This window comes from Lonchura striata, chromosome 2 (assembly GCF_046129695.1).
Source record: "Lonchura striata isolate bLonStr1 chromosome 2, bLonStr1.mat, whole genome shotgun sequence".
Lineage (NCBI taxonomy): Eukaryota > Metazoa > Chordata > Aves > Passeriformes > Estrildidae > Lonchura > Lonchura striata.
In genome coordinates this window covers 84,656,305-84,899,682 of record NC_134604.1, presented here as the reverse complement: position 1 = coordinate 84,899,682, position 243,378 = coordinate 84,656,305, and the positions used below count along the sequence as shown (strand labels likewise).

The 243,378-nt window shown below is 37.4% G+C and overlaps 1 protein-coding gene across 1 annotated transcript; it reads right to left on the bottom strand.

Moving 5' to 3' along the window:
• Positions 1 to 52,947: 52,947 nt before the first annotated feature.
• OCA2 (OCA2 melanosomal transmembrane protein) lies at positions 52,948 to 214,747 on the bottom strand. The gene is made up of 24 exons (XM_077790875.1): positions 214,739 to 214,747; positions 210,161 to 210,447; positions 192,795 to 192,893; positions 191,994 to 192,182; positions 188,544 to 188,601; positions 187,600 to 187,672; positions 179,179 to 179,336; positions 178,612 to 178,694; positions 178,125 to 178,278; positions 163,132 to 163,203; positions 162,236 to 162,301; positions 161,074 to 161,130; positions 159,669 to 159,793; positions 156,012 to 156,150; positions 146,958 to 147,090; positions 135,848 to 135,995; positions 134,509 to 134,566; positions 132,695 to 132,803; positions 120,673 to 120,800; positions 115,292 to 115,351; positions 114,631 to 114,735; positions 104,467 to 104,560; positions 90,918 to 91,011; positions 52,948 to 53,157 (listed from the first exon to the last, which is right to left on the bottom strand). Exons 1-24 carry the CDS (start codon positions 214,745 to 214,747, stop codon positions 53,070 to 53,072), a joined length of 2,586 nt encoding a protein of 861 aa, XP_077647001.1. The 3' UTR covers positions 52,948 to 53,069.
• Positions 214,748 to 243,378: the final 28,631 nt, after the last annotated feature.

The following is a 243,378-nucleotide window of genomic DNA, read 5'->3' as shown; positions in this document are numbered from 1 at the left end:
ATCTGAACTCCAGGAAACAAAAACATTAAAGTAACACAAGCTTTCAACCTACCAGACAGATATGTTTATGTACAAAGAGGCAGCACAAGTTCTACATATGAATTTTATTTCACCAAAGCTCTATTTTTAAGAGCTGAGGGACTTCATAAGTGTCGAGTCCTTGGCTGAGTTAGGGTGATTTTATCTGAGAAAAAGAGTATACTGGCAAAAGGAGATTATTCAAGAGTTTTGTATATCTTCAAGGATTTAGCCCCATGTCTACTTCCAGAATCAGATGCGTTGATTATATTTATTTTGATTTTTCTCCAAATAATTGCATCAACCCAAACATATTAGAATCTAGATAAGAGTTGTTCACATAGACCCAAATAGAAAAGACAAAGTTATTGGATGAAGAAGAGAATAAGATATTCATTAGAGAATCATACATATCTTCAGTTAACTTATTTTTGTGAAAAAGAGAATATGAACTTCAGGCTAAAAATGAATGAAATCTTGAAGTTCACTGAGTTTGTCTGTCCAAAGAAAGTCAAAAGATTCATTATCTATAGCAGAGGAAAAAGTAGAAAAGGTAGATATATAAGTAATGTTGAGTATGTTAAAGGCTTTCATCTGGTTGTTTATTTCTTCAATTACTTTGAGCAATAACTGACACATCAAATTTTAAAAATATAATTAAATTAGAACCATCCATTATTTCATCATTTTTCTAAATTAAATAAATTATTAAATGTTCATTGCCCATTTCATATTACCTTACACAGTCCTAGCATGTACTTATATTTCTCTCAGATCATAACATACTGACATACTAAATACAACTAGTTTCTCTGTCCACTTTCTAGTTTAATCTCATTTGTTTAAAAAAACCTGTTGAGGTTTCATTTTTATATCATGTCCTTGAAAAGGTGAGTCCTTGTAGCCTGGAGAAATATTGGTCCAATTCTACCACATGCTGTCATTTCATTGTAATAAAATCCTTAAACATATGTATACCCTTAATGTGATTCAGTCTGTGTCAAGGCTAAGCTCTTTCAAGATTTTTCTTCATTTTGGTTTTAGCTGTATGGCCAATTTAAAAACCAAAATAAATACTGTTTTCTACTCAAGAATGGGTAATTGCAAAAGTTTTATATTTTCCATGTATTTCCATTTTATCTCTAGCAAATACCCCACAAGTCTTAAAACACTGGCAGCATTTAAATTCAGGTGTCTCATTTCAAGGTTCCATGTAAAGTTGCAGTAACAACCTGCCCACTGCCAGGTATTTACTGATCTGAGCATAAGCAACAGTATAAAAGGCAGACAGAATCAGAGTCAGCCATAACAATGTGTCTTGAAAAATCTCTAGGCTGTCCAAGTCTTGTACTACTGGCCTGTTCAGGCAAATTTAATTGTCCAAGCCAATTTATGCATATCAATGCAGCCATGGCATCAAGAAGACACACATACGCAGTGTAAACCTGGCTGATCCCATGGCTGAAATCACTTTTCTTGCACTAACATAGCTCTGGGGCAAAGCCATTGCCAATATGTATTTCATGTCACTCAGGAGCACAAAGAAGGGGCAAATAGTCCCCTTCATTTGGTATCCTTTTACACCTACCTAATTCAAGATACCCTGTGTGGGAGACCTGTTGAACTGTGTGACCAAAGGACAGGCTCATTGATGAAGACACTGAATCATCAGGAGCAGTTGTCCACTCCCTCCAGGGCAGAGGGGCCCTGCAGAGAGACTCAACAAATTAGAGAGATGGACAATCACCAACCATATGAAGTTCCACAAGGAACAATGCAGGATTCTGCACCTGAAGTGGAGAGCAGGTGAAAAGGGACCTGGGGGTCCTGGCTGATGGCAGGTTGAATATCAGTCAGCAGTGCCCTGACAGCCAGGGAGGCCACCCTGATGTTCCCAGGGCCATCAGGAACAGCATCACCAGCTGGGTGAGGAAGGGGATTGTCCCACTGTGCTCTGCACTAGGGCAGCCCCACCTGGAATATTGTGTGCAGTTTTGGGTGCTGCAATTTTAAAAAGACATTAAGCTATTAGAGAGGTTTCAAAGGAGGGACATTATGGTGGTGAAGAGGCTTGAGGGGAAGCCGTGTGAGGAGTATCTGACGTCACTTGCTCTGTTCAGCCTGGAGGAGACTCAGGGGAGACCTCATTGTGGTCTTCAACACCCTCCTGAGGGGAAGGGGAGGGGCAGGGACCAATCTCTTCACCCTCGTGACCAGTGACAGGGCCTGAGGAAACAACACAAAACTGAGCCAGGAGAAGTTTAGGTTAAAGAATATTAGGTAAAATTTTTCACCCAGAGGGTGGTTGGCCACTGGAACAAGCTCCCCCAGGAGGTGGTCAGGGCACCAAGCCTGACATAATTCAACAAGTATTTGGACAATACTCTCAGGCACATGGTGTGACTTTTGAAGTGTCCTGTGCAGGCCCAGGAGTTGAATTTGATGATCCTGATGGGTCCCTTCACCTTATTTTATGGTTCTATGACTCAATGATATTTATGTGTACCCTCCAAAGACTGAAAGGCATAAAATAAACAAGTCCTGGAAAAACCACCCAAATAAAACACTGAACAAATTATATAGCGTAGAATATATTGATTCTATCATAAGAAAATAACCAGTTAACATTGATGTGCTTCTGACAACAAAGCAATACAGGCACTGCTATCAAATTTTCCTCATGAAACCCTGAAAACGTTTCTGAGATGTGTATGAAAGGGTTAAAGGCAAAACTCTATACTCAGACTGGTTTTCTTTCTATTCTCCTATTTGTCCATAAAGATAGCTTTAATTAGTACTTGCCTGGAAACAATTTTGGTATGTATTAAGTGTAATCAGTATGAAGAAAAGCTGATGAATAGTTACAAAAATAGCATCCAAACATCAAAGATGCTTTTATAAGAAAAAATATTATTATATGAGCTGTACAGAAGTGTTGCCATGTCACAATGAAGTGCTCTATCTGCATGTCACATTAACATAGCATTAGGAACAGTGGTTAAATCATATTCACAGAATCACAGAACCTCAAAATTGTTAGGGTTGGAAGGGACTTCTGAAGAGTCCAGCCCCTTTGCCAAGGCAGGGTTACCTAAATCAGGTTACACAGTAACATTTATTCAAGACACTTTTTCAAGATTCACACAGGGAAATCAGAGCTAAACGTTATGTCTCAGATTAAATTTCTCTTTATTAAAAATTTATATTTCAATTATATTCATCCCACTTTCACAAGAAAATAATAAAAAAAATAACAAATAGCTACATTAGCTCAAAGCTTTAACTACATTGCTAGACTTCCAAATATTATAATTTTTGTAATATAGGCATTGTCTTAATGTCCTGCTTCTATCATTAAGTGATCAAATGAGAATCTATTGTTTTTTTTATTTTGCATGTTTCTTGCCTTTGTTTAGGAATATATTTGAATATATGAAGCTGCATTCCAAAAAGAAAAAGGGTGAAAAATATGTGTATATACATATGTGTATACACATATGTCTTTATGTGTATACATAAAGAAAATCTTTAATATAAATGGGAATTTAGGGGGTGTGGAGTGGGGCAGTTTGTGGGACTTGGAAAACTGCTAATGTTGACAAACAGTAGGCTCACAGTATCAAGGCATCACTTAATGAGATATCTAAGTCCACAGCCTATTTCAACTTCACCACAAAATCCCCTTTTTAGTAAGTGGGAAATTACAGCAGACAAGGAACGACAGGAGACAGGGAAGTGAGCTAAGATGACCATGGAAAGTGAGCAGAGGAGTTGAGTAGAAGGGAAATGCAAAGACATGACAGCACAGAAAGGGAGAGGAATGTGGTGGGCTGGCAGAAGACAGAAAACTGTAAAAGGAAGGAGAAAGGCAAAGTGGGAGCAAAAGACTGGGTATTGTGCATTACACTACTTTCTGACAAGAGCAGTGCATGAAACGGTCCATGACAAAATGTGTGGACTACTAATCTGAGAGTTGATGCCAATAATCCTAAAAAGCTGACAAGTGCCAGAGTGCCAAAGCAAGTCCCCTGATCCTCTCCACAAGACAGAAAAAATTAAAGAGCTAATACCTTTTATCTGGGCTCATAACATATTAAATATAAATAGTTCCAAAAACAATATTTGAATTATTAGTTCTATCTTTGGGAGACATGAAGAGGAAGTTGCAGGAAAATGAAATAGGATGTAGAAGATCAAGATATCTGAATTGTAGCCTTTCTTCTGCACGATGGGAATTCAATACAAACTTAGGTGGCTGTGAAGATGAAATTAATAAAGGCACTTATAAAGAACTATAAAAAATTATTTTAGGTTTCTTCTTAGAATCCTGGCACTGATGATGGGAAGAGGAATACATAAGCCCTGTTGGGTAGAGACATTTGCTTATTTCTGCAAAAGACCTGTGTTCACTAATGGCTCAGACTGTGCCTTCAAAAGATGTGAGGGCACCAAAATGAACTACCTCTACCTAACTACTGCTTTTCACAAAGAAAGGACTTTCAGGGATATGGAGTGAGGACTGGAACTGGTTCTAGTCTGACAGCTGTACCTCTGTGTTAGTGCAGATTTGTGTTTGAGCTAGCAGCCCACATAAGGGGCATATCACTGATTCTTTCAGGTCCAAAGTTAAATAGTACATTTATAGCCACAAGATGCTAAAACCAAGTGGGGAGGTAAGATCTGATTCTGTGCACATCCAGCTTGGGCTGTTGTACACCCTATTCCCCAGTGCCTACAGGAGTGCCTGTGTTATCCAACAATTGCAAACTCTAAAGCTTCATGGTTTTTAAACCTCAGTTACTCTTATAAGCCATGATTATGCTTTTTCTTGTCACTCTGGGGAGTTTTTTGGACACAAAAGGTAGTGTTCTTGGGAGGGCACCAGGGACACACCAGGTTTTATTCCCTCTTTGAATTCCAGGGGGATGTCGTCTGCAGAATTTTTCCTCTTTTTAAGTTAAAAAGCATTTGAAACTCCTTTGCAGACAGATTCTTCAATTCCAAATCTGTAAGATGCAGCTCTTCATACCAAAAAAACCCAACCCAACAAAAAACCAACATTCACATTGGATGCATTTTAATTACCCAATCTTTTCAACTCTTGAGCAGAATCATTACATTCATTCCAGAGGCAAAATAAAGCTGTTTGCTTTTCTAAAGAGAAATGAGGCACAATTCTACAAAACATACATGTGAATTAGTCTGCTTACACTTTATCTATTCCAGACATTTCTGATCTCCATGAACTGAAGGATATTTCTAATGTGGAAAACTTACAGATCTCTATATTCCTGCTTTATCTTTTCATCAATGAATATTGCGAGATGCCCAAAGTTTAGAACATGATGGAAACAGGACACCTCACATAACAGACAGAATGGAAAGTAACTGTGTAGTCAAATAAAAAAAATGTTAAAAAAACAAAAAACAAACAAACAACAACAAACACCCCCCCCATCCAACCAAACAAAACCAACCTGCATAATCCAACTTGGATGATAAATAAAATGCAAAAGAGCTTTTAGGGAGGCAGTTTGTAGATCAGAGTCAGGAGTCTAAAATACGGATTTTACATTCTCTCTCTGAGTTTAGTATTTGGATTCAGTTTACTCACAGCAGGCTCCTGTAAAAGATTGTTATTTCCTAAAATTTGGTTTGCACCACTGGAGTGCCAGACCTTTTCAAAGACAGAATGTTTGACATAATTAACCTGATATAACAATTGCTTTTATTTTTTAACAGGTGTAATTTGTGATTTACCCACAGCCATTTTACTAAAATTTATCCTGATTCCTATCAACACACTTTCTCTGAAAAAAAAAAAAAAATCTAGACATGGGGAATACCAGAACAGTTTTTTTTTTTTTGGTCTGTGAAGCCATTGACATCAATAGCATTGAACTTGATTGTTCCAAAATCCAGTCTCACCTGGGAAGTTGAATAGTATGATGAAGTTTTGTAAAGTTAACAGACTATGATTAGCAAAAGAGCAAAAGCAAGGTCTATGTCTTCCTCTTGCTTCTTTGTTCTTCATTATGTAACTGATATATTCTCAAAAAGAGTGTCAGGTTGAACAGAAACACAGCTGTCAGCAGGAAACTATGCAAAAAGAACATGAGTAGGCCTTCTAAAAGAGGCCCTTGGTTGTTAGGAAATACCTATGACTATATCCAGCCCTCTTTTAAAATCTCCCTGTTTTGTTTTTTCAACATAAGAGGGTTGGGAACCCAAGTATTAAAAGTTATAGTCCCATCCCCCCAGCCAATGTCCTCTGCTGCTGTCCTGGGTCACATAACCTCTTTGCTTCATTTCTCTCTCAGTGAATTATAATAATGATGGCTAATTTTTGTGCTTTTAAAGGATGACAGAGACTTCAATAGAATAATTTTTCTGCAGCAGCATGAAGGGGAGCAGTATCTGAGATAATCCTTTCTTTTATTGGACTCTTTTTTTAAGCATCATCTACCTAAATTTGCTTTCTTTTCAGTGTTAGTTCTTACGATTTCTGTTGCTCCCTTGTGCCAGGTGTCAGGTTCCTTCATGTGATTTCACATTTCCATTCTGTGTTTCATTCATGCTTATTTCTCTACCAACTGGCAGACATTCCTGAATGTTAAACTGCAAAAGTTTAACTAAGTTACCTCTCACATTCCTGTTCCAGCATAGCCAGAAACACTGTAGTATTTCCATCAGAAGGAAGCCCTGGAATTTGTTTTTCCCTCAGCATTTCAACACTTCCTCTTTCCTCTCTAGGCATTCAGAGGCAACTATCCTGTAAAAGGTCTTTGATTTGTAATATTGTCTAATAAAAATATTATGACATGGTGTTTATTCTGATGAGCAGCTTTGATTTTTCAGTCTGTCCTGTTTTACTATGGGAAGATAGAAGCACCTTTGCAGCCCAAGGAAATAATGGAATCAATGTAAACAGAGGGACTAAATCTTGTTCTTAGAGCCTGAGTAGCCCTGGGTGGAGAAGTCAAATCTTGCTCTGGTGCATCAGGGAGATATGAGAAAAAATAAGGAAAAATAGGTTTAGGAGGAAAAAAAATCTTGCTGCCTTATTTTTTTATGAAAATAAACAAACAAACGAAAAAAAATTAACCACCAAAAAGATTCCAGTATTGAAAATTAAGATTTACAAAAGCCAAGGGAAGCACCTACAATACTTGGAAGAAGTAGTTGGAGGAAAAAGGTGACCTCTTTAAGATTTACCTACAGTAATTTTGGTGGAAAAGGAAACTGTCTAGCTAGATAAGCTGTATTACCTGACAGGAGAATTGTATATCTGCTGCCCATCAGTTTATATCTGTTTATAGGCTGTAATTGGTAAAGAGCAGCTGCTTTTCATTTTTCTCATGTTAAGGCAAGCCAATGATAATACCCAGGATCTCTAGGGATGTTTATTAAACTGGCCTTTGCAAATGTCATACGATTTATTATCTCTACTGGGCACACAAGTGTTTCCTAAAGTCATGAAGACAAGGTAGGACAATGAGCAAAAGGAGGATTATTTAAATGATACCTAACGGAGCTTTCTGGCCCTAGGATGTTTCTAAACAAATGGTACTGGCATTAATTAAGGCTCAGGGTTCCAGCCCAACTCAAAGAATGTGGTGCATTTTATAAATCAGACTGAGAACATATTTCAAATAAATTGTAAGAGAGTCAATCCCATTAATTTGTCTTCTTTTCAGAGTACAAAAAACAATGTCAAGAGATTTTTCTATTGCTTAATGGATGGAGGTTTTCTTAGAAATGCTAATTTTACTGTGTAATGTATTAGCTGCATTTTAGTGGTGTTTCTCAGCTTCTATTACACTAACACTCCTTTGCAACTGTTACTCCCTTTTAGGATCTTATTCCCTGCTGGGTTGTATCTGTAATTTTCCTCTCAGTCAGCTGGATGGGAAACAAAATGCAAAGGGTCTCCAGCTTGTAATCAGAGAAGGTCATGGAAGTCCCCTCTATATCTAACAGTTTCTGACAGGGTAGAAATGTTCTGCTTAGATTCACAAATGAAAAGGAGTTAACCTCAGATTACTTTCTATATGGCTCTGCAGAAAACAGACAGAACTGAAAAATCATTGAGGAAAACGATCTCAGATATGGCTGTGTTGTTTGTAAGAAAATTTTTGTGTGGTCTGTCATGGGAACAGGATCCACAGGGAAGTAGGTTATCCTCCAGTGATGTGCCAGAGGTCAAAGAGTGTTTGGATGATTCTTTTACTAGTATGGTCTACTTTTAGGCAGGCCAGCAAGGAGCAGGGAATTGTATTTAAAGATTCTTTTGTGTCCTTTCCATCTTGAGAGCTTCTGTGATTATATAACACATAGGCAATACAATCCCTTCACACCCAGAAATCCTGCCATCTACTGTGTAAAAATACACTTCACACCTATTCTCACCTCATGCCTCACTAATAATGCTTGCTTAAACATCACCACAGAAACAAAATTTAAAGGAATGAGATCAGGAGTAATTTTCACCTTTACCAACAGTGCAGGCAACATGGTGGCATGATGTCAGTATAAGAAATGTCACTCTATCTTAGACTATTAAGCTTTATTAGCTCACTGTTTTAGAGGTTATTAACATCTCCAGTGCATAATTGGCTCAACAGTAGCATATGTATAGTCATGGAAACCATAGGTGAGTCTTACGTTATCATCTCTTCAGACATCTTTATTCCTCTTTATCAAAATAAATAGGTCTAGAGCTTAATTTCAAAACATCCTGTGCAAGCACTTAGTCTATGTTTTGTGTTTTAAAAAACCTTCACATGAAGGTATACCCAGGTTTGAACAACCTGTAGGTATTGGTATTATAAATATACACTTTGTATGTCTTTTTTTTAAGCAGTGCTTCCTCAGAAAACAGAATGCAGATGTAATTACTTTCTAGCACTATCCTTGCTTTACAGTTAAGGTGAACCTGAGTGGGAAAATGCAGCTACCTTAATTTTGCCTTGTTTTAGACAATTACAATGCATGTCAACATTTGAGCTTTTCAGAGCAGATATTTTTATGTGGATTTTATATTTGTATCATGTTTCTAGGGGCCTGTTTCCCTCTATAGAGTATAAAAGAAGTATGAGATGGACAGTCTAGATATAAACATCTAGGATGAAATTCAGTTACCTAAAAAGAGGCGCCTATTATAATTTCAAAGCTACCAATTCAAGATCTATCCTTCTGTAGGTCCTGCATTATACCTAGCTGAAGAAATTATCCGAAATTTCAGATAATACTGGATGTCTGAAATGGTCCTAGAAAGCTCTGTCTGGAAACTGAAATCTACTTCTACACTTGAAGCCTCTGGACATGATGCAATTAATCCAACAATTTGCTTCACCATTGCACTGGTTGGATCCTTAGGGAATGGGTACCAGGGTATATGTGGAGCAAAGCACTGGGTGCCATGGAGACCTCTGTCTAAACAGAGACATCCAGCATCACTTCAGATATCATGCAGAGTCCAAAATGTGCAGGTGAGCTTTGTGGAAATGGCAGAGCTGTGGGAGTAGGGATGTATGTTGGTATGTAGCAGCCAGATGGATATCTCCAAAGAGCTGAAACAGGAGCAGGTGCCAATATTTAGACAAGTAACTTATCACATGGGGGGAGCATTAAGCCAAAGTTCCAGACAGAATCAGGTATCCTGACACAAATATCAACCCGCATGTTGTACATCTAAGTTGTCATTATCATCAGTGGTGAATTGTACCTTCATGTAGTTGTCTATAACAAGGCCACAGTAAAGACAGAGGTGCCTAAAGATGTCTGTTCAGGTGATAAAACATGATCATCTGCACCATCCTTTAAGAATGAGGTGGATATGTCACTGGACTAGATCCATTCTATAGTCTCCATTCTAGGGGCTTGGGCATCTGTGTCATGTACAGACAGCTACAGTTCCTGAAACTCAGTGTCTCAGTCCACAACTGAACTTGACCCCTGCATTTGGGGGATTTTGGGGGTCTCTTTATAGTTTTTGCCTCTAGAAATGCATAAGAGATCAACTTGCTACATCTAAATATTAATGCCAGTTCTCCCAAACTCCCATGGAAACCTGTAATCCTGTCAACCCAAGAAAATGTTTCTCTTCAAGTTCTAGTGGAGTAAGCGTGTCATCCCTCATCCAGGGACTTCATTAGTTGATTTTTTCCTGTAGCTGTGGAGGAACCAATCCTCTGCACTGCAGCTGGTGTCTTATGATGATGAGGAGTGATCAGCTGTTCTTGTCTTTGCTTTGTTAGTCACTTGTTATCAGCACTGTAAATCCCTTTCCAGCATGAGATATATGATAGATAACTTCTAGCACAGAACAGTTTGATGATTACAAAAAATAACCCCAGTAGCAATCCTCAAAAACTCCCAAAAACATATTTTGTAATTTGAAACACTGGTGTGCTCCATCTGACATACACAGCTGCTCACACATTACAGCCCTAGCCACTGGAAATGAATCTTTGTGCTGAAGAACAGGAATGCTCATGTGTTGCTCAATTACCCAGAGAATAAGTAACTGTACAAAGTTCCAGCTCCTTTTTTTCACTTGAAGGCCTTATATACACCCTCCCTTTCAACCTTCTTGCTCTGCAAAATGAAAGGGAAATCATTTTAATTTTAAGAATGCAAGAAAGTGTTGCTTGGCAACGCTATGGATAAAAGATGGTCTGTGTCTGGCCTATAGCATGCCTCTTCAGAAACACTTCATATAGAGAAAGCCCTTTATTAACAAGGATGGTTATTGAGATTTTTTTTTCCCCCAGGCCATTTTAACATGTAATTCTTTTTTCAAAAGAACATAATTAGAATCTTTTGGCTTTATTTTAGGAAGAAAAGTGTTCATATTTCATAGAACTGATAAGGGGGAAAATTTGGTAGGAACTTACCAATGCAGTTATTAGCACAACTATCACAGCAATTATCACATTCCTCAATTAGGAACATTTGCAGCATTATGTGCTTTTGACTTCTAAAATCAGCATGTATTTTTTCATACATTACTATTAATTACTAATTCTGTAGTTTCTGTACAAAGTAGGGGACCCATCATGATTTTTGTCTCTACTGATAACAGGACCATTCTATTCTTCTTCCATTCTTTGACCACTTGTTAAAAAAGGTGGTGATTTATGCAAAAAAAAAAAAAAAAGAAAAAAAAGAATATTTATTTCAGTTGTTATTGAAAGTCCAGTTGTTATAGAAGTGTGTGTGTGAATTCCAGAAAATAATTTTGTGGGATCATTTTTTAAATTAAACTTGCAGAAATGCTCAAGCTGAAAAAGATCATAGAGTCTAGAGCTCGAGAGGAAAACTTTCAAGAAAAGTGACAAAACATAAAGGCATCAATACTAAAGACATTTTAGGCTTAAACTCAGGAAAGCTTTTTTAGAGTGCAAATATTCACTCTTTCTAATGTGGCATGTGCACACATGCCAAGCTAATCTGGAAATTTGAGCCTCCTATATGAACATAGAAGTAGGTTAAACTAAGCAAGCAGGTCAGCGGCACTACAGGAAATACCTTGAGATGGAGAGATTGGTATGTCTGAAAACTAAATCATTACTCACAAAAAGCATTTGTCTAAACCACTGAATTAAAGAAATTGTTACTTTGCAGGCCCAGTCCTTAACTCATGAACTATTTTCTCAGTGTTAGCCATATAACAGCTTTTCCTTACTGAATCTCTCCTCAGACCACTGAGAAGCCCTCAGCAAGTCGTGTCTGAGGAAGTTACCAGAGCAGAGTGCTTGGCCAGAGGTTGCAGATATATGACCATAGGGTTTACATTTTGAAACATCTTTCTGCTTTGTTAGTATAATCTTGGTTATTCTATATTTATAATTTCCACTATAGACTCAAGGCTAAGTTTCCATTGTTTTTGAAGAAGACAAATTTGTCCTAGAAAAACTTTATGGTGTACACATTATTATCTTTAAAGTTTCTCAATTCACAGACACAAGAAGAAAAAGATACACTCCTAGTGAAAAGTTCTGTCTGTATATTGATTCACCATTCACAAGGAGTTATTGTTACTGGATTACAGCATTTTTCAAAAGTCCATTATTAAATATCTTTTGCTGAATAGATTTACACTATGAGTTCTCCAGTTTAAAAACTGCACACAGCCGGAAACTGTGGACTTTGAATAAATTAGATTATTCTAAAGTCAAGGGTAGATTTAAATATCAGATTTGCACCAGTGTATACTGAAACATCCTTAATGAGTCTCCAGGGCACAATAAACTGCAGTTATTCTGCACAATTTTGAATGAAAAGCCCCAACTATCAAAGCAAAATAATCTTATTGAAACACTGATATACTTTTTTCACTGTCCATCAATTTCACTCAGAACCTCAGATAATCTCCACATGGAAGATAATATTACTTGTAAGTGTAAGTCATAATACAACTAGCTAAAATGGCATTATTTTCCTTGGGCTATACACAATTGACCATGCAAGAAAAAAATACATGTAAAACTCCTCTGACAGAAAGATTTTTCTGGTTTTCAAAGAATTCAGACATTACCCAGTAAAGCCTACTAAAACAGCAGCACAAGAAAATTCTAATCTTTTTAGCTGTCATGACATACAATGCATGGTGATTAACACAGAGGAATATGCAAGAGGTCAATGAGCCAATGGGATAAGTAACCAAAATTAGCAAGTGATCATTATACCATTTTTACTGCATCCTCTTTTCCCCATTTTCTTTCAAGCATCTGTGAGATTTTCAGAAGATATTAAGATGCATTTTTCTCAGCAGATTTTTTTTATTACTTTTATCACCACAACTTCATGTTTTTCAAGAGAACTATATGCTGTAGTTCTCCTTAATCTTTCATTCTTTACTAATTTGTGGACAACAAGCTGTCCATGAGCCAGCAGTGAGTCCCTGGGGCCAAGAAGGCCAGTGGTGTCTTGGGCACCACCAGGAAGAGCATTGGCAGCAAATAGAGGGAGGTGATTCTAACAATGACAACAGACAGAAGGAAAAAGCAGAGTTCATGCAAGTTGAGAAAGGATTAGAAACACAAGCAGTGAGTACTGGCAACAGTTATCTGAGTTTTTTTGTCCTAAGTTCAACATTTTAATGAAGAAAATAAAGTAAATCTTAGCTATTAAAAAATTATGGAAATAGCTGAAGCAAGCATAATGGATACAAAGACATGTCTGACAATCTGTGGACAGCCTTGCACAATACCTCAGAAACAATTTAATGCCCCTTTTCTGTGAGATGTCAAATCTGCTGTCCTTATGTGAATAATACTCTGTCAGTCTTGTAAAAAGCTAAATTAGTCTTACAAGATGGAAGGGGACATAAAAATCTGTCTTGTATATTGTGATTTGTATCTCATCTTAATGTCAGAACTTCAGTATTTGAAGAAAAAAAAGTAGGCACTTTTCTCTGCAGGGAAGATGACAAACTTAAGAACTCTTACATGGTCCCTGAGCATCTCAAAGCCACCACAAACAGATCCACTAGGAAGGAAGTAATCAGCTCTACAGTGTCATATTTTTTTATTAGCTCTGCAGTACTCAGAAGGGTAGTATTTGATTCTGGGAAATTTCTCACAGCTTATTTTGTCCACTTAAAAGTTGTAGAATAACTACAGCCCTCTTTCAGGTTTGCAATTTACAGATCTTCGGACCAAACAGGAAAAGCATTGGGTTTAGTCCTGTAACTTCCTTATAGATTTGAAGTTTTGTTTTTAATTTAATTCATACAAAACTTGTGTGAACAAACCTATTCAAAGAAAAACCTTTGTAAGGAACATGGAGAACATAGGGGACAAAGGACATTATTGCATACATGAGATCTCACAGTCTGGCTGAAACTCTTAGGTTTCCTTGTTGATACTTAGACCTAGCTGAGGTTCATCAACATAACTTACCTTCAAGCTCAGTTCCATTCACATGAACACCACAGCAGGCACCTGAACACAGACACAGAGCTACAGTTACCCACGGGTTAAAACATTGCTTGCAATAGATTGACAAATGTGATTCATTGGAGTGCGATGAGTATGTCCCAAAGGAATGCAGTCTGAATGAAAAATGAGAAGAGCATAAAGTTCAGTCAGTTGGACCCTGGTTTTGCATATAATTAAAAGAAGCTTCAAGCATTCCCTGAGGATACATCTCTGTGTCCATCAGCAAGATATGGCTGTCATAAATATGTTCCCCTTAGTGTTTTTCTAAAAACTTCATATCCAATCCTTTTAAAAATGGACAGAAAAAGAAACCTAAACAATTTTGGTCTGAAGTGCTGGAAAGCAATGATAAATGAACAATATAACTGCAGAATTACTGGTGCCTTTAAATAGCCAGCAGGGACATACTCAATGAATCTCAGAAATGTGATTCTTGGTGCACAGCAGAACTTGTGAAAAAGGGAAAGGTCTGTGTCGTGTGGTTTGGGGATTTTTTTTAGGGGATTATACTTCAGTCTTTCCCGCCATCCAATGAATTTGGCTCCAAGATCACTAAAATAATTATGGCAGTCAATAAAGCATATATGGTAATTGCTACCACCTGCTTTAGCTTTTGAATTGGGGCTAAACATTGCCTGTATGTGATCTCCCCTCTTCAAAGTGCAGGTCTTTATCTGGAATGGAGAAAGGTTAGAGTCTTCAGTTGATCTTCAAGTAAAGACTTATGGAGATGATTTTCATGCAAAAATATAACAAAACTTCCTATTGTTAAATAATTTTTGTCCATTTAAAAATGTATGCTTGCTGTAGAATAGGCTACATCAGTCTTTATTAAAATGTAGAACTGCCAACAGCCAGGATAATTACATTTAGTATTAAAGTGAAGATGAATTTTACTCAGCAGACAGAACTCTCCCTTCTGATTCAAACTTTAGTATTTTTTATAGTGCAGTGTTTTAGTGTGGGGTGTTTTCTCATGAAGAACCACAATCCTGAGCAATAGCCACTTAGAGATTCCTGGTAGTGTTCATAAGCCAGTGGTGCGTGAGCCACGTTTTCACAATGCCTGTGAAGTTTTTCTGAATGTACTACTCTTCATCTACTGTCCTGAGCAGCAAATGAAGAAATACAGGCTACAGCTGACATTGACACCATGTCTGAGCCACCTGAGACTTTCCATGGGCACTGAAAGGGGGAAACTGTACTTCGTAGGAGGACTGGTCCAGGAAAGGACAAGCCTTTTCTCTGACCTACGGATACAAACCAATATATTAGAGGAGCAATGAACTGTATTTCTGTAAGTATCCAAAAGTGCACAAACAGCAGTTTGCAGGCCTGTTTGCTCTCTTGATGTGTGGCTCTGCTGAGAACTATGCTGTGTCTGTGGAGTAATGTGAGCAGATCCCAATTACCCTTAAATAAGCTAGCCTAATCAAAGACACTGAGATTAACACTGGCTGCAAAGTTCACCTAAGAAGCTCTTTATAGCCCTGAACATCCTATGTGAGTGGCAGGTAGGCTGAAGCTGCTCCAAGTAGGACTAGGTATGATTTAAACCAAAGTGAGCCAAGGGCAGGTTGAAAAAAGGCATGTGAGCTCCTAACTCATATACAGAGATCTGCCTATTGCACCATGGAATCTTGTGGCTGCCCTGGGTGTCAACACAAGAAGAGTCTGCCCTGAAGCAGCATGGTCCAGGCAGAGTCCTCCAGGGCCAGCTGCAAAATGCAGCATTGGTCCCCTGGCTGACACCCTGTGACAGGCACTGAGCAGCATTTGAACAATTTTGCCAAGTGTGTTGTGACCTTAACTCTGCTGACTTCCAGGAAGTTTAAGGCAGCTAAATACCCAAATGATTTTTAAAATGGAAATTAAATTCTAAGGAACATATGGCCTGTCCACACCACAAAACAAATGTGGCAGATTTAATCTAAATAGCAGGGGCAGTAACAGAAGGGGATAGTTTCAATGTCAGCATGTGCTAGAAGGCCACATACAGAATCAGCTCCTGGAGTCAAGAATTTGCACCTTAGCACCTACCTGAGATAAAGACGGAGTTGATGCATCTCTACTACTTTTTTTAAGCCAGTTATTTAAACTAGTAAACATAAATGTGCAAACAGTATGAATGCATTTATACTGGTGGATTAAGCAGCATTTAATGGTTAAATTAAGCACCTTTTTATGGTTTAGTAGGTGAACTCTGGGTTTGTTCTGGTTCAAACGAGTCAGTGTAATACAAATAATTCCCAGGCATAATTCAGGAGTCAGCAGGTGTGAGGGACAATTCTCCACACTCATGCAGTTTGCAGGCAGGAAAATCTGCTCTGGGAGATGTCATGGTTTAGCCCCAGCTAGCACTATTATTATTATTATTATTATTATTATTATTATTATGTTGTTGTTGTTGTTGTTGTTGTTGTTGTTGTTGTTGTTGTTGTTGTTGTTGTTATGTTGTTGTTGTTGTTGTTGTTAAATTGAAAAGGAGAGAAAGAGAGGAATAAAGTCCAAGAGAGGCAGGTGATGCACAGTACAGTTGCTCAACACCTGCTGACACATGCCCAGAAGCAATAGGCCCCTTCCATGAGTTCCTATACTGAGCATGATGTTCTACAATATGGAAGAGCCCCTTGGGCAATTCAGGTCAGCTGTCCTGGTCATGACTTCCCTCCAGCTTCTTGTGCACCTCTTTGCCTGCAGAGGGTGGGAAACTGGCAAGTCCTTGAGTTAGAGGAAGCATTACCCTGAAACACTTAAAACATCAATGTGTTATCAATGTTTTTCTCATACTAAATCCAAAACACAACATGACACAAGAAGAAAATTAACTATCCTAACTGAAACCAGGACAGGAGAGTAATGCAGTTTCTTTGCAGAGATGGACCTTGGTACCAATCAATGCCCATGATTGCTCCTAGGCACATTTTGTTTACTGCTCTAAAAGTAGTCTTTGACTACAGCATTTTCACTTTGCTCTCTGGTTATGCTCAATATTTCAGGGATATTTTAAAGCATTTACTCCATAATGTTTTCGCAGCTTTCCCACTTCAACACTTCTGCAACTCTGTTCCACTGTGAAGAGACAGCTGTGACCAGCTTTGTCCAAATAACTCTGTTTACTATTACAAACCTACAGCTGCAAAGGCAATTCAGTAACTCACCTTATATATACACACAGTGCTTTCAAAGAAAGACTACTTATATACTATGAAATTTGTGAATGCTTTCCAGGGGTTAAAATTCCTCAACATCCTCACAGCACATTAAAGCAAGGTCTATGCACATGACCCACACAAGAATGACAGGATACTCTTGCAGAGTGCCAGTTCAGACCAGCTGCAAATTGTGATTTCAGGTCTTGAAGCAACTTGCAATAAAACTAAAGAGATCAACAATGATGTATCTTCTTCTTTTTTTGTTGTTATTTGGGGGCCAGAAGGACTGTTTCTTGGTGTGTCCACCCATAGAAGAAAATTAGGACTGCAATCTATTAATCATCTTAAAGCTCCTACAGACTCATGAAAAGCAAATTACACTGCCTGAAAATGTAAAAATCGTCTGCTTCTATTTTATGAGAGAGCATGGGCATAAAAATGGAAATAATCCCTTCAGGACACAATCCAGGGAGAAAAAAAAAACCACATAACCCTGAGTTATAAACAGGAAGAGATTTTTAGTGTACTGCAGAGGATTTAGTGAAGGGATCCCCATTAATGTTAATAGGAGGCAGAGGGATGAATCTCTCACACTGAAGTAGAAATTCAGCTTTTCACATCAAATGTTCTGACAGCCAACAGCTTGCCACTGCCTGTGCACCCAGCCAGAAGCAGGGATGAAAACAGTTAATTGCTTTCTGATGTTGGAGTTGAATCGAGGATACAATATAAGGATAAGGCATCTGGAAATAATGCTCCTTTTAAGAAATCTGAGAGGTAAGTGCCTGCTTTGCTGCACAGGCATGGGATCCCTCACTCTGCAGCTCTCTGGCAAAGTCTAAAGTGAATGTCATATAGATTAGATGAGATTAACCTCAAACTTCATTGCCCATGCAAACAAGGCAATCTAAGTGAATTGACACATTTGCTAACTATTTTTATGAAAACATAAATGATTCTCCCTGCAAAGCTTTTAAGCAAATTACAAACCAACATTAACATAAAGGCAAAATGAACTATTCTGCTGTAAGGATCTTGTGTTTTTTATATAATAAGTGAACTTTTTTATGTTTTGTAATGTTTAACAATGTAAACTATGAAACGTGCTGATGTAGTCTTCATTCACTGCATTTTCTTAGCCAAAACTTATCTTTTTTATAATAGAAGACATATTGACAGTAATCTACTGGACTCAATTACAGATTTTCCTCAGTTTTGAAAGAACTTCAGATTTCATTTGTAGCCTTCTTGTGCATCCAAAAGTGAGGGGAGAAAAGCAATGGAAAATAAGAATTAAATTCAGTGAAGGAAATAATGGAAGTGCATAACAACTGGAGATTTATGACTAGTTGTCTATCTACGTTGTGTGGAGCCAGGAAGAATGGGAGGTGTCTTTCCCCTGAAGAGGAGGGAAGACACAAAGTGCAATGAACTGATCACAGCTATCATTCCTCATCCCCCATGCCACCATGAGAGCAGGAGGTAGAGAAATTGTGAGTAAAATTGAGCCAGAGAAGAAAGAAAGGTGGGAGAAAGGTATTTTAAAATCTGGATTTTTTTCTCATCATCCTACTCTGACTTGATTAGTAGTACATTGAATCATTTTCCTCAAGTCTGTGTTGCCCATGGTTTTAGTCTGCACTTGCAGATTTTCATAACTGGGTCAGAGCAATTTGATCTATCTTTGAAGCCAGCATTCTTTTGAGCAGGGTGTGAACTAGAGACCTCCACAGTTCTCTTCTAACCTAAATTAATCTCTGATCTTATGTGAGGTTGAAAATAATGCTCAATTCCAGAAACAATTCTGCAGAAGAAGAGACATTATTATAATCTTTGTGGAAAGATGGCTGGAGGCAAAATTAGAGAAAACTGAGAAGTTCTATTCACATCCTAACAGAAGTTCAGGAATTAAAGGGTGAAATGCAACTGCTATTCCCTGAATGGAATGTGGTTGACATGCTGGAAACATGTTCCACAATGATTCCCCACACCTACAATCTGCAATGTAAGCACCTGCTAAGGGATCTGGAATGGAGAGCGTGCAGCAGTGTGGAGGAACCACAGCCAAGCTCTGTTGAAACCCTTGCAGGGAGGGGAACTTGATGGTCAACTTGTGGTACTTTGCAGTTGAAAAATCACAAAGCACCAAGAGAAATAGAAGATGTCCTGCTGCTGAGCCCTCCTCAGATGAACTTGATTCATTATAATCTCATAGTAATATTAACTCACAACTTCATCCCGTAGTTTCCTGCCTCCAAGGTACACCCACCCCTCACTCTGCATATTTTTTTATTTCTGTATCTTTCAGAGTGAAGCAAGAGAATTTTACACCAATCAGTAACAAAGGTTTGACTTAACAAAGGTATGTTTCTTTGGAGTCACTCAAGCTTGAAACATAAAGAACTAGTATAAAATTAAGTAGGGAATGGGAAGAAGCCAGGGAAAACTCCATGATAAATTCTGGGACCAGCTGGTGGACTGAACCTGTCTTCCACTCCAAAGGCATGTTTTGTGGGTAAGAACTATACACTATCCACACCAAATTCGGGATTAGAGCTTATCTGTGTATTGCTTTAAATACATGTTTGGAGTCAGATACTATCACTGACAATCCTTGAAACTTAACCTGTCACAATTTTCTATTCAACTTAAATTTAAAATGTTTAAAATTAAAGAGAGTTATTCCGTAAACTGCTAGTGTGGATCCTTCACAGGCACTGACCATCACCAGTAGCAGGCAACATACTCACATAATGTAGGAGACCTGCTGAGGGCTGTCCCTTAAGCTGTTGATGTGTGTTCCTCAGTGAACAAGTCAGCTCTGACCCAGCAAGACTGCTCAGTGAAGGGTGCTCCTAATGGGACACTGGCAGACTGGTTGAGCTCAAGGGTCTCAGCTTCCTTGGGGCACTGACAGAGAAATCAAACACTAAGGGTCAAATATATCTCCCCTTTCATATATTTCACCTTTCTAAAGATCTAGTCTGAGACAGGAGGGAACCAAGAGGCCCATGAGGTTCAAATTCACATGTGGAGATCATTCCTTATCCTTTTAATCACTCTGCACCTGCACCTGTACATTTCTATATACATAGCACCATTCTATGTTGAAAGTGGTCAGGATTTACCTCAGAAGCTCTTTCAAATATCATTAGAAGCTGTATTAAAGTGAAATTTTTGCATATAGGAAAGTTTTTGCTGTAGTTTCTGTTCTTTGCTTCACTGTCCTTTTCTGGAGGAGAATATGAAAGGCAAGGTGCTGTAGTTTTCTCTCTCTTCACTTGTCCCAGGCTTGCCGGGAAGATGAAGCCTCATAATGATGTGGCTGAATTGCACAACTTTGGCTCAGACTTCTAATTACTTGGATTGAGAAATGAGCTGTGAAAAAGTGTGTAGAGAAAAGATAAGAAAGATAAAGTTGCAGACAGGTAAGAGTGCTGAGACAGGATCTTTAGTAGCTCTAGCATTCAAGAAGGAAAGCTTTCTCATGGAAGGTTATAAAAGAAACAAAACGGAAAGAAAAAAAAAATCATAAAAACCCACAAACAAAAAACCCCAAATGCAATGCCAAAAGGTAGCAGCTCAGGAGCAGAATCTATGCTATGCAGCAAAGCAGTTCAGCCCTCTTCCTGACTAATGCTTACCTGGCCTGTAAACACTCCTTCAGTGTCTTGTTTGGGTGGAAAGTATAATAAATAATAATAAATAATAATAAATGTGGCTTCATAAACACAGCTAACTTTTGTGTACGTTGGCTTAGACATAATTGTTTTATCCCTTAAAAGTGTGTATACCTTGATTGCAGGGTCTCATTAAAGGGCTAAACATGCATGAGGAACAAGTGTCCCAAAGAGACAACATCACAAAAGTGCAATTCTGAGCTGTGCAGCAATATTTGTGTTGCATTTTGGGGCAGAAGAAAGAACTTGTGAATCTGTCATTTTATTAATCAACTTGATTAGATGTAAAAACATGTAGGTTGTGTGACAAACCCCTTAGGAGCATTAATGCCATTGTCAGGGACATCTTTCTATGTGGTTTCTCTGCCTGGCTATTTTGTAATTAATGTCATTCCCAAACACGCAATTCAAGACCAGCATTTCTCAAGGGTTTTCAATGCAGTGTCACTTCTTTTCACAAACTTTCAGCACTGAGCCATGAAACCAAGAGTATCAGCATGAGTTTAAGCAATTTATGTGTAGCTGATTGCAGTTTGAAAATTATTATTCTTAAGTAAAACTGTCTGCCTTCAGTTCATAGTAGGGGAACTCCTAGAATTTGAAAGAAAAAAGAAGTAGCAGCAATGTAGTTTCAACTACCAGATACTGACAAACCCACCAGTATCTACTGCACACTTCCAAGGACCACCACAGTCTGTGCCAAGGGCATCACACCATCCTCCAGAGAAAGCACTCTCTCTATTTTCTACCAAATTCCTCAGGTTAGAAATTGCTTTGCCAGGTGCTTCTTCTTTGTGAGGAAACATTACAAACAGAGCCCTAGCTGTTACCTCTTTTACTCAATCTTATTTAACTTTCCTGATTTTTGGCTTCTATACCCATTAGAGCTGTTGATGTTAAGCAAATAGATATGGATTTCTCTTCAGAGATACTTTTCACAAAACTTGAACAGGATAAGCGAGGATGCTCTGACTTATGAAATACTCCAATAGTCCCCTGCTTTGGTGTGTCCTCAGAGGTTGGAGGCTTTGCAAGAGCTGGCCTGAGGTTATTTACAGCTAAAGCTTTGGCTGACCAAACAGCTGGGACCATCAGTAAAGAAGACACTTCTGCATGTCAGCAGATGATAGTCATGATAGCATCATCAGGTCAGCAAGCCCTAAGAAGCATAGAAAATATTCTATGCTATTCTATATTCTAGTTCCAAATCTCCTTAGAGGCTCCACTTCCACGTCCATCAACCATAGCTGTTGGCATATTTGCCATACACCGAACAATTCCCTCCTTTTCTGCAGTAGTATCTTGTCCAAGGAGGGGCTCTAAGCTGAAATCTAAATTCCTCAGTTGAATCTGTCAGGCTGCCTTCTTAGCAGTGACTTACAGAGCCAGGTGCCATTATTTTTCTGAAAGACACAAAGGGAGGAAATCAAGCAATTAGAAGATCTTGTAAAATCCTGTCAAGCTGCAGAGTGGTCTATTTATTTTCCTATTGATCTTGCCTTTCTTTCTTTGAGGAATAATGACTGTCTCATCAAATGCCTCAAGTTCCCCAATGTCACACTGTGCCTTAACCTTTGTAATGCTAAAGATCTCAGATTTGCAATTCTGTAACCTTTCTCTCTGCAATCGTTCACCTGAACTGCTGTGGTGATATTTTTTCTGCCTTGTCCTCCTGCTGTTATTCTCAAGTCTTTTCTCCTCTAGACTCAGATATCAGATTTGTCACAGGAGATAACTGCTGTGGCATGACAATTCCTCTTTTTTCCTGTTTTCCCCTGTATCGTGTTGTTTGAATTTTAGTTTAGCTATTTTTCAGATATGTATTATTCATTATTATACATGGACAGTTCTCAGCCAGTGACTTTCCCTTCTCTGAAGATGTCCCAGAAACGAGTCTGAAGCCAATGTTCACTTTGCAGGCTACTGCATAAAAGCCTGCTTTAAATTTATTTGGCAGTTTTAATTTTCAAGGAAGCAACAGGATATTGTAAAGCACTTGAGAAAGGAACGGTGTTTTCTCATGAGCTAGTTGAACACTAAATGTTATGGACACCGAATGTTAGCATAATTTTCTAACTGCCACCACTCTATTTGTCTATTCATCTACAGTTAAAGGTATTATTTTACTTTTATGTGCTTGGCTTTACAAAAGCTGAAAAAAAAATTGGAACATTTTAAATCTGAAAATGTTTCTTGTAGGTATCATTTTCAGCATAAATGCCACCTTACACTTGGCTATGAGCACGCAGGTAGCTGAGTTATTGCAGCTGTCTGTGCTGTGAGAAAACATTGTGCAGGCAAACCTCAGCCCTCCCGGGCCAGCCATGCTCAGTCAGCCACATGGGGTGCTTACTCCTGCTATAAACTTTGTGAATCCTGCTGAGCACATTCTGTGACAGACAATAAATCCCAGACAGGTTGAATGAGACACTCAACCTGGTTACTTACAGTCCTTAAAAATGGTCCAGGCCAGGTGTGGACATGAACAATGTCAGTGACCAGCACAGCCCCACAGCACACAACACCCTGCCCCCGGATCCCGGGGCTGGAGCCAAAGGCATTTTCAGGGAGGCTGAGTCCTGCAGAACATAGAGGTACAGAGGGCAGCATGGCACAAACAGAAATTAGCCTCACCGGGGGTCAGAGAGCCACAGAAGGGAGATCAGGAAGCCTGTCTAAGCCTTTCTATAGGTCAGATCAGCTGGGATAATGTCATTATTGACAAATATGTGTCTAACATCATGCATCAAGCTTTGATTTTTTTTTTTCATCACTCATGAAGGAATTGCTTAATTCAACCTCAGCAGATCCAACAGAAGAATATAAAAACGAAAATCTGAGTATCTGTAGATTATTTCAGTTTGCATTTGAAAAATGAGATCTTGTTGAATATGCTTAGCTGGCAGCATTTTAGGTGATGTCAAGCCCTGGCCTGATGCCAGACAGGAGGAGGTATTAAAAAAATTAAATTTAAATCTAAATATAAGGGCAATAAATAATTTCCTCATGCAATTACAATAAGTAATAAAAAATACCAAAGCCACTACTTTGATTTACAATGAAGTAAATTATTCTGATTGGCTTGCAATAATTTGCATAACTTGAGGGGCGGGGGACACATGTCTAAGCATAATTTAAAACACTAAATTAAAAAAGAAAAAAATAAGGAAATATATCTCTATCTTTTTTGAGTCTTGGACATCTCTTAAATTGTTTCTCAGTCACCAGAATGAAATGTCTATAATTTTTCCATTCAAATTTCTGAATAAAATATTTCTATTCTAGGAAAATAAATCTAGCATAGAGTGGTCAAATCTTTCTCTAAAATTATATCTATGATGAACAGAGTCTTTATCTGGAAACTAGTTTGCTTACCCGCATTTTTTTCATGAATTGAAGCCTTATTTTTCTTACTGCCATCTGTGGATCAAGAGAGCTACTGTACCACAGCCAAGCTTTCTTGTAATTCTACACAATGAGCAAGAATAAAATCAAATAAAACCTTCTCTTTGTATGTATACATATATTAAATGACAGATGCCCCATGGCAACATGCAGAATTGTTATTCATCACACAAAATGGGCCAGATTCTCTGATCTGGCATCATCGCTTCACATTGCATTGCATTGCAAACATAATCCAGACCTAAAGCCTTGTTCAAGCTGACATGGTGAGGATTATCCCATTGCTCAGATAATCCATTTGGACAGGCAAAGTCTGTTCTCCTGGGACTTCTTCCTTTGCCATTAAGTACAGCAAGGCATGGGGTTCTTGCTTAAGGACAAGAAAAAATTAATTAGCCTCTTACCACCTCACACTGAGTAAAACCTTATTACGACTTTTAGCCTCTCTATGATAGGATTGACAGAAGAACTTCCCCCAGATGCAGCCACATGTGTGCAAGGAGGTGGAGAGCATTGAGCTAGGTAGTAATTAGCTGCCTAATTAGTTTCATTGTCTGGGGCTTTCGCGTTCAACCGATTCTTCATCTTGCCTGAGTACTCAGTGCCAATCTGCAAAGTAACAGCATGGCAAAGTTTACGCTATGCAGAAAGGAATTTAGATTCCAGATGCCATGAACATTTTTCAATATTTGTAAGCAGTATGTGTCATGGGATGCTCAGAGATCAAATAAGTAGAGATCTATGTGTACTGAACAGACTCCAAAAGATTTTGACAGCACAAGTTCAGGATATCGTAAAAGAGATCAAAAATGTCAGCCAAAAATTATTAGGTACAATATATTGAATTAAGGAAGAGAAGAAAGGATAATAAGATAATATTCAAAACCCAAGGTAATGTCCTCATACTCAGGCAGGAGACAGCCAAGCTGGGAAAAAAGGGAGAATCCAGGCTGGTTTGGCACTGCCTCAGCCCCTGCTCCTTGTCAGCAGGGCTGGGCCACAGCAGCCCCTAGAAAACAGCCGCCTCTCTTCTTGAAAGGCAGGAGAAGTGCTTCCCCTGAGCTGCTAGAGGACTTTAGTAGCAGGAGGACTAGAAGTCACTCCTATCTTTGTCTCTTTTACTATGCAAGTTGATGCCAGGCACTTGGGGAGTAGATCATCATTAGCAGAGAAATGAGTGAATCAGAGTTGAAAATTGGATTCCCGGGTTGCAAGTTCATCTGAATTTTCTCTTTGGAAAGGGATGAACTTGTGGGTGGGTGGGTGATGAGAATATTGTTGGAAGAGTTCAGCTCTCCCTGCTGATCCTGTGTGAGATCCAGCAAGTCACTTAGTCTCTCAGTTTGCCAGTTCTTTTATCTGTCACACAGAATGAGTAGTGCTTTGTTTCCCACATCCTGAGATCATATGTTCTTCCTTTTTCTAAAACAAAGAGCATCCCAGCTGTGAGCTGCTCTGAACACAGGGACATTTTGTTTTCATTTACTGACATTCAAGTAACAGTGTTAACGACTGACCAGACACCCCCAGATGAGTTTAAAGAAGAGCCTTCAAAAAACCAAAACAAAACAAAATTAAAAACAACAAATGACCGAAACAAAATAAACGCCAAACCTGTAAACAACCTGTCTATTGTATGGAAATCAGAATGCTCCCTTATCGTAAGTGTAATTTTGTTCATTAACTGAATTTTTAAAACTTTGATTAGTCCCCCATTTTCTCATGTAACTACAGTTCAAAGCACTTGAACTACAAAGTAGTTTTACTTACAGCTAAGAGTATCTTAACCAATATTTTCAGGGGGGCTGCGGCAATATGTTTGAGCTGCTGTATGCATGACAGCAAAAGAGAGGGGAAATTTTTTATGCAGTATGGTTGAACAAAAAAAAAGGGTGAGGAATTGTTATATGAAACCCATATACTACATGACCTGTGCTGACAGGCAAAATCCAGCAACCCCCCAGATGTGGTTTTGCACTAATATTAAGTGCCTGTTCAGGAAAGCCCATTGCAGCACACACTGAAAGACCTTTGCTGCTGCTGAATCACTCTGTTTGTCACAGACATGTTTTTTTTCCAATTATATGAGGAATTAATTGCTCTGTGCTACCACCTCATTTTCTTTAGACACAGAGCTTCATAAGGTCAGCATGCCTGTGACATTTGAGACTTACTGCACATCGCTTATTTCCTAGAGAGTTGTGAGTAAAATAGTGGATGGAAATACATCTTTTGCTCTTTGCAGCAGTGCCATAGGATCAGTCTTGGGTATTTGTTTTGCATTTTCACGTGAGTAATTACCACATGAAACCTGGAGATTAGTGGGGAATGTGTTTTGTTTGATACATATTTGGCTTTGGCTAAATAATAATAAATATCTGCATCCCATTCTTGCTGTTTTACTTTTTTAAGCTAGGACTGTGATGCCATCCACAAAAATCAGGCAAATGAGTTGTCGTCTATTTCCCTTCCCAAACAGACCCCAAAGCCAGTTCCCTGAGTCAAGGCACTGGTCAGACATGTGAGACATCCAGATTCAAACACTAATTCTGCCTGAATCAGAGTAGTGATTCAGAACAACCCTCCCCAAAGACACCTAATCTATCAGGTAAGTACAGAGTATATCTTGTTATACTTTATGTAAAATTAATATTCATACAAGCAGAGATTCAAACTGACATTTTGCAGCAAGCACCTTTATTAAACCTCAGAGATTTTCTTTCTCTTCTGAGACTAAAGAATGTCTAACAAAGTGAACTGTAATAAGCTGTAAGTGAAGAGCCTTATTCTGAAAGAGTTTTTAAATGTTTATAAATGTTTCATTTTAGTGGCCAAATCAGAAATTTAAACACTAGTGCAGCTCAGATGTTAATGTTCTCTCAGCTTCGTTGTGGTCTAATAAGGAAATGGCAGTAGCAATCCCTGATTCTGGAAAAGTTTGGCATGTTTTATATGCAAAACATTTAGTGTGAAACTCTTTTGTATGAAAGTGCACTAGTCCTTCATAAAATTATGAGGTGTGCATTAGGAAAGAAAATCATTTTCTGTACCTAAATATTTATTTAGTTTTTAGTATTCTATTGTAAAAAAGAATTCAACAAAGCCTTCTGTTCTTTTTTCTGTCCTTTTATGAATTATCTCAATTCTTTTGGTACAGTTGGTCTTACTACCCACTGCCAAGGGAAGATAATATCACCCTGAGGAAATATTTTACTGTATTCAATAGGTTTATTATAGTCTGAATTCATCTTTCAAAAAACCAAAGAGAGGCCCTGGGGTAGCTAGAGAAAGGATGTTTAAGGGCCTGTGGAACACATCACAAGTATTAACTTTCCAGTCTAAGGTCTTCCAGGTTTCTCTGAATGACTCTATCTTGGTGTTTCACCAGAAGTATTTTGAAGCTGATTTCCTTGTTGTGCTTTGGTTCACATTGATGAAGGGCACCAAAGGGCATGAACTACATTACCCATGGATTGAACTAGAAGAGTGTCAGGATCACTCATAAAGCACTCCAAACCCTAAAGAACATGCAGTCCACCAAAAAAGCAAGAACTAGTCCAAAATAAACTCCCCTGAAAGACATCTGTCAGGTCTTCACAAACATCTGCTTTGATTGAAGGCATACTGTGCTACTGAATTTTTTGTACAGAGCAAATGTAGCCTTTGCATCCTACCTGCGAAACAGGTAAATACTCTGTGAAATACTCTTACTTTGGAGGGAGCAGACAGTATTAAGGACAGGGAAGGTGTGTGCTTGGGTAAAAACTCTTGGTGTCATAGTGTGGGAAGAGGTGACAACTCCTTAATGCCCCTATGAGCAAGGGTGGAACCAATTGCACTCGGGATGTGTTCTTCCTTACCTGCCAAAACTACTGCACATTCAAAAGGCAAACACAGATAGGTCAGGAGTTGGTTGCGCCTTACAGACCTAAAGGAAATCCAAGAGAGCAAAAAGGTACTGCCTTCCTCACTGGGAGGGACACAGACAGTTTTGAGAGCAGTAGGAAGTGCTGCTAGACATCAGGTCTGGAACAGGGTGCAGCTCCCTGTGACAGCTCTGCAAGGTAGTTGTACACCAGACACGTCCTGAGAGGTTGCATGGGTTGAGGGTGAGTGGTGTGAATGGTCGTACTGTTCAGTCAAAGGCTCTGCAAAGGTCTCTCAGAGCAGTGACATCCCTGAGGCTTCTGGAAAACACAGCTGGATGGTGTGCATGTGTGCAGCTACTGCTCTGTGCCTTGACAGTGTGTGTCTCCTCAGCTTTAAAACTGGCCTCCAGCTTACCCAGCCAAGCAGCTCAGTGGCAGCCCTGTGCCTGTCAGTAAGTGCTGCTTTTCTGAGCCCTTGTCCACCATGCCAAACACAGCACAACTCATAAAGTCTGCAGCCCAGGACCAAGGCCTACAAACAGTATGAGACGTGCAGTTACCCTATTTTGGGGCAAGTTTCAAACACTTTTCTCTTTCAAACCATATTTCTGCTTTGCAGAATATAATTTTCTCTCTTGGGCTTTCACCTTAGCCATCATCAATGGCAAACCAAACACCTTCCTACTCTTACAAACCCAGTCTATAATCTCCTGTGCTTCTACTTTCTAAATAACTACAAATCTTTAATTTGGACCTAGATTGAAAGATTTGGCTTGCTTCCTTTGTTGTACAAAAAACATATGGCACGGTGTTGACTGAATGGCAACAACACCATCCAATAAGAGCCCACTCCATCCCTTCTGCTCCATCCCTTCTATCACCACTGCCCATCACGGTGCTGGGATCTCTTCAGGGTGCAGCTCAGAGTGTACCCAGGTACAGGCACATCCAGCTGACGCTGAATTCAGTTCTACCTTTCACATGACAGTAAAAGTAAAACTAGTTTTATAAAAGCAATCTGTTCTACGTACCGTCTCTTACATGGGTTTCATATGGAGACAAACTCCATTTGAAACACTTCCCCTATTTTATTTTAAGGGCAAAGGAATGAAGCAGGAGAGCGCTAACATGTGGCAGTATGGAATTACTTTCCTGGTTTTCTTCTTTGTTCATCCATGACAGGGAATGATGCCTGCAGCTTCTCAGATAAGGAAAATCATATATTAAATTTATTGTATAGTACATATTTACTTTGAACAAGCACCCTCATTATTAGTGATAATGGAGAAAGTCAGATATCTTTATTGCATCTATTTATAAATGTACTGAGATATACTCAGTTGTTTGTTTTTTTTTATATATCAGCATCATATTTTTTATACCCATCTACTATGAGATTTTTTTCTGCTGAATTTAGTTGTCTGCCAAATAGCAACTAATCATTGATGGGCAGATTTTGCTGTAGGATAAATAATTGTTTAGATATAGAGAAACCTGAATGTAGGACAGTATATAACTTCCAAATGCTTTAGCTAAATAGAAGACTTCTGAAATAGCAAGCATCCAATATTTTTAACTGTCAAGGGGAATTCAGTAGGTTGAAAAATATGTCCAGTAAAAAATTTCACCCATAAACTAAAGAAGAGTTTTGCAGGGAGCTATTGCAGAATTGAAAAAAGTTATGTCTAAACATATTTACTTATTCTCCTGCAAAATTACAGCAGACACCTACACAAAATCCTGCAAAAAAAAAACCTATATATCCTAATTAAAGGTTATTTCAATGCAAATCAGGAATTTTTTTAAAAATTTAATGTATACATTAATTAATTCACAAACAAAAGGAAATAACTAAGCAGCAAAATCACTTGGCTCTTTGTAATCAGTCTCTGGCTGCATGGTGCCAATTGCATGGTGTTAGCTGCAATCTGCCACTGACAGATGTACTCAGGTTTGGATTCTGTTACTTAATCTAAAGGCTGTGACAGTGTTTGGATAATTCTGATGTTATCCTGAGAGGATTAGGATTCTAGATAAATTTAAACTCTCTTCTCCAATGCATATTTGAAGATGATGCACATTTGCAGGAGACCGGCTGTCACAAACCTAACTTGGCCTATGTTTTTATTTGAACATATGTGGTTTCTCAAAGGAAGTGAACTGTAGTCAGAGATGAAAGCCATTCAGTGCCTCTGATCTCTGTTATATCACTTCCAAATGAGATCACCTTCACTGCACATTTTCTTTTCCTGGCAACAATCTGGGGGAATTTACAGAATTACAAACAGTCTTTTATTTTCAGAGTATTGAGAAATTAGACTAGATCCTGATTCATTGCTTTTTCTTCAACATATAATGAATATTATAGAAAAAATATTAGGGCTTTGTTATTTTTAAGGTAATATAATTTTCTAAGAACTGAAGGAATATAGAGACAATACCACCAAAAACCTTGTTTTTTCCTCAGATCCACAACACCAAAAAATGCATCTACAAGCTGTTTGAACTGCTCTTATTGTGCCTAAAGAAAAATGGCAATGCAAGAAAACCATACTTTAAGTAGCAAGAGCATCACCACTTCTCAGAGGTGAAATGTAGAAGCTAGACTTGTAATTTTATGAACAGTTCATTAAAAAATCCTTAGACACTGGAAAGAGTGAATCTGGTATCAAGTTTTACCACATCAGAAAAGTCAAAAGAAATATTGCTGCTCTTGATAGAGATACGACAAAATTGTCAGATTTTATTTCAACTTCTTTTTGTTGGTACATTTTAATCAGAAACATCACAGTAAGAGTCACCTTTCAAATGACAAATTGAGATAGAAAATATCACCTCTGTTTCTATAGTGGCATTTCAGTAGATATCCTAATTGTTAAATCCCTGATTTCGTGCATCTAGTAAATGTATTGTGACAACTTCATGCATCTAATCCTCCTAGATCATTGAGGAAAGAGAAAAAATATACATGAAGAAAGAAGAAAATATAAAAAAGGTATGACATTTCTTACCCCTTAGAGGTTTGGCTTGTAAAAATTGCTATCTATATCTGTTTCTATCTATATATCTACATTATAAAATTGCTATCTATACATTTATTATTTATAGCACATTTGAAGTGTAAAACACCAACAAGAACTTCCACATTTTCAGGTTGTGGTCAAAAGTTTTAGGACACAGGGAGCTTACTGGATTGATATATTTCCCTGGTGTGTGTCTTTTACAGACCCATGTGGTTATAACCTTTATTTTTAGTGTGTTATTCCTTTTCCAAATAAAACAAAGAGACAGAATTTGTCACAAGCATATCCTATGAAACACAGGTTGGCTGAAAAGAAAGATATTAGCAAAGAGCATTCTGTGCCTTCAAGTCATCACCATTAAGCACCACTTGCCAATAGAAAAAAATAAAAGCATTCTTAACTTTTTGTAGACACCAATAGCTTGAGTGAAAAGAGTTGTTTAGCATTTACTGAGCTTTGAAAATTCTCTAAAATTCTTTTAAGTCTCTGTGTTCTGCCTTGAAATGTTATTTCTGTATGTAAAGCATAAATACCAATCAGAGAGTTCCACTGAGGACCATAATTACAAAATACCAAAGTGGAAGGGTGAGAGAATTTGGATTTAGGATTAGGTGTTTTATAATTTATGAAAACAGCTACATTATTTGTACCTCAGCACTCTTTATCCAGCTAAAATAAACTGTTATTTTTTTAGATCCCATTGTAAGAATGCTGTCATAGTTTTTGAATTGCTTGTCCTTGGAGTCTGTTGTAATTTCTGAATAATAATTTACATTCAAAATTTGTTATATTATCTCTCTACAACACTCTTGCTGCTATACCAAGGAAAAACTGTTTGTTCTCATGTGAGTGTTCTATACGCCTGTCTGTGATTTTTATGGCAAACATTTATATAATGTATATCATAATGCATATACGTGCTCTGTGTAACTGCTAATTGGGAATGCATCTTCAGTTTTACTGCTGGTTGGACATGGGGCATGGAGCTGCTGTAGCCTCACCCTCTCAGACCATTTTTGGATGCAATTCCAGTGCATGGTTTTTCTCCTAGCATTTAGGTACCGCCTCAAACAGGCACAAAAGTTGTGCTTATTCTCCCTTTATTATTAAACAGACAAAAAATAGACAAATTCTAGAATAGGCACTACAGCTGTAGCTAGCCAAGGAACCTGTTGTATTACTAGGTCCAGACAAAATGTTCAAGGATCTTATGTGAAAATAAGATATGATACCATTAAAAGGAAATTAATTGCAGAAGGAAAATTAGTCTTTACATAAAACGTACACAGAACCTTAGGCGCACTTGCCAGGGCTGTCTGCAGACTTGGTGTCATTCTTACTGCTCTACTATTTACACCTTGAATCCCATGTCCAGTTCTGGGTCTCTCACTCCAGGAAGGACATTGAGGTACTGGATCAAGTCCAGAGAAGAATGACAGAGTTTGTGAAGGGGCTGGAGCACACGGCCAGTGAGAAATGGTTGACGGAGCTGGGGTTGTTCAGTCTGGAGAAAAGGAGGCTCACTTATCACTCTCTACAACCACCTGAAAGATGGTTGTAGTGAGAGTGGGAAGGAGGGGTCAAAAGTATCAGGCTTTTCTCCCAAGTGACAGGACAGGCCTCAGATTGTTCCAGGGGAGGTTTAGATTGGATATTTGGAAAAATTTCTTCATTGAAAGGGTGTTCAGGCATTGGAACAAGCTCCGCAGGGGAATGCTTGAGTCACTATTCTTGAAGATATTTAAAAGACACATAACTGTGGCACCTGGGGAGATGCTTCAGTAGTGGCCTGGGTAGTGCTGGGTTTATGATTGGACTCAATGATCTTAGGTGTCTTTTCCAACCCAAATGATTCTATGAGTCCCTCCTCATGTCTGTTGGCTTCTGGATGACCAGATGGCATCATAAGTATTCCCTGCTCAGCAGCTGGAGCTCAGGAATGCAAGATTCCCCATGTAACCAGCAAAATTTATCTTCTTCAGGTCAAGCATTGCATGTTGGCTCTGCCTTTTTCTTTTCTCAGATCTCTGCAGCAATGAAACATACAGAACCTTCCTCTACCACTCATACAGTATCTGCCAAGAAGAAGCCAAAAGAAACATTTTCCCAGCTTTGCCCCAGCAGCATCTTCTGGTTGTGTTCTAGGTGCCCAGCAAGCCTATATTTGACAAAAAGGAAATAGAAGAAAGGGAAAGACAGCAACTTGTTCCACCAGTGCTTAGGTGAGGGTGGTCTGTGTTACACCAGAAGTTTCTCCCAGCAGTAAATTTCCTCTTGAAAATCTCAGAAATAAACCTATATTTTCTAGTCAAGAGCCAGAAAAAGAAAATTTCCACAGGACTCATCATTCATCTGTATGAAAAAGGATTAAGTATGGTAATATAACCCCTATTTTACTGAAGCAGGTGGTGATTGAGGCAGTGATTAGGCAGCTCCCCTAAAACTGCAAACTTTGCTGTGAGGCAGAGAAAACAAAGAGGAATAAAACCTATGCATAGTATTAATCAAAGGTATTTGCCCAAAGGCCTAGAACTGATTATGATGTAAAATATTTCTTTATTATTATTTTGATTCAGGCAAAATGCAGACCTTACATAATTACATTTATTACTTCTTTGTTTCATATTCTTAATCACATAGGTTTTTTTTGTTGTTTTTGAATAGAAATGAAGGCAATTCTTTAAACTGACTTTAAAATATTTTCCTAACATGGAATAATTTTGTTATGAAATACCACACTGTATGATGTCATACAGTAGGTAACAGGCCAAGGAATGGAAAAGACTAGTAAAAGAAAGAATCCCAATATGTAACTTTATATATCTTCTTAATAAAGGCAAGGAAATTACATTTCTTGCAGCCAAGAAAGACTACAAATGTCTGTGTGCAACTTTAAGAAGTTTGAATCAGAAAAGCGTGAAAAATGTAAGCTCAGGTAAGCTCATAATGTATTTCTTTGTGTTGCAAGCATTCAGTCCATTTTCAGCATGAGTTTGTCCCTTTTTTTCAGCAACTCTGAAATTTCAGGATCATAATCTGCTCAGAAATAAAAGCAACTGTATAAATTTGCAACTAATATTTTGAATAATTTTGGGTTTAGTTCTCCTAATTTTGAGTTGAAATCCTGTTCAGCAAAATATTATGTTACTTAGCATTTGCATCAGAATTAGACTTCTTTCTTCAGGAGGTTATTGGAAATTTAAGATGCTGTTTGTATTCTTTGGATAAGGATCACCCTCTTCAGACAGAGTTTTAGTTCCTGTCTCAAGCATTTTTTAGGGAAACCTAAAAAAGTTTCATATATGAAAACTTTCACATATCCCCAGTCAGATGCAATTTGTGCCTAAATGCTCTCCAACACTGAAACTGCTGGTATCAGCTGATGATACCAGAATGATGGAGACACTGAAATTCCTAACCTGTATGAGCATATCCACCTTCCAAAGTGATTTACACAGAAAGATATGACGTGCTTGAGGAAACAAAAAAGTTAGCTTACTTGACGAAAAGCAAGGGGTTTTTTTTTTCTTTTAATCATTTTTGTCTTAAGATTTAAACTATTTTGCTTTAACATCTTGAAATTCTTCATCTTCTTTGCAATCCACTAAATCACTACTCTGTCAGCAGAACTTGTGCAGGCTTGAAGGATAGAAACACAACCAACACTCTGAAAAGTGGAAATTTTTACATATCCTCTGGGTTTTGCAGCATTCTTTATTTTCTTTTATTTGAAGAACATAAAATTAAGGAATAGTCTAGATGCATTACTGGGAGGAGATGGAGCAGCATAAATGCAATGCAGTGATAACTTGGATAACTGTTTCTGCTAAGCTAAATCCTCTGTCACAAGATGCTCTAACAAAGAAATAATTGAAGTTTGACTAACAAGCATGACAGTCAAGTCAGAGACGTCCCAAGCTTTGGGTCTCACACAGTATCTGGCCTTCTTTTCTAAGTGAAAGAACAGCCTGGAGTCAGAGAGAGATGGAAGGAAGAAAGAGGAGATAAAAGTCAGTGAGGAGACGTGCCAAGTCTCAAAGAAATGGCAAGGCAGTGTAAGACGTTCTCTGATATGAAAACACTGCCACACAGAGTGATGAAAACATATAGCAAAATTTACAGATGAAGGAAAGAAAGTTTTCTGTGCTTCAGAAAGCTGGGGGACAGGGACAGAGCAGGCAGAAGTAGACAAAGAAAATCCAAAATAACAACAAATGGGCCTCCTGGGGAGTGATTTTGCAGCCAGGGAGGGAAGAAAACAGGTTCCCCAGCAGACTGATCTTCAGCCCTGTCAGCAGCAAATGGATGGACGTCTGTTCCTACAGAAGTCCCACAGGACATAATTTACTCTGCCAGAGTCAGGAAGTTCAAAAGGTTTTTCCCTTGTCAAATCTGTTCTCCTAAACAGTAAAAAAGGTAGGAAGGCTATGTTTTTTTTGCTACAGAGAGACCTTCCCTTACACCTGTTTCTCCTTTGTAACAGAGATGTGGACTTTATTACACAGAAAACACTGCTCATCCATGTTAAAGGTAACTGCTCACATTCATCTCGTTTTAGCTGCCTCTTGTTTCTTGCTTTACTAAATTGTCTCAGTTTCCTCTAAGTTTGTTTATATGGCCTCTGAAAGGCCCCACACAAATAAGAGGTTTTGTCAGTAAATGTGGTAAGTGGAGTAAGGGAACCATGTCTTTGGATAGCTTCATTATTTCAGGTGCCTGATCCAAAGTGTCAAATGTGAGAAAGAAAAGAAGAGAGGGAAAAAAGGAAGAAGTCTTTGGAAGATCTTATCCATCATGGAAAGGAAAATGTAAAAAAAGCTATTTTTCTGCTTTCCAGACCACCTTTCAAGTATTTCAGCTACAGATTGTGCTTGATCTCCAGCTGACACATCATGGAATAGTTATTTCTAAATCAGCTATCCTTAGAGGCACTGACAATTTTTTCCTGAAAATTGCAGGTCTCCCTTCTTCACTGAATTTCTCTGCAGCATTCCCAACTGCGTGACAGGTGTGCAATTATCATTATTGAAAACTATTATTTAAAGAGGTCCAGCTTGCTTCTGAAGCTGTTAAAGGGTCTGAATTATAGGACCTGCAGTAAGAGAGCACCAGAGAACATTTCTGCCAGTGTGCAGCCAATCGTGAATTGTGTTTCAGTTTGATGGAAATGCTCATTCATTGCACTGCATTCAATGTGCTGGTGCCTTAATTTAAAATTTACTATTTAAGATTTTTTTAGTTACCCAATCATTTCTTTCTTTTAGAATTCTGACTTAGCAGTACAAGAGTTCAGGGTGACAGAATAGGAGGAAATGTAAGGAACAGACTTACTTTTTCACTTTTAAGGGGTGCGGGAAAACTCATGAAAGCTTGGTTCAAAGAAAATGTTTCCAAAGAAGAAGAGATTGTTCTTTGAGATGAAAAAAATGATAGGCAATTTCAGATATGAAATAAATCTATAATATCCACTCTAGGACATAGCTTTGCTGCTAACATAAAGAATTCTCTCAGAATAACTCATGTTCTACAGAAAAGATAAGCAAAGGAGACAAAACTACAAAAGCAATTACTCAGCATGAGAAAATATAGAAAACAATGTTGAAGAATGGTAATGTCTACAGTGGCTTGGCTCAATAAACAGTGAGAGTAAAGTCTTGTAGATTTGAAGACAGATAGGAGTCACCAGAAAGTAAAGTTAGCAGCACTTGAAGATATACAGATTCAAAAGTCTTGGTTTCTCATCACCTCTGTTCCTTTCTTTCTGCTCTATTAATCTTATGAACTGCATTTTTTACTCTAAAGGCTGAAGAAACTCCCGTTAGGAAATACACACCTTTCCTGTTGCCAGCAAGTAGCTGCACTCATAAGAAACTCAAGGACTTAGATGCTCACAACCCTTGCCTGATCCTTTGGGACACATCTAGGATCACTGCAGAAATGCAGTGGAAATATTTACTAGCAGGTTTTCTGACGACTCTACAAACTTTCCTGCTCTTATCCCTAAAGAGTTCTCTAAAACTTAACTGAAGATAAGGTTGGAACAGTGTATGACTAAAACATGCAGAAGGAAAATGACTTTTCCTCTTGCAATGCCCAGTTACCCAAAGCATATAAATAACTAAAGAGCACTCAGGCAGATACATGGCTGTAAAGTAGGAGCTGAAAAGATCTATTGACCCCATCTGACATGCTCTGCAAAGCACAGCTACAGCTGAGCCAGTGCTGCCATTCTGAGGTGGCTGATAAGAGGTAGCACAGCAGTCCTGAGGGGACCACACTTCGTGAACACAGACAGTGATTATGCTGAAATAATTAACGCCTCTAATCAAGCAGAGGATGCAAGGTCCAAAACACTGATTTTGTTCATTTTATTGAAGAGAAAGGACCTGTTCTTTTATCCTAAACACTGTATTAGACCTTTGTTCACACTGCTACAAGTAACAAAGCTCTTATTTCACAACCCACTCTGAACACAGCAAACTGCGCACAGTATGAGCTGATAAAGCTTGACTTGAACATTTTTTTCTGAATGTAAATTGCTGTAGGCTTTAAAGGACTCCAGATCTCCCCGGGGTAGGTACAAACTATTTTTAAAATGATTTTGGTAACACATCTGTTTTAAAAGTCAATTTGAAATAGAGTATGTCTGTGCTAATAGGAGTAAATAGGATTGTGAAACACATGCTTCTGGCCTTTAAAAAAAAACAATGCAAGAACAGACACAAATAATAACATCATAGCAATACTAATTCACCCCATCTTCAAGTCATTTTCCATACACATCCAAGTGTATGGATATCACAAGAGAGACATACTCAGCAGTTGTTTGTAAGTCAGCTGTTTGATGCAAACTGCAAATTAATTCCATACTAACAGCAGCCAGGGCATAACTTGGGGCCAGGGAGGGCTTCCATACTAAAAAGGTTCTTAAAGCAATTTCATATGTGGGTATACACAAAAATATGTATCTATCTGTACATACTACTTACATGTATCTGTACATATATGTACTCACACACAATTTTTGGACAAGATGTCTGCAGAAGATGTTTACTTACCAGCAGAGTGTAATAGTACCAGTCCAGTCACTTGTATATTCCCACTTTGAAATGTCTCTTCCCTCCTCTGAGCTCTCAGGGGGCACAAAGCATCCCCTGGGGCACACAGATACTCTAAGATCAAGGTAAGGCAGGATATTAGGGAACTTTCCCATCTCCAAGGGATACAGCAACTGTGTGAGGGAACCCACTACACACAGAGAGCAGCAGTGTGAGCCCCCCAGACTGACAGTCCTGTGACATTCTAGAACTATCTTAATAAAAGAGACATCTTGGTGACGGGGGAGAGACAGGACAGTACCACCGCAGAAATGAAGAATAAACAGAGCTGTGCACTTTAAAATATGGTGGGGAAACTTCCATTATTTTTAATAGAGTGAATGATTTACCACCTTTATAAAACCACCATGTCTAAAGTATTTTTCCACTGGCTGTCTCAGCACAGTGGTGGCTGAAAGAGCAAGCAGCAGCCTCCCACATTTATGACTTCTCTGCCCGTGAACAGCAACTAGGACAAGAGGAAATTGCAATTTTTGTTGGTGATTGATTCTGGCTCCAGAACCATCCAGACTCCTTTCTCTGCCAGCATCTGCAATCACAGTTTGCCAAGATCAAGCCTCACTCAAAAAAAAAAAAGTTACCTTTTCTCAAATTAAAAAAAAATATAAAGAAAAAGAAGGGGAAAAAAAAAGACACTTTGGAGTTTCTTAGAGAATAAATTGTCACATTTACTGCGAATCTCATAGAAAATATCTACCTGCACTCATCACTTTGTTTGTTTATGCCATTTCTACAAAACTATGCTACAAATCATTGGGCTTAAAATAACTGTTTCAGTCAATGTTATGTGGAACTGTATGAAGAAGTAATGAAAAAAAGACACTATATTATTTTGCCATTTTCTTGGAAGAGAAAGCAAAGCTATGTGGGGGTGGGGTTTGGGGATTTTTTTGTTTGTTTGTTTTTTTTTAACTTAAATGCTTCAAATGTTTGAGGTAGGGCTAGAATTAACTTGTTGAAAATGTTATCTGTCCTCATATGCTAGATTCTTGCTAGGTCTGTAGGTCTGGAAACTCCTTAGGCACTTTCCAACTTAGCTAGAAAATTCCCAGAGAAATTATTTTGACTTGTTTAGAATTCCTTAGAACTGCCCATTGTGCAGACAATAGATGGACATCTATTTTGTAGTCTAAATGCTCCTCACAGTGTAGACTGAGAATTACAAGGATCTGAGTGCTGTGTTTGTCACTAAGGCATTAGAAGCGATCAGAGCTATAGCTCTTGCAGTAGCAATGGCAGCATTTAAGTGGTAATAGGAACAAGTCAGTGAAGAACCAAATTCTTTCTTTCCTGACACAGAATTGAAATAAAAAATGTGGTGCTAAAACTTCAGTTTCACAGTACAGAAAAAGAGTTTGTGCTTCACCACGGGGGCAGGAGAGTAAAAATAAAGTGTAAGGGGCTCAAGACTGGCAGCACTCCAAAGTGTGGCCTGTAGAGGTGTTGTACCACAAGTTAGCTCTATTGTCAAAACAGGAGAATTAGTACAGAATCTGATCTCAACAGAACACACAGGTGGTTATGAAACCGTATGGTAAACCAGGAAAATATCCCTCTAGGCAAAGCTGTCAAGTCTACAAAACTCTCAAAGTAAAATTGGTATAAATAATTATCTGGAACCAATGAGGCAAGAAAGACAAATACTGCCAAGAGAGAATAAGATACAAATTTAAATCCCAGGTTGCAGGGAGACACATGAAAGCCAACCACTGCTATAAAGTACAAGATTAAAGTAACAATGCTTTATTGATTCTTTTCAGTTGAAAAACAGTAGTCTTAAAAACAGTTAATCCAGCCCAGAGTATTCATATATTGCTAGTTAATCTAACTTTGCTTCTCAAGTGTTCTTGCTTTCCATTTTGAACACAACTGAAGAAGATGAATATGTAGATTAATCTCATCCTGGAATTAATTTCCATCATAGCTGCTGAATATTTGTACACAAATACCATATTGCTACAACACATCCTACACTATTAATTTAATTCTGTGAATCCAGGAATGCCTCTTTGGAATGAATTAGAGAAGACTTTAAAAAGTTTGGTACTCTGATGTCAAACACTGCACACAAATGTTTCCAAAGGGATGCAAGAACCACCAAAGTGGAATTATCTGTGCTTCTCTTTCTAACTTTTCCTGGCTTATAAAACACTTGCTACTGCACAAGCATTGTAGATCTTAATGTATTGGTATCAATACACCGTATTCATAAAAGAAATGGAAAATTTGCAGAGTGGGAACACAACTAATAGCCACAAAATCAAAACAACACTAGGGCTGGAAAAGAAAGAAATAAGGAATTGCAGCAGTAGCCACAGAGAAGATTTTTAATGGAGCCTCAAGTTGTATTGCAGGCAGGTTTCACTTATTACAGTCAAACAATAAATTCAGCTTTCAAACAAAAGTTTCCAGTCCCTGCACAGATCCTCTCATGCCAAGACACCTCAGATACAGACTTTGACTGAATGCTTTCTGATGAAAGGATACTTTTTCCTTTGCAGAGAATGCTACTGTCAGTTTAGGCAATATCAATTCGTCCTCACACACACAGTTACAGTTTTGAGGGAAGATTTCAAGTTTTGGGCTTTTAACTTCAGTCTTCACTGCACATAAGCTCAGGGCCAAAGCAGATGGCAGAAATACCCAACCACACATATTGTACAGGGATCCACCACAGTCAGTGCTGGACTCTGGGGAGGTAACCTGCTAGTTGCATATTTTGAACTTCTCTCAAGTGCAGTTATGAATCACATCAAAGAGAAGAAAACTTCTGCACAAACTAATCCTCCTTTCTCTTGAGTTTCATGGCAATTACACTGCATTTGAAACACAATGGATATCAGCTGACTGAACCAGTACTTGCATGCCAAGGGCATCTTGGTAGATCAGATAAGCCAGATAATTAATGCACAGATGGACAGCAGCAACTGTTATGCTCATCCCTTCCTGCTACTAATATTTTTGCAGCTGGATTGCTTTCTTAGATAGAGGATAATTAAGATTCACAAGATAGAGACCAGAGTCTCTATTATTAGTATGCAAAAGCAAACTTCATTAATGCTTACTGACAGCATGACTGCTTAAGTGATTCAGTCTGGTGTCCTTTAGTCACAGACTCTTGAGGACTGAGGTTTTCTATATAGCAGCAGGGACCACTTCCACAATAAACACTTATGCTCAGTTAATCCAAGTTCTAATTAATTGATTTTCTTCTACTGTGTATTCACATCTAAAAGGGATTTTTATATCAATTTATCACATTTAACAAACCAGCACAAAGCAGAGTTAGAGCTGTTGTAGTTATTGTATCCTTTTTCATACTAAGTGGATAGAGAGCATCAGTTTTATTTCTAGTGTGAGCAGGTGCAATGTCACAGAAACCAGTCTTGAGCCAGGAACCTGAAGCAAGATCCTCATCCTCAGCAGTCAGCCTTAAAGGTGACAGGGGTACACTTCCCTGTATTATGTATAAATGAGCCCAGTCCAGCAGAGCCAGAGAGGTCTCTATATTACAGAAATTTGCACGACAAAGCATAATCAGTAGAGATAAGCTCATTAACAACAGCCAAGTGTATGCCAATGCAAGGAGACTTAATTATTAGAGAAAAGATACTGATGGAAAGACAGATTTTTTTTGTCTCCATCAGCTTGCTAACCAGCTGTTTTCTCAGACATGGATAGAAGGAGAGCTAAATCTCATTTACTTTTTTTCAAAAACATGTGCATTATAACACAGGAACAATAGATTTGCTAGCCAGGATTCCTCTGGGCAGAAAATACAGGATGATCCTTCTGCATTTTGGGTCACAGAAGTGTCACCATAAAGGGTGACAAAGATAACCTCTAAGTAGATGTATATTCCATCAGTCCCTTTGTGTTACTATATTGGCTTGCATATTCTATCAAAAAAGGTTCTTGGTTTCTAGAAAAGGAACTAAATTTCAATTTCTGTTCATGTTTTACGTTTCCAAGTGTAGTTTCATTTAACTTCTGAAGCTACTAGCTTACAGAACATTTCTTTAGGAGACATTAAAGAGTATGTATTCTGTACCTGTGAGAAAACTGCTGGAAGACTTGGAAGGGTTTCTCCTCCTCAGAAAAAGACAAAAGGAACCAAAAAAGTCTTGCTACATGGGGAGAAAAAAAGCAGCTAGCAATAAATTTCAACAGTACCACTTCATGTTTTCATCTAAAAACCTTGAACAACAAAACATTCTAGTTTGATCAGAAGAGCTAGAGTTAAAATTAAAAGGAACCATAATACCTCTTCAATGGAGAATGACAATGAGGTAGGGATTGCACTAAATTCTGTGCAAGGAAAGTACTACCTCAAAACTTTTACCCAGCTCATATTCATTTACACATATTACACTTGCTAGACTTATTTCTTGACTTGACATAGGCCACGGACCTTCCTTACACAACAGGGTTCTCTTTCTCCCTCACACTCTCTTCATTTTACCTACTATTTACATTGACCCATTCCTAAATGCATGCACAGAAACAGATAATTATGCACAAGATTTAATGGGTGAGATTTAATGCAAAGAGAATTCTTTGCACAACGACCTATGCTTTAACAAAATCAGTATTAAACCTCATGTGAAAGTGCTTGCAATGACATAAACAACTGTAAGGCACCCTGCAGGCTTTTTGGTTGTGGTTCAGTTACCCTTTCTTTTCCATACCAATTGCAGCAGGAGAGAAATTACCTTAGAAGAAACTATTGCAGACAGCTGCTTACAGTCATGAAGCCTCATCCCATTCCCACTGGCCTCTATGACTACACCAACAACAAAGAACAGGTCCTGCCAGCAGCCAAAATGATGCAAATAATTTCCTTCCAGGAAGCAGAGATAGTAGTGCAGCCAGGCATTTATTGGTCGTTCCTTTGTATCTGTCTTCTCCAGGAAGCCTTTTTTGTGTTCCTTGTTTTTTGCTTTTGGTCCTGCAATGGCCTTCTTGGCTGCCCCAAGCAGATGTTTCCCGTTGTCATTGAAGGCAATGACTAACCATATAATTCCAGCAAAACAGAGCAACTGGCTGTGAAATGAAGCTAAGAAACCACTGGGTTCTGTGACCCTCAGGAGGCAGGAGGTGTTATTTTCATGCTACCAGTCAGAATTGGTTCTTAAACAGCCCACCAATGACAAAGTCCTGCTTCTTGCTCCATTTCACCCCAGGAGAATTCATTGTGCAGTCCTAAAGCAGGTCTTATTTGAGGAGGAGCCATCAAAATACAGGTGCAGATATGTCTCAGTCAGAATCAATGGCTCCATCCTCAACTTTCCCTCATGAGCAAGGCTGAAGAAATCCCCTCTTCTTTCATTTCCTTCCCTGAGATTTGTCGTTCTTCAGTTACAAAAGTAAATATCACTGCTGTGCTCTTTGAAGCAGCTCTGATTAATTCACCTCCCCAAGACATAATAATGATAACAGCAAAAGTGAAGAGCTCATACCCAGCTGCCAGGCACCAAATAACCAGAAATAGAGAAAAGAGAGAAGGTCTGACTCTAACTGCCCTGTTTAATGACATGGAGATTGAAAACTCTCATTTCTCATCTGCTGCATTAAATCTCTTGCCATGCCTTTCCTCTATCATCCCCTGAATTGTAATACAAAACGCAGCATCTTCAGGGCTGCTTACATCCTGACACTTAGAAACTTCTATTTTTAAGCATATTGAAGAGATAGATGTGTATTTATGGTACACAAAATGCTTTGCATAGCCTTATAGAGGAGAAAACTGTAGGAATCCCTTTATGTTCTATCACCGAGATCTGTTTAGCACTCCACAATCAAACACAATGGCATTAGTTTTACTAAGAATAATAAGCCAAAACCATAATGCAAATGCATAAAAAGTGTTGTTGACAGCCTGTTTAGAAAATCAAAGACTTTAATGCAGGTTTTGTTTTAGTACAAAACCCGTTAACGCAAGAATACTGTCTTGATGATACAACCTGTTATCCTCAGCTCCACTTTTTTTGAGAATTCTAACTTTCTCAGACACTCTTAAAATTGGCTCTCTCAATGTCCTCACTGCCACCAAACCCATGTATTTCTGATAATTATATGAAGGCTTTTCTATAAACAAGTATGGATGGTCTTCCCACTTCTCAGTACTGATAGGTTTACATTATTAAACACTTGCCCTTTGGGGACACATCATTTTGTAAACCTCCAAGTTCAGATTTGCCTGTTCAAACAGGGCAATTAGACAAACATTTCAGTAGTTCAGCACTTTTTCAGGCACAAATCCATTCCTTTTCTCCAAATTATGATGTTCAGAATAATAGAACCAAGACAAATAATCTTAAATATTCAATCTAAGCCCCAATTCAGGAAATCAGTTAAGCAAGTGTTTCACCATTCAAGAACATGTCTTGGAAACAAAACATAATTTAAACACTTCTATATAAAAATGTTTTCCCAAATTAAGAACATTCTCTGAAGAGCATATGCTTAATACACCTGGTTGGGAGATGTTTCACATGAGCCTGCCTGAGCTTTGTATGAGGTAGAGTTTCCTGTGATATCTTTACTAATCATTAAAACAGAAAAAGAACCATAGATATTTGAAATCCAAGGAGAACTTCTGCAGCAACAGTGCACAAAAAGAATAAATATAGCCATTTATCACAAAGGTGGTGTACAGGGCTCTGTTTTATCTATAAAATGCAAAGAGACAAACCTAAGCTTGGCTGTGTAACTTTTATTTTGTTGTTCTTCTCCTGAGTGCTTGCCTTGAAAACTCTTTCAGTGTTTGTGTATGAAGCAAGTATAGACATTGTCTACACATATCTATCTCATCAATAGAAAAATTTGTTGATGGGTTAATTCTTAATTTTTTTCCTGTGCAGAGATTCCAAGTTTGATGGATATTTTACATGGCAACAAAAGAGAAAAATTATTTCTCATTTGGACCACAGAAAATTCATGCAAAATTTAATTATATCAGGGAAAATTTACTGTAAATGTTTCAAAAACCCTTACAACAAATGCTAAATCTAAAATTTAAATATTTAAAAATCTCCAGTCTGTTTATATATAGTATATATAGTAGATGAATTTTGTTGCTATCTAAAGGTGTTGATAGCAATTAAAATGAAAAAAAAATCAATTCTCTGTAAATACAGAATATTTTCATTAAATTGGAGTACTTGTCTAGAAACAAATTTCCAACTATAACTTGCTTTGGAGAAAATCTAACCACCTACTTATTTTTCCCATATGACAATGGAAACAAGAATACAGAAAGTATTTTATTGCAAGAGAAAGGATTGCAGGATTATGTGTTTAATATTCATCTTCCATTAATCTTGTTCTTGACAAATATCTTGAATTATCAAGTGGCCTTATTTACTGGCAGCACTGAAAACTGTGCCTATAATGACAATATTTATTATCTAGAATGTATCCTGAGAAGATTTTGCTTTGTCACATCCATGTTGTGCATACGCATACCTTACATTATATGTAGTAGTTAACTGAGGTCTTTGAGCTCAAGCAAATTACACTTGGACTCTTCACTGACTTCAGTTGGTATGGTATAAAAACCCAGCATACATTATTCATATCCTTCTTCAGCCTGATATTAATATTTCTTCTCATTTTCACAAAGTCAAGACAGGAAAATTTCCTCACATAAATTATTCCCAGTCAAGTCACACTGCTTGGGACCAGACCTGGTGGATCTACAAACAAACATTTTTCACAGAGTTCAGAATATTTGCCCACATTAATCCCATAAGTTGTTTTTCCAACCAGATCTTAAAAATAAACCACCATGTGTTTCCTGAGATCGTGGTCTGATCTTTGTCTATGGCAATGCACATACCTTCAAGGCAGAGAATGTATGGATTAGATTTCATTGCTCACAGCATTAACCACCACAGAAAATCTAGCTCAAAATTAAATAATTTATGTGCTATAACCAAACTAGCAGCACTAACTTTGATCTATTTCTATCTAGCTGGTAAGTTGCTCCTTATTTATAAAACCTAAAAATATACATGTACTTCACAGGTTTCCTTTTCTTAGGTGCTCTGGGAGTTTAATAAACGAATTCACTGGCTATAACCTGTAGCCATCTGAATTCAAAAGTGCATTCAGGAAAGATAAAGAGAAACAAGACATCCTGAACAATTAACACTTCTGAGTCAAGTAGAAGAAATACTTTAAGTTTTCAATTTATGTTCATGAGCCCCGGCGCTGTCAGACTTGCTGTGATTTTTGACTTCAATTCAGTGTGTGTAAAGTCTTCATGACCAATGCTTGAAACACACACAAGTGGTTATAGGTTGGAAAGTACAGTAGATGTATATATTAAATAGGAGACTATGACATTAGAAAATAACCCTTTTTCTTATTTTTCTTTAAATTGTTTGTAAGTAAGAGGGGATTTCTATCCTTCATAATGTTATTAAGTAGACAGACACTATCCAGAGAAATGTGGGGCGGGAAAAACAAATAAGTTAAGGTTTTATTTGACAAACAGAATGTGAATGAACAAGGAATAAGATTTAAAATAGCAGATAAGTAAAAAATCTGGTAGACAATAAATGCAAGAGGAAAGAAGGAGGCATGAAAGGAAATGGGAAAAAAAGAAAAATCTGCAGCTCCCTGATGGATTATGTCTCTTGTTGTACCACACTACAGTAACCTTACTCCTATTATCTTGTACAGCTAGGCAGCTCATACACCACGGACAAACCAGCATGTGTTGATTTTCTTAAAAATAACAGCAAGTCTTTTACTCCAGCCAGGATAATAGTAATGATGGCCAAGACCTCATCCTGAGAGGGCTCTTTTCCCATTACTGATTCATTAGGCAAAGCACTAACTGAAACTACTGCTAATGAATCACTGCTGCCTATCAAAGTTGCAACAGCAACCTGAAAAGAGAAAATAACAGTATGTGGTCAACTTTAAACATAGTGCAGAAGTCCTTTTGCTTTTTATTATTTTGAGTAGTTCCAGGATGTTGCTAATCCAATAACATTACCCCTAATAAGAAATGTATGAGGAAAGGTTTCTCTCTCATCCTCTCCCTTTAGAGCATCTATGGAGAAAGATTTTAACCCTCCTCTCAATAAATCACTAACACTTGTTGGTTTTCAGTTGTCCTTAATAAATTGCTCAGATCTTAACATGCTGGCTTCTTCTGAACTGGTTAGCACTTATTCTGAATTGCTAGGATTTCCTGTCATAAATACTTCAGAAATAATAATGATTCAGCAATTTCATTATTTTATTTGGTTCCAAATCATTTTCCTAGCATCCCATTGGGACAAACACAGAGGCTTATGCTTACTATATTTATTTTCTATTTCAGGTGCGACTGATTTTCTACTGTTTGAAACCTATGAATTCTCTAATTTGGGTGAATGTAGGGAATGACCATCTGATAGCTATTGCAATGATGTTTCCACATTTTTATTAGTATCTAAAACAACTGATTGTGTTTGCATATAACTGCATATTTTGCTATGTGTTCAATAATATTTATTTCTTTTGCAAAATCCAAGGCACCCATGTAGAAAAAATATATTTAGTAAGTCCTTCAGAAATCTGGATACTTTCAGGAGACAAACATGTGGACAAATCTATTGACTATGGAAAGTGACACAGAAAGCCAGCAACACAGCAGGAAAGAGAAGCCCTTTATTCCTGGATCTACTCCCATATAGTAGATCTAAAATCATGCTGAATCACTGGCAGAAGTCTGAAGAAAATTTTTGCAAACAATTTGTAAATAATATTTGACTTTTTAGATGAGACCTTTCTTTTCCTTGATGGTCAAGCAAATTTAATTTCTTACTATACTTTCAAAATTTGGTGTCTTACAAATAACACACTTTATTTCAACTTTTATTAAGAAAATCAGAATTGCTTTCTAGGACTAGACTTAGTGCTAACAAAGACATGGTACCAGAAGCTTTAGCATGTTCTGAAATAAGTTTTTATGAGTAGCTATGAAACAATCCCTGCAATTGGGCAAGATTCCTTTTATAACTGTGATCTACATTTGGCATATTCCGCAAAGAATAAATCATAATGTATTTCTCAAGACAGCTGGCTGTTTCTAAATTCTACAGTGCAGTTCTATTATTCTAATAGAATTGAGAAACGTTTTGTGAATCATACCTCAGTAGCATCCTGCTAGCAAGGTGTTCATAAACTCAGTGTGCCATAGAAGAAAACATTTCCAGTTTTTAAATTCATTTTGATTTGACCTGTAGTTACTATAGAGATTAAATATATCCAGGCCAGCAGCTCTTAAAAATATTGAACTACCACAGTATAAGGGATATGACCCTTCCATAAAGCTCTAAAGGGAATCAGGTTGGTTCTGCAATGGTCAACATTGGTTTAGACTATTTTTAAATAGACTAGTGTTTTAAATAAAAGGTTAAATGTGGAAGTCTAAGGGTTAGTCAGAAGAACACAATTAATAGTAAAGAAATTAAAAAATCCCTAGCAAGAGCAAACAACTGGGAAAAGTTGTTCTATGTTATTTGCTGTGTGTTGGTATTGGTGCTTGGCACCAATCAACAGTGGATGAGAACTGACTGTCACCATCAGTTTATTATCTTACTGTAAAACTTTCATACCTTCTCTCTGTGAGTTCTCACGGGCAGCTTCTCACAGCACTGACTCCTTCCCATCCCCAGCACAACCATCCGACCATCTCTTCTCACATCAGCACAGCCTACTAACTCCAACTCTCCCTTCAACCAGCTAATCCACTTTTTTATAGCACCCATCCTTATTGGACACAGCTGTGGCCTATTAAAGGCAAGGTTGCTCCTACTCTTTGGTAATTAGCACAGCTGCAATTCCTCAGGGGCAAAATTGTCTTCACACTATCTCTATTCTCTCACTATCCATCCTCCCACAACTGTGGACACTTGTAAAGTAAAAAAGAGGAAAAAAACTGACTTTAGCCAACATGCTCAATAACTATGTGACTTAATAATTATGACTCAGGGGATGCTGCTTGTTAGATGTTCTATAAAAAAATTTTCCTCAATTGTCAATACAGTCTTGTCAATACAGTCCAAGAAGTGATCCTAACAATTATTAGGAATAAAATGGAAAATGAGAAGAAATAAGAAGGCAGCTGTGTAAATACATGGTGTCTTGGCTAGCATTGATACTTCTCACCTTTTCAATTCAAAAAGGCCATAGTGAAACTTCAGAAGGTGGAAAAGGGGATGAGCAAACACATCAGACCATTTCCTTATAGCAACTGAACAAATATACTATGATGTCCAGACTGAAAATAGATCTTTAAAATCATGATTCAGAGAAAAGATGGCTATGCATCACCCCTTCTCAACCAAAATACTTGGGAAAGGAATTGTGAGATAAAAATAAATTAGCAAAGGAGAGGTACAAAGCCAACATCTGGAATAATGTCCTACATTGTATAGTTTATCTGTGAATCTCCTTGAGATAGTTGAATTCACACAGGTTCAGCAAGGAACTGGGTAAGTTTTTGGAAGGATGATCCACCCGATGAAATGTATTTAAGGTGCTGTATCTCATTCAAGAAACTTTGGGTCACAGAAAACACAGTCTTATGTTTGCTCTACTCTTTGAAAGAGGTGGCTTCTAAGCCCAATTGCCAGGAAAGATGCTGGGCTGAGCAGCCCCTTGGCCACTCTCAGTGTTATTCTTGCTACATAGCTCACTATTTGGTGAAGCTCTAGTATTTCCCTGATTCTTTCCTCGCTTTCAGTGATTGCCTTACTTATCTACTGGAGATGGTTTCTTTTACTCAGCATGGGTTACATTGCCTGGTGGTGCTGTAATTCATATCTTACTGTCTCACTGCATTTTACACAGCTCAGAAAGGGCAAATAGACCTCAGAGAATCATATATTTATATTTACTATATGTCTTAAAACAAACATCACCAAATAGCCTAATGGGCTGCCAATGAAAATGAGGAATCCATCCTCTGAGATCAGCCACAAGCATACTAAAGATAATACACTTCTACATTTATTACTTAACTAATATTTCATTTAGTTATTTAGAGAGAATTTCACTGGAAAAATAATCTCTACCCACTCTTCAGATCCAATCAATTTTTATGGAATCTTGTGCACTAGTTTTGTCCAGGATGTAGCCACTGTAATTGTGCCCTTTTGATGTGTAGATTATACTGACAATATAATGTAAGGCAATGAAAAGTGTACTTCATTACCTTTAAATTATCTGAAACCCTTGGGTAGTTTTCATTACACTCACATAAAGCTCTTTGTAAGCAAACAATTTTATTTTATTTTTACAAGCTGCTTTTTCAAGGTCTTACTGAGCTCTTGACTGTGCAAAAGAAGATAAAAGATTGTTGAAGGAAGGAAAGTCAGTTTATATTAAGAAAATCCTCAGCAAAACAATATGTAATTCAAAAAAATTCCTTGAAGCAGAATAAACTCAAGTTCAGTTGCCTAGAAGTGTTGTTATCAACATGATTTTGTACTCCCTGTGCATTACCTGTCTTCTCTTCACATGACAAGTTACATAGCAGAAAGAAAATCTCATCTGAGTCATGTTGATGTAGCACTTCTGAAGCCAGTGAGATCTCTCTTGCACCAAAGTGTTCAGAAGTATTTGCTGACTAGTAAGTGAATAAGTGAATAATACTTTCTGCATTTCTGTTTCCCTCCTTCCAGCAAACTGTAAATGTAAACATGCATTTTTTTACTAGCTAGTGTGGTTGCATTATTAGCACAGTTTGGTCAGAATTTGCAGGAAAGTTTCAAGGGTTCAGAAATTTTCAAGGGTTTTAGTTAATTTTTTTTTATTATTATTCCTAAAAAAGCACAATTAAAAATAATTAGTGCACTGTTTTGTGTGACCGTGGTCTCATTTTTTATATTCATACTTGCAAACAGGGTTTTATGTAACAGAAAAGAAAAAGAAATAACTTAAAATGTCGTGTTTTAGCAGAAGCTGATTTTGCATTTTCTAGGTCTTAATACAAAAGTTCTTGTGCAATCAATGACTGCACCAATATTGCTCCATTGTAAGAAATATTGAGGGTTATAAAATACCCTGTGACTATTTTTTACTAGATCAGTGTTAAACTGATTAAAATAAATGTTTAATTGAAACAGAATTCCAGTTAGTACACAGTAAACTGCTCTTCACATTGGGAGTAAGCCAGGTCACAATCAATTGCAGAAAAACTGCATGAAGGAGTGTCTTTCAGGGTCATAGTTTATTCTTTGTTCTGTTTTATTTTGTTTTGATCCAGACTTACGACAGAAGTTTGGTGGGGTTTTTTTTTGTTGTTGTTTTTTTTTTGATTGGTTTTGTGGAATTTTTAAGTTTTGTTTTGTTTTATATCTATAGAAGGACACAGAAGTTATGCTGGTTCTGGGAGAAGATCTATTCTACAGATGGTCACTGTTAGCACAACCTCCAGGGTTCTCAACAGTGTTGCAAAATTCAGCCCATCACAGGAGACTGCACTGATCTGCGGGGCTGAGCATGGGTGGGGATGGATATTTTGGTGAGAGGTCTGGAATCAGTAGAGACAGCTCTTTTCCTCTGGTTCCACATTCTTTCTCTGCTATCACTGAACCTAGTAGGAGAGGGGGCAGCCCTCATTTCCATTGGCCTCTTAACATTTTCCATTTAAAATAAATCTTGGTGAGGGATTCAACCTATATAAGTAAAACAGGATGTATGATTAATCTCACATCTCCTCACTTTGCTGGGGGAGATACTGCTTCTTTCTCACTTACCTGATTATCTCAAGGACTAAGCAGAAGGAAAAGCCACATTTGGTCATCTCTACTGGCTTCCTGTAATTCAGCCTTGTCCACTTGGGTTGCATTAAGCAGGTTACAAATTTTTCTGACTCAAGATAAAAGACACCCACCATTAATTCAGGCCAAATTCACCAAGGTTCTGCAAGATTTGGAATTGAGCTCTTGAGTACCTAACAGGACTTAATACTCATAATGACAATTTTGACCTGTTGTAGTAGCCAATTATATAAAAAAATATATGTGGTTTAAAACATTATCACCAGAGATATGGAAATCAAAACCACAGTATGAGCTTATTCTTCCATATAGTGTATTAACCTATTAAAATATTCAGAGTACTCCTTCACAAAAGTGAATATATGATTAAATGGAAGATGTCTGATGCTTTATCACTACTTATGTTTGTCCTTTTTTAAGAAGAGTGGCATTAGTTTATTTTAAGAAATAAAAAATAGAGGTAGCCTAACACTATTTAGGAGCCTTAAAATGAAAAACAAAGCATCTGGGCAATACAATCCTGTTTCCAAAATAATAATTCCTTCCACAGCACATTTTCAGGACATGTGTTTATTTTTAATGTAGATAATGATACATCCTTCAAAGTGTACAGATATTCTGCTTAACTTTCAATTATTACAACTTGAATATTAATTACTTTCATACAAATAGCTAAATATATTGACAAAGAAAAATGAAGCCCTAAAAAGAAATTACTGAACATCTGCTATTGTGAATGAGTTCTTCATCTGTGACTATACTCAGATTGTGTCAATACAAACTTTCAGGCACAGCATATTCCCTTGAGATGGCTCCTTTTTATCTGCATACTAATAGCATCCATAATGAAATATATGGATTCTTTTAATTTTGATTGTCTAATTCTCCATATTGTTCATAAAACAAAAGGTTAAGAATGACCATATCTGATGTTTATGCCAACAATCATTTTGATTTATACCATATGTTGGGATTTTACACATCATTTTCCTTTCATATGTGTTCTTAGCATTCTGATATAAACTAAACAAAAGGGAAAGCTTATGTGAGTCTTGAAAGTATAAATTACTATGAGTTCCAACCTACTACAACGTGAGCAACGAGAAGATAGCACATCCCAATGGTACAGGACACGATCATCATAGGGAAACCTAACCTGGAACAACAATAAAATAAAGCAAAGATTAATAAGGATACTATAATTTGTTCTCCAATTAATTTACAACAAGGATATTTGGAATTATCCTACACATTCCAAGTGAAAAATATGTTTATAGCAATACCAAAATCAGAGATTTCTGAGCATATAACTGTATCATAATCAAGCTCACCTTTCTACTCCAACCTTAGAGACACGAGGTCAAAATTCCCATAGTTTCATTAGTTTCAGAACATCTTTTCTAATTTACATTGTCTCAGAATCTTGCATGCTTTGTTGTTTTGGCATTTTTAAGGTTTTTTTCTTGTGCACACAACATGCAATTATACAGGTAGAATAACAATTGCTACTAATTATTCAACATTAGAAATTACTTTCAAGCATGCATCCTTTCAGATTAGGTGTGTGATCCTGGTATGGCACTTTGTAACACAATATATGGATCAAACCCATTAAATTGCTTCCCTGTTGATGTGAATCACATACAGCTAGCACTCCTCTTTCATACCTCTCACCATGTCTAACAGACTTGAGTATTAACAGACTGTTGGAAATAAACCCCAGGCAGTTGTAAAATTGCTAAAACTTTACTGTTCTACCCAAAAACCTATTTATTTTTCACCACAGGAGAAGATTTTCAGACAACACCCAGGTTTATTACCTCTCTTTAGACTGACAAACACAGAGAAAGAAACAGACAAGTGAAAAGGATGTTGTGGAGTTGGCCCAGTCCTGATGGCTAAATCTGTAAGTTTTTCAGATATGTGAAAAAGAAATAAGTTTTCTGAAACTCAAAAGCATTATTGTATGATAGCAAGATTTTGTGAAAAAACAGTGCTGTGATCACACTCATTTGTTTTATGTTACTAAAATCACAAGGAGAGCTAAGATGAGAAACGATCATGCCACAAATGAACACCTTTAAACACTTTCTTTTGCCAGATTCAGACAAGAATTTTTGTAAAATTCAGCAACGTTGTCTAAAGTTCAGCATTTTATTAATTCTTTTTCCTGAAATAAGACATACTTACACGTATGGGTATATTAATTCTGCCTTTTTGCCTTACTTTGCCCTTAGGAAGTTACTCGAGCCTTTTCCCCTCTGCCATTACCAACCAAGTACCAAGAGATGACCATTTTGTATGGAACAGGAGGACATTATTCTCTGAGCTTGGTTGAATGAACAAGTCCTTTCTTTAGCAAACTACAGCTAGAAGAGATGTCTTGAGGCATTAAATGTGGCCCCCACTTCCTCAGGCTATGAAGCCCTTGCATAAAATGAAAACAAAACTTCTCAATTGCTCATTGCCATCTGGTTTCTACCTGCAGCTGCAACATTACCCTAAACTCATGAGATCCTCATGAGATGTTTCTTCCATTGCTGTTTCTCTGGAAAGCTGACTGACAGAGGCATAGATGTGATCAGCAGAAGTGCCTTTAAGAGTAATTGGTTTGAGTTTCTGAGAAAGGAATTTTACCAGCTGTGAAGGTCACTGCAAACACAAAAATAATCAGCCCTAGCCTATAAAGTTTGTAGAATAACTGGGAAATTAATGAACACAATAACTCTAAAAAATATGTTGGAATTATTTAGGAAAGAGCAAGTTTGTCCATAATGCCAGCTTCATGGTCACTCAACCCAGTATGGAAATGTGCTCATCTCACACACCTACAGAAATAGATGCAGTCGAAGAGATAAAAAGGAAACCCCGGCAAGACAGAAAATGTGCAAAAAGACTGTCAGACTGACAGATTATTTCATTTCTGTGTCCTTGACACCCCTCTGAAGAAGTTGGCCTGGCTCCTTGTGTACAAGAAATGTCCTTGTGTCCATCACCCTGCAGGATCTGCCTCAGAAGGACAGTTCCCACCATGCCTGGCTCCAGCGGCTGTTTTCTTCATCCCTCTAGGGTTTTTGGCCCTGGTGAGCTGGTCTCTTCTGCCATTTTGGCATCAGGCATCATTATTGCTCTTCTGGCTCTGAAAGCATTGATATTAGGCTGCCATTTGGCTTGGGGAAAAAATTATATTAGAGAGATCTCTGTATCCAAGAAGTGAATGGAGAAAGGTAAAAAAATTGCTAGAAAGGATTAGAGAATTATTGTCACAGCTTTCAAATATTTCCTGAAAAGTCTGAAATGCATTTGGAGGATTTTTTGGGAGGTGGAAGGGAATTTTTTCCCTATGAAAATGAATAAATATACTGCAGAGAAGTGTTATTTGTTTTCCAGTCCAACTGGTCAGATCCTTGCTTTTGAATTACTTGTTTCTTGAAAAAGCTGAATCACTCTTCAATCACTAAATTATGATCAAGCTGATTATATTGTAAAACAGACTAGCTAATGCTTCTCCTGGAGTTATTTTAGGGAAAAGACTCCAAAAAATAAATAAAATAATTTTCTGGCTAAACAGCTCTTCTGCAGACCCCTCCCATTCTTCTGTCAGCCAAACTGATGAGTGTCATTGCCTACAAAAAAAAAAAAAAAGAAAAAAAAAAAAAAAAAAGAAAACCCAGCAATGGCTATAGGAATAAAATAGGTTAGCTAAAAGCCCCTACTACATCCTTTAGTATATTTAATGAATGCCCCCTGTGGCTCTATAAGAGCACTGATAAGAGCAGCGGCTGCTGTTTGACAGAAAACATAGATCTCTTGACCTCATACTTGGTAAACAATGAGCTGGCACTGGGAGGATTGGCAACAGAGCAGATCTTAGTCTGTATTAATGCTACCTAACAAACCTCCCTGGAGAATGCATAGTTGCTCAGCAATGAATGGTAATATGATACCAGTGAAGACTGGCAAGGGGAAGAAAGGATTCAAAAAGATTCAAGGGCTACTTAACCACTGAAAAGAGAACAAAAATGTTTGTTCAAACTTGGAGGAGGTACATGCAAGAAAATGGATTAATTATACAGGGCCACATGCAGAAATTGGCATCATACCATCGTCACAGTGTCAGTCAAATGTGTAGCTGGAGGCAGAAGCAGCCAGCCTGGGGAGGGACTCATTGCACCTCATAGTGTGGATGCTTGCATAGGGCAATTGCAAAGCTGTTATTCTCATTGCATGGGCAATTACCCCACAACTTGAGGTCTGATTTTCAGGCTCGCTGTCCTGAGCACTAATGTAATTGGATCAAATTCAATGTGGAATTTGTGTATCAGAGCAAGAAGAGATAAATGCAGTAAGTATTAGTTACTGCAGAATTAATAGATTCCTTGAGTATCATGGGATTGTGCTATTTACACTATACATTGCTCCTCCCCAAGGAAAAAAAGTTCCTGTCCCAGGCCACATATGACACAATCTATGGCTACAAATGTTTTCTTTAGTTATATTAAGTCCAAGAATGCATATTAAACAATGTAAAAATTACTTCCAGTCACTCTTATTTCCAGCATACCCCTTGAAATCAAAAAGGACCATGTCATTCTTTTGTTCCTCTCCAGGGAGAAGGATCAGCGGAGTTTATCAAAACCTTTTGTGTTCTAAAACTTCAGATTCATAAAAAACACTAATGATCATATTTGCATAAAAGTACATTTTTACATCCTGCACTGCACTTTCCTTGCCTCTTCCTCTCTGCAGACAGAGGATGTATAGAGAGCCTGCATGTTTCAAAAGATTCATCTTGGTTCTCTGCAGCCAGCTGAGGAAGAGTTTACCAGTGCAGAGAGGAAGCATGGTCAGATATAAAAAAGGGAAGTATAACAGGATTTAGCAGTCACCCCCTTTTTCCCCTCCTCCTCTTCATATTAGAAGCTTACATGGAAAGCTCCTATCTAAATGAAATCGCCCAGCCTAAATATACACAAAAAGCAGATGCTAGCTCAGTGTGAGATAGTGAGAATGTTTCAAGTGAGAGCCCCAGGGACCTGTCTTGGACAAAGTTTTACTTATTAATAACTTTGGCGATCCAGTAACAAAAAGCTTGCAAATTGTCCCAGTGTGGGAGAGATGTCAGACTGTGAGAATAGAATTCAGCATGTTCTTTCTTAGCAAATCAAAATGAGAATTTGAAATGAACAAAATGAATCTCTGTGAAGGTAAGTGTGAAATATATATTAGAAGTCAACTGTGGGCATAAAACTAGCAAGAGAAGTGAACCTTTTTGCTGGAAATGACCTAGATGTTTCTAATCTGATTCATTGCAAGATTTCTGGACCTTGTATTTACTTGGAGAAAAGAAAAACATATGATTATTCTGGGAATAAATTCCATTTTTAATAAGTTTCTATGGAAGTGAATATTAGACTTTTCTTAGGTTATAAGTTTATCCAGTATTATTTGCTAAGTAATAACAGTGAAGCCTTTGGGGTCAGATTGAGTTTTCTTGAAGAAACTGGTTTCCTACATTACCTTGCAGCTCTATTTTGTGATGCTTCAAGAGCCAGCAGGATCCAGTATGTGAAAGACCCAGGTTCATTGCCCTGTTCTGCTTGATTTGGAACACAAAATACAAGATGTTCTAATGCATGAAAACCTTGCCTACATGTGCTACCTTCTTTGACAGTTCATAACGTGCACAGCCTGTGCATCCTTGGGGAAATCTGTGGAAGGAGCATGTATCCTAAGAAAGGGAGAACCTTCAGTGGATTCTCAGTGGAAAAGCAACAGCAGAAATCTCCCAAGACCAAACCATTGACAGGGAAAGAAGACTAGCAGTAGACAGGGGTAAGAATTAAAAAAGTATTAAAGCCAACTTCTACTCCTACTTGTATTTGCAATGTAATGCAAAATTTAAATTCAACTGATAGAGTTTCATCAGACTTAAAATTTTGGTTTGTCTCAATTTGTATCAGTTTCATGCTGCAAATTCTACAGAAGTTATAACCTCATTTTTTTGCAGAAACAGGGCCTGGACAGATGGGGGACACTAACTGAACATGAACCATGAACTTGTCTCTGTAACAAAGAAGGCTAATGGTATCTTGGGATGGATAAAGAAAATATTACCAGCAGGTTAAGAGAGGTGATCCTTTCCCTCTATTCAGCACTGCTGAGGCTACACCTGGAGTGCTGGATCCAATTTTGGCCTTCCCAGTACCAGAGACATGGACATAACGGAGCGAGTCCAGTGAAGGCTACAGTGATTACAGGACTGGAAGATCAGTAACAATGAAAGGCCTGAGGGCTGGGGCTGCGCAGCCTGGAGAGGAGAAGGCTCAGAGGGGAACTCATCAATGTGAATAAGCTCTTGAAGGGATTGTGTAAAGAACACAGCACCAGGCCTTTCTCAGTGATGCCCAGTGACAGCACAAAATGAAACACAGGAGGTTCTGTCTGAACGTCAGGAAACACATTTTTTTACTGTGTTGGTGACCAAGCACTGACACAGGTGGCCCAGGGAGATTGTGGAGTCTCTATCCTTGGAGGTATTCAAAAGTCATATGGATATGGGCCAGGGAAATAGGCTCTAGGTGGTCCTGCTTGAAAGGGACCTCCAGAGGTCCCTTCCAGCTTCAACCACTCCATGATTCTCAGACTTATATTCGTTCCTCTTTTATTCAACACAGGATAAGTAGGCATCATCTGCACACCTGAAGACTGACGTCTCATCAGAAAAGATTTCATGGAGAACAGAAGACAGATAATTCTTCTCAATATTGGACAGACTTGCTGTATGCAGTTTTGCTCTGGAATTTTGATAAATATAAAATCATTCTTAAAAGAAAATCTAAAAGTCTCTGAAAGCAGCCTCAAAAAAGACAATCAGGTGTGGACATACTTGGGACATATGTAAGGTTAGTTCTCAGCAAAAGGAAAGTTACATATTTTAAAGAAATATCATAATTCAATTTGCAAAGTAAGTAATTTTCTCTTCAACAAAAGGATATAACCACAATATTTATACTATTTCTTTTTTCCCTTTCTATCAATGCAGAATACCTTCTGAGTGTCCTATCATTTCAGTTGTATCAACCTTTCCATCACTGGTAGTCTTTGACATACTGATCCAGCTTATCTGAAAGTATGGACTTTCCTATCAGCTTAAAGAAAACATATTCAAAATATTTATCATATATCCATGACCCCTTTAAATCTAGACACCTGTTGTAGCTCAGGAAACAGGTGGCTAAAATGGCAAGTGATCATTAATTTAACATTAAATTACTGTGATTTTCATAGTCTGGAATTACATAAAAATTATAGTGCACTTACCTACTAGTTACCATACATAGGAGTTTCTGTAAAATTTAAAACACAGAACCAAACCTATAATTCTATATTCATCTGCTTGCTAAATGTTTAACAATTTCTCATTATATTCTGTCTGTTTGAATCTATGCCAAGAGTTTCCATAGAATTACTGCCTGGAGTAAACTTAAGATAGAGAAAATAAGATCCTGAGCAAGAAAATAGAAGAGTGTTATGGTTTGCCTCCTACCATCTAGAATATTATCCTAGAAGTGTTTGGCTGTAACCTCAACATAGTTATATGCAGAACCTCAACATAGTTATATGCAGAACAAGCAATGGGCCTTTCCTTGGCCTTCCAAAATTCTGATTACTGACAGAAAAATTTCAGATTTTAATTCTGAGAGAACAGTTGGTCTGCCAACTCCACCTGACAGTTCAAATTAATTATCCAAAACCTATTCATATATGGTAAGTTAGTAGCCAGTAAGAAAATTAATGAAAAAAATTGGAAAACACATCACTTCTAGTAAAAAAGATACTGTAATTGATAATTTAAAAATCAGCAAGACAATTGTTAGATGACAAGAATATCTCACCTTTCTTTTAAAAATAAATATACTATTCAAATAGAAAAATGTGAAATCCTGCAGACAGCCAGGGAAGAACACAATCTCAAGTACAGAAACAGATCTGAACACACAGAACTAGTGGTGATATTTTTCTCGGAAAGACCAGCATAACACAGATAAATTTGTCTGTGTGGATCCACCTAGATGCACATAATGCACTTTTGTCAAACAACCCCACTCAGTGCTACAGGTCTGGGAAAGAGTGGCTGGAAATCTATTCCATGGAAAAGGACCTCGGGGTCCTTTGCTAAAAAAGCCAGATGTTGTATAAAAAGGAGTATGTTCCACCCTGTTCCCCTCTTTTTCTCTCTACTTTGAGATTCCCATTCTAGTGCCACACAATGTAATGATAGAGAACTTGTGTACTGAAGTTCACCAGGACAAAGGAGCAATGTAATTGCATTTTAAGAATTAAGAATTTTAATAATTAATAACTTGCTGGTCAACAGCCACTGAACATGAGCCAAATTGTGCCCAGGTGACCAAGAAGGCCAATGGCACCTTGGCCTGTGTCAGAAATAGCATGGCCAGCAGGAGCAGGACAGTGATTGTGTCCCTGTGCTGGTGAGGCCATACCTCGACTGCTGTGCTCAGTTTGGGCCCCTCACTTTCACAAGAAAGACATTGGGGTGCTGGGTTGTGTCCAGAGAACAGAGCTGGCAAAGGGGCTGAGCACAAGTCCTGTGAGGAGCAGCTGGGGAAGCTGGGGCTGTCTAGCTTGGAGGAGACTCAGGGGTGACCTTATTGCTTAACTACTACTGGAAAGGAGGTTGTAGCAACTTGTCAGTTAGTCTTTTCTGAGTAACCAGTGATAGGGCAAGAAAAAACAGCCTCAAGTTTTGCCAAGGAAGATTTAGGTTGGATGCTCAGAACAATTTCTTCACTGAAAAGGTGGTTAGGCATTGAAACAGGCTGCTCAGGAAAGTCACCATCTCTGAAGGTGGACTCTGTAGTATTAGGGTAATGGTTGGACTTGCTAATGTTCTTTTACAAGCTAAAGGATTCTAAGTTTCTACGAATATTTGGGGAACATCTTCTCTATAGAGACAAGTTTATACACTACTAAAAAAGTGTGACATGCCATGATAAAGTGCAACATAAAGATTCAAGATGATCTGTTAGTGCTTTTTGTGAATTTATGTCACCCTTGGATCAATCATGACATATTAACAATATATTTGTTCTCCACGTCTTTTACGCAGATCCCAAAACAAATTTTATTCTCAATTTGTGGCTTCTGGTATTGTTATGAAACCTTCACACCATTCTAAAGTTTAGGAAATGAAAATATATGTAATTGGTTCAGCTTCTTGGGAAAGCCATCCTTATTCCTCTCCCACATATCTGTGTAATGAGGTGTGGTTGTGAGTCTGAGCTTAAGAAGATTAAAATCATCATGGCCAACTAGAAGAGAAAATCAATGAAGCACATCTTGTCTGACAGCACTTGTTCTCATGAATTGTTAGAATGGTTTTTATACAAATATTCTACTAATGAGTTAGATTTATACAAAACTACTGAGGTTTACTGTGCAAAACTTAATGCATTAGGACTGTGGAAATAGGTTTTGCAATATTTGCAGTTTCTGTATATTATGAAATATTTAATATATTGTAAACTCACTTCTGACTGTTATATGCTTTTCTGCCTTGCAAAAAGCAAATTTGAGGCTTAAGGACATTTTTCCTAAAATACCTTTTTATAGCTAAAATCTCCTGCTATATAAATGTCACATAAAATAAAACGTTTTGCATGTTTTTGAAACAAACTGTATCTCCCCATTCTTTAGACTACAATGTATTTGTATATGGTTTAAGCAAATCAAATATAATGGATGTGGCAGAAATTTACTGTGATTTGTTTTAGTTCCAAAATGTTTCAAATTAAATAACCTTTACTAACTCGTTATTATCTTGCTTTTTCTTAGCAAGGATTCAGGAGAGGAAGTTGCTTGAATGTTATTTCCATTAATGTCCTTAATTCCAACCCTCACAAATGGTATCTTGGGGCACTTTTCTAAGGTTTTATTTTCTTCCAAATGGATTCTTTTATTTTGGTTAAAGCACAAGATAAAAGGAAATTACATTTTATGGTAGAGAGTAATCAGCCCATTCTTTAATAATTTCATCAGAGTACATTCAACTATTTTTAAAACCCTAGACTTTGCTAAAAAAGCCAGATGTTGTATAAAAAGGAGTATGTTCCACCCTGTTCCCCTCTTTTTCTCTCTACTTTGAGATTCCCATTCTAGTGCCACACAATGTAATGATAGAGAACTTGTGTACAGAAGTTCACCAGGACAAAGGAGCAATGTAATTGCATTTTAAGAATTAAGAATTTTAATAATTAATAACTAGAAGGATGTTCCCTGTGCACTAATGATTATTTTTCATTATGAATTCAGCAGATGCCTCCCAGTAAAAGGCTGTTAATGATGTTAATAAAGGCCAGTAAACTTTCCACCACAAACCCTATGCTACAGGCTGCACAGCCTAAGGGAGCAGCAGAGAGTGGAGATTTTCAATCCAGCAGGGTACACTTGGAGCTTTCCCTCCCACCCACCCTGAAATGTTAACCAAAGGCAAATGAAGAGGCAGATGGAGCCTCACAAGCCCTCACTGCCATCATGGTGCACTGCAGAGTGCAGGCCATTCTGCCCCAGAGAAGCCGCAGATCTGAGCTCTTAATTGCTCTTTACAAGGAAAACTTTTATAAACAGGTCTAATTTTAAGAGCACTAGCAAACTTAGGTTAAATTAAATTAATCCTATTCTAAGTGCATCCATTCCACAGCATGTTAAACTTCCCATATAAAAAGTATTAGAAAATAAATAATGTATAAATATATCCTTTGGACTGTCACAGATATATATACCAACATTTTTAACGAGATGAAAGAAAATCATAGAATCATAGAATGGTCTGGGTTGGGAAGGACCTTAAAAATCATCTAGTTCCAACCACCCTGCAGTGGGTAGAGATAACACCTCACTAGATCAGGTTCCTCTGAGCTCCCTCCAGCCCAGTTTTAAACACTTCCAGGGATGGGACATCCACAATCTCTCTGGGCAATCTGTTCCAGTGTCTCACCACCCTCACAGTAAAGATTTTTTTAATATCTAATCTAAGGCTGCTTTCTGTTTGGAGCCTTTATGATCTTGTAAATAGTCTGTCTTTCTCATAGTCTCCCTTCAGGTACTAAAAGACCACAACAAGGTCACCCCATGGAGACCTAACAGATGGAGAAGATGGAAAAAGTGTCATGTGGGAAGGCAAATAAGTACCACCAGCAGGATGATTAAACATGGGTTTAGCTACATGAGCAGTTCACAGATACTGTAATCAATCTGTCAGAAGCGTCACTGTCTAATTGTTACAGATGTCCAATTTAGGCCTTAAGGCACTTCCAACTGATAGGGCAGAGCTTGAGAAAATCCAGTTCTCAATTCCTAAAAATGTACTACATTTTCAGAAATTTATTTGAGAAAACCACATTAGTCCTGGTCTTTTTATCTAACCCACACCATCATGAGTATTATTCATTCCTGTGTTGGGAATAGGAATTAGAGTGTCTAAAATGAGGGAGAAACAGAAATAAAAGCACTGGATTTCTTTTTAATTATGAAGATAATTACTATATATTTTCAATAAGTGGGTGAAAATTAAGATGCTTGCTACACTGATTTCTGCCTCCCTCCTCCCACCTGAAACTCTGCACTGGAAGGGAAGGATCAGGATCACTATTCCTGGAATGCAAGCATGCAAATGGGTCTGCACTTAACTGATAGCAGAGCACAGGAGGGTAATAGAAGTGCACTAACAAGTGAGTTATGTAGGAGGTGGCCTGGGTCAGTGATTTACACCCAGGCTACACGTAGGTACCCCAGTCTTCATCTTTTTTCTGTTTTAGTCCTTTGAACAGCTTGGACGGTCAAACACTTGGTTTAAGTGTAATCAAGTGATTCTGAACCATTCCTAAGTCCCACCAGAGAAAAACAAAATTGATTTTCTAAAATATCAAGATTATTATTTCAGATATGTTTAAGATACAATCCTACAATCCTTACAATCCTTATTACTATCCTTACAATATCCTTACAATTAAATATGAGTATTTATTGAGTAGAATATTTAGGGTTTTTTTCCTTTTGCCTTTAGAAAATATATTATTTAAATAATTTCTATAATACTAGAAAAATAATTCATCTACATGATGACATTTAGTTTTGAATCTCTAATAGTTTTTTTTTTCTTTATTATCACCAAGCAGTAAAGAAAATAACAAATGGTTTAATAACAAACACAGAAAAAGACAAAAAAATCCCAACATAAATACTTCTAAAATTGTTTAGTAACAGTACCACAGTACCACAAAGGAGAAAAAACAAAACACAGAGGTCCTCCAGCCCAGAAGTCTTTTATAAACTTTCTTAGGAATAATCCTTTCCTCTTTCTTTACTGGACTTTTTAAAGATGTGAAATAAAACTGCTACCTCACAAGAAAAACAAACAAAAAACCAAACAAAAAAAAACCACAAACAAACAAAACTTCCCAACAACCCAAACAAACACCCCCAAAGAAAGCTCCCCAAACCAATAAAATTTTATTTATTTTTCAGAGTTAGTTTTGTACCTCCTCCCATAAAGGCAGTTCTTAGTCACTATCAGTTTAAAACCACACTCATTACCTAACCACTGCTGTTTTAGCTTATTGAGCTCCTATTTTTTCTGTTTAGAACTTTAGAGTAGCCCTATTATAAGTAACCTTCATTGCAGCTGAAAAACTGAAAGTAATAATCAAGATGTTAGAATTCAAATGTTTTACTAGTGCTGTTTATATTAATGCAGTACCCCTGAGTGCAAATATAATCAGGAAGAGGAATTTTTTTAAGTTATCAAAATTCACTGCTAAGTTCAAGCAGCAAAAAAGCAAGGAATACAGTAAATACTACCACAACTTTTGTGTGAAAAATAGTGTCAAGAAAATAAAACTCTATTTCCTATTCCATAAAAAGCACTACTTCCTTCAAGCTGCTCAAAATTTAAATATATTACAATGAAAATAATGTAAATAGTAAATCCTCCTTTCTTCTGATTGTGCTGGGAGACACCAGGATAGTCTGTTTAACACATTATCTAGCAAGAGGGAAAATCACATTGCTAGTTCTACTAAAAATATCAAATTATTTGAGACAATTAAATGCCCTGGAAAATTCTATTATGGTGTGACTCCAAATATCTGTATGATGCTTTGGCAGGCAAAAAAAAAGGTATTGGATAAAGCAAACTCTAGCTGCAGAAAAATTAGTATTTTCTCATAAGAAGGCTTTTTAGTCAGGGTATATATGGCAAATATATGTTTCATACTGACAGTGTTCTCTGAGTTTCCCAGATTTCATATCTCTTTCTGCCATCTAAGTTATCTTTTTGTTTGGATCTTCTACAAATTGTTTTGCAAAACAGTGTTTGGAGATACAGAATTTCTCCAAGCAAGTATTCTCCAGCCAGCACTGAATAATTCTGGTAATTGCAAAAATACCCTATTTAATTAGAAAATTGTTTTCTAATTTCAACAATGTTTGAATAACACTCTTCTTCAGCAACTATAGTGACTATCTAATCAAATTGAGCATGTTGTAATTAACTAAAATTTTGGCATTTGATGAATCTGAATGAAGCTGAAAAAAGTAGGATTTTTTTGGAAACTAAAACCAATTTATATCAGAACATGAGATATTACACACGTGAGAATTTAAATATGTGTTACTCAATACAAAGAACTGTGTGTGAACTTCGTATCAACTCCCAGGTGGCACAGAAACAGAAAGTGAGTTAAGGCAGTTTGGCTTTTTTTCTCTCCAAGTTACAAAAAGCATTTAAATGAACAAGAACTTCACTAATGCTTCTCTTCTTACAATCACATCTGCTTGCCTGGACTTGTTCCCTTCTCAAGCTCCTTTTCCTCCCTGCTTGCACCAGCTGATTTATCCACAGCTTTGGACACACTCTTTGTTGGAACAGGACTATGTTGTCCCACGTCTTTACGAGCTCCAACCCTGCTGCTGGGCACATGACTTATACTCTGAAATGACCTTCCAGGAGCTGTTTCTTTCCAGCAACTACAATGAGAGCCAAGTATGGAAATAAAGATATCAACACTATAGAATGAAAGAATGAGGTGAGATGAATCTTGCCTTTACTGACAAGGAGCTCCATCAACACTAGAAAACAAAGAAGCCTTATTTCATATCTATTTGTCTTAAGTCTGATTGACTTTCTGTCTAAGTAGAAACCTTTCTTCTGTAATGTATAATGATGCTCACCTACATAGATTTTTTCAGTGTGTAAAGAAGTGTGGCCTCAGACTGCTCTTTCCCTCAGTAAGAATATTAATAGGGTTTCTTTCCTCTTCCCAGCCACCAACTTTGATGACATTTCAGGGATTTTAATTATACTTGAGAAATCAAGCCCCCTATCTCCACCATTCTCTCCCCTGCCAAAAGTGTTTGAAGTTGACAAGCACATTCAGAAGTCATTAGGTGGAAAACACAGTGACACATTCACAGCAATGATTGTACAGGAAAGCAGAGGAAAAGTTAGGCTTTGTTGGAAAGAAAGGAACAAAATACTTTTCAAAGGCATTCTTTTTTTTTTTTTTTTTAACATATTTTTTACAAGGAGATAACTTGATATGACTCAAGAAGGATTAGAGCAAAGGATCTAGCTTTGCATGTGCATCCATTATATAGTTCTAGTCTCCAATTTAATCAAAGTGCTTATAGGCGTGGGAAGGTAACAGAAAGAGAAAGAAATGTACAGGTAAAATTTGGCTTATATTTTGAAATTCCATGTAATTCCTAAGGAATTGTTAAGTTATATCAGAAAACTAAAATTCAGTTATTGAAAAAAGAAAACATTATAATCACAATTTAATTTTAAATTGCAATATGATTTAGAGTGTTGCTGTTAGTACCACCACAGCATATACTTCCAACTTTAATAGGAAGTAGAAAAGTGAAGTTCCATTTACTGAAATATTTTTAAAAGCTGTATGACTTAATGAATAACGTCTAACAAAGTTCAAAGGCTTCAAGAATTAATCAGTTTACAACTCAGATGTACACCTATCAAACATGAAAACATTACTGAAGTAGGGAATAATATATAATTATGGCTCAAAGCAATAATGCTTCTACATGCAATTTTTATTATGAATAGTCACATATTCTAAATAGTGTTCAGAAATCTCACAAAGCAAAAAAAAAAATAATATTCCATCAGGGTACCTTAAACCTGAAAACTCCAATTATTCTTATGATGAAGTATAATATCTGCCAAAATATAAAGAACAAGCAAACAAACTATTTGCATGTATTTGTTGAAAGTATTAAGGACTAAAAGTGGTTTTGAAGACTTTTTGTAAATGCAACTACATTATTAATTTTGTACCAAATATACCATGTCCTGGTAGTTACAATGGAAATAAACAACTTGCACAAATGTCCCTGGAGTAATTTATTTAATGATAAGCTTCAGCACATATTTAGTGTTTCAAATTCATCTGTGCATTGACGTACTAATTACTAGCACTTCAGAATATACACTGACTAAATATACTTTGTGTCAGAAGAATATACTCAGATTTATAGTACAATATTGAAAAGATGGGATAATCTTAGTAACCATTTAACTGAGGAGATATTTATTCTGCAGTTTGAATAGAACAATGAGACACCACTGAAGGCCATGTAAACATGGGAAGTGATTGAAGACTTAACCAACAGCTTTTTGAATATCAGTATACCAGATATAAAGCATCTTTTCCTTGGTATGCATGTACATGCATTTCTGGCAGAGAAAAGAAATTATTCATGCTGTAAGTCAAAAATCTCTGTGGGGCCAGTGAGAAAGATATACATTACCTTCTGCCTATTTCTCCTTGTAAAGAGCATAAATCTTGTGCAATATTCACAGCATCTGGTAGCATCAGCTCCACAATCTAATGCAGACCATGCAGTTTTCCTCTGTTAGTGTATATATATGAAAAAATAGGCTTTTTCTTCAACAAGATGTAATGTAAACTACAGCTACCAAGAAGAGACTTGATTTCAAGTCGCAGTTTGGCCCCCTTTTTTTTCTTCTGCTAGTGACAGAAATTTTTAAAATACTTGATAATAATAGGACATTTCATTTTATTGCCAATAAAATCACTCTCACTGGAGTTCCCTCCACTGACCTCTTAAGTGAAATTAGAAGCAATGCTCCTTTCTCTTCCTCCCGGCAAGTCACTGGTTTTGACGTCTGCCTGTACTATTCTTGGCCTTGGAGGCCTCTTCCTCTTACAGCTCTCCACTGATCTCTCTTCACATCTATGTCAGTGTATTCTCTTGCCAAAGAAATGCTGTTCTTGACCCTCTTCTCCCACTTCCCTTGCTTCTCATTCCAGATAATTTCACCACAATCTACATGAAATTCAGCAGTCTTCTGTGCTGACAATTCACTGATCTTGTTCCCTCCAATTAATCTAACCTCACTCTCTTCAAATCAAAGTTCAGTACATTCCTTGGCCAGGTCTTCACTGATGCCTAGCTATCACTTTACATGCCAGCCAGCTCCATTCTCTTTTTTTTTTACCCCTGCAAATCTTGCTGTTTATCTCCTTTTCTAATAGCACTATAACTGTACTCCTTGTCCTTGCATATAATTTTAGTCCATTTGGGTTCATACTTCAAGTTACTTCTAAAGCTCTTACAGATTAGTTCTGCTTAATTGTTCTTTCCTGACTATTCACATAACTAAAATGCTAATTTATGGCTTTCCTACCCCAGCCTTTCAATGTTGTTTCCTTTGACTTCAAGAAATACCAAGGATTTTTCTCCAGATGCAAAAGTTTGGTCATTGCAGGATTCTCTTTGAATCCCTTCACCAATTCTCTTCTTACAAAGGCACAAACATTGTCATCTTACATAGTCTAGTACTCCACTGTTCATCGAAGGTGCAATGCTTCCAGCTGCATCCCAGTGTTAGACCTCATCACCATTTGTTATATTTCAAGTTAATAGCTTACTCCCAAAAAGCTTCCTAGCACTGGTAGAGATGTCCCAAACTGCCTGTAAAGTCATCACATCGGTATGCTTCTACTTTTTTCCCCCTGGCACAACTGACAGTATCAGACATCTTTGCAGTTCAGTTTTACATTTCTTTGCGTTTCTCTCTCAGCTGGACTAGCTAGCATCACCAAACTTGGGGTGTCCAAAATTGAGGCACTCTGAACTGGGCAGCAATCTGTGCAGCTATCAGAAAGAGACAAGTACATATACACACATGAACACTGAGGTCCCTATCTGTCTTCAGATCAACTCACATATTTTTTCCCTAAAGTCAGTAAGTCATCTAATAAAATAATCTACTTCTTTCTGCAAAACTTCTGTGTGCTACGTCCTTAACAAATGCAGCAACATCTCTGTTCTCTAGAGAGAACAAGTGCATGATGACAATGGAGATCTCATACATACAGACACAAACCACAAAAGGTCAATTATTCCTGACTGAAGGGAAGCCACCTGCAGTGCCAGGTAGTACTGGTTTCAAAGTAAAATAGAGGGAGCAAAAAAGGTTTCCAGATATCTGATTTATGTGAAACAGTCTATGTATGATTAAAATGCAAAGGAGGTAAGAAGAAGCTATGAAAAGAGCTACAGCTGAGTATGAATGGTAGCAAATGAAGAAGAGAAAGGGAACTGTTCCAACAGAGGATACCCCATTTCTCAATGCCACTATTTATCTATGCCAGATTCTTCCTCACTTTTCTTAGAGAAAGATTTTTTTCTGTTTGCCATTTGTGGATATTTTCTGGCACATCTCCATGACCATTTGTGGTGTATCATCTTTTACTACACAACTGGCTGTCATACTTTAGGAATGGTACTCCCCAGTTCAGTGCCCCCACCAAAACTTTCCATACCAGAGGCCACTCATCTTTTCCCCACCATAGGAAGTAGAGGGCAGGTTAAACACCTCACTTTAGTAGCCTAAATTAATCTTCTCTTTGTATTTATTACTGCTGAACAATCTTATGTCAAGACTACATGTTGGCTGGACAGGAGCCATGTTTTTGATCAGAGTTTTACTATGCCTTGCCTTTTTAAGTGTTCTGGACATTGGCAAGAACTTGTATCTGTGGCATCAGCAAGTGCAAAACTCAGCACAACTGACCCAGGAGGAGCAGGCAGCTTGGGGCTGAAAACATGCACATTGATGCCATCCTCATGGATGGAAACTACCTGCACAGTAACTGTGCCTTCTACTGGCATGGCATAAACCAGAAGCACAGTATATTTCCAAATGAAGTGCTTACAAGAAGAAACACATTGGACTTCAAAAACTGAATTAGTATCAAAAGAGCAATAAAAAAAAAATATTGCAGAAAATATTCTGCAATACAGAAAGATTTTGCCTTGACTGTTTCAGGTTACAATCCTGGTAATCAAGAGCAATTTAGTTACTTAACATTGTGCTAGCCTCAGGAACTGATAGATATCTCCTACAGCCTGAGGATATGACCTTTTACATTAATTTATACACCTGCAACTTATATGGTAATGTATGTTTATGTAAATTCAATTTAAATTGAACAAGCATTGAAAGAAAAATAAAGGGTAGTATCAGCAACAAACAGATGCAAATATTGCTAGATTAACCAGGCAATTTTGGTCCTAAAGCTAGACAAGAGACCCAAGAGCCATTTTCTGTTCTATTAGCAGCCTTGTAAATACCACTCAGCAACGTACAGTTCCATCTGGCAGAAGACATTTTTTTGCATTAGAATTCTGGTATTACCTCCTGGCTTACACCATGCCACTGAACCATCTCACAGGCTCTGTACATAATCCAATAGTGCCTACAGTGACACTCTGGATGTCTGCATTAAGAAAAAAATGTGTCCTTTCACAGGAAGAGATAGAATAAATGTACAAGACATTCTGGAAATATCATTAAAAAGCATAGGAAATATTTTTCCTTTTTCAACAGTATAATTAGAAGGACTCCTGTTCTCTGCATAAATGCCCATACTTGAAAGAGGCATGAGCAATATATTAGAGTTTATCAAAAGGGCATTGTCTGTTTAAATAGATTGACAAAGTTAAACTTGGAGGTTCTTATGTTGATTTACCAATTTTTTATAGTTAAATCCTCCCTTCCCTCCACTATGAGTTTGGATAAAGATGCAAAAAACAGAGGCTGTCTCTTTGTAAAAAATCCCCTTTCTATGGCAGCAAAATTGATACATAAGCCAGACCAGTAGATTCTCTCCCACTGTCACGACATCCTAGTGTCCCTGCTATTACTTAATATTTACCTGCAAAGCTGTCTCATTCATCACTCATCTCTAGAGCAATAAACAACCCTATCAACCCTTTCAAACTTGGATATTTTTATTCCTCTTTATGCAAGGATGTCTTCATTTTACAACTTTACGTATCAGGAATTTTCATGCGCTTACTGTGAAGTATGTACTCCCTGATCTTTTGTGATACATACATGTGGCCCTTGAATTGCAAGAAGACCAAAGCTTTTGTGGCATATTTTCCCTGGACTGCTAAATTATTTACATCTTCGTATAAATTCACAGGTTCTAGGCCAATTCAGGTAAGTATGGGTATATTAGGACAGTTAGAAAAAATCAGCTGTTAAATGGAAAACTAGTTCCAATCTTAACTACTTTGTATTACACTTCCTGAATCAAATGCTAATGAAAAATATATCCTCTTCTGCACTAATTAAAATATATTTTAAATCTTTTGCTAGCAAGGTAGTTCTCTTTTATTTCTAGCTAAGGAACTATAAATAAGGACTTTGCTTTTTAATTAAATACAATGTTTTAAGAAATGAGACACCAAACTGAAATGATAAAACAAAGTTGATGTATTAATATCTCCATTGGATTCTCTAAAAATATTTTCTCCTTCAAAGCTCATCCTGTAAATAGAAGTTACCATCAGAGATTCTAGAAAGAACAGATGTTTTAATTTCAGATTGCTATTTTTGTAATCCAAAATAGCTCAGCAGCTAGACAGTAAAACATACTTTGTGAACACATGTATGTGGAAACCTTTCCAGCTGAAGCAAATGTTAAGAAAAATTTTTAAAAAAACAAAACTGGCTAAACTGAAAAACATATAACTTATATATGCTAAACTGCAAATTTAAGATTTATTTTAGTAAGATTCAGCACCAGGAACTCTAATCATGACATACAAGGAAACTACTATATGGGGAAACAAAATGCTCCTCTTATTGGCTAACAATGCCCTTTTTCTTGTAGAACATTTCTGAAGGCTCTTTGAAGATATTACAAAGCTAAAATAATCCTCCAGGAATCCTTAGGAAAATGAAAAATGCAGGCTTTATGCAAAATATACCAAACAAAATATCTCACTGGTGTGGCTAGCACACTGTGTAGGGGACAAAATTTTTAAAATCAATTTATTTATATTTTTTTTGATCCAGTTTAACAAAGTACTTAACCCATCTGACTATTTTTTATTTTAATGATCAAAATTAGAGATATTACTGGAAAACAATAGAATCTGGTTATTTTATATGTCTCTTGGGTTTTTTTGTGCATTAGTATGAATTTGAGGTATGAAGACAAGTGATATCACATCATCTATATGAATAAGGTCATGAGAACAGAAGATTTCAGATTTACTTTTGACTTTCAGCAGAGCTTTTGTTGAGTGGACTTGCTGTTAATTTCAAATTCTTCCAATTTGAGATTCAGATTATTCTTTCATCAATGTTGAGAATTTATGGAAAAAATTCCAGTTATGCTGGGTTTAATAAAAGCAAATTTAATTGTAGTCACAAGTTGAAATGAGTCCTGTTATCCTAAACTACCTGTAACCAGTCTTGGCAATGGTAAACATACAGAAAGATCACACTTTACATCACAAAGACCCTGAGAACAGACAATATTTTATTTTCCATTCCTGCATGAAGAAAAATGACAAATTATAAGAATTATCATTTTATCATTTGATAATGATAATTTGATCATTTTAATGTTAAATGTCATTAAATCCCTAACAGCTGGAATACATAGCTGTATGCATACATAGCTGTATGCATACAAAGGCAGAAATTGTTCCTTTGTAATACACATCATGCTTCAATTAATTATTTTATTTATTAAAATTATCAGCATCTACATAGAAATGAGAATACTTTCTTATCAAAATAGTGTATCATTTTCAACAGGAATTCATTTATCCTAACAAAAATTTTCAGCTGCTTTCAATCAATATGTCATACAGAAATAGCCATATTTAATGCTGAAATTTGTGAAGAGTAGGTTCATGTCTGGGGTATAGCTGACTAGATGATCCTCATTTAAGGAAAATTATAGACCACTTCTTTAGGAATTGAACAAAGGATGTAGGAAACCAGCCACAGAAGCATTAAAAAGGACATTCAGGGTAAAATTTATAAGATTATTATGAATAATATTGAGAATAATTCCTCTGGAACCACAGGTGTCTCCATGAAGTATAAACATAAACAACTAATCTTGTATTTCTTGCACAGCAAAACTTCCCCCCAGTCAATAATACTTTAAGATTTCTCTTTTGTACATGATCAGAGTTGAAGATCATGTCTATCAACAATGCACTATTCTTACAAACATTATTCTCACAGAATTTGAAATTTGCTGCATGTATCCAGCATGACCTTTACACTTTAATAAATAATAAATGAGAAATGCAGAACTTATGTGTAAGTCTGTTATGTGAGAACAGAAGTGTCAAAACATATACAAAATTTTCCCTGGAATGAGAATCTTAAGATGAAGCAAACATAACTTTTGCTGAGTTATTTTCAGCAGACTAAATGGCTGACAGGTAAAGAATTGTAGTTTGTTAACTAAATACACTTTACATCTGGGAATGAAAAAAAAAAAAATCAGTGTCCTTCCACTTCTGTCTCCTAAATATACTGCACAAATGATGCCTGCTTCCTGCATATATATTTTTTATATAAATTGAAATACAATGTCTGGGCGCACCTTTCCATGACAACCTTCACCAAGAAGGTATCAGTAAGGCACAGCAGAAGAATCCTTTTCAAATCCCCATATTCCCAGGGAATCAGATCTTGCTTAGCACATGGCTACACTTCACTGTGAACTGCCCTGGAAATTACAGGGTTAGGAGGGAAAGAGCACATGGAGAGTAGGGAATACAAGGGAATGAGAGCCACCAGCCCTGCTGAAAACATGGTTCTGTCTCATCTCACCCCCACCCTGCCTTCCTAAGGACAGAGCCCTCACCTCTGTCCTCTCCTCACCAGAGCACCTGACTCTGCCACCTGACATCTGAAATGCAAAAAATCATAACAAGACCACCAAAGGCCCCAAAACAGCATGTGGTTGGCTCAAGAAGGAAGTTGCCATTTAAAGCCCCTTTCACTTATATAGCCAGATAAATTCGAGATTTGAACCTGGCTTGGGCAGATCCTGGTCAAAAGTCCTGACCACTGGCCTAGGAACCATGCAGGAGCTTGGGCAGCTGTGCCTTGTCTCTGCCTTTCTCCTTATTCTCACACATCTGTGTGGGGCAGGAAAAGGTTACATGGCACTGGGCTGGAAATAATAGGGAAAGAGATATGAACAGAGAGACAGTAAAGGACAAGAAAAGAAACTAGAGACAATGAAGGTAAATGAATGGGTTACAGTGTCCTAAATTTTCAGCGCATATATTATTTCAGTGTACAAAATTCCTATTGATATGTTTCTGTCCTGGTTATTGATTATTTCCTCTTTTGCATTTTCCTTTGAATACTTTTTGCACAATATCAGTGTATGCCTAATGAGAAACTTATTCTGGGATTCAGCTCCAGATTCAGACACACATGGATGAGAACTGTATGTGAAAGAGGTTTTTTTTTGTCTAATTTCCCACAGCAGAAGGTGGAAAATTTAGTGTGTTTAGGCAAGTGAATAAAGGCTTACATACCCACCAGGAGCTTGGATGGGAGCTTAGACAATTATCTATTATCAAATCAGGCATTGCAATTCAAGTTTAAACCCATCTTCTGGTAAAATGTTGTCTTGAGAATCAAGATACTTTTATCACATGAAGATTGGCCAGAATAAAAATAATATTAAGATAGTACATTCCTTCACCTTTTGTTCTACATTTTTTTGGAGTAAAAAATGCCAAGAAAATTTAGTGCTTGAATTGGTCAATAACTGAAGACTAAATTATTTCAAAATTGATGTGGGTTTGATTTACTTTTTTTCAAATGAACTGTTAATTAAAAATTTTGAAATAATGACTTTTAATTAAATACACTATATTAATGCATAATTATTCTCATTTCTAATGTGGCATTCATAGACATATCCACATTTGTGTATAAATACCATTAAATTTTGTCTATATAAAGTGATAGATTTTACCCGTTCATTCTCATGAATCAGGAAGTGGTAAAAGTCAAGTGTCATGTATCAGTATTTATTTTATAATGTGCTACAGTAAAGCCTTTATTTTAGAGCTGCTAAAAATAAACTATATAAGTACTTGCATTATTTAAGATACAATATGTATTATTTAACTTTGTAACACAACAGCATAGAGTTGGTTTTGGTCAGCAGAATAAAGGGGATATCAAGAAGCTAATTATCCCTATCTCAGGATATCTCTTCAAAATGTCAGGACAATTCTTCCCTTCCCTCTCCACTGAATGCAGAAGGAATACAAATGAACAGGCTGAATTACATGGATGAACTTGAGTGTGATGAGTCATATTTGAAGTCAACTATCCTATTTCTAACTGTTGTCTTGCTGCTTATGAGGAAAATGCAGAAAGTTCTGGGGTTACATCATCACAGGAAAAATCTGTAACTTCTCTGTGGTGAAGGTTTTCCTCAAAGGTGACCTAAAAAGCCACTAATGAGGCTATAAACCCCTTTTTAAACATTATCATATAATTCACACTTATGTGCACACTTTTGTGCTGTGTCTGATGACCCAATATATACCAGGCAGAACAGCCTGCAGACACTGCTCATGTTGGCAAATTATCTGATTTTCAATTACATTTCAAATTGCCAGGCCCCTGAGGGCACCCATGGACCCTGCTGGAGCTCCTTTCCACTGTGGCCCAGGATCCCATTTCACCCCTCTCCAAGGCTCTCCCAGCCAGACATTCTCAATGTTAGAAAAACACATCACAAATGAGGTAGCAGTCTCTTCCTATCAGAATAGACATAGAAATTAATATTTTTATGTCAGTTTATTCTGTACATGTAAAAGTGTCAATTATTTTTAACCTCTTAACTAAGAGAAGACATTTTGTCTGTCACTGAACTTTTGAATTTGACATCAATTAAAGTTCTCCCATTAAGAAGGAGTTATTAGAGCAACATGAAGACTTACACAATCAATCTGTCAAAATTATATTACTGCAAAACCTTCAAAAATAAATCCTTTCTTGTCAAACAGGCACAATTTGTAGGTGGCAGGGTTGAACTTCAAAATGAAAGCCCAGAGATCAAAAAACCCTACTTTACTCCCATATCTGTGATAAATAAAAGCAATTTTTAAAAAATAAAACATTTAAGGAACAAAACACGACAGACTATGTATACAAGAGAATACTGCTCTATTTCTCATCACATTAGCCGCTAAATAAAATAATCCATATGGTGAGAGGTCTAAAAATGAGACATAATCTAAACTGCTTTTTGTCTCATGAATTTTATTTATGAAAATATAGAAAATATTATATGTTATTAATATGCTAATGACCACATGCTGGCTGCAATAATCAATGGAAATAGCACATGGAAAGATCAATACCAACAACAATCCAGTCCTCCTTTGCTGGTTTGGAATGTTCTCAATTTTCTTTCCTCTCTCCCTCGTTTGATTATTCATGGCTACATTGCCCACCTCTTTCTTTTTACATTTCATTTATCACTATCATTACAGACAAACCTCTGCTCTTGCTGAGAAAAGCACAGTTTTCATCATTAAAAAGCTTCTCACTACACTAGGAGAAGCAAAAATGCAATTCAGTCTATTTCAAAGTGAATCCCCTTCATGACACATTAATTCTTGGCCACAATGAAAACAAATCAATAAACAAGGTTTCAATGAATGCCAGGGACAGCAGTCGAATTTTCAGAGTCCAGCCTGCACTTCAGTAAGGCAGATTTTCACAAAAATTTAGCAAACTAGGCAACAGTGTTTCAATACTGCTTCTGCATTTGGTTTTCAAAAGGCAATGATTTTGGCACAAGGCATCAATTTAGAACCTCCCCAGAAAAGCCTGCAGGAATAGAACAAAAGGGTAAGATCAAGAGAAATGTAGCAGCCAGCTTATCTGACAGACAAATTGGAAAATAGGTGAAAAAATCTAAAGCATGTAAAAGTCATTAAATACAAACAGCTGTGAAACTGGTGTAAAAAGAACACTTCCAGCAAATCCTGTCCCATGCATAAGTCTATACACAGAAAACTCTCAATATTTAGGAGGATTATTATTAGCTCATATTTTTCTTTATGGGTGGGGTATTTGCACTGGCTTAAATGGCCATGTGACCTGACAGTCTGAAGGATATGAAACACAGCTCTCACACTTTGCAGCCCCACAGCTAATCTCAATATGACTAACTACTTTTGGACCAGATAGCACTCAAGACAAAGTAACAAGACAACAAAAGCCAAATTGTTTAGTTGCCTGTGAGAATACCATTTAACCTACAGGACAGTACTGCCTATAAGGCCCCAACAAAGATAGATTTTTTTTCCCAGAAAGTCATAGGGAGAGAAAAGGCCTTTGTACATTACTGAAGTGTGTGTCAAGCAGACAAAATGGATGAGTCCTGGAATAACAAATACCAGGGAGGGAAAATTACTTGTACACAAATTACAGGCAAACTAAGATTATCTCACACCCAAAAGAAAGTTCCAATAAAAAAGAAGGCCAGTCTGGGCTAGTTGAACCACAGAAAGGATGGAGCACAAAAGCTGATGTGATTTCAGAAATAATTTCCACATTTTAGAAAGCTATGCTTATAGGAGGATGGAGGGTTTTTTTAAAATATATCTGTTCCATTTCTTATCATGTTTTACCTCTGTAATTTAAAATGTATCAGTGGCTTCCCACATTTGTGGCAAATATCTCCTTTTGATTAATATTCTCTTAAAAAATAACTAAGATTAAGACTCTGCATTAGATTCCCCCCACCCTTGTATAACACACAACATCCTGGTCAGTTGGGCAGCACATCTGTCAAAAGCCTTTCCTTTCCCATGTGTTGGATGGTAACAAAAAGAAATCCAACACAATTGTGACATGGTGGAAGAAATTAGCAAAAACTATTTCAGCCCTACTTTTTTCTTGCCAGCAACATACCTCTAATCTTAGCTAGCAAAACAAGGTGGAAATATCAGCCAGCATGATCATTATGTGTCACTCAAGACAGACTGTAGACACTCTTCTCACACAGAGAAGATGATGCCTTATGGTTCAGGTAAGGCACCATCAAACCCTTTATTTTTTGATGGTAAGGCACCATCAAACTCTTTATTTAAAGATCTGCAATGAAACATGAGTGCTAGACCACAATGGAACAGAGACACGGCCACAATAGCTTCTGACACATGGCCCACATTCTTGTTAGCACTGCTGACACTGATGAATTATCTTGGAGAATAATGGACTGACCTCTTTTAACTGCTTTCTGATTTAATAGGCTCCATTTAAAAAAAATTTAAATCACAATCATGACAAGCCTAACAGCATAATGGTACATATGACCTTCAGTTTGTGCCTTTCAGCATTTAACAAAAGCATATTTACCTCAATGCAAAAGCAAAAAAGGCTACAAATTAACTCCTACCTTCTACTGTAGAAGTTCAATAAAATAGTTTCTTTTTATTTTCAGTCCAGATAACCCTAAAACTGGATAACACCTATTTTAATGATATCCTTTATCTAACCATGAAATTCTGTGCATTTAGATACAGAACGGCTCAAACTAGTTTGAGAGGATTTGGTGGAAATTAAATGCAGTGAAATGAAAAATGAGGTAATTTACTTGCCTTTTAAAACTTGCTGGAAAGGGGAATATTCTAAGCTATGATTTCAGCCCATATGAGTAGTGGTAAAATATGAAACCTCATGGCCAGACACATCAGCAAAGGAAGATGTTTTTATTTAAAATTCATCACCTCTCAGTGAAAAGTTGTTTTCTGCAGATTTTTCTAGTAATTAATTTTTCCCGTTTTTACATGACTGCTATTTAGAGAGACACTGAAGCAGCACTATACTGCTCTTTGGGGCAAACATTCTGATTTTCAAATCCACCTTTCAGTATAAATCATATCTGCTATAGAATCCTGGGCTTTAGAGATGCATCAATAATTTTTTCATTAAAATATTACTCATTTAAAAAATTTATCATGTGAAAGTTTCACAAAACCTATCTCACCCACCTATATGTAGTAAAACTTCTCTTTACCTTCTACCTTATTAGAAAAAGAAGAGCAAAAACATTTGAGCAGTCCAAACAAAAAAACTCTACAAATAAATAAATAATATCTTTCTTACTACAATATTCACTTATGTAATGATCACCATAGCTGTGCAACTTGAAAGAGGAATTTATTTCAGAAAACTTGTTTATCCTCCTCTCATGCTTAAAGTCAGCTATGGAAACTAGAGTCAAAAGAAATACAATTTTTTTTTTTTCTTAATGTTGAGCCAAGGCAAGAACATACTTCATCATACACACTGTTTAGATCTCCATTTTAGAAAAAAAATGTTTTATTCAGGGCCATTCTAATAAAAATCCAATAAACATGACCTCTTATGTATGTGTTTGTTAAAGCACAAACACATAAAGCAAGTTAACAACTGTGGGTTAGCTACAGGAATCATTCTATCCTGATGCACAGCTAATTTAGTTCATCTATTTCAATATTAACCTCTAACTGAAAAAAATTATTTTAATACAATGGTAGTAGGCTAGATGGTCATGTATGGGTGAAGAATAAGAAACTGGGTGTTAAAGTAGTACAAAAAGCCTTGCTCCAAGAGCAAGAGCAGTGAGAGTCTCTAAATGGGCTTACCAACTAGCAGCTTCAATCTGAAATAAGGCCTGGATGCACAATGGCCTCTCTCATCATTCCTCCTCTCTCTTTTCCTCTTCTCCGTCTAGAAGTTTCCAGTTTCCATGAGAAGGAAATGCAGATAGAAACTCCAGATTGGAAATATAGCACATACCAACACATTTATCACACTGGGAGTCTCTGGTCCAAGGACCTAGGGGTGATGTGCTACCTCACCTCTGCACTGTGCACCTTTAAGCCAGTTCTAGTAAAGCCAGGGAGTTTTTGCAGAACTCAAAAAATGACAGTTTTATTCTTATTTCTAGATTTGCAGCAGGCCTATCATTTCAAAATATGAATCAAAGAAGTTCATAGTGTTTTCTATGAAAACAATATAATATTTTTAATTGCTATAAGCAGAAATAAGCCAAATTTCATTCTGCTAATTAATTTTCTTTTATATTTGCATGGAACCTGGTGACAAGGTCTGGCAACAGAAGTACACTGAGTACTGAAGACAGAACAAGAAGAAAGACTTCACTAACTCTGCTGGAACTTAAAGAAAGCCTTATAAGTTGGTAATATTCACCAGAAGTTAGCTAAGCAAATGAATATATTATTCTATTATTTAAAAATGCAATAAAATTTCTTGAAAATACTTTAGATTAGTGTCTTTTAAGAGAAACCAAACTACACTGTTGTTATGCCTTTTCCTTTTCTACTCTCTGAAAAAAGAAAGGACTATTTTCAAGAAGGTTTGCATAAAGGCTGTCCCTTCATGTTTCCAGACTACCTCAGCATAGCTCCTAGTTTCTTTAATACAACCTTTCCCTTCCTGCTCTCTAGTTTCCCCTTGCCATCTGTCATGATGATGAAGTAAAATTAGAAAATCATGGCTGGAATAGAAAAGAAAGGGGTTCATCTCACCAAATTTTACCTGTGTAGGAATTCCAGGCTCTCTCTGTACTCAATATCACTATAAATATGTACACAGAGAAAAATCCATCCTGTGGATGGATTATTAAATAAATACAAAGCTTGGAATGTCATGTTCTCCAGGTGTACTTATGCAAATTTGTTCAGTGGAGATGAACATTGTAAAATATAACAGATTAACATGAAATCTTGAAAGATCACTCTTACCCTAACAGGTTGTATCAGCTAAATTACATATCTGGTACATCTGGTAGATAAAGTGGGGGAGAATTTTATGACTTTTCTTCCATAAAAGAAGATATAATTCAAGATATCTTGAAATCCTTTGTACAAAACAGTTTCTATAAGAGTAGCACTGCATAAACACAGCAGAATATCTGTTTTATAACACTGCCAAAAACATCTAAAAATCATTACTCTTAAAATTATTGTCATTCCAAGTGCTGTTGGGAAGTTATTAGGTATTGATTTAGTTGGTAGCCTGTACTTATAAAAGGTAACCAAGAATGGGTTATGGTCCGTATTAAGAAAATAAAGATATATATTACATTTGCCACTCTCCTTGTTGTTCATTGATTTGTTTTTAAGGTGTTAAATTGCTTTGTACATTTTGTAACTTATAAGATCCATGGCATAAAATTTCTAACAGAAAACTCTATAAATATGATCACTCCTATAACCTGTATATCTAGTAGGAACACTGGCATGATCATAAATTCGCAAGTAAGAGACCTAATTCTTCCATCCATACTGGATGCAAATATGCTTTTCAGAATAAATCAGGATCAGTATCCTGCATTTCAGTTTAACAAGAAAAATTAAATTCTCGTCTGGTTTCAGTGCAATCTAAACCAGTTTTTCTTACTACGCTCTATTTTCATGTGGCTATTTCTTTTCCTCACTTAATTTAGTGATACATGCCAGTAGACTAAAAATATTGGCAAGAGCTGGATGAATAATTTCATGCATATTATGTATACATATATTATTGCTCAGAAGAAAAAAGGTATAGTGGCAAATACACCAGAAATGTGAGTAGCTGGCATCCATGAAGCGTTTAGGGAAGAGCCTTTAGACTTACATCCATTACTCACTTGTATGACAGAGCAGTACTCTTTAGAACTTGTCCTTTAACACTTCTGAGTTTAACCTTTCAAATGTATGAATTTCTAAATGCCTAAAAGATTCTATGTTCCAAAGAACCACTGATTTTAAAAAACCCAAAAAACAATCAAACAAACAAACACAAAAAAGCCATAGACTTCACATATCATCACCTAATGTACCTATTTAGTGTACATTTTCCCCCAATTTACACCTTCTTGAAACCCACACAAGCAATGTTCAATACATGGGTTTTGGAGAGTTAGTACATATGCCAAATAGTAGATCTTGGAATGCCAGGGGTGGCTTGGACTTTTCCCTTTGTTCTTTCATATCCATTTACATCAGGAGATAGTCTGAATTTCATATCTAATATTTTGTATTCATAGGAATCTAGAAACATTAACTTTATCCTAGTGAAAGGGAAAGATACTCTGAAATCCAAAAAGACAATTCAGAAATTATACATGAGACATTCTAAAAGGCATATAACAATTCAGAATTTAAAATAAGAATATTTTTTAGTATCAAAATAGTTGATTTGGCTCTCAGATTGGTATGGTTTATGTTTACTCATCAACTTCCTGCCTTTTTTACCATCTCTAAAAAAATGTTTCTATCTGATAGTGATTTTGCAGTCAAGTATCTTGATGATATGGGGTTACATTTATTTTATTCACCTGAGGTCCTAGTATTCATTCTTGACTGTTACTGACCTGAACTCAAAATATATGGCAATAAAATTTTAATTCAACTTCTTTGTGTGTTTCATGGATATATACATGCACAAACTATACAATTTATAATCACTTTTAAACCAATAACTAAATCTTCACTATGAAAGATTCGAAACTGAGGATTTTATGAGCCAGTGTTCAGTTAATAATGTTTTGATGAGAACTATTATACAAATTTAACATTTTACTATTTTTAATATATATACCTTAAACTATGTAATATTGTTGCATATATCACATTTTACTATTGTTTCCTTGCTCAAAACCTCGCCTAATTAACTGATGTCAACATTTTATAGTCAGATCTATTTCTTAAAAATTGTTTGAGGTGTATTTAGGGTTTGAGTTTATTTAATTTTAAATGAAATCAACACAGAGGGTCAAGTGAGAAGAGTTACACATGAGACTGAATCAAATTTGTCATTTCAACACAAGTAGATACTTGCAAAGTTTTTTTCTTACATTGGCCCCATTTTGAATACTAATAGTGGATATTACAATACCAAAACAATTGTGCAAAACTGCACTGAAATTACTAGACTATAATCTCACATTGGTTGAAAAAGTAGAAGGCAATTCTGCTATCCTGCAGGACTTGGACAAAAGGAAACATTGGAAAAAAAGAACATTTTAAACTTCAGCAAGGACAAATGCCAAATCCTGCCCAGGGGGAAGAAAAGCCCCTTCAAAGCAAATCTGGGGACAAAGCAACCAGGGGACATCTCAGCAAGGAAGGCTCTGGAGTGGTGATCTTCATGTGAGCCCATGGGAAGCCCAGCACCAAAGGCTCTTGACTCTATGGAAAGGGGAAGATCTCCTCCAATCTGAATCTTTCTATGTTTTTTTCTATGCTCATGTGATTAAATACTACTTAAATTACTTTACCCCATTATATTAAAGTGACATCTTATATATATGATCTGAAGGATCACTGCTACAGAGCCCAACGAAACGCTGGACCACTGCAATTGCATTTTAAATGTCCTTTATCAAAATCTCTGAGGATGAAACACCCATTTCACAGAATTGAAAGGCTAAAACCATACTAAAATTTTAATATCTGAATCACATAGCCTTATTTCCTGATGAGTGAGACAAGTATTTAGAGCCCATTTTTCTCATTAGAAACTAAATGCTAATCCAAAAGAGCAATAAGACAAGACAAAAAATAATAGTTGTATGTCCACAGGCCAAACAATTCTAAGTTATTAGTTCTACTCAGAAGACCTAGGAACATTTTAAGCTCCATGAAAACTTCATAGTAAAGATTAATCATGTTTCAAATTGGAAATCTCCTCTTACTTAAAGGGTCAAAATACAACTTTTCACACTTTTTTCTAAAAATAAAAAAAAAAGTAAATCCAAATTCATTCACACTTCCACTTACACTGTTTGCAGACCTTAAATAAAATCAGAAGAAACATTAAAAAACCAAACCACCCATAACTCAGGTAAAAAATTATGTGCACCACTGTTGCAGGAATACTTACTTTCATGGGGTTTGATACAAGACATTCAAATACTTAAAATAAGCAGGATTTATTTTATTCAGCTGCCATAGATGTCAATATAATGTTTGTTTGACAGCAGCTATCAGATCAACACTAATGCTTTAAAATATTGCAATGATTGCTGTTGGATAGCTCAATAAAAACTGGCATTTTTCTTATAAAAGCCAGTTTAGAACCTAATAATTTAAGATGAATACATACTGAACTACCTTTCTACTGAGTTATGAGCTGAAAGTTGTCTACAGTTTTCTGCCATAACAGTGAATAGGATGTTAAAATCTAGATTACATTTGTTAAACTCAGTTCCCTAAATCTGATAGATATCTTAATATGTAATTGTATTTGAAATTTATTAATAAAATGAGCTATTATTTTTTTTTTCTTACACATGTAAAGAAATCAAGATAAAATGTAAAATCAAGCTTTAGTAAACCTAAGAGATCCATATTTTTAAGGATAGGAATTTTATGAGGAAAAAGTTGTGAAAAAATTCAACTTTGCCTGTGTGTTAATGCATGTTAGTTGAGACTACTTTACTGTGCTGCATTTGCACTTATTTGAACAAAAGAACTCTGTTATCATATCAATTATCAACATCTAACCCATGACCACTTACTCCTTATTGATCAGAAGAGTAGTGGAAAGTGAGATTAAGATAGTTCTTGCATCATAATCATTAAACTTTCTCTCAGCAGTTCATTGAATCTTCCTTAGGTACTTTGAACATCCCCAGATTCTATCTTCTGGAACTGCACAGTTGATCAGTAAGTCCACAGGTGAATTGATTTTTGGTATTTTGATACCACACTCCACAGCTGAAGTGTCCATCACCAGAATTCATATCCAAAATGTTGACTTGGTTTTATTCAACTCAAGAGTCAGCTTTAAAAGAGCAACAGCATAATTGTGGCATAGGATAGTGTTAATAGCAAGTAAATTATCAGGAATGAAAAGGACTACAGCTGTTTAACACAACGTGTTAAAGACATTTATGGGTTTTTTAAAAGTGTTATTTTCTATAAGTTGTGTAAACAGAATACACAGGAGGTAGCAAAGAACCTTGTATTTGTCCTCCCACTTACATGAATGACAGTTCTCACGGGAAGTACTGTTTCACAGCCTTTGCATCTGAGTGCTCTCAAAAACAGATAAATAGGATATCCTACTGAAGATTTTTTGCTGTAAATAACTCACAAAACAAATCCTATGATAAAACCATTTTTTTTTCCCAAGCTATTATCAGAAACCAATTATTTCTGACACTTCCAAATAGTTCTTATTCCCTGAGAAGGCAGAGAATATTAATTCAGCTCTGCAGATGGCATATGAAGTGAGGTCAATGACAGAAAAATGCAAAACCTGAAAAGACACACCATGCCTTCAGGATTATATCTGGCTAACTTTACAGCTGTAACTCTACATTAGGCTATTAGGCTCATGACATCTTCCTCTGGGCAGACCGATTTCCTCATGTATTAAATCATTTCTCCTAAATTTTTATTCCATTTCTCCTAAATTCTTATTCCAATCCATTCTTCCCATAACCAGCAGTGTATTACAGGAACAGTCAGCCAAAATTTTCTTGAAACAAAATTGGAGTATTTCGCATAATACCCACTTTATATTTTTGTCAGATATGTTAATCATTTATCTGTGATTCATTTTTTCTATTGACATCACACATCATGGACATAGAGGGTTGATTAATATTGAATTACAATAGGATGAAGGAACATAGGTTAGTTTTTATTTGAAATTCTATGTATCTTTATAAGGTTATAAATGCCTATCTTACAGAGAAAATGAAATTCAAGTTGTAAATTGTATTAGCAAGTAAAAAAAAAAAAGTTATTAAAGCCCCTTACAGCAATGAGAACTCCTTGTGTTATGGAGCTGGAATCAAATTTTTCATTGGCAAAAAAAGATTTCTGTGCATCATTTTCATGTTCCACAGGGTGGTCTAGTAGAATTCTATATTGCAACAAACTCAGATATAGGTTAGTAAACATTTTAAAAACTTCTATGAAATGAAGCATCTAGATTAAAAGAGATATCTGCAATGTTATTTATCTTATTACTTGAGAAAAAATAAAGTTATGTTGATTATTTTACAGTCTGGATTTATATAAAATCATTGTATTAACCTCTAGAATTCATCCAAGCAACAAAACTACAATGTCTTTATCTGACCATTTACCAAAAGAAAAGTACTCTCCTAGATTTGGGGTTTTCTTTTATGTTAAGCTCTTATTTAGGTGTAATAGTTTTTTGATAATTAGATTAAAATCATAATAGGAATATTATCTTTCTCTGCCTTCTGCTTATTCATAAACACTGCCTCTGAGCAATTACCTTCATATTTCTAACATATCTGATGTTTTCTGCAGGGTCAGTACTATGAAAATAGTTACACTTCTGTCTAGAGACATGATGATCATTTGTTTGCACTGATGTTTGCTTGTTCAAATGTTTACTCTTGACCACATACAGCAAATATCCCACTGCTCTCTATCTTCTTTTCCAAGCCCCATGGACTCACATTTTTTTCTATTTTTACAACTTAAGTACTTGTCTTTGTGTCCACAATGTAGGAAAAGTATAAGGATTTGAGGGGAGAACAGATATAGTCACACTCATGTAAGTAACATGAAAACTGAAAGAGACTTGGCTTTACACTGAATAGCAAATTGAACAGGATTTTGATATTGCCTAGATTAACAAAGAAAAGGCAAATGGCTCCACATTCTGTAATAAATCTTATCTTTTTTAAATGTGAAAAAAATAAGAGGACTGTGTCTGGAATATCATGTTCAGCTCTATCATGTACAGCTCTAAATTACTAGAAGGATAAGAAAATATTATAGGAAGGAAATATTAATATTATCATTAATAGTATTTTAATTAGATTACCTATATTTTATATAGGTATAGCTAACATATTCTTTGAGGAGGAAAAATAGAATACATTAATACAGTTTGATGAGGAAGTTTTCAAAATGGAACAAGAGCATAATTGGTTGTACTGATTCCAAAAATGCAAGAGCATCTTTAAGGAAATTATTATTCTGAGCTTGCTCTTCTTACGACTTTCAATTTTGTTTTTGTCATAACATTGCTTTCTTTTCTTTTGAATTTGAGTTATTGCAAATGAATCATCCAGTGTCAGTCACTCATTATTTGCCTTCAGATTTCTGGGGCTGGTTAAAAGCTGAATCCCTAAGTGGCTGAGCTTGGAAAGCACTACTGGGACACATAAGAAACCTGGGGAGCAGCATTAGTGACTGGTCTCCAGCAGGCCTTTGTGCAGCTGATCACACTGGGAATTTCTGCCTTTTCCACATCCCTTGTCAGCAGGTCCTTTCCCCATTCAATGAGTCTCATATATCCCCTATTCTTCTGTTTGATGTTGATAAACCAGTAGGAGATCCTTTCTGTTTTTCTATCACCATGTCTAACAGGTTCAAAGATAAAAATATTTTCATGGTGATAAATTAAACTTACTACAATAGACATGTGAATCTTTTTATTGCAGTGGAACATAATGAATAATCAAAAAACCTCACAGGATCTGGAAACAGAAGTAGACTCCATGGCAACCAAGAGATCTTTTCTCATAGGCAATCTTGCTCTTTCCCTTGTGAGCACTGGTCAGACAGAAATGGTACATGTGTTGATGAGTAATGTCAGAGAAGGGAACAAGATCTGAATGCATTCTGGGTAAGATATTTGGTGACACTTGTCAGCGCATTCACAGCCAGGCATGCATGGATATGACTTGGTATCTCCAACCAGCAGAGTACTCTGAACACCAGGCTGCTTTAAGGTGCTTCAATACAGCAAGGGAACTCTATTCCTTTCTCTCTTTCTCAGTATAATCTTTCCCACCTAAATGCCATCCTACTGGAACCATCTTACAGGCACAGCACTTCCAGCACCTGGGCCTGAGTTGCTTGGATGGTGAGAATGGGACAGCAGAACTGTCTTCCCCTTACATCCATCTGTGGAGGACCAGGTCCTTGAGGCAGTAAGACTCTTGATCCAGGGAAAGAAGCAATTGGTTGTTGTTCTGACAGATGCACAGAGCTCCCCAGCACAGTATTTCTTCTGAGGTAGGCACTCCAGGGAGAAGCACATCAAGCTGGTAAAACCTCAGCATTCTAAGCAAGTTATCACACCTGGTCACCTCTAGCTCTTACTGGGCAGCAGAATAGCACTGCATAACACATCTGCTGGGTTGCCTCTGCTACCTTCTTAAAAAGAGAAACCTCAAACCAGGCCAAGTACCACTGTGCAACGACACACAGAGGAGAGGTCATGAGCCCATGAACCCTCTTACAGAGCAAGGAACCTGCTTCTTGCCTTTTTCCTTCCCTGCACAGAGAGGCATTGTGGTGTCTCTCGCCATGAGGAACCCACAGCTTCTGTAGAATCTCGCCCTCTGTTGTATCAAGATCTAACAATCAGACATGATTATCAACCCTGTCTGGAATTCCTCTTACAGACCACTGTGTCAAAACATGGTTTAGAAAATAGCTGCTTCTAGAAAAGGCCTCCCTTAAACACATTTGCATGATTTGGCTTAGCATGCAGCTAGGAAGGAAGTGTATTGGAACTAGAGTACCGTGCTCTATGGCACACCACTTGGGACACACGTGGCATGGGTTTCCTGTACAGACACACTTGGGAAGGGCAGAAAAACACCAGCTCAGGCTGATATAAAGATATCTTAACAAAAGTCAGTCAGCAGAGGGCCATCATCTCCCCACACAAGGCATCCATGATTTCCAGGGGTTTGCAAGATGAGAGGGTAAAAATCTTGTGTGCCTACTGGGAGAAGCACTGCAGAGGACCCCTCAATGGGGATGTGAAACCTATTGAGATATCTTGGGCAAAAAGGGAAGAAATGCAGAAAATTCACTTTATACTTTGAGGTAACTTTCATAAATAAAAGAAAGCAAAATCAAAATCCTCAAGGGATATACAAAACACCTCTTGATGCCAAGAGAAGCCTTAAAATATATTCAATTTCTGAACATTTGACTGAAACAAATATTTTCCTAACACAAATTATAAAGAAGCTCATGATCTGCCTGCTCAGTGATTAAAAGGCATCCAGAAAAGTGAGTTTTTATGTTCTTTCTGCTAATTAATATCCACTGCTATCTCTCTGAGACCACTATGGATTCTGTTCTCACATCATTATTCAAGGTGGCTATAGTCTTTTCCAGTAATCACTTCCACCAGAAGCATAGGTATAGAAGGCAATTTCAGAGCATCTTTTTGCTGTCATCAGTACCAAAGAATATGTTCCAGCAAACACACCTGAAGAGATTAGCCAGGCTTTACATCTTCATTTTCTCATTCAGTCTCATAGAAGTTTTAAGAACATTTCAATACAAAATCTACATAGAGGACACACTGTTAATGCTACTACAAGTTAAATCTCCAAATACCAAGGTCAAAATCTGTGAAGCACAAACAGTGCAATCCACCAGCCCATTATTACTGCATTACCTTTTTTTTTTATGCAAGGACTTGATTTCCAGGAAATCTGTTAGCTATTACTATGTACTACATAAGACCATTCTGCAGTCTCAAAGATCCTTACAACCAAGACTTGATTGATTAATCATATTAATAACACATGTTTCAAACATGGCTTTGAGGTAAACAGTCTAGAAAAAAGCTGATAGAGCTGAGAAACTATAATAAACAATGTAAAGAAAATAAAGAGAAAAGATAAATTGGTGTGAGCTTAACAGTATCCTTTGCCCTAAACATGCAGGAAAGAGCAAGGAATTATGCTTTAGCTAAATCAACTACACTTTAATCTTGAACTTTGTCTTTTGTCCTTATTTGCCAGTTTCCACTTACATCATTCAACCACTGTCTCAAAAATGGGAAGTATTTGGAAAAATATTAAATTGTTGTATGCATTAAGTATACCTTGCCCCTTGAAAACCTGCTGATAAATGAATTGCAATGAAAACTCCACTATTAAAAAGTCTATTAATTATTAATTAAACAATTATTAAACAACAACTTGAGTTGAGCCGAACTGGCTGTTCATCATCACATTTTCATTCATAGTTGATAAGCAGCTGGCCAAAAGAAGTAATTACTTTTAAGTACATAGTTTACTTGTGGGGTCATGGAATAAAAATCGACTCAATCTAAATTAGGACATTCCAGTTTCTCCTGATGATAGAATATCCATGAATAGGTGCAGATGAGAAACTAGGTTTAAACTGCATTTTACAATAAAGCAACAATTTACTATTTCTACAAAGCTGAAGATTGAGGGTGATCAAAGCAGGAATTTCGAAGGCTTTGTTTCTCCTGGAGTTCCACTGTGCTCCCACGAGCTTCATGCATTCTATCAACATTATACAAAAATAAAGTGATTTGTCTTCCACCTACATTTCAGTATTTCAGTTGCCAAAACCAAATTAGGAACACAAGTATCTTTTATAGACCCTTTCTCTAGAGTTTTCTTCTTAGAAAATTCATTGTTTGTCAAGAGAGAAAACAAACAAACAAACAAAATCAGATTGAATATGAGAAGTTTAAAATTGTACCTGAAGAACTCCATGAAAGAGAAGCCATAGCCATGCTGTTCAGCAATTCCAGCACAAACAACATTTGCAGATGCTCCAATCAATGTTCCATTACCTGCAGTTCAGAAAATAAAGAGCAGTTTATAGTTGTGGTCTCTTTTTACTCCTCCTCTGCTTATTCTGTCTTGAAGTCCTAAGATGTACTTGTTACAAAATGAAAAATCAATTTTTGTTGTATATAGGCTTGGAAAGAAATATACAGTCAATACCTCCTCATCCTATAAATAGCTTCATGCTTTGAAATATAAGCCTGGTATTATACCCTGGTTCTACTTAGGCCAAAAAAAAAAAAGGGAAGGAACATAGCACCAATAAGAAAATAACACCAGAGACCTGCATTCAGTTAAACTTGTTGTTTTTTTTAGTTTTACTTAACTAGAAGGTGCCATTAGATGAGGTGAAAATATGAGAGAGTTTGAGGATGCTAAGAAAAATTGATCACTTTTTTCCTAATGTCAACTTGATATTGACACTGTAATGATTCCTTTATTGATAAATTTACTAATTTGTAAGATTTGTTTGGGTTTTTTTTAATAGAAAGTAAAACACAGTAAGTGTCACAATGGAGGGGAATGGATCTGTTTCACATCTCTCCCGTAAGGCAAAAGGATCACAGACTTTCTTTACCTAATCACCATGGTTCTTTAATAAATAACAACATAATTTTATTCAGTGAAGTTTACCAAATTACACTTACACAAGCCCCCACATGAGAGGAGCACAACAAAGAAAAATAATTTGCCAATTTATAATGTGCATCTATCCTCTCTTCTCCGAAGCCTTTTACAGAAATTAATCTATTTCTTCATTTTCTTTGAACTTTTAACAATCTCACAGGGTACAGAAGTCAGGTATTCAGAGCTCAGAAAGACTGACCCATTTTCTGTATCATTCCCATGAGTCATACCTCAGACTTATGCATGCTGCATACTTGACTTCCACAATGCAGACGGCTCCTGCAAATGTTTCTGATCTAAGGCACGACTCAGGAAGTGACAGTGACTCCTCCTACGTGCTGTTCTTTAACTGAAGTTTTGAACAAAGGTAACAATCTAAGAGATATTTTTTTTATATACTTCAGTAAGTCATCTCCTTTGCCATACATCACTACATTAACAATCCTATATTCTAAGCAGGAGCTTTCCTTTCCTCCCACTGGCATGTAGTTACTCTTCCTACTTCAATTCTATTAAAAATTTTAGCTTCATGGAAACTCTTCTGGTCTGACTTTGAGAGAAACAGATCAAAATGCAATTAATGTAATTAATTATTTTGAGTCAGTAAATGTTTCTGGTCACCCAGAGATCAGTGTACCAAAAATTATCGCAGAATAAAGGCAGAAGAATTATTCCCTCAAAGTAGTCACACATGGTACTGTTATGGCCTTCTGCACCTGAAAGTGCACACAAAATTAGCAGATGTCTAAAATATTATTAAAAAATAATATAACACTCTTAAATTTAAAAGAAAAAAATGAAGTGCTATAATTCAGATGATTTTGGCTGTTCATTATAGTGACAAAGTAACAAATCTGAAATAAAAAATAAACTCCAAAAGTCACTCAGGACTTTTTAATTATTATTTTTATTTGACTTCATAAAAGTCAAAGCTTTCCAATAAAAAGTCCTGATATGATAAAATTTTTTCCAATTGAGTCCAAAGAAAATGCATGATTCTTTTTATTCCAGGATGGTCAATTATTATCAACACACATTAGGCAGCAAACTGAGATTTTCATCCTGGAGTAGAGATCTGAACAAAGGTATCTATTGTCTCAGGTGAATAGCCTGAGCAATACCTATTAAGAACAATAGACTGGTTTTATTTTCTCATCAGCAGCTCTTGAGCAGATGCCACTATGGAATTAGGAAGACACAGACATCTTGGAGATTTCTTGAGAGGAGAAAAGCACTCCACTCCCACTCCCTCTAGTCACAGATAGACATTTTATTTTGTATATTTAATTCTTTCTCTATGTTTTTTAAAAATTCCTTTTCTTTCTGCTCCCCTAGGAGCTATGCTTCCTACTTGCTGTTTTTAAGGCTTTGACATTGCAAAGGAGTTGGAGCTCAGTGCAGAGATCCTGTCTGTCTCTGAGATGTTCTGCTGATGTTGGTGAAACTGCACATCAATAAAAGGGTGTATCCTTATTGATCATAAAACTATTGTGATCACCTTTGTGAGACACCAAGAATTTTTTGTAACCCTAGCTTCTTTTCATACACAGAAAACCACCTCCACATGTGCTTTAGGTGGGCAGGAAAAGGAATGATTAACACCATAAGAGGAACAGAAATCTTTGAAAAATAGTATATAGCACTAGTCATTAGAAACATCACAGCTCATTTCTCTTGCCCTCTCTGTCTTTGCTTCAAAATATATCCTAATTACTTTAATGCATGTTTAAGAACACAAAACTGAAATTGAACAGTTTTCCTGGTAGGTAGTGCCATGAGAAAGCCAAGACACAAGGCGTGTGGCTTAATGTGAAAACAGAACAAATGAATACAGTTGATGTAATTAGAGGAGTCAGGAAGGAACACTTCAGGAATTTTCAATTCCAAACTAATCACTAGTTCTACAACATTCAAACATTTCATAAGAGTTTTCTTCTCTATGTGTAGCACAACCAGCCATCACTCTCAGAATAATGTTACTGCATACAAGGAATATAGCTCTGGCTTCAAATTAAAGAAATGAGACTGAAACTGTGCTTGTCCCATGGCTCTGACTAGATACAGTTGAGATCTCCAAACAGCACGAGCTTTCCTATACTGCATGGGCTACAGTAATGCCTTCATATAATGAAGTATTATGGAAAGAGTTTCTGCTTCAGCAGTGAATTGATTTCCCCAAGTAGATTTCACTTGAGAAGAAATCGTCACCTTAAATGTTATCTGTGAGGAACAGCATCACTTTTTCATTTGTTTGGAGCATGTATGCAGTTTAATTAGGCACTGGCTCAGCAGGCTTCAAAGAACTGCACTCAACAACAGAAGCAAACTTTTGTTTCACCTCCCAGGAACATCTGTCTCCATGGCACGGGTTTAACTCTAGTGAAATAGCAACACCATAATCCTCTGAATCATGGAAAACTCAAGCCTAAGTCAATGTAAACAGAAACTGATACATTAAATTCATTGTGATTGATGCAAATTAAGAATAGACATTTTTTTAGGACTTCACCCAGTCTTGACTTCATCTTCCCATCATCTGCTATCTTAAGAACAATTCAGCTTAAAAAGGGTCCTGCTTGCTTGTTTGTATGCTCAAAACAAAGTAACACATTGGTCAACTGTATCAACACATTGCAACAACCAATCTGTTTTGAGGACTCCTATTGTAACTTTGTTGACGACTCCTACTCACTCCCTATCACAAAGCAGGGGGGTACTGAGAAACTGGATTCACTACAATGAATTGTAATATTTCTAATGTCAGCAGTATGTGATATCTGTGAAGTAAGTAATGCATTTTATTCTGAATATCCGTTCTTCCTTTTTTTCTTGACAGACTACATGTGCTGCTGTCAATATTAACTATGCTTAATAGTTCATAAGCATGAAATCAAGAGAGACATTTTTTCTTAATGAAAAAAATAGTAATTCTAATTAGCTGCTTATGCTACAACAGAGGAATCCTCACAGATCATAATCCTTCTTCCATGGAGGTGCCCTATCTTTACACAATCATTTCAGAAACTAAGTAGAAGGCCTTCTACTACTTCTGTCTAGAAAAGGTGATACAAGAATTTATTTCTCAAGGCAAATAACTTTGAATATCTTTAGGGAATGTGAAATCAACCCCTAGTGTAAGGCAGTATTTAAGAGTTTTAGTTAAGAATAAATCTATCAAGAATTGTCCAGGCGCCACACATTAAAATATGCCTCTTCATCCCCAGCTAACTTAGAACTACAAGCCAGAAGATGTTGACAAGGTTTGGTAAGCCTGATTTGATACCTGTACTATCTACCAGACCTGCTTCTTCCAGACTTCTTCTTCCATTTGTACTTGCTTCTTCACAACCTAGCACTCTGCTATTGCCCTTTGCTGCAGGCTCCTTCAGAGACTGCCAAATCTGAACCCAGGCCTTGCACCCACACACAATGCACCTCTCATGGGCCCAGACAGCCTCTTCCTCAGTAGAAAGAGATTTCTCAAGTCACTATAACCTGAAATGCACTGAAAATCAGTGCTGGGAGAACCAACTAGGTTTACTGAAAGAAGGGGCTGGGAAATCAGATTAGAATCACAGTAAGAAATGGGAGTTTGAATCAATAATGACTTCAAGCCTCATCTTCAGATGTTAATTTTTACTTGTCAGCAGCACATCTATTATATCTAAATGCTGTTAATTCTCAGGAGTCCCTTTGGTAATGCCCCCTCAAGAGCAAGCTTAACCCTTTTGTTTGCTGTGTTAATATGTTCGCTTGGAGAATCACCTTGAAGTGCCTGGCAGGATTAGTGTTTATTATTCAAAGCACTGAGAAATCAAAGGGAAGGTATTATCACTAATAAAGTTGTTTGGCCTAGCATGAGCAGCCATCATACCAGTAACTTCCTTGAATATAAAAGCGATAATACCTTGGGTAACAACCAAGCAGATGAATTTGCAGGCCCCACATCAGGCAATCCCTGGGGGCTACCCTGGCAGTTCTGTGTCAGGAAGGAGAGCCACATTGGATTTTTTCAGTCTTCAGCTTCTGTTTATTGTTATCTTACCAAAACTTCAACGCACTGTCTGCGCCCAGACCTTGCACGTGTAAAAACAGCACAAAAATGGCCAACAACCCCATGCTGCAAGATCTTTTTAAGTATAATCAAAAACTAAATTACCCAATTAAGAAGTGACACATAAATTATTTCTCTTTCTAACCCAATGACTGACCCCTAAAGACCCGCAATGCGGATTTTTCTACACAATTACAAGATACCACTTAAATCCAAGAAGAAAGAGGAAGAAAGAAGAAAGGAATTTAAAACAACACTCTGTATCCTCCATCCTGAACCCATCCATAACATACTAAAAATCCTAAAACATAAATTTCTCTCCCATGTCACATACTACACTACTCTCTACAATCTCTACAATCTATTTCACACTTTTCTGGTTTCTAGTTTACTTTGAGGCTTTGGAAGTTTTCTCCATGAATGAGGGTCAAAATCAGTGTTTTCCTGGGAGTCAGAGCACCCCAGGGTAGACAGGGGGATATTCCCTTTGCCCTGGGTTCCCATATATGGCTAACAGAAAAGTTTGTTTTGCTGTGAGCATTACATACCATTTCCCTTCCATATGCCCTGATAGTGGAGAACAAGCTATACCTGTGCTTAACCAAGAAGCATTCTGCATTTTCTCTCTCCTGTATCTCAGCTAATCAGAAGTAAAAAGACTACCCTATTTTTGTGCCAGCACAAGGTTTGAGAACAGCTTTTCCCTAGCCTTTAACAAGCATGTGGCAGGCCCAGTTTTACACAGGACAACTGTTCTGCCTTGTCCAGACAAGGATTCTCTTTCTAAAACAACGTTTCCACAATCATGAATAATTTTAGGGCTGAGGATTATCAGCCCTGCTTTTTGCACCATTCCATTACAGTGTCAAAGTAAAACTTACTGAAGGAAGTCAGCTCCAAAAATGCTTCCAAGGCATTTTTAAAAGAAAATCCTGTGCAGAATTTATATTGTAAAAATAAAGGCAGACTAATGTGCCTGGCTTCCTTTCCACAGCATATTCTCTACTTAAAGCACAGGCTGAGCAAATGTAACAAATCTGTCTGCCGAAATGAACATTGACCAGTTCTGATTTTCATTAGCCTTATAGAAGATAGCTTTTATAGCTTTGATAAATTTTCAGTTTCACACAAAAGTAATAGAGATTTGCCTCATTAATAAAAAAAAGAAAACCACATTTATATTCATCTGGTCACTGTCCACAAGTCTTGAATACCTTCTAATAATGGGCAAGACTTGAATAACTTAATCTTTTTTATGTGTAAAAATTAATTAAGCCAGATAATCAAATGTTGTCATCAATAAAGAGGAGAATCAAGGCCAATTGAACAGTAGCATTCCCTAAAAGGGACATCAAGTCATAGGCATGCACAAACTTATTTTTATTTGTGATAAAATGCAGTCTCGTGACTCCAACATTTTTTATTTTACTGTTTTGAAACATTTTGAATGGTATATTTCTACATAAATGTATAAACATGGACATAATAGGCAAAAAAAAAGGAAAGAACATGAATGAAAGTTTTGAGTTCATTTATCAAAAACTTCATTGAACTGCATTCAACCCAGTGCTTTTAGTCAAGTGAAATTTACCACTTTTTCTCTACAAACCCCTACATTTATCACTACAACACCACCAGCAGGACAGTTATAAGAATTATAACTGTATAAGAATTACACTAGTAAATGCTCATTGTTTCCTTTTTGCTAAGAGAGGAAAAGCTGAAATTTAAATTTGCCATTCTTCTACCAGAAGTGTGAAATAAGGTGAGTCGCTGAACATCCTGCACTTGTTACTTTAGTGACCTAAAGAAATTCATAAACTTCTATGAAATCCAGACATCTGTAAAAAATACATAAAATCTGAGGTGACCACTAAAGCCACATTTCTCCTCAGAGTCAACCTACCCAGTGAAAGTGTAAAAAATACTATTATAATGATGGATAGTGCCAGCTGTCTGACACACCATTCCCCTGTGCCCTGAGATACATATTCAAGTAGCTTTCACTTAATGCTTTTAATACTGCACACATTTCATACTTTAATGCTGCACCTATTTCATCTCTGATTTTTAGATTTAAAGACTAAAACTATGTCTCAGTTTCACATCTTTGCCACATTTCATGTTAATGGAGAGCAAATACTGAAAAAATGTTTCATATGCAGAAACCTGGCATAAGAATACATTATTCAGCTTTATGATAATATAATTTGAAGATAACTGTGCTAAATAGATTTATCAATATTTATATAAATAATATCTAGAGCATAATTATAACTTTCCTTAGTGTCATACAGAGTATCTGATTTGTCAATATAAATCAATATGAATATTGCAAGATTATTTTCCTCCTCAACATGAAGAAGAGGGGGCATTGCCTGGAAAGTGTCTGCTGAGGAAAAAAAATGTAGATAATCCAGTATTATATTCTGCACTTAAGTGTTTTGAGTCCTGCTATAGCTTCCCTTCCTTGTTCTGTCTGATATTCCAAGTGCTATCTTCTAACTGAATACAGCTCTTCTGCTTACAGCTATTCAGAGTCTGTGTTCTCATACTGCAGTAACTCACCTATCCAGTAAAATCATTTGCCTATTCCATATAATTCTGAAAATAGAAGTGGCTAAGGCTTCTGAAAAGAACCTTCTGTCATTTATGATAAAGAAATGCACAAAGCAAGTAAAGAAAATTAAATGCATCTCCACATATACTTCATAGGAGCCCCAATGCCATGTCTGATCATTATCCTATCTCTAATTTGCAGAATTTTATAGGTTGCAGTTATTTTACACATATTGAAAACCCTTAATAGAAGCAGTTCAAAGTTGTCAGTAATGTTAGCATCATAATCAAGTGATTTTTTTTTTGTTTGGTATAAATGTATTTTCTAAATCAATATTACATATTACATGTAGCTGTCTTATTTCCAGTTTAAAGTTTAAGACTTACAATCCAAACTATAAATCCTCATCAATGCAGCTGAAGCAGTATCTTTTACCCATATGCTTCATTTTTCACCCTTAATAGCATGTATCTATCTACATATGCATGTCTGCCAAGATTAGAAAAAATGTCCTTGCTGAAAAAAAATTGCTAGTTTCAATATGGAGATTATTCTCCATTGCAATATGGAGGTTATTCTCCATTCAATATGGAGGCTATTCTCCATATTAACTCAGTATCTTAAACCCAAACTTGTCTCTGATATGTCTCTGCCTTCCTTCATAAAGATAAAGATATGTCTGTCAAATGGACACACTCAGTTTTTCCTGGTTTTACATTTTAGGCTCAAAATTTTCTTCTGCATGTCTTCCATACCACAGGAGACAATCTTTGGCAATCTTAGATAATATTCTTTAGTTGCAGAGAGTCTGGAAACAAGCCTGGGTCTCACACCAAGGACTTTTCAGCACTGCTGGACTGTAAGAACTTCACACTGAAAAAGCATGAAGATATCTCAGAGTTTGAATGTAATGAAAGAGCTAAGGAAAAGAGCAACTGGATTTTTATAGAAGGTTACAGATTCTGGCTCTTACAGAAAACAGCATGAGGACAGTTTGGGCTCTCAGGTATTAATTGAATGAAAAGAGTTATCATGCTTATATCCAATGTTTTTCATACTACAACAAAACCCAAAAACTTTCAGGTAACATCTGAATAAGCTCATCATTAAGAACAAGAAAAGAGTACTACCATTTAATTGGACAGCAGCCACTGTTGGATTCATTTCCATCACTGCAAACATCATAGAAACAATGCAATGTACATTTAGAAAGTAAATGAAATATTAGTGGAAGACATATAAAAAACGTGCTTCTACATATGTACAATTTAAAGGTATAATGCTGCTAAAGACTGGCCTGAGGTCTTTAAATAAAAACCGTGAGGTGTTTCCTAAATTTCCCTATTTGATTTGCCTGCCTCTCAAGGTCAAGAGCAGCAACATCCTTTACCTTTTGAAAGATTGCTCTCATTCTCTACAATACCACCCTTTGATTTGGATTGAGTTTTATATTGATAAAAAAAATATTTATCTGAATCTGGACGGTCTTGCCCATAAGACATAGAACTGACCCCCAGTATTTTTTGTCATAAAAAGAATCTTTTAGAACCAATAGGATATTCCAATATTCATGGGTTAAAATCGAGCTCAGGTAGGTATAAGGTCTCTACCAAAAATTTTCCTACAGTTTCAACTGCACATGTTATAAAACAATAAATTTCAAAACCAAAGCTGAATAGTACCCTTCCTAAATAACAGTTATATTTTTATACCATGCATTCAATTTTTGGTAGACATTTTTAATCTTTCAAATTGAAAAGTGTTATACAAATTTGATCTATTATAACTATAAAATAACAGTAAAGTAGCTACAGTTTTTTATAATGTTAATTATCATATATTTATTATATTTTGTGCTTTCTGAAGGATATAACTTTTCCTCATATTGCAGAGAAGGAGGGTTGGTTTATGAATATAAACAATATTTTTAGCTTTATACCTTCAGTGTGTCTGAAGCTTTAAACCTAGTTTAAGATATTATTGAGCAGAATCAGCAGGAATAATAAATCAGTGATACTCCACTGTGCAAGGCCCCATCTGCACCAGGGACATAAGAAGGGCTGCTGAGAGCAGAATAGCTACAGCACTGGACTATTGAGAGAACTCCCACTGTTTAGCTACACTGTAGGATAGCTGTAATAGCTATAATTAGCACAATGTCCTGTGGATAATGAATTTTATTCACACCTGGGTTTTGACCCTGTAAGGTTAGAAGAAAAGTGCCAGCAGTCCTCTCTTCCTGCCTCCTGTTTTGACATAGAGTCTACAACTGAGTTATGTGGCCAGAATAGCACACCTGAATGCATCCTAGAAACTTCCTATTTCTTCAGAATTGTAACAGTAATGACTTTCAGGTATTGTCCTTCAGGAAAATATACTGAGATGGAAAATAGCACAAAACTATACATTGTAAAAAATATCCCCTCTGGACCACATTAATAGTCACTGCAGCAGAGTTTTTGCACTTTTCTATGTTATCAACTGAGATCTCAGAAGGTAGGAACTTTCACAAATTAATTTGATTTTTTTTCCTTTTTTTTTAAAGGCATACTGTTTATAACATGAAAAAAAAAGAGAGAAAGATATAAAAAGGCAAATAAATGCCAGTTCTTTAAATGTCAAATGTATAAAAACCCCTCAAATAATATTTTAGCTATAACCTTGGAGCTCAGCAAATAGTCTAGTTCTACACAATTGAACAATCTTAACAGGTGAATTTCTGACTGTACACTTATCAATTTAAGTTGAATCCTTATTTTATGCTCTTTTAAAAGTCATGAGCCAAAATAAAAAGTGCAATTAAAGTTCCTCTTGTTCTGGAATTGCTGTAGCTAGCAACCTTCATTTGCTCTCCAGAATTTCAGCATTCCCTAGACAGTATAGGAAGGTCTGCATAAAACTCAGTCTCCAGAGTGTTATAATTCCATCAAGTACTAGAATACAAAACACTAACGAATGAAGCTTTAGTCAGAGCCCTCTCATACTAAAGCAATTCAGATTCTTCAAAACACCCTATAAGTTCCTTCCTTGTTTACTTCCTTTAGTACCTTTTATATTTCCTGCTTTCTTTCCCTTCATTGTTAACATGTAATTGAAATACTGGTAGATCATGCTTAAAAAACTCCATTAGCCACACAATATTTATAGATACTTAGTCAGCCTGACCACTAACATCCAGGAAGATGCGAGGTAATAGGGTTGTTCCGCATCCAGAAGATTTGACTAATCAAAATCCCCAAAAGCCTGAATTTACTTCACCTGTCTTTGGGAACTCCTCTTAGTCACATGAGGGGCTCTGCAGAGATCATCTGGCAATTTCAGTGGATGAATAATAAACACATTGGTTGTACCAATATCTCCATCACCAAATAGAGAGTCTGGGGCAGCCAGACTCCTACTTACTACTTAAGTTCTTAAAGTTACCTGGGACAAATATAGAACTAAATTTCTAGAACCAGATCTCCCAGAAAATTATTATGTTTATTTCTTACCTGTGTAAGATTGATCTGACCTGAACAAGAAAATTTCTGCCAAAAATAACAGGCCAACTATGAGCAATACCCAAAGAATTTGAAACTGTGACACTCTCACCAGGAACTCATCATGGTCATCATTGTCCTTGGCTTTCTTGATTAAGAGACAGGATTTTTCATCCCTTCTCACCTTCAGAGACACATTTCACAGAATAAAGAGCATCTCTGTGATATTCCCTTACTCCTTTTGTCTGAGCACCAGGATATGAAAGACAGAAATTTAGCAGCAGCAGCAGCAGCTCTCTTTGGGGAGACAATGACAACAATGTGACAGTTATACCATCAAAGGTCTTTTCATCTTATTTGAGACTGACTCCATCCTTCTTTCATTTCCAGGACACAGCTAAAGCAATGAAGGAAAATTACTACCTTATCTCATTCTATCATCTTCCAAATATGTAGCTGCCTGTGCACTTTGTGGCAATAGGAATAAAGTGATTGAAACCACTGGAAATTTTTTAGGAGAAAATGGATGCTGTTTTCCAAGACAGGCACAAATGCTGATGCTCCCTTTACAGACACATTAGCAGTGTTTGCCCTGAACTACAGAAATGTTATCAAATTACCAGAAATGAAGTTCTGCATTATGTAGTAAACAGCTAACCCTACAATATGTAGTTGTAATGTATTATTTCATAAGACTCTTCTACAAAATATTTTGTTTGTCAAGTTCCCTTGGTTGCATAAGCAGTGATAAGATCCAATCTTTTGCCCAAAGCACCAGGCAGTAATGATATCATTGTCATCTACTCCTTCTGCAACTGCATTAGCCTACCTTGAGGATTCCTTTACACACTTCAGGGATGATGGGATTTCTCTTTTGGAAATAATCTTTAAGGACCATCAACACCTCCTTTCACACACTTTTTATTCTCCAACAATAAGCTCCTGTCCACTAGCTTTTCATCAATGGAAAATCAGAAGCATATTAAATTTCAGCCTAACACTCCTTAGAAGACATTTGCCAGTATAACTCATCATATGCTCAGCTTTATGCTAATAGGGAACAGTCAGGAAAGTTTAAGCTTTTGCTAATAATGATCTAATCTTTTATCCAAATATTTGTGTGGATCTGAATACCTAGGCACCTTGTATGTATCTCTAATCTCTTTAAATTCAAATTGCTCCCATGCTACTGTTTACATTTTTAATTTTGTCTCATACTGCATACACACAGAAATCTCTCAAAATCCAGGCAGCCCTTCAGCAAATCAAATTAAAGGAATTCGGGCTAAAATGATAACTTATAGTTTAGGAAAATCAGCTGAGACTGGTAAAGACTCCAAAGCTGATAAAGGGCATCCAACTCAGAATATGTCAGCGTAATCTGACTAATTTTATATTCCTTATGCTTTTTTTTAATCTGAAAATTTACTGAAATGAGAGTATGTTCAGTGATCAACAAATTCACAGAATCATAGTGTCATTTAGGTTGAAAAAGACCTCTAAGAAATCTGAGTACAATATTTTTATGGTAAATATCCATATGAAGATATGCTGATTATTTCAATCACTGGTATTAAAGAGAAACAGATTAAAATCACAATATAATGATGAGTAATGACAAGCACAAAGAGATATTCCTCAAATTAATAACTGGTGTGAAATTGTCCTGCCTTTGCAACATGCTCTTAAAATTCAATCTGTAAATTACATCACTGTAATAATTGTTAGGTATTAAGGTCACTTGTAGTAGCAATCACTTAGCTGAATAAACAAACCTGAACTTGTATTGCACACAAAACTGGTTTTAGTTATCCCTGTGGAGTCACAGGAACTGTTTGGAGGGGCATGGAGGGGAAGAAGAGGTGGATCCATGGTGAAACAACACATTATTAATTATAACTTTATAAAATTTAACTACTTAAATATTTAGGCATCAAAACAGCCATTACAAAATAATTTGCATTAAAATTCTAAGTAGTAAAAAAATAGTACTAACTTTATTTCTCATTTAAAACTTACACGTTTTAATGGCACTTAGTGGACTTGCTATATGGAAACATTGTATTGCAATATCTTCACAAGCCATTTCCAAAATGTAAAAAAAATCCTTGGAAGTATTAATTTAAAAGCTACTGGATTGCTATTCTCTTTTGTTCTTATAAAAAAATATAGACAAAATCCAGGGCATACATGCTACCTCTTTAATTAAAAAAAATTTAATTTAAAGGTACTTTTCACAAATACTTCAAAAGTATTTTCCTTACAATGAGGAGTAATAAATAGGTCAGCAAATGGATACTGAAATAATTTCTGTATCCAGAACCAGCCAGAAAAGCTTCCAGTGACTTCAGCAGATTTTGAATCAAGCATTCAGATCTTAGCTATTATATACTTTCTGCATCTTTTCAATGAGCAATGATGGCTTTCTGTTCTGAAAGCCAAATGTATCTTTGTCTATTCTCTCACAAAAGATCAGAACCCTATAAGCACCATCTGGACTGTTTCTATGTATGTCTGTAGATTATGCAGATACAGACTTCAAACACAGACTGCAAAAATCCTATTGTAGTAGCAGCAACTCACTGGGATCTTCATCCAGGAGTGCTTTGAAATCAAAGGAATTGAATCAGGCTCTCCATATGCCTTGCACAGTAAAATGATTGAACCTATTGTGTCAGTTTATACATGCAACAATTGCACAGCTGTTACCTTACATCGGCTTTCTCACATAAACTCTTACCTCCAAGGCATGCACCCATGGCCAATGAGAAGATTAATGGTTTCATAGGCAAGTTAACATCTGGATCTTTACTCAGATTCAGAAGAACAGGAATCTGTGGTTCAAGAAGAAGAGAGAATCAGAGGAAATAATCCAACCATCTGCATAACGTAAGCAAAGTTCATTAAAGGAAAAAACTTAAACCACCAGTAAGTCCAAAGAGTAATAGGAGGAGAGGGGGACAGATTTTTTTTTTTTTTTTTTTTTTTTTTTGATATTGTTTTTCTTATTTAGTTTCTTTGTACTGTATGCTTGATCTTTGGTCACTTTTCACCACTGACTGTGCTAGTTCCATAGCTGAGGAGAAGTGACTGACATTAGACCAAGCCTGACACAATTTCTGCCAACAAAACTGAGGGTGTCTTCAGGTTTTGAATGCCTTCCATGAGACCCTTCTAGGTCTACAGGGAAGTGACAGTGACTATAAATCAATTTCGCTTTCATTTCATGAAAGCTAAAGGACAGAGATGTTCTCGCTGGCGGTGATGGTAAAAGATGCCCAGACCTTCACAGTGAAGATGGCCGCTGATCATGAGTCAATAACTGAAAAATTACAAATCCTTTTTGTAATCAGAAATATCTGATCTATTAGGGAAAAATTGAGCAAACTCCATTTGGCAGGTTTCTGAATTTCCTAAGCAGATCAGAGTTATTTTACTTCTTATTTCAACATAATATTTACCAGAGCATGTGGATTTAGTACACTGGGAAATATTTGCATATGGTTTAATGCCAGCCAGCAGCTAAACACCATGTGGTTCCCATCTCATACTCCTCCATACCTTCCCTTAGAGGGAAAGAATGATCAGGAAAAAACACTAAACCTTGTGGATTGAGATAAAAACAGTTAAATGTTTGAAAAAAATATTATAAAAATAATTAATAATGATCATGACAGCAAATAAGACTATTATTATTTATAATATTAATGAAAATGAATGACAGATAAAGGAAGTGGAATATAAATGAATTCTATATTTTTCTTCTACAGTGGAAGATGAACAGATTATTTATAAGACAATTGCTCACTACCTGCTGACTGCTGCCACAGCCCATCCCCTTGAAGCAATTGGTGGTAACTGGACAACTCTCTACTGAGTGTGCCATTCTGTGGTATGGAATACCCCTTTGGACAGTTTGTGTCAGCTCTTGTGCTTATGCCCCTCACACACCCTCCAGTGTCTTGTGCTCCTGCTCCCTGGCACAGCTTGGGAAAAGGAACTGTCCTTGACTGGGGATAAGCACTACTTAGCCACAACTGGGACATCAGTGTGTTATCAAGATTATTCTTAAGTAAATCCAAAGCACAGCACTGTAGCTATTACTAAGAAAATTAATTCCATGCCAGTCAAAACCAGAACAGGCATTTTTATAGATTTCATTTAATTGCTTTAGCAAATAAAATAAAATTTAGGGAAAAAAATAAGAAGAAAAAAAACCTGGAAAGTGAAATAAAATTTGTAGGAAGCCATAATAGACTTCATTAGGCAATTGGTATAGAGCCCAAAAATACAGTAGGCAGGATTTCTAGCCAGATCTAGCACCAGTTCTCAGCCAGTGACATTCTTCAAACTAAACAACTTCACCTTAGTTCAGAAAAATGTTGAGTTCTACATAATTTTGTGACCACTTGGATTGAAAAAATGGTGTAATCAGTACCTGCATAGAGAAAGTTATTGGGAAGGGGAGAGGTGACAATATTATTCTCCTGTTTTTAACATCTTCAGAGGTTTATGGAACCAAAAGAGAAATAGAAAGGATAAGAAAATGTGGAGCAGTAAGACATGAAGCAGGAAGATATTTGAAAACATAATTGTGATAGATCTTAAAATTAATGCTTTCTCAGAGTCTAGGAGTTTCAATAGTGGATAGAGTTATGATTTTAATCCTCCAATTTGTCATTTTAATGTATTTCACAGTTCACCCTCAAGGGGTTTTATCTCTTCTGCTTCCTGAAAAATGCTTTCTCTTTGATAGCTGAGTGATGCTCACCTTTATTGACTGCATGTGTTCTTTTGGTATGGAGCAATATACAGGCTTAATGAAGAATTACAACCCTTTCTCTATTCCTCCCACCAGTGGTGCTACTCATCCCTCTTAAATCCTCTCATCGATTAACCTAGATAAGCTAATTTCTAAACAATTATTCTTGAATAGTTCATTGCCTGAAGACATCTATTTCTATTTTAAAGCTTAGAGAAGGCTCAGCATGCTCCACATCTTGTCTATTTTTTGTACAAAACAGTAAAGAAAGATGTAATTTCTCATCACAAACTATTTCTCTCAAACCATCACAGCTAGAACATGATATGGAAAACTTTTCCATATGAAAAAGTTAAATTTATTTTAAAACAATTTAGTTTTTCAATATTTTCTATTATTGAGATAAGTCCTAAAGCTGTTGCAAAACAGATCAAATAATGCCCCACACCCCACCAGTGCATCAGATATGCAGAGAGGAGACCAGAGGAAGGACACAGGTACTGCTCTATCAGAGAGCATCTTCCTCCTGGGATGAGCAGCAGTCTCACAGAGTGAAACCCTCTCAGCTATTTCTGCTTTATGAAGACATCACTTGTACAAGTAATTGCACACACTCTCATTGTGCAAGAAGAGTAACTTAAGCAAGTTACCAGGTCCTATAGCTGTGCTGCGCAGTAGAATTCAGCAGGTTAAGGCCCAAAAAAACTGGTTAGTATTCAAGGACCTCCTCTTTCAAGCTCAGAAGAACATTCTGTCAGAAGAACATTCTGACAAAGAAAAAATCAGGCAAAAATGCTGGGAGGCCTACATGGAACTCCTGGACAAACACAGAAAAAAGAATCTTACAGAGGGTGGAAGCAAGGGCAGGTATATTGGGAGTGATAGAAAGAGATTGTACAAGCAGCCAGCATCCAAGTTAAGAAAGCTAAAACTTTGATAGAGTTAAATCTGGTCAGGGACATCAAGAGCAACAAGAAAAGTTGCTATAGGTACCTCAGTGATGAAAGGAAGACTAGGGAAAATGTGGAGCAAGGAAATAGGAGACCTGGTTATCCAGGACATGTGGAAATGGCTGAGGTACTCAATAACCTTTCAGTCTTGGTCTTCACCAGCAAGTGTTCCAGACACATTGCTCAAGTCATAAAAGGCAAAGGTAGGGACTGGGGAATGAAGAACTACCTGCTGTAGGAAAAAGATTATGTCTAAGACCATTCTAAGGAAACAGAAAGTGCCCAAGTCCATGGGACCTGATGAGATATATCTGCATGTCCTGAGGGAACCAGCTGAGAAAGTGACTAAGCCACAATGCATCATATTTGGGAAGTAATGGCAGTCTAGTGAGGTTCCCACTGATTCGAAAAGGAGAAACATAACCCTCATTTTTTAAAAGAGAAAAAAAAAGACCTAGAGAACTACAGGCCAAGCAGTCTCACTTCAGTACCTGGCAAGGTTATGTGGCAAACCCTCCTGGAAAGTATGCTAAGGCAAATGGAAAACAAGGAAGTGATTGATGGCATCCAATATGGATGTGCTTCACTAAGTGCAAATGGTGCCTGGCAAATTTTTTTAGCTTTGGCCCAAATTGGAAAGGCATGGATGATTGGAGACAGACAGACAATTTGGTGGATAAGAAATTGACTGGATTGTCATACATAAAGAGTTGTGGTCAACAGCTCAATGTCCAGGGAGAACCCACTGACAAGTGTCATTCTTCAGGGTTGATACTGGGACTGGTGCTATTTAACACTTTTGTCTTGAATATGGACAAAGTGTTCAAGACCAGGTTACACAGGGTTTTGAACAACTTGGTATAGTGGAAAGTGTCCCTTCCCATGGCAGGAGGGCTGGAACTGGATGATCTTGAAGATCTTCCAACCTAAAGCATTCCATCCTCCTATGATATTGTTTGGTTTGCCTATTTGTGCACATCTATGAAACAGCAATCCCTGCTGTTATTTTAGGGACTCATTGCTGCTCTAGTCCATGGGACTCTCCTACACACACTTCACTAAGAACTGCCTGTGGCAAAGATGTCTTCTGTGAAAACTGCAGAGAATATTCATTAATAGAAAACAATTTGTAGCCTCCCAAACTTGATGATTGCTCTGTCTCTGCAGATGGCTACAGCCTAGTCTTGCACTTTTACCAAGCAGTGAAATGCAGGACAGCATAGATAACTCTGGAAGGGCAGAGGGCAAGGAAATTCCAAAAATAAATCTGGCATTAAGAACATGAGATACATGTGAAACATTCAGCACTGCAAGAGAAAAGCATCCAATAGTGTTAGATATAATAAACACTGGGCCAAAAATTATTTACTTTCTAAGACCTGTCAGAGACTAAGTCACCTTGTCAGCCAGATGATTCACAGAAATTGTTTGTTGCTCTATATTGAGGAAATAGTATTTAAACTCAGCTAAAACAGGGATTTACTGTGGCTGTCTTTTTACTTCTGGTAATAAAGGAAAATACAAAGAAAAATGCTTCAGTATATATAGCTGATAAAACATGTAAATTAAACTAAAGAGCATACCAGTAATAACATCATGTCACTTAAAATTCTAATGGCAGCAATTCATGGCTATTCAAACATGACAATACTAGCAAAGTCCAGGCCTTGAAAATTAGGAAGTCTGCCTGTCAAAGAATGTCATTGTGAGTTTAGCCTGTTGATAACAGAAAAGAAATATCAGAGGTTTAATAGAATGTCACATAGGGCATCAATAGAGCATCAATGCATTTATTCTGCAGACAAAGAAAGCTGGATATGCAACATGACAAAAACCCTTGCCATTCAAAATTAAAATGTGAGAAATATAATAGCCAAGGTCCTGTTTAAGAATTTTTTATGATAGAATATTATCTGCATGTTTCTTAAGCAGTTCCCAGATATATCTATATGTACTGGATTTTCAGCTGGCAACACAGATTAGATTTGCTGCTAGCAATACAGCCTTTTACATACAGTTAGGGTTCACAGAGTTTCCCACAAAGTATTTCTCAAACTCAAAATCTGGGATCCTGAAACTGTAAAAGGACCAGTCGTATCAGCTGAATGGACACAAGTCCATGGAGCATGATGGGATTCATCCCAGAGTACTGAAGAAGCCAGCAGAGCTTATGGGAGAGCCCTTCTTGATCAAGGTCAAGGCCTTGGGAACCTGGGAAGGTCCCTGCTGGCTGGCAGCTTGTCAGTGTTATTCCAGTTTAGAGAAAGAGCATGAAGAAAGACCCAGAGAAACACAGATTTGTTAATCTAACCTCAGGTCATGGAAAAAATATAGAAGAGATTATACTGGGTACTGCTGAAAGGCATTTAAAGAGCAATACAACCATCAGGCACAGACAACAGGGGCTCACGGTGGAAAAGTCCTGTTTAACTGATTTGATATCCTTCTGTGTAAACTCACCCTCCTCATGATGAAGGGAAAGAGGTGAATGTAGTTTTTCTGGAACCTAGGAAGGCTTTTGATACTGTTCCTCACAGCAAGGACACACTGTCCAGCTGTGGGATGAGCAGGTTCACAGTGCACTGGGTGAGCACCTGGCTGAAAGGCAGAGCCCAGAGGGCTGCAGCGTCTGGGGTTACAGCTGACTGGCACCTGGCCACCAGGGATGTTCCTCAGGGTTCTAGGGCCAGTTCTGTACAAAATATTTAGCTGAATACTTAACAATCCGAAAGCAGGAGTTGAATGCACCATTAGCAATTTACTGATGATAGTATACTGGGAGGTGCTGTTGACTCTCTTGAGGGACTCTGTGAAAGTCCTTGAGCATGTCCAGAGGAGGGCAACAAAGCTGGGGATAGGGCTGGAAGGCGTGTCCTGCGAGGAGCAGCTGAATTGGTCCAGTTTTGAGAGAAGAGAGCTTTCTGAGGAGGGGAAGTAGAGGTGGTTGTGCTGACCTCTTCTGGGATCCAGTGACAAAATATGGGGCAATGGCTCAGAGCTGCATCATAGCACATTCAGGCTGGACATTAGGAAGCATTTCTTTACTGAGAGGGTGGTCGAACACTGGGAAAAGATTCCTAGAGAGTGTGTTCATTGCCCTAGGCCTGTCAGGGTTTAAGAGTCATTTGGACAATACCCTTAATAACAGGCTTTAATTTTTGGTCAGTCCTGATTTGCTCAGGCAGTTGTATGGAATGATTGCTGTGGGTCTCTTCCAAGTGAAATAGTCCATTCTACAATTCTACAATACTTTTATACAGTATTTGTTTTACTTGGTGACAAGAAATGATTGATTGTCCTATCATTTGCAGATAGCTATCACAGTTGCCAGGCATGCTTATGCAAAGAAATGCAATAAACACTCACTCATGCAGACATATATTTAATTAGGGAGCTGTATTTTCACTTTTCAATTTAGAGTGAAGAGGAAAGTCCTGGGATTACAGTTCATTGGGAAATTCTCAAGACCCCATCTTGTTTTGGGGCAGTTCATTGTCTTTGCATACACAACAAATTATTTGAAATAAGCAATTAGAAGACATTTTGAAAACTGCTATGTCTTCATAGAGTTCCAATGTTCTATTTTAATTTTAAAAAAACCTAGAAATTTGGCAAGACAAAAACAATAAAAGTACTCAACCTATGATGAGCTAAGTGCACTCAGAAACTCATTCCATTGTTTCTTGTAGGCAATTATCTTTGTACAGAATCCTCTGTAGCAAGAATATGTGCTGCGTTCTGCCTTCTTCACACAGTTTTCAGTTTAGCAACTTCCATACATGAATTCCATATGATATTGACATTTTTTGAGTGTGGCTTCTACCAGATTTGCCCTTGTCTAGAGCAGAGAAGAATATGACCAACAAAAGTGTTGCACTGAAAAGGTATTTTCAGGGCAAGGCACTTCAGATAATAAACTGATCTGATTTTTGTAATTTCAGATTATAGTAAGAGAGAAATTTTCTCCATGTTGCTGAAGGCTCCAGAAAATCATTTATATGTTCACTCTGTTTAAACACATGAATATTTTGCACTCTAAACTATGCCCATCTTAAAGTAACCAAAAATATTTGTTTTGTTCTTAAGATTGTAGATAATGTGTTGTGTTTTAGGATAAGGAAAAATCCTAATTTACCTACATAGATACATAGAATCTCTTGAAAATGCCTAGTATTTCTTCTAGGAAATCATTCTCCCTTATTGGTTTTCATTACTTCAAGTCATAAAACAGTTTTTTTCCTAGAATTCTGTGTAATGCTGGCTCAGATATATTCTAATTCCATTTTCAAAATATCAATCTACAATTTCCACTTTTCACATCCTCTTAAGGTAAATTACCTGACTGTTAAGCCACCTATAAATTTTAATGTTGTCCAATCTGAAACTTTACATGAATCAGTCAAATTTAACCAAACACAGAAAAAGTGAAACTTTCAGTCTCGAGATCCATTAATTAGACATTAAGATTTCTTTCCTTTTTTTTTTTTTCTATAGATAGAAAAAGTCATTATGAATCTGGTTATCTCACTAATACAAAAACAGAGACTGAAAGGAAATTTTGGACAACCATACATGAACTTGATTTTTTAAAGGAAACACAACATCACAGTTACAGAGCTATTTGCAGGTTTTTCTGTTTTGATTCCCTTCAGCTATACACCTAGAGTCAAGACTCAGGCTCTAATGGAATTGTGTATTTCTTCCATTTCTCTGGTAGTTCCTGGGTCAAAACACTACATATAACAGAAAATTGAAAGAGTTCACATCTACAGTGCCTTCATCCAGGGGGGCAGGTACCTCATATAGAAGACTGTCCCCTTCTCAATCCATTTCTGAGCTACTACGGTGGTTGTTCAGCCCATCTCCTCTTCCTGTTCCAAGTCTGGACAACATGCACTGCATATTATTTTAGGGGATGAGTGGGAGTGGAAGACCTTATCCAACAGCACAGAGGCAGTATTGGGGACATCTCATGGATGAACTGATGCCTGTCTTGAAGCTTCCCACCCCTGAAGGAACAACACAGTGTACCTTTCCAAATGCCCTTGCCATCACAGCAGGTTTTTCCCTAGTCATCTGGGGACTCACAATTAAAACTAGCAAGACTGCCTCATTCCTAAAACATAGGACAAAATCATGGTATGCTTGTCTTTCTAATGCAAAAAAGACACTATTAACATCCTCGACTGTGAGCTGCCACCAGGCCTTTCATCATCTCTTTATGATATTTAATGAATTCACATACAAGTCAAACAAGCCATTATCCCATGAGACTGGTTTCACTTAATTCCTTCTGGTCAGTGGCAAAGCCAGTGTAGGCTCAGGTCATCCTCCAAACAATTTTGTCAGTTGTAGTACACAGCTGATATCTATGATACTGCCCAGAGCTTTTTGTATCTCAAGAAACTTGATGGATTCCACATCCCAAGCCAGTACCTGATCCATCAAAACTATGACTAATGAAAAATGCAAGAGAGATCGACCCATTGTCATGACATTGGTTCACCACTGAGGGAGACTTATGGACACCTGGAGGAATTCTCTACATCTGTCTTTCATTATGATGAGTGCACATTCATTTGTGAAGCTGGAACTCTTTTCCAGGAAAGAATAGGATAATTCACAGGTACCTTATAACAGGTGCTCCATACTCCTATATCACTAGGGAATTTCAAACCAAACTCATATATAGAAGTCCTTGATTAGTGAAAAGTCATTAACAAAAGAGTTGGGTTCAATATATTTAATACTCCTCATTAGAAGTTCATAACTTTGGTGCACAGACTGAAAAATAGCCTTCCAAAACTAAATACTGCTTTTTTTTAAGAGTACAAACAAAGAATCAAAGAATCAAAAAGAATTTAAAACAAGATCTTGGGACTTAGTCACTTAGGAACATTCTGTAAGTATTTTCTGATGCAGAATGACAAAGGCTAAAGTGCAAGCCTATTCACTGAAGTAGATGAATCTCAACTCTATTTTGCCAAATAGAACATTAACATCTTAACAACTCAGCTAATGACTGCTTCCACATAGGTGAGAATATGCATGCATTTTTCTTCTTGTCTCTTCTCTCTGCCTATTAAAAAAAAAAAAATAAAATATTGTAGCAGCCTCTTATGTTCATCCCAGAACAAAATGAGAAAAAATATAAAATTAAAATAGCTTAAAATGTTGACAAGGGTCCCTTCCTGTCAATCTGTATTTGCTATCTTCAAAGATACAAAAAAAATTATCCTCAGGCATCCCAAAGGATTCTTGCACTTCAGTCCCATTTCCCAAAACATACTCATTTCATGGTACTGTCTGGTATTGCTTCAAGTCAATTTTTATAGACTAGCTGGGTATGAGGCAAAAATCTTCTAACATTCTGCATAGTACTTGAGCATTTGTTGGGAGGTGAGTCATCCCAAAACAATCTTTCCTTTCATGCCTATTGCTTGCAGTCTGTTGTGGTTAAATCAATATCATTTCACAGGAAACACCATGGTAATCAAAGAGAAATACCACACTAATATATATTTATAGAGTAGTTACAAATCTGCCCAATTTGTCACATGCCCTACAAGAAGTGTCTTAAACCTTGGCAGAGGTGAAGAGTGGACGTGACCATCCAATAATGAATGAATTACCATGCTTTAAACAGAGAACTTGATTGAATAAACCTATCTGAGCATGCCATAATTTCTTATAATTTGATACTTTTCTGATATTAAAGCTCAGCTGGCAACAAGCATTTGTTATGCTTAACATAATTTGGTGGTTTTTAAACTAATCACAAAAGTAAGTTAGCAATAAAAGGTTCAGGTGTTAAAAAAGCATTAGCATAACTACTCAGCACATAGAGGAAAAGCATTGATAGCAGTGGATGGATAGCAACAGTTTCCATCAAAAACAGTTTCCATTTTTCAAGTATGCATGTGGATATAAGAGGAGAAAATGCTAAAATGCAGCCAAAACAGTTCCTCTGCTCCCCAGCTCTGTGCAGCTGCTGGTGGCAATGGCCAGCTAGACACCTTAACTTTATGAGCTGTTTCTAATACTGATTCAATCTCTCAGGATAAAGTAAACTACAGCACAGCAGAGGTAAAAAAAAAAAAAAAAAAAAAAAACAAACAGCAAATGGTAGTCAGTAAGCTCAGCTCCCTTGCCAGCACCTGGAGGTGGATGTGCAGTGCTGCACAGAGCTTACCATTGTAGCTGTGAAGGGGATGTTGTCAATCACGGAGGAGGCTAAAGCAGACACCCAGAGAACTAAAATAATGGCCACTGCCAAGCGCTGATCCTCAGGAACCACCTGGAATTGAGAGAGAGAAAATTATAACTTTGAGATCAGTATTGCTCTGTGTGTCCCTCACGGCATAATTGCACGTTCTTTAGAGTTTTAATTTATCAACATTTATTATTCCTTTAGGCCCTGAGATAGGAAAGGCATCTTAGATAAAATAGCCTAACATTTAGTAACACAATTAGAGTGCTTCTTCCAAGAAAACAAGGACTAATAGAAGTACAAAGATTGATATTTCTAATACTCAGATTTCACACAAAAATACACTGTGTGACTGTGAATTTTGACCTTTATCTGTTTATACTTTTTTCACCTTTGCATTTTTGGAGTTTTAGCCTATAGAAGAAGCTCCTCTGTTGAATTTATGGCTATATTTATTCTGTCTGCAGACAGATATATACATATTAAATATTGCCCATGCCATGGTATGACATACTTTCTTGATACTGCTGATGCAGGAATGCAATCATTAACATCAAATTCCAAATAAAATTATTCTTTATTGTTCTACTGAAGTAAAACTATTTTTCTTGACTGTTAAAAATTATAACTATTTTAAACATACCTTTATTAACAAAGCTGTCTGCTCTCCTATATAGTCTATTAAGTGCAGATGAGCTAAAGCCTGGGGTAAAGAAAAAGGACATTGATATCAACTAATGAAGTACATTATGGACTTACTTTTTCTTCACTGGATATAAGAAAAAGCAGCAATCTATTCCCATTTACAAGATATTTATATTCAACTCATTCAACTCAAGATATTTATATACTGTACTCTTGTACTGTAGTAATTTTAGGCAAGAAAAGACACAGCAGAAATTGGTGTCTGTATTTGCAGAAGCAAGTAAAGGTTGTACTGAAATGACTTGTAGTATTACTCAAGAGCATGGGACACAGGATCAGAGAATGGCTGAAATTTAAAGATTACTTTATTCAGTGGATACATGTATTCAGAAAACCTGAACACAACTGATTTTAAACCAACTTCCCCAAACCCACAATATAGATAGAAGTATATAATCTGTTTCAAGGGTTGGATGAAATCAGGCATCTCACGCTCAGTTTCAGAAGAAGAAACAGGAAAACAAACTATATTTCTATTTTATAATTATCTCCAACCCATTCAAAAAGAGGCCCAAAGCCTACAACAAAAACTACCAAAACCAGTATCCATCTGCTAAAACCAGGACAGAGATCTTGGGTGAATGGAAATTTGCACAGAGGCAGCAGCATCTGAAAGGCAGGAGATCTATTTCTCCAATGCCCAAGTTAGGCACTTGAACTAAGGAGGCGAGCCCTGTCAGCACTGGACCCCAGGATAGCCTGGGTCAGGATGCTCTGTCCTCCCTCTGAGAACCATTCCCAGCTGTTCAGGACATTTAAACAACATCCCGTGGTGCTACCACAGATGAAAATATATAGGAAGAACTTCAGTCTGCTGGCGCTAACTCGGATCTCTCCTTGGGCACACAGAACACAGACTGAGTCCTCACACCCAAGGACAGTGACCTGTGGAAACCCAGGGCAGGGGGAATATTTCTCTGTCTGCCCTGAGGGGTTCTGACTCCCAGGGAAGCACTGACTTTGACCCTCATTCATGGAGAAGGCCTCAAAAGCCTCAAAATAAACTACAGACCTCAAAAGTGTAAAATAGATTATAGAGAGTAGTATAGTATGTCACTTAGGTGAGAAATTTAACTTTTAAGATTTTTTGTGTGTTGTAGATAAGAACAAAATAGAAAGTATAAAGTGTTGTCTCGTGTTCCTTTTTCTTCCTTCTTCCTCATGGGTTTAAGTAGTATCTTGAAATTAAGTAGAAAAATTCGCATTGCGAGTCTTTAAGACTCAGTTATTAGGTTAGAAGGAAATATAATCTAAGTATCACTTCTTAATTAATCAACTTAGTTTTTAATTAAACTTAAAAGGCCTTGTAACATGAGATTGATAGCTATTTTTGTGCTGTTTTCCTACATGCAAAGTCTAGTGCAGACAGCATATTGAAATTTTGATAAAATAGCAATAAAACTATTTTATATTTTATATTTTTATATTATATTTATATTTATATTATATTTTATATTTTTATAAAACTATATTTATATTTTAAATAGCAATAAAACTAAAGAACAAAAAAGTCCTGTGCATCTCCTTTTCCTAACACGAGAGAGAGAGTCTCTCTAAGAGAGTTTTCTTTATCAAAGGAACCCCCAAAAGGAGGCTCAATGTAAAGCCAACAAAACCATAGCAACCTATTCCCTTGACCTACAAGGAAAAAGGGTAATTTAACTTGCGAGTGCTAGCCTTTAGTTCACATTGGTTTGTTTTCTTTTCTTGTAGGCATGAAGAATGAAGTACAATTTGCAGGTTTAATAAGGTATATATATTTGATGACTTCTCAGTTTCTCAGGGGAGAAAATCACATTATTTTTGGTTTAGCCTGCTGGTTGGCTCACCTTCATTTTTTTCTGCTAAGGAAAAGAATCAGTCAGCTGCAATACCTCACTTACTGACATCAGACCCTCACAGAGCTGCAGGAGTCAGTATTCACACAACACAGCTCTGTATAATCCCCCACCTGGCAGTCAGTTAGAGACCTTCAGAGACTGAAGTGGGAAAAAAAGCATTCAACTCGCATGCTGTCAAATTCCATGACAGATGCAGACAAAGATCCCAATAGGCATCGAGTGGTGTGGCACAGGACAGTGGTTTGTCAGTGACTAAGGTGTGCTCATTCAGGGTGGCAGTTTCTGTTACCTGCAGCTCAATTGGACATCAGCTGAATAAGAGTGGTTTGGGTATCACAACATAGTAAATTTGGCCCAGAAATACTAATTTTTTAAATAATACATTGAGCAAGAAAAGGTTTATGCACAATTGAAGATACAGCATACAGAAAACAAGCAGCAAAATACAGGCACATATCCCATACGTTTGAAAAAAAAAGGAACGTTTTTTTCATTATTTTGGCTTCCCAGGAGAATAATGCCTAAGAAATTAATTCTTGTTGTTGATTTTAAGTTACCATTTTCTTTCTAAGCTACCTGTGTTGCTTTATCAACTCAAAGGTAATGACATGGCTTTTTAAATGTATGTAAATGCAATATTCTTAATAAACAGCAATAATTTATGTATGATTGCTGTGTTCACACTTCAAAATAAACTTCATATAGTTGTCAGCTATTAGAGCCCAGATTTACATTCAATTAATATTGCTGCCTTATTACTTATCTACTAACAGAATGTATTACTTTTCAGTAACACTCCAAATTCATTCTGGAACTCAAAAACAGACATTCAGGACACACACATCACTCCTGCAAAATAGTCTGCAGGTAGCCCATTTCATTAGAGATGGTGACAATACTAATCACATAAATAATTTTAGGATGACTCTATGATCTCCAGGCCAACCTCCTGCAAGCACCTAAGTGCAAGTCAGCAATTAGCACCCTGCCACTGTCCTCCCCTGCATGTAAACTGCACAGAGGGTCTCCTGGATATCCCTGTGTCTTCTAAGAGGAGTAAGCATTATTGCACTAATTGGTGTCTTCAGGCACACTCGTTCCTGTGGGGCAGTTCACAACAGAGCTTTTCTGCAGAAAGAAATCATGTGCCATTTTAAAACAAAGTCTAATTTATGCATAAAAATTTTCATTAATACTCTTGTGGACAGTATGTCATGATGACTCTTGTAAATAAACTCTGCCTGAAGAAATTAAGGTAACATGCCAATTTCTACTATAAAACTGAACAAAGAACTGTAATCCTGAGAGTCATAGGGACTTATTTTAGAGACAGAAGAAGTAGAAATATTTTTATAGCATGTAACAGCCACTTGTAGATAAAGACTAAAAAGACAGTTGTAAAGATTAATTACCCAGGGTACACAATAAAAAACAAGAGAGCTCCAAAGGATTTCCAAGGTTTTCATGGTAAATGATGCACCAGACTGGACTGATTGACCTCCAAAGGCAGAACCTTTAGGAGTTCCCCTGTGGTTCAGGAACTCAAATTATGTTTTCCAAAATATCTGGAACTCAAATTACATTTTCCAAAATTACTTGCAGCTTAGGTCCCACACAGATTTTTAAATCTGCCTTTTAATAGGAAAGAAAACATTTGCAGCAGCAGGAAACAGCTTCAGACTGGGAACTATCCAAGCTGAAGGATCTCCAAGGGTGAGCAATATGAGCTGGCAATTTCTGGATGCCCTAAACTATGGAAAGATTTCTTATACTTCAATGTATATCTTTGTTTTGACCAGTCTCTTCTTGACACTGGTAACTTAAAGGAAAAAAAAATGCCCTGGAAAGGACTGTCACCTACTCATCTAATAGATTCAGATAAAAATTAGCAGTGATGATATACACAGAACATTTTCTCGTTCATTGTGGGGAAGAATTTAATGTCTTGTATTTTTTTCTTCTTTATCTGGACAAGTCTCTTTCATGACTTAAACTGCTGTTATTCTAGAAAGCCAGGAAAAATATTATTTCATTAGCAAACTATTCACTGGTGACATGAGAAACCAAAAAAATGAAGTTCAGTGAATTATAATAGTTGTATCCAAAGTCTGGCAGTAAACAGCAAATAAATTCCTGTGTATTTTACTACGGTATTGTTTAGTCACACAGCACTCAAAACACAGCCAGTCAATCCAAGTTCAAACAATAAATACATCAGGAAACACAACTAATAGACTGTTACAAAAGCAGTAGACAAAATTAACATGACTTCAGCATTGATTGCCTATAAGAGCTAGAAATTCAAGGTTATGTGGAACCTCATAAAATGGAGAACTAAAAATTTCCTGTTCTAATGAGCATACAATAAATCAATATTTCCTGATTAACTTTAGACTTAGTAGCTTGCAAAAAACTTCATAATGATAATCAGAGTTTCCACTCATCTTCTTGAAGGTACCAGATTTTGACTTCCACTTTGGCATTAATTAGAGCTAATTTGATAGGTTCTTGTTTCTATTTGCTTCAAATGTTGTCCCTGCTACTGCTGTTGATATTTTTTTAATAGATTCTAATTTCCAGATTCTTGGGATCTTTGAAATTACTGGAAGGAAGAGGGGAGGAGAGAGACTATATGAGCAAACTAGTTATCATAGGCTTTTCCCAGGCTTCTCACTCAGGCAATTCACTGTGGTCACTTGGATGTTGTCAGTCATGTTTCCACAACATTATTACATCATTTAAACCCAACAATTAACAACTGAAAAACAGTCAATATTCTAGAAGCCTATAATGTGAGTATCTACACAAAAAAAGTCCAAACACTTGCGGTAAGAATAAATCCTCTGAAGCTATACAAAAGCATCAAATAGGGAATAAAACAGAATAGGACGGACATGGATGTTATCAAACAGACTAGCACACAGAAAATACACATCAAGATATCCAGGCATTTCAAGAGCTGAATATTTTTTAAATTAGCATTGCAAACTGAAATTCAGTGTTATTTTCCTTTCAAATCACACTCCCATTAAATATCTTAGGCCATTTGGTAGTCAGCATGTAGCAGACAGCACTAGAAACATTTTTCACCTCTAGTTTAATCTTGTTCTTTTATTTTTCCTATCATCTGTATAAATAATTGTAAACAAATACATAAATACACATAAAATATCTGCACACATAGACCAACAATAAACCCAGAAGCTGAAATTTAAATTATAGAAAAATGATTGTGTCAGATACATTCAACAAAAGCAGAATATGGAAAGAGAATGAGACCAAGTTTATAATGAAAATTTAAATATGAAAGTGGTCCAACTAACTTTCATTCTCTACTATTTCACTCTGTATTACCATAACTACATTTGATCAACAATATTCCAGTGGGATTGAACCAGCAGAAGGCCTGTCTCCAGGAACATAATTCACATTTGAAATCTTTTTCAATTTTTCAGTCTTTAGAATCAGACAATATTACCTCCATGAGAACAAACAATGCTGCAAAGAAAAGGAGGGTTGCCCACTCAACTCTGTTCAATATCATCTCAAAATCATGGATGTCTGCTAGCACTAGCAGCCAAAGGGCTCCCAACATGGCAATCCAGCCTGCATAAGAGAAAAAGAGAAAAATGCTTCACACTTCACAGACTTGTTATGTGCTACCAACATGTGAGTTACAGTATTGTGATTGTCAAAGATTTTTGTCATACTTTTGCTCTAGAACAATGAAAAGTTCACAGACATCACAGGATGAATGCTCTCTGCTTTCAAATTAAAATAAAATCTAAAATAAAAAAAACACAGCAAGTAAGTCAGAGTTAGGTTACCCCAATAATCAATGGGTTTGGATCACAGAGAAACCTTTAGGTACATAGGAATAGTAAAGGATTCTGCAACTCCTGAAAGGCTGGCTGCATCCCCTGGACCTTGAAGTCTCAGTGGCTGCCTGTTCCCAAAGATAACCAAGAAAGGAAACTGAGAGAAAATGCAAATCAAATGCACAATTAGCCAGAAAATGGAAATAGTGAATCTCCTGTCTGCGCAAGGCTCAGTTTCACACGCACAGTTAAAATTTTTTTCTAGAGCTGCTTGATCCTCCTAGTTCATTTGTCTTATAACTCACAGAATTCCCACAGCAGCAGAGGAAAGAGAACTGTCAGTTCTATCTACCACAACTTTTCAATAGCAAAGTTGATTTGTTGTATTATAAAACAAAGCAAATCTCTTAATGAAAATTAAATTTATTTAGTCTGAACATAAAAGAAAGGTTTATGGAAATGTACTGCCTAATTTTCTTCTGTTGTCTTGGCTGTTTTCTGAATTCTGTTAAAAACAGTGGGCCAACTCCACGTTAAATAAATAAAGATGATGGCAATTCCTATTAGAATACTGCAAGGGACCGTAGCTATGTGCTGATTTGAAGTAGCAGAATTTTAACTACTGTTTTATAAAAAACCTATGTGACAACATAACATTTTCTCACATACATTTTGAATGTAATTAAAACAAAGTGAAAAATTAAAGAATTTCTCATTACTTATTGGACAATCTGTGAAAATATCTTGGTATTATTCCAACCCTTCTGTCTCCAATAATAATGAATCAACTAGAACATGCTATATGGAGAAAACAATTAATCACTAAAGTTAATGAAGTGATACAGAATTGCAGAAGAGGGGGATGGAGCCAGGCATTTTCTATCACCATGAGTGTTATCAGCACACATTAGCTTCAAGCATGCAGCTTTGCATGAGCGAACAGTGCCCAGCCTTACAATATTGTTCCCTGAGAATACAGACAGGCAAGGGAGGTGTCACCCCGCTGTGCTTCAGCAGTGCAGCTCTCCAGAGGAAAGTGCAAACACATCAGCTGCCAGTTGTGGCTGCACAGAGCTGATTTCAGTCTGGGGAGAGGTGAGGGGAGGAGAGGACAGGAGGGGAGAGGACAGGACAGGAGAGACTTTCTTGGAATCTTTTATTCCCTATGAAGTATTTTTAAACATATTAAAGGACACATTAAAGACTGGCTTCTCTGTTCATTTTTTTTTTTTTTTCTAGCTTCCTAGACCACAAAACAGAGCAATGAAGAAGAGAAATAGAAATAATTTTTAAAAATAACTTCTCATTACTCTAGTAAAAACAAAGCCCATTTACTCTTCGACAGACCACTTCCTTTACTGCCTTTTAGTGCCGCTGCTTCATAACAACTGATGTCCCAGAAAGAGAACTTAGACAGAAACCAAATCTACATTCTATTTCTACCTGTTGAAGAGGGTGACAGTTTTTATTTATTTTAGGGAAAAGGAAATGAAATTTTATTATAAAATGCATCTTGCAAATTTATAATGCATTCTTCATAAGAAGAGATGTCTTTTGCCTGGTACCAGAAAAAAAGTACAGTAGAAAATTGTTAAGGGCTTTGCTTTTCTTATACCCAGTAGGGAAAACCACCTTTGTAATAATATTTAGCTCATGCAGAGTGGAACACAATTGCAATCCTACTCAAAAAAAAAAAAAAAACACTTATTTTAAAATAATCAAGTAGATGAACTTGAAAATATAAAACAATCCAATAGAATAAAATAGGACTCTAGAATTTGAAGGTAGGCAGGAGAAAGAGAAAAAAATAAGGAGAAAAATTACTGTGTAATTTGTAGGCCTTTCAAATGCTCATTAAGAAGAATTTGCATTCTTCAGCAAAAGTAATTTTGACCTACTACCTCATAGTAGCAGGTCAGAAGCATAGAAGCATAACAAGATTCCTCTGAACAAAGTGAAAATGTGTATGCTGTATGTTCATTTTATATGCACAGAATTTGGAGTAATGCATTTATGAAGACTGAGAAAATTCCACTTTTCTGAAAGTGAAATGGCACTTGAGATATTTGAACTAAAAGCCAAAGTCAGGATAACACCGCATGATCCTACTGATGGCCTGGGCAAATCAGCAGGTGACTCAAGACAGATCAAGATAATACATTTAGGTAGGAAGAGATAAAACTGTAAAAATCCAGGATGGGAAGCAACTGGATGTCAAATAGTCTTCCAGAAAACACTTGAGAAATACAGTGTATCACAACTAAATCTCATGGCCCACTGAAATACAGAACCGGGGTTATAAATAGCAAATTCTGGGAAGCAACCTCTGCTCTCCTCATCCCTAGCAAACCCTCAGAATATATACTGTAAGATGCATACTCATTAGGAAATCTGAGGCAGAGAAGGAAGCACAATCAACAGCCTGAAGATTTTGAGGAAAAATGTGAAGAATCCAGGATACTTAGCTCAAAGGTAAGATGATTTAAGAGTCCTGACAAGCCTTTGGGTAAACACCTAAAGGGCAGAGAGCAACCCATTTGTGTCAGCAGTAATGGGTAAGACAAGAGTGAAAAGAAGATGTTAATAGCAGTGACTATGACTCAGGCATCACAATATTCAGGATCACACATTTATAGTGGTTGAGAAATAATATTTTTTTTAAAAAGCATCAAGATCAGCTTCTGCCAGATGAAAATATAGTACTCCAATCTGCAAAGAATGAAAGGGACACACTGATTTTTTTATATGTTTTTCTCAAAGTATGATTTTAGTTTTCTGTGCTTTTTAAAATTCTTCGTCATTGTAGCTTGAGAATGTATGCCAGTCCGTCATATAGTATGGTGTAATCTTAATGTAGTATATGCTTCATCATCCTTTTATACAAGCCTATAAAATTGCGGTGAAAAAGTTTAATCAAAGACATACCTCCAGCAGTGCTTGCTCTACTCACAGAAAGTTTTATCAGTATAACGAAAAAGTTCTGTATTTTGGTTTATTCAAATTTTGTTTTATTTTATCAGGCATCCCTGAAAATATACATTCTGAAATCTTGCTGAATATTTCTAAGAAGTGCTTGCTGTCCACTGGTAAATGCTCTTTTATCTTTAATATTATTTTTTTTAATATGAAGTTACCTTTTCACAAAACAACTTGCTGCTCTTTTGAGCAGTCTCTTTTCACAGGCTTAGCTTCATGGAAATAATTTTATATTCTTTACTATTTTTAGCGCCATACTTTCAGGCAACTCCTTGAGGGAGAGAACAGTAAAGGTGACAGTCCAAGTCTTGCACCACACCAGTATACTTGTACCAGATACTTGGTAAAATAAAAGAGGAATAAAAATATGGAAAAAATAGGTGGAAGCTATAATCCCATGCAAGGCAAAAGAAGCAGGATCCTATGTTGAACAAGGCAATTATACATTAAAAACCAGAAGCATTGCATAAAAAAGGTAAAGAACTGACTGCTCTGTGATCCCAGATCCCATGTGCCTTAGGATAGGATATGCTGGGCTTTGTTGAATAGTTATAATAGTATGAAGTTCGAATCTGAAGTCATATTCACCATTGTATTGTAATGTCAACACCTAGCTTCATTAACTCTCCAAACACAATTTCTACACACAAGCAGTAGACAGACAAGTAAGTGATGTTTGGACATTTCTACAGCTGGGTACTCCATCTCCTGAGAGGAGCTAGCAGATATATAGCTGTCTGTATCGCACCTATCTGTAAGTCTGAAATATTACAGAGCACTCTCAGTAAAGGTCACTGCAAACAAACACACTCTATTGCCATAGCCTTATTGACTTTAGTGAATAAAAAATAATTTGAGGAGCTGCAAACATCAAGACAAAGGAAAGGTCGACTTCTCTAGAAGTGAGCAATAAAGATCAAAGGCTGCACTAGCAGAACCAGTAACCTTGTTTTTTTCTCATCAAGGTATTGTACAAGCATAATTACCCATTTTTAAAGACAACTGTGAAATTTCAAGGCAGAATTTCTTGAAAATTATCCTAAAATAAATTGAGACTGCAAGGATCATGGGAAGCAGATCACTTGTACTTTCACAAGCAAAGTATTTTGCTGACAGGGATGAATAATGAACACCTGGACCAGGCTCTCTGAATCTGAGTCAATGCTGACTGCATTGATTTAGTTCTGTTCCAACATTCTCATTATTAAAATATTATTGTCAAATTTAGTTTTAACTCCTGTTCGTGTACACTCTACCAGGAATGCTTTTGACATGACTATGAATCAAAGATGTATGAAGTCTCTCAGATATAGTTATGCCCATTCTCATTTTTAAGAAACAGTTTGCATTTTCATGGTGCAATCAAGTCTCTATGCCACATATCAGAGGCCAGCAGGCAGGTCCCATGCAGAGCTCTTCTTGTCCTCAATGTTAAAGTACTAGACCACCTAAACCAACACCACCACGTGTCACAAGAGATAACAGAGTAAATGGATGAAGCACAGGCAGGGAGGTTAAGAGTACTAAATGAGAACAAATATATCAACCTCCACTGGCGATGGTAGCTGATGGCACCTGGGGAAAAGGGCTGCAGCAAACATACCTACAATGATCTGGAAGAGTGTCTAGAAAAGCCTGAAGATTTTGAAAGAAGACAGCTAAAGTGTTTGCTCTATTCTTAGTATGTCTTTCTGCATTGTACTGGATGCTCTCACCAGATACTACAACACATTGCTTTGTCTATTGCACAAATTGACCATTGTCAGATCAGCAATTAAAAAACAACTTTAGTCATGGAAAGCAGTGTTATGGTTTCATATAGGTAAAGCATTAATGGAAAATGGTAAGGGAAGAAATAAATTGCCACAGACAAGAGTTCATGAGTACCTGCAGCTAAAAGAAATACATAAGATCATAAAAAAGAATCCAGGTTTTTCAGCAACTCAACTGTGGTTAGTTACAGATGATAGAGTAAACCTATGAGATGGTAAAAAACCATTTTAGGGGTAACAAAAAGCACAAGAAAAAACACATATAATACACATACAACACACCTCTATAATATAATCAGGTATAATGTAAAGCTGAAAACCAAATTTGAAAAAGTAAAGTGTAAAACTTCAGAAAATATATAAAAATGGGATCAAGTGGACTCAAGCACAGGAATTAAGAAACCATCAACACCAACATTATTTACATCTTGGCAAAGAAGAGGAAGACACCCCTACACGTCATCTCATCCCAGCAAAACCTCAAGCTATCAACACTGTGTTGTGACTCCTTCCAGCCTAAATGTCTGATGCTTAGCACCCTGGAGAATATCAAAGGGAGACCCTAACAACAGGGGGAAAAAAGGGAGATGATACTGGGATTATTCCTTTGCGTTTTGAGTGGATTTTTGGGTGGAGGAGTTTGGGATGGGTTTGTTTGGAGGAGGGGGAGGATAAATTGGTTTGTTGCTTGCTTACTTGGTTGGTTTTTTACAACAGTGTATACCAGATAATGTTAATGAGTTTTGCTTTGTATTGATTAGTTAATTTAGACTCTAAGTGTTAATATTATCATAAAATGAATAATAACTGCTTGCTTTGGTTGCACTGATACAACTTTTAATTAGACTGACAATAAATTCTCAGCTCCAGACAGGGGGGATGTTCCCCTTTTTGTCCAGAATATCACAAGCTTAAGGAGGCCATGGAGACTTTGAGAGCAGAAGCCTACTGCCATGTACAGAGAAGGTAATCCAAATGTTTTGAAGGCCAAAGCCATTTACTTTATTGAAATATGTGAAGGAGTTTCCAGGCAACTAGAGATTATTCAGGATGGTATTTTTAGCTCTACAGAAAAGGTCAACAAATGTTACTTCCCAAGTTTTGCATATGTTTGCCTAGTTTATCAAGTCATGTTAGAAAGCTTTCCAAAATTATGAAATAAAATTTAAATTAAAATGGGGGGAGGGGAAGAATAGAGACAAAGAAAATAGTCATTGTGACAGCTTTAAGTGCAGTTGACAATATCATTTGAGACATTACTTAGAGGAGTCAACACCTACAAGCTTTTATCAGCTAAAACTGATTCATTTCCTAGACCTAAATAATTTCTAGATAAATTTTAGCTTTCATGACAAATTAAAGACCAAATGTGCACTTTTCACAATGAGGATATAGAGACATAGGAAGTGAAATATAAGATGTGCTAAACTGAATGTCATTCTTGGCATCTGGCCAATGCTTTCTTAAATCTAGATTGTTCACCAGTTTTTATATCTTAATAGCTGTCTTGTCAGGATTTTTTGTTTTCTTAGGCATTAAAAAACTATACATCAGCTTATTAAATTGGTCTGTGATTTTTTTTGTCATATATTTTATAAAACAACTCCTCAATAACACTGAGTAGCTCTATAATAAACATTTCATTTGAACTATTGCACAAATTAACCTGAAACCAAACATAAGGGAAATATAAGCACTTTCTTTTTTCTTCCTCTCCATGGGGACAAACACATTTTTTAAGTCATTTTTTCTGTTTGTGTAAATATTGTTTTACTGTTTGTAAGCAAATGTCATACTTATACAATTCCACCATCACATAGAATAGTGGCAGAACATAGTTCAATCTATTTATCACTGATAAGAGATGGGGAAAATGTTCCAGAATAAAATTTCAAAGTACAGAATTAAGAGCCTTTGACATTAACACTCCTCTCCTGCTAATGGGACCTGCCCACACCCTTCTCAACCCTGTGCTCCTCTACAAGGATATATAAATCTTTTGGATCTGAAGAATTCTGCTGCCCACTGGAAGACAGAATCTTTCTCACAGGGCTGTGAAGGAGAGGTTCAACTTTAAAAGCACCTTCACGATTCTAAAGAAGCCTCTTGGCACAAGTTCAAATGCACATACATAACCTGTCCTAGGGCCCACATAAAAGCTGAGGTGGGGAGCGGGGGAAGCAGCTTCCTAGCATGCATCTTCGGAACAAAACCACACAGATTACATTTATTTCACTTGTGGAATACTGCAGATACTTAGCTTACATGATCACCTAATTTAGTCAAAGAAGTCTAAGTTAAAGACTTCTGCCACTGGTTACAGCATTGCAACTCATGCAAGCTTTTACACACACACATACTGACCCTACAGATCTGTCTCAAAGCTATTAGCAAAGAATCATTCCTGCAGTGAACTCCTAATTTAAATGTTACAGAAAATAGTTTAGGTTAGTTGTTAAAATCTTATTAGGCTGCAGCAATGGAGAAGTGGAATCATTGTTTCTAAGGAAATATTGGGATGAAATTTCACATATTCTGTGATGAAAAAACAAATGTAAGTTTGTGAGGCTCTCTAGGACTGTGCAGCTCTCTTTTCCTCTCTAAGCAAGCTACCTGATAAGTGCCACTCGGTTTTAACTCTGTGATAATTATTGGTTCATCTATGTAAATTACAGTGTAAGCTGAAAATTGAACATGTCCACAGAAACATATTAAAATCAAAAGCAGGATATAAATCAAAAGCACATAAAGAGGAGAAACTTTAAATCACATCCACTTCCCTGAATTTGAGAAGTGACTCCTCTCTCCAGTTAAGACAAAATGTTGGTTATAATTTGCATAATAGTCTCTGCGGACATAATGGAGGGAGGAGACTGTTCCACTGAGGCCCTTTCCCATTAAGGCATTTAATTTCTCATGTGAATGTGAACAATTTTTCTGTAAATTATGAAAACTAGTTAATAAATATGGCAATTGCTATTCAAAAGAGTGACAATACAACAAGAGTCATCCATATCTACACCAACTGATTACATTTCTCCTTTCTTACATTTCTCCTTTAATGCTCTGGCAATAAAATAAAGTGAAGAAAATAGAGGCCAGCTTACATTAAATGAAAACAGTTCATTTTCCTATTTCTCCACTATTTCAGTCACAGTTTTAAAATGTTTCAGAGATGCAAGATACAACTAGTGACTGTAAAGAGCAAAAAGAGATCTTGGGACCCCCAAAAGTAGCTGTAGCAGAATCTGCAGATTAAATCCACAGTAAGGAGGACAGAATAAAGTTTTGCAAGAGAAAGAAGTCTCATCAAACAAGATAACCTTTGCTTGTAAATATTGAGGAATTTCAGCTTTAGTGCAAGAATGATGAGGGAAATTCAGATCTAGGATGTTTGCCTGACAGTAATGACATAGAATACTGACTATACACCTTGTCCTACTGCCCAGAAAGGTCATAGTGATCATTGTCAGTTACTTGAATGTTCCTAAAGTTAGTTATAAGTTCCTAAATTTGGGGAGTTTGCTAACACTACTTTGGTTAATCATACCAAAAATGGAACCAGGCTGAATCACAGCTGCTGATCTCCTCCACTGATTAGTGACAATCCCAAAGATTATTCTGAGGGAAGATGAAGGTAATTAGCTTAAATATTGATGTCTGAAGGATCACAGATTCCCATGGCACCAAAAATACCAGAATGGGCTCAGGCATTAGCATTAAGACATGACTCCTCTGTACAAGTGAAAAAAAATTAAAGACAGCTCCCTCCAGTGAGCAAATGGTAGTGAATCAGTGAAGAAGAAGTGAATACAAAAGATCTCTTCCTGTCCCCTTGCTTAAATAATTCATCGAAGGAACATGAGAAAAGCCAAGGATGGTAACACCATAGGTTTACCTGTGCAAAAGTCATGTCTTTAACAGGGAAAATGGTGGTGATAAGGCAGGAATTAATATACAAATAAGGCAAAACCACAATTGTATTTCTCCTGGTATCCCATCCTAGCTTCCAGCAGCCTGTAGCCAAAATTAAGGCAGTATTTCCTCTCTGAATCAGGAACAATCTAATCTCTTTGCTCTTGGGCTTTCACCTTGTTCCTTAAGTATGAGAGCAACAGAGTTTGTTGTAACCTTTTAAAGCAGAAGAAGATATTCTCATGTCTCAGAAACTAGTGAGTCTGGCCCTGGCAAAGAGGTGTCCAGAGATGGAAGGGAGCAAGAGTGAGGGAATCTGCAAGAACAGGCTGCCTGCATTGCATGCAGAAAGCATGGAGAGGCAAGCAAAAGCAGGGCCACAGAGATAATGGGTCCCTCTCCACAGATATTACTAGAAGGAACTGTACAAAGTTCAGCAGCTCAGCAACTCATTGAACTGGCTATAACCAAATGAAAGATAAAGCACCTTCCCCACAAGAGAAGAAGGAATTAAGCCGTAAATGATTTTGCTATTTTTTCTGACCCAGTCACTTTGAGCGCTCCCTTCAAAAAATATAGCTTAAAATTTCAACAAAATTTTACTTTATATTACTTTCTAAATCTTTTTCAGGCATCTTAATATAGTTCGAAGTTCTAGACATGCCTGCCTAAAAGATAAAAAACAAAACAGTAGCCAGGTACAATTCTCAAAGGGGCTTAATTTCATCCTTTGTCATCTTTTCTCAGATGTTTTAATAATGCTTTATCAATAAAACAAAATCTCATGTGGCCAAATAAAAGTAGTGTAGGAGTCTTATAGTTTTTAGTATCTGGGTTGTTTTTTTTTTTTTAAGTCTCAGTACTAATCTTTTATTAACTTAGATATTTCATAGAATTACACTAAATAAATTAATGAACAGGCACAAGAAAACTGAATATGAAAGAGTTTTGTATTTCAAAAGGTAGCTAAGTATGTAAATTTTATTATTTAAATTAAAATGTCAGTACCTTCAAATTATATTAATGATTCCATGTTCATAATGAAAAAATGTATCAAGGCTTGGGACTGATACAGAATTTAAAAATCTTTCTAATTCTCCCTACCAACTGCAATTTAAAGATATTAGATTTCTAACACTTCAACCTCTGTATAAACCATTATTCTGGTAGAAAATTAAACACTGAACTGAAATTTAATTTCATTTTTATGAGAAAAATATATTGAACAAATTTACCCAAGCCAACAGAGTATAAGATGTAGTGTACATTAGGAAATATATTTCCATGCTTTGGAAGATTAAAATCCATACAGCCTCACAGGAACACTACTTCAGTAATGATAAATTAAACAGCTATCATCAAGATAGTGAAATTCAGGAAACAAAAATTAGAACCTGTAAATTATGGGACCTGTAAACTTATCAGTAGAAGTTTACAGGTTCAATTACTTTTCAGTAGAAATTATGTGTATGCTTTAGTAACATTTATTCATTAATCTGACAGGTTTGACATGAATGCAGAATGGGGAGAAATTATACAGAACACATACAGCCCTTATTTACTTTCAAATACGTTATTTGGCTACTGAATAACAGAAACCTACAATGCCAAACATTCCATTTGTTTTCATTTATTTTACTGGCATAAGGCAGGACAAACAAAAAAGATCAATAGTTACTATATTACCTCTAGCATTGACTCCAACTCCTTTGCAGTTTTGAAAAAAATTTCTTACCAGGAGCATACACAGCTAGTGCTGTTTAGTCTTTCATGACTGTCTAGCTTTTCAAAACCATTTAGAGATGTTTGGCTTAATTCAAGAAGTTCTACATGGCTAAGTGCCACTTATTTGAGACACTAAAGTAGGAGTGTAAATTGATTTCTTAAATTGTCAATATGAAGGCCTTTCTTATATTTTCAGCCACCATAACTTCAAATGCATTCAAATATTTTCAGCTTCTGCATTTTCCAAGACCTTATTAACATAGCACATTTTTCTGTTATAATACAGCAGTTTACCTTTTAACTTCTTGACAGTAATCTTCATGGGCTGAAATTGCCCATTTGCATGGCAAATACTCTGTCAGCAGCAGATATGGAAGGTCTTACTTACAACCTGATCACCACTGTAGAGCTATAACTGGCTCTATATTTTGCACAGTAAAAATAAATGTCAGTGTAACGTCTGTGTATATGATTATTGAGTTATTCATTATGAGCTATTCCTCTTCAAGACTGCTCCATCTTTCAGCCACTGAGATAGAAGTACATAGTGTGTGAATTCAGATTGCATGAAAAAAATGTATCTGAAATTCTATAATCTTGAACAGCTCAGCAGCCAAAAAAAAGTAATTTTTTACTGATCAATGCATAGGTAGATTTTATGACTGTCTTTAAGTTAAATGTAAGATTTGATTTAGTTCTGTTTTCAGGATATGTGGAGCTTTTTCTCACAGAGATATACAACCACCTGTATAAAAACCTCCACATATAGATCTATATATAGAAAGTATGCACAGAGCTGCTTTCATTTCACCCATATACAGTGTCCTCCAGTGGTTTTTTTTTGGAAATTAATTCTTATGGTGATGAAGTAATGGAGACATGTAAATTATACAAAGAGCTTTCTATACTTAAGAAATGATGCCAAACTGCTTCTTTGTTCTCCCATGGAGTGATTATTTTCTGATCTCCCTGATGCATCTTAGTCATTCACTCAAACTGTGCAAATGATGCCAAGGTCAAATTTACTCATTCTGTAATGTTTAGCCAGCTCATTAGTATTGGAAATCCAACCATGAGCACTCTCTGTTCCTCCTTCTGGGGTAACTGGGACATGACTGAATTTTTAAAACTTGCTCTTCTCTTCCCAGAGAAATCGCTGCTTAACCTGGTAGAACTGTGAGGACAGGAACATGCAAAAAATAGCTTTCTGAAAAGATCAAGACTCAGAAAGATATGGCTGGCTTTTTTTCAGGGAGGCTGCTTATTTTCCTTAGAACAAAACCAGGAAACTTACCAAGATCCAGGTAGATGCCTGGAACAAATGAGTTGAGAAAAAACATAAGAATAACACATCCCAGCACTGTCAGACATTTGATGAGAAGAATTTTGTCTGTTATTCTGTGCTGGAGACAGATGGGAAAATAAAATTAATAATTGTATTAAAGAACAAGCAATGTATTATGCATAGAGTTCAGAAAAGCATTTGTAAAGTGCAAACTGCTGTTCCAGTATTGTATATTCCTTTTCAGCATAAAAGACAGAACTACCTCAATATTTTTTATAGGTGTGCATCTTAAGCATACCTATTAAAAAAACATGATTATGTGGTCCAACAGGCTTTAAGAGATACAAGTATCTAGTAAGTATCTAGTACCTGCTGCATACATTCAGTATTCAGGCACCTCCTCCACAACTTCAGTCCAGAGGGTAAAGTAGGGTTGAAACGAAACTCCTACCAAAGTGGGAATTCTGAGAACTCTTTGGTTTTGGGACAAAACTGGGACAAAATTACCCTTCTTTTTTCAGGTGTGCTCTGAAAACCTATAAACCAATCCAGAGGTCAAAGCTTTCACACCTCCTCTACAACTCTCATGAAATTGCCAAGCCCTTCATCTCTACAGAGTTTGTACACCTCCATGCCCAGCTCCTGCTTCACTGTGCCTGTCTCCATGTGCCCTCAGCCCGCACACCCAGTGATTTCCATCATGTCTCTGCTTTCACTACCATTCCAGAGAGTCATCTCCCAGACTGAGTTTGCCGAGTTCGTCTCTTGTTTCACATAGTTTAAAGCTCTACTAAAATACAAGTCTCTTTTCTTTAAAAAGTTTGTCTCTTATGCAACACCTTGAAGCAGGTGTAAAGAAAATCTGCTGGGTTTGCTCTGGTTTGGTGTGACACCTGGGACAGTGTTCTCCCAGACAAAGACTTGCACCCCAAGGAGTCCAATCAAGGACTTGAGCTCTCAGACACAGGCCTGATCCATTAGTGATGCCACTGAGGTAGAGAGATTGTGACACTTAGATAATAAAATTTAGGAGACATTAACCCCACTACAGAGTTTTCATCTTCTCAGTTTCAGCATAAAGACTTAAGCAGTGCTAGTGTCTGCACAGCTAAAAGAACGGGATTTAACAAGTGGTTTATCCCTACTTGAACAATAAAAGCAGTACTGTCACCAAAATGCATTAGAGTCAGCATGGGGTACATTAGGAGGAGTGCACTATATAATCATTCATCATGGCAAAAAACAATTTACTGACATCTCCTGAGCCTTCTTGGCTATGGATTAAAATTCAAGAAAACACTGCTGAATCATTACTTCATTCTTTATGTTATAGTTTTCTAAGGAACAAAAGTACAAAACCTAAAAAAACCTCACCATGTGGTTCAATAACATTGTCTGACCAAGAAGACAACCACCCTGGCTGCTAACTTTTTGACTATCAGGAGAGTTGTGCCTGGAGATCTGGGCTTTGTTTTCAAAACCCTAACGCTAGGCATAACACTAACCCTAAGCAGAGCAGTAAAAGCAGCCTTGGGCTAAGGCTGGTTCAAAGGAGAAAGCTGTGGAAGAAGCCATATTTCGGCTGTTCTGTGTTCCCCTTGGCATGCCTTTTGCAGCTGCAGTGTGCCTGGAGCTGTGGGCTTTCTGATTTTCACAACCAGAACCCTAGGTAGAGCAGTAACAACAGTCTTGGGTAAGTTTGGTTCAAAGGAGAAAGCTGTGGAGCAAGCTTCTAATGAAAATCTAATTTTCATTAGATTTAAGGCACTATCTAAAAATATATATATTTACATGAATACAGAGAAAAATTGCAATCTACTTACTTTTTTCTGAAGTTCCTGGATATTTGTTTCCCAGTTTTTATCTTCTTGTGAAATTTGTCTGAAATAAAATGACACCTACTTTTTTCCAGAGTGAAATCAGAGCTCTGGCAAGAGTGTTGGAAAAAATCCCTCCCATCACATATAGATCATCTCTTTCCCTGCGTGGAGCAAGTCATACCAAAAAGGAGTTATGGCCTTCTTACACCCAGCAGCAAAATTCCCATGGGCATTCACTTAAGGCATCACTTTTGTAACAAGCTCCACTTATACCCAAACCCTTCTGTTCATGAAGAAAGCCACGTGCTGGGAAGGAGCTGGACTCCAGGGTATAGACCTCAGTATAGGATCCTGCTATCTGCAATGTGTAGTGTCCCTAAGAGTTTCAGGAGCTGAGGTGTGTGTCCCACTGTGATAAAAAAAGGGTCATGTACTAACATCAGCAAGTCAGAACACATATGTTTCACATTTGCATTTTATAATGAAGTTTGTAAGATCCAAACAACTTTACCGTGTTATCAGTGCAGTCAGGCCTCCAGCAAAAAGCCTTGGGCTTTGCAGTTCAGGAGCTCTGTTGTTAATGCTAATGAATTTTTACGTTGCTGTAAATGTGCTGTGCTGGAGGAACCCTGATTTTCAAGATTAAATACTCATTTTTTATTGGTAAGTCAGAAGGGTCCTCTTTAGAATATCGTAAACTCTGAGAAATTTAAAATATTTTCAAAAGGAGGCAATTTTAACAGCCTTATTTGTCTTGAAGTGTTGATACTGTCACTCAATTCAAAATACACAATATCAGCAAAAATTATGTGAACAATCTTATTATTGGAATAGTTCAAGAAATCATATTGACATTTTCTTTTAGTCATAGTTTATGTAAACTTCTTTTCTGTACATAAAAATATGTCTGCACTCAGGTCTACATTGAAATTTGGATTATGAAATAATCGTAAAACACAGCAATTCACTGGTGAAATCATTTTCTAACTCTCCCATTCACTGAAGAGAATTTGATATTTTCAGTACAAAAAAAAAGAAACTCCAGCATCTTACTGTGCTAAATCCACAACTGTAAAGAAAAGTGTAATGATATATTTGTAACCTTTTTAAACCAAAAGCTGCCTGAAATTTCTAGGCCTTTAATTTTGGGTCATATTGACAAATACATTTTCCAGGTCTTACACATCAGTTTTGTCCTAAAATACTTTGTGTTTTACTGAGGCTGAGAGTGTCTTTTCCTATCTGCCCAGGCATCCATCTCATCAGGACAGAGATAGGAATGCCATTCTTGTGAGGTGAAGATCCCTGAAAGGGGAGGTTAGCCATGCTGGTCCTTGCTTACCTGTGAAATGTCATCAGCTTCTTCCTCAGGAGCATCTCCAGAGTCAGCACCTTCTGCATCAAGAGGCACTTCACAGCAGTCTCCTCTCTGCTGGCTGGGTTGATGCGCTGAGCTGTCAGCCTCCAAACATAGATTTCATGTTTCAGCTCTGAAAAGAAGCAAAATTGCATCAAGGTGAAGTCCAACACATATGAAACCAGAGATGGGTGAAATATGTGCAATGTGCTCCAGACTCAAAGCTGTTAAAGTTATTGGGATGGTTTCCCAACACATTTCCACACAGGAAGCGGCTTTTGTCATTCATTTTTCAGAGATTAAGTGAATGAAAAATAATTAGAAACTTAAAAAAAATTTAATAAATTAATCACAAAGTCTTTTTGCAAAGAAAAAAGTAGTACTGCCTTCAAATGCTTGCAAATATCTTCAACAAGCTTAAGGGCTAAAATTGTGGCCCATTCAATTTTCAAGAGAAAACAAACTGTCAGTATACATTATTATACTGCTAAGAGATACTAGTTCCCTGTGTAGTCAGGAATTACAGCAAATGCTCCATCACAGTATTGAAAATAGACAGCATGTTTCCATTCACTCTGTGTTCATACAAACAATTTTGTCTATGTAAGGCAAAAGTGAAATTTGGCACTGTTATATGGAATAACATTTAATAGTATTTTAAAGGTTTCCTAAGAGGATTTAATTGTTAGGCACTGAAAATATGTGTAAACACAGCAACCATCACTTTCATGCTGACCTGGATGATATCTGATCCTGTGTAAGTTCAGACAGACTGATTAACACTTTGAATTCAGATTGTCAGAAATTTCAATCCTTTTTTTATTTTATTTTCCCTGTACCATTCAGGCCTTGGAGAATGACCAAAAAACATGTGTTCCTGTTCAAGGAGGATGTTAAATTGGCCATGCCAAAAAACCCTTTGAATTTTACCGGAAATCACTAAAGAAATAAAATCAGAATATTCATTCAGAAACTGTCTGTGCAAATGTTTCTTGTTGAAGCAATGGGATGTTTCCTCACCCTTCTTTTCTGTTCCACTCAAATTTCATGTCATTGAAGACAATATGTCAAGAATCCAAGGTTTTATGTTTTAAGATTCCTGTTCAATCAGCAAGTTGCTCTTGTTCTGAAAATGGATGTGTAACTCTTTACATCATGTAAACAAGCTATAAGAATGATTTATAGCAAAATACATAAGGAAAATTTAAGCACATTTTGATGTAGGCAGTGATGGTATCATTTTATGTTGCAACCCTCTAGACAGTGATGATATCTGCTATCAAACATGTTCAATCCCCCAGTTTCCTTTACAAGTAAGTATTCATAATGATAATGCAGAGTGAATCTTATAAAGATTGACCATGAGAAGGAATTAGACTCAACAAAACTCAAACATTTAATAACAAAAGTTGTCCAGAGTCTTCATGGTTGACACAGAAGAAAGGGATTTTGTATGGTTTGTGGCTTAAGATCTGCACACATCTGTCAAAGTGGTAATGCTTGCCTAAATTTTACAGTGTAAGACCAGAAATACAAATTCATACTGTTGAATAGCCAGTTTTTACCTAAAAGCCAGTTTATACCTGAGACACAGATTCCAAAAATATGCCAAATCAACCACTTTCCTTTGTAATATATTTGGTGGTTCTTGCCAGAAGCATAACCTGGAACAAGATTATATTACAATATGGATAGGTCTTGTTTATCAAAGGATCCACATGATTTCTGGCCATCATTTATTTTTGCATCAACATTTGTGAGATACACAGGTATAACAGCAGTAATTTTCCACTCACAGAAAGAAAAAAAAGGCCTTTCTGTACCTCATTCTTATGTGATTTTTGAGTGAATATGACTGCAGTTTTGAAATTGTCATCAGTCCAAGGGAAAGAGTGTGTTTTGTCTTTCTCTCTGGCAAAGGCTCATGAAGCATGAGCAACCAGTTTGCTGTTCTACTTCCCTACAGTTTGTCTTTTCTGCAACAACTTTTCTGAGGACATCTGTTCATCCTGCCATAGCATTTCTCCCCATCCTTTCCAAGTGAAATTTCACCAAGGGTTTAGCTGATAGAGGGAAGTTGAATCATTCACCACCTAAATGACATGCAAGTACTCCACAGTTATTTTTATACAGAGAATCTCTATCTTCTCTCCTTCAGAAAGAGGCAGCTATCATCCCTGTATCTGTGCCACAAACAAATCCACAGAGTGGAAAGCAGCATGATTTGTGTTGCAGATTTCTGTTCCACATCTGAAATGCCCTGGGGCTAATCTCCAGGTTGAGCAAAGTTGGACTGGTGCTTTGTGATCTACCTTAAAAAACATATGCGTGTCTTCACACGGCTTTGACTGTGCTTTTATTTACAGCAAGTGCATGCTTAATTTTCCAGTCATTGGTTTTCTAAACATCCAAAGGATGTGAACATCTGAACTGCTGTGGAGTTAACTTCAGAGCAAACGGTACTTGGAAAATCAGAATTGTTGATAGAACTTTTATCCTGCAACTCCTGTTGCAGTAACGACTTGTGCAGAGGTTTTCTAGGTCATCCCAAAGAATGTTTCTCCTACTTCTCTTTCATGCACACTCTTATTGTTAATAGCCCATTGTGGCATCAGGTGATACATACTTATTAGAAGTTATGCTTTTATTAAAGGAAAAATAATGCAGAACCCTGATGTCAGCAGCAACAATTAACATGGCCAAAGTGCTTCAGGTCTTGCTATACTTCTGCAATTTCATAACTGCAAAACCATTTAGGCAGCAACCCCCAGAGTCTGGGAACATCTGATATATTATGACATACTGTGTTATGCAAGGACAAGGACTTAATGCAATCACAGAGTCTTATCAATCACTTTGAAATTATGGCCAAGACAGCACAAGTGCAGCATTTGGCTGCCACTGAATACAATCACAGGATAGTCTCATATTCTGTTTCTCCATGTCCATGAGTTCCTGTACTCCCCTCAGATGAAATCTAATGGTTATATTACACCAGAGTGAGCTCTCTCCACTCGCTTGTCAACCTAATCCACTGGGTTTTTGCAGGATTAACTTTATGGTGGATCAGCCTTCTATCCAATGTAATCTGCCACTGTCAGGTCTATTGCCAGTAACTAACATGGTGAGTCTGTAGCACAGCAGTTTCTCATTAAAGCAGCTAAATTAACATTTGACTGCAACCATAGATAGCACCAGAAGCCAAAGTGATAGGAGCAAAGCTGTTTAGTATGCAGTGATCTGGATCACAAGAAGATAGGAAGACTGCAGCTCAGCTCAGTCAGAGAATTCAGCTCATTATGATACTAAAGCCTACGTGAATGCCATACATTCATAAAGGCACAACAGCAATATGCCCAGCATTATTATTTCCAACAAGAAAACAGAAAAAACTCAGTTTCTAATAATAAAATATTAATTTTAACTTAGTTATAGCATCAAATAAAGGCTCCTCAAACATGTAAACCCTATGCTCCTAATCTGTTCTGATTTCGTTATTGATCATATTTTGCCCTGGAAACCAAAAACAATACATCCTGGACCCACTGAGTTTAACAAAATTTCAGCTGCTGATCCAGACTATGACAGTTGAGAAAAAAATTTTGCATTTTACTAAATATTCTTCATTTGAAAATTGTATATTATTTGTGTAATCTGACAATTAATAGTCAGATTGATTTTTACTTGAGTAATCACATATTCCCTCCCACCCAGCTGCCAATAACAAAGAAAACATCCTCAAAAACTGAGTGTAATTAATTCCCAGTCTCAGAATCTGAAAAGGCTAGCTTTGTTAATTGAAAATACTCAGAAGAGCATGACCAACCTTGATGAGATGATAAGAATTATCATTAAATGACAATTTTCAACTTGCACGTGCACTAACTGCATAAATTATCTTTTTGCAAGCAACACAAGTTTGCACTGCTGGGCTGCATCTAACAGCATTCAAAGTATGTTCATCTGCATATTTGTTTCGTTTTTTTCTCCACATCTTACTGTAGCTTAACTATGTTCAGTAAAGCAAATTTTTTCATAGCCAAATTCTCAGAATGAGACTATTTATGTTTAAATGCCAACTGTAAAGCAAATTAAGTATCATGAATTCTAGCTTAACTAGTAATAGTAATATCTATAACTTTTAGTAATTTTTAAATCCCTCATATTATGTAACCAATCTTCTAAGCATTATTAGATGGTGACATCTCTATTTTGTAAGTGCAGAAACTAAATCCAAAATTTGAAACCAATGAGTAGAAAAAATTCACCTTGAGGGATATTCTAGCTTGAACACTTATGCCTCTCTCCTAGAGGCAGCACACCCCAACAGGACACAAGCATGAGGATCTAAATCTAGAAAAACCAACAAACAAAACAAAACAAACAAACAAAAAACCAACCCCTGGAATATTCTTGGGTTTATTCCTCTGAATAATCCAGCTGGTCAATAGTGGATAAAGGAAAGCATAGGCATAAATATTGCAGGGTCTTCAAAACTACATCAAAACACATTTTGCCTTAGTCTGCTAAATGCATGCAAAGGAGCACAAGAAATGTACACAATGCTGCATAAAGCAGTACAAAGAATTTATATAAGTTTTTCAACTCAGCATGACACCTGAGGCCCCATTTGGTCATAAAGGCACCTAATGCTAGTTCAGCTACCCAGCACAGGATTGCATCCATCACATAGGAATTACAGGGCATCCTCATCCTGCAATAGAGCAACTGGAGCCTGGGCAGAAAATCACAAAGCTCATCATTTCAAACACCTAAATTACTCACTAGGAGTCATCTTCCAAGCAAGCTGAAGCAGGTTGCAGCAGGCTCACAAAAGAATCTACAACATTACAAGCCTAATCCTGATTTCATATGGGAATAGTCAATTTGGTATTTGTATGACGGTCACATAGGACTCGGAGTAATCCACTGATATTAAGGTGAGCTAGATTTCTGATTACATTTCAGGATGATTGACAAAGATATACATTAAGTTTCAGTTGGCTTGTTCCTGAACAACAGGTGGGATATCTGTCTCAGGTAACATGGGCTCTGTTCTCATCTCTGGGTAAGTCAGACTATAGAGACACAAATTTATTTTAGTGCTTGCGGGATTGCCCTCAGTTTCCTCTGTGGCAATCCCCATCTTTTAAAAGCAGGAGTCTGAGTGTATTTAGATTCTGTGCATGCTCATTAGTACTTGCTTAATGTGCTCAAAATTCCTCATTCCATTACACTGATAATGGAACAAGGAAATCAAAAGTCAAGTATTTTGAGCATGCATTTATCTAAAATTCTATTCAAGTTTGTTTCTGGAAATTTTTCTCAGGTGTGAAATCTAGAAAAAATAACTCCATCTTACTATCAAATAGTTTTCATTCAAACTGCCAGACTTGCCAATGAAAGCAAATTTTGCCAATGTCTTCCATTAAACTACAAGTGTCCCTTAGAAAAAAACAATCTCTCTTAAATTCACTGTACTTTGCTCAAACACCACTAGATACATCCAATCCCAAAACATTTAGCACAAAATTTAACTACTGCTTATGACCTTTCAATATAAGAAAAAGTGCCATAAGTCACTACTAGAGATGGTATTCCCAAGGATAAGGAAAAAAAAAAAAAACATAAAAAGAGAAAGCCTCAAGAGGACAACAGTCTTTTGGAGTATTTCAAAAGATAATGTCTCTTCTAATGCTTTTAACAGGACAAGATGAAGAGCAAAACAATGCAGCCTACTTCAGACTCACCATAACTTTTATCAATGATTTAGAAGTAAAAATGGAGACTAATACATTGAACACGCTTTGATAAATGAAAATGGCAGAGCAATAAAAAGTCTGTCAAGCTTACAATTGTATTTGAAACACCACCACAATGAAAGCTTTCTGCAGCAAATAAACACAGATAATGTGTTATATAGAACTAAACAGGTTTTTTTAAGCTCTGTTTATTAGGAAGACATAATGAACTTCAGAGCCATGAAAGTGAAAAACTTTGTCATAGCTTCACCCAAACACTCTTAATGGAGAAGTTGTGCCTTGCCAACAACTGTATACTCATGCAATCCTTCACAACTGAGGTCTGGATACAAAAACAGACAGGCACAAATGCTGTAAAAGAAACAGGAGCTAGGGCTAAGTTTTTCCCTCCCATCGGTGATTTTGCAGTACTCATTCCTTCCATGAAAAATGTGTATAATAAATTGCCAGATGCTGCTCTGTTGATTCAGAATGACACTATATTATACCTTCTTTCTGCATAAGACAGGTAAAGTAATATTACAGTTGCCTTCTTGTGATGGCTACATTATCGATGCACTAAGCAAATAATAAGAAATGGTAATATATTCTCTTTGTTTTCCAATGTCAGAATACTATTTTTTTATCATCTGAGGGCAAGAAGAGGCAGATCAATGTTTTATTTTTCCAAGTGGAATACCCTTATCAACTCTAAAGTAGTTCAAAGGCCATAAAATTATTGAAAATATTTAAAAATACAAAAACCTTCAATTTATGGCAAGTAAATAACCGTACTTCTTTAATTTCTGATCATCAGGAGAGTTACTGAAGTTGCAAATAATAAAATACAGCTTTTGATTTGCATTTTCAAACATAAAGCCATGGCCCTGGTAGATCCTGATATATTATCCAAAACGGAGTAAACACAGTATCTGAAGGGAGATTAGGACTACCCAGTTTGTTTGAGACTGAAAGTCTTACTGTTCTTTTAAATAAAGAGCAGTGCCAGAAAGACATTATCTTAGATACCAAGGGCATTCATAAGAAAGCTGCACCTTTTAGTTCAGCATGCTAAGATTCACAGTAGGAGACTTAGAATGTTAACTATTCACGATTCAGTGTTAATATCTACAACTGGATAGTGGAGAAGAGAAAAAAATAGATTGCACCAAAAAAACAGCACACATTTTACTGTCCACATTGGTCCTCGAGATTTAAAAATATTCCCCATAAAATCCAATTAAATTAGCATCTTAGGTGAGAATGGTAGAGTGCAATGCATATTTGCAAAACTTCCATTCAGACTGAGCTTAAAGTTGAATTCTCAAAAACATATTGAAATATTCCTTTCCTTGGACATTACTGTCTTCATAGACTGCTTGCTACTTTCCTCACTTGAACCAGCTTCCAAGTGAGGACAGGACACTACTTCCAACATCACATTAAATACCAACTATGCTTTACTGGCAGTTAGTAAAATACCTACATAGGAACAGATACACCTCAGGACAGAGATTCATCAATTTACTTAATTCAGCTACATCATTGATGTACCTTTCACTGATTCTAGCAAGAAATGGTTCCTGAAATTACAAATATGTTACTAGCAAAAATAGGACTAAAGACTGTTCTTTGACCCTGAGCAGCACACACACTGATGTTACACTACACCTTATCATAGGTGCCATCTGTGTCCCTGCAGTGTCCTTGTGGCCCTTGACATAACTATTACTTTATGTTGGCTTTTTGCATTTCAAAATGCCCTGGCACTATGTATTGTAGTTTTCTTGCAAGTCATCGCAGTGGTTCTTTCTCCTCCTCCTCTTCTTCCTTTTATTCTCCTTGAGAACATCTGTAGATCTTCATGTGAAAGAAAGAAACAGATTTGCTCACTCATCTGGTTATCACATTTCCTGTTCTGGGAAACAGCACTGTGTTTTTCACACATTAAGCACTTTACATATGACTATGATTAATTAATTCCTTCTGTTGTCAGCTTTACATGCTGACTCTCATACTACCATCAGTATTTTCCCAGCTGCTGCAGACAGTGAGTTACACCAGAGGGAATAACAATGCTCCTGCTATTATCACTCCTGCTTAAAGGGTGGATCTCATTTAGCCAGTCAAAAAGTTGGAAAAAAGAGCAAGCAACAAAGTAGAGATGGGGAGCTGGTGCCAAAGTTGTGCTAGGAGAAAGCTCTTCCTCTCTGGCAAAAAATAGCCAGTATAATAATATTTGTCACCAGAGCATGTGCCACCCACTCTCCTGGGAATAGCAACCTTGCCAAACACTGAGTCCACATCTCCACAGCTTGACAGCTGAGACATAGTAATGTATTGTTACACTTCCCAGGAACTAAATAATGTATTATTAACCCTTAAAGGAAGAAAAAACTTTGGTTTCAGGTTTTCATACTGGCAGTTGAAACAGTAAATTTAATTCCTCTTACACTCTCATATTTTTTCCCTGAAATATTCTTTTGTGAAAGTGTAGATAAATACAAATTTTCAAACCTTCTCAGCTTACTCTTCTAGCCCTAGCATCTTCTGCTGTATCACACAGAACAAGGAGCAGGTTTATCAGCTAAAAGACATCCTCAAAAATCCCTTCATTCTTAAAGAACATTAGATTTTCTCTCTCATAGATGAGAGGGTTTTTTTTTTATTATTTTGTTAGCTACCCCACTTGAAGCCACTGCAGGTAGACAATGTTTCCTGAGGAAAGAACAGGTATTTTTGCTGCAGCAGAGGTGCTGCAAATCAGTCTGAAAGCCAACAGATTAAAAACATTGTTAACATATAGTGTTGAAATTAAGATTAAAGTGTATCTTCATAATAAGAGCATTGTCCGTTTTTAAAATTCATACTAATCCATTTTAATAATCTGTGTATCCTAAAGCAGCAGAAAAAAGCTTAAAGCACATTGTGCACAGGGATAAAAAAAATCTGAGGAGAATAATATACCAATTAAATTTCACATAACTTGTTTAATTGCTAATTGAGGGCAAGGTGAGGAAGGACTGGTATTTAGTTGATTAGAACAGCTGCTTCAAACAAGCCATTTGAAGCTATCACAAAGCCATTTCAACCGGAGATGAAAGGACCCCCAGAAGCACCTTGGAGGCCATTCTGCAAATCCAAACCATGACAGCTATCTCCTAATGGAGCTGTATTGGTTTCTTTCTTTCTCTGTCCCTCTCACAGAAATTTTAGATGGAAAGAGTGGCTTTCCAGCATTTGCACTAATTAAACAGCTCCTTCTTAGGTTTGCAGCAAAGGACCAGCAGCTGATTATGAGAACACGTGGTATACTGATTAGGAGACAGCTAAATCTGAACAGAATAAGGTGCAAGTGACAAAGATTACCAAGAAACTAATTGAAGGAAAAATGCTTGCCAGTGTTTCAGTACTACACTGTTTCACTGGAAAAAAATAGTATGTCAGTGCTATTCAGAATAATTTAAAAAGTTTTCTTACATATTTTATTTCTTAAATATCCAAAACTTATGCTTTAAAATTTTATTGCCAAAAGGAAAAAAGTATCAATTCCATATTCTAAAATATATAATTATAAAATAATGTTATTATGTTAGGATCAATATTGTTTACAGTTGGGAGAATTAATTTTCTTGATGGCTTTTTGAAAAATCATACTTTGTAGGGTCACAGGGAAAGAATCTAAGCACTTTAGGGTCTGAGTTAATTTCTTTATTTCTCTTACTCTCTGGATAAGATCTCTAAGGGTGCAAAAAACCTCATCAGTTTTAAAATGAAAATGCCTACCTCATACCAGACAGATATATAGAAGATAGTAGAATATCTAGAACAGAATTTCTCTGTTAGAAAATAGTTAGTCAGTATAATATTTAGAATACTTCAAAAATATTTTTGATCCTAATTCTGGGAAAGACTTTGGCCTTTAGCAATACTAGCAGAGTGCACCTTGTGCTGAATAGACATCAAAGCCAAAACCAAAAGTCTTCAGAAGATCTTCCTAGGCAGGGAAATTTATTCTCTCACATTTCTATCAGATGGGATTCAAGACACATGGTATAATCTACTGAGGAGACAATTGTCACTTATAGCTTTTAATAAAACCATAATCCTAAAGCAAATTTTCCCTGGAACATGGCAAGGCACTACAGGTACTACTCCTTTGCCTAAATGAGATACCTATAATGAAAGCCTCTGCTACAGTTAGTCACTTTGGACTCTCCTTATAAGAGAAAAGTAAACTTTTAAGGACTGCAATATATCTGTTCTAGCATAGACAGCTCCATTAGTCTTGCAAAGCACTTATCTTTCTCCACAGATAACAAATGAAGCCAAGATATATCAATGGTATCAAAAGTTGTCCTCTCCATGACAAACAGATGCCACACAGATTCAGAAACCTCCTACAGCACATTAAAACGTGTTGCATGGTCAGTGGAAGCCTGGATCTGAAGTCTTCTGCAGCCAAAGGTGAAACAAGCATCAGTACCAGGGAAGAAACAGTTATACTCGACTGTCTTTGTACAAAGCTTGCTAATAAATTATACTTAGTGAAGTATTTCTTACCTCATAAAGAACTTGTGAACATTTAGGGGGTTAGCATTAAATTTCAGCACTGAAAGAGAAGCCCTAGAACAATAATAAAAACTTCAAAATGACTGAATTGAAAATCATAAAAGCATGAAGACAAAGAGGGACTGACACAGTCGACAGACATTGAAACAGCTTTAAGACTTCTAGAGACTACTGAAGTGAGTGACATAAAAAGACATAGATTTAGTTCTACTGAATTGTAAAAATTATGCACTAGGGAAATTTAGGGTAGGAAGAGCCACAGAAGCAAGCTAGGGAGGACTTGAAAAGTTCTGCTTTGATGAAATGTCTTTCACTGACCACAGACCTGTAAAAGACTGCTGAAAAATTCGATGGAAGAAAACCATAAGCAAGGGAATACATCAGTGGACTATGTTTGTTGCAAGGAAAACCTGGGATATTTCTAAATCTTGACTGTGAACTCAATACCTTGAGTAGATATTATCTGTTTCAACATAGAACATCCTGATACTCATGCCTATGGCTATAACGAATGATGCAAAATATTCCTGAAAATTTTGTAAGATATTTAATAATTCATGTTAAAACCTCAGTCTTAGTACCAGAAAAAACACCCACTTCTAAAAATCAGAAAATGCCACAACTAAAAATAAAATAGGAATTATTAATTGAAAAATGAATGTTCAGATTGTGAGGAGGGGTGCACTTCCATCTGAAGACAGCAATGTAGTAGGCACCACTCAGTTTTAATTTAGCACATATTCAGTGTAAGAATTATAACTTTTTCTCACACTCACACTTACCAACAATTTCACTTGGCTCCTTATTGTAAAGTTTTTTGTTCCAATAAAGAAGTCTGAGAAAAGGAAAGGATACCAGAACAACAAGGCAGATACCCAAAAACATATGCCCTGTGAAGGCTGCAAAATCCAATCCCTGAAAATAAAAAAAAAAAAAACTAAATTAAAAATCACTTCTTTTTCTATATTACCTACAGGGAAAACCATTGAGCTTTATGTACATTAACAATCAATAATAAACATAAAGTAATACAGTAAGTTCCAAGTACAGTATCTGCTGTATTTCATCTGTTTCAAGGAGACAAGCCATGTTAAAATTTAATTCAAAGAACTAAAACATTGCATTACAAGTTATTCTGAAACAAACCTAATGTTCCTGAAATGTACAGTAAAAAAAACCTAAACTAAATTATTGACTTTTACTTTTCACATAAATCACTGTAAATTCATTTCAAATCACTCAAAGTCTCAGAAATAATTTAATTTTAATGACCAATTTTGTTTTAAACAGGTGACAACAGAAATGCTTACAATAATTCTATTTGAACCATTCTCTTACAATAAAAGTATTATATGTCAATATTGCATTTATTCTTCTTTCTGGTTAATAAATGAACACATTTCCTTATATTTTGCACAATGAAACCTTTTAATGAAGAGGTTTTAAAAAAGGTGAAGCAGAACATATTAAAAGGCTACTGGTTTCAAGCAATAAGAATGAACAGTGACAATTTGCCCTAAAACTTTGAAGTTTGCCATTCTGTGAGTAGAACATTGGACCAGATGACCTCTGGGGTCCTTTTCAATTGAGTTATTACATTTTTCCATATTGCACACATTGTAGTGGATCAGGGTTAGCCTTTGGGCTGGGCTTTTCTGAAGCAGTCATGACTCGCCTGTCCAAAAGAAGTGACTCATGAAGCTCCAAGGAGTATCACATCCAAGTAGTCTGGTAGAAAGGACCTGTCTTATATTCAAAAAACAGAGGCTGTCTGAACTGGTGATCCCAGTAGATCTGTGACACCTGGAATGAAGCATGGCTCAAGCCCTGGATGGCTCAAGTTGTCCCAGCTGAATTTTCAGAGTACCACTGTTTTCCCAGAGACTCTGGAAAGTTAATTGATCTCCCTATGACACACCTTTATGTGTCTATTTTCCCCTGATTTTTAACTATGAGTTTCCTATAGATCCTTTGGTAATTCCAGTGCATATTAAAAACAGCTTCCCTTGCAACTGCTGATACTACCTCCAATGTGTTAAGACTTTTGGGAACTTACTGCTTTAACTGTGTGTTCTTCTATATTGTCAAATGCTAAAAGAATTGATGTGGAAATTTCCTAGTTGAAATGTCTCTGGTTCAAAAAAAGGAAGAAAAACTTTCTCTATTGCACCACAGGGCATAATAAAAGACACATAACACAAGAAACTGATGACAGTCATAAAGAACTTTCATAGCCAGATAAAGATTGGTGCTCTTTGGCAAAAAAAAAAAATCCATAGCTTGCAGACAGTCAAATAAATCTCAAACCATAAATATGCAGACCTAGGTTTATTATTTGATCCTATTAAAATATAGGTTTAAGCTTCCTGAGGTAATGTCATCCCTATTTGCTGTTTAATAGTTGATTCCTTGACTCTTCTACTCTCCACACACTAAAAGGTGAAACTATACCTGTTCATTCACTGGCCTTTTGTTGTAACTTAGCTATAAACATTGCTTTTATGAAAGCAGAAGGAAGACTCTTCAGGAATTGGAATGAGATTATTTTAAGAATTGAACAGGAAAGATGTCAAACCACAAAGAAAAATAATGTACCTTCATTCAGTTTGCCTACAAAATACGTCAGCCACTTAGGTGTCTGACATCTCTGTAAGACAGATTTTACAAATCGCTTTTTACAAAGAGTGGCCTCTGGGCATGAAGTTAAGATTTAGAGCTACAGGAGACATTTCTATGAGAGACAAAAACAACATTCATAACTCTAGGAAATTTACAAATTAATAAATAAAGAATCTCTGCAAAGACTCAGGGTCTGTGAGATTAGCCCCCAAAGTATATAAATTCCTTATCAGCCATGTTTATTTTCTTAATGACAACCATTTACAATAAATTGACAATAAATCTATTTTATATATGGGTTGCCTCTAAGACTATAGCTAAAAAGAAAGAAGGTACAATTTTGGCCAGAAAAGTAAGAACTTTTAAGCTTAACAGTTGAACTGGATTTAGTTCAGAAATTTTCCAAGTTTGATAGTGTGCCATTAAACAAGTCTGGAAGCATGCAAAATCATTATTCAGTTTCATATGGTCTCAAAAATGGCAAAGAGAGGTAGGAAGCCAACATTATTTAAGCTGTAAAAACACTGAAGGTACACCAGCCAAAATAGAAATGCCTAAACCTGATTGGAAAAAATAACTATCCTCTAAAAATAAATAATTGGAAAACAGGTGGTTGAAGAGCAATAAAGTAGTTAGGAGTGGTCATATTATATTCAATACAGAATTACCAGAATGAGGAAAATTAATTTGGCACTCAGACTAGTCTTACAAAAAAGAAGTGGAGATGGAACTTTTCTTAGACTGGCAGCAACTGCATCATGCCCTCATCATAAAGAAAGATGTCAGCTACCACGCCAACTATGATGGTAGAAATTCTCTGTAGAAATACATAGAAATACAGATAAATGCTAAAGTAGGAAGTAAAAAAAGATAAATAGGAACCAAATGAATTCTTGGTAACCCTCAAGTTTAAATATGTGATGTCTTCATCACATATTAAAGGATCTTGACTTTAAGGAAGTAGCTTATTGCAAGTAAACACAAATACAAAAAATCACTTTACATTTTTGTTATCACACCTATTTCAAAGGAAAAAGAATCATGTTTGGTTCCTGAAATGCCATGATGCAGAGGTTCTCAAAAAATACAGCACAAGAAATACGTCACTTGAAACCCACAAAATTAATTTCTCAAGCAAATCACCTCAACCTCGAAAGCAAACTAAAATGCTGAGGATAAGAAGGAGGTCTCAGGTCTGACTCATAGCTGAAAGGAATTGAAATGAGAACAAGATTACAATACCCTTAAAAAAAAAATCAGGATTAACACAGCTTCATGACATAAGAGCTGACGTAGATAAGCCTTGAAAGTGATTTGCAAACACCATAACAAGGGAAAAAAAATGTCTACTAGATTTTTTGGCATCCTATCAAAGAGCTTACCTGAACCTTTCAGAGGGAGTAGCTGGGCTGAGATTCAGGATTTTGTTAAAGTTCATAGTATCAGCACATTGATCTTCAATATCTCTGAGATCCCTAGTGAAAAAGAAAACATGCTGCTCTGCTCCTACTGCAGAACAGCTTTCCAATTCAGCTGAAACAAATTGTTTTCTAACATGGAGTGTGCCTATTTCAGGACAGAGCTTGCATGACAGGATTGTGAGACTGGAGTCAGATCTCTTCCCATCCCTTGCTCCTGGCTTTCCTCCCCATTTCCTCCTTGCATTGATCCACGAGAGACAGTGAGTCAAAATTATTCCTGATGATCACTAGCTTTGGACAGCTGATGGATGCCCTGTAGCCATGAGGAGGCTGAGGACTACCAAGTTTACTACTGTTTATGGCTGATATCAGACAGGCTGAAATATAGTGAAATATAGACAGCTACCTTGCCTGATGCTTTGGACTGGGTGCTTAGCACCAGCCCCTCTGCAGCACGGGGAATATGTTTTGGGGGGAAAAAAAAGGCTGGTTTCACACCAGGCATTGTCAGATAGCTGGTAGCCACCTGGAAGCCTCTTGGGGAACTTTAGGAGACTGAAGGGTTTTCACTGTACCACAGATACCATAGATGCAGCAGAGGATACCAAGGTTATGGCACAGTTGCTTCATCGGTTGTCCCTGTCCCTTTTCCCACACCCCAGAAAACACATGCAACATCTCCACAGAGCCTACATTCATACCCTTTCTGGCTGTGGATAGCACATTTTATACCTCCTGAGTCTTCTGCACTGCTGGGGCTAGGATTCAGCATTGTAAAAAAGCATTTAAGTGCTCCCCATGTCTCCAGCATACAACAAAAAGTCATTTTCACAAAGATTTTCTTTTCCTGCACAATAGACTGGAATAGAATTGACATGCACAATAGGCAAGAAATATTTTTCTTCCAGGAGATTTCAATCTATGAGATAAATACAAAACACACTTCAAATGTCCCTTACTTGAGGCTATGATGATTGTGTCAAATTCCTTCTCTTCCCCAGTCAAGAGAAAATCTAAAGATTTAGCAAAACAACAACCTAAAGGTTCCACTGCCTACAGATTCAGAGCTGAAACAGAATGGGAATCTTTCCTTGGTTTATACTTTAAAATGCAAAGGCAAATACATCAATTTCATATTAGGAGTAGGTATCATATTGTTTTGCTAAAATGCTAGCTTTCTATCATCTTGAATTTTTTTTTTGATTGCTTCTGGAGATGTGAAATTAAATTCTAGTAATTCAGACCTTTCCACAAGAAATCTGCCTATTTAGAGCAATGAGAAAGTAAAAATTATAGCTATGTGCATTCGGGGAAAAGAAAGTGCTGTGTTTCTAGCCAGAATGCCCTTTACTTAATATTTTAAAACTAATAAAATGAAGAAGAGCAATAGTAATTTATTACTTCTACACTGGTTTAAACATCCCTTCTAGGTGAGTGACTGAGATCTGCATTGTCTCTCACAGGAGCTGCTCATGATATCACTGAGCCAGAAATCGCTGATAGTCTAACCCAGTTACATTAAGATAATGTTCATCTGAGACACTGAATAACCTTATTTTTTGTTTTACATTATGCTGTTAAATGATTACTACATGCAATTGATAGCAAAAATTCTGAAATCAGATGTAAGCCCATACATTTTAGTTCATGCACTTTACCTCAGTGCAATTTCCTCTTCAGAAAAGGGATCAATCAAACATTGACAGAAGGGGTAGAGTTCTACAAATTGATTAAAAGTTTTAACAAGCTTGTATCCAGCAAACTCAACAAAAATAGCATACTAAACTATGGGAAATCATTTTCCCAGTGCTTGAAATATTTTTAAAGTTTCATGTATAGGATTTCCTCTTCTTTTTTTTCAGAAGTACCTACTTTCCTTCATAAATATTTTGGTACCACAATTTTTCATTAAATATAACAACTAATATCACACCTTGCTAAATTCCATCATGAAGGCTGAAGTCTCTAAAAGGCAGCTCAGGAAAACCTGCTGTCAATTTTTCAGGAAATTCCTGGTAAATGGCAGGAATAATTCTGAGCAGTATGCTGAAACCTCCAAATCCTCAGTAGACATCAGAGTAACAGCACAAACTTTATCCCATGCTAATAAAAACAGTAAATAAAATTATATAATCCAGTGGCTAGCATATGCTAAAACTGCCTTTGATCTTATCATTACTTCTTTCATGCAGATTTAGCTTGGACACACCAGTGTCCAAGTGCACATGTCGACAGCTATGTCCACAGTCCCATTTTGCTCTGGAGACCTGTTTGCCACCCATTCTTTAAAGAACTTGGAATCACAGCCTGTGCTTAGAGCACAGCAGCTTCTGATATTAAAGGTATTTTAGTAGAAGTTAGTGAAGTTCCCAAATACAGATTTGCTATCCAACCCTTCTGAGAGCAAGGACCATGTCCAACTGGTTTGTGCTCTATTGTGCATATAAACATTGAGTACCCAAAGTCTGAAGCCCATATCTCCTCAAAATGAAAATATAATTTTGTTAACAGTGGCAATTCTGTAGCAGCACTCTGAAGATAATAAAACATTAAGAAATATTTTTTATTCACTAAATAAGTTTTCCATTTGCTCTTATCCTAAAATCAAAACATAAATGCTATTTTGTGAAAATTCTTCCAATTCCAGATAAGAACAATCAAAAGCACAGCACATCTTCCTCTTCTATTATGCAGATGTTCCACTGATTCCAGTCATGATGGTAGGGAATATGTCAGGATTATAAATTAACAACAGGTACAAAGAAAAAATCCTTTAACATTCATTTGCATCTCAAGACAAGTACTTATTGCTACATTGAAATAAGCAAAATGTTACAAAAATCTTATTTATTCAAACATGGTTTAGATAAAATATTTTAATATGATATTAGTTTTCCCCAGAACCTAGGGAGAAAAGTCTCTCCAGCACCACAGTAAATAAAAAGTAAAGCATTTCTAACACTGTAACCAAATAACAGCACCCAAAGTAACAAGGCTGCATTTCATTTCATATTGATATAAAAGCCAAGGTTTCCTACAAAAGTGTAAACTTGCATAATATTTTACTTGGATGCTTTTAGAGGTTGATAAACAGGAGTGAAAGGTCTGGAAGACTGGCAAAATTCTCCTCCTATTAGCACCTAAATAATGTAGAAAAACAAATAATCTGCATAGGACAGTTCACTATTCAACTTCCTGCAGGGACAATTGTCCAAGTACTACTGTATTTGCTGTGCAAAAATGACACTGAGAATGAAGTACAAAAGAATGAAAAAAAGAATTTCAACAAAAATATCAAGCAGAAAAAAATTCCTAGAATTCTTAGAATGTCCAAAAACATGACCATAATGATAAAAAGAGGTAGAAACCAAGTCTTTTCTATAGAAAATATCATAATAGAAACTACAAAATATACTGCATGAAGGAGTGTTTCTAAGATGCCATTAATGCATTCATGAACTTTTACCTCTGTAACAGTTCAAAAAAAATATTTTACTTGGTACTAATATAGTAGGTTCCCCATATGCATTTTTGACACAGAACTCTGGTAGCTCATATAACTCTTCTTCACAGCACTATTTACTAGAAGTAGTTTCAGAAACAAGACCGCAATATCCATATTTCTCCTCCTGATCAAAAGAGAGCATGCTGGAGCAGGTGGACAAAATTAGGAATGCAGCTATTAGTTCAACAGCTCAGACTGTAAGAGGCCAGATGGTCCAGCTCCCTCTCTGACCTCTCTCTTGGCTTTATCCAGTTATCCCAGTCAGCATTCTCCCAGGCAAATCTCTTTTAGAAGGGGTGAGCTCTAAGCAGTGAGGACATACCCCAGACCATGATACTCTGCCTCAAGACCAAGGATAGGTCTTTGACCCTCTTTTATTTATATACATAGATATAGCATTTGAGAATATAGAAAAGAAGTAACATAAAGTCTATGGCCCTGTGTTGAACCTAATCTATTTCACTACATTCTTATCTCTGTGATGCAGCAAAAGATCTGAAAATAATCTAGACTGAAAACATCTGGAAAGATTTTTGTTCTTGCTTCTGATACAGAATTTGCTATAATGTCATATTTTCTAGGGTATGTATACATCTGAGGCCTCCTAAAAATATCAATAGCTCAAACTAGAAAATATAACATGTTTTCAATTGTGATTGCTTAATTATCTCCCATGATTATAGCCACTTCTAAAGGTTCTACAGAAACAATGAGTTTCTGAGTATTCATGAAAATGACCTGTATGGCAGGTGCTAATTATTCTCTTTTATATCAGAAGCTTTAAAAAGGTGCACAGATTTCATATCTAAAATTTAAAACTCAGCTCTCAAGTTCTCAGCTAACAATAAGTATTACAGCCTTCAAAGTTGCCATCCAAACTAGCCAACTGCAGTTGGCATTTCAAATATTTTGATGGCAAACATTCAGTTTATTAAATGCCACAAACTTTCAAAGACTTTTCCACTTTTCCAACCTGCACAGTACTTAATTAATTTGAGTGCATTCAGTTTATTAGAAAAGATCCTTCTTCCATAAAGCAATAGAAACATAAGTGACTCCAAATGAAAAAAAAAAAAAAAACAAAAAACAAAAAACCAAAAACCTTGGAATTTTATACTACAATTCTCTCATCCACTTGTACAGTTGTTTTTGCACTAGCTCAATAAACACTAAATTATAATTACTTTTCTGGGGGGGGTTATGCCACCTGGCCAAAACAGAAAGCTTATCCCTGGTGTCCTTATAGGTGTGCCCATTATTTCACTGCCCCTTCCATGGTGCTGCTTGTTGGTGAGGAGAAGGGCAGATCTGCCCCATGCCAGGAGGGGCTGCCCCTTGCATCCTGAGCAGACTGTCTCACTGCTGCCCCATAGCACACCAGGCAAAGCGGGTGGGAGACAGTGACAGAGGCAGAAGGAAGACTTGATGCCCTCATGTTCAAGGGTAGTAGGGATAACTGAAAGCACAGAAAACTCAGCAAACTCAGCTCCATGCAGATGCTGAGGGCTGCAAACACTTGCCAGCAGTGCCACAGCCAGTCCACAGGGCAGAGAGACCCATGTGGGTGGGAAGAAACAGTGAGACTGGGATGCTCCTGCTGGATCATTCATGCCATGCAGTCCCACCCAGCACCAGCCATCATAGCTTTCCCTTTGGCACCAGGCACCCAGCAAACAATAGGAGAGCCAAGAGTTTGAAGCTAAAATCTGTCTCTGCAGCCTGGAGATAGCAAAACATTGTCAGGAGGTGGGAGCCAGCTGCAGCCTGTGCTGCACAGAAGCACCCACCCCCCTCTCACACCCCACATCCTCTTGGGCTGTGCTTGAAGGATAAAGTGCCTCATGTGTATCATGGCTCTACAGGGGCAAAGCAACTCTCTGTAAGATATCTAACTGTCTCATATTTAACTTTTGAGAGAAAAACCATACTGAAAAAATGGATGGATTTTCATCTTCATTTTCACATTTTTTGTTTTTTGCAATTTGTTGCCCTGTCTGCATCCCTCCTTTGTTGTGCTTCTTTCCTCACTTTGCCATTGAAAAGGAAATCCTCAACAACAACAAGGAAAGGAAGCTGGTATTCTTAGTCCAGATCAAAACGTCTATTCTTCATCACTATTTCATCCCCAAAAGATCACTCTCTTCTGTCTGATCATCCTACTAAAAAAAAGTAGCACAGCAAAAAGTCGATTATGTCATGTTTATATGGCTGTCTGGGGGAAGAGAAGGATCAACATTGCGTAAGTCAACACCACTACTTAATTTTAGTAGCCAAATGACTGCAGTACATACCCTCTTCCTCAGCTCCTGCTTTGAAACAATAATCACATTTGGAGGATCCCCAACAGCAGTGGCAGCCCCCCCAATATTTGTGAAGATTACTTCCGCAATCAGGACGTGCCTAGGATCAAGATTAAGTACTTCACAGAGCCTGCAGTGTAAAGATAATGAAATTAACTTCTTAGCCCATGGATAAATTACCTTAAATATTAAAAAGCACAAAAATTACAAAATGCAGTCATTTCATAGACAAATGGTAGGATTTTAAACATAATGTGTCAATAAATGCTATGTTAAAGCATTTATTCTGCTAAAGTAATTATAACAATGTAAGTGAAAATTGATAGATTTTTCTTTACATTTAAAATGCAGTTATTAATGCCTACAAAATTGATGCATTTTCAAAAGCATTTAATTAAAAGTAGCCAACTATTAGAAGAATCAGACTACATGGAAAATAGCATTTCAAATTTTCAGTGTGATACAGCTTCTGAAACCATGGGCCTTAAGCTGCACTGACCTGTGGAAAACGATTCTGGTCAACCACAGGCTCTGCACTCAGCAACAGTGATTAACTTTCTTATGGGAAGCAGTGGTAGAGGATTGTGCAGGCTGCCTATTAGCCATGAATCATCTATTAGAGACTTTAGCTTTCAGGCTAGGTTTATTCAGTTTATTCTGTTCCTATTTTCCTCTTTCTCTAAAACTTGATCATGAGTATTTCTATTTGTGATGAAACAAGAGCAGAAAATACCCATTCCTTATGGTTAAAAAATTCTCAAAATGATTTTTTAGCAGTTCAAACATACTTAATACTTCTTTGGTAGGATACTGCTTTGATAAAAAAAAAGTAAATTGCTGCTTTAATAAGAAGCACCTTAAAGTGCTCTGACAAACACTGGGGTTGACTCAGTAACCACATGATCCATTTGAACTCAATGCCCACTTACACAGAGTAATCTTCACACAGATTACTCCAACTCACAAATTACATTTACGCACACACCCATGTAATCTGCTCTGTCCTGAAGTATGTTTTTGACTTTAAACTTGGGCTCTGGTAATAAAAGCTGAAAGTTAAAGTCACACCTAAGCACTTTGGAGTAAGAAACAACTGCTTTCCTCCTCACCATTTATCAAAAGGTTGCTCCAGAATGTAAAGATGGAGACCACACTTAAATTATTATCCCCTATGTGTCATAGTAAATAGGGGGAAGAGTGCAGGAAGAATGCTGTCTCGCTGCAATGCTCTCACATATTTTTCTGAAAGAAGGGTTGGACTTCACTGTTTAGCCTAAGTCTGTGTTATTAAAACCTATATTTCAAAGAGAAAAGAGTATTGCAAAAACCTTAACCTGATTCACTTACACTATCACCAAGATTGTAAATTTAAAACTCAGAAAAAATCTCTGTCAGATCACATATATGTCAGCACATTAAAACTCTGGAAAATAATAACTGTGCAAAAATACACTATTTCCTCAGCAGTATGAAATCATTCAGTTAAAGGATACTTTGTAGTACAGCTGGTCCAAATGTATCAATTGTGGTACAAGACCACAATTGTACTTGCAATTTTAACTCCATTGCTCCTTGACATTTTTCTTTAGTGATTCTTTCTTTTTAAAGGCCCTAATGGTATTTTGAAAAGAGAACTATAAGGTAAGTAAGCAAAGGCTAAGCCCAAAGTATAAAACCATCAGAAAGTCTTAGTTATATGGCAGGATCACAGTTCTTCAGTTTACTTATCCTGGTTAAATAATTCTTCATGTGTAAAAATATTAGCCTTTTCCAGTTCCCAGTAACAGTGTCTTGAAAATAAACAACAGCTAAAAAGGGGTAGTTATTACTTTTTTAGCAGGTTACTACAAAATGCATAGTGAAACAAGTATCATGTTTTAGGCCTTATTACAGGAAATATATACCCTTATGTTGGCAGAGTCAGTATGATTTTCTGCAAGCTTTATCTCCATGGCAATGGAGACTGCACAGTGCAACACAGTGCAGCTGTAGACAATGGCAGTAAGATAAAAAAGAAAATGACCCCCAGCATGAAGCTTTTTGAAGTAGGCAATTATTTGGTTTTAGTGGGTGAGATAAAATTTTATTTTAGTTTTGATAGTCATTCAAATACAAATGTTTCCCACATATTGAGTTTCCCTTTCTTCAGTGTTACAGGCTCATTTAGTATGAAAAAAAAGGACTTGGTATATCTTTAGTACAAAAGTCCATTACTTAAAGGTGGCTACAAAGGCAGAGGCTCTCCCTTCACAAGGATCCACATGGGAAAGACAAGAGACAACAAGTACTAGGGAGAGACTTCACCTCAATATAAGAAAAACAATTTATGGTTAAAACAGTTAACCACTGGAAAAAACTCCCCAGGGATGTGGTAGAGTCCCCATCACCAGAGGTTTTCAAGACGTAATTGAAAAGAGTGCCAGATAATCTCACAGGCTTCCTTTCCCATGAAAGATTGGAACAGCTGGTCTTTAGAGGTCCCTGCAACCTGGGCTGTTCCAGGATTCTTTGAAAACAGAATAAATTTTACTGTAGCTCTGACTGCGAAAAGCTTCTTATGCTACATTGATTTCAATCCATTCCCAAATTATATTTATCAAAAATATTCTGTACCACAGCTAAAGAAAAGAGGCCAGTTTAATAGCTCCAGGGCTGCTTACTGCTAGAAATGCAATTATTGATTAGGGTATAGCAAAGCTATCTCTTTAAAATATAATCAGACAGAAGACAAATGGAGCTTTCATTCACTAGCTATTTCCAGTCTAGAATAAATTTCACTTGCAAAATTGGTTTTTACTGCTTTACACTGCATTTTAAAGAGGGGGCATATCTTATTAGAATTTTGTGTACTTTAATGTGATCATGACTGCAAGCATTGCATCTCTCAGGACCATTTCTAAAATACACTAGATCTTTCCAAAACTGAACTGGATTATATAGATTTGCCTAACCAGACACAGGTTAAATGCAGGTTAAACAGTAATTTATAATCCCACACTGATTAAATGTAGTTGCATATAACATGTTATTAATTTTTTATATTATTTACAGAAATCTGAAGTAATTAAATTCATGGTTATCTGCTCAAAGTTCCAAATATCTCAGGTCAAACTGTGCAATTAGCCAGTAGCCATCCCAATGACAGGAATAAAGTTTAGATTTTCATATTCAAGAAAAAACTGTTAGATGAAATATGGACTTTTTAAAAATGTATTTGTCACTATTATTAGAAGGGATAACGATTTCACTAAAACATAAATTACTATCTAAAATTGTATATAAGTATCAGCCAGCAAAGAATAAAGCAGCTTTGATTTAAAATTTCTGCCTGCTTTACAGGGAAAATAAAATCATCTACTAGGGAGCACTTTTGATAATATGCAGTTGAGATATGAAGACAAACCAGAACAGTTAGCTGACAAGGCAGTGTTCACAGGTTTCAAATATGTGCTCAATATTAATGCAAAGGCAAAAGGCAACCCATCCCTCTGAAAGTGCTAGCTTTTTATTCTACTACAATGAGGGTATTTGAAGTTCTAATTTCCATTTAAATTATTAAGAAAACCTCCAAACAAGTATTTTTCAGACATGTCTATTACTGATTGCTGGCTCTAAAAGACCAAGTCCAAATCTGTAACAACAAAATACCTTATGGTTACTGGAGTAAAGAGCAGCATAGTAGTAACATTGTCCAAAAATGCAGAAAGAATTGCAGCAATGAGGCACAGAAGCGTAATCATGGCCCACACCTTGCCTCGAGAGAACCGATAAGCCTAGGAAAAACAAACAGAAGCAAAATTAATGGACTAAATCACTCCAGGTTAAATTTCAAAAAATAATAGATAAAGCAATTTGATCAAAATCAAGCAACAATGAGCTGAGAGCATTTACTATTTGTTTACTATTACTCCCTCTCCAATAATAAATAATTTGGCATGAAAATAATCAATGGAAGTGGGCAAACAATCCCATCATGCAAACAAAGAAACAAGTCTGAAGAAACACCACGCTCTGCTGCCAGTCATAAAGGGGGTCTGTGGCAGGAGTAGGGCTGAGCCTCCATCTCCTGCCTGCATGCCCAGGTGGACCAGCATGGTTTAGACCTCCCTTCCTCTCCACACCTGGGACATGTTCCCCATCCTCAGAGCAGCACTGCTGGAGTCCAGAGGAGGGCCACAAATATGATCAAAACACTGGAGCATCTCTCCTACGAGAGCAGGCTGGAAGAGATCTGCATTACTCAGCCTGGTGAAGAGAAGGATCACCTTACAGCATCTTTCAGTACCTGAATGGGGACAATAAGACAGCTGTGGGGGGAGGCTTTGGGCAAGGGTATGTAGTCATAGGACAAGAGGGATTGGCTTTAAACTGAGAGAGTAGGCTTAGATTAGGTATTAATTAGAAATTCTTTACTGTGAGAGTGGTGAGACTACAACAGGTTACCCAGAGAAGCTTTGGATGCCTCATCCCTGGAAGTGTTCAAGTCCAGGCTGAATGGGGTTTTAAGAAACCTGCTCTAGTGGAAGGTGTCCTTGCCCATGGCAGGGGGATTGGAACAAGATTATTAAGGTGTCTTCCAACCCAAACCATTCTCTAATTCTATGGTTGTGAGTCTATGAATTACACTTTTCATGTCAACTTCTGTTCTGCTACTGTGCAAAGGTCTGTGGCCACTTTTCACGTGTGGTCATAAAGTTAAAGATAGTTCCCATATTTCTTCTGCCCTACTGCCAGGCATAAATAGACAGTTCAACTACAGTAGAACTGCAGTCCTGGGGAAATCAGTGAAATATTCAGATTAACAGAGTCCAAATGCTTTTGTACCCTACTGGGGACCTTTAACATTCTCCTGTAGAAACAGAATTGCATTAAGAGCTTCCTTTCGTCCACAAAGGATTTTTCCAGTATTACAACATAACCACTGTCATTTCTAATATGATAAGTATACATTGACCTTAGAAGGGTTCTTTAAAGATCGTGCTTGATGTGAAAGATTTGAATAAGCAATAATTTGATAAATCTAGAAATACTTAGAAGTACCAAATAAACCCACCTTTACTGCACAGTAATCAAAGAATCCAGTCTCTGAAAATATGGCCACCAAAACCATCTGCCAAAAGAAGAGGAAAAATATAATCCCTTGGAACTGATATATAAAAGTAATTGAATTATTACTCAAAACTAAAGCAAAGCAGTTTCTGATACTGACAAATGGACTTCTTAACTGACACAGCTTTGAGAATCCAATCACCCTTATATTAGAATATCTACTACAGCTGCCAGATGTCTCTAGTTAGTGCACCATATAGTGAAATTTACTTCTTAACATAAGCTGTCTGTATATGTCATATGAGTCTGGTTGAATTTTATTTGTAGTGGCTAGAGTGGGCATCATGTATTAAGTACTCAGTGTATCTCCCTTGTATCATTAATCAAGAAGAACCAATAAGTGTGTTTGCTCTCTGCAGAGAGCAGAAGATACTCTACAGAGCACAGAAGGTAGTAGCTTCAAGAAATACTTGCATTTTCCCACATCTGGCAGGTCTCCTGTCCTTCTGTCTTTGCTCTAAACAGAATTTTTTTTGCTTTGCTTTCTTTTTCTGTGGGGGATGCAAGGAGCAAGGACCAGTGTCAGGAAATAAGAAAAGCTCAGAATGGAAACAGATAATTTTAATTTTGTCTCTGTATATTGTATATTTTGTGTTAGAGTCTAATAGCATTTGGACAACGCTTTTTACTACAAATAGCTCCAGGCAAAGTGATTAAAATAATATATGATTAAAATCTCATCAGATATTACTTCTCCATTTCTGGCTTGCTTTTTCATAGCTTCAGACAAAACAGTGAGACAAAAAACAACTCTTTCAGCAGAGTGTGTTTGAGGAAGGCATTGAATAAACAAAATAAAAAAGAAAAATGAGAGTGATAATGCTTGGCCCTTAAACAGGTCTTCCTGTTTATAAATTCCAAGGATGTTTTTAGCATGTTGTCAATACAATTTCACAGATTAAAAATAAAATAGAAAAGAATCAACATTTCAAAATACTCTTTCAGATGTCTGATTCTCATTCTTTTTGGTAAATTCCTTACGAGAAAAATGTTCATCATAAGTTGTCTGAGTAAAGTACAATTAACAAAATGTTCTGAAAGGAAACATCTCTATACTGAATGTGATTATTTTGGCACATTTATAGCAAAAGATATATTTTAGTTACCATTCCAAACAATAATGCCAGTGTCTCATAGTCAATCCACTCCACCACTTTGATCATACTTGGCCTCTGCAATCAAAAAATACAATTACTAGTGAATGCCACCTAACATGTGATTAGCTATGACTTATAAATTCTGCTTAATTTATGAACCATTTAAATAAATGTGATGAAAATTAATAAGTGTTCCTACAAGCTACATAAAAAGGACTCTTTATAATTGCCATTACTACTATTATTATTATTACTAATTCAAAATACTGCTGGCATCCTAAATCGATCATTATCAGGCTATTGGTTGATCTAGTTGTTCCTTACTTAACATTACAGAAATAAAAGATAAACAAATTACATGGTACATTGCAGTTCCCTTTTTGGTAAAAGAACAAAAGCATACCACTTCACCTGTGAACAAACTGGAAGGCATTAAAGGGAACATAGTAATGATGTGCTTATGAGAACAACCGAGAAAATCAATCTGATGTTTGACTATATATCAAAAAAGAGTAAGCAGCAGGCGAAACAAAAGGGTTGGAACATGCAAGCAGGAGATGTAATTATTTAGGGTAGTATAAAGCAGTGTATTTCCATTTAGGTTTGCTTGGTAGCCTAACATTACTGAAAATAACAGTGTTAAACAAACGCTGGATTAAGCTGAAAATGGTTGCAGTCAGCTTCCTGCAAATCAGAATAAAAAAGCATCAACTGATGTTTTTGTATTCCCCTTGTCTACACATTAATCTGACCTCTTTTCCCACCCTAGTTTCTGTCCTACCATTTCTCTTTCTCAAAAAACACTGCTTTGCCACATGCTCAGTTAGAGCTGGGCAAACATGGAAATGAATGATACCTGACACCACAGTCATAGACAAAGGGAATATTACAGGTTGATAACTTACCTCCCCAACAATAGCTAAGGCAGCTAAAGCGGCCAAAGCACCTAGCATGGCTGCAAGGGTCCTGTGAACAATCTGCAATAAAAGGTAAGAAATGACCACAGACTCCTCTAAGCATTTCCTTGCTATTAAAAAGGAGGGGGGGAAAGGATAAAACCTCATGTATACAATTATTTTCTTGGCTTGCTTAAGGGTTTTTTCTGACTAGATGATGGTTAATTACTTTGCTATTAAAAAAAAAAAAAAAAAAAAAAAAAAAAAAAAAAAACACACTGACCCACAAACAGAACTAAAAACCAAATAAAACTAAAAGGAAAAAACAATAACAAACTAACGCCTTGCCTGTTTGCGTAGCAAACATTGCTAGGAAGTCTCATCTCTAATATCCAGTTAGAGAAAGGACTTCAGCACCAGTTTCTTATATTTGCCAGTAGGTCACCCAAGAAGGAAAGCAATTCATCTTCCCTAACTTAAGGATCAAAAAGCCTCGTCCTGTTGGCTTCCCTTCACATCCCATGGAAAGAAGATGCATACCTAGGAGATGATCCATCCCATTCTTAGTAGGGGCTTGTTCAGCAAGCGTGCCCTGAAAATGTGCTTTATTTCTTCAAGAACTCATCTGTAGTTATTTAATCCTCTATGTCTAGAAGATCACAGATTGTGTAAAATAACGGCTAAAGTAAGCATGTAATTAATAAAAATCACACTACAAAAGACTGAATCTAATTACCAGCTTTCATTATTAATGTGTTTAAATATTATTCCAACACAAGTTAAAATTATTGTTGAGGAAGAAATAAAAGAGTCTAGAAACATTTCATTTGCCTCTAATTTCATAAGAAACATTTTGCTGATAACGAAAAATAGGATGAGAGCATCTCAAGGCTTTCCTCCATGTTTGTAAAGGAAAAGCAAAAAAGGAAACATTTGGCTTTGTTTTTTCTCCTTGATTATAAATTTTTAATGTAAATGGCAAAAAACTGCACAATTTACAAAAATAGAAAAATAAATATATAAATTACTAACTCAAGAGTAAAAAAATATATTTGTCTCATTCTCCTGTTTTCCTTAAAAATGCACTGAAGGATAACCTATTCATGGTCACAAAGCAGGAGATCAGACCAAGATTTTTATGCCCTAATGACCCTATTTGTTCAGAGCACAGATTACAGCTCCCACCAGCTCCTACACAAATGTGTGTGATAACCCACTGGTTCATTTTTGATTTCCCATTTCAGTGCATTGACATGTAGGAACACATATGGCCCTTCTGATTCTGCAAAGGTGGGGAGCATTTGATAACATTCCACAGGCTGGCAATCAGGTGCAGCAATTAGACCTTACAGCTCTCTCCAGGCAGAGCTGTCCATCAGGGGAGGGGATCAGCTTCTTACCAGAGCAAAGCTCAGGTGTGGGCTAAAAGGAAATCCTCAGCTGTCCTCAAATTGAAGGTTTTCTCCTCATGCAATCCCCACCCACATTAGATGGCCCTTTTGCAGTTCTCAGAAAGATATCATAGGTTTTCTGAGATTTGTTTAGCTACAGATCTTTTGCATATTTCCACATAAGCACTTTTGCTGTCACTGTTGTATGCTTAATTGCTTGCATTGAGTTGGCTGCATTTTCAGTTTCCAAGAGTTTGCTGTCACCTATGGGTGAAGTTGGCCTTAATTTATGCAGAAAGAAACAGAACAAATTAAGTCATCTGTCGGTTCCTTCATTCCAATGTTTTTTCAATAAGGATATACAAAAGTATATCCTTAAGAATGAACAAGGTGCAAAGCTGTATTACAAAAACTTAGCAAATGTACAACTCTCCATTCCAGCAAACTATCAAATGAAAGTCATAATGTAAAGCCTAGAAAGAACACTTATGTAAACTCTGAGACATGTAAATATTTAAAAACTGATATTTGGAAAGCTTAAAGAAAAAATAGATTACTCTCTTTAATTTTCTTTTCACAGAAAATAAACCCCAAACAAATAACATATATACAAGTATTTTTAAAAACTTACAAATATAGAAGTTAAGAGGTGCAGGTTATGAGTTCTGACATTCTTTGAACCATAACTCCATCTAATAAATATTTTGAGGGCTTTATATCAAGCAAAATTCCATTATTATTTTGAAAAATATTACCAGTGACCAAACCCTTTTGAAGATTGGCAGGAGGATGAGTATCTTTTCAAGATGAATCTTGGAGTGTATCCATAAACAACAGCTCAGGTAGAGAATTGAAAGGGCTCAGAAATAAATTAAGACAGAGACTTAATCCCAGGAAAGCTGAGAGATTTAGTGGACTTCTGAATCTAAAGACATTTTTAAAGGTTAAGTGAGAAATCATCTATATTCATCTGATTGTTCTCTCACTTGAGAAAGGGAAGACCCTTGTGCAATGACCACGGAGATGAGAAAGACAGGACCGATGAGGAGGAAAATACAAAGCCTTTAGTGTATCAGCTAGAGCTCTCCACCTCCGATTCCTACTGCAAACCTTATAAACTCTTTGCAAAAAGGGCATCTTCGTTATCACCATCATCTTTATTTTTGTCTGAAGAATACCTAGCAGTGCTGTCTTACTGCAACAGCAAAGGATAGGGCTCTTGCCTTTTTCAAAGGGACAGTAATACCAGTACAGAGTGCTACTGAAAGCAATGCAGTCCAGATTTCACTCTTTACAAAGCAGGATACAGTTTTGAGCTCACTGATACAGGGCGTTACAAAGCTAAGAGATGAAAAAATTGAAAAAAAAAAAAAAAGAATGGATATTTACAGTATTTTTATATAAAAAATGAAAATACCCAAAGTTGCAACAATGAAACAACAATGTCAACAATGTAGGTGTGTTGATAGCAAACTCATAGAGTCAGTCAGAATAAGCAAAGACTTGTAAAGGCTACTATAGCAATTTTGTTTCATAATTCTCTGTAGACAGTTTGTATCATGATTGTCTGCTGTGCGATAAACACAATGTGCCAAATGCTGATTCTAATAGTTTCCATACTCTTAATTCAGGAGTTCATTTTAAAGTAAGAGATTAAAGATACCCAAATAATTTATGCCACAAATCTTTTTGCTTGACATTAATTAACAGTATAGAGTTGCAGAACTATAATGCAAATTGGATTTAGAAAGCCTAGACCTTTCCTACCTTTAAATTTCTTTATTTTAAAGTGCTTTGAAATTTTTGCACTGAGTTCATCAAACCATTTGATAGACTGCAACAGCACCATTATAAACACTATTGTGAATTCCAAACACTAAATACTATATGGTGTTCCAGGAGACAAAAGGAAAATATTTAGAAGTCATTTGAATGATGACCTGGATGCTATTTCAGAACATATCTTTCCCAGCTGAAATCCAGGACATGTGCATTTCTAAAATGTGTTTCTGAAGATATTTGGTAAATGATATATCATACCAAACATTTTATTTCCACAAGTCCTTTGTTTTAAGTCATAAATAGGTGTTGAAATATGTCAATTCTTTTAATATAAAGCTTCAAACACAGTCCATATTAATTTCTTATCCATTTTTGTCTCAAATGAAGTCTGTTTTATTGAACTTCTTATTTTATTGATAAATTAATTTACAGTTGATAGAGTGACAACATTGTTGCATTTCGACAAAGATGCAGTTATTACCAAGCCTATATTCACATATGGGTATTATGTATTTTTCACCTACCTCCAGAATAGCTGAGATCTTTCTTATAAAATCAATGGCCAAATCCCTCTTAGACTTTATATAGTCTCTAGTTTATTTCTTTATTCTCAGGTGACAAGGAGGGAGAGAAGTAAAATTTACCCTAGGATAGCTTTTTTTCTGACTTTATGTTTTGTACCTATTCCTTGTTACGTTTTAATAGACATCCTCAGCAGTGGAAGAGGTTTTTTCCACAGTCTTTCCTAAAGACAATCAAGAAACTTCTAGCCTGAACGCTCGGAAAACATGCTCCTCAGTCACATCCCTTGATGGATTTATCTTATAATTTGCTGTCATGCATTTTACAAATTTTGGTGGTCTGCTAATTCCAATTGTTTTAGCAGGATACAGATGAAACCTCAGTCTTTCATGGGTATACATATTTGATTCACTCTTAAGTGGATCAAAAGAAGTGGATCAAAAAACCCCACATTTTGGAAAATTAATGCAGAAGTCTAACACTAGCATCAGAAGCTGTAATCAAAAATGGAAATTGCAGAAAAACAATGGTAATTTATCTTTAAAATTTAGATAATTTTTCCTAACTGTCAAGCAACATGACTAAAAATTTGGGTTTATGATAGAAAATAAGGATCAAAAAAAGCCTTGAAATACTTTGAACTCTGCCTTGCTGTAGATCCACTTCAAAACGGAATGGCACCAAATTCTTAATCCATGGAAATTTTCTTTAATTCTAGCAAATTGTACAATTTGGATGCAATAAAGCAACAGATTAGAAATATAGGATATAGTCAGATACAAAAGAGTTCAGAGTAGAAGAAAAAGGAAGTCTGTGATGCCAGATATTTAATTTTCCACATGCTCACCTCTGTTAAAGAGACTGACCAGTTAGTGAAAGCACAGCAACATACCTCCCCTTCAGCTGGTGATGGCAGCTAATGCTTTAGCTCTTCACCCTCTGCCCCCAGTTTGCTCCCTGCACAAGCTCTGCAGAAGCAATTCTGCAGCTCCTTCAGCCTTGGGGCACTGTGTCCAGCACATGGGAACCCCTCACAGGGGATGTGCCTCAACAGCTTGTGCAAAATGAATGATAACAGAAAATTAATTGCCTTAGAATTATCCAGTTAAGCAGTAGTAAGTAAACTCTGTAGGGATTTTAATTAGGCAAAAGGGAGCTGCTTCACATAGCTTAGAAAGAATGACATGCTGCTGCAGTGTGCAGGGATGGGCTGGAGCAATTCTTGAGGTAAGCATGTAAGGTACACTGGTGAAAGATTATGTGCATCAAGCACATAAAAATCCAAGCATCACAAAAATCTGTGACAGCAAGAACAGCTATTTATATCTCTCTCTGAAGATCAGGACACTATCTATATGTATTCCATATATGCAGGAGTGAATCATAAAATAAGATTTTACACTAGGTTAAATATTTAGAAAATATAATAATGAATCTCACTTTTATAAGTCAAAATTTGTCAAAACTGCATCACTGTACATAAGTATGACTTGCTTGGGAAAAAAAACATCAAGGACCAGAAGTTTACTCATTTTTACAAGAAATCAATGGTGAATCAATATTATACTACTGCCATTTGCATGAACTATGTAACCAAGACCAGTTAAGAGCACTGACTGGAGAAATCTGTGGATTTAGAAATGTTATTTTATCTTAGTACTAACATGCATTCTTATTCATTCTTTGCACAATAAATATTTATGCCTGTAACTGTGAAAATAATATTCCATATATACTCATTTATAGTCAATAAGTTCTTTTTAAAGGCAAATACCCCACCTTAAATTACTATTTTTAAATGGAAACACTAGATTCTGTAGCAAATTTTGTAATTTCTGGATATCTACTCAACCCCAAGGAAAGAAAGCACCCATCTATGACATTCTGCTATAATACTTACTTCTACTCAGATAGTGTGCTAAATTACTTGTTCTTATTTAATGTCAGTGGAGAACGTCCTGGTATAAACAACCCCACCTTAGGGGAAGTCATGTAAGACAACAACAGTTTGTCACTTTCTAATACAATGCTATGCAATATAGAAACTATACAAAATGATTCTCTTAAACAGAAAGTGATTAAAAGTAATATTACATGGTGTCCAAGAAAATGCCTGTATTAGTTCACTTTTATCCCTATGATATGTGTGCTGGTTTTTGCTGGGGCAGAGCTAAGTTTCTTCATAGGAGCTGGTAGAGGACTGCATTTTGGATATGTGTTGAACATAGGGTTAATAATGTAGAAATGTTTTTGTCATTGCTGAGCAGGACTTACAGAGAGCCAAGGCCTTTTATGCTTTTCCTACTGCCAGGCTGATGAGCAGACTATGGATGCATGGGAGACTGTGAGCCAGGACAGCTGACCCCAACAGACCAAAGGGATATTCCAGACTATATGACATCATGATCAGTATATAAAGAGGGGGGAAGAAGGAGAAAAGGGGGACATCCTTTGGAGTGGTGGTGTTTGCCTTCCCAAGTTCTGTATGATGGGGCCCTGGTCTCCTGGAGGTGCCTGAATGCCTGCCTGCCCATGGGAAGAACTGAAGTAATTCCTTGGTTTTCTTTGTTTGCATGCTGCTTTCACTTTCCTTATTAAACTGTCTTTATCTTAATCCATGAGTTTTCTAGCTTTTATCCTTTCGATTTTTTTCTCTAATCCCTCTGGTGGGGGAGTGAATGAACAGTTTCCTGGGGTTTGGATGCTGGCTGGGGTTAAACCACAACAGCACATTAACTAGAGCAAGCTAAGAAGTACAAGGTAAGGATATCTTACAATTCTTCTCTAGGATAGGCAGTCCTGAAATCCTGTGATTAGGTCAACTGCATTAAGCTAACATCAATTCTTTCAATACATAAAACAATGCAGAGAGAGAATCAGGGAGAGAGATAGACAGAGAAAGCAACTTAAGAAATCAAATTATTTTCTGTGAATAAATTACCAGATTAATTCATTCCCCTCTTTTCTACCAAAAATCTATAGGATGATTCTAGATTCTGCAGAGATATTTGTTACTCCAAATCTCTGTCAAAGGGTTTGAATGAACAATGTGCACAATTTACAATCTTTTCAGAGTCTATGAGTTTTCTTCCTCAGCTGTATCACTTCTTACTGTTTGTAGAGAAAATAAAATTACTAAAGCTTCATGCTGATATGGAATATTGGATTAACTGGTTCAAAGTGATCTTTGAATGATGCAAAGACAAATATACCCTTGATGCATGAGATGAAAGAAACTATTGAATTTTTATGCCTTGGAAACTTGAGGGAAAAGTAAAACTGGAGAGAAGAACATAGAACTAGGAAGGAGGGGGGGGAGGTATCATTTGTGTAGGTCAGAGGACCCAGAAGAGGGTGTAGTCCTATCAGATAAGGGTTGAAATGACTGCTAAATTGAGTCTTGTTTTGAAATAACCTCTCACCTCAGAATATTAAGGTAAAGAAGGATAAAAAGGTAATATTTCTATCAGAAATTGCTAGCTAATATTTCTATCAGAATCATGCAAAACAGAGAAATCTGTCATATCTATATCACTGCAGTCATAAGTGGATGTTTTCCAAACTCTACATGTTGGAATGGTTTTGATGTTAGGAAAATCAGTTTTATATATCTTCAGAAAACTCCAGAAGGTAGTATTCAGTGAAATCTAATAGCACGATAGCCCATCTGAGTGAAATTTTAAAAGCAAATCTCATGGTACTTGGTTTGAATTTTGGGATTTTGTCTTGTTACAGAAGTGGATAGACACATAGAGAAATGAGCAAACTCATGTTCTGTAAATCAGGGCCTTGACTCCATTCACATTAATAGAAAGATGAGTCCTGCAGAAAGAGAGGATGATGAACATTTTTATGTGCCAAGGCACTCATTCCTGTAATTTTAGCTGCATAAAACATGTTCTACATGACTTAAGGAAAGAGATCTGGTCATGAGCCAGTAAAAAACCTAGAAGAAAATAAACCAAACTGCTTCTGCGGGCCAGCATGATCAAAGCCATTGTTTACCAACAGGCTGGTCTAGGAATAATCTTTCAATCTTGCAAGGGTCAATTCAGTTCTCCAGCACCTACCTCCGCAGGCTTTGCTGACTCCATCCACTCCAGGTACTTTGATATAATTCCCAATGCATACCCTCGTTCTCTGTGCCCTAAAGACATCTGTGAGGACTGAGTGACCCTCAGTTATGTTTATAGTTTCAGAACATTTTCTGAAATAGAAGAAGATGCCACCATTTGTATTTTCCCAGTTATCTCTATTCTTGAGACTAATAAGACTGGGAACTTCTAGTACAAACAAATTACATTGACCAAATAAGGAAATTTTACCTTCACAGTCTGAATTTTTGTCAGCCCTCTTAAAATAGTAGGTTAATAAGCCATGCAGAAATACAGCCACACACTATGAACAGTAGAGCAAGCTGCAGTACTTGCATTACCTTTACAGGGAACTTTCTGCTCCAGCTAGCAGTTCCTCTGGAGAGTCTTTCATCCCTGATATCTCCTTTTTTTTTTTTTACTCCACTTTTCTTCTCTGAATTTTTTTCCTCTTTAAATCATGTCATATCTCCCTTCAAGCCTGCCCCCTACACTTTTAGGTTTTTTTTTTTTCATTTTTACCTTTGCTCTTGCTGAAGATACCATCTGAGGCCCCAGAAAGAGCTGGGTGGTTTTCATCCCTGTTTGTGTGAATTAGAAGTGTACATGAGTTCTAACAACTTGTTAAAATTTTAAGACTTTATGGCTCTCTACCCCTCTGCTTGCCGTAGGCAGGGTAGAACCTGAATGGCAGCATTCAATTAAGCTAATTTAATGTTCTGTTCCCTCTCTCAAACTAAAAGGAAACACACCAATCCACAAAATACATAGTATGCAAGACAGGGCAAAACATTTGTACTTGCCAGTTTTTCACAAATTGAACAAAATACAGTTCAAAATTAGATTTAAAAGGCACAGAAATTAGCAAACAGTCATTTGGAAATCAGTTTTTGCATTTAATGTGGAAAATATGACTGGTATTATTTCGAAAAATAGCATTCTGTGAAAAAAGAAGCCTAACACCTTTTAAAGCAGACAATCCTATCTAGTCCTTAGAATAGTGGATAGCACCATCCAGTGGCAATTTTTTTCCTATTTCATTCTTAATTAAAGACAGTTTACATGCTGCTGAAGTACCATAGCACCCAAAAGGAGTGTTTCCTTTAAAACACACATATTCAGAGCACAGCCAGACTTCTGCCAAGATAGATCTAACAATTAGGCAGGCAATAGTCAGTGTAAAATCAATATTCATATTGGGTTAATAATACAAAATTGTTATTATAACATATCAAGCTGTGATCCAGCTGGGGATTTTGCTTGCTGTTATATTGCATTTTTGTTTCAATTGAAACCCATCCCTTCCTTGTCTTACAGAATTTTGCTTCCTTTAAACTTTCTTCCCTTTGCTGTAGGTAGGGCAGGTAAAAATTACTAGTTTATCTTACTGGTGCTGACCCTGTCCTTTTAGAGCCTCCTCACTGTTGGCAGTGGCTCTAAGGAGCAGCTCACAATACTCCTGCACGGCAGATGGAAAGTAATTCTGAGCTTCTCAAAATGCACTGAGATCAAAATACACAGAGGTCACAGCCTCCTTGTAAATTAGGGAAAGGCATTAGGGATTGACAGTAAAGGTTGATTGTACTGCTTAATTGGTAGCTCAGGAGCAGACTGTTCTCTCTGGAATATCTAGGATACCACTTGTTGAATATTTCACTCTGGGAGACAGGATAGATGGATCTGCCCCATGTCTGGATCTCCTTGTTCAATCCAGTCATCCAGCATCTACCTCAGCAAGCTTTACTGCACACCCTCAATTTCCTAAAACCAGTTCTCATGGGGATGGCAAGAGTGCCCTCATCAAAGTGCACACTTTCAGTGAGGAGGTATGGGGGGAAGTAGAGTTTTGAATGGTAAAGGTGCTTAAGAGTTATAGGGACTCCAAACAAGATCCAAAACCATTTGTTACCCAGGGCAGATGAGGTTAGACTGCTCCAGAGGAAGCTAGATTTCTAGTTAAGGTAAGTTTTACTACTGGATTTTATGTTTAGCTTTCATTACCCTGATTTAGGTTCTGTACAACCCTCAGTGTCTCAGTATTTAAATCTTCTGGGATCTTTTACTCCCTACCACCCCCAGACAGTGGGGCAGATAAGGGGAAATTTTATTCTTGCCCGGGGAGTTATAGCTTGGATTCTTACTAAGGAGGATAGAAGGTTTGTTCTGATAATCTGTCCCTAATTTTCTGGTAAACCCTACAACACTGTTTTAATACCTCTTCACATTGTTTTAAATCCTAAAACAAATGAAATTCATAGCAGCAGGAATATATTCTCTCTGACAAACGGCCAGGGAGTGCACTTCCTTTTTCACATGGTCTTTTCCAATAACTGCTATGGATTTTCTTCTGTTCCTTTGCTACCAATCTTTTGAGAGGACATGTATGGAGGTGGGAACATTCTAATCCACACTCTTCTCAGTCTATATCTAAAAACAGATCAATACAAGAATGGATGGGAAGTGAGAAGCCATGCTGACTAAGCTGATCACTTCTGTGATCAGACACACTTTCTGTTATTTTCCTTATCAGAAAAAAATATCCCTAAAGATAAGCCTATTTCTATCACTTAACATTATGCTTCATAACAGCCAAGAACTATTTCTTCTCTTTTCCTATTACCTCTCTAAAGCATAATTTTTGTTAAAAATCTGGACTGTGTGAATGTAGACTTCAGTAATAACACCTTATTCCAGTTGTAAAAACGTTTCCTGCCAGTAAACACTGGTTCAACCAGCCTGCAATGACAGAAAAATGGTCAACTAAAATCACATAAAAGTTTTGTTCTCTGGAACTAATTTCTGCTGGTTAGATGCTATTAAAAACCACCCTGATATGAGTTAAAGAAATTTAGCTTAGGGGATGTTTATTCATAATTTGAGTTAGTTAATAATAGGAAAGTAATATGGAGAGAAACTGACATACTCAATTTCCATTAAAGTAATTTAAATTGTGATTATAAGCCCATATTTCATGATACTAAGAAAGTAGAGCTTTTAAGGCCAGATCTTGCACTTTCAAGTATTTGTGTTTTAAGAAGAAATACAGACATGTAAATGTCATTCAGGATGTCAGATCATTAAAATGCCATCTAAAAGATCCTGGCAAGATCTTTCTTAGTGCTAATTACAAGACAGGGTATGTGGCTAAATAATATAACTTGTGATAACTCCTGTGGAGGCTCTCACAGATAGGTGCTCTGATACTTGCTTTTTCTGCTATTTGATATGCCATTGGTATCTCTTAGGTTTTCTTCATTTTTTTTAATTAACTTAGTATAATAATTGTTATTTTGCCTTTTCTCCTGATTAAATGTAATGTTTTAAAAAATAGCTTTTAAAAGGCAATTATTTCACATTTGCTTCTGCTCATTCAAGTATCATAAACAGCTAACACTGCATTTTAACACACCACACAAAACAAATATATTATTAGGGGAAAGTGTTGGACAAGGGCACATATTAATTCATTTCAATTAATGAGCTCTATCCTTTAATAATTGATGTCTAGCATTCCTCCTTACATATTTCTAATTAATGCAGCTTCAACATAGCTGCAGATATGCAGTTAATAATTACAAATAAGAGCTTTATAAAGCCAAAAAACTTTTTTGCATACCAGCAAAAACTTGAATATTTCAACAGATGTTTTAAGATATAGATGGCAGATAGATTTCTCTTTAGCATACCCAGTGTATCATTTTGTTAAATAAAACAGGGACAAGGTGAGAAAGCAAAGGTATCTAACTAATCTGTTTAACTGATAGCTAAAAATGAGATTTTATCTGCACCACATTTCCTTGACCATGCCTTATGGCCAAAAATGACACATCATTAAGTTAATGAGCTACAATAATCACTTTAGTCACACAGGAAAATGCTTTTCTGGAAGAAATTATGGAAATCGAAGAAGGCAAAGGATCAAATACACTCAACTGAAAGAACAAAGATGTTTGGAGCGGGGGTTTATAAAAATCAAATTTTCTAGCTTTTTTTCCAAATTTACAGTCAAGAGAGTATACACATTTTTAAGATCAAAAGTAGAAAAAGCCTGTCTGAAAATTCATTGTAAACTGATTTAATACAGCAACATCAGTGTAGAACTCTGTACATCCACCTTTTACACCAGATGTCTCTGTCGACCAATGCGAAAACATACTTGTAACCCATTAACCAGTGATTGCACAGTAATCCTGAAGGGTCAGAGAGAAGAGATCAACAAAAGTAAATCTGGCACACTTTCTTTCTTATTTCAACATGCAGATTTTTGAATTTCCTGTGCATTTTATACTTTCAAGAACAAAATTAAATACTTTGTGGTTTTCAAGAAGTCTATAAAATAGTATAGATTAGATCAAAGCAGAAGCACCACAAGAAGCTGAATGTTTTTCTCCTTTGGGACAAGGGGAGGGAATAGGAGACTGAAATTCTGAGAGGGAACAAACTGATATTTGAAGAAAATAATTTTCAAGAGAACTAACATATAATGAAAGAATAGATGACTGCATAAAGGAAAAAAAAAAAAAAATAAAATTGCCCACAAACTCCAAACAAGAAACTAAGGCATGGCCAAGAGAGTGAAAAGCAATATGAAACATTTCAAGAGGTAGAGTAGTAGAATTCTGAAGTAAGAAAATAGTCATATTTGTGTTAAACCGGAAACTAGAAATCATTAGGAATTAAAGAGGAAAAGGGGTATCTTCTTTTATCAGAAACATATTTGTATTTTATGAATATATAACATGGAATCAGTTTCAAAAGGAACAACACTGAAAATAAGTGCCTGAAGAAATGAAGTTCAACAGCTTGTTTTCTGAAGAATAGCACATCCTGAGACTTCCACTGACAAGGTGGGGTGCTTAATTTAGACATTTGATGTTAACACGGAGGCAAACAACTGCCTCAAAGCAGATTTTACCCTGCATGTTTTCAGTGGTAAAAGTTTTGAGAAAACAATTGTTTACAGTAAATGCACTTCAGTTTCCATCTGGAACATCTTACTTGGCAATCTTCTCCCATCATCCCGTATCTGCAGGAAGCAGAAGCTCTTGCAGCCTCTTTTGCACAGTCCCTGGTGACTAACTTGCCCCAGGAGGACAAGGGCAAGAAAGGATTAAAAGATGAGTACAGTGGGAATGAGGAGGCTGCAGGCAAGATCTACCCATGTTTGGGGAAAACAGGCTGTGCAGGAGGAAATAAAGGCTCTTGTGATTTGTAACATATAAGATGCTTCCTTTTTCTTCATTTCTAAAGAAAATATGTGAAAATATAGCTCTAAAACTGGTTTGGGTGTCCACAGTGTCTGAATCTGAAGCTGTATTGCAAATAATAATTAATAAAGGAAAATAACAAAGACTGATAAAAGATGGGGAGCAGCAACACCAAAAATTAAAATCTATCTCTTTAAAAAATTAAAGAGATCGTTTCTGCAGTAACATTGATTTCTCCAACAGTGAAAACAAGCTAAAGGGATAGAAAATGCAATGTGTTGAGTTATAAATACTGAATATGATGAAAGCCACTATTACATATTCCAACAATATTAACATCGATTGCTTGCAAGAAATCCATGAGGGAACCATAGAATTAAAAACTAAGAGTTTAGAATTTACTCTTGTTGTAGCATTTGTCATTCCTATAGTTGCTATGGAGAAAGTGACACAATATGTGGCTTTCCACAGTCTAAATTTCAAAATTTCAAAAAAGTTTACTTATGCATACTTATTTGTACCTTTGAATTTGCAGAAATAATTTTTCTGATGACAATAGAAATATTTCCTATTGTTTCACAGAAATAATAATTTAATGAGTTGTTTTAAGGCTTTTCCTTAAAAGAAACAGGAAAATTAATGCTTTCCCTGACTCTGCTTTTCAGATTCAAGTCTTTATTTCCTTTTCCAGATTAATTTTTCCAAAGCAGATTTTCAGGATGAAAACACAAAACCCCCCTTTACATACATTTAAAACCTGATGTTTTTGCAACTGCTAAAAGATTGCATAGTTGGGTTTGGGGTATAGGGGTGGGGAATTTTGTTTTGTTCAGCTTTTTTTAAAAAATTATTTGTATTTAAAAGTATTAAGACTTTGGAGCTGTGCTCCGTGTCTACACATATTTAGAGAAAAATCTAGTCCAATCCCCCTTTGCATTTAATATAATATCTTTTTCTTAATTTATAATGTATACAGAGGCATTTTTAGGTTTAGAAAGAAGTAATAATTGCTGAACAACATAATCTAAATGTCTAAAGCATCTGCTGTGTTGTGTGCATCTATTATTGGTATCTGATTAGGTGAAGTTCTACAACTTTACCATTTTAATGGGGAACAGGGTGAAAAACTCAAAATATGCAATGGATGTGGAAGAAAAATGAGCATGCTAGACATATATATTGTGGAGTACCTTGTAGACTTAATTTTATTCATTTCTTTGTTCCATATTAATATAAATTAGATGTGTTTAGACTCAAAGAATTGACAGTGTGGATGCTCATGTGAATTAAAAATAATTTTTTAAAGTGTTGCTCCCCATTTGCAACTCATTTTAAGATAACAGTGTTTTTAGTTCAAAGAATTCAGTTGGAGTTCTGTGTTATTTATGATATGTTTTCTATTCTTAGTGTGATGCAATGCATTTTTATTGGATTTAGTACCTCAAGGTTTTGTAAGGTTGTTGCAATATATCTTAAAAGTTCCCTGTCCCTTGACTTCATATTAATTCAAGCTCCATTTCCTTTTCAAATAATACAGTTAAAGAATGTCTAAAAGTCACTTATTAAAATATATGCTCACTTTAACCTGTGGAAAGTACACAAAGTTCATAATTTGAGGTACCTTAGAGAACGTAAATAATAAAATAGTTTTTTTCTCTTACCTTATGAAATAACTTAAAAATAATTTTTCCACACCTTTCACAATTCTGACCTATTTTTACTCTCACAATAAAACTATAATTCTGTTGAAATATTAAAAAACTTTAAAAGTGTAATAGAAAAATATACAAGATCATTGTAACATTAGAAGTACTTGGCAATATCACTTGGCAATGCAGAACAATTTCCCCACATGTATCTTATTCCTGTCATTAGCAACACTGATGGTGCACAAAGAAGTTGCATACACATTTTAAAATTGTATCAAAGCCCAAGACTTAAAACTTTTCTTGTGCTCCACTTAGAACTTAGGAAAAAAAGAAAATCAAAGTACAAAACTGACTTACTTCCAATATGATCAGCACGTAGACACCTACTAAGATGATGGATGCAACTGTTACTTGTGCCTCTATATTTGCATGAAGGTACTGATGCTTCATGGAGAGAGGAACACTTCCAGACTCCTGCAGGGAAGCTTGAATGTTTATGAAGATGGTGCCTCTGGTAAAAGAAAAAGAAGTTTTGTTTATTCCTGGAATTATATACCTTTTATTTGTGGATTATTTTGTATTGAGTACCTATCAATATACTTGTTATATCTTTACAAAAGCAAGCAACTCCTCATTTTCAAACAAACTCTATCCTTCTAAAAACTATTGTTTAGAAATTAACTCAAGTACAAACCAGTCTTGTAAATACTTTCAAAGAGCAACAAAAAGTCATCCTTTCCTGCCCTTCTGAAACATGCAGTGATAATTATTTTTAAAACCTTATCTTAGTCAAGTCTATGGAAATTATTCCCTCAATGAATCACTTTTAAGTGTCTTAGCCAACCTGTATGGTATCTGAAAGGTTCTAGTTGTGATGATCTGCTGATTTCTTCTTGAACTTAAGGGGAGAGACCAGTTGTATACCACCTGCAAGAGAATCATATTCAGCAAATTAGTGGAAGTCAGTGATATGTCTCTGATATAGGGTTTTATTTCTCTTTTTCTCTCTTCTGTCCTTTTTTTTTTTTTTTTTGTTGATCACACATAAAATCAGCCTAAATTAATTCCCCCGATTAGGTTTGTTATGGGTGTTCAGGTTTAATCAAACTAATTCATTCTCATACCGTCACTCAATCACTGAAGTGAAACACCTCCAGGAAGTCCTCCAGAGGGAGGATGCCAGAACACAATTTGCATTGAATATAGAGATCAAAATTTTAATGCAGGAAGCCCAGAGAAACCTTATAAAGGCAAAAGAAAATGCAACTTTAATTACAGCAAGATTTCTAATGCTGAAATTGAAACACTTTGCAGCAAGAAGAAGCACGGACAATTAATCCACAGAGTGGTGATGGAAATAAATGATAAAACATATCTCAGAAAAAGTGAAAGATAACTTGAAGATTATCACCTGCTGCTGGTGCCTCCTCCTTGATCCTGTGTCTTCATTCTGGCTGATTTGTACTACAATGTATTCCTTTGTTTGCTCATCAACCACTTGTGCCCCAAATGGGCCTCCTATGTCTAACTTCAACAGAGCAGAATCATGAAAGTCGGTCAGATTCACAGCTGTTAATAAAGTTGTTAAGGTACAAATTTCCAGTAAAAATAGTATAGGCTGTATAGACTGTACAAATTCCAGGAAAAAAAGTTGTCAATTTATATTGAAAAAATACATTCTTCAGCTAAATTTCAGGAATTTGGGAAAAAAAAAAAAAAAAAAAAAAAAAAAAAACCAGATGTTTACTTCCTCACAAAGTAGTACTGTTTTGACCAAGTTTCCTAATAAAACAAGAGTTACAGAGTTACAAGTTCAGAACAAATGTATCTTCCCTAGTGACTTTTGGAATTACCAGTGCTTTCACCTGATGTATCAAAGCTTCAAAATAGCATACAGAAATACACATAGAGACAGAGGAGTAAGGCTCTTTAAGCACCTGTATTAGATGAAAGGCTACACCATTAGCTCAGCAATTTAAACATTACAGAACTTGTACTGGTGAAAGCAATGTAGAAACTACAGAGGATTTTGCCTGATTATTTGCTTTTTGGTCAAAGTTTTGCTCACAATGTTACAAATATCTGAAAGATATTCTCAATCTCCTTTCAACTGAAGTACTCACAGACTCTATTACCCTCAGCTCCTTCATCTACTTTTTTCTTGAGATATCTCACATGAGGTGTGGTCAAACTACGCTCCTAGTCTAATATAATTGAGAAATCAGCCAACCATGATCCACAAATCCATTGGAAGTCCGGTTCTATTAGTCTCAATACATCTGGGGCTTTTTAAACCTAGTGTTGGGATAGTCCACTTCTGGCATGGTTGAAAAAAGCATCTCTGTGGCTTGGTGGGTAGGGAGGGGAGGGGATGAGGAAAGCCGGAGATTTTAAACCCTTCAGAGTTTGTTTGTTACTATAATAGAGTAATATTGTAATTACTTTGCTCCTGTCTGTGACACATGGAAAGCTAAGGCATCACCAACAAAACAAAAAAAGTTAACAAAAATAACTCCTTAGTTTTATGCATACATGTTCCATTGAAATAATGAGACTTAATCACATGCTTGAACATCTTATGGTTTTAACGTCTAATATTTTATTGAGCATACTATAAAGAAAGTAGTACGGAAACAACTGAATGTACCAGATCTACCAGATCATATACCCACCAAAATAATTTTCCCAATAAGATGCTTTGTAGCCCTCAAAACTATGCGACTTTGAACAGGAAAAGAAAAAAACTCAGGATAATTAGAGGGCTCAAGGCAGTGCTGTGATCTGCCCTGCTTCCAGTGACCTCCAGGGAAGATCATCCATGTAAAGTCAGTGCCTAATGGAGAAAAATGTGGGAGATTATGAGGTTCTTCTGGATCTAGAAAAGACTAATCTCCCACAGTAACAACATTAAAAAAAAAAACTTAGATCTGGTACCAGGTAGGCAGCCAATGCATTCAAAATAATATAAATGTCACCCTGCTTAGCAAGGCAAGCTGAGCAAACACCACCAGTAACACTCACATGCCATTAATTAAAAAATTAGTCCCCAACCATCTATTTGCTTAAAGGAATCACACATGAAAAGGATAAAAAATAATAATCTCACATGTAACAAATCAGGAGACAAATCCAGTCTGAAGAATTTACACTCACAACTCTTAGCAAACATAAACATAAATAACAACAACTCTCTTCTGTTTCTGAAAGTTTTAAACATGATTTGGCATCACTGTTTTTCTGTGTCACTAGTTGATATATAACAGGAATCTCAATAGGAACTATATCCATACCTTTAACTAGATACATTAATTAAACCTTTTAAAAGGTCTGCTCACCTGAAATCATTAACCCTAAGGTCTGGGACAACTTTTGATAGTCAGTTTTTTCACAAGGAGTGTAGCCACTTATATCTTGAAAAGCTTCAGGTGCATATAATTATGGCAGCTTCCTTTTAAGCAATACTTTTAAAATAAATCCTGTAATTACTTAGGTGACACATTCAGGAGCTATTAGAAAAGATGTCTAAAATTAAAACTTATTTTCAAGAAGAGTGGCTCCTTTTCTCCTTTCCTCTACAGATAAGGATACTTTTTCCATTCCATTCCATTTTGTACAATTATAAAACCACTATAAAAACTCACAGGGAAAAAAAAAAAAAGAAATGTTCTCCTTTGATTGTGAGTGCAACAGAACATCATTCACCAGTCTGCATTGAGGCTCTTAAATCCCATCAGAGTTATCTTTTTCCAAACAATATTTTGGGTCTCTGTCATAATTCCATTGTTAGATTGCAGCAGATCACAGCCTTTATGAAAGGCGGAATCATAATAAACCAGAAGAAAATGCCAGTCATGCTTCCATGGATAAAATATTATGTTTTTTATCAAGCTGCACTTCAGAATATTTTTGTTCTACCTTACCTTGTTTTTTATTTCCCTTAAATTGCCAGAATGTGATTTTCTCTAAATTTTTATCATTCAGATATGGACAATTTTTGGGAAAACTCTCTTTTTACTTCTAATATTTCCTTTTATTCTGAAATTGAAGTATGCTTTTCCTTTTCTGAACTTTTTTTTTTTAATGTGTCCTCCAGTGTGCTCCTTTAAAGCAAAAAAATCTCCCTGGGTAGATTTACAGCCAGAGCTGATATTTTTCATTTCACTTCAGATAAACTGCTTCATTTTGATATAGTTCTATTCTTGAAATCTCATTATTGCTGTGAATTAGCCCGTCAAGGGATTTGGGTTTGTGTTTGCTCTGTGAAACATTACACTGTGGCTGTCTGTATTTACACCTGGCACCAGAGCAGGTCTGCTGCTCCCAGCTGAATCAAGAGCTGTGTTTCCTGATCCTGGTTTTCTGAAGTGGTTTTGGGGAGTATGTGACAGTCATCTCATGTTACTTTATTTTTATGTGGCTTATGTTGGTGGAATGGGATGCAGTGGCTAAACATTTAAACTGGTATTCATTCACCACAGTTCATGCTCCCGTACTTTGGACATCTGCATGTGATGCATGTTGCTTCCCTAAAATCAATGATAAAAGGTGCTTGTAAGATGGAATTCATGGCTTCACTACATGAAGATGAGAATAAGTGCTCATGAGGAGCATCCATTCTCTCTATTAACTATAAAGAGAACCTAGAATGACTAACTCAGGAGTAGCTGAGTCAGCCCCCAAAATACTGAGTCCCTGCTCTGCCCTCCATCAGGTAATCATTTCAATATGTACAGAGGCAGCCAAAAAGCCCTGTTTGACAGAGATTCTCTGTTCTATTTGCACATAGATGGCTGACTTTATGCTTTCCTTAATATCTATCTGTATATCCTATTCTGTATACTGTAGAATGGACCTTTGTCTATGGATTGTTTTTCAGCAAGTTTCTGAGGCAGTTATACACCATTCATCCTGATTTATGACCAGGTCACTTATATTAGTTTCTCTAGGATACTATCATTTTAAAGAAGGCCTTTTCCCTGGATCTCAGCATCATTTTTTGCGTATTTTCCTTAACTGGTGTTATTTCTGCATTAGTATTTGTGCTTTTCTTTTTTTTTTATTATTTCCTATCTCTGTTCTCATCTCTGATGAGGTTTTTTCTACATCATCCCTTCATAATATAGCAAGTTAAACAACACACTTCTCTGTCCCTATTGGCTTCCCCATTTGATGAATGCTCTATAAACTTTTTATTTTCCTACTTTTTTGAATGCGAGTAATCCAGATCCATTATTGTCTACAGTGGATACATCCTTTCTCTCTGTTCCATCAGTTTGAGAAGTTCTGTAACACACTAATTTCTACAGTATTTTATCAATTTTGCCTTGAGATTCCGTTTCTTGGCTGCTTCTGCACGTCCTGGTCTTCATCCATCTATTTAACAGCTTGAACACTGCCTGTAGGCCTAAATGCTTAGTACATTTCCAACATCAAAAACATAAACAATTTTTAAATGCTTTCTGCAAGAAAAAATTATGGAGGAGAGTCTGCCAGCAGAGAACTAAAGTAACAAAATAAGAAAATATTCAAAGGAATTAGAGAGGATTAGAGAGGTTTTGTAATAAATTATATTCATTTATGCCCCCTGGAGAAGAACCTTCAAGGAAGCTGAAAATTCTGCTAAAATATGACTATATGCTTTGCCTCACAATCCTTCTTTCTATACAAATACCTCTTGCTCAGGGAGTGGTAAATGTTGTTTTCCACGTCACTAATTGTCATGGCATGATTGCAAGTTTTCTAGTGACCTTTCCTTGCATCATGATGAACAGTTGCAACAACAACACAAATTCATGCAGAAATCACTCAAATTCATACAACTTCAGCAAGGAATTTGATTATGAGTCTTAAGTCTGCTTGTCCTAGAGACTCCTCATCCATATGTGGAATTGTTCTAAATAGTTTCACTCAATCCAAAGATAAGATGAATCTAGCCTATGATTTAAAATTCAACATATTTTTACTATTTACATCTTCTACTTTATGAATTTGAGACCTTAATCCTGGACTGGAAGTAACAAAACCTCTCATGGCAAGAATGGAAATATATCCATGAAAATGGCCCCTGTCTAGTCAATTTGATATCTCTAGTTTTGTCTGACTTGGAATAAGCAGATACAAATTCAGATGTGATCTCAGGATATGTACTTTTATTGAGTTTTATTTTGAACATAAAGTAAGAAACTCTCTATGCTGGGTGCTGCAAAAATATTTAATTTACAAAATGACAACCTTTGCTCCAAAAATTTAACTGGGGAGATATCAAACACCTAAATAATCAGATAATAAGAACAGGACTGAAAGACTTTAAAACATGTTTACAAAAATTCAAGATCCTTGGCCAGACTCAGGAAGAATTCACAGTCCACTCTCCAGGTAATTTCTGACAATCAGTCCAAAAAAGCAAAATGAAATTGCTTTGCCCACACTGATCTAACCTTCCCTCACCTATGACATGACTGGGTGCAAGTACAAATGCTGAGAGGGAAGAAAAGGTTGTTACTGAGGGAGAGTGTCAAGATGGAAACTCACACTTCAGCGAGGTAGGTGTGACATCCATTGCACAGAAATGAGATGAAGATTTACCATTTTTTGAAAAATAAAATATTTCCACGATTGAGAAGTGTAGAAATAGCCATAACTGTATGAGATACAGTGAAACAAAGAAGCACTGTATCAGGGAGACTGACATTTCTCCAAATTACAGTGAAATGGCATACAGTTTGATTGTATAATTCCTTAAAAGCATGATGAATCCCAATTACTTTTTAATATCATAAAACCTAGTTCAAGTTAAAAAGTGAGTGTCTAGTTCTGCTCCAGTTGTCCATTCCCTATTGTTGGACAAAAGCTTAAATTTGCTTAGATCAGGGAAGTAGTTATTAGAAACAAAAAAATGAACACAAAGTATATTTAGTACTTCAGAAAATTTTTCAAGTCTGAAAATGTATGTAAGTTGTGAAGAACAAGAATATTTCTCATTCACTCTTTGATCATCCAGTTAATGGAGAGACATTCCCTGAATGCCAAAGAGTTAAGAAAAAACAAGAATGTTCATGTCTTAGAATAGGTCTATGTAAGTAAACAAACAAATGCTGGAATGTATTCAGACTCTATATCTCTTCTTCTATCATCTTAATAATTAAAGGTGTTCTTGCCTTAACATACAACCTTTGAACAAAAGATGTGAAAATGCTTCACATATTAAAATATCAATATCATCAACAGTGATATTGAATCTTGCTTCCTGCAGAAAGGGTCCTCAGGTCAGGTTTCAATATAAACTTACTTCTTTCTGGTATTATAGAGTTGACTGTTAGAATTTAAAAACTAATAAATCCCAAGGATTTATGGATTTATGTTCAAAGAAACATTACCAATATTTTGAAAAACTATACTAAAATCACTGAATTTATGTCTGGTGCCTGTACAGAAATCAGTACTAAAAAAAAACCCAAACAAAACAAAAAACAAGAACAAACAAACAAACAAACAAAAAAAAAAATCACACACAAAATTACAGACTCAGAAATCTTCTATTAATTCACAGGAGGCAAGATGTTGTTTCCAGAATCTCCAGTCATCACACCTCAGTGTTACATGCCAGGTTTATACCCATGGGGATGGACAAAGCAATGGGAGAAACACAAGGGCTAATACAAAAGGTAATGGGAAGAAAAACAGCTAGAGTAAAACCAAATCAGAGATAAACATATAGCAACACAAACAGAAATCTCATCTGAAAAGCAGGTCACCTCCATACCAGCTAATGAAGGCCTTTCCCAGCACCAGAGAAGGAAAGTTCCACCCTTGAGCAAACCTGAGATCTCATGGGCATGGCAGAAAAAACAAAAAAATTCCAGGTGATACCGGGATGACAAAGGACATGAAGTCCAAAAGTAATCACTCAATTTGTTTTGACTTTTCTAGCATATGGAGATACATTGTATATGTGAGCACACACTCAACACAACAGTGTGGTGCTTGGCCATTTCTGGAAATAAAAAGAACTTAGAGGAAGGAGTTAAAAAATAAAAAAAAAATTATATAAATATATATAGTGGTTAGTATCTATTCAACAATTCTAAACAGTTTTTGAAGCAGAAGCAAGATGTTAAGTGTGCTCATTTGCATATTTTGGCATCATATAAGCTAAGATACTTATTTTCCACCCAAAGTCTCATATGATAACCTCCAAGGGCTTTGTGGCAAGGACTACTGCAACACACCTGCAAACCTACCATTAAAATCTCATGGTCATTCAGAGAGTAGCCTGTAGTGTACATTGGGTGTACAGCAGTCTGTCAGCCAGCATAAACTGCATCTTCAACACTGCTGTCTGAATGGTTAACATTACCAAGATCTAGCCAAGAAGTGGAATACTTTCTTCACTATGCAATAAAGAGGAAGACAGCCACATGAACTTACTGCTGTGCAAATAGAGACTGACAGTGACAGTAAGAGGACATTCAGGATTGCTGGTTCCTTTTCCAAAACTCTTACAAATGCAATCATTCTCCTTGACTCTTCGGCTTGAATTACTACATTACCTTGGCAAAGAAGCTTGGCTTTGCTGGATTGCTTGCCTCTCACTTTTCCCCAGCTCAGTGACATCAGACAGCAGATGGAATATCTAGTTTTCAAGACACATTACACAAACTAAAAAGCTTTAGCTTTGGGTTTGTCATGTAAGAAATGGAAATGCTATCTTCTGACTGTCTGACAGCTATTTGTCTCAAAGTGTCCTGACATGATAGGTAAAATGCAAAAGATAGGAGCACCTGTTTGTTTAAAATCCTAGTCCCAAATGCAGTTCCCTGAAACAAAGGGAATATTTGGTTGCAGAGCTAATTTGTACAGTGCAACAACTACGGGTCCACCCCAAGTCTGGAAAGAGAGGAAATCCTCAATTTGTACTGTGACAGTTGACTAAAACTTGAAGACTCACTTTCAATTCATCCTCATCTGGCAGCTAAGCCCATGACAGCCATGGGGCTGTTTAACACCACACCACCACAGGAGCTTTCAACAACTGTTTCACGGAGAACCAAAAACACTGATGTGAACAGGATATTGATGGGAGTTTGCAGTTGAAGTTGCCATTGGTCCTACTAAAAGGCCATTTGCTTCCCTCCAAAAAGCAATCTCAACCTTAATTATAAATTGCCCTAAAGCACTAACATTTTATTCCTCATTTACCCTACTAATTAGTGCATTATATAGTGTCATTATTGGTGACAGTGAGAATGCTAATAATTAAATCCATTTAAAATGGACTCTCCCTGCCCAAAGCTATGGACCTGACAGTTATATAGAAGAACAAAGCATCTCAAAAATGAAAACCTATTACACCTTTTCAAAACAAGGGACCTTGCAGGAGCTTGTGAAATATATATATATATACATGCATCTTCTTTTAACACTAGTGAAATAAGAGTCAAGCAGATTTCAGACCAGACTGATTAAACTAGAAACATAGTGGGAAGACTAAATGTAATTAATTTGCAAAAGTTTTTGTTTTTTAACTAACTGAATCTTCAACCCTCAAAGACTTTTCACATTCAGATCTGTATTGACCTATGAATATTTTTTATTTGGGGTTGTTCTATTGCTTTTTCTTCTAAACAGTTGCTTGGCCCCAGACAGGTGCCATTCAGAACAGCTTGGAGAGGGAGTACTTGGGCTTGTGTCAAGGACAAGTCTAAATGCGGCCAAGGCTCTGAGAACACCCACTCCTCTCAGGATATAAGACAAAAAATACACACCCTTCCAACTACTTTATCAATGAAACTTCAGATCTTTTTTTTTTTTTTTTCCAGTGAAAGAAGGATACAGAAGCTTTCCAGAGGCGATACAGCCAACATCTGCCAGGGCATACCTTGATCTGGATAAATGCCAAATAAAATCTAGGGCAAGGATAAAAAATAAACAGTCATTAGTAGCACAAAAACTGCAAAAAAAACTGCTAAACTTATCTCAAATACTTTTAAAATTCTCTTTTAAATTTCACATTCAGTTGTGACATTGTTTCAATATTATTAGGTATAACTCCACAACAGTTGAAAAGCATCTCTGGGATATATAACAAGGGTAAGTAATATTCTTTCAGTTAATTTATAGTCAAAGTCACATATTTTATACACTTTTTCAAAATGTCTCTTAGGACAATCTTCAGGATCCATCTGGAAAGCAGCACCCATACCTGAGGAAATGCAGAGTGTCATCTATTTTCTTTCTGGCACAGAAACCCTGCTACCCAAAAAGGAATTCCCCACAGCTACGAAAAAATAAACTCCAACTTTTTGAAATTTTTCTCTAGACTTTCAGTTTAAGATTTTGCTGAATTTGAAGATTTTGCTAAAGGAGTGCAGCACTTTGGCCACCTGAAGGAGATACCAACCTCCTGATCACCTTCCACCTTTGATACTGTGAAGCACTGCCATTGCTGCAGCATCCTCCCAAGCACAGCTTTCCCTATGAGCATTCCTCACATGTCAGGATCAAAAGATCCACCCTAAATTCAACAAGCATCCTTAAAGGACCTACAAATTTTGGTTTAAGCTGCTTCTTCCTCCAAATCAACTATTTACCCAACCACATTGTCCTGAGAGGTGACTAGTGCATCAAATAGGAGTATGACTAGGCATGAAGCCCTGCACAGTATTGCCAGTTTTTGCCTTGAGACACTTTCTGTGTGCTAAGAGAAAATATTGTAGCCCATTTTGAACTAATTCTAAAGAAATGGGGGCCAGGGAAGACTACAAATTCAATACTTACAGAGCAGACAACTACGAAGATAAAGAGGCCTGAAATTTTCAGGAATTTTAGACAGCATCTGAAACGCAAGGAAGCAGGTATTTACTATCTGGCTAGTTTAAGAACAACCTTTTCTATTCTCTTAACAGCTCTGATATTTTAGAAATATCATGGTAAGCACTTACATCAGAGTACAGACACCACAAAGCAAGGTCAGCAGGGCCTTGGGAAGCCTTGGTGATTATCAGAGCTCCTGCACCAGCTCTGCTGCCAGATGGATCCCAATACACAGGAAGGAGGATTTGCCTCTTGGAAAATCCAAGGGAAGGCTGCAGAATAAGCTGGTGCTGGATCCTGAAACCACTTGTCCACAACTGCTGCTGGCCCCTGGCAGACCCAGATCCACCTAAGCTCATTCTTGTCTCTCCCAGAGAGGCAAAGGAGCATTGCTATCACAAGGAGGTGGCATGGTTGTGCTGAAAGTACAGCTCGTTGCATAGATAGTGTCATGAGTGACTTCCTTAAAACTGGGCTTATAGTACACACCCTGAAAAGTATTAGTAAAAACAGTTTAAAGACAAGAACAAGCTTTAAGAATCTTCTGGGTTTAACAGTATCTTTTAAAACCAAATATACTTCATGAGCGTAAATCTACTAACAAAACTAAATATCTTTTTCCATAGCATGTCTGTGCCCATTGAAGGAATGCCCTGTTCTGGAAATGAGATGCCACAAAATATTCTGGATTGTCCAAGCTTACTATTGAGTGGGTTAGGCAAGAATAACACTAAATTAAAATGTGGATGTTGAAAGTGCATGGTCTTGAGAAAGAAATTTTAAGATTTAGCATTTTAAATTACCATTTTTAAATCTCACTCAAAAGACAACGCAACTAAAAATTTTCTGACTGCCCATCAGTATGTTATCCTGATGCCTTAATTTCCAGAAGCCTTTATATTGATTTCACTGTTACATATTTTTATTTTGAAAGCATCAATATTCTTATTCTGTTTTTTTTTTTTTTCCTGAAGTAAACATTCAAACCTTGTTTTTCTGGCAGAATGGCAAATGCAGGGCTTGATTTAAACCTGATGACAAGCAAGAAGGAAAACATTTCAAGTTACCAGAATAATTAGTTGAAAGAGTGCAATAAAAAGCTGCATTGACAGATGCTACAGGACAAAATATTAAAGCAGAATAGTCTGAAGAGTGTTAGAAATAATTTTTAATCACAGTCCCTAAATCAATTCATTGACAAAAAACAACAGAAATTACTACAGACACATTTTTCAAAGATACTGTTTTCCAGAGTTTCCCCCCTCTCTAGAATTTTCTAAACAGCAGCTAATAAAAATATGTTGTCACAAACTGGTACAAAGGGGAATTTAACACAAGTGATAACAACTTTACCCAAACATTGCACAGCATGAACATCTAGAGAAGGAAGAGGAAGAGGAAAATGAAGCCAAGTAAGTGGTTTCTTCTAGAGATTCCAATTAGCCCTGCTCTGCTAAAAAGCAAGATGGCAGAGAGAGGAAGAAAGAAATACCAGCATGAAAAGAAAAGAATGATGACACAAGGCATTATCAGTACTTCATCACTGATAACATCTTTTGGTATTACATGATTTATGGAAAATACTTAGTGAGAGTTTACTCAAAGATCCTCTATTCTGCTGGTCAGTTCTGCTCATCTTTACATTACAGTTTCATTCTGGAATTTTGATAATTTATTATGTTATGAATTAATAAATTGAAATCCAGACTGGTTTAATTTCAATGTTCTTAATATTTTTTGTTTACACTTTCACAATTTATAATAATACTTAAAGTTATTATTAAAAAACCCTTGATTTTAAGACACAAGTGAAATAAAATATTAATTAAGCATTTATAAACTAATAACCACTTGTTTGTAAATAACAGAAACTCATCCAAATGACCTGGTAAAATGTAATAAAAACAAGGTTTTGGAAACTGTTTTAATAAATATAGAATTTAGGAGGGTCTTTTTCTCCTGTCTGTTTGTTTTCACAGCATTTTGTATTAGGGAAGCAGCATTTTTAACAGCTTACGTTTGAGTGATCAGCTTTTGACTCACCCGTGGTTTGCAATCTGTCTCTTCCTACAGTGCTAATCTGGCACAGTGATGTAAATACAAGCCCTGTGCCAAATCATGTTGATATATGCCTCCAGTACAATCCTATCTGACTTCAGTTGGAAATGCATGGAATGTAAATCTATGAAGAATTTCACCCCCTCTTCTAAGCCAAATGATTTTTGATCTGATCTGCATATGGTGTTGGGCAGTTTAGCATCATTTGTTATCTCAGCAGAGCTATGCTGATTTACAACAGCCAAGAAGCTGATCCCATATGTACAGCTTGCACTATAACAGTGAAAATATTTAAAGGGAAGTTCTGCCAGAAGAATTTGCTCCTCCCCAGATTATAAACCTATGCTGTACTGGAAACAATGGATTTCACACTCCCAACTGATACCTTTGTTCCATCAAATACCAGGGAAATCTACCGCAAATGTGAAGAAAAACACCTGCCAAACTTCTTTGCATGTGCTTACATTGCACTAATTGCAGTCATTGGAATTCTCCTGCTCCATTTGTTCAGCAGCCGAGTGGGAGAGCAGAAAACCATATGCACAATGAGAAGAAAACAAATGTGAAGTGATGAGCTAAGACAAGGCACAGATTGGGAAAAGATGCACTGACATTCCACTGGAAAGGTGTGGTAGATCAACAAGGAGATGTGGACCTGCAGGGCTGGGCTCCATGAAAACCCTGCAGAGCTATCTATGGACACCAAAACAAACTAGAAAAAGCACTGAAACTGTGGAAGGGGCAGAGGAAATTAGTATCCAAGATCAAATGTTTTGCTAGTTAAATCCCCAGCAAAAATATCCCAAGAAAATTTGAAGTTAAGTTCTTATCATATTGCTATCTTCTATTACATTAACAGGTTCCATTTCCTCCATGCGTAAATGATGTAAAAGACTACTTTGAGGTAAAGAGTGAAATATATTAATGTTGTCCAAGATGGAAAAATGTTCAGTTATATTTTGCTTTGTGTATATGTGAAAAGCTACTCTAATGACTATAAAAGAACTTTTATACACATATTTGAATTAAAGTGGAGCAACAAAAGGCTGGAGAGAAAAAATGCTGTGGAATCAACCACAGGGCTTTTAAAAATTATTTCAAAGAAATGTTAAAAGCAATATAGAAGGTATTTAATTATAAATTTAGAAAAGGTCCTATGATTGATTCTTCTTAGAAGAAGGGGCTATTGATCATTATGGACAGTCTGTAATCAGTTTCAAACTATCAATGGCAAGATACAGTCTAAATATGGAGTCCTATTTTATTAATTTACATAAAATCATTTTCTAGACATCTATGCATAAAAACAAATACATGCAGAAATTTTTTAAAAAATAATAGTATTTGAATTCAGACCTCATTTTTGACAAATTGAACTTCACATGAAGGTTGTCCAAGATTTCATATTTCTCAGAAGAAGCAGATCTGGGAAAACTTGTCATTTCACTTTCCAATTGAAACCTTTGCTCAAATTCTGCAGAGCTGTTGTCCCATGAATCATCATCTGTAGTAAAATCTGGATTATGAAGAGCCATACACTGCAACCTGTCACACCTTTTCAGTAAACATAATAAAACAAAACAGTGTTTTATTTCAACAGGTAGTAGATGCAATTGACCTTGCAGAACCTTACGTTCACTTTGAGAGATTTTTATGGAAAATTTCATAGGAAGAGATTTATTCAGTACAGACCAAGCTCCCCTTGGTGACACAGCTGGGTAGACTGGGGAGCAAGAGCAAAGACCCCATGACATTTAGGTGCACCTGAGAGTACCAGTTATGTGATACACCAGGCAAATGTATTTCAGGATTTGGTGTGTAAGCTCCATCATCAGGGCCTTCCCTATATTTCTGCTTACAGTGTCTTTCAGTGCACTTTATGTAACAGCACAAGGAGGCAATGAGAGCACAGAACCTGCAGCTGTCTATGCTTAGGGCTCTCTAATTGCCCTGACCTCACACCTTACATCCTTCCCTTCCCTTTTTCAGCCCCTTCTCTGCTACCAAGGTCCTCCAGAGTAATTCCCTGTTTACAGCCCCTGCTATTCACTTTATTTCCCAGCAGGTTTGGCATTAGGATATGAGAAAGAACCACATGCAATTAAGTAGAAGAGAACTTAGGAAAAAAATATTTTGAGAAAAATGAAAGTAGCTTACCCATTTTCCTCTGAGGAAACTTTCAGTAGTGGTGTCTTCTCTGTAAAAACAGTGGTTTTTGACCTCGAGCTGAATAATTTTGAAAAATTGAAGTGATATCTTTGGATGGAGGGAAAAAAAACAGAATAGTAAGTCTGCAGCAAAAATATTCACTACAGATCTACAAAATATTTTGCTACAAGTCCATCTAATTTGTTTAATATTCTTTAAGAATGGTGTTGACCTAAATTAGGGTTTTCATTCATTAAGTTTGAACTAGTCATGGTACTTACTTCCTTATACTCACAGGGAACTCATTCATATAAGATTACACTAGCATACTACATAAAATATGAGATAATAGAACTTATTTCCCATAAATGTTATTTGAGATATAGATCACCATCTACAAATCCACTAATCTCTACAACAACCTTGGTACTCTTGGTACTAGGGAAGAAAATCTGAATATAAGTTCTTCATCTCTGCAGCGCCATCCCTTCCAAATAGTTTTTGTCAAGCCTTGGTCTTGCTGTTGCAGATAATTAAACAGTGTAAGCTACTTCTTGCCATATTGCAGCTTAGCATTGTGAAGGAGCTTTTTTGCTAAAGTATAAATCCCCAAACTTTAGAAGCAGCTAAAGACAATCAACCACAATCACAGAGGTCTGGCTTTGGGGCAGACTTCTGGCAGAGACTAAATAATTGAGCCATTCTAGAACATCTTCCCATGACCAGACTCTTTCAGAGACATTTCCTATCAAAATCAACATTATTCAGGTACACTCAGATTCATTCCATTCAAAATTATAGCCTTCCACCACCAGAAAGTCTTGAAGAAATACGCTAGACATACAGTCAAAATGCAGATCCCAATACACCCAGAGAAAACCCACTTAGAGGGAATCCAAAATGTCTTTCACTATTGCTGGAGGGGAAAGAAATTATAAAATCATAAACTTCTAAATAAATACACAACAGTGACTGGTTATTTATTCAGTCTTTTAAATATAAGGACAGTTCAAAAAGAAGGATTTTCATATTTGACTTTATAGCACAATGGAAGACAGTGAAGTTTCTTGCAATTTGTAGAGCTTTGACTTTGTAAAATTAAAACCTCCAGATACCGCTTTGGCCTGTTTGTTCAGTAATGTTTTCAGTCAGAAGATGTGCTAGGTGCAGAGAAATTGGATATGGTTATTTCAGCCTTGAATGGCCACAACGCTCATTCAAATTATGCTGTAAGTCACATATTTTCAGTCTCAGCTGAAGAAATAGAGAGTGATTTCAATTACCCAGTACCTCATGTCAAATGTTGGGCGGATTGCAACTCAGGTGCTACACTGCACTGACACTTCATCTGTGGAGAGATGATTGCATAGTCTGTAGCTATCAAAGTGCTTCCCTTTTTATGCAAGAGAATATCATTCTCACAGAAGCAAGTCTAAGTGTCTAACACACAGTCTAACTGTTATTTTGAAACAAGTATTCTTCTGATGTCATCATGGCTTTCAATGTAAAAAGCTACCTAGAGCTTTTATAAAATGGAACCCATAGGGATAGCAGGAACATTATCAGGATTTTAGATGTGTGCTCACCATGCACAGCTGATAAAATCTGACTAATCCCAACATTGCTGATAAAATCCCAACATCCCACTATACACAAATCCAAATGGGGCAATTTTTATAACAATTCTGATGGTGGACCTTGAATGTGTGAGTTCAGAAATTTGACTCATGAAAAGACCATTTACTGTGTCTATTTTTAAACACAACAATGTCACTTGTTCCACAGGAAAAAAAAGGCTTCAAATGATGCATAATATATGCTGTTCTGATTTTACCTCACCTTGTGCACGCTATTAACCTTTCTGCACTTCCTTTTGTTCTTTTCCTCCTGGGATGTATCAAATCTGAGTCTAGTAACCAGACACTTTCTATAAAAACTTCCATTTTCTTCTAATTGTTAGGGGTTGACACCAACATTCCTTTATGTTACACAGGCATATGTATATCCACTGACAACCCACATCTCAGCAGCTCTTCACCACTACTGTGAATAACCAGTTTGCAAAAAGTGCTCAAGGGCAAAGCAACCACAGGAATGGCAACAAGGAGTATAAAGGTCAGGTGGAAGGTGGTTTAAGTGACAGAACCTGAGCTGAAGAATCCAGAATGCTAATTAAACAATCACCTTCATTTAGATATCACCTTCACTTTCTTCTTACACTTTGTTATCCCCACTTGCTGGCATAGGTCCTGTCACTTTTAAACGGAACTATGGAGTTGAACAGATGGCCAAGAATGACAAAAACAGTAAAAAAGGAAAAGGTCTTCAGATGAAGTAAAAACAATTAGTACATGACAACAACAATTTGCAGAGAATAAAAACACATGGACAAGAATAAGCAGCAGGAAACAGCCAGGCTTGACAAAACAAAAATAATTAGAGAAAAAGTAGAAAAGCCTCCACTTCCCCATGATGTGATTACTCTAATTAGAGAATGAGAGTAATATAAACAATAAAGCTAATTAGGGCATAAAGGAATCTTGAAGGCTGAATGCTGTAGAAAGAAAAGTTGTGAAAACATCATTTAAAAAATTGCATGGATTATAAAAATGAAACTCATCCTTGAACAGAGAGCCTAGCACAAATCCCTCTGTGCCCCTCATACTTCTGCAGAGATGTTGGAAGTGCAATTTGATCATCCACTTAATCCAAACATAAAAGATCATCTGCAACCAAAACCTAGGAAGGCCTGAAGACCCCCTGCTGATAGAGGAAGAAGTCTGCAGTGCTCAAAAACCATTTTAGCATAATTCTTAGTGCTCCTCAACCCTGCAAGTAGCTGGTAATTGGGACACTGTGTAAATAGGAAACAAATCAAAATGTAACACATTTCAAAAACTGGGGTCAGGTTGCACTTGAATGTTTTTCTTGAACAAATAGCTAGAAACTTTGGTTATATCCATATGCTAGAATGGAGTATAATCCAACTCTACTGAGCAATTCAGCAACATTTCCAAGAGGCTAATCACCAGGTCAGCTCATTAACAATAGTCAATTGTGAGTTAATTGGTTAAGGCCTCACAAGGCCTCTTTGCAGGTTGAAAAGGCCAATCTAGATTTGCAGGCAAGGATCTGGTAAATTGGACACCACTTGTGTTCATGGTTCTTCTCTCACAGCTCGAACTCAAAAATCATTAGTATTTTCTACATCAAATATTAGAATCATAGAATAGTTGGTCAAATTGACCCTCTGGAGAGGTACAGCAAGAGCGAGAGATGAAAGGAAGAGATGTGGAAGACTGCAGTTGCTCCCACTCTGACTAATGTTCTCAGACATTAATCAGAGTTGGTGGCTGACGAGGTCTGCTTCCCATTACCTGCAGATGATACCTTCCTGCTGCCAAGGCCTAGACCTGCACTCTGACCACCTTTTCAGGCATTTCCTAATGGTGTTTACACCTGAATTTTTAAACAAAAGAAAAAGGAAGTCTTTGTGGTGTGTCATGATGTTCAGCCATAAGCAACATTTCAATCCCAAATGCACTACAGCAAAGGACACCAAAATAAATAAACATCCTTCAAGAACCTGACAAAGTAAAAGATCACGCTCATTCCATTTAGGCTGCAAACACTTAAAATAATCACTAGTTCTGACTGGAACCTATTATTTATCCCTGTATTGAAAAGATTAATCATGGTACACAATGTATTGCTTTCATTCCTTATAATAAAAAGGATACATTTAAATATCAGCTAATATAATATTTCATCTCCCATGTGTTATGCCGTGCACACAACTATCAGTTGGGGAGCTATTTCTGTGAAAACAGAAAGCAATAATTCTCACTTCTATGGGAAAAATCTGGTCAGAATTGAAAGAGAGGTGAACATGGAAGCATATATATTATGTAGGAACATCAAAAGTTTTTACCATAACTTATTAAAAATTTCATTATATAAAAAATTAAAAGCAGAATTTCTTCAGGGGAAAAATAGCTAGGATGCTTCCCTGAATTAGTAACCTAATTCTCAACTAGTAACTAAAACTGTTATAAGCATGAGTTGCCTCTTAGAAGCTCAAGAATACTACTGAGCCAAGAGTTTATGACAAATACAAAAACTAAGTGAAGTTTTCTAGAAGTCCAGAATAAAAATATGAGAGATAATTAATCATAAAGGAGACTAGTCACAACAGCATGAATTTAATTTATCATTACTACATTCTTTTAGAATAAAGTCTAATTTCAGAAACTTCAGCTTCCCTAAATAGAAAACGTTTATACAAATCATATGTACTGAACTAATTACTCTTACCATAACTGTAAAAACAAAACAAAAACAAAACAAAACAAAAAACACAAAGAAAGACCATTTTTGACTGCACTTAAAACACATTCTTCCACCAACTTGGTATTTGTGAGCTTCTGATAAAGTCCACATTTTAGGGAGCAGTTATGTGGTACAAACTGTGCTGACCAACATCAGAGCATTCAGCTCTTAAACCTTTACCTTTACTGTGCACTAAGCAGCTGTATGCATACATCTGACAATTTTGCCATATGCGTGTGCCCACACAGAGCCACAACCCTCCACGATGATTTCTCCTCAGCGGTAGCACGCCATGGGGAAATTGTTATGACTACCCATCAAAAATCAAGTGTGGCATCTGATACACTCAGAGTCAAGAGAAGGATCCAAAACTCCAGAATGCATATCTCTAAACAGTTTCCAGATATTTTCTAATGACTTTATGTAGCTTCAAAATCAGCAAATAACCTCCTGACTCTTTAAACACATGCACCATTAAAATGTCAGAAAAAATAAGCAATGAAAGCATTATTTAATAGACTCATTTTCTATTAAACAGGACTGTACAGGGTCCTGCAGAGGCATCCCCAGAGAGTGATACTGAAGGGCTGGCACTGCCTAATAGCATGGCACTGTGAGAGGTATAGCCAACTGGCAGATCTCATTTTGAAAGACATTGAAGTGCTGGAGTGTGCCCAAACAGTAAATAAGGTGGTGAAGGGTCTGGAGCAGCTGAGAGAACTGAAGTTCTTTAATCTGGAGAATAGGAGAAGGAAAGGTCAGGGAAGACCTTATCTCTCCTTGCCTGAAGGGAGGTTGTGAGGTGGGCATTGGTCTCTTCTCCCAGAAAACAAGTGACAGGGCATGATGGAATAGCCTCAAGTTGTTTTAGGGATGGTTCAGATTAGCTGTTTGGAAATATATTTTTTCACAGAAAGGGCTGTCAAGCATTGGAACTGACTGTTCAGAGTAGTGCTGAGTTATGAGCAGGTAACCAGCAGGTAACTCAGATATTTAAAAGATGTGAAGATGTGGCACTTAGGGCCAGGGTTTAGTGGTGGTATATTTGGTAGTGCTGGGAAAGCTGTTGGACTTGATAATATTAAAGGTCTTTTTTTCAGCGTAAATTATTCTATTATTCCAAACTGAGAAACATATGCCATGCCAAGACCCCAGGCAATTAAAGAACATGCTTAAGAAATGTGTAGAGAATGGGTGCTGAGCTCATCCTAGATGGAAATTGTTCCTTAGATAGGACACACACAATATGCTTGCTTCATTCATTTCTGCTGGATTTGGAAAATGAGCATGTTCTGCAAAGGCAATTTTAAGTTCAAAAATAGCCTGGAAAATAGAGTGCTTCATGTGACTGTTGTTTTAAAATCATATCAGGCTTTGTAGGGTTATTGTGCTTCTCTGAAAAAAAATGGGTATCTCTACAATTTGGTAATTTGTTTACCTCAAGAGTCTTTGCCTGCTTCTGTCAGTGAAGGTCTCCATCAATAAGACATTGCAGGGGTAGTAAACAGACCAGGACCTCACTCTAGTAGGTGAAGATAAAAGAAAGGACTTAACCATTAAGCTGCCATGAAACATTTCTGATTCTCCCTCAGAGGGACTGTTCTCCACAGATTTTCTTCTCCCATGTTAGGGTATCATGAGGTCCATCAGCCTTGTGGGAGGGAGCCAGGTGCAGGGACTGGCCATGAGTCTGGCAGGGCAATGATCTTCCCAACCAGAGCCTGTCCCACAGCACCCAGTGAGGTAGCAGGGACAGGGTGGAGTGGGGACACCGGTCAACTCTGATTTCATGAGCATCTAGCAGGACAGGACCACAGTGATACAGCAGGTCCAAAAACCTACCATTAGAAGGAGTAAGAAGTTGGACTGAAGAGCACATCTGCTGTTTCCTCCTCTAAATTTTCTGCTTCAGCAAAGGAAATTGGAAAGCTAAGGAGACCACATGGAAAACTGCAGACAGTCTGAAGGAGAAAATAAATTTCAGGAGCAGAGGCTGCCAGAAGAGTTTAGCTGTTAGCAACTGCCAGGAAGCTGCAAATTTGAAAGAGGCATCAGGAGCTAGTATAAGTAGTGGTCCAAATTCCAAACCCCGTTTCCCTATGGATTACACTGACAACCTGTTAAGATGTATTATCCGCAAATGCTGCAGGGTATAGTGAAAAATAAGTCTTTAATAGGGAAGCAATTTATCAAGAATACTTAAAGCATGACTGTATTTGTGACACTTTAGTATATTCTGCAGGTATGGCTTTTAAATGCCAGCATTTTTCCTTGACATTCACAATGGGATTTTAGCTTAACCAGCTCTGCTGCTAACTGAACTTATGACAAATAAAGGAGGATCACACCTTTTTTCTAGTCCATAAGGGAATTTGAAAATTCTAAAACCTTGAAAAAGTGATCATTACTTAATTCTTTAACTTTCTATCTGACCAGACTTTCTTAAAGATGCAATATGGGGCACTTGGATGATGGAAATATGAACAGAAGAGTAGGTCTGAGATACAACTAGATGATGCAACCATATCTAGAGAAGGTTATTTGTTAAGCACTGAAGTGATAGACTTTTTTCACTGAATAATATACAAGCCTTATACAAATAATGTCTACATTACAGTGTAATAAAAAGTACTTTTTTATGTACTTTTTATTCGCACTTAGATCAAATTTCGTTTTCATACAGAAGAATTTTCATCCAAAAAGTTATTCAATATTAAGTATACAAAAAAATCTATCAACAAGTTCTTCCAGACACAACTTCCTTATAACCTCCTAACAAGTAACTTCCAAAATGAAGTAATTCCACATAACTGGTCATTTGCATTCCACCTTGAGTTATATCAGAGCCAAAAACTTTTAAAACATTGAAAATCCCAGAGGAACAAACTTAAAAACCCAAACAGAATAAAATGTCACCTCATAACAATAACATATTTTATCTTATATTTGGGTGAAATTCAGGGAAATCTTTCAAGAGTAAATGCAGTTTTATCTCAAAAAGAAGGTGCTCTTCTCTGCAATATTCCTTCATTTAGATCACTGTTACATATTAACATACACCATTTACAAGCCTCAGGAAATTCATTCCTTAGCCTTGGGTTCTGGTTTGTTACCAGACATCTTTTCCTGCATTAATAGGCCTTAGAGATCTAGACCCTCAAGGCTACAATGTCAGAGAAGGAGCTTCTAATCTGTATTAACAAGAAGCTTTGAAATACATATTTTTGATTTGTTGCTGACCAAAGGGAGACAAATTTAAAACACAAGATCAGAGTCCATAAAAACATTTAACTGAAATTCTCAAAGTAAAAAGAAGGGGGGAGGTAAAGAAAAATGACCACCAAATAAATCAACCCAAACACCAAGGATTATAAGTAACACATTCCAAAGAAATTCTGAGAATTTGATTTTCTCATGCAGAGTATCATGCAAATTATATTTGGCAAGTCCCCCCTAAAGTGGGCTAACAGACCACAAAAAAAAAAAAAAAAAAGTTATTTCAGCTTCCCTTCCTCCTGATTTAAACTTTAATCCTTCTCCAGGTAAGAACATGCTGCTGTGCACTGAAAAACCAAAAACCAGAATCACATCTCTCAGGATTCAGAAGGAAATTCCTCTTCCTACACAGCAGATGGCTTTGTTCCAGCAGTATAATTTAACAGTACATCATATTTCTTAATACAGTTTTTCCCTCCCTGTCACAGAGATGCCAGACTCTTTCCTTTTAGACAGCACATTCACTTCTACCCAGAATAGAATAACTTTTGTTGCTCCATAGTTTCAAAGAGGCAACTTCCTTCCATGTTGTTCCTGAAATGGCATATTCTTCATAATATTTGTTATTTATGTTTTTCAAATTAGCACCATCCCAAAGTTAAATAAATCCTGAATACTGATCATCAAAAGCATAGATAAAACAATAACTCTTCACTCTTCCAGTCACACAGAAATGAGGTTACATAAATAAAACTTCCTTATGTGCTCCCAAAGGAAAAAGAAAACAGAAAAGGGAAAGTGTCAGGACCCCTGACTTAGAAAGAAAATTCTTCATCAAGGGATTATCTCTAGAAAAGGGGCAAGCCCATGCTGACATGGCTGCCCTATGCTAGCAGCTTCTATACCAGCAGCGCAACACAGATAAAAATAGAATAAATTTTAGAGAAGTTCTGATTCCTCAAGCAGATACAATGCCTGAATAATCTATTATTTTTCAATTAAAAACATTTGTTATAATTCTTAGAAGAATGAACTGAAACCACTATATAAATGTTTTAAAAGTGGTTCTTGTCATTTGCCATGTGTTGATCCAGTTATGCATCTATTTGATTATCAATTCAAATGGATTAAAGAGGTTTTGTTTTCTTGAACCAACAGTGCCTCCATATAAGAAAAGCTTAAAATGTAAGAAAAAGTGCTGACAAATACAATTCTTGCATATATATTTTCAACTCCAGAAATCATTGTCAACAGTCACTACATCAACAGGTCTTGTTTTAATGCCATCTGCACAGGCACTTTGCAAAAAGAAAATACCCATAGAGTGGGACATAGCAGGAAGACTGAAGGATATACTGGCAAAATGGAAATGCAAAGGAGCCAAGTAAGTGGATACCCTTGGCAGCAGAGTAAAAAAAAAAAATAACAAAACAAAACAATAAACAGCAAACAAACAGAAAAAGACACTAAAGTGCCCATTAATCAGACACCATTATTAAAAGTTAATGTGGAAGTAGGCCTTCTGCACCTCAGGAAACAACAGAAAACAATGGTTGTTCCTTCATATAAGAATAACAGTTTAGAGAGAAAATACTATAGGTTCATTTGAGTCATGGCATTTAGAAGTAGATTATAATTGAAAAGAAATATAATTGAAAAGACAAATATAAAATGTTTATGAGAAGTAAAGGTCCACAGCAGTTAGTCACAAAGAAAAAAATCACTTTGTACTATTTTAAGATTATGGAATATGAAAATTAATTAGAACAGTGGAAGAACTGAAGCTACAGGAATTATTTCCTCCAGTAGCATTAGGAAAACACATGGACTGAAGAGAAAAAAATAACATGACACATGGCAGAGCTAAAAGCAGATTTTAACCTAAGACAAACTTAAGAAAAAAGCACATGGACAAATTTTAAAAAGGGCATTGTTTAGAGAGGATGGACTCCATCAACATTTTTTATTTGTCACAAGGTACAATTACAGTCTCAGCTCTGAAGTATTATTCCAGTTTATCTATTAATTTATTTTGGTCAACAATCAAATGCTGTAACCACAATATGTTCCTACTTACAATTTTATTGTTAATGAAGACCCTCATTCCTGAAGCGATACAGATGCAGCACAGGTGGGATCCATATGATTAATTTTGCATCCAAGTAAATAAATTCCATTACAAAGAAAGAAGCCAGTGTCAATACTTAATATAGATTATCTCAAGTTATTACATGCATGACCTGAATCTTCTCAGATTCATACAGAGTTTAGGAAGCATGAAGACCCAGAATTCTCTGTTCTCCAACCTATCTACTTGAGTCTTAAACATTTTCGAAGTGGCATATCAAGGAAATTAATTGATCAGTCCAACTCCAAACTGCAAATAGATTGGTACATTTGTTAACTGCTTTTGATGTAGATTTCTTGCGCATTCTGCCTCACAAACATCAGATTTCCAGCTGAAGGAAAGCAGAATAGGTCTAACAACAACAGTGTAGCTCTATCAACTTTTGTCAACAGAAAAATAGATTCAAAACTGTGAGTAGTACAATGTCCGTACATACAAATCCTTATGGAAATCTATCATTCTCTTCTGCCAAGAACAGTCTGTCTTCTAACAAAATAGGCAAGTTGGAATATTTCTGGCTATGTAATCCTCTTCAGTAATTGCATTCAGCTAGGAGCAGGTTTGTAAGGAATGCTTTTTGTCATTTTATTTAAGGCTAGAAACAATAGTTTTCCAAAGAATTATGTTCAAAGTTTTTACTTTGAAACATCTCTACTTCTTACAGTACTGATTTGGCTAAATTTTGGCTACATACTACAGTATGCCAAGCAGCTGTGACCCAAAAATAATGTCTAAAATGAACAAATTCCATTGCACCACTTTTTAGAACATTTTTTTTTCATTGGCCTGTACTAGAAAGCACTAGGAGGCCCAACATACAGAGCAAACTGGAAAAGAAGACTTATGCTACCAATGGATGCAACAAAACCCCACATATTTATATAATCTTAAAACATTTCCCTTCTCTTTTTGCTTATATGATTAAAGATATATCATAAAAAGCACACGGGTATTCCTTGTTACCCTCATTCTGGGTTTATTCTTTCTTTTGGCAGAAAGATCCACTAAATTCAGGTTCATCCTTTTCATTGTATAAGGTTTACATGCTGAACCAGCTGTCAATAGACTCCTAAAGAGGATTGCAGGTCACATGTCATTGACATGGTTTAGGAAATAGAGTTGTTCCTATCACATCTAGGAAGATTAGAAACAAAAGAGTATTTTTTATTTTCTTAGCTGCAGAGAGAATGAATTGTATCAGACCACAAGAGTGGGAGGAAAAGTCACTGCAAAATATTTACTCTACGCTACTCAGGACTAGACTTCTTACAGTAAATTCCTCAAAAGCATAGTGTTTCCTGCTCAAATATCAAGTGCAAGGCCTGCCAGACATATGAGTTCAATGTAACTGCCAGGGTGGCCATCTGAGGGAGATGTTTTCATACTTCGCTTCAGAGAGCTCCATTTCAGGCAAGGGAGTCCTTACAGAAAATCTGCTCAAGGATACCAGGGAGTGAATGGCAGATGGACTGTTTACTGTTCTTACTGACTAGCACAGAAAAGACAGTAGCTCTGAAAGTGTGAATGAAGACTTCAGCCTTTCACAGCTGCTTCTGAATTAGGCTAATTCACACAGTACTGATTCAAAAACTTCTTCTCCACTTTTTAAAACTGAGTGGCAGTAACTGCCAATCTGTTTTATATTTCACCAAAAGAAATAATATAAAAACATGCAAATAAAAAAAAAAAAAAAAAAAAAAAAAGAAAAAAACAAACACAAGTGCATTACTTTTGAACCTCCCCAGTTCTGACAGCCCTGGCTCCAGTTTACAGTGCTGTCCTTGATGTAGCTCCGACCTGCTGTGGACAGAACTCTGTGTGGTCTCTGACTGCTGCTGGTCCATTAGCGCAATTATTGCAGCTTGTCCCTGCAGCCCCATTAGCCCCTATCAAGTAGAGAATTGCTTGCTTTGTCACTGTCTGTAACCATTTTGGTGACTCATTTATCAGCTTTTGCTCTATTTCAGATAGTAAATCACTTGAGCTCCTTATGTACAGCAGGTTTTTTAAAAAGCCATATGATTTGCCAGACTACAGACTGTGACCTTTTTTTTTTTTTTTACGTCACTGGCTAATATCTCCCATCTATATTAATCTATTTTTCCATCAACTACATTAAATTTAACATGAACCTCAGTTCTTTACTATATGACCAACGCTATCTGGAAATTTTTGCTGCAGCTGAGGAATGACTTCCAGTGCTTTTAACGCAAAAGGACAAAACACTGATGCCAGTTAATTCTAAAGAGAGAATGCCCTCCTGCTCAATGGTGACTGGCCCTTCGCAACACATTTCTTTTCGAAGTCTGACTAACTTGCTGGCTTTACCCTTCAATGTAAAAAAAAATCCAGTCCCATGTACATGGCCGGCATCTTTCCACAACTGGCCTAAGAGTCTCAATGAGACAAACCCCTTATTACCATATTATTAACTATTAGGAAAAGTGCATCTGCTTGCAAAATTCAGCAGCTCTGTGGAATGTCCCAGGCACTCAAATGAAACATTTGACTTTTGTAGCTTAGTACACTGCAAATTCTTCTCTGAGTGCTGAGCTCAATATTTAGCCTGACAATCAGGAAAGTTTGAAGCAGTTAATTAGTAGCGCCTAATTCTTTCAACAGAGCACTCAGAAACAAAAATTAATAATGATGGGTTCTTGTTTACAAAATGTTCTGTCAGAGCAAAAAGCATTTGAGTGGCTACATGGGAGCACTGTGATTTTAGTCTGTCAATGGCAGAATAGAAATTGTAGTATATGACCAATCTGAGATAATATGAATAATTATAAGAAATGAGCACTGAGATGATGAATAATACAAAACAACAAAAAAATTAAACAACTTTGAACACAGAGAAACTTAGTGAATCCTCTTTCTGTAGGTTTCATTAACAGCAGAAACTATGTCAAAATCAGTCTTTTGCTGAACACATCTCTTTTGCTCAAATGAAGTCAAACACTCTAAGTTACATCATACAACTACATTTAAGTCTTCCTTCTGTTACCATAGCAAGACATCTTTTTCCCAGGAAATGCAGAACAGCAAATTAGAATAGGGCATCAAAACCCCATGATAACTTATTTATTTGCCTATTGTGCATAATGTGATCTTTCTGTTTTACTTCCTACCATTTAATCCAAAGTTTTGCTAGAGATGCTTATTGCTTCTTTTGAGCTTTTCAGGCTTTGAATGGCATTTTACGATATAATAGAGGCAACAGCAGGAAGCTTTAATTTAAGCTAAGAGAGTCTCAACAGTTCCATGCCCATACATAGTTTGCTCATGATAAGCTGTGTTGCAGCCACATGCCTCCATGTAAGCCATAAATGTTTGAGAGGGTCTATTTAAAACCAAATTTACCAAACAAAATCATTTAGCAAAGTCAGACTTTACAAATCCTTCCATATTATTTGTTTACTGCAGTGTCATAGCATTTAAAGATCCACAAGAGGAATCAAAATGCAGAAACATTTACTATGGATAAGAAATGAGAAGGAAGCCAGAAGCGTCATCTTTCAGACAGCAAGCAAGATAACCATCACTTGAGAATGATGAAGGTGGCAGTTTGTTATAAAGTCATACATCTGTCCTGGATTCTTCTCTAATGTTTGTGTGATTGACATTAAAATCGGAGTAGTTCCTACACAAATAAGCAATTATGATGTGAAAATTATGCTTTCTCTGTTTGACTGTTAAACAGATGATCCCATTTTGTTCTAGTCGCCAAAGATCAAAACTAGCCTTAGGCTGCACAAAAAAAAGTGATTTTATTGTTTTCAAGGGTTTTTTTTTTTTTCCCTTAGTCTTTTCCCCGTCTTTTAAATTGTCACGTAAGTTAAAGAAGCTTTTAAATTGTCACATAAATTTTACTTATTTAGACAGCAAGCATGTCTTCTTGACATCTAATTCTAAATCTCATAAACATCTTTTAAAAGTAGCAATACATCAACATAATTAAAAATCAAAATTGAGATTTATAATCCCTTATGGCTAAAGGCATAACTTCACTCTCATATTGACTTTTCACTATACAGTACCATCTCCTCTTTCAGTTTCTCCTCCTAACAGGAAATAAAATTACAATCTTCCTGCTGTTTTGCTACAAACCAAGAATTCAATAGACACTTTTAACTCACTGACCTTCTCACTGCAAACCAATCTCCCTGCTGATCCTGGGACCAGAGATTCAGGAAGAGGTGGATTTGGTTGATTGTTTTTACTTTTTATTACATAAGTGAAACTGAGGGTCAGGAGAAATGCTGAAAGAAATAGTTTTGCTTGTTTAAACACATTTTCAAGCAGACTAAAAAAAAAATTGAGGGTTTATTTTTGTTTGCTTTGTTTGTTTGTTATCCTATAGATGGATTTTCTTAATGACTCACAAAGAATAAAATCTTTTAAGGACTATTATATTAAATGCTATTAAATCTTAATGCTCCAAGGCAAATTTCATCCAAATATAACTTCAGTGGAGTAATGCAAAGTAATTACTTACATGGAATTAAGAATTACTATTCACCTTGTTTCTATAGATTACCTTTAATGCTCATGAACTCCTAAGACAAAAATAGCTGACTTCACCCCCTTCCTGTGAATCACAAAGGAGGATTTCAGATTTGGTTCTTATAAAAACATGCTGTTAAGTTCTTCCCATGCAAATAGCACTGATAATGATGAGACCAAAGGGCCTTTTTGAGGGCAACATTCTGTGTGTACAGAGACGTGATGGAAGGGAGTAGCCTGTGTCTTTAGAGATGTCAGTGCTGACCTGAAGAGTGTTGCCCATGCTGCCACAAAGCAGTGCAGAATCTTCCTGCAAGGTAAAGAGCTCATGAAGATGGTTTGGACCGAGGTCCATTGACTGTAAAAGTCACTTGCGTGTAGCTGTAATGTAAAGGATCCAGATCAAGCCTTTGTTTAAAGTCTGAGGAATCTGAGAGAAATGAAAAATCAAAATGCAGACTTCATTGCTATGTTTTGGTACTTCAAAAGCTGCATTTCTGATAGTCCAAAGTACACCGTAGTTCAGTGTAAACATATGCCTAGGCCAGGTGCACTCCAACTGAACAGAATGTCACTGGAGCTCATTCGTGGTCCACTTCAGAGAGGCATGCCTACATTGCCTGCAGGAAGCAGGATTTAAGCAACTATGCTGTTCACAAAAAGGCAGACAGGCTTATTTCAAGGGGAAGGACACTTTGAAAATACAGGATCATTGGCGTGACCATGGTGGATGGTCCAGATCTCCTCACACAAGGCCAAAAGAACCTAAGGCAATGCAGTAAAACCTGAAGTTAGAAGGTACCACTCTTCAACATGGAAAGTAAATAAGAGGCATTCTGACAGGCAAGCAGCCCAACAGGTACACTGACCACAAAATACCTGGAAGTCTGTGCTGCAATCAAATGGAAATGCTCAGTCCAAAATAGAGTGGACATCTCTTTCCCAGGGTAAATGGCCCTACTTAACACAAGAACACTTCCTTAAAGGTAATTTTAGAGAGCTAGATAAACCCCCTGTTCCATTAAATAGATAATTCGGAAAGTCTTGTCTCAATATACATTTGAAAAATTTAGAGAACCTGGGAATCTTATCCTGAAAGATAATTCAGCAATTTAAGTTAAGTAGATGCATTAAAACAAACCATACAGATGTGCCAATTTAGTGAACCACTAGTGAACCACTTTATGGAAAAATGAAAAAAAAATGGTTTTCTCTTTTTTTAACCATCAGTAGTTTTATTTGCAAGCAAAAGAACAATTTACATTGAAAGCTAATTCTCATTCTAATGAAACTAATCAAAGAACTACTGACTCTGCAAAAGTTTATCCATGTTTTTATCCACATTCTGTTGGATAGTCCAAATAATTTAAGGGTAATTGCTCATATAGAGTGGTCATACATGTCACAAGTATTTTAACTTCATCTGATGTATATTGGTTAAAATACATGCTAAGGAGAGACTGATAAGTTAAATCTTCATGCCAAAAAAAAAAAAAAAAGTCTTGGAAAAGAAAGAGGTAAAGATCAACAAGAAGAAATTTTGAAAGATCCTTTCCTGAACCCTAATATACTGCAATAGAAGATTAGATATACATTTTTCTGAAAGGGAGCATGGCTATGGCTATGATTATGACTATGACTATAGCTATGGCTATTTAATTGTACCTCTATTCCTAAATCACACACAGTGACTCCAGTTTACTCAACACTAACAGTGTTAGCAAAAGACCTAGAGTTACTCCCTGTGCTCACAGGAAGGTGAGCTCCCCCATGACCTAGTGTTTTTCATCTCTGGCACCTGAGACCAGAGATGACTGCAGTCTGGTTCAGAGGTTCACAGAAGTTGTGTATCGCTCGTACACAAATTCATATCATTCACTAAAAAATAATAGGAAGAAATTAAACCAGAACAGTGAAAGCTGGTCTATAAGAATACAAATGTGGATTTTGTTCAAGAATAGTAAACAAACAAAAAAAAATTGGAAAGTATTGCTATAATGTTTTCCAATTTTAGCTCTGACAGAAACATTTTTAGACGCACATTAAAAAACTGACTGGATTGGCTGTAGATTTCTATGTCATATTTATGATGTGTGTAAGTAAGAGGCACAACAAAACTCATCCAGCTAGCCTGCCTCTCCTTTGCTCAGGTCAGGGAATTTACCAAAATGTCCCAAACTTCTTTTCTTCCCAAGATAAGCACATTTCCTTCCAACTGAGATGCAGGGGCATGGGACAGATTTGAGTCCTGCTCATCAAATCAGAGATGTCATCAGCACACCCAGAATTGTGGGGAGCCCCAGCACTGCACCTCCCACATTACATAATTTTCCTGATTTATAGCCACAAAACAAAGTTCTCCAGCATCGGGTTCAGATATTTTGCTGGCATTCTGCTTCACAACTGTACAAAAGCTGACTCTGCCAGTGCAGCACTTCAAGGCCTGTGCTCTGCAGGAGTTTGGATTAGGTGCAGCACTTCTCTCTCACTTTAGATCCTATCAAGCCACCTCTAAAGATGCTCAAAACTGCCCTAAGAAGTTGACAGTCCACCTGGCTGCCTTTCACTCAGTGTGGTTGCTGCTGGTTCAAAGCTTTCAAAATCCACCTGAAATATTTTGAGGTCTATAAATTATTTCTAAGTGCTTACAAATAGAATTGCTGATATTGTATTTGTCACAACAGGAAAGATTAACATCCCTGCCCAGAAACCTGCACCTTTCCTGGTGTGGGAGAGGATGCATGAAGAGTACACACTCTTTGTCCACTTGATGTGTGGTGTGTCAGCTGTCAGTCATGCTATAGTGTGCCATTTTAGTGTTTGCAGCCTCAGCTGTAGTAGTTCTCTCCATATCTTTATGATGCATTTTTCTGAAAATATATATAGGGTGGCATGTGAACACTACTTTATCTCTGTGTATTTTCTGACAGCAAGTAGAGAAGAAAAGCCAATTGTCTGATCTTAGAAACACAGCAAAATTGGCCCATGGTGGCTATTAACACTGAGATTAATTTAGAAATCTGGTAATCCATAACCCCTCCATGGCAATTGCAACTGCCTTGATGTTCTATTAAGGCTTTGCTTCTTTGTGTCAGTGGGAGAACTATTGACTTAATGAACATATGTATCTGTCCTGCAAGGAAATAAAAATTGATTTTTATTTGCAGAAAAAAAACATTCTGTTTGTTTCTATTCTTACCTTCCCTGCATGGGCACAGGAGTGAAATCCTTCCCAAGAGCAATGCAGCCATCCTCCCCTATTGCTGATTTTTCACACAGAGTCTGTGGCTCTCCAAGGCTCGCTACCATGCCATGATACTCTTTTAATAACTGCAGCTCGTTGCAACTTCTGGTCATTGGTTTGGCTGCCACATTTGCAGATAAAATGTTTTGATGTGATGATGTCTGATTCAGCTCCATCTCTTCTTGTCTAGAAACTGTACTGTAATATTTATTATCCAAGTGCATCTGTTCCTGGGGGGTGTTCTAAAAAAAGTGAAAACAAATATACTAGAATTAAATTGATTGGACTCAATGTTTAATTCAGTACAAGCATGTTAAAAATGCCAATCAGATTTCTTTGAATGCATTTTTGGGTATTTTCCTTGTTAATTTATTTACACCAGATACAATTCCAATATTTTAAACATCTTTGCAAGTTCAAAATTAGCCACTAGCACTGAATTAGATAAATAGATGGGTCATCTATTTCATCCATGTCTACCATTATTTTCTCTCACAAATCTCCCAGTGACTTGCACTGACTTACCCCATAAAATAAGCTAAAATCATCTCTGTATTAGTGGCACAAGAGTCACTGCTGCAGAACATCTTCCCAGCTTACAAGAGCACTGCTTCACCACCACCACACAAGTCTCCAGCAGCTGTGGTGACAGCAGTCTCATGGAATCCATTGCTCTCCACCAGCCCTTGTGCTCCCTCAGAAAGCCTTGTCCTGCTGCAGATCCACCATGGATGATGGACCCTCATTAAGCACAGCAGGTACATAAGTTTTATGAAGACAGTGTGCCATTCTAGCAGTTGCCAGAGGCATTTATGAAATATGAATCCAACCTTGATGAAAATGAGGTTTTATGATATGATTATTAATGGTGATTATAACAAAAAATAGTGAATAACAGTTGAAATGCTTTTATGTTCTCATCATTAAAATTCAAACTTAAAAGTTATAAAAACCACTTCAGAATCCCACAAAGTGCACAACTCAGACATGACGACTGAATTAAAGATCAGCCTGTCTTAAACACATGCTGTGGAATTTAATCATGGGAATATTTCAGCATAAAGTGCCATAGCCACTGCAGAGGACAGCAAGACCTCAGGAAACAGGCCTGTCAGCCTCCAATGTCCTTGAGGTGGGGGAGCACAGCCTTGTCAGAGCACATACCTGCTCCTCCCTGCAGAGATCTCAGCACAGGACACTTAGGTACTCCTGCAGGGCTGTGGGGCAAAAATAGCACAATAATAGGTTCTGCTTCAGTCCCAGTGGGAGAAATCACTTCAAACAGAAATTACAAACAGCTAATTATGATTTCGTGCAGATTTGAGCACTCATGGCCTTACAGATTAGACAGGAATGGAAGTTACTGAAAAGAAAAAAGACTGCACATACAAGCCACCACAAATATAGGTCTTGACTCCAGGTAAAGGTAGCCTTGCTAACCAAATCTAAATCAGACATTCCCCAGGTGGCATACCCTTCCTCAGTTCTGTACTTCTATTTCTTTCTATTCTCAATGCCTTTAGTTCTCATCTCCTAATATTTTTCACCTGTCCTTATAAGCAGACAAACTTGACTCCTCCCATTGCACAGTAGCTGGAGTACCATGTCCAGTCCTGGTCCCTGCAATTCAAAAACAATGCACAGACTAGACAAGTCCAAAGGAGGGCCACAAAGATGATTAAAGAGCTAGAGAATCTGCCCAATGAGAAAAGACTATAGGATTTAAGTATTTCCTCCCTCAGGAAGAGAAGCTCAAGGGGGACCTCATTGTAGTTTCAGTCGTTAAAAGGTGAATACAAAGAAGCCACACAAAGAAAAAAAGAGGCAATTGGTATGAGTTGCATGAGAGTAGGTTTCATCTCAATACAGGAAATAAATTTTTTGCAGTAAGAATAACAGCAACAACATCCCCAGGGCTAGAGGTCTCATCACTGCAGATTTTGAAGGCCCACTAAATCTCATTGAGGCTCCCACAAAAGGTTGGACCAGATGGTCTTTCAAGGTCTTCCAATATGAGTTGCTCTATGAGTCTACAGTTAACAGCCTGAAAAAGATCAACATAAATAAGCCTTTTCTTAATTGTGCTTTATTGGTTTTCTTGGAAGGGAGAAAAATGAAAGGGAAGGTAAACAACTGAAAGAAACAAGGTATCATCTACTGCTTTCACAGGGCTTCCATATTTAGACATGGCTAGCATAGACACTAAAGACACTTCAATTTTCAATGGATTATACCTCTCCTCTAGATATTTCCATGAAGGGATGCCTGGTGTAGAGAGCACAAACCTTGGTGAAGTAAAACCAAACACGCTGTCAGTGAACTGGTCCAGGGCTTCTCCATGGCCTGAAAATCACAGAGCTTTTCTGATCAAAAACAAAATCCTGAGTGAAAGTCCTGGAAAGCCAGATTTGCCACTCCTGCATGGAATCTAAAGCTGGGAGATGTTGGGAGGGCAAATACACACCACAGAGAGGCCACCACTGCCTCACCAAGACTTTATTGTCACTTCTGGCAGCCTGCTGCCCTACCAGGCAGCACGTTTGCCTGTTTTAAAATTCCAAACTGTCTTCCTTCTAAAAAATAACTTTGAAATGCAAGTACTTCCAATTCCAAATAGAGGAGATAATTGCTTTTGTCTTCAATCTCACTTTACATATTTATATACTGGTTTTATTAAGATACAAATCATAATAGAGCTATCTGCCTATTTATTCAATTTTTCATAACATTTGGTTTGTCTGAGTTCCTATTGTGAAAATACACAGATTTTGAAATTATGTCATGCTGTAGAAATGCTAAACCTACAGCAACTCAAGCTATACTAGTTTTTAAAAGACAAAAATCTGAACACAACGTCTGAAATTGGCCCTTTCTCACCCTCTAAGTGGGGTTTTCTATCTTCATGTGAACAGGGATCAAATCAGACAGGCTCTTGTATGTACAAAGCCTTAGCTTGAAAGACATTTATTTTCAGAATTCATGTCAATAAAACAATAAAAGAATGTCAAGGATGAGAAGCTTGAGAGAAAATCTGATGTCTGGTTAAAAACCGATTAACTGCTTTATTGTGCATTCACATAAGCTTTGCAAAAACAAACAAAAAACAAACAAACAAACAAAAAAAAAAACCACCCACAATGTAACACAGCATTTTGCCACAAGAGGCAGGCTTGATTGTGAATGCCTATGTGGCTAAAACATTGCTAAGGCAACTATCTCCATGGTATCTAAGCTTCTAAGACATCAGTGCATCCAAGAAATTCTCGACTGATCATATTTCCCTGTAGTTATACTTTTATTTCTTCTTCTTTTCTCTTACCTTGCAATGCCTCCAACAGCAATGACCCATAGGTGAGATGCTATCATGTGAAGGTAATGAGAGATTTTAGCCAATAAAAGTCTATTTTGGGTACATTCTGGAGCTATGCACCAGCAAGTGTTTTTTAGTCACAACTAGAAATTGGTGCAGCAACCACCCATCCTGTGTTTGGCTAATACAGTGATAATAAATAAATTAAATAGGGAGCTAATATAGTATTTAAACCACATTTGTCACCCCTTTTCATCCCTTTAATCCAAGCAGCTGAACATCTAAAAGTGCTAGTGGAGAAGTAATTTTTTAGGTGCAAATAATGTCAACAGGTTATGTTAATTAATTTAAGTGTCTTGGTGCATTTAAAAATCAAAATTGTAATCTTAGGGTCCACAAGGCTATAACATATCACATCTGTTCAAGGTAATGCCCAGAAATAATGCTTCCTGTCTTGCTTATGCTATTATTTATCAAAGTCTTTTTCCACCAAGACTGGAAAAAAATATTTCCTTTGCACTGTCATCTTCCCATTATCAGGCAGAAACTGAAATTCTAAAAAATTACTAGCTGAGGAAGGATGTATATATTCTATATATACATTCCTCTCCAGACATGCATCTCCCGACAGCTTCCCCATGAGTCAGACAGCTGATGTTGTCCCTCCTGTGGCAAAGACACCTGCAAGTGTTCACAGCAGCATGGAGGAGTGGTTACTCCCAGCTGAGGCCCAGAGAAACAGAGCAAGGCTTCAGTACTGCAGCTCAGAAATCCTCCCACAGGTTTATCCTCACATGGCTATTGATACACATTACCCTGGCCCTGCCATCCTGGGAACAAGGAGATGAAAACTCAGCTGAAAACCTACCCCTAGAGTTACAATCTAGAATCACACACAAGCACATGCTCCTGCAATGCCATTGCCAAAACATTTATTTATGTTTATTTATTTTGAGTAAAGGTACTGCAGTATCTGATGTTGTCATGTGCAAACAAGAACTCTTGGTATTTAATTAGTGTTTTTTGTCTCATAAATTTGAAGGGTTTCTAGCTGTTGGAAGGCAGGAAGGTTGTTTTGGATACAATCCCCTTGACATCTAGGATTTCACTGTGTTGTAGCACTGCTGTTTTCCACAAAACCCTGCCCATCCTAAATATATGATCCCCATTATCTCATAGAGTGACATTAGAGATTGCAGAGAAAAAAGCTGGGCAGAGCAGACCTCTTGCATGACTGGGAAGATGACAGAGCATGGTGTACAGAGTGGGTCTTCAGAACAGCCCAAAGCAGATCATCACTACTGACTCGTCCATGGGTTGGGATTGTCTCTTTTTGCCATCCACCAGTGGCGAGAGGAGTGGTGGGGTAAACCTTTCTCGTTATGCACCAAACATACAAATAAGACTCCATTAAGTTCCTGTCTGAAATTCCTGTCTAAGACTCCCCATTTTATTCCCCCTGAATTCTTGGCCCAGGGCTGCAGGGAGGGCTATTTTGCAGATGGAAGAAGGGTGATGGGCTATAAGAATCTTCATCTCTATCAGTCTGCCCAATAGGAAATGGTTTCAAACTTCCATCAAGAGGGCTGTTCCCAGGTGGTGGCTGGACTAGAGAGCCCTGAGTAGGGAAAGGAGTTTGTAAATTGGGATGAGGGTTGGAATAAGTGGGTCTGCACCAGAGGGGTGGTGAGGGAAGCTGAGGGCTTCAACAAAGTGCATGGGCAGAGTTCAGGGGCTAATTGTACAGACATGATTCAAACAGCTTAAGAGGAGAGACAATTTGCAAGAAGAAAAAACAAACAAACAAACAAACACACACCAGAAAAAAAAAAAAAGGAAAACAAAGAAAAAAAAAAAAAGAAAAGAAAAGAAAAACCAAAACAAACCCCACATAGCACAGCTAAACTTTCCGCAAGCCATACACGGGCACAGGCTGCCGCCTGCCGGCTGCCTGACCACAGGCCACGAACCAGATTTTTCCAAAAAAAAAAAAAAAAAAAAAAAAAAAAAAAAAAAAAAACCACCTCCTTACAGGCGAATCCAGTTTTTAAAGCCGGGTGTCAGAGGAGTGCCCGTGCTCCCGGGCCAGGGGGTGGCTGCAGCACCCACCTAATGGTACATGGATAAACTATCTGTAATCAGCCAGCAGGTTAAAACATCTGTAATGAGCCAGCAGGAGCTGCTTCTGCAGGCACAGGAATGGTCTGACACAACGTCCCTCCTTGTGCAGGTGCAATGGGAAGCAGGTTGCCTGTATCCTGCAGGGAACTGACAGCAGTGGCTCATGCACAACCTACTGCAGTCAGCCAGCCAGACCTTAAGAATTTCATGGATGGAATCACAGATCAGTTTGGGTTGGAAGGGACTTCAAGAACATCTAGTTCCAACCTCCTCTCATGGTAAAGGGCACCGTCCCCTAGTCCAGGTTGCTCAAAGTTTCATCCAACCTGGCCTTGAACCTTGCCAGGGATGGGGCACCCACAGATTCTTTTGGCAACCAGTTCCAGTGTCTCACCACCCTCATAGCAAAGAATTTCTTCCTCGTATCTAATCTAAACTTTCTCTCAGTTTGAAGCCATTCTCCCTTGTTCTATCTCTACATGTCCTAGTATAAAGTCCCTCTCCAACTCCCTTGTAGCTACTTTGGGTACTGAAATTGCTATTAGGTCTCCTCAGAGACTTCTCCATGTGGAGCAACCCCAACTCTCTAAGCCTGTTTCCATCGGAGAGGTGCTCCAGTCCTCCAGCTCCATGGAGCATCTCCATGGCCCTTCTCTGGGCTCCATCCAGCAGGTCCATGTCCTTCTTATGCTGGATGCCCCAGAACTGGACACAGTGGTCCAGGTGATTTTTATATTTTAAAGAGTTTCTTCTAGTTCAACAGAAGTGGTAGAGATTCCCCACCATCAGCTGGGTATTAAGTGATCATCCTGTTCCAAGATTAATTTCCCCATTTAAGCCCTATGCAAAAGATCCCCATGAATTAGGATTTTTGGGGTTGTTTTGGGAGATTTGTTTGTTTGTTTTGTTTTGTTTTTAAAGAAAACCCTCTACCCCTGAGTGTCTATGTTCCAATGACCAGGTCTTGTTCAGTATTTAGTTTAAAGAGCTGGTCTTCTAAAGACTTAGAAGAAGTCTTTGCTGAGGGAAGAATGTAAGTGAAGAGCTAACAGCCTGGACTTTAAGAGCAGGGAACACTGTAGGAATAACGACAATCAAACAAGCAAAAAAAAAAAAAATCCAGATAAAAGCCAGATAAAACAGTAATTTCCTTTTTCCTTTCTTATTACATCTGCCAAAGAGGTCACTACGAAACACATTCATATAGACTTTTAAAGTGTCTAATCAGATATAGATAAACAAATTGCTATACATTCTAAGGTTAGCCTCCCTTTCACCACCACCTTTACCTCCTAGGTCCCTGCAGAGCCCATGGAGGGAGGCAGGCACTGACCACCCAGCCTCCAGTCAACTGCCCTTAGAGTGTCAGTGTACCATGCTTTGGGGTATTCCACCTGACCAATGAAAGACCTGGAGCTCTGGGGGAGACGGGTGTTGTAAAGACATCTCAGCTTTGGGGGCTTGATTTCCAGAAATGTCACTAGCTTAGCTGGAGTCAGTGGGAACTTAAAACTTGTAGCACCAAGTAACCCTGTTATGGGGAGCAGCTCAGGGGCATAGTCCTTTTGAAGACTTAGTGAATGCTGTCACATCACTGAGCCAGTGCATACACTGCAGTAGATTTCTTGCTGGTCAAACATCACTATTAACACAACAGCCCACTGAACTTGTTCTGCCAGAGCTATTCAAGTGTAGTAGTTGCATCATCTGTGCACAGGGTCTGTGAGGCACCTGCACTGGAACCAAAATGTTGCCCACAACTTAAGACAAACAGGAAAGAAAAGCAGCTAAATACTCTAAACTACAGTTTATGGGCTGAGAGATTCAGGGGGCTGTGTTAGGACTATGCTGTGTCAGGAGGAGATCAGTGTAACATTGAAATAGACTTTTTTGGATTTAGGTTTTGCTTTGGGAGAAAAAAAGGAAGAGACACGGACACTAGAGATCACTTGCAAAATATAGCTGGAGATTCTCCAGCATGTGCAGGTTACTCTGATTAGAAGATGCTTAGAACTCGGGCAGTTATGAAAGGAAAAAGACTCAGTCTACTTCCTGTCATGACCCAAGTGTAAACCCAGAGAAGGTTTTTTTTTTTTCTCTCCATAAGCTATGCTTTTTATTCCATAAAGTTAATGTTTCTGTATTCTCTTAAAAATGAGAACTATACCATGTCTCAAGAAAGATGAGACACCTACTGAGGTGTCCGGGGCCTTTCGTGACACTTCTATGCAAGAATGTGAAGTGAGTCACACTCATGAGTTAGACTTCAGCACTCAAACCCTGCTAGAGGACTTTTTGAGAGTTTTGTACTACTCTTTTGCACTTCATAAACTTTCCTTACATGGTCATGGGAAGACAATGTGATCTCATATTTTTAGCTCATATTGAAGAGCTTCTGTGGGCAACTGCCAAGGTCTTGAGGTAGAGACAGGCAAGAAATGCCCAACCCTGCAGCTTCTGTGAGGGTTTTCAGTCTCTGAAATCTTTCAGTACTTGGAAATCTTCAGTGTCTTCCTTGAAGATCTTTATTGATTAATACAGATGGATGATGTTATTTTATTTTAGGCATGTCAAATTAAGTATATAGCAGTGTTATATCCTGTTATTTAGTGCATATGAAGGTATTTATAAATTCCTTTTTTTAGTTATGAGTAAGACAGTAGAAAGAGGCTGATTAGCTTACACTATATTTTGAAATAATTAAAATAAGCCAGTTACTTTTTTCTTTGTTTCAGAAATAAAAAATCAGTGCAAGGAAGAAAGGTGTTATTGCCTCCCAAATGGCATACCTAGATCATTGTTATTCCCACAATGTCAATTGTTCTTATGTTTAACTTGATAAATTGCGGGTGTTTGAAATTGCTGCAGCAGCTAGAATACTGACACACAATAAGGGTTCATGCCACATTTCTCCTGTTTGCTTTTAGCCTAAATTTACTTCCTAAAAAAGGTGATGAAAAGGAGTCTCTTTGCACAAAGGAATTAGAGCCTCCATATGCTTTGGCAGCTGTATGGTGGAAAAAATATGCTGTCAACAGGTGCAGAAGAGTAGAGTTCACGATATTGCTGGTTTCTCCTTTATTGCAAACATGCAGCAAAGCAGAATAAGACTTTTTCCTGGAGGACCCAGGTGCAAATGGAGGTAACAGTGGGATAGACTTGAAGTTTTCAGCTGTCCTCTTTGCCCTAGTTTTATCAGGACTTTGGTTTGTGAAATGCCCATTGGTGCAGCAACTATTTCAAGTGGTAAACAAAGCCACATTTGGATTATATAATTATACTTCTGAAAATTATTGTAAAATTTCCATAGCCTGATAATATGGCTGGAGGTTTTACTTCACTGTAGGTAAAAATAACATGATCTGTTGATATTGACCATAATACATCCAAGATAATTAAAACAAAGAGGGGACATTAAAGGAAATTATTATTTTACATAGGTTCATTTCCATATTCAATGCTCAAAAAATGTTGCAGGTTTTGTTTACTTTTTTAAAAATTGCTTTATCCATTTAAAAAATTTTTTCCTTCCTGTACTAAACAGTTTCATGGCTATGTTCAGAAATTAATTATCACCACAGGACAAAAATATTTCCTGGTTTACATTTATTTTTGCAATGAATACAAAAATAATATTTTTATGAGACAGTCATGGCAAAAAACGAATCATTCTGGGAGCCAGACAGTGACTATGCAAATGGATGATTTCACACATCTGTAGTACTTCTTCTTTCCAGAGAGCCAGAGGGATTTGGTTCTGTTCCTATCAAATTTTGCTTTGATTTTAGCCAGGAAGGGGTCAGACCTAATTGAGATAATAAGTCTGTTTGGATCAGAAATGTCAGTGGTATTTTAATAATCTGTTCTGTTATAAATCAAAAACAAACCACAGCTACATTGAGCAAGCAAGGGTGAAAATGAAAACAGATGCGTTTACATATTTCTTTTCTAGATTTGGCCACTCTGTTTGCACCCTTCTGCTGAAGAGAGCTTTTTACCTCCCTCATTGTAAATGAACCTGCTTTTATGTACATTCATATTTCTTAGACACAGATGTTCATGCAAGAGAAGGAAACACAGCATCCTCAATGAAAGCTGCTGTTGAGGACACTGGTTCATGTTACAGTCCTGAAAAATTCATTAACTCCTCTCTCAGCTTTAAAGCATTCTTACAAAACCAAGAAGCTGAAAACACATAATATGGGATGTAGATTTGTGAAACTGGCAGCTTTCTGGAGTGTTAAAGCTTATGAAAATCCAAATCCAAGCTAAAATGTATGGAATGTGAGCCTTGCCTTAGGGCTTTATCCAAAATACACTGAGGTTAGGGAGAGTCCTTCCACTGACTTCACTCGGCTTTGTATCTCAAGCCTTTCAAAGATGTAAAACAGAGGCTTGAAATGCTTAGATTGTAGATGAGATTTAGTTACAAAAAGAAATTGTCTGAGTTCAAAACTCGAAGGGGAAGCCTAAATGATGGAATCTCAAGGCCAGAATGTCAAAATTACACAGAGGAACTGCATCCTTCATGTTGGCAAACTGGCAGCATGAGCAGAGGAAATGTGAGAAGGGGACACCAGAGCAGCCCCAACCCTCAGTATGAATAGCTATGTGCAGATTGATATATTTCCACTTTCTGTGTCTGCTCCCTGCCTCCTCCCTCACCCATGGGCAACACTCTTCTCATGTTGATGGGAATGTGATTATTTCATTGAGGTGAACTGTGAATTATTTTATTTAGGTATCCCTGGAAAGAAGATGCTTCAAATTTAGCACAGAAGCAAAACTTTCCTACCTGAGTAAATAGAAAGAGCAATAAAATCTCTGAAGTGTTCAAGTAATTTAAATGTTCAGTAACTGGGGATTGCTTTAAGCATTTAAGAGGAGGGGGTGAAGCCACAGCCTAGCAGCTGCTGGAAACAGGATGGAATTTTATATTCCCTGCTTTACTATACTTTTAAGCTTGTCTCGTGGCTAAGGTGTACCTTGTCTGCCACATAACATTTTCCCATCAGATTTCATTCAGGAAAGATATAAATTATTTTGATACTTTGAGGAAATACATTATTGTAGGAACAGGAACAGCCTCTGCTCATCAGAATGCTCAGCTTATGTGAGAGCACACCTGAGTATGTTTTCCTGAAATGGGGAATGAGGGCAGCCTCTCTGTTCAGATTCTCTTAAGCAAGCTGCCCCAGCGAGTGATTGTGTTTGTTGGCACTGACGGGAGACAGTGCGTTCTTGGGCAGAAAGTTCACTGCACAGGACCGTCATTAGCAAGCCCTTCTGAGAGTCATTCCAAGTCTCCAGAAGGTCTAGAAATGCAGCAAGAATGCATTTCTAAAGCAGCTGCTTAAAGATCTGAGGGAAACTTGGCTAGAAGAACAGCCACATGATCCTCCAGCCCCTTGAGTATTTTTGGCTTTTAGACATTAAGTCCAACATGACATGACAGCCTTATACAACCAAAACCTTACAATCAACAGAGTAATTGACAGCTAAACAGAATGGGGAAGGAGACATTCATCCACCTTTCCCTTTCTTTATTTATGCTTATCAAAGCTTTTTAGCCTCTAACAGTTCAGGTGGAAGTGAAAACATCCCACAGTGGCTCTGGCTGTGGTGAAGGGCAGCATGCCAGCAGACAGCAAGTTGTCCTGAGCATGGATGAGTACTGTGAACATCTCATGCCTGGGCAGACCTACAGGCACAGACAGCTCTGGGCTTCCGAAAAGTTTGGATGAGTTTATCTCTAGCTCTAGCCCTCCGTCATCACACTACCCCTTTAAAAATACTTAATGGAATATAGCCCCTGAAAACTATAACTTGCAGGTCATAGGACTCAACAGAGGGCTGGAAGAAACTATCACCTTGTTGTGTGACAATTGGTATCACTCTGCTTTTGGTCCCTATCCTTATATTCTGGAAATGACACCCTACTCCCACTACAGGATACAGGTATAAATAAGAGGAAATGAGATAAAACTGTAGGACCTGACACTCACACTAATGGCTTTACACCCAACCATGAAGCCAGACCTAGATATATTTGCACTTACTCTAAATCCTGTTTTCACAGTCAAAGTGGTGTAAATGAATGCTGAAATTGTTGGGAATAAGGACAATTTATCTTCAAAAAGATAAATTGATCTCTCTAAAGTTTACAGAATACAGATTTTTCCTTATCTGATACAATCTAGAAATCTTACCCTAGCAGTGATAAGAAAGTGGAAGACAGTTACTAGATAATCTTGTGCATTCCAAAGTCTTTGACTTAATCATGTATCACTCTTCAGGAGACCTGAAGATATTATGTATTATTCAAAGATATGTATGAATTTCGCATCAAACTGCAGATATTTGTCTCTTTTGCTTCATACACAAACATTGCTAGAGTATGGATAATTGTTAGAAAATAGGCTTCTTTGGATTTATCAAAGTTCACAGAAATTTCCTCATAGCAGAAATAGTTCTGAGTTAAAGAGCAACAAAGAATTCTAAATAATTAACTTCTTCTGACAGCCAAGTTGTCTTTTAAAACAAAATATCAGTTATTTGAAAGTAAATCGTGTCTCTTGGATGCTCAGAATTGCAGCTCAACTAATGTATTGTTTAGTACAGTCCAAAATTCTTTTAAAGGGTTCATGAAATGTGTTGCATCCAAAAACCTTTTTTTTGGGGGGGTGGGGCAGGTGGGGGTACTTTAAAGCAGTCAGCAGGTAACAGAATAATCTGATTACCAACAGAATTAGTTTCTCATCTGTTTCATTAAAGCAAAACAGTTGGAGCTCTGGGTTAATTTCTACAGCAGAGTATAATATGTGCCTAAACAAAACCAATACACATGAACAGGGGAAAAGCTGTCTACAATGTGTGAATGACTAATAAACATATGGAACCCACTGATAAAAGAAAACATAACTTTCTTCCTTTCAAAATTTAAGAAAAAACAGTAACAACTGTTTAGCCCCAGTATTGCTGGAACTAATGTGTGAAGTTTCTCTTTGAGAACACAGACTCCTTTAGTCTAGGGTTAGATGCCCCAAAATTATTGAGATACCTTTGCTTAATGGGCAGAAATGTAATTTGAATTTTTAAGGCAGTCTACTGGGCCCATTCAGAGAAAACACCTCTGCAAAGAGTCCCAAGCAAATAATAAGTACAGGAATAAGGATAGAAATCGATTTATAGAAAAAAAAAAGTAAATGAAGCTATATATCAAAGAGCTGTGACCCTGCAAAATGGTCCAGCATTGAATGGACAAAGCAAGGCTACAATATCCTGGACCATGTAGCAAAAGGACGAATACAATCCCTGAAGGTGTAAGCAGGTAGGAACTGAAGTTGGTTTTTTCCCTCCATGTAAGAATTTGTTACTCACCAAGTTCTGCGTTAAGTTCTGGGGTCCCCTTTTGGAATAGTATTTGGAAGGAAAGAGGTAGTATAGGGGGAAAAAAAGCTAACAGCCTCCATTAATATAATTCAAGAGCTTGAGAAATGTCATACCACAAGAGAGATTTAAGGTATTCCTTCTGCTCCCAATTTTCAAAAGAAAAAAAAAAAAAAAAAAAAAAAAAAAAAGGGTGTAGCAATGACTCAGTTACTGGGCCACCTTCACAGAGATAAAATATCTAGTTCTAAAGGGGTTTTGAACTTAATGGAAAAGGCATGACACAAAGTAAAGGCAAATAAGTTCAAACAGCAGATACAGACTGATTTTTATTAAGTTTTTTTGTTAAGTCATCACACTGATTAGGTACTGAAACAAACTAGTGAGGACAGCAGCCTGGCAATGTCTTCTGGACTGCAGCTATCACTGGGACATCTGCTTAGACAAAGCATGGCTCTCAGTCCAACACTTGAAAAAGTGGCTGAAATGTGCAAATGTGTGATAAGAATGTGAGAGATGGAGTCAAGATTCCCCCTCAAACCCCAAATGCTATAAAAGTCCAGCTGTACATATTTACTTTTGGTCCATGATCTCAAATTCATTTGAGTGAGGTCAATTTTCCAGCTCAGGAAGTAAATCAGTCTCAGTATCAACTGGAATTTGTTTTTTAGAACTTAGCTTTGCAGATCTTTGATAGCAATGAGGGAAAGCAGAAATGGTTATCAGCAGAGAAAAGTCATTTTGAAAATCCTTATGGTAATCTGCTCCTTTTGGATCTATAAAGCCTTAGGAGGCATAGGGGTAAAAAAACCATCTCGTTATTGAGGGGGTTTTTGGTACATTTACATGTTTTAAAAGCAATGCTTCTGCCAGCAATTTTCATTGAATACTATTATTTATAGAGCCACTCAGCAATAAAATAGGAAGCTGTATTCACACTCTACATGATTTGCCAGCCCTTGACATGGGCTGAATGTCTGAGAGGTATTGTATTCAGACTACCTTTTTTTTTTTCCCTTTCTTAATAATAATAAAAAAAGATAATAAAAATCTGTCTTCAGAATTTCTCTATAGAAGGGGAGAACTCATTAGCTGAGAGACACAAAATGCAGAGAGCTTGTTATTCTTTTGTGATTAAGATACCACATTTAGCCAGACATTGTATTTTAATTGGATTTTCCAGCAGTAAAAATCGCCTAAAATGAACTCTCCAAGGGAGAAGAATGATTCTGCTCATTCCCTTTGAGACCCTGTGCCCAATGGGATGTCTCTGGGTCTTTGACCCTAATGATTGCAGCCCCAGATTGGCTCATTCATCCTCACTGTAGAGGAGGAAGATGATGATGATTATGGTGGGGATGATGATACCTGCAGCCTCCCCTCCCAGCCCCAAGCTGATGAGCCAGCAGAAATTCCTTCCAATAAGTTCTGCCAGAGAGGGATTTGGTTATGTGCTCCTCTTGTCAGCCCAAATCTTGTTTATAAAACTGAAAGGCCTCAGGCCCTGTTTCTCTTGGGAAGCTGCTAAAAGGGACCCTTGTGCCTAAGAGGAGTCTTTTGGGCTCGATGGGAACCTCAGGCATTCCCAGGTGGGGTCCCACCCAGCACCCACATGTGCACAGATGCTTTGCTGCAGCTCATGCAGGGACTGTCCAACAGCCTTGAAGAGGATGTCACTTACTCATGCTGTTGTTCTAATTCTCTGCGTGGCATAATAAGGGATTTTGGAATATGAAAGTAGAGTGTCTTTTCTTCCTTTTAACACTCAGAGTATGGGTAAAAAGGTCATGGTAATATACTTTCTCATGTAACTTTAACATCTTCCGTTCTTTAATGTCCTTTTCAATGGCAATGAGATCAAGTATTCCCTCAGGAAGTCTGCAGCTAGCATGAAGTTGAGCAGCGCAGGTGCTCAACAAATAGAAAAGATGTCATCCAGGGGAACCTGGGCAAAGCCTGAGAAGTGGACCATAAGAATCTCATGAAGTTCAACAAATCCAAGTGTAAGGTGCAGCATCTAGATCAAAGCAGTCCCAGATATGAGACCAGACTGGGAGAAGTAGTCATTGAAAGTAAGCCTGTGGAGAAGGACTTGCAGGTTCTGGTGGACAAAAAGCTGGACATGACCCAGCAGTGTGCACTCACAGGCCAGAAAGCCAATTATGTCCTGGGCTGCATCAAAATCAGCATGGGCAGCCAGTCAAACAGGGGATTCTGCCCTTCTTCTCTGCTCTGGCGAGACCCCACCTGCAGTGCTGCATCCAGCTCTGGGATCCCTAGTACCAGAAAGATGTGGACCTGTTGGAGCAAGTCCAGAGGAGTGCCAGAAAAATGATCAGAGGACTGGAGCAGATCTCTTCTGAAGAGAGTCTGGAATAGTTGGGGGTGTTCAGCCTGGAGAAGAGAAGGCTTTGGAGAGACCTTATAGTACCTTCTACTACTTAAAGGGAGTTTATAAATAGATGGAGAGAGACTTTTTACACAAGATAGAGATAGGACAAGGGAGAATGGTTTTACACTAAATCACTAAGCTTCAGTGTGTTTTCTACATGCATGGAAATGAATTGGTTTCGTATTATTTATTTTGGACCATTTAAGTTAGTGAAACTGAAGCATGTGTGACATGTCAGAGTTGAGTCTTAAATTCACTTAAGCAATAAACAGTAAGGTGAGAAAGAGATGCAAAGAGGTACTATGAGAAACAGTGAGAGGGAATGGAGAAAAAAGAGTGACTGCTGACATCCTCAGCCATATAATCTTCAGTAAATCCAGGAGTTTCATCAGGATCTTGTCAGACACATAACTCAGGATAATTTCCTTACCACTTACCTTACCAAATAAATAGCTTCTAGGACCTTAACAGCCTCTATGTCCAAGACAAGAAAAGGACCAAGTAGGAAATCTGATGCAAAGAAAATGTTAGCAGAAAAGTATATTCTCATGGCATTAATGACCACACAGACTTTATAAAGATATACACTCTGAAGTTATAACCTTCATTATATATTTGGCACATATGGGTGCTAGCATGTATAAAACACCAAAGATGTCCCATGCTGGCTGGAGAAAAATGACCAAGTGATGCACAAATTAGAATCTACCAGCTGAGAATTTCCTTGAAAACAAAAAATGAGTATATGAGGAGTGTTTTCTGATACACCAACTCCTTGCTCAACACCAGACCAAATTAGGTGTGATTGTATGTAAAGTTTTCCTAGTTTTTTTGATGACCAGTTGCCATTTAGATTATTGTGAGACTCTCTGGCCTCTAGCTAAAGCAACCAGTGCCACTGCAAAGCAAAGTTTGCCTGGTTTCAGAGTTTCAGAGACTTTGGGTTTTGATTAGGAGTTGAAACATCAACTGCATTTGGGTGCATCACACACAGAGAATGTAAAAGGGAAGCAAAAAACAGCTTTCAACATGGCCAAAGAGATATATTAGACAATAGACCTAGTAAAGAGAGAAGTACACTGTTTGTTCTGGGCTGGAAAAACACCAGGAGGAGTCAGGAACAGAAGCACATCACAATATCTCATATATCACCCTGCATTGGCTTTATTGTTCCAAATAGTAATAAAAGAAGACAAAAGTACTCCCTGAGCCACCTGTGGCTACATCTGTGTTAGTAATTGATGTGGCACAATAGGAATGAGTCTTTAGGTGAAGGACTGGTGCTGAATACCTAAACTGTACACTATTTACATCTCAAAAAGTTTTAGTGTAGACTGTCCCTTGTGTAGTCCCATGGACCCAGCAGTGGTGAGAGAACATCTCTTGATTAAATCTCAGCTGCAAGTCAAGTTTGTGCACTCTGAGACTGTTCCCCCACACAAACAAAAGCACAGCACTGAGGGGTACTGCGAAGATTTGTTCAGACAAACACTTCTTTTCAAACACCACCTTTCAATGTGCTCAGTAGGACTGGAACTGGCATCCACAAGTAGTCATATAAAACTGAGGAAAGGAAAATGTATGAAAGATTAGCACCCATATCCCAAAGAGAAAATGCTACAAACTTGCAACTGTAGACACCACTAGTTAAGAATTCCTGAATAACTGTCATCAAGGATAGATTGAAACAAGCCATCCTGTCCCCTCTGGCAGATCCAGATAAAACTGCCATAGATAGGGTGGAAAAGTTCACTGCTTAGTGAGTTTGGGGAACTAACAGAAGACTCGAGAACAAAAAGAAAATTCTTTACCACACAGTACATTACAAAACCCACATTAGATGATTCATTGATATCAAAGTCCATATTGTTCCCTGAAATTACTCAGGTTCCTTCTTGAGAAGAAAAATGTGACAGCATTGTACAAGGAAAGGAATGCTCCCTAATAGGCTGACACAAAATGCTAAAGCATCAAAGGTCACCAAGGTTACAGGCTTAGAGCAACAGTCTTTAGATTCTTAAAACAAATAAGAGTTCTAACTGGAAGTAGTTGGGTATGTGTGATTCTTTTATCTCTTTTTTCAAAGATGCTTCTCTGAGTCTAAATTCATATTTACTTGTTTTAAACGCCATTCATTTCCTGTTTTTTATTGTTACTTGTCTAGGAAAATTGCTTGGAGGCAGGCACAAGCATGATGCGCTAGCTGCTGCCCAAATTTGCATATGAATTTAAAAGCCTGCAGCTGAACAAAACAACAAATACAAAATGAAACAAGAAACTCTCTTTTCATTCCTTTCCTCCATTGAAATATTTGCAAAATTAATTCTACTCCAAAAATTGTACATTAGATTGTAAGACAGTCATTAGGTTACGTGATCGTGTGAGGATGTAGTATGTGTAGGAAAAACCACAGCACTGCTGCCAAAATGCAGCAAGATTAAAGTTACAGCACTACTCAGCAAATCTGCTCATAGGCATCCAATGCCATACTGAGAGACTGAGCATCCCAGAACAGCTCAAAGCTACATCCCCTCTGCCTTAAATCCCATGTCCTGCCTTCCACAGAGTCTTGCAGCTCCTGAGCAGATAATTTTGTTCTTCACAGCCCGTTGGACTTCCAAGGCATGAACACACCCAGAACCCATGAAAACCTGATGAACCCATGAAAATACCAACTATCCACAACTTCCTGATGCAAGGAGCTCCTGATCCATGACACTTCATTGCAAGTGATATTTTATTAGAATAAGTTTTTTCCTAGACAACTGCAAACATTCTGGTTAGAAACAAACCAAAAGAGGGATCTAAAGTCCCTCCTGAGACTTCTTTGGAAGACCAAGGGTTTCTTGGAAATAGAGGGAAGCTGGGTTAAAATATCTGGTCCAAAACTAGATTTGCATTTGAATGTCCCACCAGACCAGCATTTGACTTGATGTTGGATAGTCTACTGACAATATATACCACTACAAGCTGTTGGAACTACGTGAGTTTCTGCAAACTGGTTGACCATACCAGTTTCTGTGTATCTCCTCTTTCAGAGAAAAGGGCACTTGTCAGCCTGTGGTCGTGGCACTAATTTCCTGTGGGTAAAATGAAGCTTGAAGTTTCTTTCTTCCCTGGAAGATCAGAAGCCACCTGAAGCCTCACTGTGAAGGAGGAAACAGAATCAAGAACAGTCCAGGCTGGAAGGGCTTTTGCAGATTGCCTAGTCCAGTCTGTTGCAGAGGATAGATAGATACGATTGTTATTTTAGCTAGCCGGATGTCACTTCTACCCTTGGATGAATTCTGGAGTGAAATGGACTCTTCCATCCCACCCCGCAAGAGATTGTGGTTCATCCCGCACCTCTGTACCTGCCCCTAAAACAGAGTCTGTAACCCCATTGGCCCATGCCTTGTCCCAGCCCACCTAGGAACCCCTGAAAAGGGGGCTCCGAGCGGCCATGCGGCCTCTTGGACTTCCTCCCTCTCTTGGACTCCCTTCCTCCCTGGGGCTTCCCCTCTCCTAAACCCTCTGTTTCTCTCTCCCCTCCCCCGTCCTCCTAAGCCCAGCCACGTGCTACGCCTGAGAGCACGAGGCCTGGGCATCCCTGAATTCTCCAATAAACCTCTTCCCCCAAGAGCAAGCTTCAGAGATCTCTGCCTCCCTACACCCCCAACCGTGCAGAGGAGCCTACTCTTCCCTCAACTGGCGCCCAACGTGGAAGAAAAAGGAATCCACGAATTTCGACACCTCCATGCACGGTAATTACCTGTGATAGCCTCCTCTTCACTCTGAGCACAGGCTGTCGTTGCTAAGCAACGTAGAAGCCTTATCTCTTTAAAGTTTGCCGAGGCATTTTACCCTCGAGCACCATCGCCTGTCAATAGCCGGCTTTTGGAGCTCTTGGGACTGCCCGAGCAAGGAGCTGTGAGCTGGTGGCACGTGGCCACGTTAAGAGAGCGCACCGAGCACTGCCTAGCACTGCCTGCGCTGCAAGCCCCGAGGGGGGACGTCTGAAGGTCCCGAGCACGGAAAAGCCGTCCGGAGAGACGCCCGGAGCTCTGAGGGGACCTGTGCAGAGTCCTGACGAGAGGATCTCTGCTTTTGCGAACTCGAGGTGAGCTACACAGGTCTAAAATATGGGACAATCCCACTCTGACCAAGATAGAGATCTCTATAAACAATTGAACCATCTGTTACGTAGTCATAATAGTACTTTGCCCAAAAAAGAGTTAAAATCCCTCTTGGAATGGGTCCTGCCCCACTTCCCTCATACTGATCGATCAGCCGCATTTACCAAAGAATTCTGGGACTCAGTAGGTGATAAGCTTTTTATTGAGATTTACAGGAGAGACGCCGTTGCTTGCACGTTACTCCCAGCTTTTAGAGCTGTGGCCGAATTGTTCGTTCCGCGAAAGCCAGTCCCGGCCATGTGGCCGGCCCGCGCGGCTGCTGATGACTGCGCCGCGATCCCCTTCCGCCCCGCCCCTCCCCCTCCCGCCGCGGCCCCGGCTGCAGCCGCCCCCCTGAGTGACGCGGTTCCCGCCGCCCCCGCCCCGGCCCCTGCGACCCCCCACCCAACCCCCGCGCAGCGCCGCCGGGCGCCGGCCCCCGCGGCCGCTTCCACCCCTGCCGCTTCCGCCGCGACCGCGACCCCACCCCCAACCGCCGCGGCTGCGCCGGCCCCCGCGACCACCCCCCGCACCCCCCCGATCCCCGCGCCGCGCCGCCTGCCGCCGGGCTCGGCGGCCCCCGCCGCGGCCGCCCCCGCCCCTCCTGCCTCCACTGTGACCCCACCCCCGGCCCCCGCGGCCGCCGCTCCTGTCCCGGCCCCCGCGGCCGCCCCGCCCTCCCCACTGGCCGCGGGGCTCGTGCCCGCCCCGGCTCCCCCCGAAACCCCCCTAGCAGCGGCTGTTGCTACTTTCGTTGGCTCCTTACAAAGCGCCTTCGCCGCGTTTCTACAAACGCTCGATACGGCGATCACCGCCGCCGCTAACTTGCCGCCGTCGCCCGCGCGGGGAGAGCGCGTGGCCACGCCCCCAATCCCAGACGTGCGACAGGAAGCACCGGGAAGCCCGGTGCGCCCACCCCAGCCCGAGCCCCGGCCGTGGGGGGACACCCCGGGTCCCCGCGCCGCGACCCCGTCACCCCCCACCCCCCGGCAACCCCCCCGCGGAACGTCCCCATCGTCAGCATGCTCCGGCGGGGCGGCAGACGCGGCCGCCATCTTGGTTCGGCCGGCGGACCACGTGGTGCGCCCCGCACATGCGCAGTTCGCAGTGCCCCCGGTCCGGCCGGTCCCCGTCGCCTCTGCCGCGCCGCCTGCCACTCCCGCCGCGCCCCGTGCCGAGACCCCACCACCCCCCGCCTCCCGGCAAACCCCCCGCGGTGCGGCCCCAACCCCAGAGAGCTCCGGCGGGGCGGCAAACGCGGCCGCCATCTTGGTTCGGCCGGCGGACCACGTGACGCCCCCCGCGCATGCGCGGTTCGCGGTGCCCCCGGTCCGGCCAGTTCCTGCCGCCTCTGCCCCGCCGCCGATGGAGCCTGCTGATCCCCACGCCGCCCGTGCCGCGATGTGCGATCAACCAGAACCCCCGAGCTCAGCAGCGGCGCCGGCAGGACCCCCGGAGCCGCCAGAAGGAGTTCCACCGCCGGTGCCGGGGAATTTCGAGTTGCTTCCGGGTTTGCCGCTAAAGCCCTCCGTGCCGGGTGCCCGCCCGGAACTCCGGCCAGCCGTGCAACAAGTAGTTCTCGTCACCCCACCGCCGCCCCTACAGCCCCTGGATGCCCCCACTTCCTCTCCTAGGCTGCATCCACATTCCACAGCTGCAGCCTCAGCTTGGAGAGATCCCTCCGCATCCTCAGGTTTCTCCCATGAGCCTTTGCTGACAGTCTCCACTCCTGCCCCTCTGCCCCAGCTGTTGGCAGCTGCAGCTGACTTACAGCTTAGCATGCAGCCAGGGAAAGAGGAACAGCACCTGGCAGCTGCTTTGACGAGTACAGGATCCACGGAGAACTGTGCTAGCCCTACCAGTACCACCCCTGCTGCCTCAGTTTCCCAGGATGCTCAGGGGATCATTGATGGCCTCCAACTGATGGACAGGCATATATCCAAGCCTCATGGTCCCAGAGAGTGGACAGCTGTCCCATCTCTGGACAAGAGAGAATTCCTAGTAGCGACAGGAGATAGTTGCTTACCTTTCTCCTATGGTTACCAGCTGTTGGGGGGTACCATAGAAAAGACATCTAAAGCCCTAGAAAGCAGCTTATTAAAACAGAAAAGGGGAATATATAAGGCCACACCCCAAAATAGGTTCAGCAAAGCCCCATACGCATACAATCTTTCAAATTGCTGTATAGGACAGCCTGACATGCCCATTTACAGACACTTCCTGAACAACAAAAAAGTAAAAATAAAAGTCTTGATCAAGACCTCAGTCACAGGACAAATAGAAAGCCCATGCAACCTTGTAACGTGGGAGAGAGGGTTTGCTTGTGTCTCTACAGGCGAAGGACTCAGATGGACCCCAGCAAAGAATGTAAAGCCTTACCATACACCGAAATCTAGCAGTGCCCTCACCAATGGCAGTGACTTTGCAGGTGCAAACCAAGAAGCAAGCGCTCAGATATGAACTGTGCTAAGACGAGATGAAAACTACCTGCCAAAAACAACTCAAGACTATGGACATTTATTTTCACATGCATGTTAATTTTGTACCCTTGTTGTTACATTTGTTCTCTTATTTCAAATTTTTGTATTGAAGTTTCACCTATAGGTTAACCAGAGACAAATGCCTGGGTTACTCTGGCCAAGACTGCAAGCTCTGATACCATATCTCTAACTGATACAAAGCTCTAATAGACTTTTTCAACCTAGTCAATTATAGAACCTTCCCCAAAAGGTTTTAATAACACTACCTCAGTTAAATTCTTCCATTAGACTAAAGTATTCAAAAGGTTAAAATGCTCAATCAGTAAAGAAATAAACGCCACCTTAATTACAATTAAAAATCTAGCTAAACAGTTTATCTGAAGGTTTGAGCTCTGCATCTTGGCTGAAGGAACTCTGTAAAGTAAGCTTGATTGTTTTTAGAGTAATAAGTGTAGTTTCATTAGCAATATGTTATGTACCCCAAGTTGTGCAAAAATAGTAATTAAGTCTGTATTTACCTTTTCAAAAGTTTAACGAAAAGGGGCAATTGTTGCAGAGGATAGATAGATACGATTGTTATTTTAGCTAGCCGGATGTCACTTCTACCCTTGGATGAATCCTGGAGTGAAATGGACTCTTCCATCCCACCCCGCAAGAGATTGTGGTTCATCCCGCACCTCTGTACCTGCCCCTAAAACAGAGTCTGTAACCCCATTGGCCCATGCCTTGTCCCAGCCCACCTAGGAACCCCTGAAAAGGGGGCTCCGAGCGGCCATGCGGCCTCTTGGACTTCCTCCCTCTCTTGGACTCCCTTCCTCCCTGGGGCTTCCCCTCTCCTAAACCCTCTGTTTCTCTCTCCCCTCCCCCGTCCTCCTAAGCCCAGCCACGTGCTACGCCTGAGAGCACGAGGCCTGGGCATCCCTGAATTCTCCAATAAACCTCTTCCCCCAAGAGCAAGCTTCAGAGATCTCTGCCTCCCTACACCCCCAACCGTGCAGAGGAGCCTACTCTTCCCACACCAGTCCCCACTGAAACTAGTCCTGCCTAGTCCTGGCTTCAAAGTTAGCCAAGGGAAATGACAGACCACAGTACTATTAGCTGGAGTACCCAAAGCAGCTCAATGTTTGGGCCAGGCACTTCCTGAGCATGTGAATACAAGAGAAGGGAATGGGCTCCCAGTAGCCAGTAGGTTTATGTCTCCTGGGAGACACAGATATGAAGTTTGTGTATCTCGAGGCCAAGTTCAGCACAACCATGAGTGTGTCCTTTAGAGAATCCTCATGATGCCTCCTATTTCTGAATTCTTTATTTCATCTTGATACCAACGGGAAATGTTTCTGAAGAGTCACAGTGTCTAAGGACCAGGAACCTATTCCCCTCTCTCAAAGGGTTTAGGTTTCCTTATCAACTCACAAGGTCTGTTTTCTAATATATGTCCTTATATTATCAAGTGACTCATGAAAAATTTATTCTTCACGCCATCTCTGCAAGCCAGTACCTGAAACTGTACCACAGGCATGCCAGGCGAGGGCCAGAGCCCATCACACGAGAAGAGCCAGAGCACTTGGCTGACTGACACTCACCCCTCAGCTGACCAGCCAGACCGTTATGTAAAATTCCTCAGAGAGCAGTGAGGCATTCCTGGGCAGACTAAGGAGCAGCTGGATGCAGTGCCCGCCGTGGGAGGAGGTGGGGATCCACAAACAGACTCCTGTTTCCCCACATGCTTACTGAAACCCCCCTGGCTCCCTGCTCTGCCAGAGCCTCCCTCAGGCTGCTGCATGAAGAGCCATTTGTGGGCAGTGAGTTGTCCAGCTCTGATAAAAAATAACTGTCCACTCCTGGCTGTAGTTGAGCACTGTTTCTTCTGCGCTTCTGAGCTTCTTAGTGTAACGCTCCAGGAAAAAGTATTTCAACGAGAAATTATATCTGCTATGTGAGACACAGGTTTCTATATTAAACTAGCCCCAGTCAGCACACTACAAAATTTTAAAATAAATTAAGTAAGGTCATACAAGCACAAGACTGCCAATTTTTGGGGGAAAAAAAAAAAAAAAAGGCAATGTATTAGCAGTTTTAAAAGTGAGTATTAAACACCAGCACACACACACACAAAAAAATGTACCAAAACCTAAGGGGGTCTTTCTTTCAACAGATTTTAATAGATTGAGCCTATTATTGAAAAATTTAGGTCCTTGACTGAAGCTTGAGCCATGTTTGAGGATATTTAGGGCTCTCCAAATATATTTTCTTGTGCCTATTAGAGAGTGTGTTCAGCTGCCTCATTTTTTACAGAAGCAGTACTGAAGTGTCTCTTCCTGTCCCTGCCTTGCCAATTTTCAGAAACTTTAGCTTTGAGGCACTCAGCTGTCTGTCCATGTATATTCCAAGGCTTAATTTCACAAAATAAGTGAAATATCATTTTCCAATTGCAGTGATATTTGTATTCAAAACTCTGTAATTAGTCCCTGGTCATTCACAATTGTCAGGCAGAGTTCTTCCTGCTACTGGTGAGACAGAGCAAAAAAGATTAATTACCTAATAAGGAAAGTAGAAGACAATTAACAGTGATATACCAAGATACATTTTTGTCCTTGAAAAGGTAAAAGAAAGCATATTGCTGGAGCTACCAAACAAGTAGAAACTGTTTTTGCTCTAAACAGTCCCTTTACCACAAATCTTTCTGTATACGTTCCTAAATACAAATGGCAAACATTCAAAAGTGCTTTGAGTGAACACTACTGATGATGAACATTGTTGATCATAAGTGATACTGCTTTAAAAAATATTTCTGCCTCCAGAACTCTGATTAGACTGATTAATGCAAATTTCTAAATTACTCATTTATCATGAAATCTCCACAGTTTTGTGGAATTTATGGCAGTTTTTATAGCATGGATTGTACTAGGAACTAAAACTAGAGACCCAAATTAACAGACACAGTTTGTAAAGACAAAGCAGTAGAGACAGGTGTGCAAACACTAAAATGGCTCTTTCATAATCATACAGTTATTGGATGATGTCTCTACAGATGAAGAAATATTGCCTCAATTATGGTTATGCCTATAGACTGTGATTGATGTCTGACTTAAGAGAGGATTTAAGAGCAGTTTAAGAGCAGTAGTAGCTTGTCAGCTAGATCTTGAACAGTTGTACCTCTCCAATTTATACATAGTGTATCTTTTGGCATTTTTCATCTTGTACGTGCTCCGTTTCCAAGAAAATGGAAAAATCTCAAATATTTGTTATACCTGTGCTATGAATTAAATAGCAGTTCACAATAGCAGTTTAACCAATCCACCTGTTCTGATCAAAAAGCAAATAGCAAACTTATAAAACTACAGTCATAACAAAAATGTATTTCTAGGACAAGCAATTACAAAATGCTGTTTTTCTTTACTTCTCTGAAAGAGAATCACTTTCAGAGGAAAAATCACCCATAAATGTCCTTTGATGGTGTTCAAGAAAAAGGGTCTAGCACCAAATGTCACAATTATATTTCTGCTTTGATTCAGTTCCAAACAAACCAGTAAACTTCCTAGCATTCCCACTAAAGGAGCTCCCATGTGGTGCAGCTGGAACTGCACTTCAGTGCACTCACCCTGCTGCTCCTCCTTGCAGAGCACAAAATACATTCCAGCTGTGCCTCACACCCTATGAGATAGCTGCTTCCCTGCACAGTAATTAACAAATCCATGATAATCACAAATCCACAAACCAAAAAGTCATGCAACTGTATTGGCTTCTGACACTGGACAGGAATGAAAATGTGCATTTCAAGTCCTTCTGGTCTCATAACAGGTAAAAAAATGAGATTTTTTAACAGATTATCCCATGAACAGTAGAAAAGAAAATATTACACAATTAGATGCAAAGCCTGAGAGCAGAGCAAGCCTTTGGTTTTGAGTCAACCTAGGAGCACCCCAGCATAAACAAGATCATCCCCTTTGTACTTGGCTAAACATTTATCAGGAGTCATTATATCAATCAGGAAAAGCAAAGGCACCACTTTTAGTCCTGCTGGAAAAGAGTGCCCTGTAGGCCACCTCTGTTAGGCTGCTGAGAACTGCAGCCCAGATGTGGCATTAGCTGAATAAGGCTCTACCTCATTCCCCAGATCGAAACCTTTGGTGGCTGAGCTGCAAGCTGCAACACCACAACAATATTAACAGGAAGCAATTTTGTTGGGGCTGAGCAGAATTCAATACCTGGGAATCAGTGGGGGAAAAACCAAAACAAACCACAATCCCCAAAGAAATTAAAAAAGAAAGAAAAAAACCACCCTGCTGTAGCTTTGTGTGAAGCAACCAGAAAGACCATAAACTAGTTTATTAAAAAAGAATAATCAATGCTGTTGTCAATTTAGAAGTTGCAAGTTGTAAGACTTATCGTGCCAAGATTCTTTATTTAGTTAAAAAAGGAATGTAGCAGATGCAATTGCCTATGTTATCATAAACCAGTAATTACAATTATATGTGTAAAAGAGGTGAAGTTTTCTGCTAGAAGCACTTGATGTCAGAGAGAAATGGTTAGAGGAGACTTCAAGCATGGCATCCACAGGGTGTGCTGGCAGTGCTATAGATCAAATAAATGCAACAATAATTACCCCTCCCAAAAGAGTAAAAATTTGCATGAGTTTATGCAAATTAGCAAAGGCAATGAGCATCAAATGAGACCTCTACAGCCAACATACACTGCAAGTGTCTGAAGTGACATATCACCATGAAATAAGATAAGGACATCTGCTATCAAGAGACAGAGCAGGAGGGGGGTGGTAGAGAGGGCTGGGGCATGGCAAGCATACTGAAAAAACCTATGGAGGACAGATGTCTCCATGCCCTCTTTGGTCCTGTGCCATGTACCTAATGAGAATCTTCAGTAGCCCCTTGACCTTTTGCACTTTTAGATGCTCTGTTTTAAAAACCATCTTCTCTGACAGAGATGTCCAAAGCCACAGAAACCCTCACTGTGGCTGTTGCTACCAGTTATCAAGGACTCTTCAATACTTGTTTTACTCTTTTTTATAGGCTCCTGAAATACCACAGACCTGGTACCTAAACCAACTGAATGCAGCAGAAGGATTTTTGCCAGCCTACACCTTCTTTTGATTGGTGCCCTGAAGTTGGCTTCAAAACAAGCTGATGCATGCAAGAAAAAGACATTCATCAACCAGAGGGTGCTGTACCCTGCATGGAAGCATCCATTCATTTGTGAACAGGAGCACAACTTTTATTTTATTCCAGCCTATCCTTACTTATCAAAAAAGACATCCCTTTTTCTGCTCTTTTTTGATAGGAGAATGATGGGTGCAGTCATATTTCTGCAGAAATCAAGACATTCAATCTTTTCAGCAAGATCACAGAATCAGGACTAAAGGATGGAAAACATGAAAACCCAGATGTTGATTTATGGCTGAATACACTTTTATGTCATCATATCTTAGACTGACTGGATGGTTTTGGCAAGAATTATGCAGCTTTTTTAATGGGTGCAGAATGTTTTTTCTTCTCTCAGGCAAATTAAAATATCAGTGGTTTCACTTCTCTTTCATGTTTGATCTGTTCCTAGCTGGACACACAGATTTTTAAAGCAACTGATAGTCCTACAATGACCACATTAAAAAATTTAACATCTGCTAACCATTACCACAAAGCTTTCTGGGGCTTCTGAGATAATGTTCAATTTATCCCTGATCAGAACAATGACACACAGAGTGTGCCTGACAGAAGCAGCAGGGTTATTGCAGTATTCTGTCTCCTTTTCCCAAAAATTGTAGGAAAGGTCATCTAACCTTTGCCACACAGATTTCAGCAATTTTGTTTCCTGAGTGGGACAGTCTGACAGGGTTTTTTAAAATTCTTGCAGAAGAAACCAGGTTATCACTGTACTAACAGGCAAATTTTATTGCACTATTAACACAGTGTGTTGAGAACAATATTTGCTCATCTCAATTCCAATCTTTCCCCTTTGTTTTTAATTGAAACAAGCAGAAATTAAGACAATTCCTACCTTTTCCCTAAAAAATATACTGGCTATTTGGCTATTCTACAAAATATACAATAGTAATTTACCAAAATCTCAGAAATTTAATCTATTATGTGAATGAGCAAAATGGCCAAATCTTAACAGTAAGAGCCTGAAGGCTTTCTGCTGTAACAGGATTTAGCAATAACTTTTAATTGGCAGTTTAAAGTTAATCCACAGGGGAAAATGTGATCTGGCAAAGGCACTCAGTCACAGAAAGGAGGAAAAAAAAAAAAAAAGAACACTACAACTGTGGGTTTTTTTTCCTCTGTATTTTTGCAGCTATTGTTCTTGAGAAACATAGAAATAATTGCTGCATTGTCTCAGTCTAACAAGGCTGTTTTTCTGTGATACATTTTATCCCTTTTATACAATTCTCTACCACTGAAAAAGTGGGCAAAAGTTTAACGTTTCAGTTCTCCTAGTATATATATATATATATATGTAGCTTTATTTAACATACCTTCTGAAGGGAAAATCATAAACAAATAACTTAAACTAATGTTCTCCTCTTCCCTTTTGCTCCTTTGACATCAGGCCACAAGCCTAAATTTTGCTTGTTTCTACTCAAGCAGCATCCAAAATGTTTGCAGTGAGGAACCATTTCTCCTCCTAGATTTAGCCTAGGAAAAGCCCATAACACAGACAATTTTTTTGGATTGTACTCACCAGGATCTGTTCAGCTCTAAATGTCAGCAGCTCTGCCATCCGTGGTTTCTCTTCTTCGTTCCAGTGATGTTTCAAACTAACTCATAGTGTCCTGCTTAACACAGAAGACAAAATAAGTGTGCCTCAAGGGAAAACTGATAAGGTCCAAACCAGCCTCCCACCATTAGACCAAATTCTGCATTGAAAGCTGAGTTTTTGGCAGCTTATGGCAGTGCCCTCATGGAAATGCTAGGAATTCTCATGGCAGCATGTGAGAAGACCAAGTATTTTTGTGAGAGTTCAGAAAATAAGTAAGCATCTGTGTTCCATCTATGACTCTATTAAGAAATACAGAAAGTTTCCTACTTGTTAGCTGAACAACTCTCGAAAGCTGCAGCTCTTCAACATCTATTTCATATAAGTTACAGGTTTTATTTTTTTAAAAATATACATGTAAACATTGCCCTTAGAAAAGGTTATAACTACATTTAGGTGACTGATCCCCTGACTTCTCACCTTAAGTTCCATTGAAAACCAAGCATATAGAGCTAATTTGTAAAACCTCAAGCTCTTGGGAAGTGGGGAAGTTTTGCACTTTTACTCTTTCAGCAAAAGCAGGGCTGAGCAGAACAGACCAGCCCATTGTTGGTCTGCAGACTGCTCTCTTGCAGGCAAAGTACTCCAGCAAGGTGACTGGAAAAATCACAACAGCTTGTTACAAATACAGCCAACATGAGTAAAATCCATGAAAAGGAATGCTTAAAAAAAGTGATTCAATTTTTACTAAATCATTTTACCTGAGAGATATATTCACTCCACATCAATGTGCTATCTCCAAACACAGATCTAAATAAACTTTTCAAACACAAAGCTTCATGTTTTGCAGAACATCTAGTCCAAAAAGTAAGACTGAACTTCATCCCTTACACATAAATGGAGTAGGAAGGGCAACAATAAACTATATTAACAATAGCAAGAAATTTGAGTCCATAAAGAATCTACAATCTAAAATAAGTTAAAACAATCTTTTAAATATAAATATCCTAGGAAAGGCTAATTTTTGAGACAATGTAAAGGTAAATAGGAACACAACTAAAAAAATTGAATATTATAACCTACACTCCATGTGGATCACTGATGTTTTAAAATGCTGAACGCTCAGGTACACATAAATGTTGTCCAGAGACCTTCACTAATCGCAAAGTTTGATCAACTTTTAATATGAAATATTTTATTGCACATACTAAAATTATGCTCACAAAATAACAGAAAAGCATTAAACTATTCTAGAAAACATTTCTTGTAGAAAAATAGCATTTTACCTGCTCTTTTGAGGAATTCTTGAAGAGGTTCTTTTGTTTGGAAAGAAACACCTAAAAATTAAAAAAAAAAAAAAAAAAGGATGCACAGATGTAAGAATAAAAGGTATGGTTCAGCTTCAGGAGCCAAGAGCTACCCCTTGCTTTCTGAAGAGAGAGTTTATTCAGATAAATAACTTTGTTGCAGTGGAATCCAGCTCAGCTCTTTGTAGTAAGCATCTCTGCATTGGGAGAGAGTGACATTGCATTCTCTGCACACTCATAAATGAAGCAGGAATTCCCAGATTTGCCATCATGTGATTTCAGTGAGGAACTAGCGCTCGGCTTTATCCACCATCCGTTACTCTCTGCCCAAGCACAGCTCTTGCAGAGCCTCAGATGGCCGTAACAAGTGGCCGAGAGAGAAAGAGCACACAAATCATGATTAGCCTCACTGAGCAGACACTTAGACACTTCAGGCAGGAAGCAAGAGGAGAACAGAGCAGAAGTACCATTGTTAGACTGCCACAGAAGTTAGAAAAGAACAAATTTAGCAATTTTTACTAGGAAAAACTGGGCACATTAGGGAGGGGTGGGGTGGTGGGGTGAGATTTAAGGGGGCGGTGGGGGGGGAATTCACTTTTTCAGCCATCAGAAATTACTAACAAGATTATCCCGACAAGCACTCATTCTTTATACTGGAATTTCAAAGGTTTACAAATGCTACTGTAGGACTCAGTAGGATAATAATTAAGCACTACATCAGGCAAAATCTTTTTGTCTGTATCAGACAAAAGCTGATAAAAGATAATATAATTTACACTCTACATATAATATATGCCAACTAGAGGAACAGATGCTACATTAATTTCATGGCTACAAGCAGAATGGAGCAAAGGAAAATAATGCAACATTTATTCTTCATAAGGAGAATGATGCTATTGACATTTTGCCTTGAATAGCTGAACATTATTAAAGAGCAATGATGGTTTCTGCTAGATGAGCTTTCCTAAAGAAGCAATTGTTACTGAAAGATGAGTAACCATTTTTGACCTTCCAGCTCCCTCAGGATTATCCATGAGGTCATCAATAGTTATCTCCAACGTTCTCATTTGATGAGCATCATGGATGTACATCCATGGCTTGTCCTCCTGGCTTCTGGGGTGAGCAGCTTACTACAGAAGTCTGGCGAGAGGAAGCAATAAGGTGGACCATTGTGCAATTTCTATTAGTGTTCCATTTGTGCTGGGGGTAGTTAGTAATCCAAATGTGTGTTTTTCAAAGCTTTTTTCCTTCTGTTTTATTTTCTTCCCATAGGCTGTAGAGTACATACAACAGATGCAACACAAGTTCTAGTTTAATCTGATTGTCTACAAACTCCAAAGTGACAGCAGCTTAAGATATCGGAATTTATTTATATTCCTGTAAGTCAAGAAGTACCTGTACATGTTTTGTGAAGGTGAATCTATTTATATCTATGCTCATTATCACAGTTCAACTACCCCCTGACTGCAGTAGTGGGCCAATAGATCTGCCAGCATGAGAAACAGCTTTTTAATCACAGAAAATATAATTTCCATGAAAACATTAATGTACAGATGTCCTCTCCTCCAATTTTATGTATACAAGTAAAACAATTTCTTATTTCAAAGATTATTCTAATACAAAAAAAATCCCTTTATTAAGATAAATTACTCACCTTCAACTTTATAACAATTAATTTGTGTTTCCATTTCTTGGGTGCTTCAGCCATGGATGAGGACTGCAGAGCTGCAGATGCTGTAAAAGCATAGAAAAAGGTGAAGTGTCCCTCTTTACAGATCATGTAAAATGCAGAAGAGAGCACGGTAAGGAGCAAGTAGGACATCACTGATTTGTATAGTAATTGTAGGATTTCCAGAGGGCACACATCAAAGGGTTACAGACTGTGTACTGTGAGAGTTCACCAAATAAACATCATCACCCCATTTAGCCTACATTTCCATTAAGACTTGTGCTACATCCCTGAGTTAGCCGTGATAACAGTGGAAGACCAGGCCTTCCATAAAAATCCATAGCTAGAGGATGCCACACACAGTGGAGTCGGCAGAAACACTCCAGTTTAGTGGCAGGTTATTGGCATGTGGAATACTGTGGCCTTTATTACACTCATAGTAAATATTTATTATATTCTCATTTATTCCAGGAATACACTGGAATTGTGAATGCAAGGGACATAATGTTGTTAGATGTCCTTATATTGCTAGGAAAACATTTTTTTTCTTCCCTAATTCTAAGAGTAAATGTAAGGAATGTAAGTAAATGTAAGCAAAGAAGCATTTTATATTCGTACTAGACAAAGTGGTGCTTGCTGCTGATGTCCCAAGTGGAAGGAACATCAGACCTTGCACTTGCAGAAGAATCTGCAATGGGAACAAAAATATGCAAAAAATACTAGTTAATTATAAAATCACATCTAGAAAAGACTGTGATGCTGCTCCTTTGATTTAGGATTTTAAGTCTGTAAGTCTGTAGAGTGAAAGAGGAGCTAACTGGGATCTGGACTCAAATGGATAACTTTTCTAATACCAGGTTCTTACCCGGTCTTGTTTTCCACAGAACTAGACAAAGCTGTGTGGCAAACCAGGGTTGGTTCTGGTTGGTTCTGGTTGTCTGTCTTTTCATAGGAAAAATGAGGGTTCCAAACATGTATCAAGGTTTTTATGGAGAAAATTCTGGGTTTGAAGTTGCGGATAAATAGATAGATAGATAGATAGATAGATAGATAGATAGATAGATAGATAGATAGATAGATAGATGATGGATGGATGGATGGATGGATGGATGGATGGATGGATGGATAGATAGATAGATAGATAGATAGACAGACAGATAAAGATTATAGCCCGTGCATTCTGAACAAGTCCCTGCTAGCAGTGAAGGAAGGACGCATTTCTCAGTAGGTAGTAAGTTCTGAAAACAGGATGGCTGTTGTGTGAAACTACGGAGCTCAGACCAGCACAGAGGGGCTTTGGCATCCCTGCCGGGCTCTGGGGCGGCAGAGCAGCGACTGGGGCTCAGCGCCCGCCTGGTGCCACCCCTGAGTGGCAAAGCTGGAAGGCGAGCGGCTGCGCCGCTCTCCTTACGACACAGACACCTCAAATTGACAAACTAGACCAGCCTGCCTTCTAGCAAATTTTACACGGCTACGCAAAAGTCACAGGTCTAAACTCCCAGTTGTAATCCCTGGAAATGAAGGATCAGTACAGTCAGCAGTTTAAGAAGAGATACCCTGACCACAGCCAGCTGTGGTCATCCACTGCAGGATGAGATTAAAAACTTTCCAGACTGTATCAGCTCTTTTGAATAAGCCTCCAC

Bases quoted from the DNA above. Each gene is read 5' to 3' on its own strand.
- OCA2 (XM_077790875.1), bottom strand. The intron at 192,183-192,794 runs GTAAGCTACTTT...AAGGTGTGACAG, and splicing joins GTTTCCTCAGAGGAAAATGG to GTTGCAGTGTATGGCTCTTC. The intron at 161,131-162,235 runs GTAACTAAAATA...TTCTTTTGGCAG, and splicing joins TGGCATTATTGTTTGGAATG to ATGGTTTTGGTGGCCATATT.